At 36.3% G+C, this 288,358-nt stretch overlaps 7 protein-coding genes and 1 pseudogene across 15 annotated transcripts; 3 read left to right on the top strand and 5 right to left on the bottom strand.

The window, feature by feature from the left end:
- Positions 1-2,240: 2,240 nt before the first annotated feature.
- RFX6 (regulatory factor X6) lies at positions 2,241-57,040 on the bottom strand. Its single transcript, XM_042985341.1, has 19 exons — positions 56,809-57,040; positions 56,342-56,498; positions 53,454-53,577; positions 51,109-51,170; positions 40,737-40,814; positions 39,466-39,493; positions 24,716-24,823; positions 20,270-20,347; positions 20,040-20,153; positions 16,772-16,821; positions 13,668-13,827; positions 12,617-12,761; positions 11,303-11,412; positions 9,961-10,078; positions 8,416-8,538; positions 7,550-7,756; positions 5,857-6,369; positions 4,793-5,005; positions 2,241-2,416 (listed from the first exon to the last, which is right to left on the bottom strand). The coding sequence occupies exons 1-19, from the start codon at positions 57,038-57,040 to the stop codon at positions 2,241-2,243; spliced, it is 2,796 nt and encodes a 931-aa protein (XP_042841275.1).
- Positions 57,041-86,613: 29,573 nt separating this feature from the next.
- GPRC6A (G protein-coupled receptor class C group 6 member A) lies at positions 86,614-107,954 on the top strand. Of its 3 annotated transcripts, none has more exons than XM_007078690.3 (6): positions 86,614-86,807; positions 90,464-90,767; positions 93,078-93,389; positions 101,080-101,292; positions 104,189-104,312; positions 106,840-107,954. In XM_007078690.3, the coding sequence occupies exons 1-6, from the start codon at positions 86,614-86,616 to the stop codon at positions 107,952-107,954; spliced, it is 2,262 nt and encodes a 753-aa protein (XP_007078752.1). The 3 variants fall into 3 exon arrangements, with proteins under 3 accessions (XP_007078752.1, XP_007078750.1, XP_007078751.1); XM_007078688.3 differs by having other exon boundaries at positions 93,078-93,914; XM_007078689.3 differs by lacking the exon at positions 101,080-101,292 and having other exon boundaries at positions 93,078-93,914.
- A 19,755-nt stretch (positions 107,955-127,709) lies between these two features.
- On the top strand, positions 127,710-134,786 carry FAM162B (family with sequence similarity 162 member B). The gene is made up of 4 exons (XM_042985340.1): positions 127,710-127,914; positions 128,081-128,192; positions 131,531-131,639; positions 134,614-134,786. Exons 1-4 carry the CDS (start codon positions 127,749-127,751, stop codon positions 134,710-134,712), a joined length of 486 nt encoding a protein of 161 aa, XP_042841274.1. The 5' UTR covers positions 127,710-127,748; the 3' UTR covers positions 134,713-134,786.
- A 3,112-nt stretch (positions 134,787-137,898) lies between these two features.
- On the bottom strand, positions 137,899-193,012 carry KPNA5 (karyopherin subunit alpha 5). 4 transcript variants are annotated; one of them, XR_006217834.1, is made up of 16 exons: positions 192,868-193,012; positions 187,003-187,136; positions 185,481-185,582; positions 185,262-185,361; positions 183,646-183,740; positions 182,548-182,679; positions 180,309-180,397; positions 170,401-170,500; positions 164,348-164,511; positions 161,882-161,960; positions 160,136-160,261; positions 159,426-159,553; positions 156,243-156,421; positions 144,334-144,426; positions 143,638-143,772; positions 137,899-139,091 (listed from the first exon to the last, which is right to left on the bottom strand). XR_006217834.1 is itself a non-coding variant. In XM_042987058.1 (15 exons), the coding sequence occupies exons 1-14, from the start codon at positions 192,869-192,871 to the stop codon at positions 144,365-144,367; spliced, it is 1,494 nt and encodes a 497-aa protein (XP_042842992.1). In that variant the 5' UTR covers positions 192,872-193,012; the 3' UTR covers positions 143,593-143,772; positions 144,334-144,364. The 4 variants fall into 4 exon arrangements, 3 of the variants coding, with proteins under 3 accessions (XP_042842993.1, XP_042842992.1, XP_007078753.1); XM_042987058.1 differs by lacking the exon at positions 137,899-139,091 and having other exon boundaries at positions 143,593-143,772; XM_042987059.1 differs by lacking the exons at positions 143,638-143,772; positions 144,334-144,426 and having other exon boundaries at positions 137,900-139,091; positions 192,868-193,011.
- Positions 193,013-195,646: 2,634 nt separating this feature from the next.
- Positions 195,647-222,032, top strand: ZUP1 (zinc finger containing ubiquitin peptidase 1). Of its 3 annotated transcripts, XM_042987056.1 has the most exons (11): positions 195,647-195,942; positions 197,506-198,081; positions 203,217-203,294; positions 206,541-206,651; positions 208,263-208,384; positions 210,340-210,508; positions 212,008-212,196; positions 212,836-213,001; positions 216,856-217,007; positions 218,072-218,292; positions 221,781-222,032. In XM_042987056.1, exons 2-11 carry the CDS (start codon positions 197,520-197,522, stop codon positions 221,826-221,828), a joined length of 1,818 nt encoding a protein of 605 aa, XP_042842990.1. In that variant the 5' UTR covers positions 195,647-195,942; positions 197,506-197,519; the 3' UTR covers positions 221,829-222,032. The 3 variants fall into 3 exon arrangements, with proteins under 3 accessions (XP_042842990.1, XP_007078754.1, XP_042842989.1); XM_007078692.3 differs by lacking the exon at positions 203,217-203,294 and having other exon boundaries at positions 195,652-195,942; XM_042987055.1 differs by lacking the exons at positions 195,647-195,942; positions 203,217-203,294 and adding an exon at positions 195,975-196,314.
- On the bottom strand, positions 204,162-205,979 carry LOC102970398 (annotated as a pseudogene).
- Positions 222,033-224,445: 2,413 nt separating the features above from the next.
- Positions 224,446-239,997, bottom strand: RSPH4A (radial spoke head component 4A). 2 transcript variants are annotated; one of them, XM_015536013.2, is made up of 7 exons: positions 239,277-239,997; positions 235,518-235,752; positions 229,872-230,612; positions 228,342-228,492; positions 227,366-227,483; positions 225,037-225,288; positions 224,446-224,477 (listed from the first exon to the last, which is right to left on the bottom strand). In XM_015536013.2, exons 1-6 carry the CDS (start codon positions 239,951-239,953, stop codon positions 225,048-225,050), a joined length of 2,163 nt encoding a protein of 720 aa, XP_015391499.2. In that variant the 5' UTR covers positions 239,954-239,997; the 3' UTR covers positions 224,446-224,477; positions 225,037-225,047. The 2 variants fall into 2 exon arrangements, with proteins under 2 accessions (XP_015391499.2, XP_007078756.2); XM_007078694.3 differs by lacking the exons at positions 224,446-224,477; positions 228,342-228,492 and having other exon boundaries at positions 225,266-225,288.
- A 16,330-nt stretch (positions 239,998-256,327) lies between these two features.
- Positions 256,328-258,283, bottom strand: LOC102972921 (transmembrane protein 230-like). The gene has a single exon (XM_042985339.1). The coding sequence runs from the start codon at positions 257,803-257,805 to the stop codon at positions 257,374-257,376; it is 432 nt and encodes a 143-aa protein (XP_042841273.1). The 5' UTR covers positions 257,806-258,283; the 3' UTR covers positions 256,328-257,373.
- Positions 258,284-288,358: the final 30,075 nt, after the last annotated feature.

The raw sequence follows: 288,358 nt of genomic DNA, 5'->3' as shown, positions 1-288,358 counted from the left end.
TTGTTTGCAAATAGGGTTAAAGAAAACTTTAGCGCCACTACTAACATATTCCTTTTTTAAAAATTTTTTTCATGTTTATTTATTATTGAGAGACAGAGAGAGACAGAGCATGAGCATGGGAGGGGCAGAGAGAGGAGGAGACACAGAATCCGAAGCAGGCTCCGAGCTGTCAGCACAGAGCTCCACCTGGGACTCGAACTCACAAACTGCGAGATCACAACCTGAGCCGAAGCCGGATGCTCAACCAACTGAGCCACCCAGGCGCCCCTAACATATTCCTTTTTAATTCCTGATATCGCCAGTCACCAATCCTTTAATTGTACTAAATGATGCTTATGCTTCTTTGAAATTTCTTATTCCTGCTCCTTTCACTCTGCTTCCAGGTAGTCTCTGCACTTACCTGCTGGACATCTGGATGAGAGAAATAGCCTCTCAAATAGCCCATTCTTGGGCTAGTTCCTCTCCTGTCTGGTCCTCCTCCCTTTCCAGCTGTTGCTGGCTGTTCCTTAAACATCATGTCCCATATTACTTTTTACTCAAAAATCTTCAATGAGCTTCTACTTCCTATCGCATCACCCCTTCTTCATCATATCAGAACTTACCAAAGGCATTGGCAGGGTTTTATTTTTACAGTTGTATTTTCATTTTCATCTTTTCAACTTGCATTTTTCAATGTGCCTGACGTAAAATAGATGCTGAGTATATATGTAATTCCTATATGGTGGAAATTTGGCTCTTAATTTTCGAGACTTATGTCCAAACATTTCTTAAAGCTGTTTTGCTTTTCACTTCAGTCCAAGCCCTTCATAATTTCACTCTCCTTTGTATTCTTACAGTATTACTACAAATCATAGAACATTTATTCCTATTTCTCATCATTTGTTACTGTGCAGAATTTTCTGCTCAATTAATTAGCTCATAAACTACATGCTACTAAGCAAATGGTAGCAACACTCTGAGAAGTCCACAATTAATTTGTTTATTGCTTTCTGAAAACAATCTGCAGTTTGTCTTCACCAAATTACATCATGATGTATAATGGGTATTTGGGGCTTACAAATCCTTTAAAAATGTACTCGGAGCTCATAGTATAACCCAATCCTTAATACAAATAATATAAGTCCTGTCATATGACTGTAGGAAAAGCCTGTGAAGTTAATGGAGGTTTCCCATTACAGGCCATGAGTCTTGCAACAGACCTTTCAGCTAAGATATACAAAAATGAAAAGGAAACAGACCTAGATAGATGGTGTATCAAATTCTATTAACTCGTATGGAATGAATTCCTCACTTCTGAATTTCTCTTTGCATTCAAATGATCCTTGAACACTCATTCATTCTTAGTTTATAAGCCAAGTACTTGATTAAAGACTGCTTCTAAATCTTTAGAAGTTCAAATGGTCTATAAGCCACAATTTCCTTATATTTATATGCATGGATAGGATATGAAAATATTCTTGAATTATGATGTTTTCACCAACCAGCTTTACTCTTTAATTCAGTATCCAAAGGAACTTTGCCTGTGAATCCTAAGCATTCTTCATAAACAGTAACAGTTCTAAGAGCAATCAAGGATTTAAAAATATTTTCATACTTTATTTCTTTCATTTCTTCTTACCTTTCTTAAATAAAGAGGGAAAGCATTCATAATCTCCGTTCAGTTACATAGAATTGGAATACTGCTATGTAACAGAACTCATCACACTAATGCACAGGATTGAAAGTCAAGCAACTTTGGTCTAGGCTGAATTGAATTAAGTCTTGACCTTGTAAACATTTCCACAGGAGGTAGAACACACACACTTGACTTTTTGTCAAATAAGGGATAGTAAACAATGATTCTGAGACCCTAATAAATTAAAGGTATTTTAAAGGTATTAAATAATTCTTTCTTTTTATAGACCAAAGATGAAGCAGCACACAGATTTTCAATAAATTAGGAAGCAAAATATTAAATCTTCATAGCTGAAATGTTTGCATCTTCAAAGCTCCAGTGGTTCAATTTGATAATGTTTGAAACTATAATTAATAACGAGATCACATTTTAAACAATTTGCGTGCAAGGCAAAGTCTGCAAGTATCTCCATTCATTATGGAGTTGTCCATAGTTTTGTACCAGTGACTTGAAAACAATGTCCTGCCACTGTATATTCCATTTTCTTTACCCTGATGGCAATCTGAATGAACAATATTTGAGCAGTAGAGATTCTTAGTTTCAATCCTCACTCAACATTGTTGGTTTAAGTGCCTCCAGCTGCTGTTCCCATGAACACAGTGTTGATGGGTGGTAAAGAGGACACCATTTCTCTACCATTTGCTCCATGGGAATCCAAGGTCTCTTGAGCTGGATACTGATTGGAAGCTCCATACATACATTGGGATGAGGAGGAAGGAATTGGGGTTTGCAAGCTGGATGCTGTAAGGGAAAATGTAATCAGCAATTGAATATTGACTGACATTTTTTTCCTTTCCAAGTGCCACTCATTTTAAGCCTCCTGTATTTATTTTTGCATTTATCACCCATACCTATGCTATTTTCCTAGAAATTGTTTTTACTTCTACACATTTCACAAAGAAAACTCCATTTCAAACTTAAATTCAGACAACTTTATCACCAAAATATATCCCCAGTCTACTTCCTCTTTCCATCTACACTTCCTCAATTATTCAAACCCCCGTGTTCTCTTACCTGGACCAACACAGCCGCCTCCTAACTAGTCTTAGGACTGTCACCTTTGCCCCACCCTCTCATTCTGCAGGGAACAGCCAGGATAATGCTGCTGATGTATACATCAAATTGTTGCTGTTCTCAAACTCTACAAAGACTTCCCCCCACTCTTAGAACAGAATCCAAGCTCTCTGCCCTGGTTCGCAATGTCTTCTGTGAACTGGTCTCTGCCTTCTGATTGATTTTACTCTACTGTCTTCATTCACCATGCTCAAAGCACATTGGCCTTCTTGCTGCCCACTCAGTTTTCCTTGTTCCCATTTCAGAGACTGTGCACTTGTCATCTCTTCTGCCACCACTCCACCATCAGACCTTCAAGTCATCGCCTCCTAATCACTCAACTTTCAACTCAAATATCTCTGCCTCAGGATTCCTTTCCCAACCATCTCACCAAAAGCAGTTTCTCCATAACCATGTGTCATTTTACCCTATTTAACTGACTTCAGGGTACCTGACACTATCTTTTTTTTCTGCATTTGTCTATATAATCATCCCTTAACCTCTCCTTCCTAGCAGGTAAACTTCTTATAGGCAAGAACTCTGTCTGATCACCACCATAACCTCAAACTTAGAATGAAGTTTGGCACACAGTAGTTGGTTCTCAAAAATTTGACCAACTGGCTCTCTGACACTACATTTCCTGCATGTATGGTTGCTGGCTTCTCATTGCTGTTTTTCTCATTTTTCTAACTACCATCTTCTCTGTCCCTGGAAACTAGGTTTTCTAACTAAGGAAACATAGAGTGGGTCCTAAGTTCCCTCGCACTGCTTACCCACTTACTCTGTTCCCTTTTTTCACTCAGAAGCCCTCTTTGCTATTTACTTGTAAGCCAGCTCTGTCAACTAAAGCTTAGAATCCATCCTACACCCAAGCTATGTTCCATCAAAGCTTCCACTATCTCTACGAGTAAACAGAACTAATAGTAACAATAGCAACACAGTACATTTTAGTCTCACGGTGAGGAAACTTCCTGAAGTGGAATTTTCTGCTTCATTAGAGTAACCTAGAAGCAATGACCATCTGCAGATAGCATGAGATGGGCTGCTAGACTCTGCTCAGGGAGCATCTGTGATGGTCACGGGAAGGGAAGAAGTGCTTCCTATTGAGTTATTGGAAAAGCACACTGAGAGAGGAGAGATGGAATTTATCTTATTTTCCCTTATGCTCCAGCTGGGTGTCAATGGCCTTTACTCCAGCTAGCTTGAAATCTATTCCATTGGAATATTTCAACCATCTCATATAAACATTAACACTCTGCCTTGATACTTACATGCATATATACTTGCCCTGTGATCCCTTATTAGCCATATTGGAAATTAAATCTATACATATATTTTTGCCCCCTTTTTCAACTCACTGATGTATGGAGTTCCTACCATGTGACAGACACTTTGCTGGGTGCTGTTGATGTACAAATTGTACAAGTACAAGTTGCAGGATTTTCCCAGGGACAGCAACCTGGTTGGAAAAAGATGCTAGGGGACTTTATGGCAAACACACTGTTTTGCTCATTTTTACTTAAACTATATGTAACAGAGCAATAAAAATAGCAGCATTTTCTACAGAGCTGTCTAATCACATTTTACATACAATTGAGAAAATGACAGCAAACTCTATCACAAATCACCACTTTTTAAAACTTGGAGTGGTTTTAGGGTACTAGTGGAGATTATGGGGTCCAAAGATACCTCTTGGCACTGTCCCTGGGTCCAACCGTGAACAGGAGAGAGTGAGAAAAAGACATCAATACTGCCCTCGTAAAACTTAAAGTCTTTTAGACTGCCTTTGACAGATTATATTCATGTTTTGCATACATAATAGGTGCCAGCTATTTTTTTGAAAGAATAAGAGATTTAGCAGTGGGTTGCAGAGTGACCAACAGACTGAGAAAGGGGAGACTGTTACCAACAGACACAAAAATATGACTTTCGATCCAAAGTGATGAATCACTTGTAGGAATATGACCTCCAGGTTTACCTCAATAGTCACCCTCCAAAGTAAGACTACCTACCTGAGGTCAGCAGCCTTTTAAAATGTTTTCAAGAACTACTAAAATAATTTACCTACTACTGGAGTTCGACACGCAACTGATGGTGATGTGTCTGCGTAAAATGAGCTGGTCTGCTTTCTACTATTGTCATCTAAAATGTTAAGTGGATCGTGGATGTCACTGTAGGGAGGCAGTGAGCGAACACTGCTGATGACAGAAACATGTTGGTTCACCATCGATCCGAGTCTATGAGACTCTGGGTAGTTTATGTTGCTTCCATAGTATCCTACAACAGAAAAAGTCAGGAATGTATTGTTAACGTACTACAAAGAATATTCCAGGAATGAAAAAAGGGACAAGATAATAGGGAGGGGCCTAAAGATGCCATATTATAAATATTACATTCACATCCATCTTTACTATAGAGTTGGATTTGTGCTTGTATAAGGATATGCTTCACTCTGCTGGGTTTTTTTGTTTTTAAAAAAATACAAAGTAGTTATCCTATTATTAATTTTCAGATGTAAGACTACATCTCTCTCATATTTTCCTCATCTAAATTAACAAGATCTTCCTATAAAGAAAAAAAGCACTACTAACTTCTCACAAAGATTACACTACTTGTCAAATACCAATTTTATCTACAGATTTATGTTACTGGGAGAAGGACTGGTCTACATCTAGAAGAGAGGACACAGAACCTGCATTGGTGGCTGAAGAAAGAAGTCCACAGACCTTTCCAACTCCCTAAACTTTAAGTGTTTTATCAGACTAATGGGGGGCACAGTTTCTGTCCTAATCTGTATGATCTGCTGCTAGTTCTCCGTAAGAAACATTATTTACTACAAATAAAATGGACAGAACATTCTTCTTTTGGGCTTATTAAGGGAGATCTCAAACATACAATTTGACATAGTATTTTTTTCATCATTTGTGGCATTTAAAAGGGCAACTTTAAAAAAAAACCACAAGAATTGTATCTGGAAGAAATTAGCTCCAAGTATCTAAGATTCCATGATCTTTGGAAACTTTACGTGGGATGGCATACTACTCAGAGAGGTGGAGCTCAATTCAATGTCTGATTTTGTCTTACTGCCATCTCAAAAGCCAGGAAAAATTCTTTAAAAATTTCAATACCATTCGGTGAATTAGGAGGCAATGTTGCTCCTTGGCAGCTGGCAGCGCCCGCATTGCTCAGGAAATTGAAGCTTCCTGTATTTAAAAACTGCATACTGTGTGAATCTTGGCTGTGTGAGGATGGTCCGTAGCTGGAAGGTGGTCGAGAATTATATGGAGACCCAGCACAGCTGCCACTGAAGAAGTCTCTAGAAAGCTGCTGTTCACTCCAGGCCATGCATCGACCATGCTCTGGGCGATGAGGATAGACTCCTGATGGGGGGTGAGGCTGTGCCCTAAACACAGTCTGATAGTTAGAGTTGGTCCCATAAAAGTCATGGCTGGTTTGAGGATGAGTAGGATAAATGGGCTCTGGGAATGTTGAGCAGTGGGGTGGAGCTGACAGGACTGGGCCCACACTTTGAGGTCTTCCTGCCATTGGTCCCTGGTTAATGACGCTTCCTCGGCTCGCCATGGCTGGAGAAATGGGTGGTGTCATCAGATGACCAGTGTTCTGGGAAAGGTCCATTTGACCTGGAAAAAATTACCAGAGCCTTCACAAGTGGCATATAAAAATAGATGGATGCATATCTTTAAAAATTATTCAAAAGATTTATCAATATGCTTTTTTAAAAAAAATGGTTCATTCTTACTCTCTAAAAATTACAGAACTGGGGAACATTAAAAACCTAGGCTTAAAAGATACCATCACAAAAAAATAAACAAACAAATAAATAAAAGACACCATCACAATGCATGTATATTTCACAATACTGAAGTGTTTTACACTTGATCTTGGCCAAAAGGCCGAGAAGCAATAATAGTGAAGTGTTTTGAAGTTAGTCACTATGAACAAAAGTCTGCGATGGTTTCATGCTTCCATGGGTATGAAGATGGTTAGAGCTCAAGCTTGGGAAAGTCAAGGGATCTGCTCTTTACAATTCCCCATAATTAAAAAAACAAACTGAATGTTAAATGGTTTGATTTTTAGGATAACAGAAAAGGCAATAGTGTCAAAATGCCCATGGCTTCAAAGCAAGCCAATTCAAAACATCACGCAAACACCCCTGATCAACAACGAGTTATGAATGCCACCCACTCTGAGGGTGTTTGATTTTCCACTGGTGGAATTGGGCCCCTGAGCTATAAGGCCTTCCCAGGTTTAAAATTCTGTGTGTCCAATGAAGTTATATATTTCAGAAAAGACATAATGCAAGAAGCAGACGTAAAATATTATCTAGTAGTGAGTTCCAGCCACTTAACATTCGGATTGATACAAAGGGGATGCTAGACCAAAGATGAAAATTATTGTAATGGTTTTCTAAAGTGGCCAAATCCACTTTTTAATGGAGGAGAAATAGTCTCCTCAAAAGCCAAAAACAAATAAGAGGCCCAGTTTTTTGACTCTCAAAGCATCTTCAGGATTTTATGTGTACCTAATCTAATTTTTTCTTCCACTTAATGAAGATAACTATTCGTATTTCTGATATAACTGAGAGAGCATGTCACAGTGTGGTACCTATGTTAACAATAGCATTGATAAAAATGTGAATGAAAAATGTTGAAAATCACAGAAACTGTACAAAGCTTTCATGCAAGTTAGGTAAGACAAGTCTTGTTTACTCTTTGAATGCCTGAAGGTCACCAGTTTTGAAGAACACACAGGAATAGGCTCCTGTGAGATGCACTGAAGCCCAAATGTTTCCCAATGTACCTGTGAGCGGCATGGTGTCTGTATTCCCAGCAGGAAATGGGTGTAGAGCAGAGGGTAAGACTCCAGGATGACTGGATGATAGAGGAAGATAGGGTGTTTCCACATGGCTTTCATTCTTCACAGTGTCACTGGAAACAGTGCTCCCTTTATTACGGTTGGCCAGAAAGCAAGAACTCGGAGAAGCAGTGAAGGCAGCTTTACTTGCATCTGGAAAGATTTTTTTTTCTTAACAGGAAAGCTAACGTCATTCCCATATTCCTAGTATATAAGCCCAAGAAAAGGAAACTGAAAACGCTCTAGGGTCATGTCATAAATCTGGAAACTCCGGGGAAATATGTGCCATGGGAAACAAGGCTGGCAGATGTCTGGTCTTGGCAGTGGTGCTAGATTTTTGCTGTTGTTGCTACTGTACCTTTGTGAGTGTGAGGCGTGTTCTGAAGGGTGCCAACCACCAACCTGCCCCCCCCCGGGAGTGGATAGTCTTCAAAATGCAAGTCATCACATCCCAAATGGACACGTTCTCTTCCTTCTTTAAGCTCCCATAGGACTTCTTTCTACACCATTTATAAGGTGCGTACCACAGGTGTTGTCTTTAATTCTGATTATTTTTTTTATTTTAATCACCTATCTACCTTAATTGATTTCATATCCTTTAGAACTTCCAGTAAATTCCTCTGACTACTCTAAGTATAAATGGTGGAGAGAAAAAATAGTGCTCCAATGGTGTTAATATACTGTGTTAGTAGTAACACGCCTGGGGAAAAAACTCTGAGACTGTTATAGCCCCACACAACGTGTGCTTACAAATTCTGGAACTTAGGTTTAAATACAGAAATACATAAAACAAAGTATACATTTTAAATTACCTGAATTCTTCATATACTTGTCCAATAAATTCTGTAACTCCTGCTCTTTGTCATTATTGAACTGGGTCTCCATGGCAAGGAGAATGTATTCATCAAGAAGCATTCGGATCAAATGGAAAGAACCTTGTTTGTGGATGGGAAGAGGGAGAGGACAATGTGAGATGAAAGGAGGGAGAGAAGGAGAAGGAAAGAGAAAGAGAGAAGTCGAGTTATCTTTGTGACCATCTCACAACACTTTACAAGGAGCAACTGAAATAAACAAATACTTGTTGGACTTTAAATGACCTGCTAAGACCAACATGCTTAACTTGGGTCTCTAATCTTTCTGTGTACCGCCTGCCCAGCTCACTGTGTATACTGTCCTGCCAGCTCTTTGGCCGCTAATTACATCAAAGGAAAATACGGATGAAAGTGAGACATGCTTTATGCTTTAAGAGGGCACACATTGGAGTGTGATAAGCTTTAACCTGAGGAGAATGAGCTCTACTCTGCTGTATTTCTGTTTACTTTGTACTAAATAGACAATGGCCACCACGGGTCTGAAAAAAGTATCAAGTAAGATGTCTTTCTAGCCTGAAACAAAGTTCCCTTTGGTTTCAAAAAACCAAGAGAGTTATTTTCATTTGGAAGTTGTCTTGGAAAACCTTAAACTTCTTTGAAGAGATTTCCCAGCAAAAGTCTGTTTTCATAATAAAGTCAGGCTTCAGTGTGGTATGTTTTAAGAAACCTCACACAAAACCAAGATATTTCAAATAATAGGCTCAATACATTTTGTTCACCCTTCAATACAAGTTCACTGATTTTATCTAATTCCACCGAGGATTAAATAAAAACAACTTAGTTAACTGTAACCTATTTTATAATGTAAAGATTTCTTGGAAAGCTAAATGCAGGAGTACTGTCCACAAGACAGCATTATAGCTGCAAACTAAGAATCCCAGAAATTTTAGAAAAAGGAAGATATTCAATTTTTAAAAGAGCTAACTTGACTCAGTTTGTTTCACAAGTCAAATCAATCAGGAAAGAGGTTTCAGAAACATATGAAAGCATGTCTTCTCAGCTGCTCTTTGACTGCAGCTATGTAGTTCCTGAAAAAGATGCAAAAATTTGCCATATTGCAGTTGGTGCCTTTGGAAAATCATGTACTAATTACTGTTTACTTGCCTGTCTAACAAAAAAAAAATTATCCAAGCACTGATGGGATGTAATGATAATAGCTGCCATTCTAGAAGTGTTCACCGGGTACTAGACTGTGTTTTTATATATATTGTCTCACTAAAGTGCCAATAAAATCCAGCAAGAGGAATATTCATCCTCTTCGACCAACTTGGGGGGTAAAAACCCAAGCCAGAGAGAAGCAGTGTTAGGATTTAACTCTGCATGTGGTCTGACTCCAAAACCCAGGCTCCTACCTACCATTCTCTATGGCTCGACAGTCAGATTTGAGCAGTATCAGTGCCACACGTTTAAAAACTGATAGGAAATGTGACTGGAAAGTGAATTATGTATTCAGATAGGAAGAGCTTTATAAAGCACTTGGGATACCAAAACTGGATGCATTGTTCAAGGTGAGGTTATGCATTACTCGAGCACCAAAAAAACTCCACTTGAGCAGAAAGTCTTGAGCCCTCTTCTTTAACGATCTTCCATTTTGTTTGCTGGTCTACAAGTAAAGGAACAAAATGAAACTATAAAATCTGTCATCTCATTACTACATGCATCCTGCATAAAATCAAGAGGTTGATAAGCTGTCTGACAAATGGACAGATGGCATGACACGCAATTTATTTTATCAGATATAATGATCTGTCCAGGGATTTTAATTTTAGTCTGTCTTTGCTGTGATTTTTAAGGTTGATAGATCTTTATTCTGCATGGTTTTGTTACCTAGCAGAATGAGACAACACAATGAAATAATTTACAAAATACTTCATCTCTTAATTTTCCTTTGACAGAACTTTAAAAAGAACAGAAGGCGAAGTGTGAAAGAAGGGTTATATATTTCTGTGAATGATTAACTCTGACTTCTCTGGTCCTGAATGATAATCTGTTTTCCTTCCAGGAGGAAAAGAAAAGTCCCTACAATATAACCAGTTTCCTTGATACATAATGGCTAACACCAACTAGTGATGGATCTATTTGCTCTTATTGCCTTGTTTCATGATGGATTGACTTGCAGGTTAACTGAAAGGGTTGAAAAAACACAGAAAATACAAAATACTGCACTCCCAGAATTTAAAAATGCAAATACTTAAAACCACATTTTCTGTCAGCATTTATGAAAATTTGCTTTTTAGAGAAGGGTCAGATCTTTTCAGCTTTAAAAAAAATTTTTTTTAATGTTTACTTATTTTTGAGAGAGACAGAAAGTGTGAGCAGGGGAGGGGCAGAGAGAGAGAGGGAGACAGAGAATCCAAAGCAGGCTCCAGGCTCAGAGCGGTCAGCACAGAGCCTGATGCGGGGCTCGATGTGGGGCTCGATGCGGGGCTCGATGCAGGGCTCGAACTCATGAGCGATGAGATCATGACCTGAGCCAAAGTTGGACACTTAACCGACTGAGCCACCCAGGCGCCCCAGATCTTTTCGGCTTTTATCTTTCACCACCTATGTTACTCAGCTGTAACTGTACTGACTGACAGGGAATGCATAGTGTCTTGTAGTTCTTTGTCAAGAAATGATGAATAGAATTGAATCTATGCCCAACACTCTCAAATCTGGTCTGTTTCGAATTTTGATATTTGGGCCACCTTATTTGCAAGTCTTCAAGAGCTTTTCAAGGCATTTTTACACACAGACTATCACCCCTCCCCCACCATTCAAGGAATTACCAGTTTAGCATTTACTACTAAGAAAAATTTTATTTTCTGAATCTGTCATTGAAAAATACCTTAATAACTCTCTGCTCTACCACGGTATCCAACCATTCAATAAAAGCCTCCACGGTGGCATTCTTCTTAAGAAGATCTTTCAGTTCTTGGAACACTGTGATAGAATCATCTAAAATGAAAAAAGAAAGCAGAATATTACTCTACTTTGAACTCAAGAGAAAACCTAAAACTAGGAATCATTTAAGAATTTTGTAGCATAAAAGGGAAAGACAGAGTAAATTAAATGTGTTAAAGAAATTATTTCATATCCTGAGAACAAGGAACAAAAAATCCTTAGTTTTTACTCTTCAACATTTTAATAATAAGTGTATGTGTTTTGGCACATATTGAAATATAGGCTTATGTATTATATAAGCATGTATATACTGGGGAAGAGTAAGTTGTCAGTATAGTTGATTATTCATTCTGAGTCCAAAGCTTTCATTAAATGCAACAGCTTCATTGAAAGCTGATGAATGAAATAAGCTAAACTTGTTGATTTCCTGCTTTCTGAACTACTTTTATCTTTAGCCAAAATTAAATTCTGCCCTGTGGAACTGAACCACTTACATGAATAATCTTTCATCTTATAAAAGTTAAAGGGGCCATTTAGAACTACTGTTTATTAAAGAATTTGAAGTTTACTGAACCCCAAAGGGTAATACAATTTTTACTAGGAAACAGAAAGCAGGGCTGATGTTGGACCACCCCAGAGAGCAGCCTATCACTTGTGCAACAGCCTATCAGAGGCTACACTTTGTCTTTTTGGAGAGAGAGGATGGGGAAATAGTGGATTGTTGTCCCTTGAAAATAGAACCTGGTAGTCTAGTCACACACATTAGCTTGCTAACTCTGTCAGATTGTCCAAACCTGCGCAGGTAATTTCTGCTTTGGAAAACAGTATTATATTGAGACATCATTTTGATATGCATCATATACCATATGATGCTAAGAGTGTAAAACACACGGAAATGTGTATGCATATAAAGCTGGAAGAGAGCTCACAACACTCAAAAACATGTTCATTATTGCCAAGTTATTTCTTTTTTTCTTTCGTTTATTTTTTACTTTTTTGGTTATTTCTTTAAAAAAATTTTTTTTAATGTTTGTTTATTAGAGACAGAGAGAGAGAGAGAGAAAGAGAGAGAGAGAGAGGTATAGAGAGACAGAAAAAGAGGGAGAGAGACAATCCCAAGCAGGCTCCACACTGTCAGCACAGAGCCTGACGTGGAGCTCAAACTCACGAACCAGGCGATCATGACCTGAGCCGAAACCAAGATGTCACTTGTGCCAAGGAGTTGACAGACCCAGCTCTAAACAGGAAGAAGACTTACGTTCAGTGTAGATATCTGATTCAGTGTCTGTGCTGCCAGAAATGGTGAGAAGGGCCTGCGATCCAATACTATTCAAGTCAACCTTTTCAATATCAGATACCATAGAATTCACAACATGCTGGTCGAAGAGAGCTGGTCTGGCAATCTGCATAAAGAAAGTAAAAAAGACACTAAACTATATTATCAAGAGTTTATCTAAAGAAAAGTTTTGGCTTCTAGAGAAATAGTTCCTTGAGACAAAAGTATCACAAATGTTTTATTTTAAAACTAAAAGCAATAGCTGAGACTCATGATCATCTCTGTTAAAGCTTTAAAAACTATTTTTGGAACTAGAAAATGAATTTTTTAATTCACGGTCATACAATAAGGATTTTACAATGTTACGCTTCTTATCTGGAACTAGCCCAATCAAGTCTTTTAAAATTTAGGGGGCTAAAAACTTCCACAAAGCAAACAATCATTTGAGAGGAGGGGAAATATATTTTTTATCAATATACAAACCTGTAATCCTAATTTAAGAATTACTTTTTTTCTTCCTATTTAAGAGATCCAAATTAGTAGTTTAAAATGTGTTCTTTGTGGGTTTCACATCAAATATTACATGGGCTCATTCCCCACAACCTTAATTTTTATTAACTGGATTCATAATGCAAAGAACTACTTTGCATTTTACATTGCACTCAGAAATTTTGTATTTTTTTACTTTTTATTTTGAAATAATATTAAATTTACAGAAAAGGAGGAAAGATAGTGCAGAATATTTCCATATTCTCCCTATCCCCCTTCTCCTATTGTTATCACCTTATCTAACCATTGTTTATTGCCCAAATCAGGAAATTAACATTGGTATAACACTGGTAGATAGACTACAGACATAATTCAAATTTCCATCAGTCTTCCCACTAATGTCCTTTTTCTATTCTAGCATTACTCTGGGGTCTCACATTACATTTAACTGTCTACTTAGTCTTCAATCTCTGAAAATTTCTTGCCCTTTGCTACCAGAGGGTTTTTTTTTTTTTTTAATCTGGTGACTCAAATACCAACATACCTGAGCAAGGTGTAAGAAAGATGTTTGCCGTTTCAGAGAAGATACAAATCTTCGCACGATAGGTATCTTCTTGTCAGTTAGAGCTTCTGGCAAGTTTTCCAAAGATGAAACAACCCACTGTTCCCAATTTTTAGCAAAATTTCTTATATCTGCTAATAAGCTACACACACAAAAAGACTTATGTATTAAATGCTAAATTGTTCAAAATGCATTAAATAAATGTAGTTTAATGGAGGTATGCTATTATTCTGTGATTCCAAGAACATGACTTTGAAGTCTGATGGATTCAGCCTAGGTCTGCCATTTATCACCTTGGTCAAAATACTCAATGTCCTCAAGTTCTGGCTTCATCTATTAAATGGGGACACGATTAGTATCTATGTCACAGGATTATTACTAGGACTACATAAAATAACTCATGGAGATTTCTCTGGTCAAATGTGGCATGCAGAGAGTAATCAATAAATAATACCTTATTGTTAATATTAACTCATGGTTCAGTCATTTTTGATAAAATATTTCTGGGTAAATGTAAGTACCCAGATTTTGCATATCTTGACTTCTTGAGAGATACTGCATAGGGATCATAATGTCATTTCAGGTACTTACTATTAGTGTCTAGTAATATATTTTTACAATCCAAATATGGCTGTGGGATAGTGGGATACATGATAAAAAATGTACTATAGAATCCTATATAGAAACTTGCAAATGTTGGTTGTGTGTGTGCACAAACATTTATACAGAAACACAAAAATTTTAAAATCAGTCAATAATCTACACATTCTACCTCAACAAAAAAGATCTAAGTTTATATTTGGGATGGTGCTACATATTGGCAAGCAGTGACATAATACAGGAAAAAGAATAGAAAATGGAGTTCGATGCTCAATTAAAATCCTGACTCTGTTTTTTAACTAGTTAACTTACTTTAGGCAAATAAATTAACTTCTTTCTGCTGCCAGGTTCCTCATTTGTGGATTTGGGATTGTAACAGCTACTGGGGAATAGTCTAACAAGTTGTGTTTTTTAAAAAATCCACTGTTCAATGATAAGAAATTGGTTAAATGAAGTATAGTATTTTTCAGATGCTATGCAGCCATTTAAAAAGAAAATGTTGAGAGGTGCCTGGGTGGCTCAGTTGGTTAAGCGTCCAACTCCTGATTTTGGCTGAGGTCATGATCTTGCAGTTAGGAGATCAAGCCAGGCTCTGTGCTGGGCATGAAGCCTGCCTAAGATGCTCTCTCTCCTACTCCTTCTGCCCCTCCCCTGCTCACACTCAATCTCTCTCTCTCTCTCTCTCTATGTTTTTTTTTTTTATTTTACTTGAGAAAGAGAGACAGAGTGTGAGTGTGGGAGGGCAGAGAGAGAGGGAGACACAGAATCCAAAGCAGGCTCCAGGCTCCCAGCTGTCAGCACAGAGCCTGACGTGGGGCTTGAACTCAGACTGTGAGATCATGACCTGAACCAAAGCTGATGCTTAACTGACTGAGCCACAGGTGCCCTGGTCTCTCTCTCTCTCTAAGAAAGAAAGAAATAAAAAGAAAGAAAGAAAGAAAGAAAGAAAGAAAGAAAGAAAGAAAGAAAGAAAGAAAAAATTGAAAAAAAGAAAAATTTAAAAAATAATGTTGATCCATATTTGTTGATATGAAAGACTTTCACTATATACTGCAATTACAGTATGTATACTATGGTTCCATTTTTTTAATGTGTATATTTACAGGTATTCTTAGAAAAAAACAGTCTATGGGATAATAACATAAGACATTAATGTGGAGAGATCAGGAGTATTATTTTTTAATGCATTTATGCATGTTCTTCATTTTCTACAATGAACTACTTGCATATTTAAGAGATAAATACATAAATAGTCTGCTTCAGGCAGTTGTAAAATTAAGTAAAATAATTTATGTAGTCTCAAAGCCCATGTCGTAGTTAATAAAGGTCAGCTATTATTACTATTAACTAATAATGCCTGCCCCTAAGTAAGCACAGCCATTCTGTTGTGACACAGAAATGTTAAGTGTACTTAATTCAGAGATCAGATTAGATGTTTAAAGATTACATATTGATAATTAAAAGAAACTATTGGTCTGGACAATACTATTATATAAATAAATAAAACGATCTACAGGAAAAAGTAAATCAAAAATAAACTTTGTTTTGTCAATCATCATGTATTTATTGAGCATCAACTATGTCCATCCTACGTGTATTTGTGCCTCAAATACTAAAATAAATTTCATTTTTTCATTAGACTTTATTTACAAAGAAAAATTTTCGTTTTTATTTTTGAGTTTTTATTGTTCACACATCAGAAAGTTTTTGTGAAAAATCTTCAGGTACCATTTCAATTTCAGATTTTTTTTTTATTGAAGTATAATCGACAAACAACATGATATTAGTTCCATGTGTACAACATAGTGATTTGACATTTGTGTACATTGTGAGCTCATCACCACCATAATCCAGTTACCATCTGTCATCAGTTACCAGAGGGGATGCGGGTCCTGGTGGGGCAATATGGATGAAAGGGATCAAAAGGTATAATGTTCCCAGGATGGGGAATACAGTCTATTTAAGATCTTATTCCTTTGTTAAAAGAAGATGGTAATTCCATTATGCCACTTTATGATTTTGCAGTTAAGGCCAATAATAACAAATAATAATGTTAATAAGTAATATTTAATAACAAAGATAAAATAATTTTTCTTATAATTTTTATTATTGTGGTTTATTTTCCATCAATTATCCATTTTATTTTCCTGTAGCCAGTTTCTAAAATGTAAATTATCCCATTTATTTTCCTGTAGCCAGTTTCTATTGAAGAACTTCTCAGTATTTCAAAGGTCAGTACACTTAAATATTTATTTTTCACTTGGACATCTCTCATATTAAAAGGATTTCAAGATTATTCTATCAATTTTGCTCAGTGAGGTTTGAGTATAAAGGTTGAGGCACATCTTCTAACTAATACAAAGGGACAGGAGCAGGAAAGTAATCTTTATAAACAAACGAATTGTTATTTAATGTTTTCCTTTAATATAATGGATAGGGTTAAATTCTACATTAAGAAACTACCACATTTTATTGACTGAACCTACCTTTCAGGCATTTCTTGCATTGTTGCAGGAATGAGTACATCTGTAAGAACCTTAATCACAGCAAAAGAGAATTAACATAAATCCTTACTTAGTATTTTTGTAGAAAGACACTTATTTGTCAATTAGTTTTCATTCCTAGCTTTCTAGAGAATAATATACTAACTCATTTCTGGAAGTTATACTTTTATCTCTAAAATGAATGTACGTGTGAGGTGCATGTGTAAGAAAGGTGAGGGGTGGGGATCTAGAAACATTACAATCCTAGGTTAGCCTAGGAACACTAATATCCTGGGTCCAGAGAGTTAATTATCAGAACACAAAGAATAATGAAAAGATGGTCAACATCACTCATCATCAGAGAAATACAAGTCAAAACCACAATGAGATACCACTTCACACATGTCAGAATGGCTAAAGTTAACAACTTAGGAAACAAAAGATGTTGCTAGGGATGTGGGCAAAGAGGAACACTTCTGCACTGCTGATGGGAATGCAAACTGTGCAGCCACTCTGGAAAACAGTATGGAGGCTCCTCAGAAAGTTAACAATAGAACTACCCTATGACCCAGCAATCACACTACTGGGTATTTATCCAAAGGATACAAAAATGCTGATTTGAAGGGGCACATGCACCCCAACGTTTATAGCAGCACTATCAACAATAGCCAAATTATGGAAAGAGCCCAAATGTCCATTGACTGATGACTGGATAAAGAAGATGTGATATATATCTATATACAGTGGAGTATTACTCTGTGATCAAAAAAAAAATGGGATCTTGCCATTTGCAACGACGTGGATGGAACTAGAGTGTATTCTGCTAAGCAAAGTAAGTCAGTCAGAAAAAGACAAATACCATATGATTTCACTCATGTGGAATTTAAGAACCACAACAGATGAACATAGGAGAAGGGAAGGAAAAATAAGATAAAAACAGACAGGGAGGCAAACCATAAGAGACTCTTAAATATGGAGAACAAACTGAGGGTTGCTGGAGGGGTGGTGGATGGGGGAGATGGGCTAAATGGGTGACGGGCATTAAGAAGGGCACTTGTTGGGATGAGCACTGGGTGTTCTATGTAAGTGACGAATCACACTGGGTTCTACTCCTGAAACCAATACTACAATGTATGTTAACTACCTTGAATTTAAATTAAAAATTAAAAAGAAAATAATACTGAAAGAAAGGGCTAGACTGAGCCCTAAACATGGATGAGGTGGGTAGGACCTGAGAATTAGTAGAAAGAAGAATTTAGATAGTGTTGACTGATCCCAGCTCAAGAAAAACTAGAATAAAGAAAGAGGGGACAAAATAGGATATAAGCAATGCAGATCCATTAAGCTGACTGATAAACTGAGTGGTCCAGCCTGAGGAAAAGGACCAAGAGGAGAAGATATTTCAAAATGTGGGTAAACCCTAATCTTCAAAGGCCTATGTAGCCTACCAGAAAAATGTACAGGTATTCCATGTGTATAAGACAGTATTGTATATGCCCAGTATGTTAGTTACCAAGAATTGGACTTGGTAATCATGTACTGTTTTATGGAGCCATCATATTATTCACTCTGAAAACACCTTAAACAGGTAATAAAGCTGACCACTCTCCTGAGAGGAATGAAGATCTTCCAGAAACTCATTCTGCAATGAGAATTGTAAATTGCTCTATTTACAATGCTTACTGTGTCTCCCTGGGTCCACTATGAGGAGAAAAAACTTAATTCATTTAAAGGTACTTAAACTCAGGACTTTTGTGTTGAACTGAAAAAAACAAAACAAAACAAAACAAAAAACCAGACCATTTGTAAAGAAAAAAGAAAGAATATGCTTTAAGAATATTTCTTGGGGTACCTGGGTGGCTCAGTCGGTTAAGCGACCAACTTCAGCTCAGGTCATGATCTCAACAGTTTGTGGGTTCAAGCCCCACGTCGGGCTCTGTGCTGACAGCTTGGGGCCTGGAGCCTGCTTCTGATTCTGTGTCTCCCTCTCTCTCTGCCCCCCCCCCCCCGCTCACACTCTGTCTCTCTCTGTCTCTCAAAAATAAATAAATGTAAAAGAAAATATTTATTAAAAGAGTTATTTCTTGGAGGTACTGAATAGTGTTCCAAAGAGCTTTACTTTGATGGTGGTAAATGTGTATGCATGAGACCCGGGGGCTTTTCTTATACCCTCTCTTGGAGCCACCTTATTTCCCTTTTCTGCTTACTTCTTCAAGTCTTAAACATTGCAATCAGTTACTGCAAACTAAACCTTCTCCCTCTAAATAATGATACTCATATGCAACCCAGAAAAATGAGACAATCCTCACTCTCCTTTGTCCCTCTTCAACGTGAATTTGAACTAAAGGCAGAGAATATACTGCACTTGCTCCGTCCTCTTATCCTGTGATAGGAAGAACTTAACAGAGGATGAAAATATGGGCTCTCCCATTCTGGCTCAAGACTACCTACCAGTTCTTGGTGTGCAAAGTTGCTTCCAGTCAGAGTTCATCTAGCTTCTGCTGAGAACCTAATAGTAGCAACCAGTTTAGGAGGATTTTATTTTCTAAATGCTTAACAGGGTTCTAGTTTGGGTTTCCTTGCAAACTCAGATTATGTTTTAAAAGGAAAGGTTTTGTCTTCCTTCTGACAATTGAACAGGTAAGTGCAGACAAACTCACTTTAAAGTACCCAGATTGCAACACAGTTTTCTCCCTCAGCCTCGACCTTGCTGTTGCTCTAACTAAGGAACTGACTGTCAGGGAATTAGATTCTCCCTCTTCCCAGATAAATGTTTGGCTAGAAGGCCAACCAGTTCATCTTTGTTTGTAATGTCTTCATGATCTTTCTGTAGACATCTGAATACTCTTATTTGGTTTTAGAACAGAAATGAACATTAATACATTAAACCTAGAGATTTCCAATATTTTTAAGTTGTTAATCCCATAAGAGTGTTTAACTCTGCTTTCCCCCCAGAAACACTGACAGTAAAAAAGCCATCATATTATTCACTCTGAAAACACCTTAAACAGGTAATAAAAATTAACAAAATTTAATGTATTAGTGAGTATGTCATATTTTGAATCATTAACTGTAAACAGATTGATTTTATTTTAATGTAAATTTAACCATAACATATGTACTATTAAATACTGGTTTCTCATCAGAAAAAAATAATACTGTCTCTCCAGCCAGAAATAACAAATTTATTGAACATACAATGCAAAAATTTAGATAGAATACTTATAAAGAAAACATGCGGTTTGTGTTTAAGACACCCCAAAGAGCTTACCTTATAAAGAATTGAGTCACAAACACAGAAAATGTCAATGATAACAGGGTTTTCAAGCAGAGGAAGAAGATGATCAGGCATTCCTTGCCAAAAGTGTAATAAGAAATGCTGGATCTAGTTATAAAGCAAAAAGTATAAACATTAAGATTCTTCCTTAACATGAACTCATAAAGAACAAGACAAGAAAGTACACACAATATGATCAGCAAAGCATTCTTTGTCGTCCTTACCTCTTCAAAGTTTCCATTAATTGCATTGTCCAGGATGCACTGGCAGTGAGTTTTATACATCATTATGAGGGTATCAACCTATTTCAAGGAAGAAAACGCTTAACCAAAGAATCCTTTCAATACTGCCTTCATTTGTTTATGCATTCATTTGTCCAGCATGCATTTTTTTAAGCTCCTATTATGGACCAGGCATTGTGCTCAATGTCAAGGAATCAAAAACAAACGTACAGTTCTTATTTCCAGGAACTTAATGCCTTGTGAAGGGAGAAAGGCAAGCAAATAGACAATTACCGTATAGTATCATAGGAACAATGAAAAGCTGATTGAGCAAGGAGCTTTGGGCCAAAGCAACATTGTGCTTTTCTACCTAAGAAGAGAATTACCTCTGATTGCAGAAATACACACAAAATGGTAAAATACATCAAGTGTCCACACAGCGTTTTATTAAGTGGGTGGTGGGCAGTGTGGCATAGCGGTTTCCAGTTTGGGGTCTGGAATTGGTTAAACTGAGTGCCCAGTTCAACTGCACTACTTTGCACAGGTTGTTTTGTCTCTGAACCCTAAGCTTTTTCTCTTTAAGTAGGATAGTAATAACATTTTACCCACATGGTATTAAAAAGATTAAATAAAATATCAGGCAGATAGAAGAGTGCCTGGTACACAGTAAGATCTCACTAAATATTACTCGAAATTAGTAATATCAAATGCCTCATATTTACCCAAAAAATATTTGAATAGTTAATGCCCATTCTGAAAAGTCTCTGCTTCCATGTTACCACAGATACTTGGATTGCATAGTTAAAACATGTTAAACGTATTCTAAAATCTGTAATGGATTAGAACTAGATAATATTTTAATAGATTAATAATAGTCAAATATCTGTATTTTACAAGCTAGAAATATCACTACCTGTTACTGGTTGTGTAGTCTGTGTGAACAAGAACATGGCTTAGAGGTTACAGGTGTGAGTTTTTACCTGGATTTGAATACTAGCTCTAACCTGCCACTTACTAGCTGTATGATGTCGAGCAAGCTACTTAACATTTGTGTGTTTTAAATTTCTCATTTGGGAAATAGAGATGATAATAACAGTACATTTCTAATAGGGTTGTTATGAGGACTAAACAAATGAACACATGCAAAGTGGTTGGAATAACCCATAATACATGCTGAGAGACTGACCATTAGATTTACTTTTATCCCAACAGTATCTAGGGTGGTGATGGCAATGGGGGTGTCCCATTGTAACCCTCCAGTCTCCAATATTTATCCCTACAGCCTAGTGGCAGCACACATCTTTGTTACTTAGCTCAAAGCTGTAAAATGATGACATGCAAATTACCAATATCCCTGCAAGGAGGTATGCTGACTACAGGACACCTCTAGCAGAATATGTCACCATTAATGCAATTGAGACATGGTCCATATTTTAGTCAATGATATTACATTTTTAAATAGGTTTCCAGGACATATTTTTAAAAATAAGGATAAGGACAGTATGAAATACAGAGAGGAAATCACAACTGTTGTCAAAAATTAACCCTTTGAAAAACAGTGTGGAGGTTCCTCAAAAAATTAAAAATAGACCTACCCTATGACCCAGCAGTAGCACTGCTAGGAATTTACCCAAGGGATACAGGAGTGCTGATGCATAGGGGCACTTGTACCCCAATGTTTATAGCAGCACTCTCAACAATAGCCAAATTATGGAAAGAGCCTAAATGTCCATCAACTGAATGGATAAAGAAATTGTGGTTTATATACACAATGGAGTACTACGTGGCCATGAGAAAGAATGAAATATGGCCCTTTGTAGCAACGTGGATGGAACTGGAGAGTGTGATGCTAAGTGAAATAAGCCATACAGAGAAAGACAGATACCATATGTTTTCACTCTTATGTGGATCCTGAGAAACTTAACAGAAACCCATAGGGGAGGGGAAGGAAAAAAAAAAGAGGTTAGAGTGGGAGAGAGCCAAAGCATAAGAGACTCTTAAAAACTGAGAACAAACTGAGGGTTGATGGGGGATGGGAGGGAGTGGGGGTGGGTGATGGGTATTGAGGAGGGCACCTTTTGGGATGAGCACTGGGTGTTGTATGGAAACCAATTTGACAATAAATTTCATATATTGAAAAAAAATTAACCCTTTGATCCCTGAAATATAAATAAGCTTTGATCCTAAAATATAAATAAGCTTCTTTCTTCACAAGTATTTCCACTTATGTGTTCAAATGTATTCTTTTGTACACAAATCAGTTAAAGTTTTTAATCTTACTATTGGTACTACATTTGCTTACTTAATATTCACATAGTCTTCGGACTATGTAAATTTTTATTGTAGCATTGCATTATTTACAAACATAATTTTGCTCAGTTTTCTGAGAATAACACACCACCTTATAGAGGGCAGGAGCAGAGGCAAGGCTTATCTCCAGTAAAGTTAGTATGTGGTGAGGGTGGTAACTGCCTTGAGTGACACCATGATGAGGCAGAAAGTGGTCCCTCAGCTTTGGCCAACCCCCACCTCACTGGGATCAACTTTTCACAGGGAAGTCCCATCCTTTCTGTCTCAAGAAAGCAGGTGCTTAAAGTGCTTAGCTTCAGCTCCACCCTTCTTTCTAGAAACTGACAAGTTACTTGGGGAACTGGGATACTGGCTAAGAAGGTGAAAAGCAGCATCCAACTGTTTTCGAGGGACAAAGAGGATGTTAGTCCCTAGTGCTCATGATGAGGACCGCTGGGAATGAATTTAGAAACCAGGGGTTATTTAAGCATCCTGATACCTGAGTGAGAAATGATCTACAGACCAGGGTTTCAAGTTGACAGGTAAGGAATTCCTTGGAAGCTAGCAGAGAAATTGAAATTAACTATTGAAACATGCTCTCATTTCTTTTTTTTTTTTCTTTGTTGCCCTCTCCATTCCCTTCTCTTTCACCAGGTAGATTTACTTACACAGCAAACATCTTCATGATATGCTTACATGTAAGCAATTCTTTCCACAAAGGGACCCAACAATACTCTCCTCCAAAGAACCATGTTCCCTGGAGTCCCACTGATTTCCACAGGTTTCTCCACAGACTGCCACATGAGGCATCCAAGTCTAAAGTTATAATATCACACCTTACAAGATTAAAAAAAAATGATGTGATAATCTCAAGAAATACGATGGGAGAGGAGAATGGTAGAAAGTGGACATACTTCAGGGGACTTGCTTGGAATCAGCATCTGAGAATTATCTTCAATATTTTGCCTATTCTTAACAGGAATAGTAGGTCATCAGAATAAATCCTGGAAGTGACTGTACAATTCTACTTATCTGTCAATAGATCTTTTTATCAATGCATTATTTTTATTTCCAGTTTCTACACAAACCCACTACTAAGTCAGCTGGACATTAGTTAATCACATTCCTCTGTCCTTGTACATCAAGAATACGAACTGATTTAACATACTGTTAAAGATATTTTCCTTGGGGCGCCTAGGTGGCTCAGTCAGTTGAGCATCTGACTTCAGCTCGGGTCATGATCTCACTGCTCGTGATTTCGAATCCCACGTTGGGTTCTGTGCTGACAGCTCAGAGCCTGGAGTCTGCTTCACATTCTGGGTCTCCCTCTCTCTCTGCCCACCTCCTCCCTCAGCTCACACTCTGTGTGTGTGTGTCTCTCTCTCAAAAATAAATAAATGTTAAAAAAATTAAAACAAAAGATATTTTCCTTAAATGTTAATAAGAAATGAACTTTGGTTGAAAAAAAATGCAGAAATCATTATGCCCTGATTTAATAATGGATGCTGCCGTTAGTCAGCCAGTAGGAACTCAGCAAATGACTTTAGAAGTTCAGAAATAGAGGAGGATTTACTCTTAGATTTTACTATATAAGCATTGAAAAGTCACATTAAGGATTATTTATAAACTGAATCCTATGAAACTGTTTCTTCCTTAACTTTCAAAAAAATTGCAACTATAACGGAACACAGAATTTTAGAATGGAAAGGAAGCTTTGTCAACTTCTAGTATAGTCCTTGACATTCATCTAGATATTACCCCCTCAGTGCTAGGAACAAATTGTCCTAGACAAGTGCCTGATGACTGCTGAAATTATATGGAGCTAATCAAAAACATAAAGCTTATAATTAAACTGCATGTGAGAGACACATTCTCATATTTTCTTCCTTGATAATTGAGTTTTAGATAAAAAATAATCTTTAGTATTTTGAGGTTTATTTTGCCAACTTATGACTACATACTATCATGGAGATGGTAAATAATTAATTGGAAAGTGTTTAATCAATGTTAGTAAACATTTGTCCCTCCTATAAATCAGTCAATTATGTTTGATTATGCAGATTTCTGACTGCTTCCTGCAAATGCCATGAGGTTCTCAGCAAATGGCGATAGGGAACCAACATATCAGAAAATCAATAAAGAAGTATCTTTAATTGATACCTTGTCTTTAGAAATGCATCCCTGGTACACAAGGTGTTGAGCACTGGGGAATTCTGGAAGAAGTGTTCCAGTTTTTGAACTTAGTGAATATTTACGAGTGAAGCCACCCTATAATTTAGAAAAATGAAAATAAATAAATCATTATCAACTATTTGGCTCTGAAATACCATTCTAATAAAATAGAAACCCATAAAATATCATTCTTCTTCATCCTGCAAACGATGACAAATTAAGAGATTTTGGTAAACTGTTCAGATCATTCAATTGAACAAAGAAGAGCTGTCAGCAGAATCGTTGTTTCCAAATCATAAATAATTTCATAGTCAGGATATTTTCCCTATTATTTTGGATTTTAGTTTTGAACATTTGTCAGTTTATACAACTTTTAGAAATTTAATTTTAGTTCACATTTGTTAATGGCATAAGTTTTGAAAGACCTACTTTTAGAACTGTTGAATTTGAACTATATGAGGATCAAGAATTGCCAAATCCATTTATGGATTGTGTAAACAAGATGATAAGAAGTTAACTAATTTGTTTAGTCTCAGAAATAATTAGTGATAGCTTGGGAGTGGAGCTTAAGTCTTCTCATTCCCAAATTGGTACTCTGGACTTTCTCATCTCAACCTTACCCCACCCTGAATTTACATATGTGTTCTTCTTTTGATCCCTTGGAGAATAGCATACTTCTAGTAGTCTTCAAAAATTAGAAAAAGTGGCAAAAAACAAATAATATATAATGCCACAGGGTTGATGTACCTACAAAAAATCCACACAGAAAGAGAGAATGCATATTTGTGATGGAACCAGAGCCTCAGCAAATCCGTCTCCCAGGTCATAACTAATTGTTCCTGCCCCTCAAACACAGTTTTAGCAAACTGGATCATAATAAAAAGTTTAGGCAAAGAATGAAATTGTGACTATAGAATAGGAAGGAAAGTATTCCTGGCAAGGACAAAATTTCATTCTTTCCCATAGTTTTCCTGTATTTTCTTCTACACCTTTTGTATTTCTTTGTTTGTCTCTGTCATATTGAAGATTTATTGCTTATACAAGTTAGGTTCCTACCCTGTATTATCATTCCCAACATTTGTAGACTATTACAGACTTACATGTTAAATCACTAAGAAGTTGGGAGGACTTTCAGTCCTCAAAGCAGGTATTTTAAGAACATTGATTTCTCATTTGAACGGATTTGATATAAGCTTTCTCATTTGAACTGATTTGATATAAGCTTTCAAAAATTTTTTACTGAAAGTGCAGTAGAAATCTATTTCTTTCAGATTAGGTTTTAGTTATCACCCTTGTTATGCTTTATTTTCAAGTATGGATAGAAAAGAATTATTCTGATTAAATAATTCTTAAGGATTTTAAAAAAATTTTTTAAGTTTATTTATTTATTTTGAGAGAGAGCACAAGGGAACAGGGGAAGGGGAGAGAGAGAGGGGGAGAGAGAGAATGCCGAGCAGGCTCCGTGCTGTCAGTACAGAGCCCTATGCAGGGCTTGAACTCATGAACCATGAGATCATGACCTGAGCCAAAACCAAGAGTTGGACACTTAACTGACTGAGCCACCCAGGCGCCCCTAATTCTTAAGAAATTAATAAAGAACTACTATATAAATGATTAACTATCATGAACTGATATATTAGCACAGTTAATCCCAATCCACTCTACTTAATCAGTCTTAAGAATTCAAGATATATTTCAAATATTTTTGATGCTTGGATTTGTCATTTATGAGCATCAATCATCATTGTACAGTCAAAGAGTGGCATTGTCAATAAATTGGGAAAATAATAGGATGTGAGAAGTAAAGACTTTAATCTTAAAAGGAGGAAAAAGTAATTGGCAAAGAATATGAAACTAACATTTGATAGATAAACATAACAAAAATGCACTTAAATTCTAATTTTAGGAAAGTTTACATTGTTTTCTTATGCCTTTTCTCATGGGTGAAAAATCATGTTTATTCATCCCAAAATGTAATTCGGTGAGATTGGAAAAGAGAGACAGAGAAACAGAGACCAAACAATGGCAATACATGTGTTGTATTAAATCTAAGTTAGGAATATGAGATAGTCTCATTTCCATTGACAAATATAATTAATAATCAAAAATCTTTCCACAAAGGGAAAAAAACAGGCTCAGAAGATTTAATAGGTGAATTTTATCAAGCATTCAGAAAGCAGATATTTCAAACTTAAAAGATTTTTTTTTTCAGACAGTGGAAAAGAAGAACCTCTTTCCAATTCATTTGAAAACTTTTATGCCAAAACTGGACAAGGACAGAAAAAGAAAGAAAAATCATAGGCCAATACTGGTTATTATCATACTTGAAAAATCATAGGCCAATACTGGTTATTATCATACTTGAAACAGCACCAAATAAAATACTTGCAAACCAAATCCAACAGTCAATAAGAATGATAATAACCAAGTCAGGCTTAAACACACTACATTGACAGAAGAAAAGGTGGGGTGGGGGGTAGAATACCATATGTAATCATCTCAGTTGATCCAAAAAAAGTATTTGTTAAAAATCCAGCCACCATTGGGGCACCTGGGTGGCTCAGTCGGTTAAGCGTCCGACTTCAGTTCAGGTCATGATCTCACAGTCCGTGAGTTTGAGCCCCGCGTCCGGCTCTGTGCTGACAGCTCAGAGCCTGGAGCCTGCTTCGGATTCTGTGTCTCCTCTCTGCCCCTCCCCTGCTCATGCTCTGTCTCTCTCTGTCTCAAAAATAAATAACAACATTTAAAAAAATCCAGCCACCATTCACTTCTCTTTCTCCCTCTCTGTCTATGCTAGAAACAGAAAAAAATTTCCTTAATCATTCAATAATCTATCAAAACATCAAAAAATAAAAAATATGAAAATAAAAAAACAAAAACCCACAGCAAATATCATACTTAATAGTAAATAGCAAGTTCATTACTATTTGACCTGTTTTGCAAGAAATATTAAAGACAGTCTTGTGGGTTAAAATGAAAGGACACTAGACAATAACCTGGAGTCATATGAAGAAATTATGATCCCAATAAAGGTAAACACATGGGTGATTATAAAACCTGGTATTATTATAGCAATAGCTGTAACTCCACTCTCTGTTTTCTACATGATTTAAGAGACCACTATTTCTCTTTTAAAAAAAACAATTAGTCTAAAAGCTAGTATTATTGTAACTTTGGTTTGTAACTCCACATTTTCTTTTCTACATGATTTAAAGACTAATGCATTATTTAAAAACAACTATTAGTATATGTATTTTGGACACACAATTTATAAAGATGTAATTCTGTAACATCAATAACTGAAAGAGGTAAGGACCAAACTTGAAAGGAGCAATGTTATGTATATTATTGAAGTTAAGCTGGTATAAATTCAAGTTAGAATGCTATGACTTTAGGATAATAAATGCAATCCCCATGGTAGCCAAAAAGAAATTAGTTGCATAATATACACCAAAGCAAATGAGAAGGGAATTAAAATATTCACTACCTAACAACAGAATACACATTTTTCACAAGTGCACATAGAACATTTTCAAGGTTGCACCATATGTGAGGCCACAAATTGAGTCTCAATGGATTTAAAAAGATAGATATAAAACAAAATATTTTATCTGGCCAAAATGGCATGAGGTTAGAAATCAAAGCAGAAGGAAAACTAGGAAAATTCACAAATTTGTGGAAATTAAACATACTCTTTTTTGAAAGTTTATTTATTTTGAGAGAGTGAGAATCCCAAGCAGTCTCTACTGTCAGCACAGAGCCTGACACGAGGCTCAATCTCACAAACCATAAGATCATGACCGGAACTGAGATCAAGGGTCAGACACTTCACCGACTGAGCCACCCAGGCACTCCAGTAGATCAAAGGAGAAATTATAAGGGAAATTAGAAAATTCTTAGAAATGAATGAAAATGGAAACATACTACATTAAAATTACAGGATGCAGTGAAAGTGGTGCCAAGGAAATTTATAGCTATAAATGCTTACATTAAAAAATCTCAAATCAACAATCTAAGTAAACAACTTCAGGAACTAGGAAAAGAACAAACTAAACCCAAGTTGGGCAGAAGAAAGGAAATAATAAAGATGAGAACAGAGATAAAATGAAATAGAGAATAGAAAAACAATAAAGAAAATCAATGAAACCAAAGGTTAGTTCTTTAAAAAGGTCAAAATTGACAAATTCATAGGTAGACTGACTGAGAAGAAAGAATAGAGAAGACTCAAATGATTAAAATAAAAAAAAGGAAAAACTCCTGAGTCTACCGAGAAAGGATTTTAAGAGAATACATGAACAAATGTACATCAACAAGTTGTTTAACCTAGATGAAATGGATAAATTCCTAGAAACACAAATTCTACCAAGATTGAATCACAAAGAAAGAGAATACAGTATCTGAATCAGTCTATAATCAAGGAAATTGAATTAGTAATCACAAATCTGACAAAAAAAGGCTCTGATCCTATGGTTTCACTAGTGAATTGTACCAAACATATAAAGAAGAATTAACACCATACTTTCTTGAAGTTTTCCCAAAAATTGAGGAGGAAGGAACACTTTTTAACTCATTTTATGAGGCCAACATTATTTTGATACCAAAGTCAGACACAAGGGAAAAAAACAAAACAAAACAGGCCAATATACCTTATGAACATTCATGCATAAATCCTCAGCAAAATACTAATAAAGTGAACTCAGCAACATGTTAGAAAGATTATACACCATGACCAAGTGAGATTTATTCCTTGGATGCAAAAATCAATCAGTGTAATAGACCACCTTAACAGAATAAAGAGAGGAAAACACATGATTTCAATTGATGCATTTGACAAAATTTGACACACTTTCCCAATAATAATACTTAACAAACTAGGAATTTACCTCAACATGATAAAAGTCACATCAAAAACCCACAGCAAACATCATATTCAATAGTGAAAGACCAAAAGCATTTCCTTAAGAGCAGGAACAAGGCAAGAATGCCCATTTTCACTGCTTCTTTTCAACATAGTACTGGAAGTCCTAGCCAGAACAGTTAGGTAAGGAAAAGAAACAAAAAGCATCCAAATTGGAAAGAAAGAAGTAAAATTATCTGCTTGCAGATGATACGATCTTATATGTAGGAACCCATAGAGATTGCACAAACACAAAAAAAACCCTGTTAGAAATAAGTGAATTTAGCACAGTAACAGGATACAGTCAACATGAAAAACTCAGTTGTATTTTCATAACAATGAACAATATGAAAAGAATTAAGAAAACAATTTTACTTACAATAGTATTAAAAAGAATAAAATACATGGGAATTAACTTAACCAAGGAGGTAGAAGACTCATATAATGAAAATTATGAAATAATGCTCAAAGAAATTAAAGCATAAAGGAAAGACATCCTATGTTCATGACTTGGAAAACTTACTGTTATGATGTCAATAGTACCCAAAACAATCCACAGATTCAATGCAAAATCTTAATGATGGTTTTTGCAGAAATAGAAAAATCCATCCTAAAATTCATATGGACTCTCAGGAACCCCAAATAGTAAAAACAATCTTGAAATAAAAACTAAGTTGGAGAAGTCACAATTCCTGATTTTAAAACTTACTAAAAAGCTACAATAATCAAAAGAGAGTAGTGTTGACACAAAGACAAACATACAGTGGAACAGAACACTCAGAAGTAAACCCTCACAAAAACTGCCACATGATTTTTGACAAAGGTACCAATAGCGTTCGATGGGGAAAGGGCAGTCTTTTCAACAAATGGTGCTGGAAAAATTGGATACCCACAGGTGAAAGAATGAAGATAAGCCTTTACCAAATACCATGTAACAAATTAATTCAAAATGAATCAGATATTCAAAATATAAGACCTAAACTATGCAATTCTCAGAAGAAATGATAGGGAAAAATCATCATAACTTTAGATTTGGCAATGATTTCTTAGATATGAGAACAAAAACAAAAACAGACAAATTGGACTTGCTAAAAATTAAAAACTTCTGTGCATCAAAGAACACTGCCAACAGAGTAAAAAGATAATCAATGGAATGGGAGAAGATATTCCCATATCATATATCTGATAAGGGATTAATATCCAGGACATATGGAGAACTTGTAAAACTTAACAACAACAAAACAAACAGCCTGCTTCAAAAATGGACAAAGGATGTGGACAGACATTTCTCTGAAGAAGATATACATTAGTCAACAAGGACATGAAATGATACTCAATATTGCTAATCATTAGGGAAATATTTCAAAGAAGAGAACTGGCCAATAAAAACCCTAAAAAATGCAACCTTGTATTTTTGATGCAGTTATTAAAAGCAATTTTCAAATGAAAATCACAGGTGCCGTTTTGCATCCATTGGATTGGCAAGAACTAAAATGTCATTCAATGCCACGTATCAGTGAGAATGTGGAACAAAAGGAATGCTCACACATGGTTGGGCAGATATAAATTGATATAACCATTTTGGAAAACAACTTCATCTTAACTAGTAAAGTTAGGCATGAGCGTATCCTAGAACCTGGAATTCCATTTCTGCACATGTGTGCCTGGAGGATGTTCATGCACTAGTTTTTCAGAAAAAAAAAAGTCCACCCCTGTTGAGATGAGCACTGGGTGTTGTATATAAGCGATAAACCATGGGAATCTATCCCCAAATCCAAGAGCACCCTTTACACGCTGTATGTTAGCCAGTTTGACAATAAATTATATTTAAAAAGAAAAGAAAAGAAAAAAGTCCACCAACAATGGAATAAATAAATGCACTGTGATATTTTCACAGTGGAATATTACACAGCAGTACAAATAAGGGTATTAAAGCTACCTATACATCAACATTGATCAATCACAAAATCTAATGCTGGATGAAACCAGAAGGTCTACAAAAAAATGAATCCATTCTATGTAGGGCACATAATGAACAATACACTGGCAATAATAAATGGGGTAATAAAACAATACATAGAATTATTCATCATTTTGAAGTATATGGTTCAGTGGTATTAAGTATATTCATATTGTTGTGTAGCCATAACCACATTGTTTAGGTATATATTCATAAGTGATCAACTTTAAGGAAAAACACAGTAGTGATTAACACCAAATTTTGGACAGCAGTATCTTTTGGTAGGTGATTGGGATGGGGGCACAGAGAGGACTTCTCTCCATTAAGCTGTGGGGTAGATCTTGAATTTTTATCTTAGGTTATTTTTTAAATGCATGGGTGCACCTGGGTGGCTCAGTTCATTGAGCATCCGACTTTGGCTCTGATCATGATCTCGCAGTTCATGATTTCGAGACTCGCGTTGCGCTTGTGCTGACAGCTCAGAGCCTGGAGCCTGCTTCAGATTCTGTGTCTCCCTCTCTCTCTACCCCTCCCCAACTTGCACTCTGTCTCTCTCAATGATAAATAAACATTAAAAAATTTTTTTAATAAAAAAATAAAATAAAATGTGTATGTGTGTGTTATGAACAATACATTTCCAAATAAAAAGAATGTTAGAAGGGCGCCTGGGTGGCTCAGTCGGTTGGGCGTCTGACTTCAACTCAGGTCATGATCTCACAGTCCATGAGTTCGAGCCCCGCGTCGGGCTCTGTGCTGACAGCTCAAAGCCTGGAGCCTGCTTTGGATTCTGTGTCTCCCTCTCTCTCTGACCCTCCCCTGTTCATGCTCTGTCTCTCTCTGTCTCAAAAATAAATAACCATCAAAAAAAATTGTTTTAAATGTTAGAGTGCTAAGGAAACACATATTAAGGAACAAAGTATATCTATTATATTTAAATACTTATTTAAAACTCTCATCTTGATAAATAGTAGTTTTGTGTAATAGACGCCAGCAACATTTGGAATCAACAGGAGGCAAAAGTGCCGAAGGAAAAAGTTTAAAAATTAAATTTGTTGGATATGTTAACAATTGTGTGCAAAGTTGGTATAAATCAAATAATAATGTGCAGTCCAAAACATGCAGCACAAAAAGAAAGCAACAATTGATAATCTGGGAAAAAAAGTAAAACACGATCATTTTAATTACACTAATATGTTTGCTATTTTAATTGCACCCAAACTGGTGCCCGTCATAGGCCAGTTACAGAGGTCTGGGAGGTGTGTGTGTGTGGGGGGGGGAGTGTTCCCCTCAACCAATGACTTCAGTACTCTTGGGTAAACTATGAAGTCTTATTTCCAAAAGAAAACAAGAAGAAACCTGCAGAAAAGAAACCATATGATTAGAAGGCAAGAGGGTCTGATTTATGAGGAAAGATTAAAGGATTTAAGCAGCACAGTTTGGCTAAGTGATGACCAAAAGAGAGCATGATAACAGTCTGTAAATATTTGCAAAGCATATACCAAGGAGGGAGGATTTGTTATTTATCTTGGTACAAAGTTGTTAAATGGTCATGAATGGTCGATGTTAAGGAGAAGGAAATTCAGGCTCAGAGAGACTTCCTGGTTGAAATGTATAAAATCAAAGGGGCTGGCTCCCTAAGAAATAATGGCAACTTCATTACTAGAGCGAGTTAAAACAAAATTTGGTGCGCGCTAGAAGATTCACAGGAAAAGAAAGGCTTTCTTTGATCAGGACAAAGCATTGAGAGTAGGTTTTGTTAGTTTTATTCCAGAGGATGAAAGGATTCTGAAACATTCTCTAAGACATTTCTGAAATTTGAATCACTACATTTATGAATCAAAATGTAAAATAATCCAAATTCATACCACAAGCTGATAATTACTCTTACCATCCTCTTCCTGCCCTTTTGTTTTACTTTTCTTATTTTCATTTTGTTTCCTTGTCTAGTATGAACTATTTAAAGCTCAAAAAGGGGGTGGATAAAGAATAATAAGTAGCCATGTACTAACCAACCAGATTGAGACATTACAAATTTGAAATATTAAAACAGTCTCTGTAGCCTTTCCTAATCTTATTACCTTCCTCCCCACAAGAAATAATGCTCTTCATTTAGTTTATATCATTCCTATTTAACACTCTAAAAATCTATCTCATATGTAATACTCTTAAGCAACATATACTATTGCTTTAAAACTCGTATAATACGGTATATATCCTTCTACATTCAATACGTTTTCTTCACTCAACTTTAGGTTTTTGAGATGAATCTAATTTAATTCTTGTAGCTATAGTTCATTCATTTCCAAAGCGGTATAGTATTACCTTGTATAAATATATTAACATTTATTCTCTCACTGTATCATAATGGCCATTTGTTTTCCAGTATTCTGAGATTGCAAACAATACCGCAGTGTGCCAGCTTGCGCACCGTGTGAAGGTTTCTCTAGGAATACAATCATACGGCATGTGCACTTTCAGCTTTAATAGTGATTGTCCCTTCTCTTGTTCACGACCGTTCCTTTGCTCCACATGTCTAACGACGCTTATTTTCAGACTTTTGACTATTGTTATTCAAAAAATAGTGACATGACCATTTGTTATGGTTTTAATTTGCATTTCCCCGATGAAAACTTCTCTGATTAAGTTGAGCTCTTTTCACATGTTTCTTGGCAGGAATGGTATCCAAAATATTTGTTGACCCCATGTTATGGTCAGTCAGGAGGGGTGCCATGAATACCAATACTATTTGCAGTTATTATTTTTCATCTTGTATGAATTGCATATTCATATGCCATGTTATATTTCTACTGGGTTGTCTTTTTATCGTGGAGTCGAGTATTTTACATGTTCTAAAATAGTGCTGCCCAACAGAACTTTCTGTGATGCTGAAAATGTTCTGTCTACACTGCAATACTGTATATGATTATTATGGACCTGAAATGTAGCTAGTGTGACAGACAAACAAAATTGTAGGTAATTAATAGCCATATGTGGCTAATAGCTATATATATTGTACTACTATATTGTACAGCATAGCTATATATATTAATCCTGTCACTCATATATGACATGTAAATATCCAGTTTTATTTACATTTGAAGTCACATATACATATAGTTGCTTTTGTGTCCTCTTTTCTTCCTAATTAACATTTTTTCCATGTCATTAAAAGAGATTTTTAATAAATGGCATAATATTTAGTCCCATAAAAGTCCTATAAATGATGTCACCATGGGGCACCTGGGTGGCTCAGTCAGTTGAGCATCCGACTTCAGCTCAGGTCATGATCTCACAGTCTGTGAGTTCGAGCCCCGCGTCAGGCTCTCAGAGCCTGGGGCCTGCTTCGGATTCTGTGCCTCCCTCTCTCTCTGCCCCTCCCCTGCTTGTGGTCTGTCTCTCTCTGTCTCAAAAATAAATAAAAATATTTTTTAAAAAAATGATGTCACCATTTCTTTATTGGTAGTAATGTAGGTTACACAGTTTTTCATAGTTGTCGATTACAATTTTTGCATAATATTTTGTAAGCATTTTCTGTTATTTCTGTATATGAGATTCATGCAAAAGTGAAACTGAGGGAAAAAAAGCATGAACACTTTGAAGACTTGATACAGATCTTACAATTTTTTTTCCAGGAAGTTTGGTCAGTATTCACCAGAGGGATACGAAACAGCTTATCTCACCAGAACTTCACCAACATCATCATATTAATTTCTAAATATTTGATAATTACAGAATTCAAAATTTTATTTATTTTTTATTTATTTGGCAGTCCATTTTTCATGCATTTATTGCCTTTTTCTTCCTTATGTGTATTTTCTATTCATGTCTTTTACTGTTTATTTTCATCTTCATAGTTTTCTATAAATTGATAGGATTTCTTCACTTAATAGAAATATTATCCCATTGTCATATTTGCTGAAAATATTTTCTCCAGTCTTTCTTTTGACTTCAAATTTTATATATCATGCTTTTGATACAAAAATAGTTTTCAATTTCTCCAATTTATATTTTTCCTTTGACTTCTTAAATTGTTTTCGTCTTAGAAAATCATTCCCAGCAGCTCTTTCTGCCCACAGGTCCCGTCCCTGTGCTTTAATAAAATCACCTTTTTTTGCACCAAAAAAAGGGAAAATCATTCTTTATCCAGAAATGAAGTAGATAAAAATGTTCCCTTCTAAGTACTGTTTTTATACTTAATAATTTATATGAAATTCATGAGGCATAATTTTTTTCCAAAATGGTCAATTTTTCTAACATCATGCTATGAAGAATTTTATTTATTTATTTGACACTACATCCTCCTCCAAAAAACAATTAAGACAATTCACTGAAAAAAATTTTTTTCCTTCATTGGTTGTAATGTCTCTTTGATCATACATTAAATCCTTATTTATACTAGGGTCTTTTTTTCAGGTATCTAATCTCTGTTATGGATTTATTCTACCTACAGTTGAGCTTATATCATAGTGTCATAATATTTTGATATCTGCCAAACAAGTCCCTTTTCACTATTCTTATTTACATTTCTCTTAACTATTACTTTCTGTATATCCTTCTACATCAAGTGTATAGTCATTTTAATCATTTCCAAAAATCAATTACCCACTCAAATTTTTATTAGAGTATTAAATGTCTAAATGAATTTAGGAAGAATTGGCCCATTTATAATATCTAACATACCTAGCCACTCATGTGGTATGTCTTTTAATTTAAAATTTTCATTTAAATAAAAAGCTTCTGCACAGCAAAGGAAACAACAAAACTAAAAAGTGGGGCGCCTGGGTGGCTCAGTCGGTTGAGCATCCGCCTTCGGCTCAGGTCATGATCTCACTGTTTGTGAGTTCGAGCCCCGTGTCGGGCTCTGTGCTGACAGCTCCGAGCCTGGAGCCTGCTTTGGATTCTGTGTCTCCCTCTCTCTCTCTGCCCCTCCCCCACTCGTGTTCTCTCTCTCTCTCTCTCTCTCTCTCTCTCTCTCAAAAATAAACATTAAAAAAAACTAAAAAGGAGCTTACTGAATGGGAGAAGATATTTGCAAATAACATATCTGATAAAGGGTTAGAATCCAAACTTTATAAACAACTGATACGACTCAATACCCAAAAAACAAACAATCCAATGAAAAAATGGACAGAAGACATGAACAGACACCAACAGACACATGAAAAGATTCTGAACATTTCTCAGCTTCAGGGAACTGCAAATCAAAACTACAGTGAGATATCACCTCACACCCGTCAGAATGGCAAAAATCAAAAGCACAAGAAACAACCAGAATTGGTGAGGATGTAGAGAAAAAAAAAACCCTCTTGCACTGTTGGTAGGAATGCAAACTGGTGCAGCCACTGTGGAAAACAATATGGAGGTTCCTCAAAAAATTAAAAATAGAACTATCTTACAATCCACTACCAATGTTTCCCAGCTAAAATCAGGCGCTTCTCTCCATCTCTGGAGCTATCATCCTCATCCAGATATTCTTTCATCCAGACTTATCCCCAAATCTATAACATGATGCTCCTTGTTTGCCTTCCCATATGTCAGTGGTTGACATTTGGTAACATCAGAGACATTTCTGCTTGTCACAAGAGGAGGGTGTGGAATCTGGTGAGTAGAAGCCAGAGATACCATGATGTTGCTAAACATCTTGCAGTGCACAGGACATCCCTCACAACATAGAATTATATAGCCCAAAACATGAGTAATACCAAGTTTGAGAAACCCTAACCTATAATGTTACATCGATTCCATCACTGTTACTCTTTTTCCTGACTCCACTCCAAATTCCCACTTATTCTCAGTTCTTTCCTTGAATGTCACTTCCCATGGAAAATGTCCCTAACCACTTAAACTAGGTTGATACCCATGACACTCCTTATAATTGCATATAATTACTTTAAAAGATATGTTTTCCTGCTACACTGTAAAAGAGAAATTCTATCCATTCACTATTTTGTTCCTTAGTATCTGTAACTCCATCTATCGATTAATATCTTGAGCATGAGTTTTAAAAAGTAGAACTTAATTCAGAATTTGAAAAAAGCAAACACATCTCTCAGCCTCAGTTTTCTTAGCTGTAAGTTAGTCATGCTAACACCAGTTTTCCCTACCTCACAGTTAGTAGCGTTCAAATGAACTGTAATATATGCAAGTTGACACTGAAAGTCTCACGTCCTGAGCAAACTATGATGGTTGATCACTCAGGTACCAAATAATTTTTTTTTTAATTTCAGCTTTGAGCGGGGCCTGGGTGGCTCAGTCGGTTAAGTGTCCGACTCTTGATCTCAGCTCAGGTCATGATCTCAAGGTTCGTGAGTTCAAGCCCCGCATCAGGCTCTGTGCTAACAGCATGGAGCCTGCTTGGGATTCTGTCTCTCCTTCTCTCTGCCCCTCCCCTGCTGTGCTCTCTCTCTCTCTCAAAATAAGTAAATAAATTAAAAAAAGATGTTTTTAAATAAAAAATAAATAAATAAAATTTCAGCTTTGTTAAACAAAATTCCATTATTTTTTAAGTGTTTAGAGTAGTTCCGAGCCTTTAGAAAGCCCTTGTGCTAATTTCTATAATCATCATAATAATGATGCTTTATTGTTGTTGCAGTCTTTGGAAATATCAGCTATATGACAGCCTAACAAAAATATTTTAGTTTAAATTTGTTAACAAGATCTACACCCGAATTTGTAGTGCACTCTTCTGAGGAGGAAACAGTACACTGGAGAAACATTTTTTCTTTTATTCTGTAAAATGAGCCTTGCCATACACATGCCGTAATAGCTGATGGCTCACTAAGTACCACCAACCTCATCAAAGTGGTAGAAAGAACACCTGAGAGAAATTACTTAAATTCCCTATTGACATAAACTTCAGTCAACTGAAGTGTATTTCTAAGTCAATATTTTTGCACTTTCACAACTGTTTATCTAATAAAGAGCTATTATTTCATTGATAAAAAGAGCAATCTAGAGGATTTTATTATGTAATTAGCCATTAACTGTATTAAAAGCACTGGTGGGAAGAAATTGGTCATTTCAAAGGGTTGGGGGCTTTCTATTATTTCTTAAGATAATATGCTTGCATCATTTCACCAAACTAATGGAGTTACAACCTCAGGTCCAGATTTACCACACAACACATTGTCATGTGCCCTTAGTTCTGTGGCACCTCTTTTTAATGATTAGATAACTTGAGGATAATGAAGGCCTTATCGTGTGCCTAATTAGCCATGCAGTCCCTAATGGTAGTCTAACTCATTTAGATAAAGTCAGTTTGCTGATCTGTTCTTTGGTTGGGGGTGGGGAGTGGAAGGGGTGTCTAGGGAGAAAGTGTGTGAGTGTGTGTATGTTAGAGAGATGTACCCTTTCTCCCTAGCTCCCACCTCCACCATCCACCCTGTCTCCACACTGCAGAAGAGGTCAGCAAACTGACTATACATACACATACACTCACACAAAGTGGTTAAAACAAACCACAGCATAACATTTGGGTTTCTTGATAACTCTTAAAGGTTTTCTCTAAATGGCTATATTCCGAATACCAATTCCTTCCATATCCTCAGCTTTAGACTTTTTGTTTATATTCAACTGGAAATGTCTTAGATCTGTAAAGGTCTTTTTTTTTTTTTTTTTGCAATCTCTTAAGTATCTGATATTAGGTGAGAATAACTGAAAAATTACCCTTCCTACGTTAATTGGAAATTGTTCAGTAGGTCCATGTAAAGAATAATCAGTAGCCCCAAATCTAACAGCTCTCTCTGAAGTTCTCAATCATTTAATGGGCTCCTAATAAATTAACATTTATTTCTATATTTGCCAATGAGGAGGGTTAGCATGTATTATTTAGTTTGTAGTACATATTATAGCAGATAAAATAGAAATGAAAGTAATTCTTACCTCATTCTTCAGCTTGCTTCCAGAAAACCTTAAAAATCAGTATATTCTCCATTAGTTAACATATAAATATCCAGTTATAGCAATCAAGGAAATGCAGAGGACCCACAATAGTGGTAACTTTGGATCATGATTAGCAAAAGAAACCTGGAGAAATCTGCTTGATTTTCAAAGAGACCCAAGCATTCTTATCAACTTACTTAAAAAAATAAATCTATTAAGGAAAAGTAAATGAAGCATATTTAAGGAAATCTGATAGGATCTGCAAAGAACATTTGATATTAAATATTCATTTGTATTCTAGCCTGTGTTTTCATGTTGCAGTTAGTTGTAGCCAATAAGCTGCCATTATGTTCTTCACCATGTCTGAGTTCATCTTAGTATGACTCAGGTGAATAAAATTATTTTTTTACACATGTCACTTTACTTTTCAAAAAAATTTATTCTTTTGAGAGCTAAGAGGAGTTTTTGGTAAATCATACTATAAGGCAATCTCAGATGTAGATTTAATTACTAAGAGCTCCAGTATATGAAAAATAGTAATTGTATATTATCACTGGTTTTATTGGATATCACCCCAATAATGACCTCCTCCTGATGGTTAATGGCAGGTTAGAGAAATGTGTTATGATCCTTTGTGTATTCCCTTTCACAGAGACTCAAACAGGGCAGTAACTTTATCTCACTTAAGGTAAGCTGGTATTCAAAGCATGTATTATTAGTGATGAGTTATCATAAACTTTTCATCTTTGTAAGGTACTGATGAAGCACAGAGATTTTTATGTTATTTTATATTATTTTTAGAGGCTTTATAACCAATGTGGGTCTCAAACTCATGACCCCGAGACTAAGAGTCTCATGCTCTACCAACTGAGTCAGCCAGGTGCCCCAAAGACAGAGATTTTTAAAACAGGTTATTTCTTGGGAGAAAAACATACATTTTCTGCCCTTATTTTACTGATTCCAGCCTGAAAACAGACTCAGCCTTGTGAGTAAATACTAATTTAAAAACAATTCTGCTTCCTTGATTTTTCCTTTTCATCTCTCCAGTATACCTTGTTCACTATTAATTTCTCATTAATGATTGAAAATTACATAAATTACCCAATAATCTAGACCATATCATTGCAAATGTCCATACAAAGTTGAAATTAAGGTCTGATGCTTAAAAGAAAACATTTCAATAAGCAAAATGAGAAAGTCTTTTATTCAATTGCTATTATGCATATTTCAGGAAATGCAAAGAATTTGTCTTGAAGAAAGTAGAACTCTACCTTGTCAGGCCCTTTCCAGAATAAACGGAGTGGTAATATGCACTGCTCTCTTTGATGCCAATCCCATAATAATGATACCTAGAGCAAGGACAGGAACCAGCTCTGTGTTAATGAAGGAGTTTTTGGAAGGGGAGAAGGAGATAAAAGTACAGCTGAGGGAAAGAACAGCTAAGAACTGCAACCCTCTGATCACCTTCCTTGCCTGATTTTTTTTCAAGTAGCATCTTAATGTGCTAAATAGCTTTGATGGTCATTAGTCCTACTTATGGTCATATTTCTGGCTCTAGGATTAAAAAAGGAGAACAGCCAATCCCCTTCTAACCTCTAAAATATAGGCTTCAAAAACCAAAAAATTTATAAATGTAGACATTTAAATGTAACCACTTAAATTTGTAAATGTCAGCACTGGCTCCAAGTATATGAAGTGTCATTCTGCTAATTACCGGTTCAATTTGAATTTAGTCAATTGAAAAAGAAAATGATAGGTTTCCTTTATAGTATATCTATTGGATGGAGTAAAAAGTATGACATTGTATGGAGGAAGATATTAATGTCATGCATAGGAATACATATGAAGCATGTGATCTTTCAAACGTTATTTTCCTCATGAGGAATGAGAAGCCCAATTCACTGTCATTTTCACTTCAAACTTTTGTGCAACAATGAGGGGAAAAAAAACTGTACCATGAATCAATGGAAATATGAAACAGGGAATGTAACAGCGTCACAAATACTTTATTATAAATGTGTCTATGCATCCTGAGCCACTCACAAGTATAGCATTTCATCAGTTCTCAAGTTGTAGCTCATTCTCTTAAGCTGCAGACTCCTGACTTATTACACACCCAGGCACAAACACTATAATATTACACAAAAGCTAATCAAATAGTGGGAATTCAGTAAGGCTGGCTGAAGCCTAACTTCTGCCTTCCCTTTCCTTCCCAGCCCAGCACATGCAGCAGCACCATTTACTTGGTTACCTATTGTTTCAATTTGCATTCATCTAAAATCAAGCAAGGAATGAAATAAAAGTGAATAAAGGGGTTGCCAGGGGACTCCGCTGTAACCGTATTTAGAATTTCATAACTTAGCATCATCATCTGAGTTTAAAGTGGACAAGACAGTGCAGATCTAAGTTTCAAGGCCCCTTTTCTGACCTTAGCAATAAAAAAAAAAATTAAAAAAAAAAAGACTTGGCAGAACAAGTCCACCCCTAAACATTCCCAAGGCCCAGAACAAGAGTACAAATGAAAGCCCACATACCATATACTTAAATATTCAAATCTAAATCAAGCTAAAAAACTACTACATAAAATAACCTTGTCCTCCCAGCTTGACAGTTTTCCTCCATACTGATCTGGTAGGTGGGTTTGAATCTACAATTCTTCCATGTGTGAACATGGCGGTGGGAGAAGAGCCACCCTTAGCCCTTGTCTTCACAGCCCCTGCTCTTCTCTTCACTGTGAGGAGCCTCTTGTGAACACACAGCCTCCATGTCCAAGATCAATCCAACCTTCCAACCACCACCGCCAAAGAGCTACCTTCTGGTGGCTCAAGTCTATGTATACTGGTGGAACATAGCACCCTTCTCAGGATGGATGGGGGGAAAGAGCCCCACATAAGAGGGAGAAGGCAAGTCTGGGCTCTTTGGACAAAGAATTCTGGGGTTCTGGGGACCTGAAATGTGGGCTGGAAGGAGGATGTGGTCTCTCGATGGACACATTTATTCAGGCTCCTGGGGAAGAGGAAAGCTGGAGGAGGGCCAGAATAGAGCCCTCTAAACTGTGAGGCCCAGAGATGGGTTCTCTCCCATTAAATTCTAAGGGCAAAGAAGTCACCTCTGATGACCCTGGGCTATTTGAGATAGAGAGAAAAGAGTTTTTAAATATGAAAACAAAAAATTACACATATTATACAAATGTTTTCAGAAAGAGCTATTATATTTGAGAAACAGTAATGGGGGGGGTGATCAAGGTGAATGGTGATATTTTATGATTGCTGCACACTGGGAATAAGTTTTCAATGCAAGGGCAATAAGTAGCCTGTTAACCTGAAACAGAAGAGGTGGGTTTTTGGGTGTTTTTTTTTTTTTTTTTGAGGTGGTGGGGGGTAAGGGGAGAGACAGAGAGAGGGAGACAGAGGACCTGAAGCAGGCTCCACACTGTCAGCGCAGAGCCTGATGTGGGTCTCAAACTCATGAACTGTGAGACCATGACCTGAGCCGAAGCTGGAAGCCTAGTGGACTGAGCCTCCCAGGTGCCCCAAACAGAGGAGGTTTATAACTGCTCAAGTTTTACAATACAGAAAAGAATCCTATAGTAGAAGAAGAATAAAAAACCCATAAGGTATAATGAAACAGAGGGGGAAATGGAGGAAATCCAAAAGTGATGGAAACCCCAAAATACGGAAATGACTAAGTCTCCAGTGAGAAACTAAAAGAAGGAAGCTTATTTAAGTCGTAAAGACCTTACCAAAAGCATTTATATTAACAGAAATGGATAAGGAAAAGACCTAAAAACCATGAAAACAATGAGCAGATTTAGAGGATATTTGGCAAGTGTATTATAATTAATAATTATTATAAAAAGTTAATGAACCTAAGAGTCTGAAATAAATATTAATATTTTTAATCAAGATATAGAACTAAGATATCAAAGGGAATTTCTTTCTATTAGAAGAGATATAGCAAAAGATGTTTGAGAACAAGCAGATCTATTACAATGTAAACATATTGTAATTTCATTTTCTCTTGCAAAGTTTTCTGTTTATTCTCTAGAGGCTATAGTTTAAATAACTGTATTTTATCCACTTGCTGAAGCAATATATGTTAAACATTGCTTCAAAAGTTGATAATTTTCCTTTATTAGAACGTTGATCTTTTGTTTCTCATCTATCATCTTTTTTCAATATGTAGATAATATTATACCATGGTAAAGTGGTTTGTCATGCAGATTTGAGAAGAAATTACATTGCCCGGTGGTAGACAAAAGTCACTGGGCAAGTCAAAGGGATGACCAGGAGTTCAACAAATATTAGAAGACATACTGTGTCCTGACAACTATGCTAGATGTCAATACGATGAAAAAACAGACATGGGAAATCAGGGCAGGAAATTATACCCTTGTTCATGGCTTCCTGAGCCCGACCACTTGCCAGTCATGGAACAGTGACCACACTGACCAATACTGAGGCACATTTTACTTTCATTTTTAAAAATCACCTGATGATCAGGTTCTGTAAAAACTGCACCATCCTTTAGCACTCAAGAATCCTGACTAATGTGAATTTGTAATTTTTTCTTACTTATGACTTTTAAGGAAAGGGTATTCTGATTACACAATTCATTTGTTCCTTATTTTCTAAAATAACTGTATTATTTTGCCCTCTTCTTTCCAATAATAGGCAGAAGCATCTTTAAAAATGGAAGTGTATAATATTTCCAACTACATCTAGAGTCAAGAGTTTACATCTTACGGCCCCACCCCACCCCCAGCAAAAGAAAATCCTTTTAAAATAATGTATTTTATTAGTAGGCTAGATGTAAATGCTGCTATCAACCCAGACATGCACTGAGCACTCTTTGTTTCAACGGGTCATGTTGCCTCTGTACTTGAGAAGCAAAATCTTTTTTATAATTTTGTATCTCAAGTTTATTTGTGTTTAGAAATTCTTAAGTGAAAATATTTTGAATATGTTTGTACTCAGTATAAACACTTCCTCTTCTAGCTCAGCACAAATCATATTAAGCAAGCATTGATAACTAAAAAGAATCATTAAGACCTATACCATTGATCTGGATTTTTCTTATTTGATGATCCATATGTAAACAAGGACTTCTAGAATGTAAGCTCCCTATAATAGGAAATCAGTAAACGTTTGTTGAATAAATAAATAACATGGAAAAAGTTAGAAATAATAATATGTCATAAAGAACACTTTAGAAACAGGATTTTTTCAATTAAGGGCATACGTATAGTATCATATACTTAAATATATCAGCACAATTTTAAATTTGGTAGAGATGAAAGGATTTCTTGTCTAACATGATATAAGGAAATATACTAACTCCTTTAACCCTACCACAAACACAGTCTGAACTTATCTATCACTGTCACAATTACTTGTTGTCATAAATAACGTGTTTTCTCACCTTGGTACTCTTTGTTGAGTTCTTCATGGGGAATGCCCTTATTCCTTCATGTCCTCATTTCTTACTCATAGCTCAGGCATTGTAATTTTAATGCATGAAGCTTGCCTGGTTTCTCAGGAATCTAAGGCCTCTATGCCCTTTGAACTCCTCTCTTGGTCATTTATCCCATGTAGTTTATATCTCATACCATTGGTGAGTGTATACGTGGCTTACCTCTCCTACTAAACTTTAGATTTAGAGGAAGGGAATTGTATCTTTTCCTTCATTGATTTCCTCCTTAGAAATTACTGTATAGAAAAATCTTCATTTATTGGATGAATCAATGTATCCTGCTAGAAATTTAGACGCTGATAAAACACAAATTCTCTTAAAGCCAATAGTTTCAATAACTTCTTTGTAGCACTGTTTATTCCCAGGTTACCAGTAAAATATTGGGGTTGAATAAAAGTTGTATAGCTAAACAATATATACAAAGGGCATGAAATTAGCATACTTAAGTAGAAAGACGATTGCTAGGAATATAAATCTTAATATTTTCCAATGATCATTGTAATGCTTTAGCACATCTCCTATCTAGTTTCTTCTGGAACTAATAAAATAAATCTTTACCCCTTAATCTTCCAGATACATGTTATCATTTGAGTGATGATTTCATGCCTTTGAGAACAGAGAAGAGATAATAAATGAGTAGCTCTGTCCTCCTAAAGGTAAACCTCATAAAACTAGGAAGAGTAATTTCATGTAAAATATACATGGATTTTTCATCTCAATCCTTACATTTTATAGCATTATTTCACTGTTAATATATTCCCATAAAATAAGTTTGCTGCAAAATATTTGCCAGAAATACTCCAGTATTACAAAGACCTATGTTGGTGCATGCTGAATAAAAAGCACTGTCTACATAAGTGTGGGATAACTAGTTTTAATTAGTTATTTTAATTTGTATACCACTACCCAATGCCTATTCTGTAGGTTACTCTGAATAGATTCCCAAACATTGCACAGTTCCTTCTCTCTATATGATTTTTACCCATTTTGCTTAAAAATGATATGTGAAAACTGCTTCAAAATCTTGGGTATGACTAGCTCATTTCTCTAAGAAAACGTTAGCATAATACAAGTAGTTTTGTGATTATCCAGCAAATTGTGTTCATTCACTAGTGTCAACTGTTCCTTAGTCTTATATCAAATAATAGATCGTTTACATTTTAGGAATAAAGAAGATTTATTAATTTTTATGTCCACATTTTAAAGTGAACACGTTATAAAATAGAAAATACTTTTAATAGGACAAATGAAATTATTGCTACTCTTGCTGCTAAAATATTTACATTGCATCTAATACTTTTCTTCACTTGCTGATAAATTTCTACCTGCACCTATAGTTCTTCTTTCCTATTTCAATCATTATATAGAATTCCTGAAACATATGTTCCTACTGAGCTGGTAGCCCTGATGTTAGTTTACACTACACGAATGATGACCGATAAGGAAATGATGGGATTAAGCTGTTCAGGGACTTGCAATAACTTACTGTGATAAGAGCAGCTGCCATATCAGTTTTATTAACCCACTAAATCACTACTAATAAATAAGATAATAGCTTTTGTCCATCATGTCTGAAAAGCAAGATTTGACTGATCAAAGTCTACACGAAATTAAAATGTAACTTCAAATCAAACAGTCTACTGCGTACATGAAATCTACTTGGTGGTCTCAACGATCAGCTATCCTGAGCAGTGGTGGGATACAGGCTCTTTTTCTTAATCACTGTATCCCTAGGGCCTAGTAAGTACCAGCACACTCAATAAAATGCTTATTAAATAAATGAAGCTTAATAGTGAAAGTTTTTTGATAGCGTATATCCTATCCTGCTATTTGCATCTTAAAACCTCTTTAGCACCATGCTCTGTACATTGATATAAATATGAATGGATTGATTATTGATATAACACATTTATAACATAAAATAGACAAAAATTGCTTTGCATTACTCTTTCGTGCCTATATGATTTTGTTTCATTTTTACTTTTTCAAAATCCAAATTTAAAAATACTGCCCAGAAAAAAAAAAAAAACAGGTGTATATTTTGGCATTGGTAGTAAATCAAAAGAAGAAAAATTTTAAAAAAAAACTCAAAAGACAACACAGTTTTATCTGGGTGTTGAGAATGTACAGAATCTGTCACTGGGGCTTCTTGGCAGGGAGGGGAGGGTGACAGTGAAGGAAGGGACAGAAAGCTGAGCTGCTAATGCCCCTGTAAACTGATTGGGTTTGTCCCCAGGGCACACTCAGGTTAGGTGTTCTCGGGTGAGGCTTTGTGACCCCAAGAGTTAACCTTTAAAGACTTTTTTCCAGAACTCTTGGCACTACTGGCTTCTTATGTAGAACGTCAGACCTGCCCCTGGAAACAAATGTTTCAATTTTTAATTGTTTCTAAGTTTGACAGTGCATGATATCTGGTGATCTGTGATATCTACCTAGGTAGTCTGTCCATTTGGATTTTTGTTTTGTTTTGCTTTTAACATATCTGTTTTAAATATTTTATCTCTTCCTTTTGGCTGAATAAATTTTGCCTCATTTTATTTAGTTACACGTTTTCATCTTTCATGTTCGTGAGGTCCTTGAAAGTAACACCTGCATAAAGGTGAGTTGTGAGAACTGATCATTTTAATACCAGTTATGACAGAACTTAGGGAGAAAAACCTTGAAAATAGACACAAAATTCACTCTTCTTTTTTAGATCCTACCAATCACCTCTTTGTCACAAAGATCCGTGTTTCCCAAACTTTTGGATTTCCTACATGGAGTAAAATTCGAAAAGTAACATTGTTCCATGAACCCTAAAGGCTGCCAGGAACGGTTTTAGAAATAGTGGTGCTATCTTGTGTCCAGAATACATAAGAACTTTTTGAGTTAATCAGGATCAAAATCAATTCTGTCTGAAAGACTCAAATGAAATGACTGGATATACTCTAGCTATTCTATGAGAATTTGGCAACAATTGAGAGCTTATGTTTTTAGATAACCATCACTAAACAGTTATATAATGTCAATATATTTTAATAAATGATCCACAAAACTTAAAATAAATACTTAGTTTAAAATTTTCAAATAATTCAATAAACATTTAGTGATAGTATGTGTAAGGCACTAGAATAAACACTACTCCAACAAGTTTTGCAAAATTAATAGTAAAATTTGGAGAAATTATAAATTTCTCTTTCTCCAAAATATGCTAACTTTCTTCATTTATCTTTCTGTTTCACAGATTGTTCATATTTCTATAGACATAAAATATTTTTCATAGACATGTACATTTTTAAAATATTAAATAGCCATTAAAAATGATGGATGTGAAGATAATATACCAAGATAAAGAAATGCTTGGGACAAAAATTAAAGGGCGCCTAGGTGGATCAGTTGGTTAAGCCTCCAACTCGATTTCAGCTCAGGCCACAATCTCATGGTTTGTGGGTTCGAGCCCCGCATAGTGTTCTGCGCTGACAGCAAGGAGCCTGATTGGGGTTCTCTCTCCCTCTCTCTCTGCCCTTCACCTGCGCTCTCTCTCTCTCTCTCTCCCCCCCCCCAATAAATAAATAAATAAATAAATAAATAAATAAATAAATAACAACAACAACAAAAGAATAATTACATCAAACCATTGCCAACTGCAAGATTCACAAACTCTCCATCTTGCCCTATCTTTCAACATACTTGTTTATGTATGGAAAAATTTTTCCCCAGGATATCAAAATATCAAAAAATATAACAAGCAAGTTATAAAAAGCAAATGTCATACTGGGAAAGAAGGAAAAAAAATTCAAATTTTAATAATTTGCTCTTGGGCACATCTGCTTTTAGATATCAAACAAATTTCCTGAAATTACCACATGTTGGTCCATAAACCTAAACACTTGAGCCTCACAGAGTCACAATGGACAGGGTTAATGATTCATCCCTAATCCTGAAGGCTCCTTTTAGGATTAATTGACTTTCCCAGCAGCCTGCCTGCCTGCCTTCTTGTAGATCCTGTGAAGGGGATTTCTCTGCATTGCTTTGCCTCTTTTTCTACTATTTATCTACTTCCAACATTATCTCATCTTTCTTCTACCCACACAATTCAGTAGGAATCAAATTCAGTAGAAATCAGCCAGTTAAAGTGATTCAAGTCTGATAAACAAGTTAGAAGGGAAGAGCCAATTCACTCTTTTTCAATCTGGCATTTCATTCCTCCTTCTCACACCACATACTGTTAACACCAATAGGAGTCAATTAAAGAAATATTAATTGGTAATCAATTATGTAGCCAACAACAGAAAGGATATCAAAATGAATGAGACAAAGTCTCTATCCTCAAAATATTATCTTTTGAGGGGAAGAGATAAGGTAATTACACACTAAGAATGAACCAATGAACTGCTGTGAGGCTATGAAGAAAGAGCCTATAAGAAATCAAGAAATAAGAAAAATTTCAAAAGAAGAGGAAGTTTATGAAACATTCTTTTCTTTTCAAAGGATAAGCTTTCAAAATACCTGTAGGGAAAAGGCATTTTCCAGGGAAGAAGACAGCATAGATGAAAGAATGACATTTGGAGGTGAAACAAAGGGTGCTGGGCACTAATTTGGTGGGAGCATAGGCTCCATGCTGAGAGGTGAGTAGATGATAAGGTAGGAAAATGATTTGGGACTAAATCATAATGGACCCTGAATGTCAAAGTGAGAAAAGTTTGAGCATGACAGAGATACAATTGAATTAAAACTTTTAGAAGGCCAATTTGGAAAAACTGTATTGAAAGGATTGGAAAGATACAGTGAAAGCCAGATTATGAAAGTGAGAATGGAGAGAGACTGATTCAAGAGAATTCATAAAGTAAGATTTATTTTTTGGCAAGTGACTAAAGCTGAGCTAGCCAATAAGGTTGCGCCTAGCCACATGTAGGTAGTGACCACTTGAAATATGACTAATCACAATTGAGATGTGCTGTAGGAATAAAACACACAAACACTTCGTAGGGAAAAAGAATGAAAAATATCTCAATAATTTTAATTTTGATTACATGGTGAAATGATACATTGGACTAAATAAAACATACTAAAATTAAATAACACCTGTCCCTTTTTACTTTTTTAATGTGGCTACTAGAAATTTTTGAATTAAATATGTGGCTGGATTATATTTCATTGGGCAATGCTGAACTAGATGTTGGGACGGAAGAAGACATTGGATGAGCTAGAAAATGAATGGGAGAAGAGGGAAGGGGGCCTGGCAGTTCTGTGACAGAGAAACCATAGGAGAAGTTTTACATATTGATTTATTTTAAGAGGGCACTGTCAGCAGGTTCACATGCTAGACAGGTGCCAAGAAGGATGAGTAACAGTAAAATTGAGCCATAGGGTTTTTGTCTACGTAAAGAAATGGACTGTTACCATGTGAACAATGGTAAGATAAGTGAGCACAGCTACTCTTTCGAGGAATAGCAATGAGAAGGAAAATAATAGAGCAATTGTGAAGAGTACAGCAGGTCTGAGATGTGTCTGTTTTTATCAACATAAAAGAGATCTGAATCTGTTTGCAGGCAGAAGGAAAGGAAAAACTGAAAACACAGTGGACAGAGGAAATAATGGACGAGTAAGAATGTGTAACATGTAACTCTACAGAGATTGCCACAAGAGAAAAAAAAGCTAAAATTATCAAGAGGACTAACTTTATGTTTACATTAAGAGATGACCAAAGAAGTCATTTGTAGAGGTCATTTGTCTTGAAGGGAAAAGAAGAGGATATTGAAATTATTATCTGGGAAAGAAAACCATGCTTCAACTCCTGACTTCAAAGTTGAACCATGCTTCAACTCCTGACTTTGGCCTTGCTCTTTGGGAGTGCTGTGGTTCCATCTGGCCACTTATTTAGCCATATATACTACCCTTTCAGGACACCAGTGCCTTCAGTAGTGGATGTAAGATTGTAAAAATGACTTTTTTATCAGAAGAAATAAGATATTATGATTTTTCAGTATAAATTTTGCTTTTTAAACATTATTCCAAAATCTACTTTTTTGCTTTTTAGTTCTTACAGTTGGTAAAAAATCTGCTTCATCAAGAAGAGAACACGTGATTCCATTCACTGATAAAAACAATACTCATTTTACACGTGTCAATCCTCCTATACGGGGTATCATATGTACAGATCTGATATCTATGCTCATTAACATATCTTACTTTGAATGGCCTCTTGTTCCAAGTCGCCGAGTCGTTAAGAGGGGGAATTTCTGGCGAATTGTCTAAAAAGAAAATCAATTACTTTAGTTTTTAGGAAACGTGTGGTTCTGTTGCAAGCAACTTGTGGCCAGTTAATTCAAGAAAGTAAATGTTGAACTTTGGGTAAAATTTAGTCTGGAAGACGTAATATTCTACATATACTGACAAGCAACTGATAAGCAATAATACACCAGCAGAGGCAGGGAGGTAGTTTTTTTTTTTAATATGAAATTTATTGTCAAATTGGTTTCCATACAACACCCAGTGCTCATCCCAACAGGTGCCCTCCTCAATACCCATCACCCACCCTCCCTTCCCTCCCACCCCCCATCAACCCTCAGTTTGTTCTCAGTTTTTAAGAGTCTCTTATGCTTTGGCTCTCTTCCACTCTAACCTCTTTTTTTTTTTTTCCTTCCCCTCCCCCATGGGTTTCTGTTAAGTTTCTCAGGATCCACATAAGAGTAAAACCATATGGTATCTGTCTTTCTCTGTATGGCTTATTTCACTTAGCATCACACTCTCCAGTTCCATCCACATTGCTACAAAAGGCCATATTTCATTCTTTCTCATTGCCACATAGTATTTTAATAAGATTGTTTTGCTGCCCATCTCAATTTCCAAAGCAAATCATACCAGTATCTGCTTTTGCTTCATGTTGCTTACTACCTTATGTACCTAGAGGAAAGACTTGAGTGTCTTTACAATAATTTTATCCAGAGATTTATCAAAATTAAGTATCAATCTCCAACTCTGAAAAAACACAGGAAACTTTCTCCTTCCTTCCAGATCTCCACAGCAGTGTTTTAAATTGTTTCTTTTCTATGTCCCTTTCTCTAAAATTTGCTAAAAATTAGCATCCAGTTAAAGAACAAAATCTGTTCTACATATAACAGGAATTGTATGATCTCCTAAGGGGCTCCATGGCAAACTTTTTGTATATGTCAGTTTCTTGGGGACCAATTCGGTAGTGTTAATCAGATTCTCAAGACATTTCATCACTCCCCAAACAGTTAAGATTACTACCATAAGGTGGAACAAAACAGTGCAAAAATGGACATTAGCAGTTGTCTTATGCAACTTGCTCATTTTAGGGAATAAGTGAACTAAGTTTTGAAAAAATTAAGTGCTTTTCAAAAGGCTTCACAACAAATTTGTCACTGTCTAGGCCAGAACCTGAATAATGAGATTACCATGCACCATGTCACACTAACTCCCATAAGCAGAGAGGTTTCAAAATAAATTTATAAATTATTTGATTTTCAAAAACTGAGAAGCTCGACTATAGTATTCATTATTTTCTGGACAATGAGTCCCTCTACAGGTTAGAATTTAGATTTCAGTTTATATGGGATGCAATGTTTGAGCCTTAAGCTTCCTATAGTTTCTCTAGAATATCCTAAGTTCTTAGCAGAGCATGAAAAGAATCTCGAAGGAGAAACCTCTCCCAAGAGATTGATATCCTATCTTGATTTTCAAAATAACATCAACATACATAAATATGATAATGCCAAGTCTACAGATTCCCATCCTAACCATACAGTTGGGTAGAAAGGAATGTTTTTAAATACGCGATGCTTCACCAATTCTGTCACAACATTTTAGAGTTTGGGGTATAAACGTACTCGGAGTAAAATGGAGAATCAAGGGAACTGTTTCATGAAATAAAGTAAAAATTATTAAAAACTCATATACTTGAACTAGCTAAATAATAAACACAATCACCAGTTGCATTAACAAGATACTTGTCACCACCACTTAATTTTACTTCTCAATACAGGCTATACCATACTCTTTAATGCATCCCTCTTTGAAGGGAAATGTCACTGCTCAAATGGAGCTTCCTTTATTATTCTTTTTTTAATTTTTTTAAATGTCTACTCATTTTTGAAAGACAGAGAGAGACAGAGCACAAGCAGGGGTGGGGTGTAGAGAAAGGGGGACACAGAATCAGAAGCAGGCTCCAGGCTCTAAGCTGTCAGCACAGAGCCCGACGCAGGGCTCGAACTCACGAACCGCGAGGTCATTACCTGAGCCAAAGTCAGATGCTCAACCGACTGAGCCACCCAGGCGCCCCAAATGGAGCTTCCTTTAATATCACATTAAATCATCTGATAGCTAAGCTTCTAATATTCAAAACATATAGTAGTTCCAGGTAAAACCTATAGTAGGTAAAATCAAGATAAAATGCTTGTGAAACAAATTTCTTAATATTCTGTAAGAAAATGTACTTAGATGCATTTGTTTCTATACTGTCTTCCAGACATGAATTTAGCGGCAAAGTAGTATGACCAATATGTGTCATTTACCTTTCCAAAGGTGGCTGCACAGGCTGGCTCCAATTTCTCTTTCCTGCAGAAATCTAAATAGTGGGCATAAAGGATGCACCGTGGTAAGCAAACTCCCTCACACACAATGTAATTCTCTTCAAGCCTAAACAAAAAAAAAAGGTAGAAAATTAGGTCAAACCTTTTCTTTATTTCTCCTTTCCTTTCCCCTTTCACATTGATTTAATGACTGTTTTGAATACAGACGCTATACAAATGAGTTCATGAGCAGACATGAGTAGACCTTCTCTATTCCGGATATTATTAAAAGTCAGATCACAAGAATTAATGTTAGAAGAACAAGAACCCCAGTGAATACCTGCTAGTGGAGTTAAAATACCCTGGTCAATGTAAAACCACTCCTTTCTGGTCTGTATCTCAAAGAATAGGTCTTATTTCTATGGAAATCCTCACTATTCATTATGCTTTGCTCTGTGAGATGCAAATATGTATGAATGGTAAAAGTGAAGGAGATGGTTTTTTAAAAGACTATTCTCAACACTAATGGGCTGCCAGGTTTCAGGCTGGCAAATGCCTACAATATCTTACTTTCATTCCCAAACTAGTCCTGAGCCCTAAATGGTTAGGGAAGCATGATGATGCATTTATTTGCAAAACACCTAAGAGTAAACTCACTTCACTAAAGTCTGAAATGGTACTGATCTACTTCTACCCTATGCCTTTTGCTGTGATCAAGTACCATAATTGCCTGAAACATACCATGCACTTGAAACATAATGTACTTCTCTATAGATGTCTCCAAATATGACATACAAATTCAACTCTGTTACAAATACAATTGTATAAATTTTGAAAATTTAGACACAATTCTATTTGAATGTCTACATTGCAATTAAACATAATTTATATAAATGTAATAATGTATACTCAAGTGTTATAAATATCTAAACAGCAATCGAGAAATCAGAACTTGTAGATTGTATTCCCAATTTTCCTAACAATTCAGTAGGTGATATTGACTAAAATTTATGTACACCCATTTTCTGTATAGTAAAATTGTAATTATTACTATATAGGAACAACGCAATATTGAGCATGCATTCAGATTAAAATTGAGTGAAACTAGTCACATCTCTGATTTAGCATATTCCCTAAATGCATGAGATAAAAGCTAAAGGAGATGTTCATTAGACTTTAAAGCATCAGATGTTCATACTTCTTTGAAGAGGAACAAAACAAAACCCAGTCAGATTTGCATCCACAAAACTAAACCTAGCTGACAGTTGAAAACTGGAGTTACTTAGATTTTTCATTTTAATTTTCAGTTCCAATTTTTAATATCCCCAATAATCTATATAACCATGAGGGAAAATTCTCGAAGTACAAATAAGTCACTTAGTTTCTAGAAAACTCTATGTAACACTCTTTTATAGGAAAGGGGTGGAAAGTTCAAACAAAAGTATAGCATTTTAAATTTCAAAAAATGAAAATCACTAAGAAAACATTCAACTATTTAAAAATTATATTTTAATGGCATGCATAAAATGTCAACTGTTCATGTGGCTGTTTTAATGTTGTTGCAGGCGTTGTCTTTATCTTCAAAATACTGGATAATCCCAGCCATGAATACGGCTAATTTGGGGTATAACCTGTTTTTCTTTAATTATAATGCAATCACTCATATTTATAAAACAAAAAAACAAGTTTGTTCCCATTCACTCATTTGAGGGAAAAACTGGAAGTGATAATTCAGCAGTTCTCCACAATATATCTTTAAGCAATACTTCTGCCCCAATTATACTAATAAAATAGCTGTATCTAAAATATTCCAGATAATTAACTCAAATATTTACTGCCCCAGTGTATTTTTAACCAGTCAGTGTGACATCAACTTCAATAGTTAAGCCACAACTTTAGAAGAATATTTGGTTTAGATTTCAAATATTTGAAAAGGTGTAAGTATATAATCACAAAAATTTAGTATATGTAAACTGTAATTCAGGGTTTAAATAGCTGAAAAAAAGTTAGGGTTTTTTCTTTTTTTTTTTGCTAGATTTTTAGACATTATTTTTTTCTATTGTATTTTTCTAAGGTTTAGTTCATACCTTACATACATACAGATTATACAACTAATCAGTAAATAAATCTTTTAAGTTATTTGCTTGTTACTTGTAACTTGGAAGGAAATATATACTCTTATTCACACTATGTGGGGAAGCTTAGAGTTTTTACTTTAGATCCCTCTTCCTTTTTGATCAATATTACAAAATGCTCTTCATATGTAGAAAGCCTACTGATAAACTCTTGGTTTTAAAAGAGTTTCCATAAAATCCAATTCATGATATTTCATCATAATAAATCATATATGACAGGTGCTATAAAATAGTTGAACATTTATTTAATAGAGATATTTTAACTGAATTTTCAATATCTCCTAGTTCAAATGCATTTCACCTAATGACCAGTATACAACTGTTAATTTGCCCTCATATGGATAAAGGCAATATTTAAGATCCTTCCTCCTTTTAAGGTGGTTTGAAGAATCATGTTTTATAAACAAAAAGACGATCAAATAACAAGTATATAAGGACCGAATTGATTGCATGTTAAGCAAATAAGTCCTAAAAAGCATTCATTATTGCTGACATTTGATGAAATTATAGTTTATGTCAATAGTGAATAAAGTGATGGGTTTTTGTATTGCAGATCATTTTTCATCAACACTAGACTAGACTATGTCTCCAAACCAAACATTCATTAAAAAAAAAAAAAAAAGATTCATTTTATTTTGGTATCTTAAACTTGCCCCCAAAGTCTGAGGCAGAGGCAAATTGGGAAAAGCAGATTCTGAAGATAGTGACTTTCAAAACTCAACGGGTGCTGAAAAGTATCCCCCGTGGGAGACTTACCACTGCAGGGTGAGCTGAGTCTGCTTCTTTTTATCCTTCATCATCTGCGTGACGGTTTTCTTCTGAGAGAGGTGTAGATCGGCTGCTTTGGTTTTGCTGTCGTGACTGTCTGCATCCTCTTCTTCCGAGGAAACGTTACCATTGCTTAAACGCATTTCTGATTGCAAGTTGAAAGGGTGGTAAAGACAATCAGAATGCAAAATCAGTGAAGGAGCCTCTAAAAGTACCAAACTGGTGCCAAACTGGGTAGCCCAAGGGGATGGGCAGGGGGCTGAGAGGGGAACTAAGCCAAATCCCTTAGAGTTCATTTCTAGGTGACCAACGTTTTCCTGGGGAAAATACAAAGATCAGGACGGAACATTCTCCATGTATGTTATGTCTGCGGTGTGTTTACTTTTCCTGTGGGGTGCCCTTCTTAGAATTCATCCCCTTCCCAGCCACATCCCCCGAGGGGGCAGAGCACTCACCCGATTTAACTCCCGCCGGCAGCTCCGGGTCTTCCCCTCTCTCCGCGCTGCCTAGCGCGCCCGCGGGTTGCGCCGCCGCCGCCGCCAGGTACACCCTTTCCTCGGGGTAAATGAGCAAGCCCTTGCCCAGGAGCGGCCCACAGCACTCCTCCTGGGCCTCAGGGGAAACTTGGGGCGAAGGCTGCGCCTGCGCCTGCAGGAAGGTGTCGTCCAGCTCCGGGACCTTGGCCATCCTCTGGCCGCGGGAGACCTGGGCACCAGCCGCACGGCCGGCGGCCCGCGGAGCCCAGAGCCCAGGGCGGGGCGGGGCGGGGCTGGGGACCTGCGGCCGCGGGGGCGGGGGCGGAGACGGCAGGCTCCCGAGCCCCGCGGCGTCGCGGCGAAGGCAGGCCTTGCGCAGGGACTGCGCGGACCGAGGCGGGACTGCCTTTCTCCACCTGTCCGCGGTTCCGGCAGACGCTCAGCTCGGACTCCCTTCCTCACCTGCGCCTCTCTCCCCCGAGTCCCATTCCCCACATCTCCCCCCTTCTCTCCGCCCTTGCTCACGTCTGGCGCTGGGCCCGAGGGCACTTTTCACATTCACACCCGGAGCTCCCGGAAAGATCTGAGAAAACCCCACTCTCTTCCCGAGGGAAGAGCTACTGCAACTGTCTCCATCCCTAACTCGCTCGTCAGACTTATCTGCGAGGCCAGAGCACCACTCAGTCTTTGCACAACCTGGGCCGGGTTTATTGATTCTCGGATTAATCTCAGGGGTTGGGGAAGGCTCTCTTCCCAGTGACGGGGACGGACGCCATCGCATCACACACGTGTCCAGACTTCCCTGCTGGAGGGTGCACCCTCGAGGGTTCTGATCCCAAGCCTCGCCTCTTTCGAGGATCTAACCTTCAGCATGGAGGAAACGATTCAATTGTTCCCTGCAATATTTTGTGACTTAAAAGCATCCCTGACAATTCCTCACCTATTGTACCTACGGGTAGTGCAGTGGACGTTGCTGTGATGAAAAATGAAGCCGCCACATTTCATTTCCAATCTAAAATGGCAAGAGAGTCAGGTGGGGTGGAAGAAAAGGTAACTTGTGCTCTCTTTAAGAAGTCAGTAGAGAGTTGGGGGTGTGTGTTGCCTGACTGCCACAGAATCTTCCATTCTTTCCATTTCTCTTCTTGCCACAAATATGTGCTGTGCTTACTCTATGCCTAGTGCTCCCCAGAAAAAGCAAGGAAGCTGTTTTGGTTCACACTGCCTCGCCACAGCCAACAACCTGTCATCTTCTTGTGGAGCATTAGAAAGAGAAATCACCCCTTAACCCGAATTTAATATTGAACTACATTACATCAAAATTTAACTTAGAAAAACCAAAATGGGACTCAAGGTGCTGGATGGCTGAAGGGTGAATTATAGAGAGGAATAATATGATCTAAGAGCATTAACCTGCTTAAGCACCCAAGATTATGGATATATTTGAAACTTTCCCTGTTTTTAGCACCACTTGTTGGGAAAGGCATAACTTTTCTGTTGAAGGATTTCTCCCTACCGGGTACCACCAGCAGCTGGGTCCAGGCTGGAGCCACCCACCCATTCATGCACCCAAACCTGGGAGGCTATACCTCCCAACCAAGGGAAAACTTTGCATATCAGTTTCCTCTACCTAGGCCTTAAAAAGCCAAAGAACTTTCTCAGTGCCTGGAGCTTAGCTCTACAATACTACAGTTTAGAATGTTCCCCCTTTATAGAGACACCTTCAGACATAGATTAACTATGTGTATGCAAAAAGACTGCTATTTATATCACATAATCAGAAAAGAAAATACTCAGGAAAATTACTGGGAATTCTTTTTGAATTTTTAAAAATACAGACCACTTAATATCCAGGCTAAGTGTGTGTGTGTGTGTTACAGACACTAAATGAATATCTGGCAATTACAGCTGAATTAATCAAAGGAAACAAACCAAGCTCATTGAATGCCTTCCATGAACTTTTTTGTCTTAGTTTTAAGTAAACCATCTGCCCTACAAAATAACATGTAATTTCTTTGTGCTTCTAGTCAGAAATATAAACTATAGACCTATAATAAGTGAAGAAATTGAATCAGTAATCAAAAAAAATTCTACATATAAAAGCCTAGGACAAAAGGCTTCACTGATAAATTATACATGTTAAAAAAGAATTAATGCCAATTCTTCTCAAGCTTATGAGAACCAGTGAGAACAGTGCTCAATGGGGGGGGGGGGGGAATGTCATTATCCTAAATTTTTACTTGTAGTTATTATAATTAATCTGAGCTCATGAAGCCAATATTTTAAAGATGTAATAATGATAAGTCATAAGATCCTAGGCAGGAAAACAGTTAAATATGGAGAATGATCTCTTAAATAGTGATGCTTAACATTTTTTTTTTTTACATTCCCTTTAAGAAATTTATGTAAGCCATAAACTCTCTCCCCGGGGGAGCAGGTGTGGGAACCCATGAATACACTCACATACCTACACACAAAATTTTGTATGCAATTTGTCAGATCCCAGGTTTTAAAAAATCTGAGAAAGTTAATTCAGTTTTAAGAAAAGGGCATAATGACATCTGAAACAGGAGATTCTTGGTAGTTCCCCAATGACAGTATCTTTGTGACTGGAGGCACCACATTAAAGGGGAAAGAAAAGGAATTTGGAGTCACATACATTTTCACTCATTCTCTTTGTGACTCTGGGTCCTTAACCTTAGTTTCCTTCTCCCTAAGTTTTCTGAGCACCATTTCCCCAGCTTCCAACTCCTTTTGTTTCCAGTCCCCAGCTCCACCACCACCACCTGAGAGCAGGGACTGCCTTTGGCTACCAGACCACCAATGCCCACAGGCAAAGAGAGCCCAAGAGTGTCTGTCCACTCCCTGGGTACCCTGGGTATTCCTTAGCCAATGATTGATGACTAGGGAGAATAAAAGCCTAATTCTTTGACTTCATGGTAGATAAATCTGAGTTCCAATTTACAACACAGAGCTTCTTTGTGGAATCAGGCTGAAGCATCCATGCTGGACAATTCCTGAAATCCCATCCTACTTTGCTTTCTTCCTCTTCACTGTCTAGCTACCTCTGTTCCCTTGCCTGTTTCTTCTGGAAACGTTTCCTTAAAAATCATCTTCGGGGTGCCTGGGTGGCTCATCGGTTAAGTGTCTGACTTCGGCTCAGGTCGTGATCTCGCGGTTTGTGAGTTCAAGCCCTGCATAGGGCTTTGTGCTGACAGCTCAGAGCCTGGAGCCTGCTTCGGATTCTGTGTCTCCCTCTCTCTCTGCCCCTCTCCCACTTCTTCTCTGTCTCTCAAAAATAAATAAATGTTAAAGAAAAATTTTTAAATCACTTTTGTAGATGACTACTTAAGTTCTGCTGACAAAGACATCACATTATAGGGCTTATGTAAGCATTAAATGCAAAATTATAAAGACAAACTTAATACAATGCCTAGAACAGCAAGCTCTCAATGAAAGGTATCTAATAGGGGCGCCTGGATGGTTCAGTCGGTTGAGCTTCTGACTTAATGAGCTTCAGGTCATGAACTCAGGGATTCCTGGGCTCTGTGGCTTTGTGAGTTTGAGTCCTGGTGACTCTGCTGCAGGGCCTGCTTGGGATTCTCTCTCTCTCTCTCTCTCTCTCTCTGCTTCTCCCCATTCATGCTTTCTCTCTCTCAGAAATAAATAAACTTAGAAAAAAGTATCTAATATTTTATTCTACAACCTTATATCTCTTTTAGTGCTCAGAGGCAAGGAAAGAAATTCTTTTCTTTCATGGCAAAATGATTCTGAGAAACATCTTTCTTCTTACCTAGGCTATTCCTTGGGCTTAGTATGATCTGGAGTGATCACAAACTATGAAACTTTCTTCTGTAAAAACACACGTCTCCTCTAATTTTTTTTCTTTTCACCAAGATTACTTTTTAAATATAAAACATACTTTTTATTCTGCCTTCAGGTAATAAATTTCATGTCATTGCTGTTTTCAGATAAAAGTAAGGATAGTTACGAACTAACAACACAGCCCAAAAATACACGAAGCAAATACTGAATCTGACAAAGGTGCCAAGACCCTTCAGTGGGGAAAGAATAAACGTTTCAACAAATGTTGTTGAAACAATTGGACATCCACATGCAAGAAAAGCCCTTTTCCACAAGATTTAACCCTCCTTCGTGCTACATACAAAATTTCCTCAAAACAGATCAAAGACTTAAATATAAGAGCTAAAACTATGCAGCTCTTAGAAGAAAAACTAGGTATAAATCTTCATTCCCTTGGGTCAAGCAAATATTTCTTAAATATGACTCTAAAAGCACAGGCAACAAATGAAAAAAATAGACAAGTTAAACTCCATTAAAATGTGAGCGTCAAAGGATACTATCAAGAAAGTCAAAAGACAGCACACAGAATGGCAGAATATTTGACAGTCATTTATGTAATAAAAGTCTAGTACCCAGAATATATAAAGAATTCTTACGATTCAGCAATCAAAAGATAATAGCTCAACTTAAAAATGGGCAAAAAATTTGAATAGACATATCTCCAAAGAAGATCTACAAACAGTAAATAAGCACATGAAAAGATGCTCAATATCATTTGCATTAGAGAAATGCAAATTAAAACCACAGTGAGATAACATGTCACTCCCACTAGGATTAGAATAGCTGTAATTTTTTTAAGAAAGAAAATAAATGTTGGTGAGGATGTAGAGAAATTGAAAGCTTCACACATTGATGGTGGGAAGGTAAAATGGTGCGGCCACTGTGGAAAACAATTTGGTAGTTCCTCAAAAAGTTAAATAGTGTTACCATAAGAGCCAGTAATTCTACTCCTAGGTATATATACTCAAGAGAACTGAAAACATATGTTCACACAAAGTCTGAACACAAATGTTGATAGAAGGATCATGCATCATAGTCAAGGTAGATACAACCCAAATGTCCATCAACTGTTAAACAGATCAATACAATTTGGCATATCCATAAAAGAGAATATTATTCAGCCATAAAAAATAACGAAGCGCTGAGATGTGCTAATATGGATGAACCCTGAAAACATCACGCAAGTGAATGAAGCCAAATATAACAGGCCACATATTGTATGATTCCATTTATATGAAATGTCCAGAATAAGCAAATCCATAGACACAGAAAGTAGATTAGTGATTTCCAGAGGCTAGAGGTAAAGGATAATGTGGAGCAACTGCTTAATGAATATGGAGTTTCTTTTTTGGGTAATTAAAATGTTCTGGAATTAGTGGTGATGGCTGCATAACATTGTGAGTAAGCTGAAGATCACTGAAGTGTATGCTTCAAAATGGTCAAAATGGTGAATTTTATCTCAATAAAGAAAAAAAATTTGAATAAGCAAGGTCAGGTTATAAAGAAACAACTTAAGAATCTGCTACATTATTACCAGATAAAAATCACTGGTTTGGACAAATTTCACAGATTTATTCTTAAAATATGAGCCATTACTTTTGTTATTGTCCTATAAACTTCAATGGATTATGTCTCCATTCCTTTTTCAAGTCTCATTTCTTCCTCCTTCAAACTTGGTTGTGCCATGTTAATTAAAAAAAATTTTTAATGTTTATATATTTTTAAGAGAGAGAAAGAGCACGAGTGGGCAAAGGGCCAGAGAGAGGGAGACACAGAATCCAAAACAGGCTCTAGGCTTTGTGCTGACAGCCCCAGGGCTGTCAATGTGGGGCTCGAACTCAGGAACTGTGAGATCATGACCTGAGCCGAAGTCAGACACAACCAACTGAGCCACCCAGGTGCCCCTGTGCCACGCTAATTTAATTCTCTCTCTCTCTCTCTCTCTCTCTCTCTCTCTCTCTCTCTCTCTCTGAGTTTATTGCATGTAGGGTGAGAAAGAAAGAGTGGGAAATGGAGAATGAATAGGAGAAAGGAAAGGAAGTGTTAAGAAATGATTGATTAGATTGAAGCAGTCAGCAAAATAAAAAAGGTAAAGATAAAATACATCTGGTTGGTTAGAAGTTAAGACACCAAGCTGATGGCTCCAGTCTCCATATGGGCAGAACCATTTTTTCCATAACTGTAGATCAATGTAAAAGGTAAATTAACTGGAGAAAATCCAGGAAAGGGGTTTTCTAGGAAGCTACAGCCAGATTACATTGGGCAGTGATCAGGGCTAGGAAAGGGACTGTTTGGTTGGAAATAGAGTGGGTGGCAGGCCCTAAGGTTATTTGAAGGAAGAATCAACACTTCCTGGTGACTAATGGGCAGGTCTTGCGTGCAACAGAGAAGTTATTTCCCAGATTGCAGTCTTTAGGAGCTATCAGGGAAAATAAGTAATTTTCATGTAAAATAAGCTCAGAACAGGGACTTTAGCCGGAACTGGGGCCCAGAGCTAATAACTCAGCCCTGAACCAGAAGTGTCTGTATTGAGAGCATGCTGCTGAAATCCATTTCAGTGTCTAGACATTTCATCAGATTTTCCTTGAGCTGTGATGGGATAGTCTTCTTAATTTGTAACTCTCCACACTGTAAATCCTAAAGAGTGACTGGTGCAAATGTGTTTATTTTGTTGTTCTATGTGTTGTTTAGAAAAATAGAAATGCCAGAATGGAAAGTATTTGGGTTCTTGTTACATTACACTCATAACTCTTCTTCAGATTAAAATTGTTTCAAAATAAAATTTTAAAAGTGCAGTAAGCATTTTATCTTTAGTAAAAGTTGACCTACACTTGTTTATTAAAAAAAAAGATATTTACATAATTCTAGGGGTCCATATGTATACATCAAATATATTAAAGCAAAGGAAATATTTGTTTTTAATACAATGCTGTTAAAAACAGAGAGTACATTTAAAATATTGTAATATTCACTTCCATAGCTAAAGTCACTCTATCTCTTATTTAAAGTTACTTTATTCAACCTTTACATCCGGTGTCTCCAGTAACATTTGTCCTTCACATACAAATAACCAGTTAGCTCTTTCTCCATTTCCAATAAAAGACAGTCTAATGGTCTTTTTTAGATTAATATAAAACTAATTATATGTTTCCAACAGTGAAGAAATAGGCTAGGTTAGTTTGTGTACAAAAGTAAATAACGTGAGGCTTTATGTGTATTTGAGAACATTATATTGCATTATATACTATATGTATTATAATAAATATAGTAAATAGCAAAAATGACTTGCAAATCAAATTAAATATTAGATGCATATGTTAGATAGCAAATGATACATCATAGATATCTACCAAATATTTGTTACAAAAATGAGTGGAAAAATGGTGGCGACTCTCCACCCTCTCCATTCAACCAAAAATAATTTATCACGACCAGAGGATTCAAAATCAAGTAAGACATGATTTTTCTCCATTCAGTATTCTCAGTCTAGTGGAGGAGGCAGGTACATTAGAATACAACGTGATAGATATCAAAACTGTGGTATGCACAAGGTTGTCTAGGAACACAGAGCAAAGAATGACCAGCTCAGGTGAGACAACCTTGGCCCAAGAAAGAGACGCAGAAGGTTTCCTAGAGAATATAATATGTGAACTAGTCTTGAAGGATTTGTATGCAATCACAGGTGGAGACAGAAGGAGTGGAATGTACACAGGCACAGAGTTAAGAAAGAACCTGGCTGGTTGGAGGAATCAGTTACTGGGTGCATTTGGAGGATAAGCAGCATCATGGAATGTGAATGATCATGAGTTGAGATCAGGTCTTGAGGGCCTGTTCAAGCTAACCAATATATCTTATAACACATCATTGAGGGGTTTTAGGAGGAAAGTATAAAGAATGAGTGGATTGTGGTGAGGAAAGTTAGGAAGACCATGTGGTAAAACAAAACAAAGGCTTGGACAAGGACAATGGCAGTGAAGATAGAAAAAAAAAGTGATTCAAGAACATATTAAGGATTGTATGGTGATTGTAACAGATTTTTACAGTACTGGCTCCCCCAATGATTCATGCATCCTCTATTTATGCCATTGGGTAATCCCATCCTATGTAGACTCTGAACGTGGCTATTAGCAGACCTCAATCAGAGGCTTGAAAAGCACTTATGCATTGGGGTTTCACTTCCCTCACTGAGGCTGAAAACTCTGAGACCATCACTATGTGGCCAAGCCCGGGATAGCTTTCTAGAAACATGTCAAACCCATTATTCTAGTTGATAGCTAGAACTAACCAATAATTTTAATACTAAAACCAACTACCAGACATGTGAGTGATGTAAATGAAACCATTCTAAAATAATCAGCCTTTGGCTGACTTGCCAGGTGAGTGCAGCACCATGAGTGAGGCTCACAGTTCCACAGAACTGTGCACTTATGAATAATTGTGGTTTCAGGCCACTAATATTGGGGATGGTTTGTTACACAGCAAAAACTGACTGACACAGTAATGGATTAGTTTATAGTTTATAGCCTTGAATGCCACAAAAAGTTGGTTGAACTTTAGAGACATAAGAGTAGCAGAGCTAGTGGGAAAAGCAGTTTGAAAAATGAGTGTGGAGTGATTTGTTCATTTTGGGTGGGTTTTTTGTTCACTTTTGTTTTTTTAGGTAAGGAAGAATAGAACTCAAAGGTGAGAACAATTTTGAATAATAGAACTTACTTCAAAGAGTTCGCATAAATATCAAATGCAATTATGTACCCAAAATGACAAATGAAAAATTATCACCTTATAAATCTGTATATATGTAGATTATACATACTTTATTTTCTGTCTGGCTTTAGGAATTTACACAAGTGGTTATACACATACAGTGCACTTTAAAACAGCTCCCTAAAGTTTCTGACTATAGGCAGGGTATAATTTTCACAGACATACTTCTCCTTCTATTCCCAAACCCAGAGAATTGTGCACTTGCTTCTTCAAAATGAAGTGTCCACATAGAGACACGTGTTATGGGTGTAAACAGAATAAGATATTACAAGTGTGAACCCTAAACTGTCTAAATAAATTAAGCATGTTTAAGGCTAAACAAACTCAACTTTATTTTTGAACTTTTTAGTTACAGTATTGTATTTACCACATATTTTCCTAGTGGCTTTGGGGCTGGGGTGCCTATTACTCCAAATAACAAATTATGTAACAAGATATGCGAGCTTATCAAGCACTTCAACACATAATGTGTAGCCCACGAGATGAAGGCAATAAACTGTTTCATGTCATATCAGCGTTCACTTGGGAGAAATGGGCAAGACCAGAATGCTTCTCAGCCTTAATATTCCTAGCATAACAAGGCAAATAGTTGAAATTAGAAGAATTAATATTGGAAGCATAAATTTTTAGGCATGTTTTATCTACTGTCATGGATAATATAGAAGAAACCAGGTCATTTAAAATTTAGGCAAGTATGCATACATTTGATTTTTAATACTTTGTAATCAATAGCTGGTTTCAAATCTCTTTTTTTTTTCTCAGCATACTTCTGTATATCATCCTTTAGTTGTGAAATACACTCTAAATGGTTCTTTTACTTAGAATCCCTGTTCCATAAATATTGAAGATTGTAGCTTTTATTTTTTCTCAGCTTTCCATTTTTTTTGTATTTTATAAAAGGGACATGTAAGTATGCTTATTATAATCATTTTGTTGTATATAATAATTTGACTAATAATTATTAGTAATTTTGACAAATACATTGCTTTTTAAATACAATATTGAAATCAATAATGCTTTTCAGAACTCATGTAATTTCCTCAAGCTATACAAGATTAGTTTTGCTTAAATCATTAATTTTGTAACTTGTCACTGAGTGGAATGGATCACTCTGCCTACTAACTCCAGGCTGTGGTTCTAAGATTATGTGTGCAATGCATTTATTCCTCATCCCTCACCCTGTTTGAAAGCTTTTGAGCTCAATGTATCATCTTTACTGAACAATTTATCAATTGGAGTTTACTAAGTAAATGCTACTCTTTCCATAACTTACTGCTTTGGGGTACCTCTAGGGGATAAATAATCATAGAAGGGCATAATAAGTTAGGTCAAGAGAAAAGATAGTTGGTCATATCTAACACAAGGATTAAGATGATACTTCCTGAAGTCGGACCATCTGCATCAGAGTTATCGAAAGATGTGAACAGATACCCACCTCAGAACCAGGGAATCACTGTATAAAATGGAATTTACCAAATAGTGTCACATGTTATAAATTTGCGACATCAAGACAAGGAAAATTGGCCTGTAGAAGACATGAGGAAGGATAATGTGCCCCAGCCTAAGTCATAGTCTAAAATCTTAGAGAATGCTTTCAGCCAGATTATGGCTCATTCAGAAAGGCAGTGGGGAGGAGAGAGTCAAAGGAAAAAGTAGGGGAGAGTGCAGATGGCAGGTTGAGGAATGAGAAGGTGAGAACAACTTCTCAGTAGCCTCTGTGGTGCTTTCCTGGCTTTTCACACCACAGCTCGTGTAGAAAATGACAATGTCTCTATAGCATACCGGGCTGAATAGATGAGCCTGCACATAGAAAGAGGTACACTGACCAGAGGTTCTGAACTACAAGAGACAGGGGACCAGTGCCATCTCCATATGGACACCCTGTTGGGAAAATGTTCCAGGGAACATCCATCACTTTTTGCTGGTATTCATCACTATATGCTCTTACCAACGCCTGGCACTGGCTTCAGCTTCTCTACTTGGAAGAATAGGGAGGAAGTTGCTGGGCCATTTTCCAGCTCCTTGTAAATAAGGACATGGTATAGTTTCTCCATTTCCACAGTCAATTATGGAATACTATTAAGTGGATATGGTGTTACATGTAGAACATTTTCTTGATTACCGTGTGTACTACATTTGAATGAAATAATTTAATTGTATTAGAGGGCACGTACAATTTACATATCTTGTCTTTCCAGTTAGCCATTTATGATGATATTAAGTGAAATTTCAAGAGAATTTTTATTATGTTACATAAAATATGAAACTATAATATAAATATAAAATAAGAAAGTGCAAAATATATAGAAAGGTGATAGAACTCATTTTCATCCTTAGATGAAAATTATTTGCTGATCATGTTGGCATCTGAAAAAAACATCCTATATTCCAGGTTAAAAAAATAAAGATGAGGAGGAGTCAATAAGAGACAGAGAAGTCAAAGAGCAGGTGTGCTATTAACTTTTATAAAACCACAAATATCTAAAAACATCAAATGATTACTATTTCAAATAAAAATGTTTGTTGATCATTTTCCTAAATTCTGTAGTACTAACAATGTGAGTTTCCATAATATATGTCAAACTAAGTTGAATTTTAACATTATATCTTTCAACATTAACTGGATGCATCAAAGTAAATCAGAATATGTAACTTTGAAAATAGTGCACCAAATTAAAAAATTAAATGGCACACAGTACTAGAAGTAAACTATAGTAACATTTACACTAACAAGGAGAGCAAATAATGATTACACATTTTGGGTAGATCTATTTTTAAGTTCTGTTTGCTCATGTCTCCAGAAACCTAACTCACTGACACGTAGGGCAACTTCATCAGATGTGAAACCAAGTTGCATATTAAGCTTATTCACCAATGGACAGTAATGTGCAGTAAGCTTCAGTTTTATGAACTGGACAAATAGCTACTTCATCCTTACAGCATAGCTGTTATAACTGCTAATTTATAACTTAAATCACATCAAAAAGGTGGCTGATAATCTAACTATGAGTTCATTTTGAAGGGAGACATGAGAGACATAAAAGTTAATTGGTCCCTCCAGAGATAGTAGGGCAATTATCAAGGTCATTATGTGACTTGCTGGTGGACCATATAAGGAACATTAGATTAATGGAAAATTCTCCTACGACATTTCCATGAAATAATCTATGGATTGCCAGCCGCCTTCAACATTCACTTAGAGTTAGAAATAAGAAAATTGAAGAAGACTATAAAAAAAGGAAATTGCAACAGTTGAGACAGGAAGTGATTAAGGTAAATAGAATTTTAGTTGAGCCAGGGTCATGGTAAGGATGGTTTCTGTTCTGACCTTGCTCTGGTGCGTTTGTAATTAAAAGCTTATGGAGAGAAAAAGTAATTCCACAGTGCTGACATACGGCATATGTTAGACTTCCAATTATTTCATCATCCACTTTGATGTGAATGAATCCGAATATCAAGTTAGAAAAATTAGTACTCATGAAAATCTGTCGAAATATAAATGCATGTCATAGATAATGAAATTCTGAGTTTAACTTTGAAATTTTTTTTGATGTTTATTTTTGAGAGAGAGAGAGAGACAGAGACAGAGCTCGAGCAAGGGAGAGGCAGAACGAGGGGGAGACACTGAATCCGAAGCAGCTCTAGGCTCTGAGCTGTCAGCACAGAACCCAACACAGGGCTCAAACCCACAGACCCTGAAATCACGACGTGAGCCAAAGTCAGACGCTCAACTGACTGAGCCACCCAGGCGCCCCTGAGTTTAACTTTAAAGTTAAGATTATAAAGTGATTAAAAAAAAACTCATGACCTTCCAATGTTATTAAGAGTCACTGCACCAGAGAATACAACGATATGAATGATATCTTCACTGCTTCATTTGGTGAGCAGCAGGCATGATGATGATGTGCTTTCTGTAGTGTAAACTTTGTGGAAAGTTCCCTGCAGGAAGTGGAGCTTCCTCCCTGTCAGGGATGCACTTTAACTCTTGTAGGGAGAGAAGAATATATCCAGGCTTGCTGAGTAATCAGGCTTCCCAGCTTCACTCAGCAAACCATCTCTGCACAACAGGCCGAGGACATCCAGAGAGACCTGGAACTCACATTCACCTGTGTACAGTCCTGAAGTCAAGCAGGGAAATAAGAAATGGTGATAAGAATATGGAGAATGAGACAAAGGGAAATGGAAAAACTCAAAAGCTAAGTGTTGATATATTTGAATGCAAATTCAAGACCCAAAGGATATAACCAAGATAAACTGAAAGGAGTAGAATTTGACCTAATTAGAAAAAATACATGGTAGAATAACGCACACCGAATCCTATAAGCTAGAATAAAGGAGCAAGTTCTTCAGGAATGAAAGAATAAATGTGAAGCGTTTATTAATATCTATATTATTAATTATATATAACACTTTTCTCATAAAGTTTATTATAGGAATTCATTAACTTATTGGGTTTTAATAATAACATATCATATACCAACCACATTATATGCTGGGCACTACATTAAGTACTTTATACGTTATGTCATTTACCTTCACTGACTCTATGAGGTAGGTGCGAATATGACTTTTTTGCAGATGAAGAAACTGAGACTCAAAATTGTAAGTGATTTGCCCAACATCTCATGATTGGTAAGTGAGGAAATAAAGTGAACCCAGCCCTGCTTGATTTAAAGGTTCATATCTTAACCAGTACAATGTGAATTTTCTTGGACACCCATACCAACACAAGGGCCAAGTCTGTCTCATACATGCTTGGACTAGTGGTTCTCAGCCCTACCAACCCACATCCCCACACCCCTATTTTATAGTAAATGTTTTCTAATATTCTCTTTACTACACCAAAAGAAATTCACAGATAACCAAACATATATTTAATCAATGAAATGTACCAGCTCTAATGTAAAGAGTAAAGAAAGGTTATTAATATGTAATAAGAATTTCAATAGATACATACTCAGGCATGACATTGCTAAAACATTTTAAGAAATCTGATGTTTGCATCTAAGCATAGAATCACTGTAATGGAAGACTCATACATGCAGAGAGTTTTTTTGGTAACTAAAATACATAAGAGGTACTGCCATTAGTAATGTGATTTTCTCAAATAGTAAGCAATTGTTAAATTTCTATACAAAATGTGATTATATTAGCATAAAACAAAGAATTCAGGATAAGGAATATTATCAGAGATAGAGACACTGCATATTGATAGAGGGGCAATTCTTTAAGATCTTAACATGTACGCATCTGATAACAAAACTTCAAAATTCATGAAGCAAAACTGGAGAGAACTAAAGGAAGAAATAGAAAGTCCATAATCATAAAGATTTTGGAATTCATCTCTTAATAATTAGTAGGACAAGTAGACAAATAACTAGGAAGGCTATAGAAGATCTGAACAAAACTATCAGGCAACTTGATCTAATTGATATTTATAAACCACTGTGCCCAGCAATTATATATGCATTCTTTTCAAGTGTATGTAAAACACTTACCAAATATACTAAGCTATTAAGAAACAAATCTCAGTATATTTCAAAAGGTTGAAATCTTACAGGGCTTATTTTGAATGGAATTAAATTAGAAATTGGCAAAAAGAAAGATACCTAGAAAACCCCCACATATTTGGAAATTAAATAACATTCTTAAGTAACACATGGGTCAAAGGGGGGGGGAATCACAAGACAAAAAATACATTTTTAACTGAATGATAATAAAAACATACCCTATCAAAATTTGATTTTGAACAAAATTGGTGAGATTCAGCTAATGCAGTACTCACTGGAAAATTTATAGTTTTAAATGACTATACTAGTAAAGAAGAAAAGGGTTAAAATCAATGATCTAAGTTTCCATCTTAAGAAGTTAGCAAAAGAGAAGAAAATTAAAACTAAGTAAGTAGAAGGAAAGACATGATAAGAATGTGAGGAAAAATCATTTCAATAAAAAACAAACATTAAAGAATATTCAAAAAGTTGAATATTTGAAAAGATTAGCAACATTTATAAATCCTTAGCAAGAACAATTTTTTAAAAGAGTAAGAAAAAACACTAATGACCAGCCTCAAGTATAAAACAGAGACATTATTATAGAGTCTACATATAGCAAAAGAGTATTTATGAACAATGTTTGACCAATAAATTTTAAAATCTAGACAAAATGGACAAATTTCTTCCAAAACACATGTCCTCAACACTGACTCAACAAGCAACGGAAAATCAGAATAGAGAGAGAGGGTGCAAGTGAGCAAAGGGGGGGGGGGAGAGAGAGAGAGAGAGAGAGAGAGAGAGAGAATCCTAGGAGGCGCAGAAGGGAGAGAGAGAGAAGCGAGGCTCAAGCAGGGCTCACCCGAAGCTGGGTTTGTGCTCACCCAAAGCCAGGATCTGAACTGAAGTCCAATGCTTAACTGACTGAGCCACCCAGGCTCCCCAGCTCTATTCTATTCTTAAAAATTGAAAGCACAATCAAAACCTTTTCCATAAAGAAAGCTACAGGTCTGAATGGTTTCATTAGGGATTCCTATCAAATATTTAATGAAGGAAATAATATCAGTCACACAAGTTTTCAAAAAAATAGAAGAGGAAGGAATACTTTCCAATCATTTCACAAAGTCAGAAAAATCCCACTCCCAAAAGTTGCAAAGACATTACAAGAAAAGAAATTACAGACTATTCCTTGTAAGGCAAGACACAAATATCCTCAGCAAAACTGAATCCAACAAGATATTACAAGGGTGATACATTATGACAAAGAGCTTTTATCCTGGCATGCAAGGATACTTTGACATTCTAAGATCAATCAACATAATTTACTACATTAATAGGATAAAGAAAAACAAACATCTCAATAAACACAGAGAAGGCATTTGACATAATTCAGCACCCATTCAGGTAAAAGCAATCAGCACACAAGGAAAAGACGGGATTTAATTGGGCCCACAAGGGGGAAATGATTAGAAAAAAAAATAAAGAAATAGTTGAGGCAATGCTTTGCCTATTGTCTCACAAAAGGAATTGCCTTGGTAAAATTACTTTGCAATGTGGGTTTGCAAGCAGTCACAAAAGTGGTGAGGATGATGATGATGGTGATGATAACGATGATGGTGATTATATTCTATTCGGAAAACTGTTGTCAGGATTCAGAGTCTTGCCTACCGTCTTTGGCTCAAAAAAAAAAATACAGTAGAGAAGATATCTGCACTTTCAGAGAATCCAAGTGAGCTAAGGTTTAACATGTTTTTCTAAAACTAAACCAAACTTACCTCTGGAGGCCCTATATAAGCTCGCTTGTAGATACTGTAACCCTATTAATTCAAAGTAATGTCATCGACTCCAATATCTAATATATTTACTGAGTACTTAGTATGTACCAGGCACTAGGGATTCATCAGTGAAAACAAAACAAAACAACAGAAGAAGATCTTGCCTTTAAGGAGTTTCTACTCCAGCCAGGAAGATAGACAACTTAATAAAATTGTGAATAAACAAGTTATATAACAGGTTAAAAGGACATAAGTATGGGAAAAAGGCAAAATAGTACAGGATGAGATCAGAGTGCTGTGGGTGGTGGGAGTACCAGGGAGGCAGGTGGGGAGGATAATTAATAGCATTAAATAAGATCATCAGGATAGGCCTCATTGAGATGGTGACATTTAAGCAAATACTTCAGGGAGGTGAGGGAGTTAGCCAAGCGGCCATGTGGAAGGACAGTATTCTAGGCAAAGGAAACTGCTAGAGCCATTAGCAGGAACAGGCTGAGGTTTTTTGTTTTTTGTTTTTTGTTTTTCTTTTTTCCGGAAGAGCAGAAGGCCAGTATGGCAGGAGGTGAATGAGCAAGGGGACAGTAGCAGAGAATGAAGTTAGATAAGTAATAGGGACTGGATCATGTAATGCCTTGAAGGCCCCTGTAAGAACTTTGGATTTTACCCATTGCAGAATTTTGACTAGAGAAGGGACGAAGTCCGATACATTTTAATATTCTCTCCGGCTGTTGTGTTGAGAATGGGCTACAGAGGAATATTCTGGTTATCTATTGCTGACACAAAAGAGTGTTATAAAACAACCACTATTTTATTATATCTTGATTTTATGAGTCAAAAATTCAGACAAGGCTCATCTGGGTAATTCTTCTGTTCCATGTGGCACCAGTTGAGGTCAGTTAGTGGTATTTTGCTGACGGAAGAGCTGTTCTGGAGAGTCCAAGATGGCTTCCATCGCATGTCTAGTGTTTCAGAAGGTTGGGCTGAGATTGTCAAGTAGAGTACCTCCATGTGGCCTCACCACCACAGAGGACCGAGAGACCCTGGATTTTTGCAGAGAGCTGCCAGGTTCCCTGATTGTTCCGAGAGTCAGAAAGTGGAAGCTGCCCATTTCTTAAGAGTTGGGCCTAAAAACTGACATAGTGCCACTTCTGTGATATTGTAGGGATCAAGGTAGTTACAGAGTCAGTCAAAATTCAAAGAGGGGCCACACATTACATATCACGTCTCTTTAAGAAAGAAGTGCCAAAGACTTTATGGCCTTCTCTACAGTCCATTCTCTGACCACAAATTACTTATATTCCTCCCACTTGTAAAATAAACTCCTTCCTCCCCCAAATCCTAAAATGTATGTTCTCTTATACCACTAGCTTCAGGCTCAGATTCAGGATATCACTGTCTAGATCACAACCCTGCCCAATCTTCAGCTTCCCCCAACCTGTGAGATATTTATGTAATTAGGGTGGGGAATCTGCTTTGACATCATCATATATTTTTTTCAAATCAACTTTACAAGGCAAATACTTCATGCTCCATTGCCTCTGGGCTTCCTCTTCACATGCTTTTGTCTCACAAGTCCAACCCCATCAACTGGAAGTTTTGGCTTTAAGACTGTTGTCTCTGCAAAAATTTTTTAAATCTTTTTTTTTAGAGCCTATTCAGAAACATAAACGCCTTCTTTCTGTTTCATCACCACGAGAAAATGTCACAGTGAAGAATGGACTGGCTTGGAGGAAAACTGGAGGCAGAGACACCATTGACAAGGCTACTGTTCAGGCCTCTGGACTTACGATAACGTGGACCCAAGATCCTGCTTTGAACCGGCTCAATGATTTGTTCTCTTGAATGTTGAAAATGAAAATCATTTCTTCCCTCCGTTATATTGACTCAATCCAAAACACACTTTATTATTCTGTAACTTACCATGTCACAAAGCTCTTGAAAAGGTCTTCAACACCAAGTAAATGCTCAGTGCATGTTAATCATTATCATTATTAGTAGTGATTTATTTCTTAGAAACTAGGAATTTTCAGTTCGTTCACTAATTGAATAGTATCATTCTTTAGACTTACCAGTAGGTGGGGATGTTGAACAATATTTTTCTAGGTTGTTACAAGACTTGTTCCTGCCTTAAAAAAGAAAGAAAGAAAGAAAGAAAGAAAGAAAGAAAGAAAGAAAGAAAGAGGCCTGTGGATAAACAGTTGCCCTATTATGTTGCATAATCTATTTTTAATGAAATTTCTTTCAAAAATTATAAATAACTTTCTAAAGGTTTCAAAATAACGATAAAAATGTCTGGATACAGCTTAGAATGTGAACCCTGGAGCTCCTATAGAAAGAGACTCTCACTGCAACAGGTCAACATTTCAGCCTCTTACCTCTTGACGGCTTAGTGGACGATAAATCAATATCTCATGTCAGTTTTGGGCTCAGTGCTTTATGAGTGGATTACAAAATACAAATAATGAATAAGTGCCTGTGTCTGACTCACTTACTGAAAATACTAAAGTGTGACTTTAGTTACTCTCTTTTTTATGAATAATAGCTATTAAGTGACTACTAGTTCCAGGTGCTAAATTAGAGGCTTTCCATATTTGGTATCATTTAATTTTCATAGAAGCATTAGGAAGTCAGTATTATTAGCTCTATTTTACAGATAAGGGAACTGAGAGAAATTAAGTTACTTGACTATGTTCATTCAACTACTAGATGATGGAGACAGAATTTTAACTTAGCCTCAGTTGACTCATGTTTTGTTTCTTGTCTGCCCAATAAGACATCAAACTTCATTTATTGATTTTTTAATCCTCTTTTAAAAATTTATTTATTTATTTTGAGAGAGAGAGAGCAAGCATGAACAGGGGAAGGGAAGAGAGAGAGAGAGAGAGGGAGAGAGAGAATCCCAAGCAGGCTCCATGATGCTAGCACACAGACCCCTGTGGGACTCAAACTCATGAACCGAGATCAAGACCTGAGCCGAAATCAAGAATTGGACGCTTAACTGACTGAGCCACCCAGGCACCCTGATTTATTTATTTTTAAAAAAGAAACTAAATTAAGCATGTGTGTTTAGGTCATAATTCAGTTTAAGTATCTAATTGATGGCCTGTCTGTTTTGTCCTAGGAGTCATTTCTGACTAAAGAGCCCATGGGACACCTGGATGGCTCAGTCAGTTAAGCATTTGACTTCAGCTCAGGTCATGATTCTGTGATTTGTGAGTTCAAGCACTGCATTAGGCTGTGTGTTTACAGCTCCGAACCTGGAACCTGCTTCAGATTCTGTGTCTCCCTCTCTTTCTCTCTCTGCCCCTCTCCCACTCATGCTGTTTTTCTCTCTCCCTCAAAAATAAACATTTTTTAGAAATTATAAAAAAGAGCCTAAAGGTTAAGTGAAACTAGCAGATAATACCTGCCCAGCGTCCAAACTACAGCACTCAACAGCAAATGCAGCTTCAGTCTCATGGTGGGGGTTTGCAGGCATCTATGGAAGCTGCCAGTTTAGCAACAAAAGAACAATGTTTTCCAAACTTACCTGTAAAGTTCTTTCCTTGAACTTGTCGTTTTGACCTAAATGAGACACTATTTTTCTCTGAAACTTTAGGGACTAACAGTAGAGAGGGATTTGAGAAGACAAGAAGCAGAATGCTAAAAAATATTTTAAATTTGTATGTCTAGAATTTATAAAGAACTTCTTCAAATCCATAAGGAAAAGGACAAACCTGGTTTTCAATTGGGCAAAACACTTAGAACATGCACTTTGTGGAAGGTATTTCTATGTGGCCATATCTCTCTAGGGTGAATAGAGGCTAAGAATTGAGAACCCTGGGTGCTTGGAGGAGAAAGGATGGGTCTGACTACTTAACTCAACCCAGTGTATCCCATTTTATTTAGATTAAAAAGATCCTTTTTTATCAAAGGACAATTAATAACATCTTAAGGAAGTTTGGGAAACAATGATCTAGAAATTTTATTCTTTTTCTCTTTTTCTAATAGCTCACATAAAATTCTCTTTCAGATTTTCCTAGCACCTATACTAGGAAGCCATCAGACCCCTCTCTTTTGCTAGGATTCCATCATTCACTGAAATTCTAACATCAATATTTGGTATCTCCTGAAAGGTTTTTTTTTCTGAAATGGAGTTTTTGGTTTACTTTATAATCACAAGAAAATGCTTTCATCATCTCTTGTTTACCACAGTAAATTATAGTGGTTTTAAACTAACCAAGAAAGTGAAATGTAAGAGATAGTAACAGAGTTCAAAACTTGAAAAATATCAGCTTTTATTCTTTTCTTGTTTTCCCTTTACTGTCTTTGAAGCAAAATAAAGAAACTCTTTGATCTTTCCATTTTCCAAGATGGACATATTCTGTTATTATTAGGTAAACACAAAGACCACGAAGACCAAATTCAATGTTTCATCCACACCTCATTAAGAATTATATTTACTAGACATTTAGTAAGAGAAAAGATGGTTTGCATTTTATTTTTTATCCCATTTTATATCTGAATATCCTGGGATAAATATAATAACACAACAATATTGAGAAATATTATATAGTTTCCTTGAACTTTTTTCTACTTCAGATTACAGTCTCTATAGCCAAGTGACATGACCTTTTCAATCTGTCTCAGTATCCTTAGTGTATCTCTGGATGGAAACTGAGAAAGAAAAAATATATGAATTTTAAATGCGGCAATTTTTCTAAGTAATGACATCAGCAAATTCTGATGGCTCTACTCTTTCAATATATCCAGAAAATTTGACCACTTCTCACTTTCTCCATTATTACCAGATTAAGTAGAGCCAGCATCATTTTGCCTAAATCATTGCAACCAACTCACCCCCAGTCTATTCTCAACACTGAGACAAAATGATCCTTTAAGCGTGTAATTCAGAATATATCACTCTACTACTGAAAACCTTCCAATAAATTCCCATTTCAGAGTAAAACAAAAAATCCTTACAATGATTTGGAAGGTCCTCATATGGTCCCCTGTCACTTCTCCAATTTATTTCTTACTACTTTCCCCCTTCTTCTCTCTTCTCCAAAAAAGCTTGCCATTCACCTCTACCTGGATGACTCTTCCCTCCCACATCCACAGTTCTCTCCCCACCTTTAGATCTTTCCCCAAATGTCATCTTTTCTGCAAGGCCTTGATGGACTAGCTTGCCTGACCAAAATTCCAATCCTACTCTGGAACACTTTATGTCCCTTCCTGCTTTACTATTCTTCATAACTTTCTTAATACCTTCTAATATATGATAAAACATACATTTTTATATGATTGTTTACCTCCTCCGTTAGAATGTAAACTTCATGGGTGTTTTTCCAGCACCTAGAACAGTCCCAGAGACATAGTAGACACTCATTATTTATTTAACATAAATATACTATAGGTGAAGTTTAATTTTTTTTTTAACATTTATTTTATTTTTGAGACAGAGAGAGACAGAGCATGAACGGGGGAGGGGCAGAGAGAGAGGGAGACACAGAATCGGAAACAGGCTCCAGGCTCTGAGCCATCAGCACAGAGCCCGATGCAGGGCTGGAACTCACGGACCGTGAGATCGTGACCTGAGCCGAAGTCGGACGCTCAACCGACTGAGCCACCCAGGCGCCCCTAGGTGAAGTTTAATATACCTCTTTCCCAAGACAGGAAAGCATCTATAGGCAAATGAAAAGTAACTTTGACCAATTGCCAGCTAACTGTCTGAGGCTCATTTAGATGAAGCATACCTCAGAATAGAATTGCAAGTATAATAATCCAATTCTTTCTTCACTGCCCTAAAGCACTGAATTGCTACATTATTGGTGTACCTTAGATAGTACCTGTGGACATTTGATAATAGTCTATCAGCACAAATATATATATGACTCAACCTCATTTCTTACTTCCAACTTTCATTTTCTACATTACAGATTTAAAGAATTACATACATCTATTTGTACAGTATTTGAGGACAAATTGATGGATTCAAAGAGCTACATTGAAACAACTGATCAACTGAATCTCACCAACTAAGATCCTATAAAGCAGTCATAAGTAGAATTAGCTTTCTAAATTAGTTATCTGTTACACTACCTTTTTCATTCATAATAGAGAGGTTTCTACCCATTTGTTTTCAAGAGTTTTATTATCTCTTTGTACACGAAGCTTTGTAAAAAACTTCATTGAGTGCTTACCAACCGCAGCAGCCAGATCTGCAATAATTCACCAACCTAGTCTAACCAAAGTTGCCTGCCTTTGTTTGAGGGATTAAACGTGTTGATTGTCTGGAATCTCAAGGGAGAAGACCTGAGCTTGTCTCTTACACAATGTCCTAGTTCTCTCTCCAAATCACCAACCTCTTATTTTTGTTTAGATTGATGTGAAACTTACAGAGGCAAATATTTTTTTCCTGAGAAATTTTGCAGCTTTTGCCCTGGTAACCTGTTCATATGACAGAGTTGCCGAATTTGTTGTCTAATTACCTATCATGTACCTTGGCCTGTTTCTTGCTACTGAACTGCAGCTAAGAGCTGCACGTATGGCACATATAAAAAGCTATTTATCCTTAAAACACAAACATGCGACACTCACAATATGAACTGTGAACCTCGTGGAGTAGGTTGAAAACAAATAACAAGTTGGTAGTGAACAGTCTGTTGGGCCTACGATCAGCCAGGTGCTTACTATGCTGCCTCTTGCGGAGTGGAGAGCAGAGAATGAATAGATAGGGAAGCAGGTGTCACTGATTCCCGAAACAAGTCATCATTCTGACATTACAAACTGGAGAAAACCAACGTGAACTTGGAGTTCCTGCTTTTGTCTTGTGAGTGGTCTCCACCAATGTTCAGCTTTCAGAGTTCCTCCAGGTGCTGCGGTTCTCAAAGTGACATCCATCCAGCTAAGAAGGGCAGTCTGCGCTGTAATCACCCATTTCTATGCTGTTCCGATCTACTCCTTCATTTGTTCAACGACTAGTGAGTGAGTGTCTACCATGTGGCCAGGCACTGTATAAGATACTGGGTGTAATCAAGTAAAAATATGGACATAATTTCTGTCCTTATAGAGCTTTAAAATATAACAGAAGAGATGGAGCATAAACAGATAAACATTCAAGAGCAACAGCTAGTAATGAATGCTGTGAACAAAACAGATACATTCACTAAGGAAGTGACATTGAAGCCAAAATCAAACACAAGAAGGTTGGAAATACTCTAGTATCAACATCTACAGGGTAAAAGAATTTCTTCATACCTTCTCAACGTTGAGTCCAACACAGCAAACTGCGTAAGAAGGAACAGGTTTCTTGCCAGTGTAATCATCTGTTGGGTGCAGAATGTTTACTAGGGAGTGTGGGGATATGGGGATACACTTTGTAAATTTCTGAAAAATTTTTTTACAAGTTATGCATTGTTTATTTACCATAGAGAAAAGAGAGCTAAGTGGTTGACTTGCACTATGTCTAAACACATCAAAAAACTAATTGAAAAGACATTCACTCAATCAGCAAATTGTATCAACAGAATTAAAGTGCTTTAAAATGGCTTTCAAGCATATGCAACTTGTGCAAATTACTAAAAGCTTTTATTTTTTAATAACTCTGCTAAAAATATGGTTTGCAATATGAGTTACTCAATACATAAAAAAAAAGGTTGAGGCAAAGATGGGACACTGAAGTAGATCTGTTAGGATTTTTATTTCCTTGCCTATTTTGTAATTAGTGATGAGATGGGCAAAAGAAGTACTTTTGAAAGTAGAATAATAATATCAGAAGGGAAAAGATGATGAGACACTTTACATGTTATGTAAACATGTACATGTTATGTTTACATGTAATAAGATGCATTACAGTTCCATGTGAGACTATAAAACATAGACCTAAATGGTAACCCAAAATATTCAAGTCCTTCCCTTCAGAAATAGGGGACGGACACACACACACACACACACACACACACACACACACACACACCAAGTTACAACAGAACAATTATTTTAATAATGGTATCTTTTATAGGATTTGTGAAAAAAATAAAATGAAGCTAGCTTTGAAAAACGAACAATTGGCCTATTCTATCCTGAGCAAATAAAACACTACAGACTGCTTCTGCTGCTTAGTTTCACCAAGAAGTAACCATCCTTCATTTCATTTTGTGGTAAGTAGGGGAAGTAGGTCTGGTGTTCTTAGGGTATGATCTAGTTGTGTTCTCTTTGCGATGCATGAGCAATGACTTGTGGGTAATAGTGCTTTGCTCACATAATCTTTTGACTGGTAGTACCAAATGATGATGTGTATCAAACAAATGATGAAGTTGTTGGTGGAAGATTAGCGAGGATGATCTGAGTTACAAATGGGTAGCAACAAAGGCAGGATCGTTATCTCAGAAAACATTCCTGTGTTTCCTGGAAAGCAAGGCTTAAACGGAATAGACAGTGTTTTTAACTTTTCTGGGGGTAACACACCCATTTGATAACCCGATAAAATCACTGAATGCTCTCCCTAAAACAATCCACATATGCATGTTCACTCAAAATTTTTACACAATTTTAAGGGATTCATAGACTTCTAAGAGCTCCATTCATAGACTTACAGGGGTGCAGAACCCTAAATAGGATAATATCCCTTATGCTGCATATTAAAGGAAATTAATTACCTAATGTTAAAACTATATATTAAATAAAAATTGCTAGAAGAGAAATTTTAATTATAGACACCAATACATCAAAAAAGATGATGTATGATGGAACAGAAGTGTTGCAGCGATAAATGACAATATAGAATAGCATAGGGATGAAATACTGGGGAAAAAATGGTAAATACAGGAGAACAGGGTACCTGATAGGGGAAAGATTGCAAGAGAATCAAAACTTGACTGCTATTTTATAACCTTGTTAAGCACCATCTCTGATCTTACTGATATATTTGAAATCCAACTAAATGAAAAAAATTACTTAGCTATGCAGTCAACTGGGTTCATTGGGCATGTAGGCCTTTGCCATGTAATTTCCCTTTACCATGGAGTTTTACTGAACTTTGTGATTGGTAGTACAATGATATTCTTCTAGCACTCACTGCTGCTTATGCAAGATGAATTGATATTTTGATTTTTGCAAGTGAATGATAATAGTAATAGACTATAAAAATGCAGATCATATCAAGTATATATTGTAGCTCAAATTAGTTTACTGGGTGGGGTTCCTCTACTAGGAGCTTACTAAAGACTTGTTAAAAATATCAAACTGAACAACACATTTGCAATGTTAATGTTGTTAAACACATCACAAAACTATACTTTTTTAGAAAGACTGTAAATTATGAGATATACAAAGACTTATCAAACCCTATCTCAGCCCTATAAAAAGTGTCCATCTAGTTGAAGAGGTAATACCTTCGCACACAAAAAATTACGAAACAGTAAGAAGAGTAAGTAAACATGTAAGACATTAGCACAATAGATGCCAGTTGAAAGTGCCTAATCATAGGATTCCTGACTCAGTCCTTAGAGTTGTGTTCTTTAGGCTGCAATCTCCTGTTACAACTACTTGATAAGAGGTTCTTGTGAAATGGGAGCACACTACAGACATAAACATGCCCTCAAATTTAATGTTAATCAAATAAAATATAATTTTGATATAGTGCATTGAATACCTGCTGTTTTAGCTAAATATATTTTTGCTTGCGCAGCCCTGAAAAAAAAGAAACTAAAGGTAATTGACAATGTGGACTGATGGGTCAGAAATAATTCTTAAGATCTGTTTATCTCCCCCCACCCCACCCCCCCACCCCCGCCACCAGGCTGTAGATACTGGCTTCTACTCTCATAACACTGGTGTTGGCTTCTTTCATTTCAGACTCAGCGCTCTGAGCTGTTCTGTTGGCTGGCTTTGTGTGCTAGTGTGGTCCGGAAGTTCCCCATGCCGTGATGGGCCTCCCTGCAATTTCTCTTGCAGATAAATGAAATCCATTGTTTAAATAGATTCCTTCAATTCTGAGGATGGTTCCGTTTTAAAAATCCCACTGCAGATGCAAATAACACTGAAAACAACTTTGTGGTGTCATTATTAGTATGAAATTTAATGAAGTATGAAAGAGGGGTGTGGAGTTGGGGAGGGTGGATGGGAAACTATGATAACAGAACAGAAAACTAACATGCTAAAAGCTGACAAGTGTCAAGCTCACTGGCTGAAAAGTTTCCTAGAGAGCTGATGCCATACTGTGAGACTCTGGTCCTGGAGGGCCATTTCCAGCCTGACCTAGTCTTCACTGCAGCCTTTTGTCATGGGGCTGGGGTGGGGGAGTCATTCGTTCATCAGTGCTATAAACAAATGATGATAGAGCAGAGCATCCTTACTCACTGAGTACATGTCCCTTCTGTACTTGTCCAAGCAGGATGGTAGTGTCTCTACGAGAATTATGTGGGTAATGCTATCACTTCCACACTTCTCCCTTTAAATAATATTAACCAGATATATCTTCACATAAAGATAGTTACAAAGAACCTTGAGCTCAAAAGGAGGAGATGACCACTGCCATCGTTAGTTTATCTTTCAAAATTTCAAGAGTTTTTATCCTTCAGAAACTATTGTTTTAAAAAAAAAAACCTTTGGAATTGTAACAGTTATTGTTGTCATTACATGTCAAGTATATGTAAGTGTTTTTAAATAGCAGAGATATGTAGTAACTGTAGAGTGAAAATTATGGCTATAAGTGCTGTCCCTAGTCCAAAATTAAATCTTGATGATGACAGAAACTACAACCATGAAGATAATATGTCCAGTGGAATTCTGAAGTAATTAATACACTCTGTATCTTCTTTCAAGCTTAACTCGATAACGATTTACCTTCTAGGGAGACAATAACCAACTAGTGGTACTATATAAACATCATCACTTCTACCAGGCATGCATATACGATGTTTGAGTAAGAGCGCTGACCAATGCCAACTGTAGAAAACACTCCAAATTTAAGAATTAATAACTTTCAATTTGGTTTTAGGAAGGGAAATGTGGGAGCTACTATGTGCTGAATATTTTGTGTCTTCACGAAATTTAGATAATGAAATGGAACCCCAAAGGTTGCTGTATTGGGACGTGGAGACTTTGGGAAATGATTAGATTATGAGGGCAGAGCCCTCATGAATGGGATTAGTATCTTTATAAAAGTATCCTCAAGAAAGCTCCCTGGCCTCTCCCACCAAGTGAGAATTAGAGCAGGCTCTCACCAGATATTGAATCTGCTGGTGCCATGATCTTGGACTTTCCAGCCTCAGAACTGTGAAATAAATGTTTGTTGATTATAGGCCACTCAGTTTACAGTATTTTTGTTATAGCAGTCCTAATGGACTGAGACAGGAGCTAATTACTGAATGCCTACTAGAATATAGGAGCTGTACAAACTGATTCAGTTCAAGTCTCAAAATGTCCCTTTGATAACGAATAGCTTACCTATTTTATAAATGAGAAAATTATTGTTCAGAAAAGTTTAGTAACTCATTCATGGTCAAGTGGTGGGCAGAGCCAACCAGTCTGTCCAAAGTTTCAGCCCTTTCTGCCACATGACACTGCATTTAATAGGACAAGGGCTTTCAAAACCTTTTTTCTCCCACCTTCGGAAGTCTCCCTTATAGAAGTAGATTTCCCAACTTAGATTATATTTATTAAAATAAGAAAATGTCAGGGGTGCCTGAGGGGCTCAGTTGGTTGGGCGTTCAACTTCAGCTCAGGTCATGATCTCATGGTTCGTGAGTTCAAGCCCCGCATCAGGCTCTGTACTGATAGGCCAGAGCCTAGAGCCGCTTTGGATTTTGTGTCTCCCTCTCTCTGCCCCTCCCTGGTTTGTGCTCTGTCTCTCTCTGTCTCTCAAAAATAAATAAATGTAAAAAAATAAAATAAAATAAGAAAACGTCAGGGTGCCTGGGTGGGTCAGTCAGTTAAGCATCTAACTCTTGATCTCGGCTTGGGTCATGATCTCATGGTTTGTGAGATCAAGCCCGAAGTGGGGCTCTGCTCTGATAGCATGGAGCCTACTGGGATTCTCTCCTTCCTTCTCTCTCTGCCCCTCCCACATTCACACTCTGTTTCTCAAAATTAAAAAAAAAATTTTTAAATAATGATAATAAAATTAAAAAATTTGATATATCTTTAATTTTTGTAAGATAACAAAGTCCCTAAATATTGCTAAAATTGCAACCTAAAAGGAATCATTAGTATAACTTTGTCACCGATTTTTCAAATAAATGTCAGTTCTGAATAATATGGTCACATGAGGGTCATTCATACCTTCAGAATCACTCTGAGTTGTTTACTACCTATTATATACTTTTGCTGGGCAATTACCTGAATTTATTATTATTTTTATCTTTACCCAAATCATCTTTGAACTTGTAACTACAGTAGACCTTGGAGGTTATCTGAACAAAATGACTAAACTCATAAAAACAAATATATTTAATTGCACCCATATATATACACAAATGAATAATAAGATTAAGATGGGAAAAATGCAAATACTGTACATTTGAAGAGACTTCAAACTCATGTATATTAAACTTTCTGAACAACTGAAGTTAACTGATTTGGATCCTAAAAAGAAATTCTGCCATTGGGAAAAATGTAAAAATGTGAAGAGCTGTGACTTCTCCACTCTTCAGTTGGCACAACCCCATGTCAGTGGAGCCTAGAGCTAATTTGGATGATGAAAAATACCATAGTAGCTATTATACTCTTTATCTTCTGAAATTCCTTTAAACATGTCCACTACCCATCAACCATCTGGATGTATTGGGTTGGGAACTATTTGCCCATGATATACCCCTTCTTAATCCAATGTTTGAAAAAGATTGATTTTAAAAAGTAAAGTTAAAAATTTTTAACTTTTTCTTAATGGTGCCTAAGTTGCTGAGGTTTGTCTATCCTCTGTTAAGTTCCAAAAGATATCCAGTAAATCATGTTAGTTCATATTCCTAAGCATTTAAGAACATGTAGACTAAAATTTGTTCCAAATTTATAAAAATAAAATCCACACACTGTGGCAATGTCAATGATCTATAACAGACCTTTCTTGTTCAAAGCCGAACACTGTATCAGGTAAGTTATATCTCAATTTTAGGGTTTTTTAAAATTTTTTAATGTTTATTTATTTTTGAGAGAGAGAGAGACAGTGTGAGCTAAGGAGGGGCAGAAAGAGAGGGAGACACAGGATCCGAAGCAGGCTCCAGGCTCTGATATGTCAGCACAGAGCCTGGGCGGGGCTTGAACTCACGAGCCATGAGATCATGGCCTGAGAGGAAGTTGGGACACTTAACCGACTGAGCCACCTAGGCACCCCAATTTTAGTTTTGACCATTACCACCAAAACTATTTCCAACACATGTAAACTGGAAGTGCTAAATACCTAAAACTAACTGAATTTCATTTTTTAAAAATAGAGATTTTCTGGAAAAATAAACAGTTTATAAACTACACTGAAGCTTTTGTGCCTTGAATGTGATACCTTTGGAAATGTAAAACTGTCCATTCCTGAAGGGGGAACACTTTCCCTTACTGCTGCCTCTTGAAGATTCTATATTCTACTTCAAAAGAAATGCCAACATGATCCAAAGCCCTTGACATATCAGTGAAGCAAGAGTGCTATCCCAGCAAGGACCTGTGTTTCTAATTCTGTAATGTTTTTCCTAGCGTTGCTGCTAGCATACATCTCCAACAATGGAGTGTTAGAGTCCGATATGTTCCTCTTGGTGAAGAATCGTTTTGACTATCATCAAGCATCTGAAAACTGAATGTTTCCAGCCTTTGACACTGCCCTATACCTTACATGATGTTTACAGGTGAAATAGGAACCATGTTGTTGGCACTCTGTGAGCTTAATGATTCCTAAGAACTCACATGAACTGAACAAATGAGAGAGAAGCATGGCACTGTTGATTATACCGATTACCTGTTTTGTGATTCCTCTTGCTACTTCCCAGACTTGCCAGACCCCTGACGACTTCGTGGCTGCCATTTCTCCAGGGCATGTCATAATTGGAGGTTTATTTGCCATTCATGAAAAAATGCTGTCCTCAGAAGACTATCCCAGACGACCAGAAATCCAGAAGTGTGTTGGGTGAGTAAAGCCTCAGAGAACACATTTAAATTTCAAGATTACACTATGAGATTAAGGCATGTAAACATTTACTTGTATTAACATTTAAATTATTTTAATAAAATGTACACTAATATATTTTTAAGTTACATATAGTCATGCGATCCTTCCTTAAAAGAGAAATATATCAGCACTATATGTATAGTCGACCTCCAAGTGCAGAGGCAATGAATGCTTTCCACTAATGTATCTATTTGGATTTTGCCTTAAAAAACTCCCTGAAGTCACTTGAGAAAACCATCTGGAGACACTGTAGCCTGTCCACTGCAAGCATACAGAGCACATTTATATTTATATTATTATAAATAATGTTTATAAGCATATTATAAACATACTATAAATATATGTATGTTTATTATATATTAGTATTATATTATATGATTATATAATATTAATATTATAATGTAATATAATTGTATATTAACATTATATTATATAATTATATAATATAAAATATATTAAAATTAATATATATTAATTTACATTACATTATTTCTATTATGTATTACCTATGTTTATATCATCTACAATATGCATTTTGTTTTAAACATAGATCTATTGTTTATTTAGTTCTTTGTTTAAAATAGGCGACATTTAAAATCTCTCTACACCAGCATTTTTGTCAGTGCTGCATTCATTTCATTCTTGAAATAATCTAATTCTCTTATGATAAATTAGGATCCTACTTCAACTTAGTGTTCCTTCTTCTTTGATGAACACTCGGCTGAAAGCTTGGCTATAAAAAAGACATGTGGCACCGTGTACTAGGGAAAAGTAAAGCTGGGCAGAGGATGTTACAAATGGATTTTCTTTAAGGACAGCAGGATATTTGAATTCTAACTTCAGTCTGGGGACAAACTCATTTTGTAGACTTGGGCAAATGACTTAAATTCTTTGAGTCACAGTTTCCAATTTTCTCTTTTGTAAAATAAGTTCCCGGATAACTTCTAGGGACATGGGCAGCATCAGCTTCTGTTGTTATGGCAATCTGATCAACATGCTTTTTTCCAACTCTGAAATCTTACTTCTATCTTGATGTTCTTGTATGTAAATTTAACCTCCTTTCCCACTCCCCCCCCCTTTTTTCTTTCTTTATCAGAACATATTTACCAAGTGCTCTAAGAATGCTGTCAGATAAAATGTGGTCCCACATCACACTAAGATTCCTTCCTGGCATTCTCCCTAGAAGTTGGGCACTTTGAGCTACTGTTTTCTTAAATGTTGATTATCAGGAATACCAGTGAACACCTCAAAATAATTAATGAAGATTCTCAGAGCACTAAATCGGTACTCAAAAAATGACTGCAGACCTGCAATTATAGGCTAACAATTAAGGATAAAAAATACTAAAAAAATCATTGATCTAATAAGAAAATATATTCTAAAAAAATTACTGAATCGAATATCTTTTCACCTTATTGACAATCCCTGAAAGAAACAGTATTCATTTAGCATGAAACAGCTCTATACATATATATTTTTTAAAATATTTATTTATTTATTTATTTTGGGGGGGAGGGGGGTTGTGGGGAGCAGAGAGAGAGGGAAACAGAGAACCCCAAGCAGGCTCCACACTGTCAGAGCAGATACTGACAAGGGCTCGATCTCATGAACTGTGAGATCATGACCAGAGTTGAAATCAGTAGTTAGACGTTTAACCAACTGAGCCACCTAGGTGCTCCAAACAGCTATATATTAAGTGCCTACATTAATGAGGCCCTATTCTAGGTGTTGGGATACTGAAGTGAATACACCAAAGAAGTTTAGACTTTCATGGAGCTAGCATGTGGGGACCCTGCAATCTTATACATATTGTCATACGATTCATTATTTTTGTTACAATTCATTATTTTACCTTTTCTCTCTTTTTTGCTTCTTTTTTCAAATTAAAACCTTAATGCTGATTTGCCACACTTTGCTTTTAGATAGTCTACAATGACAAATAGTATCATTCAAATACTTTATCGTAACTCAGTGAATTAAAAGAAAAGTTAAAAATATCAAAACCCTGAACAATAATATTGTCCTCTATGAATGGATAAAGAAGACATGGTATATAAACATGTATATATACATATATGTGGAATATTTTTCATCTATAAAAAAGGAATAAAATCTTGCCATTTGCAACAGCATGGATGAGTCTAGGGACTATAATGCTAAGCGAAGTATATCAGAGAAAGACAAATACTGTAGGATTTCATTCATTTAAGAAACAAAACAAACAAGGGATGCCTGTGTGTCTCAGTCGGTTAAGCATTTGACTCTTGGTAATGGCTCAAGTCATGATCTTCTAGTGGTGAAATTGAGCCCCCTGTCCAGCTCCATGCTGACGGTAGAGCCTGCTTGGGATTCTCTTTCTCCCTCACTCTCTGCCCCTCCCCTGCTCATGTGAGAGCACATTCTCTCTCTCAAAATAAATAAGTACACTTAAAAAAAAGGAAACAAAACAAATGAACCAAAGAAAAATAGAGACAGACCAAAATATAGACTCAACTGTAGAGAACAAACTAATGGCTATCAGAGGGAAGGTGGGTTGGGAGACAGTTGAATAAGTTGAAAGAATTAAGTGTACACTTATCTTTTTTTGAGAGAGAGAGAGAGAGAGAGAGAGAGAGAGAGAGAGAAAGTGTGTGTAAGAGTAGGGGACGGGCAGAGAGAGAGGGAGAGAGAGAATCCCAAGCAGGCTCCACACGGTCAGTGCAGAGTCCTACATGGGGCTTGATCCCATGAACCGTGAGATCATGACCTGAGATGAGATCAAGAGTCTGACTCTTAACAAACTGAGCCACGCAAGTGCCCCAAGAGTACATTTATTTTGATGAGCTGACTAATGTATAGGATTGTTGAATCACTACATTGTATACCTGAAATTAATATAACACTGTATGTTAACTATACTGGGATTAAAATAAAATAATAATAATAATATTCTCCTTTAATTATTAAAAAATTGAATCTTTACTATATATTGGATACTGTTTGTAACCTTTTGTATATAGTGGTGGATGACATAAACTTAACAGCAAAGCAGTAATCAAGCAACTCAGTCCTCTGAAGTAATCGCAAATCAAGAAGTCAACTGGGAAAATCCACTGAAAGAGTAAACAGCTATATTTCAGAACTTAAATAGTGCATTTATCTAGGAGAAAGCTATTCAGCTTATACAGTCTATTTTATTTTATATATAATTCTGAAGGTCTTATTAAACTGGTTTCCAATCACAACAGATTATATTAAAAAAAAGACAGTGGGCTAGTGAGTCTAAAGAGCAGATACTTGGACGGTGATAAAATGGTGACATCTAACTACAAAAAGGAGCAAAAATCAGACATATCTCCATACTGCAGAATACTAAACTGAGTATTCAAATGATCCCCAAATTAATCAGAAACAAGTTAAATTCTATTCCACAGACTCCATTTGAGAAACTATATACCATTTAGAAAAGTTTCCATCAAGAACTCTTTTAAAATAAAATTTAGGCCCTTTAAGAATTGAGCCTCGCTGATCCAGAAATTGTCTATTATAAGGCAGAGATGTGAATCAAATGAGTTACCATCATGTCTAGAGAAGAATTCTATTCTGATTGCTTTAAAAAGTTTGTTTCTCAACAGGTTTGAAATATCAATTTTTCTTCAAACTCTTGCCATGATTCACAGCATTGAGATGATCAATAATTCAACACTATTATCTGGAATCAAACTGGGGTATGAAATCTATGACACTTGTACAGAAGTCACAGTGGCAATGGCAGCTGCTCTGAGGTTTCTTTCTAAGTTCAACAGCTCCGGAGAAATCATGGAGTTTAAATGTGACTATTCCAGCTACATGCCAAGGGTTAAGGCTGTCATAGGTGCTGGCTACTCAGAAATAACCATGGCTGTCTCCAGGATGTTGAATTTACAGCTTATGCCACAGGTGGGTTTTGTTTTATCCTTGGTTGGTTTTGATCATATTCCTTATTATGAGGGGATCAGGGTAACCCAGGAAACTAGCTGGGGAGTTGATCTTACTTTAACCTTCTCTTTCTTCAGTTAAAGAAAGGTATGTGCCCTATTATGGAGAGTATAGTGGATAGAGCACTAAGGGACTATAGTCGCCCCTCCACCTGCCAAGTGTAGTTTCTGATAGTTTACAGTGAGATTCGGATAAGATGGAAATCTCTGAGGGCCTCAGCTGCCTTGTTTCTGAAATAACACCAGTTGGGTGCTATGAGGAGACTGAGAAGTAAACGGACATGGAGGTCAGGGAAGACTTCCTGAAACTTGAATGAGAAAGGACAGCCAAGGGAAGACAAGGAGGGCAGGACAATATCTATGCTGGGAAAGCAGTAAGTCCAAAGTTGAAATGTCCAAAGAATAACAAAAGATCAGTATAGCTAGATCAGTTGTATAGAAAGGAGTGCAGTAAGAAGTGCATTTGCAGAGATGAGCAAGGGCTGGTCATTCAGCACCTTGTAAGCTGTAGTAGGATTTGCATTTTCTTCTGAGTATGGTGGGAAGCTTTTAGCAGAGACTATGGAACTATATATCTCCTTGTAATGCAAGCCAATAAATAATCAAGAAGTAAGCAAAAAGCCCTCTGAAAGCCCTTCACCAAGGTCTTGCATATTACTCAGCGTCAAGCAAGTCGCCTTGGCTTTCACTCTCAACACATTGCTCTGTAACTCACTAGGTCACTGCTTTCTAGGCTCAAGGAAGATTAGAAGCCAACAGTTAGAAAGCAAAAATAATTACAATCAGATTATCAGGAAATGGCCATCTGATAGAAGTGAACAGATAGAAAAATATAAATCATATATTAAATGTGCATAAGAATTTAAAATATATAACTTTCTGGAGTTAGAGTAAATAAGATCTTGTATCCATGAAAGACTCTGAGAGTTCCATTATATAGCCTAGTAAAGTTGATTAAGAAAAATTTATATCCATAATGAAAAAAACCCCAGAATTATTCCCCTAAATATCTCAGAGATAAGGCTTTGGCTCAAATTGTCTAGACTATGTATAATGCTATGAGAAAAGTACATTATTTTTAACAATGATTATTTCATATAAAAAGGTAATTTCCATGACAGACAACACAAAAGGAAACGGGGCTCACTGCAGGGGACACTGATTTTACAGAAACCCAGGTCTCAAAATACAGATGAGCACAGCAATGCCAGGTACAAAATGGAGGCCAGCATAGCAATGTCAGGAAACTAAAGTTTAGTTACTGTCCACTGTGTGCTAATAACCATTTCAATTTTCTCCTTTAATCTTCACAAGAATCCTATCATTTCACATGTAAAGAAATATTAACTAACTTCCCCAAATTTATTGAAGTCAGAATTCTGACAGTTTGTCTGACTCTAAAGTCTACTGACTTTCCACCATACCAGGTGGCTGCTATAAGTAATAGAAAAAAAAAAAGACTCAGCAAGTGACACAGTGCATTTGCAGCTGTGGAAGGTAGTAATTCTCCCTAGAATAAAATCACCAGAACTGTAAATCAAGCAAAACTCTGTACACATTAGGTAGGTATCTCAAAATGCTATTTGAGTAGACCAGAGGTCAGAAAACTATAGCATGTAGATCAAATGTGGCTCTTGAGCTATCAAGAAGGGTGTTTACAATTTTTTGAAAGGTTGTAACAAAAAAAGATATGACAGAGACCATATGTGATCAACGAAGCTTAAAATACTTTATACCTGGTCCTTTGCAGAAAAAAGTGTGCTGGCCCTTAGACTAGATGATTATTTGGCTGGTTGACTTATTTCACCTAGAATAAAAATCACCGAAGTTGTCAATTAGACAAAATGTTGAACATACCGGGTGTCCTAAAAATGCATTCTGTTTATTTGACTAGCTGCATTTTTCCTATATTTATCTCTAAGTATTTAAATAATATCCACTATTGGCCTTGGCCCGAGATATAAGATAGATATAGATGGATATAGAAGTGTAGATGGAAGCATAAGATAGAGCCTGAACCTTCAGAGAGCTTGTACTATACACAATAGAAATGACTGAAGAGCGATGACTCTCAAGAGTTGGCACACAATTACTAAATGTCATGATTTACACTGTTTCTAAAGCAGAAGTTCATTGAAGGGGAAGAATATAAAAGACCAGAGAATTTAGGAAAAGATTACAGAAATTCACAGAAATGAGAGGGGAACACCCAGTATGAACATCCAGCTGGAGTTCATCAGCACCATAACTAAAAGATTCTGTCAATTTCCAGGTGAGTTATGAATCAACTGCAGAAATCCTAAGTGACAAAATTCGCTTTCCTTCATTTTTACGGACTGTGCCCAGTGACTTCTATCAAACTAAAGCAATGGCCCACCTGATTGAGAAGTCTGGATGGAACTGGATTGGCATCATAGCCACAGATGATGACTATGGACAAATGGCCCTCAACACTTTTGCAGTTCAGACCACAGCAAATAATGTGTGCATAGCTTTCAAAGAAGTTCTCCCAGCCTTCCTCTCAGATAATACCATCGAAGTCAGGATCAATGAGACACTTGAGAAAATCATAGCAGAAGCCCAGGTTAATGTCATTGTGGTATTCCTGAGGCAATTCCATGTTTTCAATCTCTTCAGTAAAGCTCTAGAAAGGAATATAAATAAGATATGGATTGCCAGTGACAACTGGTCAACGGCCACCAAGATTACAACCATTCCTAATGTTAAAAGGATTGGCAAAGTTGTAGGGTTTACCTTTAGAAGAGGGAATATGTCTTCCTTCCATTCCTTTCTTCAAAATCTGCATATATTTCCCAGTGATAATAACAAGGTCTTAAATGAATATGCCACACTCTTGTCTGCTTGTGCATATGTCAAGGACAGTGATTTGAGTCAGTGCATTTCCAACCATTCTCAGGGGACTTTGGCCTACAAGGTTGACAAGGATATAGAAAGGAACTTCTCCCTGAGAAATGATTTCCTGTGGGATTATACTGAGCCAGGCCTTGTTCACAGTATCCAGCTTGCAGTACTTGCTCTTGGTTATGCCATTCGGGATCTCTGCCAAGCTCGCGACTGTCAGAACCCCAACGCCTTTCAACCATGGGAGGTACTAACTCATACATTCAAGAAAATTCCCCTACCATCCTTCCTTTCCTTGCTTTAATTTTCAAGTATTTATATTAACTGTCTTAATCGTATTCCTTTTGAAGGTAGATACATTAAGTGTTCAAATAACATGCATTTCTCTCATTAGCTCTTTGTTCTTGAGGATAATAGAGTTGTTATTTTACCTTTACTACTCTGACCCACTAAAGTAGTGCTCTTTTATTTTCCAAGAAGATCCAGTTGGTAGTATTATTTTTTGTGAGTATATGGATTTGTATCTGATCTTGTAGTTTTTCAGTGCTTCATATGAATTATCTCTTTTAGTGTTCTTGACAAACATAAGACCAGGTATGTTTAACGGTCATTTTTATCATCACTAAATATTATCAGTCGAAAAACTAAAGCTAGAAGCACTAGAAATATTACTCTTGTCTGGATCTTCTGCCTCCATGCCCTCTGTTTTCCATAGGATTTTGTTGGTTTATAGTTGGTTTTTGTTGGTTTAAAGCCTCCAGTTATGACTTTTACTTAGAACAGCCTCCTTAGGACTCCAGTCTTTTCAAATGAACATTGTTAGATAAATCATAACAATTCCTATGATATCTCCGGTTGAAATGAACCACTAATTGTCGGTAAAAGGCGTCTTTTCATTTCTTCTCTTTGATTAGTTTGTAGAAACTCAAATTAAAGCTTAATGTAGCTCTTTTTAGTAAAAATTTTCCATTGTGTTTTTTAAATGCTGATAAACAAGACATTTGAAAGCAAATTGTTGCCTTATATGATGATAAATTTTACTCATTAAAAACAGATTTCTCAATACTATGTACTCAAAGCCAAACTTGTCTGTTTTGGTGCAGAATCATGTCCCAAAAATGTATTTATTATAAATGTGTAAGGGAAAAGAAGGTGAAAGGAAGTAAGACTCAAGTGTTACCATATACGTGAGTATGCAGGGCAGACTATTTCTACTTTTGTCATTTTTACTTTTAATAGTCCCAAACACAAGCTCCAAGGTCTAAGGTCATCCGCTTACATTTAGGTGGATCATGTGATGGTATAGGGTATTTTAAATTTCTCATTTTAAAACTAGTTTTGATCTTGTAAATGCAAGGCAAAAAAACTAATAAGGAGGTAAGACTAGAGATTAGGATTTTTGTTTTGTTTTGGCCTTTTTGTTTTTAATTTTTTTTAACGTTTATTTTTGAGTCAGAGAGAGACAGAGCATGAATGGGGGGAGGGTCAGAGAGCGAGGGAGACACAGAATCAGAAGCAGGCTCCAGGTTCTGAGCTGTCAGCACAGAGCCTGACGCGGGGCTCGAACTCACGAACTGCGAGATCACGACCTGAGCCAAAGTCAGACGCTTAACCGACTGAGCCACCCAGGCGCCCTGAGATTACGATTTTTTAAGTTAAAACTATCTAAAAAAAAATTATATATATATATATATATATATATATATATATATATATATATATGGGAATCTCATATCATATATATATATATATATAGACATATATATATATATGTCTAGCTATTTTAAGATGTCTGTTTGAAAGCATACTCTTTGTAATATAAAACTTAAATCAGGGATTGATAAAAACTACAAATGAAGTTGACCACAATAATGAAACCACTACATGAAATTTTAAGAATGAGAGGTTGAGAAAGAGTAATAGAAATTAGACAATCCTAGAGGCAGGATAAAGGGGAGGAGACATAAGGAGCCTCTAAGGAAGGATAGATAAAAATAGCAAGGACTATTTATCCACTAAAGATCTGGGAAAGTATTTTAAATCAGGAATGAATCTCAAACATTCTGAGGAAAAGACTTGGGAAAGTATAATCTAAGCAGAGTCTTCTAAAATGTTTTGTTTAAACAGTAGGAGCCTGGGGTTATTCTTTATTCCCTCTGGGAGCCTGGTTACCTAGAAACCAAACAGGAAATAGACTGGAAAGGAAGAACATGTGAGTGACTTGCTCTTTTGATCACAACGTGAGTGAACCACATCTGTGCCAGATTCAGTAGGACAAACAATGCAAATAATTTTTATGAAGAAATCTCCATAGACTTCAAATTTAAAAGATCAGCAATATCTAGGGTCACTAATCAAAGACACATTCCTAAAGATTATTTTGTCCCCTGGTAAGATTCACTAATATCTAAATATTACTTTCTAGATAATTTTATATTCAAATAACTTTAAAGGAGTTTTTCCCAATATTTGGGGATAGTTCTTACTTTGGCTCCACATTTGGAGACACCTATGAGAAGTATTCTGGAAAAGCACAGTCAGGATTGTTTTACTTCAATACAGTTTTGATGTTTCTCAGATGTGCATGAGGATACCACCTCCTTGTTGTAAACAGTGATTTTGGTTTTTTGTTTGTTTGTTTTCCTTTACTTATGATGATATAGAAAGTAGTAAGTGATGCATGTGAGATGACAGACTTATAGTCAAACTTCCCACGTGTACATATATTTAGCAAACATTTATTGGACGTCTCAATGCTCCAGTCCAACGTTGAGTGTTGAAAATATTAGGGAAAACAAGACAATTCTCTTCCTGAAGGAGTCATCTGTCCACTGGTGTGTACAACCAACCAATTAAGGAGTTGATTACAATGCAGAATGATGCATTACTATGTTTCATAGGGGCACAAAATGGCAGCGAAGCACTTAACTGAGGCAACCAATCCAGTATTAGCAATTCAGAAAACATTCTCCAAAGACCATACATCTCTGGAGAATATGATGGATGGGTAGGAGTTAGGACACAAATACTCCAGCAAGATCTGAGAAGGGAAGGTAAGTATGGCATCTTCAGGGGTAAGTAAATAGTGTCACAGAATTGGAGTTTCTTGTGGAAACTACAGGTGAATGAAAGTAGAGGAAGGATCCAACATCAGGGTCTAATGAATCAGAGCATCTCAAATTTTGATTTGCAGTTGAATGGCCTGGGAATCTCATATCACGTATCTGCTAATTCTGTGGGGGGATACCTGAGAGTCTGCACTTCTAACAGTCTCTCAGGTGATGTTGATACTGCTAGTCCGGGGACCATCGTTTCAATAGAAAGGCTGCAAACTATGTTTAAAGGTTTGGACTTGATAGAGCAAAGCGAGCCAATTAAATCTATTTTGAGACAGGACAGTGTTCTGATCTGCTTTTCACTGCAGAAGTAGCATTTCATTTCCACTGTGGTGTGCACTGCTCAGAGGGACACAAGCCTAGAGGCAGAAGGATCAATTTGGTAATCCAGTCACGAAATAAGGATGGCTTATACTCCAGGTATAAGTACTACAAGCACTGTGTGTGACAGTGAGGATGGAGATGCATACATGGTTGTGTAAGAGGAAGAATGAAGAGCATCTGTAGATAGACTGGGTGTAAAAGATGCAAAGAGAAGCAAAGATGCTGCAAGTGATTCCACATTTGGACATTTGATGACTTTGTTGAGAAGGAAACATAAAAAAGAGGTTTGGTGGGGAGGAGAAGTATTAAGCATTCTCTTTTGGAGATGTTGAATTCGAAGAACTTATGAGACATTCAGGTGTAGCAACGGAAGAAATGTGTGCTGAGAAGAGAGTGATTTTGAAGTGATAAGGAAAATAATAACTAACAATTTTTGAGGGCGACTATACCAGGCATTGACATATATGATCTCTAACCTCTATAATATTCTGGTAGGTCCACAGGTTTGTGTTTCTTACACTCCATCTTTTTTTTAAATTTTTTTTAACGTTTATTCATTTTTGAGACAGAAAGAGACAGAGCATGAATGGGGGAAGGTCAGAGAGAGAGGGAGACTCAGAATCTGAAACAGGCTCCAGGCTCTGAGCTGTCAGCACAGAGCTCGACACAGGGCTCGAACTCACGAACTGCGAGATCGTGACCTGAGCCGAAGTCGGACGCTTAGCCGACTGAGCCACCCAGGCGCCCTTTTTTTTTTTAATTTTTCTTTAACTTTTTTTTTTATGTTTTTTTTAAATTTTTTTTTTTAACGTTTATTTATTTTTGAGACAGAGAGAGACAGAGCATGAACGGGGGAGGGGCAGAGAGAGAGGGAGACACAGAATCTGAAACAGGCTCCAGGCTCTGAGCTGTCAGCACAGAGCCCGACACGGGGCTCGAACTCACGGACCGCGAGATCATGACCTGAGCCGAAGTCGGACGCTCAACCGACTGAGCCACCCAGGCGCCCCTCTTACACTCCATCTTAAAGTGGCAAGAGGAAATGTTACCAGTGATGGAGACTTGTGGCAGTTTAGAGACGGAAGGGGCCTCCACAATGAGGGTCTGGCCCACAGTCCCCCACACAGTTAGCAGTGAGACTATCCCAGCCTTAGTCCAGGGTGCTTTCCGCTACGGTACAGAAAATTTCACAGAAGAAAAAGACATGGGTTGGGCACCAGACAGAAATGCAAGGCTGCTTCCTCTGCTCTCTCTAATTCACCCACCAGCACAGCTTTCTTAGGAAGATGTGGACACTGCACCAGTCAGGGAAATGGAAAACAGCATTACCAACAACAGCTTAGTTGGTGTGGCCCCCTGGCTTTGTGTTCTCAAAAACAGGTCATTGCCATACACAGGGTGAGTTATATAATCATGGAAACACAAATCTTACTGTTTAATGGTGTCAATTTATAGTGACTTTCAGAGTCTCCATGGAAAATAAATAAATAAGTGCTGGAAAAAGCCTTTAAGAGCTTAGTAACCAGAGCACTAATTTTCAAAACTTACCTTAATCCAGAGCAAACGTTGTGTTTTAATTAACAGGTAACAAATGCACTGTTTTGTTTGCCTCCACCCTCTCTCTTGTGAGAACAAGCATAGTTATGTTGGCTTAGGTACTTCATACACCGTTATCGCTATTTACAGAATGTATATGTGCCAGAAAACCTAATTAAGTGCAGGAAAAAACAAGTAGAAATTATAGTTCAAACTCAAAAGAGGAAAAGGATATGCTTCCTAAAGAACCGAGTTACTGGGGTTTATGTGTGTATTGCTTAAGGAGAGAACAGAAAAAAAAAATCAACACACAGGTGGAGGTGGAAACACTGACAGTGGGTCCTTACTTCCTCTTTTATTTTTGTTCCCTTCGTATTTTTTCTTCCAGGCAATTGCTAGAAAAAGCTTTTGTTGGTTAATTCCACCATGTTAAATCTGATATCCTGCTCCTTTAAGTCTATTTATTTTGAGACACAGAGAGAGTGGAGGAGGGGCAGAGAGAGAGGAAGAGAGAGAATCCTAAGCAGGCTCTGCACTGTCAGCTCAGAGCCCAGTACGGGGCTGGAACTCACAAACTGTGAGATCATGACCTGAGCCGAAACCAAGAGGCAGATGCTTAGTTGACTGAGCCACCCAGGTGCCCCTGATATCCTGTTTCTTTAAAGTAATACTATTTTACATTCATTAAGAGAACTAAGAAATCTGTGGAAACATATAATAAAATTAATACACATACTCAGATATTTTACTAACGTGACATTTGGTCACTGACCTGCCTATCGTGACTAATATATTTACCTTAAAATATAGCTTGATTTTCTTATAGTCTATTGACCAAAACAAAAATTGAAGGAAAGAAACATTCATAAAAGATGAACTGATAAGGAATAGAAGAATAATTCTATTCGAATAGAATAATTTCTGCCTCATTCCAGATTTTGCACTCAACAAGAGCCACATAACATCATAGACTTAGATGAGTAGGCCCAGTGTGTCCAGAAAGGGTATTTACTTAGCCGTGATTATATATCAAGTTAATGGCGGAGCAGTGTTTTTCTCTCTCCCAGAACAGCGATCTTCCTCTGCAGCACAATCTCAATACAGCTGCCTCATTTGTCAGTAAAACATTTCCTGTCCTAGCTGTTTTACATACAAGTTCTCATGTACGAACTCGGTAACAAGACAAGTAATTTTTCATTGCATTTCTTTCCTCTGAAATTAAAAAAAAAATCATTTTGTGAATTACATTGGAAAGGTCACTTTATACTCAATCACTGAAACAGATTTGAAAACCTCTGAAGATAATAATATCCGTACCTCCAACCAAATGAGTAACAAAGGATGTATTTAGAAGGCAGGTACTGGCAGTACCTTATACCCCAAGCTAAACCTCTCTGGTGGGAGATGTCCTGAGAACAGGGTGCTGTTGTCACTGGACTGTCCCATGTTTGTATGTCTGTCCCCTTAGCCTTCATTTTGCGGATGGTGAGCATAACACCTACTGGTTTGGATTACCCACTCAGGCTTGGCCAAGGATCCAACTGTGACTAGAAGGAAAGAATGAATTTTCCTGCCTCCGGTAGCTCCAGATGACATATCGATAACTGCTTTTGAGTCAGATGGAAAATACAATATGGAGGACTTGAATTAAAATATTGTTAGGTGCAATGGAAAGACCTGAAAGTCAAAATGTGTGTCCTCAGATTTAGTCCACTTACCCCTTTTCTGATGGTGCTCACCTAAGAAAGGAGGAAGATGATCTCTGTTCAGTTGTTTCATTGAGTTGTTATGGAGAAGAAGGATATCACACTTCTGAGAATTATCAAGTAATATATGAACGTCAGGTGACATAATTAATAGACTCAAAATATTTTTATTTATTTGCACAATGTCCTTATTAGCTAACTAATAGTGTTAACAGATATTAATATACCCTTTACTAATCTTAATCTGTCCCTAATACTGGGATAAACTCCTTATATGCTTAATTACATATAATCCTTACAATAACCCTATAAGGTATACAGATGGGGAACCTGGACCTAGAGAGAAATTGAAGTGTCAAGACCACATCACTAATGAGATATAGAACCTGTATTAGAGCCCAGGCAACTGCCCCAGAGGACCTATCCTGAAATTGTGCAACGTGAAAAAATGAAGATCCTCATATTCCAATTTTATAAGCTAGAGAAGCTACTCTCCATAAACATTAACTTGCTTTCTCAGATTCACAGAACAAGACTTTGGCAGAAATAAGGCTAGAATTGTCAAATTGTTGCCAGATAGTTAAGAACCTTCTCAACTAGTTACCATACTCACTGATCCAGAATGTCCTTTTTCTACTTTTAAGTGATATTCCATATAAGGCAGTGTTATAATTGGGATATAATGGATGCATATTTCTATTCATGTTTGTTTCTATTTTCTATTTTATAGTTACTTGATGCACTAAAAAATGTGACATTCACTGATGAAGGGAATTCATTTCATTTTGATGCTCATGGGGATATGAATACTGGATATGATGTTGTGCTCTGGAAGGACATTGATGGTCACCTGACTATCACCAAGATAGCACAATATGATCTGAAGAATGATGTCTTCGTCATCACAGACCAAGAAACAAAAAATGAGTTCAGAAATCTTAAGGTAATTTTGCGGTAGGCTGCTTATAGCATTCAAATCAAATTAGTACCTCAATTGCAAAAGTCCTTGACCCCACCAGGACCTCCAGTGATCCTACTGCCTGTTTACTGTCCCCATCTTCCCTCCTTAAATGCTATGGTCAACTTGTGTGTCACCCCTTGTACATGCTCTCTTTATCATACTCATTTGACTAGAGCATAATCCTGGTTAAACTCAACTCTTTGCCTAATCAGTAGAGCCCCCATGTAGCTGAACTTGAACTTGGCAAAACAAAAACAAAGCCAAAAGCACCTTGTTGACTGTTCTCACTTCAAAGTCATGATCTCTAACTTCCAGTGGGCCCTTAGTGCTGTTGGGCCATCAGACTATTACCTTACTTAGTCCATTACCTCACCTACCTTCCTAGATAGCTATTTCATAATTTTTATTCCCTTTTCTGATCCAACACATCTTCCCCATCTTCACTTTTAGGTGACTTTTCTTCCTATGTCACTAACAAAAGTGAAACACTCAAAAGAGAACAGCAGTGTTCCCCTGCCACCACATCTGTCTTCCATCCAGCACTATGGATGGGCTGTCTGCTCCTGGCCAAGGTCAGCTCCTCCCTTGATCTCTGGATCCCAACTCTTTACCACTTACTCTGTGATACTGCTCTGGCAATTCTCCACTCTCTCCCACATCCTCAAGTATTTTCTCTTCTCCATTATCTACATAGTGATATAAATATGCTGTTATTCCTTCCATGTTCCAAAAAAAGAACGAAACTCCACTGATCCTCCACTTCTCCTTCTATGTACTGCCCATTCCTCTATTTCTCTTGACATCAAAACTCCTTGAGAAATTTAAATACATTCACTGGCCCCAATTTCTCTCTTCCCATAATTCTTTTGAACTCTTTCCAATCCATCAAAATTCTTTCTATCTAGTTCACCAATGTTAACAAATCCAAAAATCATCTCACTAATTATTAGTAATTAATTATTCTCCTCTCTGTAAAATGCTCTTTATTGTTCCCACAACACCACAGTCCCTTGATTTTCTTCCTCTGTCTCTGGCCACTATTTCTTAGTCTCCTTTGCTGGCTCCTTATCATTCCAGCTGCCTATAAATATTGGCTTACCCAGAGCTCAGAACTGCTCCTTTCCTGGGTCTACACTTTGCCTTAGTGATCTCATCCAGGCTCATGATTTAAATAATGTCATTCATTAATAGAGAAGGCAGATGACTCCCAGCTTTTTATCTTCTGAAGTTCAATCCTCATAAATATACAACTGTGCAACTGACATCTCTACCTTGGAGTCTAATAGTCATCTTGACTGATTACCTCCAAAACTGAGCTTCCAAACCTACCCTCATCTCAATAAATGGCAATTTCCTTTTAGTTGTTCGTGGAAAAACCTGGTGGAATCCTTGTCATGCTTCATATCCAATCTAAGTTTCACTTTCAAAATGGGCCTAGAATCTTACCACCTTTTGTTCTCTACTCCACTGCTACTACTCCAGTCCAAGCTACAATCACCTGTCACCCAGAATAAGACAGTAGTCTTCTAACTGCTCTCTGTTTCCACTCTTACTCACTGTGGTCTATTCTTAAAGCAGCAGACAGAGTAATCCTATAAACTATAATACTCTACTCAAAACACTCCCATACATCCTGTTTCTTTTAGGGTAAAAGCCAATGTCTTTAAAAACCTTACATGACCTGCCACCAGGACCTACCTGACCTCATCTCCTACTACCTTCCCCTCCCCCTTGCCTCTTCTTCCAACCCCACAAGATTTCTTGCTCTTCCATATGTACCTTCCTTTCTCCTAGCTCAAGTCCAAAACATCAGATAATCCCAAATCTTTTGCTATCCCAAAGTTATTAATACCAGACTTTAGAATGTCTTTGCTGTATCTTATGATAAGGGAAGAGAATATTTCTCTTTTACCCCCCAATGATGTCCTGCCTACTGACAACCCAGATCAGGAATAACTGTGTTGAGAAGAAGAAAACCACCATTGTGGACTCAGGGGTACTGAATCTTGGCTACTTTTTCTTTCCCAGCCAGATCATTTTCATCTCCCAGAGAAAAGACCAGTTAGCTTAGTCATTGGATTGTGTTCCTGGCTCAGGAATAGCTATTAAGAGAATCTAGAGAAAGCTTCATTTACCCATTATGCTTTGGTATCTCAAAAGGTAAGACAGTAACAGATTTACTTCACAAGTTATGCGTGAGAAAGGGACTGTGAATGGAAAAAAAAAAGCATAGCTGAAGTACAAAGAATTATTAGTTAAATTGGAAACTGAGCGCTCGGTAAAATTGGAATGCTACATATGATTTACATTGTGACATGCCTAATTATAACCTAAAATATTATTTATATATCTAGGGTTACCTTTTTCACTAATACTTTAATAGCTTTAAGTTCAAAATTTCCACTCTTTTGTTTTTAAGCTTAGACTGGACAAAGTCCTTGGACAGCATGATTAATAACCTTCCTCTAAAGAATATAAAAGTGTCCATTAAGTTACTATTTTTCATATATAGTTGAACTCTTTATACAACACAAGACTGGAAATTTCCAGGCCATGACTTCCTTCTTTAGTTCCATCACTACACATTTGTTCGTCTGCTAGGGACTTTCTGAAAGAGCTAATTTCCCTTATTTGCTTTCAGAAGTTATTAATGTGACAAAAGTACTTCTTCCTAAGGCAGCTTCACTATCTGAAGTATCTTCTGCTTTTTAAACTTGTTCACATGCCTCCAGGTGACAAAACAATTCTATTGTGCTTTTTAAAAACAAGAGAGGGAGAGACCAAAATACTAGTTAGTAAATGTATCTTTAAATCAATCAAGGTTAGTTAGGAAAATAAATCTTTTAAAAATATATTTGAAACTTCTTTCACTTTGCAGCAAATTCAGTCTAAATGCTCCAAGGAGTGCAGTCCTGGGCAAATGAAGAAAACTACAAGAAGTCAACATATCTGCTGCTATGAATGTGTGAACTGTCCTGAAAATCACTACAGTAACCAGACAGGTAATTATAGTCACTACACCATGTACAGTGAATCACCAGAAACATTTCTCCTAGGCTGACTATTTTTTTTTTTACATGAATCCTATTTTGGCTTACATTTTCATTTAAAAAAAAAGGCATCTCATGCTCTTGCTAGATTAAATTCCAGTAAAATTTCATTTTATCTTGGAATTTGCTCTATTATATCAGCAGATGCACAACCAATACCTAATAGAGACATAAAAGTAACTTCACTTCCAAGGGAAGATGTCATCTGCTCAAGTAGACTTCCTCTCCTGCATCTTTCAAAACAACATGATTTCTCCACCAATCTTTGTCCGTGTATCCCCCACATGGACATGCTGGTCTTGTAACTGGGGCACAATAACTATAATTAAATAAGTGTTGAATTAGCTAAACTGAGCATGATAAAAACCCAGAGGTGTGCATACCCTGGAGATCTCATTATTCCTACCAAAAGGCAGCAAACAGTAAAGCCTAAAAAAAAAAAAAAGCCTTCTGTGAGACAAGGGGATAAACTATTAACAAAGATGAGCTGCTACTAACTGATTATTTGCCTAACCTGTCTTTAACAATTTCACAAGATCAGTGCAAAATATACAAAGTAAAGAACAAGGTCAGCAGCCTCAGGGTCTTAAAAGGAGCAATCAGCAGTTTCCCTGGAGTCAAATTTTGACTTCAAAATGCGTACTTTAAAAGCATCGTATTCCCTTGTTTATTGTTGCATCCCTACTCATCTATAAAAGTTGTGAACCTGAGAACTGGAGCAGCTCTCAGATGCTTACTCTTTTTTCTCACTGCCTCCGAGGGGAGAAGTATCGCAATATAAACGTTCCAATAGTCTTGTTCTGTGGCTATCTCACAAAAATGCCGCTTCTCCTAACCTGAGATGGGCTCTGCTGTGTAAACAATTAGGTAATTGTGGGGGAGAGAGATTTTCCAGGCAATGTCTACCAACTGTCTGCCGAGTGGGATAAATAAAAACGCTGGAAGAGTGTGTCGCATTTATTTCCCATAAAGACACACAAGAGTTTTCAAAATACAATTTGGGCTGTCTTTTGATAACCAAGGCAAGAGTAAGTGTTGAAGACTGCTTTTCCTTTGGAGGAAAAGCAAGGATTTAGGGTGATATGAAAAGACATCATCTCCTGTCTTTCTCTCTGTCTCCAGCACACAGCTCTCGTACGTAGACAAGGCCATTAAACGTTTGCCAAACAAGCAAAGAAAATGGCACACGGTAGCAGTGGCAGTTAGGGGAGGACAGAGAAGAACCGCTTTTGTAGGGAAACAGGGTTTGGAAAGAGGAAGAGGCTGGAGAGGTAATGAAGTTCATAAACAGAAACACAACCTGACTTTGAGGTTAACGAAGAAGGGAACGCAGGCCCTATATAAAAATGAATGGGCACTGTGGAGTGTTCTCAGATGGATGCCCAGGGAGCGCCTTTTGGCACTACGGGGGACCCCACCTTTAAGGGGTGAAAATGGAGAGCAAATGCAATCACACTCCCAGGGACTCCACTCTGATATCAACTCTTCCTTCTCTGCCATCAGAATAAGCCAAAATCAGTTTTAAGCTTATCACTGCACATGTGAGTTTACTGACATGTTTACTGACAAGTTTACTGACTTCCTAGAGAAAAAAAATAAACTTTAATTTTTCATCAACTGAAGTGGTTACAATCCTGTGTTATCTCACTTTTAGAGAGCTTTTAGGGTGACTCAGCCATATTTTCTCTGCTTTTAAAAGAACTGCAGCCTTATTTATGATAGCATTTCTCACTACATTTAGTGTCTACTATGTGTAACACTCCACACAAAGAAGTTTACATTTATTCTGGGCATTGAATGCAGCACCCCAGTGAGGCAGAGCCCTTTTTTTTTTTTTTTTTTTTTTTTTGCTTTTTTAAAGATTTGAAAATAGACTCAGAAAGTTCAATTCACATAGTCAAGATTAAGGGAATTATAAGTGATAGAGAAAGGGACTTGAGATACATTTGATTCCAAAGCCCTTCTTTTTTTTTCAGTTTATTAATTTATTTTTGAGAGGGGGAGGGGCAGAGGGAGAGAGAATCCCAAGCAGGCTGTGTGCTGTCAGCTCAGAGACTGGCGTGGGGCTTGATCTCATGAACCCTGAGATCATTATCTGAGCTGAAACCAAAGTTGGATGCTTAACCAACCGAGCCACCCAGGCACCCATATTTCAAAGCGCTTCTTAACAGAGTCCCTGAACTGCCACCTATAATAGCAAGTTCATAAGAGGCTGGCATCTATCTTGAGTATATGGATTCCCTTAAGACTCACAGCCCAGCTGGGCTTTTTGCTTTCTCTTCCCTCACCCTCACACTTTCTCTCAACTTCTTTTGGGTTCTGTGCATGCTTTATTTTAATAAGTAACCAATGTGACAATTATCTATATCCTTTTCTCGTCCGCACTATTACTAAGAAGGAGTCTCATTTGTAGCATCATTGTGGACAATCAATCACCTGGCTTAAATGTTTGCAATGTAACTGAATCTCTGTCTTTTAGATATGGATCACTGCCTTTTATGTAACAACGAAACTCAGTGGGCCCCTGTAAGGAGCACAGCATGCTTTGAAAAGGAAGTGGAGTATCTCAGTTGGAATGACTCCTTGGCCATACTGCTCCTGGCCCTCTCCCTACTAGGAATCATGTTTGTTCTGGCCATTGGCATAATATTTACAAGAAACCTGAACACGCCTGTTGTGAAATCGTCTGGGGGATTGCTGGTCTGCTATGTGATCCTTCTCTGTCATTTCCTCAACTTTGCCAGCACGGGCTTTTTCATTGGAGAACCACAAGACTTCACATGTAAAACCAGGCAGACGTTTTTTGGTGTGAGCTTCACTCTCTGCATCTCCTGCATTTTGGTGAAGTCCCTGAAAATTCTGCTAGCCTTCAGCTTCGACCCCAAGTTGCAGAACTTCCTGAAGTGCCTCTATAAACCGATCCCCATCATCTTCACTTGCACAGGTATCCAGGTTGCCATTTGCACAATCTGGCTGATCTTTGCAGCACCTGCTGTGGAAGAGAATGTCTCCTTGCCCAGAGTCATTATCCTGGAATGTGAGGAGGGATCCATCCTTGCATTTGGCATCATGCTGGGCTATATTGCCATCCTGGCCTTCATTTGCTTCGTATTTGCCTTCAAAGGCAGGAAACTACCTGAGAATTACAATGAGGCCAAATTCATAACATTTGGCATGCTCATTTATTTCATAGCTTGGATCACATTCGTCCCCGTCTATGCTACCACATTTGGTAAATATTTACCAGCTGTGGAGATTATCGTTATTTTAATATCGAACTATGGGATCCTGTGTTGCACATTCTTCCCCAAATGCTATGTTATTCTTTACAAGCAGGAGACTAACACAAAATCTGCCTTTCTCAAGATGATTTACAGTTACTCTTCCCACAGCGCAAGCAGCCTTGCCATGAGTCACGTTTCCCTGGACTCCTCTAGCAGCAACATCACAGCGACCAATCCCAGCTCCGGTGGCAGGCCTGCAGCCTGGCAGGAAAGCAGGGATATTCAGGCACAGGCATTTGCACACATACGCAGAGAAAACGCTGCAAGTATGTCTAAAACTTTGCCTCGAAAAAGAATGTCAAGTATATGAAGGAGTCCTTAAGAAATGGCATGTTCTGGAATAAAATGTCTCCAGGGTCTCTGTGTTTAAAATGTGCATTTGTTTCCCAACAAATATATTCTATGTGTTTCTTCACTGCCACCGTGTTCACCAATTTTTGGTTGAACACTCCCTCTGTCCAACCACTTCTTTAACAAAGAAAATAGTACCCTCAGCCTGGAAATGCCTTCATTCCTTATCACCTCCATCTGTCTCCATCTTTATCTCCTTCTTCTTAGACACATAGTTAAAGGTCTCTTTTCTATTTGAAATTAGCCCATCATATATCATGCTCATTGTGTCCTCTATCTCCTCTTCTCAGACCTTTTCATATGGGTCCTCCTTCTGCCCTAAGTATCTTTATCTTCCCACCTCCCGGGCTCAGTTCAGTTGAACAAGCATTTGAGCAGTTACCATGAGCCAGGTGACATGCTAAATACAAAAGTACAAGGAAGATCAAAGCATCATTTCTGACCTCAAGGAGTTCAAAATCCAGGAAGACAGTCACATACAGATATCATCATTTGAGTGTGGGGATTTCTATGATTGTCTTGTGCAGATGGCACTGTGACAGGATAGTGAAGGGGGTACTTAGCCACCTTGGGGGATGATGAGAGAGCTTCGAAGAAAGCTAAATGTGGGATATGATGTTTAGAGGGAGTCTTGAAAGATGAGTAAGAGCTAATCAAAGAAAGTCAGAAAGCTGTTCTAGAAAAAGGGGGAAAGCAAGGAGCAGCAGCAGGAAGTGTGTCAAGAAGGTATGCTAGGGGGAGTACAGTCATTTGGTATTACTAGAGAGGAGTCTTCTTTTGCATGTAGAGATTATATCATGAATGAATACCATAGACTGGAGTTATTTTTTTAAGTTTATTTATTTATTTTTAAAGAGAGAGAGAGAGAGAGAAGAAGAGGGACAGAGAAAGAGAAGAGAGACAGAATCTGAAGCAGGCTCCACACTGTCCGTGTGGAGCCCAATGAGGGGCTTGATGTCATGAACCATGAGTTCATGACCTGAACCGAAATCAAGAGTCAGATACTTAACTGACTGAGCCACCCAGGCATCTGTGGAGTTCTTTTATAAGGAACTTACGTCTTTATTTTGTGGTAAGAAAGTCATAAAAGCATCTGGCAGAAAGATGACAGGTTCAAAGTCCCATTTTAGGAAGATCACTTTAATATAGGGTAGAGGATGGAGTCTAATTGGGATAGGATTAAGATCTACATCAGGGAATAAAGACTATGAATATGTATTCTGCTATATAAGAAGTGGTAATTTACCTGAAATAGTTGGTGAGGGATGAAGTATAAGCTTCTAGTTTGGTTTATTGAAGGAAATGTGCAGTGCAGGAAAAAGACTGGTTTAGAGTAATTTCAAGATATATCAAGCATTCATATGGATCTAAGACTCTGAGCTCAGGGGATAGGTCAGGGCGGGTGATGAGGATTTGAATGCCATGTTCACAATGCTGCCCATCCTTGTAAAACAGATAAACATACAAAATAGCTTTGTCTCCAATCTTGACATTCTCTTTAACTACAACCCTATTTCCCCCTCCTCTTCACAACTGAATGTTAAGGAATAGTGTCCTTATTGACTTTTGGCCCACTGAACCTACTGATATCTGGCTTCTAGTTTCACCACTCTGCCAAAATAGTTCAGAGAAAGTTGCCTGTGAATTTTTATCTGTCAGATTCAATGGTCATTTTTAAGCTTTCACCTCCCTTGAATCTGATTGGCATTTGTGGTATAATTCCTCCTCCTTGAAATTCTCCTTCTTCATTCCCTACATGATTTTCTAAAGCTTTCAATTATGCAAGACTCTTCAATCTGATGCAAAGACTCTTTTGGTTCTATTCTGGCATCCTGACCATGTGACTTCCTCCACGTGGCCCTTGAATGTGGGTATTCACCAGAGTTCCACCCTCAGTCTAAATCATACTCCCTCACTACAATATCATCCATCTTCATATATTAACTTTGCCCTAGATAACTCCCCAAACCACATCTCTGGTCCAGGTCACTCTAACCAGCCCACCTACTGTCCCTTGTATTTTGGCTTATCAAGGACAATGCATCATTTCCTTCTCCTGGCTCCTCCTCCTTTTTTCCATTTCTCAGCATGTCGTCCCACATGTGGACTCACTGGAACCCTGAGGTTCATCCTATTCATCTCCGACTCTACCATCTGCTTCACCCTTCTACACCTTTAATTCATTACCTGTTATCTTCTAACTCCTGTATTTTTTCAGAACTTTGCCAAGATCTCTATTCCTGTTATTATTTTCTTAATCTAGGCCCCTTACCATCTCTTTCATAGATGGTTACGATAGCTTCCTAATTTGACCCTGGTCTCTCATTTTATTTCAAACGTAGAGAAGGTCTCCCTAAGCCTTCCGCTCGCTTCCACTTGATGTATTTCTAGAATAAAAACCTCTTTATGTTACTTGGTTGTCTTAAAACCTGCAGTAAGTCAAAACTCCTTATCCTGATGCCCAGGCTCTCCAAGTCCAGTATCAACTGCTGCCCCTTCCTACCTTGTATGTTACCCTTGAGAAATGGCCACCTTCTGGTGATTGTACACACACCATGCTGCTCCATGCCTCAGAATCTGCCTCTCCTCTTGGCCTTGGCGTCCTTTCTGCCCTGTCCTCCTGGAACACTCTAGCTAATCCACCAGACACAATTCTAGCATCTCTCCTTCTACCAGGCCTTATTTTCTGCCTCCATCACTGCACCTGTTACATTCTATTGCATTTACTTGTTTTTATTTTAATTTACACAACTAACATTTACCAAGGGCCTACCATGTAACAGGCATGATTCTATGCATGGGGAATATACAATGATAAAATCCAGACATGTTGTCTCCTCTCGAGGAGTTTATATTCTGGTGTTTTCGCCATTTTACAGTGAGCAATCAGTTCTTTTGGAGCAATGCTCTCAGCTGTCCTTGCCTCTCTACTACCACGGCTATCATCATCACAGTTTAGGCCCTCATGACTCCACACCTCTGTTGCTGAAACAGTCCAAACTAGTTTCTACCCCAAGATTCCTCTTCTAATATATAGAATACATCGTCACAGATCAATCTTTTTCAAGTTAGTTCCAAAGTTATTCTCCTATTCAGAAAAATTTAATAATCTCCTATCATTTTCAGAGTTAAGTTAAATTCCCCTACCTTCCTAAGAAGGATCTTCCACAGTCTTACCCCAACATGGATTGAATGTTAAACACACACACACACACACGCACACACACAAGACATTAATCCTAGTTTACTGCTTATCCTAAATGTATTCATATATAACATTGTGAAAACGACTCATAAAATTGTTAAGGGTAAAAAATATCCTGATGTACATGAAAGTGTTAAGAAAAGAGTATTCTGCTTGTGATTTCACTGACTCATTGCTCTGTTGATATGAAAATAGTTTTGACATGACAGCAAAGCTATAGGAGAGCTTCCAGATTCTTGAGTGTGATCACACAAAACAGAAATCTCAGCACTGTTGTGCCAATACAACAATGAAAGGAATATTGTTTCATAAGAGTTGTGACTTTTATTACAGTTACATAACTTTCAACAATTATCCCAGAATTTTTAAAAAATGCTATTTAACATAAGAAATTAAGTTCTGAACGTCTTGATGCCCAAACTATATCTTTGTCATCATGTAAAACAAACAACTAAGAAAATGACTATTGTACTTTTCATTTCTCTGTTAACTTTTGAGGCTCATAGATTCAACTGGTATAAGTTAAGTTTGCTTACTTCTTTTGGAATCAAGTGTTTCTTTTTTATTATAAAGGCGATATCTAAATATTATTTAAAAATAAGAAAATAAAATTAAGCAAAAAGAACACACACAAAAAAGAACTTATAACTCTATGACCAACCAACAACTCACCATTATGTAAGTAGTCAACATTTTACAGGTTGTTTTATTTTTAATTTTTGTGTGTGATTTGTAGCTAAATACTCTGTATTTTTTCTTTTAGAAGTATAGTTTAATGCTAAATAAATCATGCATACATACATGGAATATATGTGTATATTAAAAAAGAGTGATTAAATATATACATACACTTGTGATTTTATATATATTCATGCATGTGTGTACACATATATTCCAATTAAATGTATTTTCTATTTTTAAAATTTTTTTAATGTTTATTTATTATTTTGAGAGAGAGAGGGAGAGAGAGTGAGCAGACAAGGGGCAGAGAGAGGGAGACACAGAATCCGAAGCAGGCTCCAGTCTCTGAGCTGTCAGCACAGAGCCCGACATGGGGCTCAAACTCACAGATTGCAAGATCATGACCTGAGCCAAAATCGGACGCTTAACCGACTGAACCATCTAAGCACCCCTAATATATTTTCTATTTTTATGTACAGGTTGTTTTAATCAAGTCCAAATCATTATTCAGACAGAAACTTTCCCACTGATCAAGACAAATTGATCCGGGGGTGGGGGAACATTTAGAGTTCAAGCGACAAACTCGCCTATATAGTTATCCTCTTACTCTGCTCACAGAGACACACATAGTAAAACATCTTATTGCTAAAATTCAGGGATGAGGGAAGAGTACACATTACACCATAGCCTTTACTGGCAGGATGAAATCTGAAGCTGGTTAGCCCAGGCTCTGAAGATCTCAAGAGCAAGGTACAAGTGTAATTATGGTCTGTGCATTCTGCGTTTTATACAAGGCCACCCCCAAATTAGTATTCGATATGTATTGCATAAGTAACTTTAATGTTCTCACAAATGTCTTTAATATCTTGATCAGCATAGCAACTCAATGATATTTTTTTTCCAATCTTCCCCTCTGATACTAGAATCGCAAGCTGCCTTTCAGCCAAACCTTTACATAGGCCCTTACTGCCATTATCAGCAACGTAAGACTTCCAAAAAGTTAAAGTAGAAAAGTTAATTGCAGAATCCTCAAAACTTGGGTTAAAAGGTGAAGTATAAACACATGAACAACTGAACATGGAAGTGGTAAGTGGAACTTACTAAAAAGACAGGAGTATGCCCTCCCGCTGCTCCTTTCCTCTTCTTGCTGACTCCTATGCAGAAGTGGAGCAGCCATCTTGGACCATGAGATGGGACCTGCATGCTGAGGAGGGCGGAGCAACAAGACAGAAGAAGTATTGGTGGCCAACACTATGAAGCTACTTTTCAGCCCTGGATTTCTTAGGCTTAGAGAATATGTAATAGAAGCAAATAGCCTGATGAACTCATGTGTGGGCTGCCTGTTGTCTACTTTAATGATTGGCCAAGCCACAAAGACTGTGAAGCTTGGGAGACTGAACACAGCAAGTAGATATATTCACATCCAAGAGCCCCTTGTAGGAAAATCTCAGGTGACTGAAATTTCTTCCATTTTACAACTCGTACTCTTACATAATTTTTCTGGTACCTGGCATTACATCTCCAGCCAAAATCAGATTATGAGAAAATGAAATTTTGAAAATTCCAGACCTACCTAAAAACAAACGAATCAAATATTTTCTCATTTTTACAAATAGCCATCCTATAATATCTATAAATATGTGAATGTGATCTGTTTCTTGCTTGTTAGACACAGAAGGCATGACAAAAAAAAATGTACAAGCCAAAAGCAAAAAATCCAGTGTGAAATTAACTAGTGAGCCTGTGTTAAAAGTATTTCTCATCTAAAGGACTATCCATTGTAAATACTCAGATAAAACAGAAAACCTGAAGCCAGGTTTTGGGAGTTACCACATAAAACTAATGGAATCCAGAATATCAGAAAAACTGCTTTGTCCTTTTATGAGACTGAATAGAAGTGAGAACAACTAGTAAGTAAGAGACCACCATGTCAGTCAAAAACACAGGAAAAGTATTGATGGATACAGTTTATTTATTATGTTTGCAACCACCTATTTCCAAGATCTGAAGTGAATTTTATAAAAGGAAAACATATTTAATAAAATTCTTAAAATAAGTATTTTTTAAAAAATCAAACATAGAATGGAACAAGACAGATAATAACTGAAATCAAGGCTAGGAATAGTGGTTGCTCTTGTACCATTCATTCTGGGCTTCATGGCAGACAAAAGAAGTGGACACCAGAGCCCTCGACGGGCATAATCTGCAGTAATGTTGGAAACTTCATAGCCTATGAGGTTTGTTTTCTGGTCTCAGCTCCTTCTGGATTTGCTATGTTACCTTACCAGACCCCATTCCTTTTCAGAATTATTTGAAGAATTGTCCACTCTATGTGCCTCTGGAAGGACTGTCAATCTTGGAGCACCACAGTGGCAAAGGGTGGCTCATAACTGAGCCATAAGAGTCCTTCTGTGTCCTTTCTGCCCTTAGAGGGAGACAGAAAGACTCCCTGATATTGGTTTGTGATAGGGCTTCCAATCATCATCTTTCCTATCCCATGAATGAGACCAGTTTGACACAGGAGATAATGAGGTCAAAATTAAAGTGAAGCAGAGTCAAGTGATAAGAGGGGAGGAATGGAGGGCCAAAGGCAAGAGGAGGGAGGTGAAGGGGAGGGGGAGGGGAGGGGGTGGAGGTGGGGGATGGGGGAGAGAATCACTTGAGCACCTTCATCTAGCTGTGCCAAAAGCTGAACTATACTTAAACTATTGGCTATAAAAGACAGAAAATGTTCCTTTTTTCTTCAGTTTATTTTTTTTGGATTTCTATTATTTTAAACTAAAGAACAATGACTAAAACACTTGCACTTCGTAGCAATGGTTACATTTTTCTATCTGTAAAATGAAAGGCAAAGGGATGAATTTATTTCAAACCTCTTTTGAGCCTAAAATTCTATAGTTCTAACTAGATTAATATGTGAACTCCTTCAGGACAAGGATATTATTTCACCTACTTTGGTATCCAAAATTTCCAGTACTTTGTAAGCTCTCAATAACTATTTCTTGTTGTAATTGAAAAGAACAGGCTGCCCACTCTTTAAACCTATCATTTTATGAAAAAAATTTTTCCTTACTAATTTCCCATCTGTATCCCCAATAAAGCAGTGTCAGATACATGTTTCCAGATTTCAGTTTCCTGGGAAGGGAGCTAAATAATGTAATTAAATTACTGAAATATTTAATCGCCAAGTGAGAAATACACATTGTACTGCAAATCTGATTCTATGGGAAATAGAATACTCCAAAGGAGTTATTTTTTAAATGTTTGTTTATTTTGGAGAAAGAGAGCAGAGGAGGAGCAGAGAGAGAGGGGAACAGAGGATCTGAAGCAAGCTCTGTGCAGACAGCAGAGAGCCTGATACGAGGCTCGAACTCATGACCTGAGGCAAAGTTGGACACTTAACCAACTGAGCCACCCAGGTGCCCCAAAGAGTTATTTACTATTGACATAGACCAAGCTACAGAGAAAAATTATTAATCATTCCACTGATAAAGAACTTTATGATTTGATATTTTTTGCATTCTGTTTGTGGAAAACAGGGAACATTTGAAAGTATTTACCGGAACAATAGATTTAAAAAGTATAATCCAAGTTTTGGAACTTTAGCTATGCTTCTGTTAATGTCAAGGTTTCTTTTCTTTCTTTCCTTTTTTATTTTAATTTTTTAATGTTTATTTATTTTTGAGAGAGAGAGAGAGACAGAGACAGAGTGTGAGAGGAGAGGGACAGAGAGAGAGGGAGACACAGAATCTGAAGCAGACTCCAGGCTGTCAGCACAGAGCCTGAAGGACTTGAACTCATGAACCACGAAATCATGACCTGAGCCAAAGTCAGACACTTAAATGACTGAGCCACCAAGGAACCCCAAGGCTTTCTTCTCTTTCAGGTGTATGCTCTTCCTCTCCAGAAACCAAAAATATATGCATGTGTACACATCAGTGCAGGTAATAAATTTCTAGTGAAAGAGAAAACAGAAGCTACAGTTAGATGCATAGCCAAGGCTTCCAGTGGTGATGGAGGGAAGAACACTTGGCTATCTTATCTTCATTGGGCATGGGGGAGATGAAGTGCCATGTAAAAGCAATGCCTGTCTGATAATTCTCAGTTTCTATACAACGTAAGCATTTATAAATCACACATACATTTCTATTTTCTAGTAATTAAACTTTCTTGTATAACTATATACAAAGAGTTTTGGTGTAAAATGTGAAGGGAAAAAAAAAGCTGGTCACAGAACAGTCTTTTTCTCACAACAAACATCCTTGGAATGTTGGAAAAAGAAATGCCATACACAGACAGTATTCCCTAATGCTCCTTGCTAGGAACATATACGTATTTCCCTGCCCTTGGTATTACCTTTGTGTAATAACTTTGACTTCTCAAAGAAACATTTGTTGATAATTTTACCAAATCTTAACTGTGCCTTAGTTTTCTTATGTGAAAAACTGATAAAATGCTTGTCTTATCTACCATATAAGGTTATTATAAAGATCAAAAGAGATAACGTGCGCCAAAGTTTTTTGAAAGCTATAAATCACTATTCAAAATATTATTACTATCCTCATCACTGTTATTATTTGTTTTCACAACAACCTGTGAGGTCGGTGACTATAACCAAGGAGGAAATTAAGGAACAGTACGAGTAAGTGTCTTGCCTAAAGTCCCACAGCTATTTGGGAAACGAATTCAAGATGATATGAATCCACACTCTGTAACTTGCTACTTGACCATACAAATTTGTGTGCACTAAACATCAAGAAGGGAAAAGATTTCCAGAGTTGTATAAGTATTTTCATGCCTTTGACCTAAAATACTTAAACTTTTGAAGAGATACATTAAATAATTTTACAGACATCTAAGTCAAAATACCAGGTTAAAATAATAAAAACCTGTTTCTCCAGTGAATCAATCAAAACCACATATGGAACAAGAGGAAAGGAGGTGTTCCACAGAATGTTTACCCAACAATAAAAAGACAGGTATTCTCAGACCTTCAAAATATGTTAAATTGACATGTTGAGTTTGGAAATAGGAAATATTAGATGTTGAAGATGGAAGGATAATTCAGAGCAACTTTTTATTTATTTTTTATTTTTTAAATGTTTATTTATTTTTGAAAGAGAGAGAGAGAGAGAGAGACAGTGTGAGTGGAGGAGGGGCAGATAGAGAGGGAGACACAGAATCCAAAGCAGGTTCCAGTCTCCAAGCTATTAGCACAGAGCTGGATGTAAGGCTCGAACTCATGAGCCTGGAGATCATGACCTGAGCAGAAGTCAGACGCTTAACTGACTGAGCCACTCAGGCGCCCCTCAGAGCAACTTTTTAGGGGCCAATTTCTGAATTATCTACCACAATTAAAGGAAGTCTCTGACTTAGCAATCCTTCTGCTACAATTTTAGACCTCAGGAATACATTCTCAACTACAGGGAGATGTATTTACTTAGAGGATGTTACTCGTAACAATCCTTGTAATAATAAAAAAAATTTTAGAAAGTTGAAAAATTAAAGGTCCATAAAGAATTTGCTAAATAAATTATAATATATTTGTTCAATAAAAGACTGTTCAGCCATTTTAAAAAGTGAGACAAGTTTATATGAACAGATATTAAAAGACTGCCATCCATTGTGAGTAATGAAAACCAGTTTCAGAATAGTGTAGTTTTTGCATAGATAATATATATAAAGATTGGAAAGACAGGTATCTAACTGATAATATGAGTTTTCCCTAAATAGTGTGTGATTGAGACTTTCACTTTCTATGTTTTACTATGGTCTGAATTTTCATTACAATGATCATGTTTTGTTTCAGAATAAAATTTAAATAAAAATAATTTCTTAACCAGTCCATTTGTTGATTTGGTGTTATCCCAGTGAAAATCATAAAAATATGTTTTATGTAATAAAAATAGAAAAATAAATGGTAAAGAATATTCTAGAGAAGAATAATGATAAAGGTGACAGAAGTGGCCAAGCATCATAAGCCCTTCCAGATAAAGTAACAATAATTAAATGATGCAATACTAAAACAAAAACAAACATAAATAAAAATTTTAAAACTCAAATAAACCAATTTATATATTGTGTTTAAATGTTCAGTGAAATAGGAATCACATAATTCCAGGAAGGTGAACATTACTTAATAAATAGAGAAAGATAATTGTAGTGAAATATCGAGAAAACTGATTTAGATCTCAACCTTACACCCAAGTGAACTTCATGGCAGTCATTTGGTTATAGAAATGCAGAAAGAAAAAAGAGAAAAGAAAAGCATTAGTTACAAAAAATAAAGTTATGCTAACATGCCTAGAATTTAAATAAAGTATGAAGAAACATCTTAACATTGTATTACTCAGACTTTCTAGTTTGTTTGAACTATTTCCTTAAGTCAGTTTCCCAGAATAAAACTCTTGGCAAGCACACACACACACACACACACACACACACACACACACATACACACACACGCACACACACACATTTACATGGATCGTGACAGGTGTTGGGAATCAAATTCAGAACATGTTTTGACAAATATGAGAATATTTACAGACAGAATTAAATATCTGAACTTAGGCCACCCAGAACATCACACATTCTATAAACTACAACATATAAAATTACATACAACCTGTATTCACCACAAAAGTAAAATAAATTAGAACATTTCTTTGTAACTAAATATTAAGATGCCACATAAAAAGATAAATGTAAAGATGAAGTTAAAAGATAAAATATGGTTTATGAACTAAGTGAAAAAATTTAAATGTTATGAGTACTTTAATTAGTACTGTGTATAAATGTAGATAAAGATTCTAAAGAAGCATGGAGAGATAGAAAATATTTGTGTTGAGGATATGGGAATGGGATAATTTTGCGTTACCTTTAATATGATTATAACAATATACAATATATTCAAATACCCTAATGGAGTATATTGAAATGTACAGATGATGAGAGTAAGATTGTTCCCACCAACTTGCAACTCTGTTGACACTGGTTAGGATGTGACCTTAAAAGTAGAATTCCTTTCTAATCAATAAATACCAGTTTTAATTGTCTGGAGGCTGAGAAATATGAAAAAACCACAATGCCTAAAACCACATATTTTTTTTAGCGGAAATACCATCACAGAATTTCTATTAGGTTTACTTTTGGCTCAGAGGGGGAATGACACTATGCTCATAATTTGATTCCAGGAACATCACAAAACCACTTGGTAGCTCAGATTCCACACTGGCAAAATAACTATGGTAGCCTGACTTTCTTCTAACTCAAGAGAATAGTCTATACTTACAATTTTTACTACCAAAAGAAAAAGAAAAAAAAGACACAAAGCACATATATTTCAGCTGCAGAAGAGACTGAGTTAGTTGAAGGCAGGGACAGAACTCAATTCCTTCATATCCCAAGAATTTAGTAAAGTGCCCCTACACTGCTGGTGCGTTTGTAGAACAATTTGACATACTACTGCCACCTGGTGGGCAATTATGTTTTTACTTTTTATTTATAGACCACAGAATAACAGGAATTGAGATCCTCACAGAACACTTTTAGAACAACTTCCTGATAAACACTAATACTGGTGGTTCCATTTATCCCAATACTGACTAATACAGGCATTAAACTATATATCTTATTAGTCTACCAACATAAATAAATAAATAAACAAATAAACAAATAAATAAATAAATGGTAAGATACAGTCTTAGCAAAGACTTTTAAATTGATTGTTTTGTTTTTAAATTGATTGTTTGAAAAAATACAATTTTTAATATTAGCGGAGCAATAATCCTCAGTTTCAACTTTCACACATTTTTCTCCTTTGGTGAAACATGGTTATAGAAATTGCCTTTCCCCCCCAAATATTCTAATTATAATGCATAAGAACAAAATCTTCACTGAAAAACTGGAAACTTTTTCACCATTTATTCATTCATTGAAGATTTTCCAATGTTTACAATATGCACCCATGATGCAGGAAAAATCATTTTGACATTTCAAATATGTTCCATAATTCATGCCATGGCTCACTGATTATTATAATAAGCATTAAACACCATCTGGAATTCTTAGCTTAACTCTGTGCTCACTCAGTACTAAATTCAAGTATTTCTTTGATGCTATAGAAGTGCTTATGTTGTCAACATATAAATGAGACAAAATTTAAAACTGAAAAATTTTTAACAATCTTTATTAGAAATTTTTTGCATCATGTAAGTTGGATTTCCTGGTGCAAAGCCTCCGTTGCCCAGTTCTGATCATAGCTATGATTTCCTTCTAGGAATTATGTGAGGAGCTGGGGCATCAGAAACAAATAAGACCTGGTGAGAAACACAAGCTTCTTTAATATCAGGCCAAAAACATGCTACAAGTGCCATGGCATATGTTACTGGGGATGTATCTACCCTTAGCCATTACCGCTGGGCTGATGATACTGAGACCACAGGAGAATTTGCACTTCCCCAGATGCAAACTTTGCTCTTCCTGGAGTATTTGAAGATGAGCTGGACAGGAGCATAGGGAATAACCAAACTGAAGAACAAACATGTCTGCAGTATATATTCTCAAGTGATTTGCAGCTGGCTTCTTCATGAGCTACTAAATATGCCTTCGTGTTTACTTCAGACTAACAGAGATGAGGAGAAAACTACTAAATTGGGCATCTATTAATCATTATGTGCTAAAATTTAATATTAAAACCAAGTAACAATTGCTTATTTAATGTCTGAGGAGTTTTCTGCTCTGTCACTTGTATTCCAAATTTCCTTTTAAGAGAATATTTAAATTCTCTGTCTCCAATTTCTCTCCTCTGGGGTAAACACATATTTTATCGTGCAAACATTCTGGGAATGAAAGAAAGCACTAATAATAATTATGCCAGGACAACAGCCATCCCAACACTTTCAGAGATTCCCATTCTCTCTTAAACCCACTTCAGTCAGGCTTTATCTCCCACCATTGCACCAAAAAAACACTCTTGGTAAGGTATCATGTTGCTAAATACTAACATCACCATTTCTTAGTCTCAATTTTACCTGACCTTCAGTAGTATTGGATACGGTTGACCACATTTCCTCCTTAATAGTTTCTTTACTTTGGTTCGAAAACATTGCACTCTTTCTTCCTTCTTCTCCCAGTCAAAGTAGATGCTTGTTTCACTCTCCTTTGCTGGTTCCTTCTCTAGTCCTTGATCTCTTAATGTTGTAATGTTCCAGGACACGGTCCTTGGTCCTCTTTGCTATTTATACTCACTCTCTTGGTGATCCTATCAACCCCTGATTTTTAATACCATTCATATGCTGAAAGATCTTCCATTCATGTCCTAAACTCTACACTTGTATATTCATATGCCGATTTCACATCAGATTTCATATCACCTCCTACTGGAGTTCTAATAGACATCCGTGATAGTTAATTTTATGTGTCAACTTGGCAAGCCCATGATACCCAGATAGTCAAACACCAGTCTAGATTTTGCTTTGGAATTTCCCGCAGTCCCACTCCAGGATTGGTAGGAGGGTGGTGGAGGAAAAATTCTTCTCTCTCACTTCAAACCAAGTGACAGAAGTTTGGGAAGAACCTCTTGGAGAACTCGACACACATACTCTGCAGTTTGACCCTTGACTAAGAAATTTAAAGGCAGAAGGTTGTGACTGAAGCTGTTTGTCTGGCAGCAGAAAAGAGATGTACGTACACCAGGAGCAAGCTCAAACTCCACTGGTATGGCGGAGGGTTGTGGACAGTATCTCTCAGGAACCTATAAAAAGTGCCACCACCCTGACCAAGAGCAAGAGTCAGCTGCTGACAGCATCAGAGACTGAGAGCGCCTACATCAGATCACACACAAAAATCTGTCAAGTAAGACCTTTCTTGTCCCTCTCCTCTTCTCCTGCCCCTTCTCTTTTCCAGACCTGAGGGAGCCCTGGGGGACCTCGTAAAGGAGATGAGAGGTAGGGCCAAGCAGAGGTTGAAGAGAAGCGTAAAGCAGAGAGGTGATAGATAAGAAGCTGATCACACACACACACACACACACACACACACACACACACACACCCATCCTCGTGGCAGCCTTCCAGCTTGAAACAGACCTGAGCTCAGACAGGGAGGCCAGTTTCATTTTAAATAAAGCCCAGAATATTTATCATGACACTAAATTAGACATTTAGTTTCCAAAATGAGACTATTCCTAGATTCAGAAAGTTTGCTTCTAGGTAAACACCCCAAGACAAACTATTACACACACACCCCCAAGGAGATACGTCAAGAATCCTCACTGCAGCAGACGTTATAATGAAAATTCCAAAACCAGGAGAATAGATGTTTAATCTATACTTTCTGGTTGAAAGAAAGAATGAAGAAATTAATGAACAAATAAAATAGCTGGTTTTTAACCTCTAACATTCTGTTAGTTATTCAGTTTCAACCATAAAAACCTTCCCTAGAGTTTGGTCCTTTAACCCAACCCAGACCTCTTGTTAGAGAGCTCTGATAATTTAAATCATTTGCGCTAATCATCTGCAACAAATTCTGTCGTGAATCTTCATTATCATGATCATAAATAATAATTGTTTCCATTTGTAGATAATGGTGTAATGAAAAGTATGAATAACAACAGAAGTTCATCACTGCCCTTTTAATTAGCTATGCTTAGATATTATTATACTTCACACTGGAAATCAGAAGTCAGTGTAAGTACCCCAAATAAAAAGGTTTGAAAGAGAAAAAACAATTCTTTTGATATGTTGACTTTTTTATCCCTGAAAAGACAAAACATTCAAACAGGCCAGTTCCCAATTTCTTTTTATTTATTTATTTATTTATTTATTTATTTATTTATTTATTTTCAGAAAGAGAGCACACAAGTGGGGAAGAGGGGCAGGAGGAGACAGAAAGAGAGAGAGAGAGAGAGAATATCTTAAATAGGTTCCATGTTGAGTGTGGAGCCCAATTTGGGGCTCAATTCCATGACCCTGGGATTATGACCTGAGCCAAAATCAAGAGTCAGATGCTCAACCAACTGAACCCATCCAGGTGCCCGCCAGTTCCCAATTTCCAAGATAACATGAATGTATAAGTCAAGAGAGAAATAAGCAGCTGAGAGAAGCTGATGAAGAACTGCACAATGCATGTAGGATAAGAGATAATTATCTTAAGGGAATTGGGGGCAGCATCATTCACATTATGAAAGAACAACCTTCTTTAATTGTAACTATCTAGGAAAGGTATTATAGTACACATTTATAAGGGGTCTGATTCATTTTGCAAGACCACTTCTTTCTATATGTGTATGAGAAAGATGGTGTGGGACAGGGAGCTGGAAAAGCACAAGTAAGTCATCGCAAAACTCTACCAAAGCATGCAGATTTGAATCACACAGTCATTGTGCTTAAAGTGTGAAAACTGTATATCAGATTCAGTTCTTGGGATTGTAAAATGCTGACTTCGTCACACAAGATTGTTACCAGGAATTCTGGAGTTTGAAATTGATCACTGGGGACCAGAGGCTGCCCCCATTATAAAGTGATTAGGCAACTGCATACACTCTGACACACGAAACAGTCTTAAGAGACATTGAAGTAGACTACAAAAATAACCTTTTAGCCAAAGAATGTGAGAGACATGGCCATGGCACCTGCCCTTTCAATGACTATTCCGGGGCAGTCTGCATAAACAGTACTTAATAAGTATGCATGCATTTCAGATCTGCTATTTCCAGAACAAATAGAAGGTATGTATTATTGGACACAGAAAAGGTTTTGAACAGTGCAGGAGCAGTTAATCCAACCTGCTTTCTTCTGAATGTATTTCTCAGAGTAATATTTAGGACAGTGGGACAACATGTGACTCAACCAGTCAGAACCCAGCCACGCCCTGATGAGCACTGGTTACACACACAGTGCAGACCCAGCTCTCCAAGCTAGAACTAAACTGTAATGTTAATCAATAGCGGTTGTGCATCAGTATTAGCACAATAATTCTATGTGTCCTACCGACCTGTGATTAGTGACATTTTAAATGTCTAGGGATATGAGAAGACAGAGAATGTAAGTCAGACCATGCAGAATATCAAAGCAGGAGACTTTGAAAGAGTCCTCCCTGCCTCGTTATGATTTTTTTCAGGGTCCTCTTTGTAGTCTGTGGATAGGGATGTGGAGTGCAGGGTCTGAGAGGGAATAGGGGCGAGACTGGTCCCATGAAAGTTTTACATCATTGCACCCATGATTTGAAAAATTATCTCTGGAAACTAGACAGAGAAAAGATTACAGAAAGAACTGACCAGAGGTGGGGAAAATGCTTTGGAGGTCATTCCGACAGCATGGTTGAGAGGGAATGAAAGACTGAATTCCAGCAATGGAAAAGGGAATTAAAAGGAACAACAAGGAGATCCATATGTAGGATCATCTCATTAATGGTTTTTCAGATCTCATTTTGACTTTCTGCTTGTGTACTAAACCTGTGTTTAATACCTATAGGGTCATTGGGCTCTCGCTTGGACCACCTACTTAGATAAGGTTGCCTGAAGCACTGGGCACTAATGTGAGTTGGGTCTGCAGGTAAACTGTTTCTTTAGAACTTTCCCTACAGAAAGATTAGTAGGGGATTGGAAAACAAATTAGTTAAGGTCCTATCCCACCCTTCATTTGGGAGCAAGGCATTTACTGACGAGGGACTATCACCCTAGCCAGAATGGGAGCATCTCAGGAACAGCTCTGCAGCAATGGTGACATCTCGTGCCTTAGCCCCATAGCGAACACACGGTCCTTAATAACAAATAATAGTAATTAAATAATTTAAAATTTACCCACACTTGGGACACCTGGGTGGCTCAGCTGGTTAAATGTCCAACTCTTGATTTAAACTCCAGTCATAATCCTACAGTCAGTCGTGAGATCAAGCCCCGCATTGGGCTCCATGCTGGGTATGGAGTCTGCTTAAGATCTCTCTCTCCCTCTCCCTGATTCCCTCCCCTGCTTGCGTGCACTCTCTCTAAAAAAAAAAAAAAAAAAAAAAAATTACCCACACTTTCCACTTAGTCTATATAACTTTATTTAAAATGCCTCTCAGGGTGCCTGGGTGGCTCACCTGGTTAAGCATCTAACTTCAGCTCAGGTCATCATCTCACGGTTTGTGAGTTTGAGCCCCATTGGGCTCTGTGCTGACAGCTTGGAGCCTGGAGCCTGTTTCAGATTCTTTGTTTCCTTCTCCCTCTCTGCCCCTCCCTCCCTCAGGCTCTGTCTCTCTCAGAAAAGAATTAAAAAAAAAAAATGCATTCCTAGTTTTAACAGTATATCCTAAGAAGTAACTAATCATAAGAAATGGAAACATAAACCATACTAATCAAAAATCAAAACCGTACTAAATAAAAAAACTAACCAGTTTTGAAGGAACAAAACTAAAAATAGTATATACAAATCAGATGAATCATGAGATTGAAAAATAATATAGTAGAGAATGGGTAAATCAAAACCACCATGGATTAATAGTAAATTCTGTAAGGGGCAAAGATTATTATTTGCTTACCTGCTGCCACCTCAGATCCTAGAACAGTGCCCAGCCCATAGGAGGCACTCAGTAAATATTTGTTGAATGTAAACTGTCCTGGTTGAAAAAAAAAGAAAGAAAAGAAAAGAAGAGAAAAGAATAGAATATAATTAGCTATGATTAGCTTTTTCTTCTACCAGAAGTTGATTTGAGGTTTTGTTTTTTGTTTTTTGTTTTTTGTTTTATAATTTGATCCAACTCGAGAACTAAAGAAAACATCTCATGCAGCTATATTTTATGACCACTGCCAAATACTGATATTTTAATCCCATAAGGAATAGGGAATAGAATGCAAATTGTTCTTTTTCTCATGAAAGAACCTCTTATTCTCTTGCTCTGTCACTCTGCGATTCTAGAGAAGCTTGACATAGAAGATCATGTGTATATGCTTGACATTTGGTTCTTTCCAGGGAAATAAACTTACTTGGCTAGTTTAGTACTCTTCAATGAACTGTTAATGAGCTGTTGTTTCCCAGAAATGTTTTTCTCTAGCTCTATGGATATTTCTTCTCTGAAACACAAAGAAAAATAAAATCTTAAAAGGAAAAATAATACGTTTGAATAATGGGAGAATTTTCAAGTAGTATATTCCTGAAACAATCAAATATTATCTATGACAACATACTTTGTCAAGCAGGAATTCATTCAGTTCATTGTGTAGCACATTCTCAAGTGCTTTAGTCTTTTCTTAACTAGCCCAGTCTATTTTATTATTGAAGACTTGCATTCATTTATTCATTTAACAAATATTTATTAAGCATCTACTAAGTGTCAATTTTTCAGCTACATCCTAGGGATACAGTGATGAATAAAATAAAATCCTTACGTTTTGGAACATCATAGTCTCCTACAATTCCCTACATGAGATTTCACAAATTAAAATGTCCTTGTGTTGTGGGACTGGTGAGACAAAAGCTGTGAATGGGGAAGAAATGACATCTTTTGAAATGTTGTTATATGCCAGGTACAATTAGAAGGGTATGATCCCTAGCCACCCTTTCCAAATAGCTCCCACTCCACCCCTGCTTACTTTTTTTTCCCCCCCACCCTGCTATGTGTTTCTTTATCTACTAATCCTCACTTGACATTGTTCAGTGCTCTATCCCCAGCTCTGAGAAGTAGCTGGGATTTGGTAGGTTTTTTTTTTTTTTTTTTTAGTCATTGCATGAATGAACTTGAGGAGTAGGAATTCTTTTACAAAGGAGACCAAGACTGATGACATAAATGATTTGCTCATGATTGTGCAACTCTTTCGTCTTAAAGCAGGGGTTTCAACCTTTGTATGAAGGCAAAGCCCACCCCTTTAAATGCATACTTCTGTACAGAGGTAGGAATCTTTTGTTAAACATTGTTAAGTGAAAGACACATGGAGTTGCAGAGATCTTGTCTGCAAGAGCCTGACAGTCTGGTTAGGAAGAAAAGAAAGATCTGGAGATGCAACTAAAAGTGTCTGTCTGTGGAACCAGGATGAGGGTGAGCTGGGCCTGGTGCTGGGTCCTGAAGATCACTCTCCCCTGGCTGGGGTCTGTTGCCCCCGGAAGATGAGTAAACGGAATAAGTAAATTCCTTCAGCGTAGACAGCTTTCCTAAAAGCCCTTTTTCTGAGTCCCTGTTTCCCGTCAGATGCCAGAGAACAGCAGATTCTCCCTCCTTTTTGCAGAGGGAAGATGGTGGAGGGTAGAAGAAAGGCTCATTTTGAAGAACATTTGGAGAGTCTGTGGTCTTAGGAAGAAATGGATAGAGAAAAATAAATTCTAGCAACTGAGGCTGTTCCACGTAGAAAAGAGGAAAAGTCTGGGAGTGGAGTGTGGGGTGAAGAGCCATCTTCAAAATCTCTCTTCACGGAATTCAGAAGTGTGTTGAACGTCCTCACACTTACTTGGAAACCATCTGGCGTGTCCTGCCCTTGAAGGACTGTTGGTTCTTCCTGGAGGAGAGGGGTTAGATCGATTTCTCTTGGCGCCAACCAGTGGAACCAAAGGGTGAAAGCCTGATGGCAACGCGTTTCTACTCGGTACGAAGAAATGCCTTTAAAACGAGCTGCAGGCAGCAGTCTCAGAAGGTGGTGAACCTGCTTCGAGAGTTTTCCAGCAGAGGCACGCCTCCCCCGGGGCCCCGCCCGGGAGGGAATCGGCCCCCCAGGGCCGTGGCACCCCGGTCCGAGGTCGCCGGCCGGGGGGAGGAGACCGGGAGCGGGTGTGCGCGTGCCAGAGGCTGCAGCTGCGCTCCGGGGTCTCCCCTGGGAGCGCCGCGGGGCGGGGCGGGCCGGGCCGGGGAGCTGAGCAGTTCTCCGCCGGCGGCTGGGAGCGCGGGAAGGGGCGCAGCATGCTCGCGGCTGTCGGGGGCTCCCTGCGCCTCGGTCTGGGGCGCATCTTCCGTTGCGCCCCGGGAGCGCACGGAGAAGCCGCGTGGCGGGCCCTCGCGCCTCCGCGGCCTCGGGGTCTGCCCCGCTACTGTAGCAGCCGTGCCCCCAGCGGCTCTGGGCCCCAAGGTCCGGGGGGAGTCCTGACTGGGAACGACCTGGGAGGGAGGGGATGCGGAGCGGCCGGCGTGGAGCCGGGGCTGGGGTGAGGGAGGGAGGTGGAGGCGTGGGTGCTCACTGAGCCACTGTGCCGTCGGTCTGTCGGTCCCTCCGTCCACCCCTGTCGCTTTCGCAGCAGGGAAGGTGCACCGGGTCCCCGCCGAATACAAGCCTTCGCAATTCGACAAGAAAATCCTGCTGTGGACCGGACGTTTCAAAACGATGGAGGACATCCCGCCTCGGATCCCGTAAGTGTGGCCTGTGCCGCGCCGCCTGGTGTCTTGCGCCTGTAAGGGGTGCGGGGTCCATCCACCTCCGGACCTGGGCTCTCCTGGGAGCGGAGGAGGCCGCGGTGGTCCACAACATCTACCCCCTTAAGGAATGTGCCTCCCCAGCCTCCCCGTAGTGAGGTTAAATGTCAAGTTCCTTGACTGGACAGTGGGCACATAAGCTTACAGGGAGATTGCTGAAGTTGAGTGAAAACCCAGAAGTTCAGTGGGCACTCGCAGCGTCGCCCAGATACCCGCTCCCAGCGAGCTCCTAGTCGCAAGGCAGCGAAGCACTTAGGCCACACGGAAGACATGGTCCGCCAGTGCGTCCCCGGGTTCCTGAGGGGTCCCCATAGAGGGAGAGAAATTCTGCCGGCGGAGCAGATCCCTGCTCCACCCAAGGAAGGATCATGGCTCCCGGGAGGACTGGAGAGTCTCTGGGAGGAAGCCCCATCTATAGGACCTCCTATCTTGGGGCGGGAGACACCTGCTATACGGGGCTCTGCAGCCCACTGAGCGCCGGGTTTACTCGGGCTAGGACTCTGGGACACCAGCATCGCTGGCCTCTTCACCATCCCAAACCCAAGATAGTGGTTCGCTTAAATGATAAAACTCAAGCTGACGGTTTCACCCCAAGGGTAAAGTTAACCTGTAAAAACTGTCTTTCTACAGTTTCAGTGCATGCAAGCCCAAGTTACTTTCCAGCGTTTTCACAAGGGAGTGGATAAAAAAGGGGAGGAAGGAAGGATAAAATCAATCTATTACCTTTTAAGCTGATCTTTTTTTTTTTTTTTTAAATGGGGAGACTAGAACTGTAATATCAAATAAGGATTTCAGATGTCCTGTATATTATGTTTATATAATGTAAGCAATGCCTATTAGAATGGAAATTGGAAACTGGGCCTATATCTTGTTCTGCTCATATCGACTACACTTTTTTAAATTTAAATTTACATTTTGTTAATTGAAGTATAGTTAACACATGTTACGTAAGTTTCAGCTGTACTTGTCTACACTTTTATTACTTTTTATTTACTAGTTATCAAAAGCATCTCAAATAAATGGGAAAAAAAAAACATGTGATGCCAAGTGTTCAGTCAGTAATGAATTCTCAAACATTTTTGTCCCTTTCTTGGATCAAATTATTCAATGAGGAATAGACATGGAATTTGAAAATAACGCAGAATCTGAAAACTGTATTTAGCATTTATTCAACCACAGAGACATTTCTTAATATTATAAAAAAATATTGTTTTCCTTGAAATCTATAGACTCCAAACTACAGACTTAGCCCAAAGCCGAAATTATCCTCAGAGAAGCTAAAACACCATGCTTGATTTTTTGGAATTTTGGGTTTTAGTGCTACAACAGAGCAATCAATACTTCAGTAGTAAATAGAAACAAATAAACTGGTAACTAAAAAAAGAAAAAAAAATGTAAAGAACTTGCAGTAGTGTAAACTAATACTTGTCAAAACACAGTAGACCCAGTATTGCATTAATATAGCTCTACGTGTGAAGAGACCCATTTTACAGAAATAATTTAATTGCCCCAGGATCATAGTCAAAATACTTGTTATAAACAGGAGAATTTAACTTTGAATAAGATGCCTAAGAAAGGAATTGTAGTTTTGGGTCAGAAACATGAAAATACTTGAATATTTTTCATTTTGCTGTTTCATATACATATATATATATATATATATATATATATATATTTCAAGGCACTGCTGTTTTAGGAGGGCTGTGCCTCCTAAACTGTTAGACTTACAATGTAAACAGCTTTCACTGTGCATGCTCTTAATGGGCATATAATTAATTAGTGAACTATAATCGTCATACCATACCCTAATGATATTTAATAACTGTGTTTTTCTTCTTTTTTCAGAGCTAAACTAATTTGGTATAGCAGATCAAAGCCAGATGGATGGGTAAAAAAGATCATATCTTTTAGGTTCCATCTGGAACAAAAGTCAGCAACAAATATAATCTAATAATGTTTTCATATGTTCACCTGTTTACAACTAGCATCTTAAAACGTACATTAATCTGTCAAAAATCTAAGGAAAAGAGTTAGATATTGGTTTTCTGTGCTCTTTAAAATGGTAGAAAAGTTAAAAAAATTTTTTTCATTTGTAAGCGAAATTGCGACCTGTCTTTCTAAATTTTGTTTTCAGTGCAACTACATTCTATTTAAACTTGACATTAGATAATAAAGAATACTGCTGAACACATTCTCAAGAATTATTCTTTAATTATGTATATCTGTAAACTTCCACTTCATATTATTCCAAATTGTTAAAGTTTATTTCAGTATAAAAAGCCCACAGGCATGATTACTTTCATAACACTGCTTTGTTAAATAGCACTGCTAAAATCTTAAACAACTTGCCTATAACTTTATTAATAAGACGACCTAATATTCAAGTAAGTATTTAAAATTTCAGAGTAATAATAGGAAAAAGAAGATGGTTTATCTTTTTCTTCAACAAATCTTTGTAATTTTGATCACTTCTTTTGAAAACTTCATGCAAAAGCCACGAAGGAAACACCTTTCCTTTAATAATCATCTTCACAAAATGTGTAATAGTCTCTTTAATCAGGATAGGATGGGAGCAAGATGAGATCTGGAGGCTAGAGAGGAAGCAAAATGATGAAAATGAGTTTTAAAAAACACCTGTTTAAAATTAAAAGTGAAGCCCGCTTAATAACAGAGGGGCCGAATGAACACAAGTCATTCGAGACATGTATAAGGTTAAATTCTTACCTTTACCCTGATCTGTGGGAAAAAAAAAAAAAAAAAGGAAGGCCATAATCTCTAGTAGTTATATTTTGAGCAATTAGAAACTAAATACACTGGGGAGAGTGGGTGGATCAGTCAGTTCAGCATCTGACTCTTGATTTTGGCTCAGGTCATGATCTCATGGTTCATGGGTTAGAGCCCTACATCGGGCTCTGCACTGACGATGTGGAGCCTACTTGGGATTCTGTCTCCCTCTCTCTCTCTGCCCTTCCCTGCTCACTCTCTATCTTTCCCTCCAAATAAATAAAAATAAACGTTAAAAAAAACATTATAAAAGAAAAGAAACTAAATATACTACACTGTGGTTTCATGGTGACTAACATTAATTAAGATGGAAATATACCTGTTAATTTGAAATTGGTAACATAATGGGCTAGCATTTGGATGTCTTCCACATCTGCAGTTTGCATTCAGAGACATCTTTGGAACATTTACATAACAAATGATCGTCTATCATGTCAGTCAGAAAATAATATTATTTCAATATGATTAACAGAATGCACATCTTGGTTTAGGCCAGAAATGATAGATGCTGCAAGAAACAAAGCTCGGGTGAAAGCTTGTTACATAATGATTGGACTCACAATTATCGCCTGTTTTGCAGTGATAGCATCAGCCAAAAGGGTGAGTATCTCTTTAAAATAAAGCTGGACTAGTGAATTTTAAGCAATATTATGAGCTTTGTTCTCAGTTTGGGGATTATTGCTGTGCTTTTAATGTAAGCACGATTGCATCTTAGACACCTTGAGCTGCCCATATATATCTATTCTACAGGAAACAAATTTTTTGAGTCCACAAATGCAAAATACATGGGTAGGAGGAACAAAAGCTCATTTCCAATTAAAAGATGAAAACAAAAACAGGACAGTTAATAGCCTGGTTAAAATCTGCACAAGAAGTTTGCTGCATGAAAGTTTCCAGACTAGATCATTCCTTAAGTCATGAACTCAATCATAGTTATCGCATAAAATCTTGAAATGGAAATGCAAACGTTGGAAGTGTTCAAGGCCGGCTTGTCAGTATCCTGTATGTGAGCCCTCTCTTTGCCGTCTTCAGTATGTGGTTTCTAGAGAGAAATTAAGAGCTGACTGCTCTCTAATTTTGTTTCTTGCTTCCCCAAATCCATCTGCTGAGCACTTTTTACCATGAAGAGCAGCCCCCCAATACTGGGAGACAACTAACACATCCCCATGAGTCTTCTCTTCTCCAGTCTTAATTTCTCTATTTTGAGCTCTCTGAACACACTCCAGTTTATCAGAGTCGCTCTTCACTGGGCATTTGCAACTGAATGCACTAGAGCATGACTGCAACTTCTTTGATCATGAACCATGTTCTAATAGTGCCGCCAGAGTTGGAACTAGATTTTGACAACTTCGTCACACGGAAGAGTTTGCTTGGATCTATACTTCTTCACTCTCTGGGAGTGTGTAGCCAATTACCATTGTGCCTATTCCTGTGATTCTGCCTATCATTACTTTTCAGGTTTTTGAGAGTATGTGAGCCCAGTAATTCACATAGGGCCTGAAGACTGTTAGCTTACTGATGTTATATACATATCCTTTCATTTCTATTAGCTTGGAGAACTTGTGCTTTGAAATTATTCTCATCAAATGGCAAATTTCTTAAATATTTCTTAAGTATTCAAACACGGAAATGAAGAAATTTGGTCATCTCTTCTTTATAACCTACTGTAGATAAAATGACTGTCCACCAAGTTGATGATTCTCTAGCTCCTTAATGACAGACTGGAGGCTGATACTGTCTGGACCCTCCTTGTTTCATAACGTCTTCTCTTTGTTATGCCCCATCTACAGTAGTTCGTTTCTATTTTTTTAATATACCAAGCCCTTTCTCTTCACTAGGCTTTCCTTCCTTCCCCTGGCCTTGCCATAGCTAGCTTATTCTCATTCTCATCAGAGACCTTCTGTGACCACCCCCTCCAAAATGGCCTTGCCCAGGTGCTCACTATTTTGTCATCTTTCTAGCTGTTCATGAATAAGCCATTATACATCAGCAATCTTGTTGACTCCACTTTAAAATATAGCTACCAGGGGCGCTCAGTTGGTTAAGCGTCCGACTTCAGCTCAGGTCATGATCTCATGGTTCATGAGTTCCAGCTCTGCATCGGGCTCTGTGCTGATAGCTCAGAGACTGGAGCCTGCTTTGGAGTCTGTGTCTCCCTCTCTCTCTGCCCCTCTTCAGCTCATGCCCTGTCTCTTTCTCTCTCAAAAATAAACATTAAAAAAATTAAAAATAAAATATACCTGCCATTGGACCACTCCTCACCATCTATCCTGATATCACCCTGATCTGATTAAATAACTAATGCATATATCTTAAATGAGATTGTGATAGTTGGAGGTGAAGAAAAGGTTAGCAATTTGAAATAATATTTGTGGGAATAGGAAGGATAGAACTTTGTGGTAAATTTGATATGGGAAAAGACAAGAAAGGGAAGAAAGAAGTCAAAAAGCCTGGGTTTTTGACTTAAGCAACTAGGTGGATGGTGCCGCTGGAGATGGGTGATGGCTGGGGAAAGAACTGGTAGGCACAAGAGGCAAAATACACCAAGTCCTGTACTTTGGGTATATTAAATGTAAGGTGCAAATTAGGCATTCATCAATATCTATTTTTTTTTTTTTATTATTCTCCTAAGGACTTCGTGTGCTCTTCAGGCTGAGGACCTATAGCTGGCCTCAATTCTGAAAAAGTCTAAGCTGTTATAACTTCAAATACGGACCCTTCACCCATTCTGTCTATTCTCTCTACCTATCATGAATGTGTGTTGGAACTTCTAATTCTATTTTCCAAGTCTCTTAACCGTCTTTTTTACTTTTTTGTTATCTGTGTCTCTGTACTGCACTTAGATTATTTTCTCAGATCCATTTTCTAGCTAGAGTTCTTGCCTCCTAATTATGATGCTGATCAGCTTTTCTTTTCACAGATGATCCCCGCCCCCCCCCCCCACCTCCGCCGCTGCCCCAGATAAATGCTTAGTTTCCTTGCTAGTTCCTTGGGCTAGTGAGAGGAATTTTAGTCACTTCATTGGTGTACCTGATACTTCCAACTCCAGATCCAAACTCTAGACTCACCTGTTGGTGTAGAGATTAAACTTCCAGCTCACAGTTGTTAAAACCAATATTTTTCCCTAATGTCCCCTTCCTGAAACCATTCCTTCCCATCCTGGCTTCAATCCTTCCTATTTCCCACCAGTTCATGCCTTTTTAGTTTTTTCCATTCCTGGTACCTGAGGATTTACCTTTATTGATTTTTGAGTGTAAGCATTTGAAAGTATTTCTGTTATTTTTTGCCCCAAAATATGTCTTTGTGTGCCAAGAGAGGGTCAGGGCAGATTTCTGACATCAGCTGTCCTGTTGAGTAGAAGTCCAGCAACTTAAATAATTTTTTTTTCTATACCAGAGGATCATTTTTCTTGGATACTATTTGTGACAGACATTTTAAGTCACTCTTCTCCTTTTCACAGAGTAGTATCTCCTGTGTATGTCTATCTAAAACACAAATTCTTCCAGAGAGTCACATTGCTTTGTTATTTATTTACTTATTTATTTAATTTTTCTTGTTGTTGTGTATTTTTTAGGCTGCAGAACGACACGAGTCCTTAACAAGTTGGAATCTGGCAAAGAAAGCTAAGTGGCGTAAAGAAGCTGCATTGGCTGAACAGGCTAAGGCTAAATGAAACTCGAAGTAACAAAGTGTTAATCAGAATATCATTGCTATTATCAAAAACAATAAAAGATAGATAAAACAGAATATTTAAGAAGATAATTGCCATGGTTTTATTTGGTGCAAAGAAGCACAAAGTCTTTTTTATTTTTACTCTTTAGGAAAATTTGTATTGAAGTATAACTATATTCAGAAAAGTGCACAAAAGTGTATACAGTCTGATACATATTTACATAATGGACACACCTGCATAATCACTGCCCAGGTCAGGATGCAGAACACAAGTAGTACCCCAGAAACCTCCTTTCTGCTCCCCTGTCAGTCATCACCCTCCCAAGGTAACCATTGTTGTGAGTTTTATCACCATAGATTAGTTTTGCTTGGTTTTGAACTTTATATAAGTAGAATTACACAATATGCACTTGTGAAGGTGGATCCTGATATTAAACATTATGTTGTGAGATCAATCCAAAAATTTTGTGTACCATGAGTTTATTCATTTTCATTTTGTTATAGTTTTCCATTGTATGAATATGCCATAGTTTATCTGGATATTTGGTCCAGTCTTTGGCCATCATAGATAAGCCTAAACTGAGCACTCTGTGTATGTTGCTCACTAAGGGTTCTTTGGAAATCTAAGCGAATTTTCAACCAAAGTTCCACTCTATTTGGTAATTGGATAATACCTCTGGTTAATCTTTTCACATTATTCCCTGCAATTAGATAAAATAAGTTTGAAAAGTTTTATAAACTAAGAACTATTAATTTCAAAATCTATTCTAAAATGACAAAAGTACCAAAACAGTAATTGTATAAGTAAGTTATAGAGACAAAGACATTAAAGAAGAAAAATTGCGTGTCAATCAATGGCCTTCAAAGTTGTTTGAGTAAGCTCTAAAACAACTTTAAAATTATATATCTCCTCCTCACATAATTTTCATTTGGAATCTATAATTTTTAGTCATAAACTTAGGTAGTTGAAACAGTATAATTTCATTTACTGCATATTATGTCTGTGTGTGTGTGTGTGTGTGTGTGTGTGTACGTACCTACATACATACACACACACACACACACACAGGGAGAGAGAGAGATTTATTTAAAGGATTGGCTTACAGGTTTGTGGCACTAGCAAAGCAGAAATTTGTAGAGCAGACCAACAGGCTGGGAGCTCTCTGGCAGGAACTGAGGCTACAGTCCAAAAGTAGTTTTTTCTTCCTCAGGAGACTTCAGTTATGCTCTGCGGTTCTTTCAACTGATTGGATGAGGCCCAGTCAGACTACTGAAGATATCTTCTTTACTTAAAGTCAACTGGCTATAGATGTTAACCCCCTCTCCAGAATACCTTCGCGGCAACATTTAGATGAGTGTTTAATTAGATAATTAGATACTTTAACCTACTCAAATTGACACATAAAACCAACTATCACAGTGCCTCCAAGAGAGGAGAAGAGAAAATGAGAGACAGGAGAGAAACTTATGTATTATCTTTAGATCTAAATGAAAAGTAGGAAAAAAAGTCCTTAAAGAATATCTGACCAAGGGGCACCTGGGTGGCTCAGGCAGTTAAGTGTCCAACTCTTGATTTTGGCTCAAGTCATGATCTCTCCATTTCGTGAGTTCAGACCCTGCATTGGGCTCTGTGCTGGCAGCATGGAGCCTGCTTGGGAATCTCTCTCTCTCTCTCTCTCTCTCTCTCTCTCTCAATCTCTCTATCTCTCTCTCTGCACCTCCCCCACATGTGCCGTCTTTGCCCCTCTCAAAATAAATAAAACTTAAAAAAAAAAAAAAAACCTAACCAAAAGTTTATCATATGTATTTGGGGTCAGAATTTAGGCCATCTGTGTTATGCCCACCCACCAATAAACCCATACCAAATATTTGGCTAAAATAGCACACAACAGAAGCTTTTGAGGTGATAAAAGTGTTCTAAAACCGATTGTAGTAATGCACAACTGTATAAATTTATGAAAATGCAACGTTACACTTAAATGGGTGAATTTTACGGTAGAGAAATTATACCACAATAAAGCTGCTTTTAAGAAAAGTGACTTGAACAACATCCTATGTTTCCAAGGTAGTGAGAGAGGAAGTCCTCACAAGGGAAATACGACAATATCTAGCAACATTGCATATATATTTATTGAACTAGAAATTTACAGTGTTATTCATTGCCACACTCTTTACAGTGCCAAAGACTGAAAACAATTTAAATGTCTAAGGGGTTAATTGAACAAATAATGGTATGTCCACACAATGGAGTACTATGCTGGTACAGTAGAGCATGAAGAGCTCTGTATTCTGCTATGTCATGAGCTACAGAATATACTTGAGTGAAAAAAGTGCATTAGAGAAAAGCATGTGTGCTATGCTATTGTTTAATAAAGGGAGGAAATATGTAAATGTATTTTTACATTAAAAGATGGAAGGATTGGGGTGCCTGGGTAGCTCAGTCAGTTAAGCATCCAACTCTTGATTTCAGCTCAGGTCATGATCTCATGGTTGTGGGATCAAGCCCCACGTCAGGGTCTGTGCTGATAGCGTGAAGCCTGTTTGGGAGTCTTTCTCTCCTTCTCTCTCTGCCCCTCTCCCACTGCATGCACTTTCTCCCTTTCTCTCTCTCAAAATAAATAAACATTAAAAAAAATGGAAAGGTAAACTGAAAAAAATATTTTTAATGTGACTTATAGGACAAGGAAGGAAATATGTTGGAGAGGACAGTGATAGAAGCTAAACTTTTCTGAATATATCTTGTTTTATATATTTTACTTTAGACAGTATGGATGTCTCACATAATGATAAAAACATTACGTTCTTTAAAAAAGGCAATCAACTTTTAAAAGCAAAATCAAATGAATAAACTTGTGTATCAAGTTGGCACATGGAGAGTAAATATTTCAAGTGTTTTTTAAAAATCTCTAGTGGGATATATTTGACCTTTAAAAAGAAGTCTCCTCCTTCACCCAAAAACCAAACCCCTGTTTTCAGTTAGCATATTATTAACAATAATATTGATATTGGTAAGAAAACTTCATATACATTAAGCATAAGTAATTAAAAAATACATTTTTTCCTAGCTCTGTACATTGAAAAGGCCTAGTTAGCAATGGGCAACCAAGTAGTTGTATGCTCCTAGCACACAGATCTTGATTTCCAAATATCATTTCATACTAACAGAAACGAGGCCTCCTTAGGGAAATGGCTGATCCCAGATGTGGTACAGGAAACATATAAGATGATCCTGGGATATCTGGCCATATCAGAAAATGAATAAGTGAGCTAAGAGGCTATGTCCGAAGGACAAGAATGTGGAAAGCAGTCTCCAGTGGAGGGTCTAAGCTTCGAGAAGGAATGAATGAAAAAGAAAAAAGAGTAAAAATACTTAAAGTAAAAATTGACACTATATCCTAAAAATATCTAACTTATGGCTCAGAAAAAAAAACTACCTTATAAATTGTAGAGGAGTAGGGTTCTTGCATTGATTGAGAGGAATGCAAAACTATTTAGATTTTTGTTAAGTTAAATATATATGTCAAGATTCCTAGGGTAACAGGAAAATACGAACTCTCAAACAGGTAGAGATTTTTAAAAAAAATAGATGAATGAAATTAATCAAAAGGTAAAAAGGGGGGAGAAAAGAGAAAAGGGGAAAGAAAAAAAAGGGGAAACAGAACAAAATAACATGGTCAAAATGAATCCAGATATGTCAGTAGTCAGAATAAAGAAAAGAAACTTTGGTAAGAGAAGACAGATATGCAGAATGTATTGAAAGCAGTAATATACTGTATACAAAGTACACAACTAAAACAACAGAATACGTATAGACCATTATGAGGACTAAGATATATAGAATACAAAGATGGGGATTTTGTCAGTGGAGAAATGAAAACAAATGGACATCTAGCTTCAATACTTTAACTTTGCCAAACGTGGTTGATTGGTCAATAGAGAATGAAACCAAACTATCAACCAGATATTCTACCGTTTAAGGCAAAATTGCTGACAGCCCATTGGTTGTGCTGTGAAAATGTCTGAAGGGAAACTGCTTTCACCAAAGATGTTTACAGTGAAGTTACCTAGAACGGGGATTGAGAACAGGGTTTTTTCTGTTGTTTTCTGCTTGGTTTTAGTTACATCATTTTATTAACCAACCTGTTCACTGTCATCTATTTTTCTTTTTAACATTAGTAAATCCTAGACCAAAGGTTTTGTACTCTTTCATTCTATCTACTGGCTGCCTTTTTGGATAGTGGCCATTCTCTAGTGCGCTGGTATAGATTTCACCACGAAAAGCTGTGATTGAACCTTCAATCTGATCACATTTTCATCTAGGCATAATAGGGCTTCTGTGTCTTCAGCCTTCAGCAGTAAGGTCCATTGTTCCCACAACAACTGAAAAATAAAATATTTTCAGCTAAGTTTCAACTAGTTTGTTTTATTCAAATTCAGTTATCACATAATCTGAAACTAACATTTTGTAATAACTATTCTGTTCTTTTGGCACATAAATTTACAAATTCTCATTTGAACTTGAAAAATATTATACCAATTATAAATTTGTATGCACAAAGTAATGCAGCATCTAAATACATAAAAAATTGCCAGAACTATAAGGAAAAAGTGGACAAACCCACCATTATCTTGGGAAATTTACATATCTTTCTTAGAAATTGACAAATTTCACTGACTCGTAAATATATTAAAAATGTGAATCAATTAATAATATACATTCTTTTCTAGCATGCATGAAACATTCACTAAAACAGCATATACTAAAACATAAAGCACATTTCATCAACTGTTAAACTATAAGAGTAATCCTATCCCAACTTAGAAATTAATGGCATAATGTTTTTGTTTACTTATTTGTTCATTTATTGTCACAATTTTTTTTAAAGTTTGAGGATTTTAAAACATTTCTAAATGATTCACAGATCAAAGAATAAATCATAGTAGAAGTTTAAAAATGCTTAGAATTGAATGATAAGAAAAAGCTATATATCAAAACTGTGGAATGCAGCTGAAGTGGTAATTCAAAGTAAATTAATAGCCTCAATATGCATTTCTTAGGAATGAAAGGTTTATAACAAATGTGTTAAACATCCCTAAGAAATTAGAAACAGAAATATAGAATACACCCAAAGGGAATAAAAGATTGGAAATTATAAAACAGCAGAAACTAATGAAGTAAATTAAAACATAGAATATAGAGGGTTGATGTAACTGAATTTGGCAGAGTCGTCAAGATAAGAGATGAAAGGTACAAGAAAACAGTTTAGAAATGATAACAGGGATTAAAGCCAGAGATTTTAAAAAGAACATTATGAATTGGTATGCCATCTTCTGATCTGGCCAAAATGGAGTAATAGGAATAAGATATACTCTCCTGCCTGAAACAACTGAAAAATTGCACAAAAACATGAAACAACAGTTTCCAGACATTGGACATCAGGCAATGAAGGGCAGTGATCCGTGAAAAAGAGAAAATAAGTTAGTTGGGCTCTGTAATTGTTCCACTTTACTGCCTAGAGAGTTTCAAGACTGCAGGGTGTGGACAGGAAACCTAGGTGGAGCCTAGAATTTTCTCAGAGTTGAAGAGAAGGGTCAGGAAGCCAGGGAAGATAAGACAATTAGATTTCACAGGGTAGGGAACCAAAATGATAAAGCTGTGCAGAGAGCTCTAGACACCTGAGCTGAGTGACCACTACCCATGGTCATGAAAAGAACGAGTTGAAAGAATAAGGAGAAACAATTTTTGTTTGGAGCTTACACATAGCCAAGAATGGTTTGAGTTCCACTGGCCCAACTAAAAACTCTTATATTTGGCAGACTAGCAGAGTACTCAGAATGATATTGCCTCAGGAATAAAATAAAGGCTGTTCTGTGCCTGCCTTACAAAGTTTAAAAGCAAGACTGTAAAGGATCAAAGTGTCTTCAAGTAACTTCATTGCGTCCAATAACAAAGCTTAAGAATATATGCAGGAAATCCTTATCTAATAGCCAAAAAAGTAAAATTCACAATGCCTGGTTTCCAGCACAAAATTACCAGACATGAAAAGAATGCATGCAAATGGAAAATATAAACCATAATGAAGAAAAAGAAGAAAAACAAAAACAGAGCACATTAGAATTAGCAGATAAGTACAACGTATCAGCTACAATCATACCCGCTGTGTTCAACACAGTACAGAAAAGCTTGAGCATAAGAAGAAATATGGGAGATATGAAACAGACCCAAGTAGAACTGTTAAAGAGGAAATATACAAAGTCTGACATGAAAAATACACTAATGGAATTAAGAGCAAATTAGATACAACAGAAGACAAGATTAGTGGCTTCAAAGACAAAGCAATGAAAACTATCCAAAATGAAACAGAGAGAGAGAGAGACACGAACAAAGCATCAGTATTAGAGGTATGACTATTTTGAGCAGCCTAATACAAATGGAATTGGAATTGAGAAAATATTGGAAGAAATGAGTTGAAATGTTTCCAAACTTGATGAAAACTATAAACTCAAAAACCCAAGAAGCTCAGCTAACTGCAAGAACAAGAAACATGAAAAAAGGCAAACCAAAACACATCATAATCAAATTGCTTAAAATCAGTGATGAAGAAAAAAATGTTAAAGCAGTCAAAGAAAAAGTTAACATTACTTACAAAGGAACAAAGATAAGAATGACAGCAAAATTCTTATCAGGTAAAGGCAAGTCAGAAGACACTGGAGCAACATCTTGAAGGGAAAAAAATGTTTTTAAAATTCTACATCCAACAAAAATCTTTCAAAAATGAAGATGAAGTAAGGACTTACTCAGGCATACAAAAGCTGATGTATTCACCACTAGCAAACTTATAATATAAAAATGTTAAAGTCCTTCATGTAGAAGGAAAATGATACCAGATAGAAATCTACATCTACACAAAGAATTGAAGAGCACTAGGAATGGTAACTATGCAGGCAAATATAAAAAACTTCATACATTTTTAAAACCTCCTGTAAGAATAGTTGACGAAAGGGGTGCCTGGGTGGCTCAGTCAGTTCAGTGTCTGACTTCGGCTAGATCATGATCTCACAGCTCTGTGAGTTCGAGCCCCGCATTGGGCTCTGTGCTGATGGCTTGGAGCCTGGAGCCTGCTTCGGATTCTGTGTCTCCCTCTCTCTCGGCCCCTAACCCACTCACATTCTGTCTCTGTCTCTCTCAAAAAGAAATAAACATTAAAAAAAAAAATTTAAGAATAGTTGACTAAAGCAAAAATTTATGGCTAAACAATAAATGTATTAGGGAGTTTATGACATATAGAGAAGAAAAATGTATGACAACAGGACAGAGGCAGAGAAGGAGACAAGGGAAGTATACTGTACTCAAGCTGCTTATACCAGTGTTGTCAAACAGAAAAATAACACCACATAGGAAATTTATAATTTTCTAATAGCCATGTTAAAAAGTAAAAATAATCAGTAAAATGAATTTTAATGGAATTTAACTCAGTATGTTCAAAATAGTATTTTAGCAAGTAACCATAATATAAAAATAATAAGATATTTTATATTACTTTTTCCTTTTTAAATCTTTGAGACCCAACATGGATTTTACATCTCAGTTCAAAGACTAAATTTTGATTGGAAATAGTTAGTCTATATTTACACTTCATAAAATGTATAGTCAAAACAAAAATTCCCATACCTAAGTTGTGCCAAATATACTTAGGTTTTCTAATAACCAAGTAATCAGTTTTTATTTTTAACTTTATTAAAATAAAATAACATTAAAAATTCAATTTCTCAGTGGTACTACCACATCTCAAGTGCTCAAAAGTACAGTGTTATATGTTATATGCTTCTGTATTACTTGAAAGTAGCCAGAGTGAAAAATGGCTATTTTAAATCCTTTATAAAGCAACCAATAAAAAATGAAAAATAAATATTAAAGAGTTACAGCTAATAAGTCAACAAAGGAGATGAAATGGAAAACTAAAAAATACCTAGCTAATCCAAAACTGTGTAGAAAAAGCAAAAGCAGACCAGAAAAAAAAAAAGGGACAAAAAGCAAATAGTTAGGTCTAAATTAAATCAATAATCATGATAATTGTTAATGATTTATAAACACTCCAATGAAAATGCAGAGATTCTCAGAATAAAAAAGCAAAATCCTTATCTTGGATTGGTAGATAAGTACAAGAAACCCACTTTATAAAGGAGGAAATTGATTAAAAGTAAAAAGATGGAAAAGATATACTATGCTAAAACAAAAGTAAGTAAGAGTGGCTATATTAACATCAAAGTAGATTTCAGAGTGAAGAATATTACCAAACATAGAGGGTTATTGGATAAAGGGGACAATTCATGATAACCAAAATGTGGAAATAACCCAAATGTCCATCAACCAATGAATGGATAAATAAAATGTGTTATATCCATACAATGGAATATTATTCAGTAATAAAAAAGGAACGAAATATCAATATATGCTACAACATGGACTAAACACTGAAAACATTTATGCTAAGTGAAAGAAGTGAGTCACAAAATAAAATGTTCTACAATTGATTATGGTGATAGTTACACATCTGTATGAATATAGAAACCACTGAATTGTATACTCTAAGTGGATACATTGTATGGTATGTAGGTGAAGATCTCAAATAAAACTTTTTTTTTTTTTTTAAGAAAATAGCATGTCCTTGATACCTGAACAGGAAAAATTTTTAGGTGAACATTACATCAAGATTTTATTGTCTTCATAATATAGCAAAATATGAAGCTTAGAACTAGATCGCTCGGTCCTTTCTCTTCTCATCTCCTCTCAGTTCAAAATGTTTGCATCTCTTAACAGCCAGCATTCTCTTAGATCTGCAGTTGGGCTAAACACATTCAAGCCTCAGCACAATCTTCTTTGTAGTTTCATAATTTTTCCAGAAAATTGGCTTAGTCTACCTACCATAGCCACTCTGCTTCCCGTCATAACACTGCTTTCCCTGGGCACAAAGAGAATCTTTGCCTTTCTTGTACTGTGTCACTTGTGTGTTTTAGGAATGTTCACATGGTTGCCAGAGTGTGCTGTCAGCACCTAAAACTGAACAGGGACAATTTAATGTAAAGAGACTAGTAATGAGGCATTGGCTACTCCTGGTAAAGAGAAGTCTGATAAATAACAGGATATGTAGGGAACAGCCACTATGTCTGAGGCAAAGTCAGTATCCAAGGAAGTAATCAATTTGGAATAGGTCTCCCTCCAGCAAGGCTAAGATTTGGACCTCATTGGTATGTAGCATTACTGGATGGCAGAAAAGTTCTTTGGGTGTCTCAGGCTGAGGCTGGCAAGCAGAAAACTGTCCACTGAGGTGCCAACAAAACTAACCAGTAAGTTGCTCTCAAGGGGTGCTGGAGGAACTCCCTAGAAAGTTGCTTCCAAGGGCTACTTAATTTCACTGAGAAGTTGCCCACTGGGATGCCTGCAAGGCTCCCTGCAAGCCTGCTGGGGCACCAGTGAAACTAGCTGGGATACCCCCTACTGGGAGCCTGTGCAACTTGCTAGAAAACGAGGTGGGTCACTGGGGTAAGTCTCCAGTGGGCTGCCTGTGAGAGTGCCACTGAACTGGTTGGGAAGCGGACTAGAGGTGCCAATGAAACTCACCATGAAGCTGCCTGCAGAAGTAGCACTGACACTAGGCTGGAGGTGAGCCGCTGTAGTCTTCTGCACAGTGGCTGAGCATCATAGGAACAAAAGCTAGGAAAAGCAAACTAGGAATAGGTCATGAAACTTTTTCCTCCTTCAGTGTCCCTCCATGGCCTTCTACCGACACAGGAGAAATGTTTACGAGGTCCTGGACCAATATCAAAAAGTAGGTTGGGGAAGGGTGCATTTGGAGCTTAAAAGCAATAAAATGATAACTGACACACTGGATACATCTTAAGATAGGTTCAATACTGGAAAGTCTATTTTTCAACATATTAACAGTGGAAAGCCATAGGTTTATTCACGATGCAGAGAAAAATTGGATGAATTTCAACTCCATTCAGGTTAAAAACAGAATAAAATAAAAACCTTACATTAGGGAAAAAAGAGTACATTTTAAATCTGATAGAAGTTATCTACAAAAAACATACAGTCAGTTATCATTATTCATGGTAGTTATTGTAAAGTTGCTGCAAACACTGAATTAGCAAGTATCGAATCATTACTCCTAGGGGAAATACAGGGTTAGGTTCCTGTGAACCTCTGGTAATATGTTTGTCAACCAAACAATACATACCCTGTTCTATAGGTGTTTCTCTTTAAAGACTATATATATGATTCATTAACATTGAACTCACAGCCTACAGAATTGTAACTCATGCCTCAACAAAGCGTAACTAACAAATGTGTTTTCTGTTAAGACACATCACTCACAAGGGGCTACTGGGTGGCTCAGTTGGTTAAGCATCTGACTTCTGCTCAGGTCATGATCTCACTTGTGAGTCCCACTTGGGGGAGCTCGAGACCTGCATCAGGTGAGTTTGTGAGCTCCAGCCCTGCTTTGGGGTGAGTCCCACTTCTTTGTCTCTTCCTCTCTCTCTCTCTGCCCCTCATGGGATTCTTTCTCTCCCTGTCTCTGCCCCTCCCTCACTTGTGCCCTCTCTCTCTCAAAAAAAAAAAAAAAAAAAAAAAAAAAAAAAAAAGACACATCAGTCACATAAATAAATAAATAAATAAATAAATAAATAAATAAATAGAAAGCAGTCACATTGTTTTCTTGCACTTAGGAGCACTAGACAGCACTTCAGCAATACACTTGGAGGCCATTTTAAACAGCAAAATCAACAACAACAACAACAAAAAAAACACAAGACACATGGCACTAAATCATGAAAGGATAGCTGTTTGTAGTATGAAGGCTGAAATAAGAGAGCAGAGCATTGCTTTGTTCAACCTCAGCTGGGAACATGTGTCCTGGGTGACTCGATTTTTTCACCACTATGCACAATGTCCACAAATGACCATGAAAATGCCGGGAGTATTGATTTTAGGGAGTGGGCAAATTTGGTAACACAGAATCTCCAAATACAAACTTCACCTACTACATCATCAGTGGTGAAACATTAAATGCATTTAAGAAAATAATAAGTTTAAAATGCCTGCTACTATTACTTCTAATCAATATCATACTAGAGGTCATAACTTAATGCAACAAGAAACAGAAACAAGGATTTGAAATGAATGTCACTACAGTTAATATTATCTACAAAACCCCAAAATCATCTACAAATTGGAACTAATTTAGCAAGGTTGTTAGATATGATTAATATGCAAAGTTCAATTGGAGTTCTATACCCCAGGAACAATTTGGAAATTTTTAGTTAACAAGATAATGCTTTACAACAATGAAAAACATGAGGGTCCTACCCAGGAGTAAACTTAAAAGATTTGAATGATTTTTGTGAAGAAAACTGAAAAAAAGATTTTTGAAATACAGCAAGGAAGCTCTAAGTAAATGGTAAGCTATAACTTGCTAATGAGTAGTAAAAGTATAATTAAGATGTTAACTCCTCCAAAATTGTCCTCTAGATTAAATGCAATTTCAGCCAAAATCCCTATGGGGCTTTTTACAGAATTTGAGAGGTGAATTCTTTATGTGGAAATGCAAAGAGCTATGACAATCCTGAAAAACAGAAAACTTGCCTTACCAGACAATCATGATGTAGTCACAAAATGCAATAGTATACAGCAAAGAAAAAGAACCATAGGTATATGTATCAGTATGGATGCATCTCAAAAATTGTTAACATTGAGCTAAAAAATCATAGAATATATAAAATATTCCATTTTATACATTTCAAAAACAGGGAAGTGAAACTATATATTTTAGGTATACATAAACATGACATAAAAAAAATGAAGAAAGGCACACATAACACCCAGTGCTCATCCCAACAAGTGTCCTCCTTAATGCCTATCACCCATTTAGCCCATCATCCCCCCACTCAATATTCCACCAGCAGCCCTCAGTTTGTTCTCTATATTTAAGAGAACATTTATGGGTTGTCTCCCTCTGTTTTTTTCTTATTTTTGCTTCTCTTCCTCTATGTTCATCTGTTTTGTTTCTCAATTCCACATACGAGTGAAATCATATGATATTTATCTTTATCTGGCTAATTTCGCTTAGCATAACGTACTCTAGTCCATCCATGCTGTTGCAAATGGTAAGATTTTATTCATTTTGATTGTCGAGTAATATTCCATTGTATATATATACCTCGTGTTCTTTATCCATTCATCAGTCAATGGACATTTGGGCTCTTTCCATAATTTGGATATTGTTGATAGCACTTCTATAAACACTGGGGTGCATGTGCCCCTTCAAATAAGCCTTTTTGTATCCTTTGGTTAAATACATCGTAGTGCAATTGCTGGGTCGTAGGGCAGTTCTATTTTTAATTTTTTTGAGGAATCTCCATACTGTTTTCCAGAGTGGCTGCACCAGTTTGCATTCCTACCAGGAGTGCGCAAAAGGGTGCCTCTTTCTCCGCATCCTCGCCAACATCTGTTGTTACCTGAGTTAATTTTAGCCATTGTGACAGGTGTGAGGTGGCATCTCATCGTGGTTTTGATTTGTATTTCCCTGATGATGAGCGATGTTGAGCATCTTATCATGCGCCTGTTAGCCATCTAGATGTCTTCTTTGGAAAAGTGTCTATTCATGTCTTTTGTCCATTTCTTCACTGGATTATTTGGTCTTTGGGTGTGGAGTTTGACAAGTTCTTTATAGATTTTGGATACTACCCCTTTATCTGATATGTCATTTGCAAATACCTTCTCCCATTCCATTGGTTGCCTTTTAGTTTTTATGATTGTTTCCTTTGCTGTTCAGAAGCTTTTTATCTTCATGAGGCCCCAAAAGTTCATTTTTGCTTGTTTCCCTTGCCTCCGGAGACATGCTGAGTAAGAATTTGCTGTGGTCGAGGTCAAAGAGGTTGTTGCCTATTTTCAACTCTGGGATTTTGATGGCTTCCTAAGGTTTAGGTCTTTCGTCTGTTTTATTTTTGTGTATGGTGTAAGAAAGTGGTCCAGGTTCATTCTTCTGCATGTCGCTGTCCAGTTTTCCCAGCACCATTTGCTGAAGAGACTGTCTTTTTTTCCACTGACTATTCTTTCCTGCTTTGTCAAACGTTAGTTGGCCATATGTTTGTGGACCCATTTCTAGGCTCTCTATTCTGTTCCACTGATCTATGTATCTGTTCTTGTGCCAGTACCATACTTGTCATTATGATTATAGCTTTGTAATACAGCTTGAAGTCTGGAATTGTCATGTCTCTAGCTTTGTTTTTGTTTTTTGTTTTCAACATTACTTTGGCTATTCAGGGCTTTTCTGGTTCCATACAAATTTTAGAATTGTTTGTTCTGGCTCTGTGAAGAATGCTGGTGATATTTTGATAGGGATTGCACTGAATATGTAGATTGCTTTGGGTAGTATCAACATTTTAACAATATTTGTTCTTCCAATCCATGAGCATGGAATGTTTTCCTTTTTGTGTGTCTTCAATTTCTTTCACAAGCTTTCTACAGTTTTCAGTGTATAGATTTTTCACCTCTTTGGTATTTAATGGTTTTTCACCTCTTAGGTATTTTATGTTTTTTGGTGCAATTGTAAATGGCATTGATTCCTTGATTTCTCTTTCTGCTGCTTCATTATTGGTGTATAGAAATGCAACTGATTTCTGTACATTGATTTTATATCCTGCAATGTTGCTGAATTCATCTATCAGTTCCAGCAGTTTTTTGATGGAGTCTTTTGGGTTTTCCACATAGCATATCATGTCATCTGTGAAGAGTGAGTCTGACTTCCTCCTTGCTCATTTGGAGGCCTTTTCTTTTTGTTCTCTGATTGCTGAGGCTAGGACTTCCAACACTGTGTTGAGTAACAGCAGTAAAACACTCAATGTTTAAATAGTAGGCACTTTTGGGCATTACACATCAAACTGCCTACTGTCTCCAAATTAAAATGGTTGTGCATTAACTACTGAGCATTCCAAGTTGTTTATTTGGTGGGGTTGCCCCCAATCAACATTTTAGTTCTGGTGGTGCTTTCCAGCTGGTACGATTATTTCAAAGTTTTATTTCATAACAAAATGGAAAATTGAAATGTTAAAGTGCTAATAATAATGATATGATGTAAAGGTCTCCTAAAACTTAAACTCCTGAAATATAAAATTTATTTGATGTGCTAAAAGCAGGGAATCATGTGCTCACTGAACTTAGTCAACTCTTCAAATGTAAATGAAAAGAAAATCAAAGAACGTACATTAAATTGACCAAACACATCATTAAAGGATATACTTAGGAATTTCCGGGAAGGGAATGGCACAGTCTATTGTTTGACCTGTACATTGCATTTTCAGAAATTCATTTGCCACTAAAATTGCAGACTGCCTTACTGAGAGTAAGGTACCCTAAATATAACCGATCCAATTCCTTTTGCTACTCTGTGATTAACATAGTTTCAAATACTGAAAGAAATGAAGCCAGGCAAAGCGACAAGCAGCAGCAGCAAACAAAAGCTCTAAGCTAGGGAGGCTTAGGCTTGGCTACGGTGTGGACCGTGTGTCCCAGAGTACATTAAGAAAGTTAAACTGGGCATTCCCTCCAATTTCTATTTATCTGGTTTAAAACTCTTCCCCTTAAATAAATGCACAGTATTGCGTTAAAATAACAGAAAAGGAAAAAAATAATCTCAAAACACGTGAAACTGCCAAAGCTTGAAATACAAAGACAGATCTGATGTATAGCAGAATACGTAAGTTCTAAAATAAAGGCAACACACTGCTTTATCAGATAGGTTACAAACAACATTCTTAATGGTTTTTATAAAGTAGATGGAATTATAATCATGGAATTATAATCAATTATAATCATTGGAGCATCTGTTTTTGCTCCAATAAGAATACAATAGCATCAGTAAGAACAAATAAAATAGACACATTTATATAACTGCAATTGTAAAATAGTATTTTATTATTTTTAATATAGTGCGGTAACATTTCATAATATTGCATACTGCTCAAATGTTGGTTTATTTAGTTAGACAAGAATATCCTCCCTTCATCCCACACCCCAGTCAGAATTTAAAGACACATTATCCTTTTAGAGCCCTAGCACATTGTCTCCTAATATGTCACATTTCATAAAACAGTAATGCTATGAACTAAAAGAGTAAAGGTTAACAATTACTTTGATTTCAGTTTCACAAGCAGCCAGGAGATTGCTGAATTCAGAACAGCAACAAAAATTCACTAGACTTTGTAGTAGTTACCTTTTCCATAATGCTCCTTCTTAGGAAAAAATATGAAGGCAAAGGTAAGTTTCTTCTAGTCTTTTATTCGACAAATCAACCTTTATCTTGCAAGTAAGTTTTACAGTTACCAAATGATATTATTTCTGTGCCAGCAGATTTTTTTGTTTTTGTTTTTTCAGCTTTTTGTTCTGGTGCTACCAGTAAGTGAACAAAATGACATTAAAAATTAAGTTCTAGGAACACGTTTCAAAATAAAACTTGTTTAAAAACACCAGGCTAGTGAGTCAAATACTTACAAATATAAAACAAGTAAGCATAGTTGCATAGATTAACTAGTAAAAATTCAAATTCAGACAAAATGAAACAATGAATTTAATTAAATCAATGTAAAAGGCTCTTTCAAGTATTTTCTTGTTTTTTTTTTTTTTTGCATTAATGTTGTATGCATTCCCCTTTATAACATGTTTTAATTTTTTTTTTTTTTTTTGGCACAGTTTCTCTTGGATTGAAATATAAGAAGTCTTATTAGGAAAGAAAGTCAATTTTTTTTTCCATAAAGGTCAGTGAAGAATAATGAAAATATATTTTGAAGCATTTTAAAAATTATATTTGAAAGGAGTTGACATATATTAAAAAATTCTAATAACAAAGTATTTGCTAGTCTTGGTTCAATAAAGTCATCACCATGTCAATAGCTGGTCCCAGCTATTAGATACTACTCCTTGCATTCAAATCTAATCAAATCAATTATCCAAGTAACAGATCTAAATATAAGCTTATATTTAGATGCTTATAATATGGTCATATTCTGTATTTAGAGATATAAGGTTTTACTGGCAAAATTTAAAAACTGCCCCCTCAAAGATCATTTTATGTGTGAGGGTGTGTACACACACATATATTATTTTTCCTTTCATAAGAACTACTTTGTTTGAAAGACTTGACTCTGATACTTATTAATATGACTACAGGGTCCTCAAAATAAAAGCAGGCACAGCTGGTTAGTTTATGAATTATACTGCATTATTAAGTTCGGTTGTTACAAAGAGTGGAATACCCTGTCACCTGATACTTAGAACCATCTGTACCACAGAGAAGAGTTTACCTCATAAATTCACCATCAATTTGGTAATCTTTGATATAACTACCCTGTTCTTTTGAATACACATAACACAACAACAACAACAAAAACCTTTTTTTACTCAACTTTATAACTTCCACCACAATAAAAAGGGCACAGATACAATCCTCTACTTAACAATATATAAAAGAGGTTTGGCAGATACAGTCAGCATTATGGACACCATTTAAACCTGTATTTTATATCTGTAGGTTTTAAGTGTCTTGCCAAAAGCACGGTTTCATGATACATAATTTACAAAGTGTCATACTAAGTTTTAAAAGTACTCCTATATACATTTTCTTCTTGTAACATGCCTCTGATTTCCAGCAGAAACATTATAAACGCTATCATAAATGAAATCTTTCTTTACAGAATAGACTATGGATCATATCAAAAATGCTTTAGTTCCCATCTTAAGACAGTTGTATACTAATTTTTAAATAAGTATTTTAGGTATATAATTGGAAATGTAAATAGCCTGCATATAACCATAAATGAAAAGACTGCAGTTCAACAGTACCATATCTGCTTAGAAAGCTCTAACAAGTACAGCACTGTGAGAACAACACACAGACACCATATACATATGTATCTATAAATAAATAGAATTTTCCCATTGAAGCTTTTTTTTTTAAAAGCTTCACAGTTTGAAGAGGTTTTTGCTGTTAATAGGTAAAACAGATACATTATACTGACCGATCTGCTACAAATGTAATCTAATACACTGATTTACAACAAGCAGCGGTATGACCCTCTCTGTATTATGAAAAAAAAATCCCCAATACAGATTTCAACTATATTAAAGAATCCTTAGCAATTTTCACTAGTGTCACCCTTTAGTGTCCAAACATTAAGTGCATATAATAAAATTTAACACATAACAAGGTGATTTCTTCAGGATAATTTTGCCATTCAAGTACCCAAGTTTATTATTACACAAAAAGTGAAACTCTTCAATTACTGCTCTGAAATATCAGAGAAAGAATTACAGTATTATTTTTGCTATGCAGCACTACTTTAGATTCATGATGGCATCTCTATCATGATGCTTTTTAAAATGAAGAGTGAAAAAATAATAAAACACTATTTCAAAAATGGTAGCATATTTGGTCAAAATACAAAATATAATAATATTAATAGCATTTGTATGTTAAAAACAAATATTTAAATGTTGTGTAATCATTTTAATGTGTTCAACATGAAGAACAGCTTTTCTCTTCACAATTGCCACATTTTAATTGATTATCAGTACAATACTTCTATGTTTTATAAATAAATTTTACAGGTTTTCTGTTGTAACTTTTTTTTTTTTTTTTGCAAAGTATAGCCTACAGCACAGTGATTTATAATTTAAGGTAACAGATATTTTCACATTCTAATTTAGCTTTTACACTATTTCATGCTTCTGAAGCTTTTTTGTTTTTGCTTCAAGATAGAGGTAGATTTAATAGATTGGGCATGTCAGACTTACTGCCAGAATGCAATTCTGCTAATGCAAAACTGCTAATGCGCAGTTTCCAAGATGCTAGAAAAAATTCAGAACCATTATGTAATACTTTACCAAAGTTCTCCTTTTCAAGCTTAAGTTATTAAATAATTTTATATGTATTTAATTGTTCACAAGTAGATACAAAAAATAGATAAAACAACAGAAACACAAATACAGGTACACCAAAATAAAAACAAAACTATAACAAAAGATTGCATCCGAATGGAAACTTTTGTTTTGCTTTTTAAAAGTGCATCAACTTTTTCTTTTCTGTTCTAAGTAAAAACACACCAAACATTCCTACTGACACTGTAACAAAGAAGAGATATCTGAAACTACCCTTTTTAGCCATTAATTTTTCCCCCACCAAGTTAAAGTTGAAACCCTTCCATTGGTGCTTCCTGCTGCTGAAACACGAACTGTTGTTGATTTTCATCCACCTGAGGTACAATGCTGGGATCATCTTCTTCTACACCAAAGTAATGTTCAATCAGATCAAAAGCCTTTTGGTAAATTTCCTGATTTTCATGGCTTTGCAGAAATTCAATTTTATCCAGACCTATTATATACATATATATAGAAAATTGTTACACAGGTTTCAACATAAATTTGAACCGAAATAATGAATCCACAGCATCTGTCAGTTCACTAGCAATGGGGCTGTTATTTTTATCTAATTTTTGCATATACTGATAGCTAACACCATTTATGCTTTAAACTTTAAGAATGAGAGCATGAGGCAGTGCGGTATGAGGAAGCAGCACAGGCCTGGGGGTAAAAACATCACAGTCTTCACTCTGCTAGCTGTGTGATTTTGCCCAAATAGTTTGGTTCCTTTGTAATTTAGTGTCTCAATTTTAAAATGACAGTTTTAGATTATGTAAATCCACAGGTCCTTTCCAAAGTAATTATGCTAAATAAAAGGCACAAAAATGGAAAGCATCAAAACAAAAACACACCAAAAGGTGAGCAAACTAACACACACACATTATCTCAGAGAATGAACCAGAAGATACCAATATGGAATGAATACTATTTGCAAATCCAGTGCATCTATTATATAATTTACCAAAAGTACAACCTATAAGTGAAACTGAAAATGTCTATTTTTACAAGATAAGCAGAATCTACAGCACTTCATTTCATTGCTTCCAAGAAAAACAATCTACACACAAGTCTCAGTGATACTGAAAATCTTTTTCATTTGATTACAGATGAACCTCTTCAATTGTATTATTACAGGATAGTATTGGAAATACTAGCCAGAGCAATTATGCAATGAAAAGAAATTAAAGGCATCTAATTCAAAAAGGAAGAAGTAAAACTATCACCATTTGCAGATGACATGGTTTTATAATAGAAAATCCTAAAGACTCCACCAAAAAAATAGTTAAAACTAATCAATGAATTCAGTAAAGTAGGAGGATACAAAAACAGTGCAAAAATCTACTGCATGTCTATAAATTAATAACAAACTATTAGAAAGTGAAATTTAAAAAATAATCCCATTTACAAGTGCATCAAAATGAATAAAATTCCTAGGAATACATTTAACCAAGGAGGTAAAAGACCTGTGCACTGAAAACTATAATGAAAGAAACCGAAGACGACACAAATCAATGGAAAGATATTCTGTGCTCATGGGTTGGAAGAATTAGTACTGTTAAAATGTCCACACTATCCAAAGCAATCTACAGATTCAATATCATCCATATCAAAATTCCAATGGTACTTTTCACAGAAACAGAACAAACAATCCTAAAATTTGTACTGAACCACATAAAACCCCAAATAGCCAGATGCAATCTTAAAAACAACAAAGCTGGAGGCATTATACTCCTGGATTTCAAACTATATGACAAAGCTATAATAATCAAAACTTAGTTGCATAAAAACACATCAATGGAACATAATAGAGAGCCCAGTAAGAAACCCATATATAACATCAATCAGATTACAACAAAGGAGCAAAGAATGTAACATACAATGGGAAATAATAATCTTTTCAAAAAAACAGTGTTGGGGGGTCGCCTGGGTGGCTCAGTGGGTTAAGTGACCAACTTCGGCTAGGTCATGATCTCACAGTTTGTGGGTTCAAGCCCCATATCAGGCTTTGTGCTGACAGCTTGGAGCCTGTTTCAGATTCTGTGTCTCCTTCCTCTGCCCTCCCCTGTACTCTTTCTCTCCCTCTCTCTCTCTCAAAAATAAATAAACATAAATAAAATGGTGCTGGGAAAACTGGAAAGCTACATACAAAAGAATGAAACTGGGCCACTATCTTATACCACACACTAAAACAAACCCTGAATGGATTACTTGAATGTAAGATCTGAAATTCTAAAACTCCCAAAAGAAAACACAGCTGATAAACTCTTTGATATCGGTCTTGGCAATTTTTGGATTTAACACCAAAAGCAATGGCAACAAAAGTCAAAATAAACACGTGAAGTTACATCAAACTAAAACGCAAGGTTACTGTTCCTTGCGTACAGCAAAAGAAGCCATCAACAAAATGAAAAGACAACCTACAGAATAGGAGAAAATATTTAAAAATCATATACTTTAAGGAGTTAATACCCAAAATATATAAATAACTCATAAAACTCAACACCAAAAACAAACCATCTGGTTAAAAAATAGGCAGAGGATCTGAATAGATGTTTTTCCAAAGAACACAGATATCCAACAGGTTGAAAAGGTGCTCAACCTCACTAATCATCAAGGAAACATAAATAAAAACTGCAATGAAATATCAGCTCACATCTGTTAGAATCAGTTCTCAAAGACTAGAAATAACAAGCACTGATGTGAAGAGAACAGGACCCTGGTGCATTGCTGGTAGGAATGTAAGCTGATGCAGCCACTATGGTAAACCGTGTAGAGGGTTTGCAAAAAATTAAGCTACTCAAAAAAAAAAAAAACCAAAAAAAACCCACCATATAATTTAGCAATTCCTTTTCTGGGTATTTATCCAAAGAAAACAAAAACACTAACTAGAAAAGATACCCACACCCCCATGTTCACTGCAGCACTATTTACAGTGGCCCAGATATATAAACAACCTAAGTATTTACTGATGGAAGAGGAATTAAAAAATTGTGGTATACATGCATATAATAAAATATTATTCAGCCATAAAAAGAATGAAATCTTGCCATGTGCGACACGGATGGACCTTAAGGGCATTATGCTAAATAAAATAAGTCACACAAAGAAAGACGAATACCATGTGATCTCACTTATATGTCAAATCCAAAAATACAAAAACAAATGCCAAGCTCCTAGAGGCAGAGAACAAACTGGTGGTTGCCCGTGAAGAAGTTGGCAAAATAGGTATGAAGGAGGTCAAAAGGTACAAACTTCCAGTTATAAATAAGTCATGGGAATATAGTGTACAGTATGGGAACTATACAGTTAAGAATATTTTATTACATATTTATTAAGTTGCTAAGAGAGTAAATCTTAAAAGTGCTCATCACAAGAAAAAATCTTTATACCTATGTACAATAATGGTTGGTAACTAGACTTACTATGGTAATCATTTTGTAGCATATACAAATATTGAATCATTATCTTGTATACCTAAAACCAACATAATGTTAAACAGCAATTAAAAACAAAAAGAATTGACTATAATGATAAATTTTGAACTGACTGCTTACCATATGCTTCTTCAATGAGAGCACAGTATGGATTAATGCCTATTCCATTTTGCTTAGATTCTTGTTCTCCAAGACGTAGAATATTTTCAAGTCCATTTAAAGCCACTTGGACTATTTTAGAATCCATAACAGTCAATAGGTCACAAAGGGGTTTAATGCAACCTAAGGCTACCAAATACCTTCAGAGTAATTAAAAAAAAAAAAAAAGTAGAGGAAAAAAATTTTAAAAAGACTTAAATATTTACAACAACGATAGGAAAATATTCTTTAGTGAAATGTTACATAAACAATTAAGAAAAGTACTAATATATAAACTCAAACATGAAAACATTTAAATATTCATCTACATAGGAACCCGAAACTTCTTTTTACTCTCCTACTCTCATTTAACATAATTAGCCATAAATGATATTACAAATATTACAAAAAGATACACATAAGCAAGTTGGTACTTGGGTCTGTTTTTGCATGGCAATATGAATACTAAGAATAGTGGCTTCAAGGTGCTTTTTTTTCTTTTTTTAAAGGTGAGTCTATGTACACATATCAGGGTCGCATGGGAGTATGCAGAAATGGAGAGGGAAAAGGGACATTTAAATCAAATTTCCCACAAAAACAATTGTAGCTGATGTTCTAAGGTATCTCCTGTGTTTCAGAAGCACAGAAGGCTTCTAGGAGCAAAACAGGCTCTGTTGTGAATAATTTTAACATAATATTCACAAAAGTTATTCCACTCATTTTTTAATACTTTGTCCTTTTCTAGTTTTTATTAGCTCTTTTCCATTCTCTATAAAATAAAGTAACTGATTTATTCACTTGGCAAAACGTCCACTAAGCATAAAGGAAAAAAGCATGTGCAGAAGCCAGAATGCATGACTTCAAGGGCCAAATCCACTCCTTATTAGTTATGTGACTTTGAGTGACTGCTCTGTGCCTCAGTTTCCCCATCTTTAAATGGGGATAATAACAGTACCAAGCTCAGAGTGTTGCTGTAAAAATACAGTTAAGAATTCAATAAAGTTAGTTTCCACTCTCTTTTTTTATTTTTTTTATTTTTTTATTTTTTTTTAACGTTTTATTTATTTTTGAGACAGAGAGAGACAGAGCATGAACAGGGGAGGGTCAGAGAGAGGGAGACACAGAATCTGAAACAGGCTCCAGGCTCTGAGCTGTCAGCACAGAGCCCAACGCTGGGCTCGAACTCACGGACCGTGAGATCATGACCTGAGCCGAAGTCGGCCACTTAACCGAGTGAGCCACCCAGGCACCCTCACTCTCTTTTTTTAAAAAATGTATATACCTTCACTAGAGCACTCACTTGCCATATACTATACTAAAATTGATCAATATATTTGTTGAATGAATATCTCATAGAGGTATGAAGTTAAAGGACATAAAATACATGAAAGTATCTGATATACTCCTGACACTCAGTAACTGAAATGATGTAGCACAACAACTGGCAATATCAGATATTCAATAAATATTAGTGGTATGCATGCTGAAATTAATCTAAGATCTCTTCTGATATATGTAGAATTAATGAAATGGTGAAAATGGTTAGAAAAATAATCACCTTGGTTTGGACACTTGATTCACACTAATAAATCTAATTACATATGGACGACATAATAATGAATATAAACTGAAAAAACACAACTATTTATAGGTGAACAAAGAAACTTTAGTACCCAAAGCACATAAAAATAATATTAGTATATAAAAAATGCAAGCTAGAACAAAGGAAAGATCTTGTTTTATTACTGCTTATATTCATAACATAATGAAATGGAAATGTAATGAAACAAGTAGAATGGAAAATAAAAAGGAGAGATGTTATCAACATGTAGAAATATAAATCTAAGACAGCAAGATATAGTACAAGTGTAGGCAATGATAGACAAAACCTTCTCAGTGATTTGTAAAGTAGCTAGTAGCCTGACTTCTTTTATAAATTAAGAAATAAATCAAATACTAATTAGAAAATACTTCCTAAATAGGCACTTCAAGAAACCTAAAAAGTCCTGAGTTTCCAGACAAATCCATAGAACAAGAAGATTCTGTAGGAAGTTAGGCTTTTAGACAAGTGCAAAGTAGAACCTTGCTATGGGGGAAAAGAGGGTAAATGCACAAGATAAAAAGAAACTCAAGAATTCTGATCGTAAAAGCTGTGATGATTACACATAATAATGATAACAGCAGCTAATCTTAGTAGAGAATTTAATGTTTAAGCACCATGTTAAGCATTTAAATGTATGAATTACATTTAATTATCAAGATACTACCATAAGTACTATCTGTTAATCAAATTCATTTAAAAAATGAAGAAACTGGGGTGCTTAGGTGGCTCAGTCAGTTAAGTGTCTGACTCTTGGTTTTGGCTTAGGTCATGATCTCACAGTTCGTGGGATTCAGCCCCATCCGTGTTGGGCTCCAAGCTGACAGTGCAGAGCCTACTTGGGATCCTCTCTCTCTCTCTCTCTCTTTGCCTGTCCCCTGCTTGCTGTCTCTCTCAAAATGAATAATTAAATTAAAAAAAAATTAAGAAACTGTGGATTAAACAGGTAAAATGACTTTGTCAAGGTCATGCAACTTTTACTGAGGGAACAGGATTTGAAAGCATCCTGACTTCAAAGCCCAGAGTACCTATTTATGTTGTTAGTAAAATAAACAAGTAAATAAACAATAAATGGCTTAGATTCAAAAAGTTATCATAAAAAAGAAAGAAAGAATACTAGTAATGAAAAATAAAAGATACCATCCATAGATAAGGCTAATAACCAGTCAGGAGAACATTACTATACAAACAAATGTCTATTTCAATGTATTTTAGATAAGGGATGCTCAAATTCATTAGCCATTTCTATATAATAAAGTTACATGTATGTGACTTTAATGGTCTAAAAAAATTTGCAAATTAATATAGACTGTTCTTTTTCAGATTTTTAATCTCTGATTTTTTAAATACAGTCTGTCAAAGAGAATGGTGTTAATTATCCTTTAATGAAAAAAAAAACCTGTGAATGAATATACCTAATGTAACAAATGCTTTCATTTCACATTAAAATGCTTACTAACTGATTTAGAAATAATGTTTTAGTTTCATCAACAAATAAAATGTATTTAGTACTTCATTTAGTTCTATTGACATTTTAAAAAATATCAAAAAAATTTTTATCATACCTTACTTGTTCTGGAGTGCCTCCTGATGTTGCATTAGTTATAGCCCAAGCTGCTTCTTTTCTGGTGCGAAACTCTGCTTTCTGAAGAATCTCAATCAAAACAGGAAAAATATTTGCATCTATAACAGCCTGAGGAGGAAAAATGATACAGCATAATCAATGCAAATACTGTTTTAAACATATTAGTAAGTGGAGAGACTCGTTGGTTTTAAAATGTCAGGCTTTTTGGAAATACCTCTGATAATCTTTCTAATCTTTCAACAAACTTTCATGATTGGAGAATATATTAACAGAATATTAATTTTAAATATGAGAAGTACAAGGTGGATAATTTATCAAAATGGATAATTTTTGACTCAAGAAGCTTGGTAAGATCCTAATAAATCACTACTTAAAAGCTTAGAAAGGAAGATCACTACCTATTTAAAACTAATATAAATCCATCCTTTTTAAAGAGTAGCCATATGTGCCAGCACTGTGGGCAATTTTATACACGCACGCACACACACACACACACACACAATTCCTCACTAGACTCCTACAAATTAATGTTATTATTTTAGAGGAGAAAAGGCTATGTTCTTTAAAATACTTTTCAAGATCTTTTTAAGTAACTCACTAAAAAAAAAAAAAATCACTGGTAAAATGCTGACTTTTGTCCACACTGACTTATGAAATCTTGCTGTTTTCTTAGATCTGAAAGGTATTTACCTGAATCTGAGCTCTATTTCCAGCAGTGATATTAGAAACAGTCCAGCAGGCTTCTTTTCTGATTGATTCCTTTGGGCTACTCAACAAGTGTAAGAGACACGGTAATGCAGAGCAATTCAAAATTACCTAAAACAAAAATCAGAAATGGAAACAAAGTTTTATGACAAAAACAATAACAAAAAACAAAACAAATGAAAAAAATCCACACAAAAATATACTAATGATTTAATTTAGAAATATAAAAACCACTCTGAAAAACTAAATTGGGAAAAAAGGGATTCCTTTCAAAGTAAAACTTAGGTTTTTGCTATCTTCTACCCTCCCTCTTTGCCAAATCTGGTCTAATGCAGGTGCAGAAAGTGCCCTTGTCAAACCACCAAAATGCGAATTAGCAGTACATTCAGCGGTGTGCCCTTCAAGTTTAGGAATGCACTCAAGAGTTCAACTGATACAACAATTTGAAGAGAGATTTAGTGACTGGCCAGTATCCGACCCCTAGTTTTACCAAATGAGATGATGGGAAAAAAAAAATCAAACAGGTCGAAAGTACCTGATTCTATAAATGTAAAAAACCTCAATGTCTACAATAAGGTAATTTTTTTTCATTAAAATGTTTATTCCACTTTTCTTTTATAAAATAGTATGTTCTGCTTTGTCTCTTTACATTAATTCCATGCCATAATTATGTTCCTATTTTCAAAATACCCACAATCATTTGCATTAAATTTACTTGGTGAAAAATGCATGAAGCAGTATATGAAAATTCTGCTGAAGACTGTATGTTTAAAAGGGCATTCTCATTTAAAGAGCTATTTCAAATTAGAAACTATCAATTACTAAGAATTACCTATTTAATAACTAATGTGTAAGTACCTAAATAGGACTTGAATAAATTAAAACTGAAAGACAATATGTAAATTAGAATAAAATTTATTTAATGGTGGCAAAGGAGAGCTGAATGTGTTACAGAGTTTAAGGTCCTATCTTCAAAAAAGACTGCCCCAGATGTAATCTTGACATCACACCTTTTTTTTGGTATGTCACCATTCTCCAAAAGACAGACAGACACAGACACATGTAGTTACTAATCCGGGAAATGTTTCCTTCCATTCTCATAATCTAGATCTTCAATCTACTAAAAAAGGCCCTCCCATTTCTAACCAATCTCCTTCTAACCTGTTTATAATCAATCACTCTCTCCCTGATAGTTCCTCTTCCAGTCAACCTTATTGTCTCTTAAACACAATTCATACATCTACTTCTGTACCTATGGTCATATAAATCTCTTCTGGTTTACTCAAATTCTTCTCCATCTTTAAAATACAGTTTAATTACAACTCCGTTATGGAATCTACAAAGATTTCTCAGCACAGTGATCTCTTCTTAAAATTTTTTATCACATTTACTGACCAATCAGCTCTCGTCAAACATATACTAAACTTGGGCAATTTACTTTGTTTTAATATGTATTTTCTCCTCAATTTTATCATAAATCCCTCAAGAGCCTACCTTCTATCTTATACTTCTTTACATCAATATATATATATCTAGGATAGTGCTTTCACACAGAGGTATTTGAGGTTAATCACTTATTACCAAGAATATGCTTATTACCATTACATTGTAGATGTCTATATAGTTGTGGCAATGCTAAAGTCTTGATTAATATGTAACCAAGTAGTATGAAACTAGGTAAATTTCTTAAAATCCATTATGTTAACAATTTATATTAAAGTCTGAACTCACCTGTGTTTGAATATCATCACCAGTCACAATATTACCAACTGCTCTTAATGCAGGTGAAACAACTTTATAATCATTGTGCCTAAAAATAATAAAAATACCAACTTACATGATATATGAGAGTTAAAATTTACCCAAAAAATGCAAAAATAGTACAAAAATACCTGTATACTCTTTACCCAGAAATCCCATTCAAGTTCCACTAGTTACCCCAGTAACACCTTTGTAATAAAGAATCTAATCCAGGATTATGTATTACACCCAGCTGTCATGTCTCTAGTCTCTTTCAATACAAAAAAGTTCCTATTTTTTTCTTTATGATCTTGACATTTTTGATGATCATAAGCCAGTTATCTGTTTTTCCTCCAATGTATCCTCATGATTAAGACACAGATCACCTACTTTTAGCTGGGACATCACAAATGCTATAGTCTTTTCATTACATAGTATAGCATCTGACACCTGTTTTTTCTACAATAGTGGTGCAGAACTCCAGTCAATTAGCATGATGTTTGTCAGATTTCTCCTCTTTAACATTACTGTTTTTCCCTTTATAATTAATATTTTGGAGAGGATATACTTTTATACTATGTAAAATCCCATTCCTTATCCCACTTTTACCACTACTTTCACCATTTCTTGATGTGTATTGTTTGAATTATTATTCATATTGTTGCCAATGATGATTTTCTAATACCATTATTTCAACTGTATGTCTTTTCTACTTTATCTATTGATCTACCTACTTATTTTAGTATGGACTCATGGACTCCTATTTTATTCAATACGTTAGTTTGGTTCTTGTTAATGAAGACTAGTAAAAACCAAGATTTTGTGTGTTCAGCTTTTTAATATAGATGTATCTCTACTCCCAGGCTCTTTAAGAGGATAAACACACACACACACACACACACACACACACACACATTTATTTCTACATCTCTTTATGTTAAAAGCCATGAGTTCACATTCAAATCTCCAGTTCTAATCTAATACCACAAGATTATTCTGGCTTTCCTCCCTTCCATATTTGTATTTCCATTCTCTTAGAATAAGAAACTGGAGGGGCGCCTGGGTGGCGCAGTCGGTTAAGCGTCCGACTTCAGCCAGGTCACGATCTCGCGGTCCGTGAGTTCGAGCCCCGCGTCAGGCTCTGGGCTGATGGCTCGGAGCCTGGAGCCTGTTTCCGATTCTGTGTCTCCCTCTCTCTCTGCCCCTCCCCCGTTCATGCTCTGTCTCTCTCTGTCCCAAAAATAAATTAAAAAAAACGTTGAAAAAAGAAAAGAAAAAAAAAAGAATAAGAAACTGGCTTCTTTTATCATAATCTCCCCACACATAACCAATCTTCTGATCTGGCTAGGCTGTTATCCATCATTTGTTGGCTCCAAACCTTGTTCCAGCCTGCTTGCTCTTCTGGTCTAATGGGTGCCACCCTCAAGCTTGAGCCCTGATACCCCCATTAGATGTTGTCCTCAGACTGGAGCCACAACCCCTTATCAGACCTCTCTTCTTTGTACTGTCTGCCTTGTTTGTTTTTTTGACAAAAGGAAGGAATATAGTAAATCTTTTTTTAAAAAAAGGATACAGAAACCATCTTGAAAATTATATATATATATATATATATATATATATATATATATATATAACATATATGTGTGTGTGTGTGTGTGTATATATATATATACATATATATACATATATATATATATATATACATATATATATATGTATATATATGTATATATATATATTTTTTTTAGAGCAAGAGAGGAAGCAGGGGAGGGGCAGAGGAAGAGAGAGAAAGAATCCTAAGCAGGCTCCAAACTCAGCACAGTGCCCAACAAAGGGCTTGATCCCACGACCCTGGGATAATGATCGGAGCTGAAATCAAGAGTCAGATGCTCAACCAATTGAGCCACCCAGCCACTCCAAGAAACTATCTTTTTAAAACAAGTTGTCTTACAAGTTTTTAACTTCTTTTATAGAAAATATATTCTTTTTAAAGAAGGTAGCAATAACAGCCCAGCAAGAGAAATACTAACACAAGTGAAATACTAAATGTTTTCATTACATGGACTTTTACATAAGTTAGCTATTGTAATGAACAATTAACTAGATTACAGGTTCTGTAAGAACAAGTACTGTGTTCTATACTTCATTAACAATATCTTGTACAACACTAGAGGCAATAGGAATTCCATATATACCTGCTGAATTAAATCCCTCCCACTCATTAAGAGATTAAAATTAATGAAATATATTAATGAAATGATTAGTTCCAACTAGAGGATATGAGATGCAAATTTAAGCATTATAGCTTTTCAGCATTATAGCTGTTCTGAAAAGTGGGGTTGATGGCTTTTTAATCCTTCCTGAAGATGGTGACTCTTGAGATATTTACAAGGCCATTACTCTAACTACTAGACTTAATACACAATCATACAATTATTTATCATAAATTATAGTTACATCAAAAGTTCCACCAATCTTCGACAGACTCCAGAATCAATGACTGCTTGAATTTTATCATTGGGTCCATCAGAGAGATAAGAAAGGGCCCAGCACACATCTGCTAATACATCTGGGTCACTGCTAAACAATAATCGTGACAAGACATTTAAGCAAGGTGAAACCTGGAAGAAAAGAAAAGAGCTAATATTTAACAATTTTCTCTAAGACCAAGTTTCCTTAGGCAAATGCAGAAACTCATTTTAAAACAAAAATTTAATAATACAAAAGTACCAGCGAAATTAACACATTCTATTATTTTAAAATTATGATCAGATATATGAACATATAATTATTTCCAATTAATCTTAAATAAGATATGTGGTAATTTAAAGCTTTTTAGGGTAATGAAATACATATTTGAGATGCTCTATGTTTAAATCATACACATACACACCCAAAAAAGGCATATCAAAACAGAGGGAAGTAAAAATGTTAAAAGTGTCTAATATAATAATCATGGAATATGATACAACATAAATGAATCTCAACCTACTCATCATATGTACATTATTGGAAATAAACCTAATAACAGTTGAGGATTAAAGGTGTAGAAAATACAAAAAGAAATCTGAAAGGTTTTTAAATGGAAGTCACTACTAAACTCTACTTCTTAATGTAATGAAACCCTGAATCTTCAATTAAACACACACACACACACACACACACACACACACACACACACACACCAGAGACTTAAGCCCTCTAGCATTAATATTACAACTAATTAGCTGTGCAATCAGCACATCACTTCATCTCTGAGACTCAGTTTCCAATTCTGTGAAACAAAGGCTGAATTAGATAAATTTATGATCTTTCCTTTCTTAGGTCAGACAGACCTAGATTCATTAGCTGTGTGACCATGGGCAAATTACCTAACATCTCTGAAACCCATTTTCTTCATTTATAAAACAGGAATAACACAGTCCTGTTAAATTATAAGAATGCACATAGCATCTTAGAATAGTGCTGGCATATAGTAAGCACCGAGACTGAGATGTTGGTTGACTCTTTTTATTGCCATGATCAGTATTGATTCTATATTCCTTAAAGTTTTTTTTTTAATGTTTGTTTATTTTTGAGGGAGAAAGAGAGAGCATGCATGTACACACACACATAAACCACACACAGGGGTGGGCAGAGAGAGGGAGACAGAATCCTAAGCAGGCTCCAGGCTGTCACGGCGGAGCCCCGACGCAGGGCTCAAACTCATGAACCGTAAGATCATGACCCGAGCTGAAATCAAGAGTCAGACACTTAACCAACTGAGCCACCCAGGCGTCCTTGAAGTTTGTTTTGTTTTGTTTTGTTTTATCAGCAACCTAAAGTATCCCTTCTATCTCAGAAAAGGGCTGTATGCTAAATTTAGATATGCTACAAAAAAAAGAGTAATGATAGCTTTTTCATGCTTAGTATTTTATGTTTATTCAAAAAAAATTTTTTTTAAATGTTTACTTATTTTTTGAGAGAGAGAGAGAGAGAGAGAGCGAGCAGGGGAAAGACAGAGAGAGATGGAGACACAAAATCCGAAGCAGGCTCCAGGCTCCAGTTGTCAGCACAGAGCCCAAGACACGGAGCTCGAACTCATGGACCGTGAGATCATGACCTAAGCCGAAGTCAAACGCTTAACCAACTGAGCCACCCAGATGCCCCTCATGCTCTAGTATTTTAGATGAATTTTCTCTTTACCTTGATTTTAAAGACTGCCAGGACATAAACTATAACCTTCTAAAAATACTTATCAATGTTCTCTGCTGGGCCGTCTCCTGTAAGGATGACCCTAGGGCCCTGGAACAAGAAATAGTTTCTTTACAAAATAGATGTGTTTGTAAGTTAGTAAAACAAATCTGCACAACTGGATCCTTCCTGAACAATCATGCCTTCACCCTTGCCAACCACCTTCTCTTCCTTGAACAGAGAAATGTGTAAATTATTTTTAAAGCAAATATAAATTTTTGAGTTAAAAAATTCAGCATAGCTAATCCATATCTTTGTACTGACTTAAAAAACAGTGAAGTACTACATATTTTTAAAGGACGCAAAATAAAATTATTTCTGATTCACTGTCTTCTCAGAACAAGGAAAAGAAGAAAGAGAAATACAAATTCTATCTCTGAGGAGTGCAGTGGACATCGGTAATCCTGCCCGTAATATATAGGGGACACGATTATAAATGAGGAGGGAAAGGTGGCACCTCAATGCCTGGAGAGGTAGCTACCAATAAGAAGGAAGCTTAAAAAAAAAAAGAAGAAGAAAGCTAATTTATCATCCAACTATCATCCCAAAGATCTCTAGAATCAGAGGTACCAGGTATCACAGAAAACACAGAAGAGGAACGGTGTTAAAACAGAAAGAGCTTAAAAATCTAAATGGGAAACAGGTTAGACTCTGGGTCCCTACCATATAGGTAGGTGTCTAATATTCTCAATGCTACCAAAGACTAGAGGTTTATTTTAAGGAGAAGCTGAACAACAAAAAGTGAACTACAGAAACTGAACTTTGGGGTATCAGGCATAGACAAGGTTGAAATAAAGCACAGGATCAGAAATTCCAGAGTAAAAGTTTACATACTAACTGAAGAAATCCTCTAGCTGTCTTCCAATACCCAATTCTCACATCTCCAGTAGTATTATCTATACACCACACCTCAACCCAATCTATTTACTTTCCAGCAGGAGACTGGAAAATCGTCTCTGGAGACAGTATGATCTCAGAAAGCATACTGAAATTTGGAGTTCCTCAGAGAAAACATGGTTTTGCTGTCCAATTACTCTGTAATGAAGTCCATGAAATGATGAGTCTAAACACCCACCTATCTACCCATTTTCCATTTAGCTTTTACTGCCTGCTTCCTAAGTATGTCCAGAGTACCCAAGACCACCAGTTAAATGAGGAGATCCCCCAGTAAAAATGAGACTAAGACAAACAAACCATAAACAAAACAAAAACATACAAAAAAACAGAGACACCAGAAAAAATAAAAGCTCAAAAAAACTGTAAATCCTCACAGATACACAATTTGCTAGGTCCATAAAAGAAGCTTATAGAAGAAGTCTATATAAAAATGAGCAGAAAAAAAAAAAATCTTGAAAATATAAAATATGATTGTAAAAATAAAAATTTCAAAAAAAGTCAACAATACAGGAAAAATCTCTCATAGAAAAATCACAGAAAATGTACGCAACAAAAGTCTTAAGCCCTTTTAACGTGAATTACACTATAAGCTTGGGATATATAAGTAAACAAGAAGAGACAAAGATTCCTAACTCTAAGGAGTTTATATTTTAATGGAAGATTTTTTTAAATTAATATATGTAAAAAATTTTAAAAACACATACTATGTTAAAGGATGCTGAGGAAAAAAATTAGATTAAAATGTGGAAGTCAGTGGCTGGAGGCAGTGACAGATTACATTATTATACACAGTAATCAGAGTAGAGCTCATGGAAAAGGTGATTTATAAGCAAGCAGTTAAGGAAGAAAAGGGAATTAGGTACATATTAAGCAGATACTAAGCATTAAGTTGTAGGCCAATGGTTCTCAAAGTGTGGTCCATGGACCCCTGGAGGATTCCTGAAACTTTCAGGGGGCTCTTTAATGCCAAAACCATTTTCATAATTATTCTAACACATAATGGGTCTTTTTCACTTTGTTGACATTTGTACTAAAGCTACAAAAGCAATGGTGGGTAAAACTATCAGTACTTCAGTATAAATCAAGGCAGTAGTGGGGCGCCGGGGTGGCTCAGTCGGTTGAGCATCCGACTTCAGCTCAGGTCACGATCTCGCAATCTCGCGGTCCGTGAGTTCGAGCCCCGCATCAGGATCTGGGCTGATGGCTCAGAGCCTGGAGCCTGCTTCTGATTCTGTGTCTCCCTCTCTCTCTGCTCCTCCCCCATTCATGCTCTGTCTCTGTCTCAAAAATAAATAAAAACGTTAAAAAAAAAAAAAATCAAGGCAGTAGTACCAAAATGTACCACTGATCTTTGAATTTTTTACCTCCACATACTTAGAAGGGGAGAGAAACCCAGTTTCATTTAAGAATTAACTTGTTGAAACAGTTAAAACTACTAATTTTATTAAATCTCAACTCCTGAATACATGTTTTTTTGAATACATTATAAGATGAAATGGGAAATATGCACATACACATATATATACATATAAAATATATTTTAAGGGGCACCTGGATGGCTCAGTAGGTTAAGCAGCTGACTCTTGATTTAAGCTCAGGTCATGATCTCATGGTTCATGAGTTTGAGCCACTTGGGATTCTGTCTCTCCCTCTCTGCCCCTATCCCATTTGTGCACTGTCTTTCCTTCTCTCTCTCAAAAATAAATAAATATATATTTAAAAAAATAATCCAATACTGTTACTAATAGGGAAAAAGGAAAAATCAAACATGGCATTTTAAACTAATTATATATTTACAACTATCTCATAATTATTATTTAAAAATATACACATACAGATCCACACTATTTTAAAAGCAGAGGAAGGCAACAAAACCCCAAATGCTTAAAAGGAATGTATTTTAAAGAAAGAAATTTAAAATGAAAAGCAATGCATAAACCAAAGTTCACGGAGTAAAATCTCAATTAAAGTAGCATTTTTAAGAGGTAAAATAGATTACAATGATTGCTAAAACCATAAATATAATTAGCAAGCAAATTCTACATGCAAGTCTAAACATATAAATAGCTGGTGAAAGATTCACCACCATCAGTTGAATGGACCCTTATCATCTCCTTAGATAAAATATGAACATTTTCTTTCCTTCCAATTCTATAATGATCATGCCAAATAATCAGCTTTTTTATATAGGTTTTTTTCTAAGGCTGTTTGAGGGGTACTTGTGTACCACATAATATTCTTTTCCTTGTATTATACACAGTCCAAATACTCATTTCTTCTTTCACTATTAAAGTGAAAATTATAAAAAATCCTTTTATACTGAATAAGGCCATTGTTGCAACATTGTTTTATAATATGCTTCCTCGAGGAGCTGTGGTACAACTTATGCAAAACTTTTCTAAGATATATATCTATTAAACCAAATTTCTGATTAAAATAATAATTTTGTTCCTCCTTTTAGCATACTTTACAATGCTTTAAACTAGCTCTTTAGTCATATTATGCACTTGTCAACAAACATGGAATAGAATAAGCATAGATGGTAGTATAAGAATTTTATGAACTATGATTGAACCCATAACATGCTATGGGGTGTGGAGAAAGATCAACAGAATCATGGTACCAATGAGATTTTAAAGTCGTGTTGGCAGTTCACATGAAATGTGGCCAAATCACCCATTTTTAAAACTGGAATGGTTAAAGCATAAATGAGAAGGCATACTAATTCATGCATATTTTTGAATAAGGAATTTATTATTTTTTGCCCCCAGAAACGTTATCACTAAATCCACACCAGATTTTGAGCTCTCGTTCCTCTTTAATTAATACTGAATTCAGAAGAAGTATAATGATAGCCCAGAAATTTACCTACATTCTATTTTTTTAACAGCATCTTATTGGTAAGACAATAGAACTAGACTGGGAATTTATTAATAATAATCTACTCTTTTAGCAGAATATGAGGAGATGGGGAAAAAGATATTCTAAACAGATAAAAAGTACACTGGGAAAGCAGAAGCCACCATGGACTAATTACTTTTCAGATTTTACAACTAAGAGTAGACCTGGATGAATTACCTTTACCTTTTTAGGGGCTTCAATTTCCTATAAATGAAAAGGACTAGACTAGTGGATTTCTAAAGTCAACATTAACGTACATAAACAACAAAGTGACAATGGTTGCTGAGGGGCAATCATGAGGTAAAGTAAGAGCAGAAGGGAAACTTCTTTTCCACTGTATATCTCAATATTGTCTGGTCAATAAAGAAAATAATTACCAAAAAAAGGCATAATGTTTCCTTCAATCTCTAAAAATCTATTATAAGGAGATTTAAACATTTACATAGATAGATTCCTTAATTTGTATATTTTATTCATACCTTACTAAAGTTTGGAGGAGGGTTTTTCCCTCTACATAAATTTGAGAGGGCCCATACAGCATTTCTGGTTGTTGTTAGTCTGTTTGAATTTGTTAATAACCTGCCAAAAAAAAAAAAAAAAAAAAAAAAAAAGAAAGAAAGAAAGAAAGAAAGAAAAAAAAGAAAAGAAAAAAGAAAATTGTCACTTTACATTCATTTTTTCTCTTTAGCTATTTTGTATCATAAAGTATAAAAATTCGCAATATATTTCATAAGGTAGTCAAACCCAAGTGGTAAACTAGGAAAGGGGAATTTTAAAAATAATTATATCCCCAGAAATAAAAATATATATCACCACTTTATTTTTAAAAATTGGAATCTATGATCTGAATAGATTTTTACAAGACATAAAACATGTCAAAATAAAGGGTGTCATGGAAAACTGACTCATTTCTATGTACTTTAAAAAGAGTATTGGATTACTTTTTTTTTTACCATGAAAATAATACATTATACTTTTAGGAAGCAAGGTATGTACACAGGGTCAAATCAAATGCAGATCAGCTACTGAGAAGAGATGTTTTGTTCTGAATAGATTGTCTCTCAGTATATTTGATCTGCAACCTGCCACAGCTATACAGAAACTAGGTTTAAAAAAAACAAAACCTCTATTCTGTAGTGACATCAGCAAAAATGGTAGAGAAGTTAACTTTTGCAGCTTGTCCCCCACTAGAAAAAAATATATAAACAACAACAAAAAAATCTGCAAACTTTGTCAGAATCAACTTTATCAGAACTCTTGAAGACAGGGGCACCTGGGCAGCTAAGTCACTTAAGCATCCAACTCTTGGAGTTTCAGCTCAGGTCATGATCTCACAATCAGTGAGATGGAGCCTAACCCCTAGTGGGCATTGCAGTGCTGAGCCTGCTTGGGATTCTCTCTCCCTCTCTGCCCCTCCCCCATTTGCAGCACTCTCTCTCAAAATAAACATTAAAAAAAAAAAAAAAAAAGAAATCCCAAATACAAAATCTAACAGCGTGTGCTGTTAGGAAATAGAAGCAAAACAGCAAAGACACTCCAAACCCAGCACAGAAGAGAAATAATAAAGATCAAAGCAGAAATAAACAATATAGAATCTAAAAAAACTGTAGAGCAGATCAATGAAACCAAGAGTTGGTTTTTTGAAAAAATAAACAAAATTGATAAACCTCTAGCCAGGCTTCTCAAAAAGAAAAGGGAGATGACCCAAATAGATAAAATCATGAATGAAAATGGAATTATTACAACCAATCCCTCAGAAATACAAGCAATTATCAGGGAATACTATGAAAAATTATATGCCAACAAACTGGACAAACTGGAAGAAATTGACAAATTCCTAAGCACTCACAAACTTCCAAAACTCAAACGGGAAGAAATAGAAAATTTGAATAGACCCATAACCAGTGAGGAAATTGAATCAGTTATTAAAAATCTCCCAACAAATAAGAGTCCAGGACCAGATGGCTTCCCTGGGGAATTCTACCAGACATTTAAAGCAGAGATAACACCTATCCTTCTCAAACTGTTCCAAAAAATAGAAAGGGAAGGAAAACTTCCAGACTCATTCTATGAAGCCAGCATTACTTTGATTCCCAAACCAGACAGAGACCCAGAAAAAAAAAGAGAACTATAAGCCAATATCCCTGATGAATATGGATGCAAAAATTCTCAACAAGATACTAGCAAATTGAATTCAACAGCACATAAAATTATTCACCATGATCAAGTGGGATTCATTCCTGGGCTGCAGGGCTGGTTCCACATTCGTAAATCAATCAACGTGATACATCACATTAATAAGATAAGAACCATATGATCCTGTCAATCGTGGCAGAAAAGCTTTTGACAACATTCAGCATCCTTTCTTAATAAAAACCCTCGAGAAACTCAGGATAGAAGGAACACATTTAAACATCATAAAAGCCATTTATGAAAAGCCCACAGCTAATACCATCCTCAATGGGGAAAAACTGAGAGCTTTCCCGCTGAGATCAGGAACACGACAGGGATGTCCACTCTCACTGCTGTTGTTTAACATAGTGTTGGAAGTTCTAGCATCAGCAATCAGACAACAAAAGGAAATCAAAGGCATCAAAATTGGCAAAGATGAAGTCAAGCTTTCACTTTTTGCAGGTGACATGATACTATATGTGGAAAACCTGACAGATTCCACCAAAAGTCTGCTAGAACTGATACATGAATTCAGCAAAGTCGCAGGATACAAAATTAATGTACAGAAATCAGTTGCATTCTTATACACTAATAATGAAGCAACAGAAAGACAAATAAAGAAACTGATCCCATTCACAATTGCACCAAGAAGCATAAAAAACCTAGGAATAAACCTAACCAAAGATGTACAAGATCTGTATGCTGAAAACTATAGAAAGCTTATGAAGGAAATTGAAGAAGATATAAAGAAATGGGAAAAACATTCCGTGTTCATGGATTGGAAGAATAAATGTTGTCAAAATGTCAATACTACCCAAAGCTATCTACACATTCAATGCAATCCCAATCAAAATTGCACCAGCATTCTTCTCGAAGCTAGAACAAGCAATCCTAAAATTTGTATGGAACCACAAAAGGCCCCAAATAGCCAAAGTAATTTTGAAGAAAACCAAAGCATCACAATCCCAGACTTTAGCCTCTACTACAAAGCTGTAATCATCAAGATAGCATGGTACTGGCACAAAAACAGACACATAGACCAATGGAATAGAGTAGAGGCTCCAGAATTGGACCCACAAATGTATGGCAAACTAATGTTTAACAAAGCAGGAAAGAGTATCCAATGGAAAAAAGACAGTCTCTTTAACAAATGGTGCTGGGAAAACTGGACAGCAACATGCACACGAATGAAACTAGACCACTTTCTTACACCATTCACAAAAATAAACTCAAAATGGATGAAGGACCTGAATGTGAGACAGGAAACCATCAAAACCCTAGAGGAGAAAGCAGGAAAAAACCTCTTTGACCTCAGCCGCAGCAATTTCTTACTTGACACATCTCCAAAGGCAAGGGAATTAAAAGCAAAAATGAACTATTGGGACCTCGTGAAGATAAAAAGCTTCTGCACTGCAAAGGAAACAATCAACAAAACTAAAAGGCAACCGACAGAATGGGAAAAGATATTTGCAAATGACATATCAGACAAAGGGCTAGTATCCAAAAATCTATAAAGAGCTCACCAAACTCCATACCCGAAAAACAAATAATCCAGTGAAGAAATGGGCAGAAAACATGAATAGACACTTCTCTAAAGAAAACATCCAGATGGCCAACAGGCACATGAAAAGATGCTCAACGTCACTCCTCATCAGGGAAATACAAATCAAAACCACACTGAGATATCACCTCACGCCAGTCAGAGTGGCCAAAATGAACAAATCAGGAGACTATAGATGCTAGAGAGGATGTGGAGAAACAGGAACCCTCTTGCACTGTTGGTGGGAATGCAAATTGGTGCAGCCACTCTGGAAACAGTGTGGATGTTCCTCAAAAATTAAAAATAGATCTATCTTATGACTGCTAGGAATTTACCCAAGGGATACTGCTAGGAATTTATGCTGATGCATAGGGGCACTTGTACCCCAATGTTTATAGCAGCACTCTCAACAATAGCCAAATTATGGAAAGAGCCTAAATGTCCATCAACTGATGAATGGATAAAGAAACTGTGGTTTACATATATAATGGAATACTACTTGGCAATGAGAAAGAATGAAATCTGGCCTTTTGTAGCAACGTGGATGGAACTGGAGAGTGTGATGCTAGGTGAAATAAGTCATACAGAGAAAGACAGATACCGTATGTTTTCACTCTTATGTGGATCCTGAGAAACTTAACAGAAGACCATGGGGGAGGGGAAGGGAAAAAAAAAGAGAGGGAGGGAGGCAAACCATAAGAGACTCTTAAAAGCTGAGAATAAACTGAGGGTTGATGGGGGGTGGGAGGGAGGGGAAAGTGGGTGATGGGCATTGAGGAGGGCACCTGTTGGGATGAGCACTGGGTGTTGTATGGAAACCAATTTGTCAATAAATTTCATATTTAAAAAAAAAGAACTCTTGAAAACAGTCAAAAGTTTACAAAGAAAACTTTTAAATAGGAAAGGGCTAAAATGTGGTGGGCTTTAAACAGCATAATTTACCCTTGCCCAACTCCCTCCCCACTCTGGCAGCAGTCTTTTTTACATTTTTTTTTAATGTTTATTTATTTTTGAGAGAGACAGAGACAGAGTTGAGCAGGGGAGGGGCAGAGAGAAAGGGAGACAGAATCCGGAGCAGCCTCCAGGCTCTGAGCAAGCTGTCAGCACAGAGCCTGAGGTGGGGCTCAAACCCACAAACCGACAGATCATGACCTGAGCTGAAGTCAGAGGCTTCAGCTGAGCCAACTGAGCCACCCAGGCACTCCCTGGCAACAGTCTTGAAGAAGAAAGCTAGAGCTCCCACTGTGAGTTCCTGGTTCTAAAAATAGAGCTAAAGAGACGTGTTTCCGAGAAATTGTGTCTGTCTGTTTTGATCTGTGTGGGTGCTGCCTGCAGGACTGATGCAGGGGGCTTGACTTTGTTTTGTCTAACTAGGAACTCCTCATTAAGACCAGCAGCTAAATTCTCATCAAAATCCATGGAGGACAGAAGGCAATGAGATTTATATTTAATCTGCTGAAAAAAAAAAAAAAGCTGTCAACTAAGAATTCTGTATCCTGCAAGAATTCTATATCATGTAAAACTATCCTTCAAAATAATCAAAGAGAGAGTAAAAGATTCCCTGCACAACAAAAGCTGAGAAAATTCATCACTAGTAGATTTGCTTTACAAAAGTAACTAAAACTGAAAGCACAGTAAACAGTAACTCAAAACCAGAAGAAAAAAAAAGAACACTGCTAAAAATAAGTATATAGGTTAATATAAAAGCTAGTAGTTTTGATTTGTAATTTTTCTTTTTTTTCTATAGGATTTAAAAAATAAATAAAGTAATAATTATAAGTCGATGTTAACTGGCATACAATGTACAATGTTATTTTTGACAATAGCAACTTAAAGGAGGTAGGACAGTAATATACAGGAGCAAAGTTTTTTCATAAGACTGAGATTAAATTGGTATTAATTTAAACAAGGTTATTGTAAGTTTAAGATGTTAACTGTACTCCCTGGATTAATCATTAAGAAAATAACTAGAAAATATACAGAAAAGGAGATGAGAAAGGAATCAATACCATATCTTACCACAAAAAATCAAACACAAAAGAAAGCAATAAGGAACTGAGAAGCAAAAAAGATATAAAACATACAGAACACAATAAAATGGCAGAAGTCCTTCCTTGTCAGTATTTATGCTGATTACAAATGGATTAAAGCCTTCAATTAGAAGGCAGTGACTGGCAGAATACATTTTTAAAAAACCCAAAAATAAACAAGCAACAATCTATAAGCCATCTATAATAAACTTTACAAGATACTCACTTTAGATTTAAAGGCACAAAGAGGCTGAAAGTGAAAGGATGGAATCAGATAAATACTAATTATACTAGTATCAGATAAACAGACTTCAAGTTAAAAGTTATTTTAAGGTGGGGTGCCTGGGTGGCTCAGTTGGTTAAGCCACTGACTCTTGATTTGAGCTCAGGTCATGATCCTATGGTTCATGGGTTCGAGCCCCAAGTCTGGCTCTGCACTGACAATGTGGGGCCTGCTTGGGATTCTCTCTTTCTCTCTGCCCCTCCCCCCTGCTCGCTCACTCTCTCTCTTAAAATAAATAAACTTAAAAAAAAGTTATTTTAAGAGACAAACACGAATACTATATATTGATAAAAAAAATCAATCCATAATGAAGATATAACACTTAAAACTTATAAAACCTAACAACACAGCAAAGTATACAAAGCAAAAATGGTTACACCTGAAGGAAGAAATACACAGTTGAACAATCATAGTTAGAAACTTCAATACACTGTTTTCAGTAATGGATAGAATACCTAGATAGATAATCAGCAAAAAAACAGGGAACTTCAACAAGACTATAAACCAACTAAATATAAAAGACACCTATACAACATTCAACTCAGTAACAACAGAATATATATTCTTCTCAAGTGCACATTAAACATTCCTCAGGATATACTGTATGTTAGATCACAAAGCACTACCAATGAACAAGTCAAAAAAGAAATCCAGGAACAAATTTCACCTAAACACCATCAAAAAAATAATAAAATACTTAGGAATAAATTTAATCAGTTCTGTACCCTGAAAACAGATTCATATGGAATTGCAAGGAACCCTCTATAGCTAAAACAACCTTAACCAAAAAAAGAAAATTGAAGGACTCACGTGTTCTCGTTTCAAAATCTACCACAAAGGTACTGAAATCAAAACAATATGGTACTGGCATAAGGATAGATGTATATATCAATGGAACAGAATTAAGACTCTAGAAATGAACCCACACATGTATAGTCAACTCATTTACAACAAAGGTGTCAAGACTGTTCAATGGGGAAAGAATATTTTGTTCAACAAATCATGCTGGGATAAGTGAATGCCCAAATGCAACTCACATCATATAAAAAAAAAAATAACTCAAAATGGATCAAAGATGTAAATATAAGAGCTAAGACCGTAAGATTCTTAGAAGAGAACATAATGGCAAATATTCACAACCTTAAATTTGGCAATGGTTTCTTACATACGACACCAAATGCATAAGCAACAAAAGGAAAAAACAGATACATTGGATTTCATCAATTTAAAAAACTTTTGTGAATCGATGGACACTATCAAGAGAGTAAAGACAACCCAGAGAACGCAAAACAAAACAAAACAAAACAAACTGTAAATCATTTACCTGATAAGAATCTATTCAGAATATACGAAGAAATCTTTTTTTTTAATGTTTATTTATTTTTGAGAGAGAGAGACAGAGCGCGAGCAGGGGAGGGGCAGGGAGAGAGGGAGACACAGAATCTGAAGCAGGCTCCAGGCTCTGAGCTGTCATCACAGAGCCTAATGCGGGACTTGAACTCATGAACCGTGATATCATGACCTAAGCCTAAGTTGGACACAACTGACTGAACCACCCAGGCACCCCTATGAAGAATTCTTGTAACACAACAACGAGACAAATAACTAAATTTAAAAAAATACTCAAAAGACTTAATAAACATTCTCCAAAGAAAATATACATATGGCCAACAAACCTATGAAAAGATGTTCAATGCAAATCAAAGCAAAATGAGATACTGTCTTACAGCCTTAAATCAGAATCAGAATAACAGATAACAAGCGCTGATGAGAATATGGAAAATCTGAAACTCTCATACATTGCTGGTGGGAATGTAAAATGGTACTGCTGCTATGGAAAACAGTTTGGTGATTCTTAAACAGTTAAAGATAGAATTACCATACAACCCAGCAATTCTATTCATAGGTATATACCTAAAAAGAATGAATGTTCATAGGAATACTATATAATCAAAAGATGGGGGGGAAAAAACCCCAAATGACCATCAACTGATGAATAAGGGAACAAAATACAATAGAAGATTATTCAGCCACAAAAATAATGAAGTACTGATACATGCTATAATATGGATGAACCTTGAAAACATATGCTAAGTGAAAGAAGCCAGATACAAAAGGTCACACAACATATGATTCCATTTTTATGAAATATCCAGAATAGCCAAATCCACAGAAACAGTGGATTAGTGATTTCCCAGAGCTGAGGCTGTGAGGAAATAGGATATGACAGCTTAATGGGTCATGCAGTTTCTGCTTGGGGTGTTAAAAGTTCTGGAACTAAATAATTGTGATAGGTACAAAACACTGCTTAATGCCAGTGAGCTGTATATTTTAAAACAGTCAAAATGGTAAATTTTGTTATATTATCTTTTATCATATATAAAAACAAAATCTGTTCTACATGTCTTCCTACAGTCTTTGAAACCTCCTAAAATCGTAACACATTTAGAAATAAAATAATTATATTGACGTTTTATATCAGGGATTGAGAAACTTTTTAAATAAATATTTTAGGCTTTGCACACCTTTCTGTGTAGTAACTATTCAACTGTGCTGACGTAGCATGAAAGCAACCATAGATATTAAGTAAGCAAATGGGAATGACTATGTTACAATAAAATTTAATTTACAAAACAGGAAGCAGGCCGGATTTGGCCTGAGGACTGCAGTTGTCCAAGCTCTGTTGTATACTACTCTTCTTTAACTATATTAATGGGGTTATTATATAAATTAAAGTTGAACTAAATTAAAACAACAAATGTGTCAGTATATGAAGTCTATAGTAGTAAGAAGTTTACATTTACCGAGAGGTTTATGTTTACTGAAAAGTTATATTTACTGATATCAAATGAAGTAAAGTAAAACAAATTAAAACTCAAACACAATTGATAAAACCATTAACAGAAGTTTTACATTTACTTATCAACTAAAATGTGAACTTCAATGTGAACAACAGATAATCCATAATCTTTTTTAAGCTAATAACTTTCATCCTTTTGCCCAACTAAAGTGTATGCATCTGGTAGCTAAGTTGACATAATTTCTTTTTCACTATCTTTCTCAATTTTTTAATGAAACTGAAACTTACTTTTTAAGCCTATTCTTTTTCTGAAATTTATTATGTTTATAACTATTTAGCTGGGTGCTTTTGTTCTCCTTTAGAGCTTTATTTTTTTGTTTTGTTTTGTTTCTTTGGTCATGATTAAAGTTTCCTTAAACACTTAAAGGAATCAGAATTAAGAAATGCTTACATATTATTTCATAAACCATTACCAACTTGAAATACTAACAAATAAGAAAATGAGACAGCAAAAGTAAAAAGAAACAAAGTGCTCAATCTACAAACCCTATAATCAGGCCAGAAAAATCTCAAATTGAAAATTTAAGAGATACTTTTAACAGTATGAAATTCAAAATAACTCTGATATTGAACTCTAAATCAGTATTTTATTTTATAGCACAGCTAAATTCTCCAACACTTTGGAACATTAACTTTGAACAAGCCCAAAGTTAATGACATAGCAAGTGGTTCAGTGGCCTACACATACTAAATATTCGATGTTCTTGAGTGAAATGCTGAGAAATCACTCTATTCATGGAAAGTTACCCTCTCTAAAAGAATAAAATATCTTTTGCAAACTAGTATCTAAAGTTTATTCTTCCTATTCAATTTTTCAGCTTGGAGAGAATGACTAATAGCACAGAAATGACAAAATTTTTCCTTTCAACCATCTCAACTAGTTTTTTTCTTTTTCACTACTTGCCAGTGGCAATTAGCCTAAAAAAAGATCTTTTTAGTGAAAGGTAGCCAAGATGAATAAAGGAATTTAACTTTCAAATAATTTCATGAAATTTCTGTAAAGGATTTAGAATAATTCCTTTTTAAAAAAAACGTGTAATGTATTTGAAAAAGAAACCACTAGATAAATCGTTTAAGTAAAATTCTAACTCTGAAAGAAAAATCTCTTATGATCTTTGTTCTCTGAACATTTCAAAATCAAATATAAAAACCTGATATCCTAAATACATCATCTGTTCATGCACTAAAGATTCCATGCTTTAGCAAAACTTAAATTTTGACTGTAGTGCAACTACTTATATCCTCATTTTATAGAATTATTTCAGCACAGTAAGCATCAAGCACACATTGAACACTGTTAAGTATTGCTTAAGAAAAAATAAAGATGGATACGATAAAAGTAGAAACATTTTTAATCTACTTTCAAGCTATTACTCTTGGTACAGCTAAACAGAAGCCAAATTTAAAAGCATCACTGAAGAACGCAATTGTGTATACAGAAATATACTGCAGAATATAATTTTTTTCCCAAAACTAGTATTCATTTGTGATAAAGTACTTACTCTAAAAGAGGTGGAAGTATTTCACAATTCAAAACAAAATCTCTGCATTCGGCATTGTCACCAGCAATATTGCCAAGTGCCCAAACAGCCTTAGAAAAATGAGAAAGAGATATCCTGTTACAACAATATCTTAAATAAGATGCTTTCTCTTACAAATAAGATTTTAGTACAGAATGAACAAAGTAATAGCTTCCAAGATGTTTAAAAAAACAAAACATTCTAGATGGACAGTAAGAAAAGTTTAAAAGTGCCATTTACTAATATTTTTAGTCAAACTCAAGGATTGGGCATTAAACAATTTTTTCATTACATACTAGTGAAATGTTTATTCTGTTCAACAAAGAGACTGTCTACTCCGAATCTACATGGATTCAGATAAGATATATTAATTTAGTGAATTATTTAATTACTTATACTAGAGGTTTGCTCTTATGCCAAGGAATCCACTCACTGGGAAGGGACTGATTTGTAAAAAAAGGGAAGGAGACACAAAACACAGAAAAGTGAGGTAAAGCTAATATCAGAATTGGCTTGGGATTGATCTTTGAAAATAAGTTTAGAATTAGTCCAGGTTCATCATAATTTTTTTAAATAATTGGAAATAAAGATTCACTTATTAAACTTCAATTAAATGATAAATTCTACAAATACAAATCATCATTTCATTATATTCTTAATCAAATTTTTCAAGTAAGTACACAAGTAGACAAGTCACGTTTTTCAATTGACAAAGTTTTAACATTTAAAACATGAGTTAATATTTTTAACATCAACTCTAGACCTAAGTTTATTTTCTATTTTTTTTTAATTTTTTTTTTAACGTTTATTTATTTTTGAGACAGAGACCGCATGAACGGGGGAGGGTCAGAGAGGGAGGGAGACACAGAATCTGAAACAGGCTCCAGGCTCTGAGCGGTCAGCACAGAGCCCGACACGGGGCTTGAACTCATGGACCGCGAGATCATGACCTGAGCCGAAGTCGGATGCTTAACCGACTGAGCCACCCAGGCGCCCCTATTTTCTATTTTTTTAAGAAAAACCTTCTATAAGGGGCACTGGGTGGCTCAATCGGTTAAGTGTCCAACTCTTGATCTTGGCTCAGGTCATGATCTCATGGCTCATGAGTTCAACCCCTGCATTGGGGCTCTGTGTTGGCATTGCAGAGCCTGCTTGGGATTCTCTCTCTCTCCCTCTCCCTCTAACCCTCCCCATCTGTCTCACTCTGAAAATAAATAAAATAAACTCAAAAAAAAAAAAAGAAAGATCTTTTATGAGATAGGTGCTTTAACCAAGTAAGCCATATATAGCTACCTTAAGAAAACTCTTTTAAATTAATGATATTTTTCACCCTGTGGAATTGATATCCTATTGGTGGGGAAATCAATACATATAACTTTTTTGGAGGTCAACTTTGAAATATGTAATAAGAACTTAAAATTTTTTCTTTTACCATAATTAAGTCATTTTTCCTAATGAAATAATCAAGAGACAGATAAAGATTGATATATAATGTTCCTCACATATCAGTAACATTAATAAGCTAGAAATAACACGATGTATAATATAACTGAGGGATAGATAACAAATTATGGTAATATATCTGACTAGATAATGAGTAATCAATAAATCTTCTTGGAAGAATAATTAATGTCATTAGAAAAGGCTCCTAATATCAATGCTATGTGGGGGGAAAAACCCCATATACTGTATATATAAAACTAAACAGATGAATGGACAACAGATAAATTTGCCATAAAAACAGTTCAAAACAAAAATACCACATTTTATTTTCTTTTGTTGGTACAAATCATATGTGATTAAAATTTACCTCTTACAACAACTATGAGAATTTATTTATGTTTATTTTAAAACAGTTCTATTAAAAATAATGTGATATTTAAAAACAACAACAACAACAAAAAAATAATCTATGGACAAGCAAAGAATGAGGAGTCAGACCAGCCCAGGTTTAAAACTTGGTTCAGCCATTCACTGTGACTTTGGGTAAATTACTAACTTTCTGGGTCTCAGTATGCTCTGTTATACATGGGAATAGTAATTTTTGATAGTTGAGATCATACAGAGAACCCAGGATTATGCCTGAGACAGTGCATTCTACTTTCATTCTAATTTGACACCAAATAGAAATTACTGTGTTTTAAGAAATGAAATGCACATGCAACTCTCAAGAAAACATGAAAATCTAGTAAACATAACCATTCATATTAGAAACATATACCTGTTCTTGCACATCTTCATGTTCTGAATTAAGAAGTTTGATAAAAATTGGAACAGCTCCAGTTTCAATCACTACCTTGGTATGCAGAAAAGTTCCAGATGCTATATTAGTTAATGCCCATGCAGCTTCAAACTAAGGAAAAATAGAAGTAGAATAAGTGAGAGCACCAAAGAAATGTCAAAAAGAAAGGAAAGAGGGAGAGTAAAGACTTAGCTGAACAACCTGGAAGACTGATTTACAACTAGTAAAATTAATCAGATTTCATAAATAAAAACTCTTAATTTTGAAAAAGGACTCAATCTGGGGCGCCTGGGTAGCTCAGTCGGTTGAGCGTCCAACTTAGGCTCAGGTCATAATCTCAAGGTTTGTGAGTTTGTGCCCCACAGCAGGCTCTGTGCTGACAGCTCAGAGCCCATTTCAGATCCTCTGTCGTCCTTTCTGCCCCTCCCCTGCTCCTTCTCTCAAAAATAAATAATAAAAACATTAAAAAAAAAGACTCAATCTGGAAAAATAAGAACTGAAAAAAATATACTGAAAATGTATAAAATCATGAACAATATGAACACATCTGAAATTATAATTCACAAAACTAATGTTTAGTATTAAAGAGTCAGGTATTCTGACAGAAGCAATGCTCTTTTGGACAAACCTAACTTTTTATAATCAGTAAATTATATTGATTAGTTCTTTTTTTTTTTTTTTTTTTCAAAAAAAACACTTAATCACATAAAAATATTTTAAGAGGTAAAAGAGCTTATACTAAAATGTTACAACCCTAATTAGCTAAGGGTCAAAAAAATTTACCCATTAATATTTTGAGGTTTTCTAAAACAAAAAATTTATTAAAGGTTGACAGCTACAAAATTTTTATTAAATTAAGAATGACTTTATATACTTTTCCCAAAATTGTTTAACAGAACAAACGTTCCTAGGAGAAACCAGCATTGCAAACATGACCAGGGCCAGACAGGTGGCACCACCTCTCCCTTTATTCCTGAATGCTTAAATATATTCAGTACTGTAGAACTTACTTTCACTAGAAACTTTAATCACATGTTATTTCTGGAAAGAATTAAGAAAGAAAACTTTAGAACTCACTTGTAAAGTACAATTTTCATTTCTTTCAAGAAATTTCACAAATCTCTGTACAACTCCTGGTTTCTGTATAACCTGATCAATTGGTGGATTAGGTTCTAAAAATTAAAAAGAATTAAGTTATTACATGACACAAAAAGACAATAATCTGGTCCCGGTGTCAATTAACAGGACACACAAAATAACTTTCCTAGGTTTCACTGACCAAGTTTAAAAGCCTCAGGTATATGTACTTGAAGTAAACAAATGTTCTCCTAATTGCAATGTTTACTGCAAATTCTTTTACATTGACCACAGTAAGACAAATCCTAAAATATTTCCTATACAAATATTTAATTTTGTAAGCTGAAGGCTATTTCAGAGGTCACCTTCGCAACATGGAGTATTTCAGTCTAACATTCGAAACACCAACCGAAAGATAATGTTCCCTCTAATTCTTCATAAGCATACTCCACTTTCCAGGGATGTCCCCTTCCCTGTCAACCATTGCTAATGCTTTCCAGTCAAGTTAGGTTCCATTTTGTCAGAGTATAATCCATTATTTACAGAAATGCTACTGAACTATTAGTATTCTTCATAAATTTTCATGAAATGCAGAGGACTTTTGAGAACCACAAAATCTCTAGGAAATTTTCAAACAAAGATACGCAAAAATAAAACCAAGATATTTTAGCGATTGGCAATCTAAGTACCAAAAAGTCTTTCTTCTCCCTTGGTTTCAACAAAAAGTATATTCTTATGGTTCCCCAGCAACTTCTCGGTTAGTGTTCCTTATTTATCAGTCAGTATAGCATAAGACTCTTGAGCTCCAGGTTTTGAGTGAGTTCAAGCGCCATGCTGGGTGTGGTGCCTACTTAAAAAAAAAATAATTAATTAATTAACTTTATTAAAAAAAAATAGATATTTTTTAAAAAGTTTTTTATTTTGAGAGAGAAAGAGACAGCGTGTGTGTGCGCAAGCAGGGGAGGGGAAGACAGAGAAGGAGAGAGAGAGAATCCCAAGCAGGCTCTGTGCTATCACTGTGTAGCCTGACATAGGGCTTAAACTCACTAACTGTGAGATCATGACATGAGCCAAAATCAAGAGTTGGACGCTTACTCGACTGAGCCATCCAGGGACCCCCTCCAAAAATATATCTTATTTAAAAGTACATTTTAAAGAAAAATTAAGATGTACAGACAAAGAAGAGTGCCTTAAAAAAAAAATCCAATAAATAAAACTCTAGTGCAGAATCTTGTAATATCAAATAAGCATACTGAAATGGGTGATGGGTTAAGGAGCGCACTTGGTATGATGAGCACTGGAGGTTATATGTAAGCAATGAATTACTAAATTCTACTTCTGCAACCAATATACACTATATGTTAACTAACTAGAATTTAAATACAAATTTGGAGGGAAAAAAAAAGTGACATCAATTTTAAATCGTGTCATTACAAGTTCAGTTCATTATCCATTAGCATTAGCAAATTTTAAAGCTTATTTTATCATGTTGATCTAGAAAAAGTAATGACCCATAGCCTTCTTTTATTAAATGATTAAATTTTCTGGTTTTATAAGATAAATGTACTAAATTAAATTGCTTATTAAAAATCAATTCGTAAAATAATAATTCTTGCCTTTAGAAAGCAGCTTTCTAAATTTCTGTGTTGCTGTAAGCTGTTGATCAGCGTTATTAGAAAAAATCATCTGAACCATATCTGTGGTGATAACTTCTTCCTAAAACACAGAAAATATAATTTATCATTTAAATATTTTATATGAATAATATTTGCTGTATCCACTACCTCCAAAATATTATTGAAGTAGAATCTGAAATATATTTTTGTAATATCTACCTCTGGAATAGGTACAGTGGAACTGATATCTGGATCCTGGATTGGACTTTCTAGCATAGATTCATCATTTCTGGGCAAAGAGACATTTCTGCGTTTGAACAGCTGTAATAAAGAACAAACACTTTATACATAAAACACTGAATTCCCATAGAATTATATTTTTCATTTAAGTGTACAAAACAAACTAATAATCTTATCACTTAAAATTCCAAATATTTTAGGTGTTTCTCAATCACTATGCCATGAAGACCTTAATAATCTTTGAGAAGTTAAACTTTCCAAGCTAGGTTAGCCTCTATCCTGCAGATTGCTGTAAGTCATTCTTAATTTCAGATCTTTTACCAATGGCGGGTCCCTTCAGTGCAGTACACATTTATGTTTTATAGTACTTGTAAAAGCACATATGCTCACACTAGTGTATTAGATGTCTAAAAATTTTTCAAAATTTTTTCCAAGAAATCTTAATAAAAAAGCAAATTAGTTACCTAAGAAAAATAATGTGGCATATTAACACACTTAGTATATCAGATTAATAAGGAATAGAGAACAACTCTCAGGAAAGATGGCCCTATCCTTATTATTTCAGAAGTGAAAAAAATAATAAAGAAAAAAAAGATAAGAGAAATAAAGCATAGAGAAGTCACTGAGTAGGATGCATAGATACATTTCCTACATCAAAATAGAGAGGAAAATTTCTGGTATCATATTCTTTTTGATAGCTAAATAATTACCACTCTTCTTCAGCCAGTATAGTTCTTTCTAATCATTCACTCAACAGATTTTTTTAATTTTTTTTTGAGTTCCTACTATAATATAGTTAGGACTGTGCTAGATAATACAGATAGGGAGATGACAAATCATATTTATAAAACAGGGTCTTTCTCTACTTTCTTCATTGCTAGCCCTTTCTGCACATTAATTTTAATTTACGCATGTGAAGACTATACCCTCTTAATTACTTATAAATATTTCTAAACTTAAGTATAACTTGGAATGAAAAGCATTGAGAGGCACTCTTTCTAATGATGTTTCTATTCCTTATGTCACATATACAAAGTTCAGAACAGAGAAGTCTTAGAGATCTAGCTGGCTGATGAGACTACAGAAGGAACAGTATGATCAGCATAGGAAGATGACTACAATTAACTTAAAAGCAAGAACTGTGAAAACCACAAAGCAACAAATGAATACAATATTTTTTGGGGAAGAATTTTACAATGACAAACAGAAGTGATCTAAACAGGCTTAAGGGTAAAAAATCCTTAGCACTGGGATAAAATATAATTAACAGAAAAGTTTTATCAATAGAACAGAAAAGCTGTTCCTCTCAATGATTAAAAATAGTACAGGTTTCTGATTCATGAATTACTCCTGGAGTCTAACAAATTAAAGGATAGGCTTATATTCAATTTCCTAAAACACTTTTTCATTTAAAATTATCTAAAAATAAGCAATAATAACGCAACTTCTAAAATCTATACAGTTTTGTGATAAACAGAATTAAATATTTTGAAACACCTACCTGTTCTTCCCTTTTTTGTTTTCGAAGCTGTATTCCTTCTTCTTCTCTTCGTCTGCGCATCTCTTGGGGGTTTAGGGCTTTGTTCTTATAACTTTTCATTCTATAGTTATCTTTCCCTGGACTAGCCATGGCATCTTAAGGTTAGGAGAGAAGAAACAGATACTTGTAACTCTCAAAACAACATGAAATGTTTACTCTAGGAAAACTAAGTTCATGCTTACTGCTTAAATAGAATTACAAAATCCATTCTAAAGATCATGTACAAAGAATACATTCCCTCATTCCCATAACAAAATTGGGGCAAAAGGACCAAATATTTTAAGGACTAAACTATCAAACAAATAATAGATTTTGGTCTAAACACAGATAAAGTCATTACCCTAACTTCACTGGTTTTAAGATGCACTCCCCAAAGCCTGCTGTTTTAACCTTTCTGAAGTAGGAAACGTCTTATATTCACTGTCAGCCAGGAAATTATCAATCATGAAATAGTTGGGTAAAAAACTTCTAGGGGTGCCTGAGTGGCTCAGTCGGTTAAGCAGTTGACTCTTGATTTTGGCTCAGCTCATGATGTCATGGTTTGTGAGATGGAGCCCCACATCAAGCTCTGCGCTGAAGGGCAAAGCCTGGTTGGAATTCTCTCTCTCTTTCTCTCTCTCCCTCTCTCTCTCAAAATAAGTAAATAATAATAATTTTTTTTAAAAAACTTTTTATTTTTTAATGTTTATTTATTTTTGAGAGTGAGAGTGTGTGCATGCACAAGCAGGGGAGGAGCAGAGAGAGAGGGAAACACAGAATCCAAAGCAGGTTCTAGGCTCTCAGCTGTCAGCGGAGAGCCAGACGTGGGGCTCGAACCCATGAACCGTAAGATCGTAACTTGAGCCACAGTTGGATCCTTAACCAACTGAACCACCCACGCGGCTCCAAAATAACATTTAAAAAAAAAAAAGAATTGAAAAAAAAAAAACCTCCTAAGTTATGCTCCCAACAAGATCAAGAAATGGCCAGAATGAAATACCTTATTTTCAAGGGAACATGGTATTAGGCTTCAATAAGCACAGGTCAAATATTTTTGGGGGTCTGGCTTCTTTTATTTACTTAAAGTGCTGCCTTCAGAACTAAGACTGGGGGCGCCTGGTGGCTCAGTCGGTGGCTCTGCCTCTCCCCTGTTCATGCTCTGTCTCCCCCCAAAAATAAAATAAAATGTTAAAAAAAATTAAAAAAAAAAAACAAAAACTAAGGCTGCATGGGTCATGACTTCAGTCATGACTGCAATACTAGTTTGCAGTACTATGGTATAATTAGTTCTCTTTAAATGCTGAAATACTTATATATTTTTAAGTAGTTTTATTATAAATGTATTTAAAAACATTAACATTTATATAAACATTTTCTTACAAGTGCACTTACAGTATTTTATGTAACATGTTACATTTAAAATAATATAATAATTTTACTTTCAGAAACCAAAGAGAATATTGTGATCAATTAACACTATGAAGTAAACAGAAGAAAAAGAAGGTTGGCATTTATCTGCTATCTCTGATGTCAAAGACAGACTAATGAAGTAGCAAATTATACTGTAATTAGTAGAGTAGCTGAAACATATGCATTGAATCCCGTGAAAGCCCAGAAGACCTAGCAACTAACTGTGCCTCAGGGAGCTCTGAAAATCTTCACAGTTATCTTAAAAGAAGAGCAAGAATTTGCCAGGAAAGAGGATGAAAAGGGAAAGGGAAGGAACAAGCATTTCAAGCAGAGGGAATACATGCAAAGGCACAGTTCTTGCAGAAAACTGGCATAATCACAAAACAGTAAGAAATTAAGTGTGCCTAAATTAAATTCATGGGAGAAAAAGCAGGAGATAAAGCTAGAAATGTAACTAAGAACACCTATGGTTCCTGCAATGAGGTTGAGAAATTTGGATTTGATCCTAAGGAACAGAATTAAAGAAATTAAAGAAAAGATTGTTTTGAACTTTGATGATGAAGACCAGAACTAAATTAATAGTTACACTGGAAATGTAGAAGACTGTTGATTCCAGAAACATTGCAGAAATTGATTCAAAAAGAATAAGAGACCAAATAAATATAAGAAATATGAGGTGAATAAGAAAAAGGAGTTTAGGAAACCCTATGGTTTTTAGCTTGAGCTATTTCAGTACAATGACAAAATAAGCCAAGACAGGGAATACAGATGGAGTATCAGAGGGATGGTTTTGTTTGATTGCTAGCTTGTTTTTGAGATGAAAACAATAAACTTTTCTTTTTAAAGTTACATACAGTAAAACAAGCACTCCTTTGGTATAAAGTTCTATGAATTTGACAAATGCACAGCATAAAACCATCACAATCAAGATACAAACAGCTCCATGACCCCTAAAAAACTTTGTCATGCTGGGGTGTCTGGGTGGCTCAGTCAGTTGAGCATCCGACTTTGGCTCTGGTCATGATCTCACAGTTCGGTTCATGGGTTTGAGCCCCAGGTCAGGCTCTGTGCTGACAGCTCAGAGCCTGGAGCCTGCTTCAGATTCTGTGTCTCCTTCTCTCTCTGCCCCTCCCCCCCGCCAGAAGTAAATAGACATTAAAAAACATTTTTTTTTAATAAAAAATAAAAAACTTCCTCATGCTGCTCCAATTAGCCCCTCTTCCACCCTTAATACCTGGCAATCACTGACTTGTTCTCTATCTCCACAGTTCTGACTTTTCCTGAATTTCACAGTAAGTGGAATAAAAACAGTGTATAGTCTTGAATTGGCTTCTTTCATTTAGCATAGTGTATCTATGAGATCCATATTGTTGGCATATATCAATAATTCATTCCTTATTGTTGAGTAGTATTCAATTGCATGCTTATATCACAGTTGCTCGATTCATTAGTTGAAGGACATTTAGGTTGTTTCTAATTTAGTACAATTATGAATAAATGTTATAAATATTCATGTACAGGTTTTTGTGTAAATATGTTTTCATTTCTCTCGGGTAAATATTTAGAAGTAGGACTGATGGATAACATGGTAAGTTTATGCCTCCCATTTTATAAGAAACTGCCAAACAGCAAAGTATTGTACCATTTTGTACTCCCATCAAGCAATGTGTAAGAGTTCCTGTTGCTCTTTGTTCTGCTACAGTTGGTACTGCCAGAATTTTGTTGTTGTTAATTGTAGCCATTCTAATACATGTATAGTAACTTTCATTTTAAATGTGTTCAATTTATAATACTTAGGACACATACAGGAAATTTAGACCTATAGATGGTTAAAAATATGGGTCAAACCCCAGGAAGAATCCTAATTGATAATCCACGATCATGTACAGCTATAAAAGAAAGGTGACCAAGGATTGAAATCTTGAGGATGTTTATCTCTTAGTGGGAAAAGGAGCAAAGGACCAAAAAGAAATAGGTCAGAGAAATAAGAGAACCAGAAGAAAGAGGAAAGAGAAGAGAATTCAAAAGACAAGGTTGTATTTAATTTATAGTAGCACTGAAAACAGACCACTTGATTTATTCATTCTTTGATTCATCCAGCAAATCTAAGTGCCTACAATAAGCCAGGTGCCACACAAGGCATCAGATTTGATAATTAGGTCACTGGTAAAGACAGTGAGAGAAATTTCATTAGTGGTGGAGCTAAAAGTAGAATGGAAAAGGCTGAGCACTTCAGAATGATGTGAAAGATACTTTGTGCCTCTGAACTTAACACATGTACATTACAGCAATTAAGGTATATTTATACTTGACCAAAATCCTTCTTTAAAATAATTAATGAATTGATTTCAATAATACTGTGTGGACCTACAAATACTTATCATTAGAAACAGCTCAATCTAACTTTATTAATAAAAACAGTGTGCAGCAGTATTCCCTAAGTATTTCATATATAAACATTCTGGCTCATTAATAACAGCTTTGGCTCTGAGATGAGAAAAAGATGAGTTCACTACAGAACAAACTGGACTTCAACATTAGTTGTTGACTTATGCTCAATAAATACAAAATATTTTAGCAAAATGAAATGTTCATAGTAATAAGTCTCTTAATGTTTATCACCTACACATTAGGCTTTTCGAGGCCATCGGCCTCTAATCTTTTTTTGATCACATATCCTTACGTATGCAAAATATATTTGTGCAAGGGCGCATGAGTGGCTCAGTCAGTTACACATCAAACTCTTGATTTGGGCTCAGGTCATGATCTCACACTTCATGAGATCAAGCCCCACAACACATCAGGCTAAGAGTGCAGAGCGTGCTTGGGATTCTCTCTCCCTCTCCCTCTGCCCCTTTCCCACTTGTGCTCTTCTCTCTAAATAAATAAATAAATAAATAAATAAATAAATAAATAAATAAATTTGTGTATTCATCCTCAATGTTTATTTATATACAAGTATTACTAGCCTAATAATCTCTCCCATTACAAAATTCACAAATAGAAAAAATTTTTATAGAATAGTTTTAAAAGGTAAAGAAACAAGTTCTAGTATTTTCTCCCCACATCTACTTCAGTTACCTTGTGCCTCTCCAGCCTACACACTGGACACTACTTCTAATTAATCATTAATCTAGGTGCCCACATTAAAATCTTTAATATAAATGGTAACCAAATAAAATCTACCCCCAACAACTCATGTATCATTTGTTCCTTTTTCTGGTACTAACTATTTAATACCTGCATCCTCACTGCAATTGCTTTAAAGGAGACATATAGTCCAAGAACAATCTCTAAGGGTACCTCACCAGAGAGGATTGTTCCCTTTTCTGTAAAATAACTTTAAAGACTACTTCAAAGGTTACCATCTCATACAAGTTATTTTAAATATAAGAAATGCCATTCAGATACTTTGAGACTGCAGAACAGAGATTCTTTCTCTCTCTCTCTCTCTTCTCCCAGTTATAAGCTTATTTTTCACTCAGCTTTTTGAAAAACTGTTTTGAGGTTGGGCAAGTAATTGCATCTTGAACTTCTTCTAATATATATTAACGGAATTTCTTGTGCCCCTAAAGCCTCCATTTCTACGGGTCTGGATGCGTATTAGTAAAAATATAAGGCTGGTACAAAGGGGTAAGTGTTCTGACTACAGCCCCTATAACCAAACAAGCAGTACTTAAAGAGCTAAAGGATAAGGCTGTTTCTTGTTTACCAAAAAAGAAAATCGCTTACTGAGTGCTGTAATTAAGAGACATCAAGTCAGACGTAAAATGCTTTTAAAAGCCTAAGAGTAAATGCCGATGTCATATTCTTTTGAAGTATCACTATCTCGTTGCACACCTTTCGAATCCTTCGCCTCTCATGCATTACTGAGCAAACACTTGTTAAATTTTCATCTTGGAACGGAGCTATTAGAAGCATCTATCCCACCCAGTCCCGCGTCGACATCCAGGTGGAGGAGGGAAGCTGGCGGACCGCGAGCGTGCGACAAGTAGGCCCCCGGGGCCAGCCGTGCGGTATTCTGGACACTGTGGAACTTCTAATAAGCTGCCGGACCCACACAGACACTAGGTCCTAGGACTGAATGGCAACATTTGACCAGACCGTGTACCTCCGAGAACGGAGCTACCAAGGCACGGTGAAGCCGCACCGGGCAGGATGAGCTCGGCCGTTTAAGGCTCCTTCCGAGGGCCAGCCCGGCTGGCTGCAAGGATCTGTAATCCCCCGCACCGTCGCGTCAGCAAGGAAAAGGTCCGGCTGCCACGCCCCCGCCACCAATGTGTCCCTCAGGGAACCCTGCAAAAAACCCTGGCAGAATGGCCTGGTCCTCAAGCCTTCGCAAGGAAAGGGCTAAATACAGTGACCCCTGGAACCAGCAACCCCCAAAGGGACCAAACCCAAGCTTCACCCAAACTGGCCTGTATCACTCCCACTTACCCATTAATGTGGCACGATCTGCTGTCCTAACTTCCCAGTCCCCGGTTGCGGCGTCCGCTGCAGGTAACAGTGGGGTCGCCACTCCGCCCCTAGCGTTGAGCGTAGCGACAAGGTTCGCAACTCAAAATGGCGGCTACCTGCGCCCCTTCCCCGAGACCCCGAGACTCGGCTCCCAGAAGCCCTTGCAAGCGGCGACCGCGGCGGCGGTGGTGGCGGCGGCTGCACCGACCGGCAAGAGGGGCGGAGAGAAGCGAGCGCAGAGCTCCACCCACCGAAGGAGGAGCCGGTACCTGCGCTGACTCCGGGATTTCAATCGGGCGCGGTAGCTGTGGCAGCAATGAGTTCTACTGCCCTAAGTCTTCTATGGGAGCTCTCATTCATTCACTCATTCGTTCTTTTGGCTTGTTTGTTCAGTCACTCATCCTACAAGATCGTATTGATGGAGAGCCTAATCTGTGCTAGGCACTGTTAGATATTGGAGCTGAAATAGTGTGCACTCTGGAAAAATTTCAACCTCGTGGAGCTTTACTGAGGCTCTTTCCTTCTTCAGCTTCATTAAACCTCTTCCTATGTCCTGCTGGTTTGTTTCAAGCTTTTCAATTTGCCATTTATTTAGAATTTGGATTCTATAATATCTGTGGATTTTTGACCAAAAAATAGTCATTGATACATGAATAATTCCAAATAAAGAATTCTAAATTACTATAACATACATAAGCTTTGTAATCCACCCTGGAGTTCAACAGTATTGAAAAGATCTGTTTCCAGAAGTGATGCTGGGCACAGAGTATAGTAGATAACACATGATAGCTGCCCTGAAGAAGATCCTGTTTTTTATCTCTTGTTCTTTTTGTTTTCTTTTCTGAGAATTTCGTGGTTACCTTTTGGCTCTCTATTGAGATAGATAGATAGATAGATAGATAGATAGATAGATAGATAGATAGACAGATAGATACATACATACATACATACATACATACATACATAGATTCTGCTATTGTGTTTTTAATCCCAAGAGCTATTTCCTTTTTGATTCAGGGATTAAATATCTTTTTTTTTTTTGTCTCTCTGAAGATATTAATTGTAGTTTCCTTTAAGTATTTTTTTCCTCCTTCATTTGTTGTCTCTGTTTCTTCAGAGTTTTGTTTTTTCCTTTTTCATCATTTGGTTTTCAACTTTACTGCTACAGGCTGTACTCTAATGCCTAGTGATCCTTGAGTATCCATTCATATTTAAGAATGAGACACTAAAGAAAACTATTGTAAATTTGTATAACAGCCCATTGTCTGCTTGCCAATTGTCCTCCCTACAGAGTAATAACCTGGGATATTGGCTGTTTCATTGAAGGACTTTCCTTATCTGTAGGTCTTATCTTTTGGACCAATGATATTCCCTGGAGAAGAATTTTTTAATCTCCTGACTGGAAGACACATATCAGACATCAGAATGTGTTGGGGGAAATGGCTAGGAGCCTCGTAATTTAGTATTTAGCTTTCACTCTTCCCCACTTACAGTCCAACACCTTGACTCCTCCCCGCCCCCCCTCCACTTAGCTGTGCATTTCTGACATTATAATCTTGCTGGTTCATTTTCTTCATAAAACCAAACCTGTAGCCTTCTGTCTTGGACGGAAAGATCAGTCACTTGGCAACCTAGTGTTGGAGGAAATCTGGAGATGGTTCTAACTGCTCTTTATTCAGACTTTTCAGCAAAATGTTCCTCTTTTCAGGCCAGTTTTAATATGGTTTTCAGATGTGTCAGGTCTTTAATTTCTGAACATTTCCTGAGTTCTGGTGTATGAAGTGACTTGTTTTTGTTGACTTCTCTTCTTATCCAAGTTAGTTTCTACTCGTCTATCCTTTTCCTAGCTTTCACATTTTGTTAAAATTTCATCAGCATTTATTTTTATTATTGTTTTTAGTCTTCTGTCATTTTAGTAGATTTCGAGAGGCAGGGAATATAAATGTACATGTCCAATCTGCCATATTTAACTACAAAACCGTAAATATACTGTACATAATTAGGTTTTGCCACTTTTCTATGTAAATATTAAAATAGTTTTCTCCAAGAGCCTACATGATTTGGCCCCTGTCTACAACTCTGACCTTATATAGTAACCACTCTTCCTTCGAGAACATTCTGCTCAAGTCACAAAATGTTCTTTTTGCTCCAATCTTAGAGCCTTTGCTCTAATTATTTTCTTTGCCTGGAATGCTCTTCCTCCTGTTGGTGCAAAGTTTATCACAACACTCACCTTCTCGGAGAGACCTTTTCTAACTACATTAGTCCTCCCTATAAATAACCCAGTTTTATTTCTTCATAGCACCTATCATGATCAGTTCGTTTCCTTGTTTATTTTCTGCCTCACTAGCATGTAAGCTTCAAAGGGTGTTCATTTTGTATATTTTGAAGACTTCTGCAGCCCCAGTTCCAAGCAAAATGCCTTTCGAATAGACACTCGCTATATATTTATTGAATGAAATGAAAACTGAACCCTAAAAATAAGGTGTGTGTGATCTTGTAACCTTGAGGCACGAACTCATCTTAGTTATCCTCCATCTGTGGAGCAGTTTGGATTTTGGAACGTAGTAGTATTATAAGCCCTTTATCGATACACAGCGGTAGTCAGGCCCTAGGTTCTTATGGATTCGTGTAATGTCCTAGGACCCGTCGTACGAATTCATTCTGAAAATTCTCAGAGCCTCGCGTGCCTCTTAGTAAATTAAGAGTCCGAACCCGGGAAAGAGGATGCAAAAAGACTACAACTCCCAGAAAACACTACAACCCAGACTGGCATGGAGCGGTGCATGCTGGGAGCCTTTTCCTTCCCGGGGACAGAGGAAGAGCTTTTTTGAATGTGTGGAAGCGAAAGTATTTTGGAGTCGTCAGTTTTTTTTTTCTTGGTTAACTGTGAACTTCTGGATATAGGGAGAGCCTGCCTCAGTCTCTCAGGCCGGTAAAGGTAATCGACGCTGCGCGTGCCCTTTTCTGCCCGAGAGCCAGAAGGAGTCAGCTGCGGACCCGAAGAGGAAGCCAAGCATAGGACAGTGTGGCCGCGGCCGGATCTTCGGGCCGGTAGGAACTAAAGGTCCCATCCCTTATTCCCCCGGCCTAAACTTTAACCCACTCAGTGCCTGCTCTGCTTCTGGTTCCTGGACGTTGGCGCCGACTTTTGGGCACACTTGGCCTTGCGGCATTCGGCCCTTACGGCTTCTCTTACCACCTACCTACCCTGGCATCTGTCACCAGCCTCCTTACGTCTCTCACCCACTTGTTCTGATCACACTGGGAGTTCAGGCGTATCCCTCTGAGTCTAGCCGTGCCCCAGCCCCGGGAAAAGAAGAAAGTCTAGGCATGACGTTGGTTCAGCTGGTGGTTTGGAATTTCGTTCTAAAATCGAAGACTATTTTCACTTGTCTTAAGGGGAATAAGAAAATTAAGGACCATGTAGGGAGTTCTTATGAAACTAAATTTATTTAAATGATGGGAATTTCCTTATTCTTTTCCTGCTTGTTTTTCAATAATCCTTAGCTGGACAAAGGTTGTGGCAGTGATGGCTTTTTAAAAATTCTAACAAAATCACATTTTTTCGGCATCCAGTATTTTATTAGTCCATAAAACCTTAAAAAGACTGCCAGTGTAGTACAGTTCATTTTATAGATTGAACCTCAAAGAGATGAGATGTTTTACCTAAAATTTTGAAACCTGAAATTGTAATCCAGGTCTCTTGGCTCTGGAATTGGTGCTCTTTTCTACCATGGTCAACTTTGAGTTGAGAGGACAGCCTCTCAAAAGGTTTGCCTAACCATTTTCTGGCTGTGGTGACCTATCTGAGCCAGGGTTTCCTCCAGATAGAATGATGATAATGTACTTAAATTACTTTGATATACCTAAAGCTTTTTAACTGTTAACTACTGAGTTAAGATGTGTTTATTTACCCTCCCCATTGTTAACAACTTTAAGTTTCTGTGTTTAGATACTTCAGTTGATAAGGTTTTTTGTTTTTTGTTTTTAGTTTTCCCTTAACTGAGTTATCTTACTTGGACAGTTTTATAAACATTTTTTTTTCCTTTATCTCAGACCAGACATGTTTTTTGAAATACTTTAAATATTGGGGTGCCTGGGTGGCTCAGTCGGTTAAGTGTCTGACTTTGGCTCAGGTCATGATCTCACAGTTTGTGAGTTCGAGCCCCACATCAGGCTCTGTGCTGACAGCTCAGAGCCTGGAGACTGCTTGGAATTCTGTGTCTCCCCCTCTCTCTGCCCCTCCCCTACTCACGCTCTGTGTCTCTCTGTCTCTCAATAATAAATAAACGTTAAAAAAATTATTAAATACTTTAAATATTATGTATTTTAATTTGAATTATTAAAATTCAAATTTTTGGATTTTTATTCAAAAATAAATTTGTTTTATTGAAACCATAAACTTGAAATATAGTAGTGAAATTTTGGTTCAGATTTGTAAATAAGTTTGTATATTTGAGGGACAATTAAGTTCATTGAAGATATCTTCATCTAAACAATCCAGTTTTAAGTAAATACTTGTTAAAAATGTGTTCCAAATCATTTTATAAAGTGCATTTCTTTTTCTTCAGTCTTATTTTCAAACTTAACATAGTATTATATTTTTTTTTCTAGCTCCCTGATGTACTATGCTTTCTTGTGATATTTGTGGTGAAACAGTAACCTCAGAACCAGACATGAAGGCTCACCTTCTAATTGTTCACATGGAAAATGAAGTTATATGTCCATTTTGCAAGTTGTCAGGCATGAATTATGATGAAATGTGTTTTCATATTGAAACTGCTCATTTTGAGCAGAATGAACTCGAAAGAAGCTTTGCCAGGATCAATACAATACAGTATAGAACTTCAGATAACAGGAAGGACAACACTTTACAATGTAGAATGGAAGTTAATTCTAGTGTCCATTCAGCTTGTGCATCTAATCATCCAAAAATTTCGGCTCAAAGCCTGCCTAATGATGGTACTTTAAAACAGAAAGCCTTTTATTCAGAGAACTTAACTGAAGCTAGAAAGTTCCTCAAAAGTAAGGAAAAAGAGTGTGACCTATCCAAAATAAAAGGATCAATTTATGAAACAACGTATAGTCCTCCAGAATGTCCCTTCTGTGGAAGAATAGAAGATTGTAGTCAAGATATGGAAAATCATGTGAAAACAAAACATGCTAATCTTTTAGACACTCCATCAGAAGGTAAGATGTTAATATTATGTAATAAGTAACAGTAGTCCTGGTTTAATATGTGGTATCCTAAAAGTTGGCTTGTAAATCAAATTATTGCCAATGTGTTTTGAAATTCAGTTTATAGTATTATTCATTTGCTATTATTGCAATATAAAAAATACTATTATGGAAAAGAATTTTGATTCAGATAATAAGTGTTTCAACTACATTGAGAGTAGTTTTAAAACCTTTCTGAGGAGAAATAAACTCAGTCATTTTCCAAGGGGCATTCTTTTACTTACTTCTAGCTCAGTGGCATCTGAACTGGCTTGGGCTCTGATTTCCTGTGGTTCTGAGTTTGACTCTTTTAGATCAGAGAATGCACTCTGTGATTTTAGCTCTTTTAAATGTGTTGAAGCTTCTTTTATCTCCCAAGATACTGTATATGATCTATCTTGGTACATGTTCCATGGACACTTGGGAAAGAAAAGTATATTCTGCTTTTGTTGGGTTGAATGTTCTAAATTTGTCACTTAGATCATTTTGTTTGTATTCAGATCTTCTGTATCCTTGCTGATTTCCTATCTAGTAGTTCTACCAGTTTTTGAAAGTGGGCTGTTGTGGTTCACAATTATAATTGTGTAGTTGTCTATTTTTTCTTTCAGCTCTATCAGGTTTTATTTCATGTATTTGGAGGCTTTGTTGCTGATGCATACAGTACATTGAGAATCTTCTCTTTTTCCTTACTGTTGAGTTTTAAGAATAATTTATTTTGGATACAAGTGCTTGATCAGATATGTGTTTCACAAATATTTTTTCCCAGCCTGGAATTTGTCTTCTCATTCTCTTAACAATGTCTTGCCCAGAGCAGAAATTTTCACTTTTAATGAAGTACAACTTCCTTGATTTCTTCTTTCATGGATTGTGCTTTGGATGTTGTTTCTAAAAACTCATCACCAAACCTAAAGTCACCTTTCCTATCTTCTAGAAGTTTTATAGTTTTGAATTCTACACTCAAGTCTGTGTTTCATTTGAGTTAATATTTTAAAAGGAGTAAGGAGAGTATTTAGATTCATTTTTTTTAATTAATAAGTGTTATTTTTAAAACCATTTCAGGTTTACAACAAAATTAAGTACAAAGTACAGAGAATACCCATATACTCACTGTCCCCGTATACTTACAATCCTGTTTCACTATCAATATCTGTATCAGGTGATACATGTGTTATAATCGGTGAACTTACAATGACCCATCATTATCACCCAAAGTCGACAGTGTCCATTAAGTCGACAGTTTCCATTCCAGACCTTAATGGAAGGTCTATATAATTCACTCTTGGTGTTATATATTCTACAAGTTTTGACAAATGTGTAATAACAAATACCATTTTAGTTATCATGCAGAGTAGTTTCACTTCCCCAAAAATCTTATGTGCTTCACCTACTCATTCCTCCCCTACTCACAAGCTACTCCTGGCAATCACTGATCTTTTTAATATCTCCGTATTTTTGCCTTTTTCAGAATGTCATTGGAATCATACAGTATATAGCTTTTTTAGGTTGGTTTCTTTTACTTAGTAATGTGCATTTCAGTTTTCTCTACATCTTTTCATGGCTTGACAGCTCTTTTTTTTTTTTTTTTTTTTTAGGGATGAATAATATTGCATTGTCTGAATGTACCACAGTATATTTATCCATTCACCTACCAAGGAACATCTTGGTTGTTTCCAAGTTTTGGCAGTTAGAAATAAAGCTGTTATAAACATCCAGGTGCAGGTTTTTGTATGGACAGAAATTTTCAATTCCTTTGGGTAAATACTAAGGAATGTGATTACTAGATTGTATAATAATAGTGTGTTTAATTTTAACAAGAAACTGCCAAACTCTGAAAGAGTGGCAACACCATTTTGCATTGCCACCAGCTGTGAATGAGAGTTCCTGTTGCTCCACATCCTCATCAGCATTTGGTATTGTCAGTATTCCAGATTGTGGCCATTCTGATATTTGTGTTGTGGTATCTCAATTTAATTTTAAGTGCTGCTCATTAATATAACATGGGTATCTTTTCAAATGCTTAATTACCATCTGTATATCTTCTTTGGTGAAGTATCTGTGAAGGTCTTTGGCCCACATTTTAATCTTGTGTTTTGTTTTCTTATTGCTGATTTTTAAGAGTTCTTTGTATATTTTGGATAACAGATCTTTATTACATGTATCTTTTGCAAATATTTTCTCCCATTCTGTGGCTTCACTTCCTATCCTTTTTGACACTGTTTTTTGCAGAGTAGAAAATTTTTTTTAATGAAGTCTACCTTATCAATTATGTTATACCTTCATTTTGCCTTTGGTGTTGTTATTGCCATACCCTAAGTCATTTAAGTTTTCTCCTGTTACCTTCTAGGGATGTCATGGTTTTGCATTTTATGTTTAGGTCTATGATCCATTTTCAAGTTAATTTTTTCGAAGGATGTAAGGTCTGACTCTAGATTCATTTTCTTTGCATTTTGATGTCCCCATGTTGCAGCACCATTTGCTGAAAAGATTTTCTTTGCTCCATAGTTTTGCCTTTGCTTCTTTGTCAAAGATTAGTTGACTGGGCTGTTAGTCTATTTCTGGGTGCTCTGCTCTGTTCCATTGATCTATTTGTTCTTTTTTCAGTACCACAGTATCTTGATATTATAACTTTATAGTAAATCTTAAAGGCAGGTAGTGCCAGTCCTTTGACTTTGTTCTTTTTCAATATTGTTGGTATTGGTTATTCTGAATCTTTTGCCTCTTCATATACATTTTAGAATCAGTTTTTTGATATCCATAAAATAACTTGCTGGGATTTTTATTGGAATTGCATAGAATCTATAGATCAAGTTGGGAAAAATAGACATGGCAATATTGAGTCTTCCTATTTTGAAGAAGAAATATCTCTCACCTTAGTTGTTCTTTGATTTCTTTCATCAGAATTTTGCATTTTTTCTCATGTATACCCTGTGTATTTCGTTAGGTTTTTACCTAAGGGTTTCTTTTTTTTTTTTTTTTTTTTTTTTTTTTTTTAATTTGCCTGATCGTGTCTTGGTCCATTTCATCTAGTTTACAAATTTATGTCATAGTTCATATTATAACTTTATTCTCTTTTAAATGTACATGGGACATGTAGTGATGCCCCCTTTTTATTTCAGAGTTAACAATTTGTGTTCTCTTTTTTCTTAGCTTGACTAGAGGCCTTTTGGTTTCATTGGTTTTCTCTGTTGATTTTCTGTTTTCTCTTTCATTGGTTTCTGCTCTAATTTTTTTTCTTCATTATTTCTTCTGCTTATCTTAGGTTTGATTTGTTCTTTTTATAGTTTTCTGAAGTGGAAACTTAGATGCTTTATCTTCTTTTCTGATACATGTGTTCATTGTTCTAAGTTTCCTTCTACGCATTGCTTTTGCTGCATTGCACACATTTTAAGCTGTACTTTCACTTTCATTTATTTTTTTTTTAAAGACTACATTTTTTTTTTTAGGTTTATTTATGTACTTTGAGAGAGGGAGGGAGGGAGGGAGGGAGGGAGGGAGAGAACAAACAAGTGGGGAGGGGCAGAGAGACAGGGAGAGAGAGAATCCCAAGCAGGCTTTGCACGGTCAGCAGAGCCCAATGCGGGGCTTGAACCCACAAACCGCGAAATCATGATCTGAGCTGAAGTTGGACACTTAACCAACTGAGCCACCCATGCACCTTTTAAATTTCATTTAGTTCAAAATTTTAAAATTTCCCTTGGGATTTCTTTGATACATTATTTAGGTGTGTGTTTAATTTCCAAGTATTTGGGGATTTTTCAGCTCTTTCTGTTAGTTACTTTTTGTTTATTTCCATTGTAGTTTGAGAGAAGATTTTGTATCATTTTAATTCTTTAAATTTCTTAAGATGTAATGGCCTAGATTATGTGTTGTGGCCTAGAATGTGGTCTTGGTGAATGTTTTATTTATTTAAAAAAAATTTTTTTTAATGTTTTTATTTATTTTTGAGACAGAGAGAGAGAGAGCATGAGCAGGGGAGGGGCAGAGAGAGAGAGGCAGACACAGAATCTGAAGCAGGCTCCAGGCTCTGAGCAGTCAGCACAGAGCCCGACACGGAGCTCAAACTCACAGACTGTGAGATCATGACCTGAGCTGAAGTTGGATGCCCAACTGACTGAGCCACCCAGGCACCTTCTTAGTGAATGTTTTATACAAGCTTGAGCAGAAAGTATATTCTGCTGTTGTTGGATGAACTTGTGTAGAGGTGTCGATTATATCCAGTTGATTGATGGTACAGTTGAGTTCAATTACTGTATATCCTTACTTATTTCCTCCCGCTGGATTTGTCTACTTCTAAAAGAGGAGTGTTAAAAATTTTCTAACTGTATAATAGCGAATCCATCTGTTTCTTCTTGCAATTCTGTTAATTTTTGCCTCATGTAGTTTTTTTAATGTTTATCTTTGAGAGAGAAAGAGAGACGGAGTGCCAGGGGAGGAGGGGCAGAGAGAGAAGGAGACACAGAATCCAACGCAGGCTCCAGGTCTGAGCTGTCAGCACAGAGCCTGATGTGGGGCTTAAACTCACAAACCGTGAGATCATGGCCTGAGCTGAAGTCTGACGCTTAACCACCTGAGACACCTAGGTGCCCCTTGCCTCATGTATTTTGACAGTCTGTTGTTAGGCACATACACATTAAGGATTATTATGTCTGCTTGGAGTATTGAACCCTTTGTCATTATGTAGTGCCCCCCCTTATCCTGGATAATATTCCTTGTTCTGAAATCTGCCCTCTCTGAAATCAATAGAGCTACTCCTGGTACTTTGTTTGTATTTGTTTTTGATTAGTGTTAGCATGCTGCATCTTTCTCCTTTCTTTCACTTTTAATCTGTAAGTGTATTTATATTTAAAGTGAATTTCGTATAAGCAAAATACAGGTAGATTTTGTACTTTATTCCACCCTGACAGTCTGTCTTTTAATGGGTATGTTTAGACCAGTGATGTTTAAAGTGACTATTCCTACAGTGGAATTAATATATCTACCATATTTTTTACTGTATTCTATTTTTTGCCCTTGTTCTTTGCTTCTTTTGTTTTCTACTTTTTTTCTGTCTTTTGTGGTTTAATTGAGCATTTCATATGATTTCATTTTATCTCTGTTGGGAAAGACAGTTCATGCATGCAGTCTTTCTACCCCTACTTGGCCACATAAGAATGAACCTTGGGCCCAGAATACTTCCTTATCAAGAGGTAAGAGTCCTCACAGCCTGTATTTGGAAATATCTTTCCCTGTTTCAGGCAACAAGTATACTCCTTTGTTTTGCTTAAGTATGTGTGTCATATGGCACCTGCTAGATCTATCCTGTCTCCTTCATTCTACTAGATCTGTCCTCTGTCCTTCATTCTGTGACACAAGAGCAGTGTGTAGAGACCAGTTGCCCTGTGATGGCTGCTGGAAGAGACCCATGGGCCATTGCAGACTAATGTCTAATACTGAAGGTGATCTTATTCTTTCTCTTCTCTGTGTGTTTCTCTATGTTTACCATGAGTTAAATATTCTCTCCAGTGCTTGACTGCTTGTTTTCCTTAGTGATTTTGGGGTCAAGATGCAGTGTTTGGACTTCTACTCCTGGTAATAGGCAAGAGATATCACTTGCTCAATTAATGCTCTCCTTTCTTAGCATATCAGTTATCCTTGTTTTTACTTTTTTTAGTGCTTGGCCTAGAGTTTGCAGTTTTATTAAGAACTAATCTAAGTCTAATTTTAGGTAACATTGTATCACTGTATGAGTACAAGGACCTTATATTAATAAAATATTCCTAATTCCTTCCCTTGTCCTTTGTGTCATCGTTGTCATTTATTTCACATAAATGTAAGCACACATATGTATACATACATATATATATATATATATGTATATGTATATATATATATATATATACACACACACACAAATAATTGAATGCATTGTTGCTATTTTTATTTTGAATAAACTTAAGTCTTACATCTTACATCAATTAATGAGAAAAATCAAAGTTTTTATTATACCTTCACCTATGTCTTTTCTGATGCTCTTCCTTTATGGAGATCCATGTTTCTGACTAATATCATTTTCCTTCTCTCTGAATAACTTCTTTTAACATTTTTTGCAAGTCAGGTCTACTGGCAATAATTTCTCTCAGTTTTTATTTGTCTGACAAATTCTTTATTTTTCCTTTACTTTTGACAGATTATTTTGAAGGATATAGAATTTTAGGTTGGTAGAGTTTTTTTTTTTTTTTCTGGAAAATTTAAATATTTCACTCCTGTCTTTTATTAGTTGAATGGCTTCTGAGAAGTCGTATGTAATTTTCATATTTGTTTCTCTATAAGTAGGGTGTTTTTTTCCCTCTGGCTTCTTTCGAGACTTTTTATCTTTGACTTTCTGAAGTTTGAATATGATATGCCTAGATGTAGTTGTTTTGGCATTTACTATGCTTGGTGTTTTTTGAGCTTCCAAGATCTATAGTTTGATGTCTGACATTAATTTGGGGATGTTCTCAGTCATCATTGCTTTAAATAATACTTTTGTTCCCTTCTTTCTCTCCTGGTGTTCCTATTTTGTGTATGTTACACCTTTTGCAGTTCTCCCACAGTTTTTGGATATGCGGGATATTGAGGGGTTTTTTTGTTTTTTAGGTTTTTTTATCTTTTTCTCTTTACATTTTAGGAAATTTTATGTTTCTCATTTCATTTTGGGAAATATTTCTTGTCATATCCTCACACACAGAGATTCTTTCCTCAGCCGTGTTCAGCCTACTAATGAGCCCAAGTGTTTGATCTCTAGCATTTCTTTTTTTTCATGTCACTTTTATTAACTTTTGAAGATTTATAGCACTTAAATCATGTTTGCTTATGTGTATGAAGGTTAAAAAATTTTTTTTTTCCAGAAAATTCAAGAGCAACCAATTCATCATCAAGTAAAGTAAAAACTGGCTTTCTTTCTAAATTAGTCCAAAGTAGCATTTAGGAACTTAGTTGTAGGTTGCAATGTTGGCACCATGGCAAAACCAAGTGTAGGGTTGGATCTGGTTTTGTTTTGGTTTTCTTTTCAGTATCTGATGCTCCTGGATTAAGTTCTGAAAATGGTCCAATTTTAAGGCAGGGATCTGCTTGGATTCCAGCAGGGGTATGCTTCTTGGGTTGGATGCTGCAGGGTGAGGCACATTTTGTGGGACTCATGTCAACTACCTATTAGTTATCAAGGTAAAAAAATTCATCGTGTCCTCCTTTGTGTTCTGTGGAACTCAGCTCAGTATTGCAAGATTCTTCCAATTCCACCAAATCCGTTCACAGACTGGGATCTTTCTTATCACAATTTCCAGTGTAGCTCCAAATTTTTTATAGTTGTGAGCAAACCATTCCAGCAGGGACATGTTCTTAATCAGCTCATGTACCTGTCCTGTCAGTGAAATGAGATTTATCATCTTATTCTGCAGTTAGAGAATTTTCTCCTCTTCTGTGCCTTGACAATGAGGAATATTTCTCATTATATCCAGATTTTCATAAACTGTTAGAATCTTTACAGCTCCCACTTCCAAAACCTTTAGTGTATCTTCGGCTCCAAAACAGTACTTGTCTGTTCTTGGCTGATTTCACCCAAGTATTGAATTAATTTCTCTTTTTGAATGAATTTCATTGGAAAGAACATCAGTAGATAACTCAATAGCTTGTTTTTCATTTTCACCACCATGGGGTATATCAACTAATTTTAAATCTTTTGATTGCAGCCTCTGACCAGACATATCAGATTGACTTAGTTCAGTTTTAAAGTCAGCTGATCCAGCTAAAATGAGACGAGTCACATCTACTTTGTGGAAATAAACAGCTTCATAGCAGTCTCAGCAACTTTCTAAATACTATTATTCCACTTCCAGACCAGGCCTTACATGCATGGTTGCTTAGCTCAGTCCTTTCACTATGGGTTCCTCTTTCGTGACTGACACAAGGTCTTGGCCTTGGGGAGGTACTGCCTCTGTCCTGGTCAAGCTGCACCTCTCTGCTTGCAGTACTGCTTGATAAATGCAGCTCTTTGATCTTCTGCTCCCACACAGGCTATGATCCCAATTCCAATCCCAATTCCAAGCTTTATGCTGAATGCTCTATGCTTAATTTCACATCTCACCACTTAGTTTGGGGAGAGGGTACTGAGAATTTAGTTCCTAAAATGGCCCCTACTTACCATTTTGATTTTCCTTTATACTTTTCTTTTCTTGCTTTGACTATAGATCTGAATGTTTATTATTAACTTTTTCTTTTATTATCGTGGTAAGAGAGATTTGTGCTTTTGTTCAGTCTTCCATTTTGACCCTAGAAGTAGAAAATAGCTTTAAATCCAACTACAAAGATCTTTGATTTATTTAATAAGGTTAGTGGGCAGTGGACATTCTTTGACTTAGGGTGAAAAATCTAAAAGTTTTAAAAATAAAACCAACTGAACTATATCTCTAAAACAGACCATGATCAACCACTGTATGACTGTCCTATGTGTGGGCTCATCTGTACAAATTACCATATTCTCCAGGAACATGTTGACTTACATTTGGAAGAAAGCAGCTTTGGACAAGGTATGTTGATATATTTCAAAATAAGAATCTCATGGTTTAATTTCTACTTCCTACGATACATCTAATTTTTGGAGTAGTGATATAGAGAAAAAAAGTAATGTAGCTTCAACTTTTTAGAAGTTGTTTCACAGAAAAGTTGTATGGGATGAATTGTTGTAACCAACAACTAAACTCGTGGTGTGTACCCCAGTGTTTTGCCCCAGAACACCAATATTGAGAAAACAGTGATATATGGTATAATTTAAAAAATCTGTTTGATGAAGTTGAGGCTTCATGAAAGGCTTAATGAACTAGGAAGCTGTCAAATGGCACATAAAATTTAAAAAGTATATATGAACTGTATGACTTAAACGTTTTTCAGGTTCATTTCCAATTTGCCTAGTTTCTTACATTATAGCTTATTAGTTTTGTTAGTGACTCTACAATTTTTTCTCTGCCTCCTATCTTTTTAAATAGTGGCCTTGATTAAGTAATCATTGTGGTACATTACAAGTGGAAAGATTCTATATGAGTTTCAGAGTTCCACTGAAATAAGACCCTAAGAGCAACCAATTGTATTCTATTGGGTTTTAGTTTCTTAAGTTACATTGTTATCTCCTGTTAATTCAGGGGTCTTTAGTGTCCATTATTATTGTTCCTAATACCAGTCAGTGAGTTTCATGGACAACATTTCCTTGCTCACTCAGCCTAATCCCCAAATGAAAATTATTGGAACAAAGATGGAACAGTCCTCCCATTCTGGTAGTTCTCTCCTAACTACAGTGGGAAAATAACTCTCTGAAGCTGAATGTCCACTAATTCTTATTTTGTTTATGATAGACTTTGTACGGGTACATAAATTATTCTGTAAGCCTATAGTGGATAATGAAAAGTATGGCCTGAGTGAATCACTGTGGATAGCATCAAAATACTCTAAAAATCAGTTGGAATCTGCTTATCTCTAGCAGTGAAAGTGGGGACCAAATAACTAAATAGGAAGATGTGATAGAGGCTGAGAGATTTGGAAGGAAAGAAAGAATATTCAAATACATATTAAACTATCAAATTGGAGGTCAGGGAAACAAGATGCTGGCCAGAAGCCACTGACTAATGGATCTGTGGGATATTGGCTAGAGAGGAAACAGGGCAAAATGTTACAAAGTTGTACTATTTGTTTGAGATCAGACTGTAATTAAGCGGCACTTTGCAAACATATTTTTATGCTCTTTATTATTTCCTTTTCTCCCCTCAGTTTATTTTAAATGCCAACCTGCCTTATTTGTGTTAGTAAAGAACACCAATGAAGAGTATTACTTAATATCTCCAAGTTCTGGTTTCCTTAGTAGAGAATACCTAACTTCCTAAGTTTGTTACGAGGATCAAATGAGGTAATTAATGAAAAATGCTTGTCACAGCCTAACTACTCAGTGAATAGTAGGGATTTAAATGGAGGTTCTACCCTTGTGGAAGCTGTTCACGTTCTGCCAGAAATAGTGCTTCCATGACATCACAGTCATGAATAAATATCAAAATAATAGCATATACTCCCTTTTAAAAATATGAATTAACATATAATAAGTCAGATTTATATTCAGAAGTTATTTTATTCTAAACATTAAAAATATCTAATAGGCATAGATAGAGTCCAGTGTTCTAGAGATCTAGAATTGGCTCATCAGCTTCAACAAGAAGAAGACAGAAAGAGGAGATCTGAAGAATCACAACAAGAAATGGGAGAATTTCAGAAGCTGCAGGTACAAAGATTAAATAACAATGTAATATTCTGCTTTGGTGGAGTTCTTTTCAAACAGTCTGTCAAGACTGCAGCCTATTATTTTTGTCTGTGTTTATATACAAAATATTTTTTGTAAATATTTATTTATTTTGAGAGAGCAAGAGAGCACAAGCAGGGGAGGGGCAGAGAGAAGGGGAGAGAGAATCCCAAGGAGGCTTTGCACTGGCAGCACAGAGCTAGACACTAGACACGGGGCTTGATCCCACAAAGAGTGAGATCATGACCTGAGCTGAAATCAAGAGTCGGATGCTTAACTGACTAAGCCACCCAGGCGCCCCCCAAAGTATTTTTTTTTTACATATACATTTATAATTCATAACAGCCACCATTTGTAAGTACTTACTCTGGTCATGTATTGAGATAAGCACTTCATATGTAGTATCTCAAAATCTTTACAACTCCATAAGTGACAGATGAAGAAATGGAGACAAAGAGTGCTTACATAGCTTAACTTCTTCAGGTTCAGGCTGTATTAAATGGTTAAAGCCTGGATTCAAACTCATGTAAATTGATAGGGCAAATTAGGGAACTGAGACTCAGAATTTAACTGTTTGTACAGATTCTTAAACATTACTCTTTCTGAAGCTCAATGCTAATCAATTTACTCTCCCATCTGAGTGTTACTCTTAACGATTGCAATTCAGGCACTCAAAAAGAGCAATTTTTAATGGAAAATGCGTTTTTGATGATATTTGAGGCTTTATCTTAGGTTGATGGTGGTATCTGCTGAACTAAACTGGCAGCAGCTATATATATATATATATATATATATGTATGTATATATGTATTTTTAATTTATTTTTTTTAAGTAGTCTTCATGCTCAGAGCGGGGCTTGAACTCAACCTGAGATCAAGAGTTGTATGCTCTGCTGAGCCAGCCAGGTGCCCCGAATGCGTTTACATTTTTAATAGATGTTTCTACTTTTTTCAATCCTAATTGCTGTGGACTATGGTGTTATCTGTGCTAATAATGCTCAGAGTTTCTAAATGTTCTTTTTCCATGTGCTGATAGGATTATGTATAAATAAAAAGGATTTATGATTGAATAGGTTTGAAAGTATTCAGTTAAACAGGTTTGTATACTTCAAGATTTCTCAGAACCTTTCATATTCTAATATGCATTGTACATAATCATAATTTTCTCAGATTTACTTGACTTCTGAGTTTGTCTTCTCAGATACCTCACATAGGACTGTGCAATTCTCGCTTTGGAATATCTGATTTAGGCTATTTTTCTCCTTGGTGATTCATTTATTTGCAAAACATTTTCCCATTAGGATTCAGAGGAGGAAAATAAGTTGGTGTTTCCTATGTTTTTTTTACCTTACATAATTTTCAACATTATCAATACACAAAGTTTCCAGTATTTAAGGGAGTTTGCTATGTAACTTTGCAAGTTGTTTAGATTTCAAAACTTTTTCCGTAGAGGCTGTGTTATACATTTGAGATTCTCTATACAGTATGCAAAAAAACCCAATTAATTTACTATGTAGAATCATTGCCTGAATGAAGTATGGATTAAGTAAGCCTTCATAAGCTAGCCTCAGAATCAAATAACAAATACGGACAAATTTTCTTCAATAAATCAGTGCTATATTCAGAACTCATCTGCCTTTTTCAGTATGTTTAGTAGGAAGACAGGATTCACTACTTTCCCTACTACAAGGAAAGCAAATCTCTCGCTATGGTGGTGGTTTATAGAGAAAGGCTGTCATTAACAGGGATGTGTGTGTGTGTGTGTGTGTGTGTGTGTGTGTTATTTATCTTTAATAAAAATCTTTAAGTTGATTTGTATAAAAGTCTATAAACCAGAATGTTTCAAAATGCATTTCCAAATAAAATTGTAGTACGTTTCCATCCTCACTGAGGTAAAGAGGCATAAAAATTTAAGTGATTCATTTTTATGTTTGATAGAGACAATATGGTTTAGATAATTCTGGAGGATACAAACAGCAGCAACTACGTAATATGGAGATAGAAGTCAATAGGGGAAGAATGCATCCATCTGAATTTCATAGAAGAAAAGCTGATATGATGGAATCACTAGCTATTGGTATTGATGATGGAAAAACAAAAACTTCTGGTGAGTTCTAAACATCCAAACCATTATTTTAATATTTCATATGTCAATGAAGTAATAATAAGAATTATTTGAATTTTGCTTAATTTTTGTAAGCCATAGTTTATCTACTTTTAGGTGAGACTGTTCAAATAATTATTTTAAAATAAACCATTTTTTAAATTTCTGTACTTCTATTTTTATGATGAATTAATCACTTAAAAATATCTCCTTATCAATGCTGTAACATTTAATATAACATGCTGTAACATTTAATAATCAATTATATAGCATTTTAATTGTTCTTTTTCTTGATTCTAAGTCTTTTAAAGTTCCTTGGAAATGGTTTACATATATTTCTATCTTTCATATGCTAGGCACAACTACAACACTTGGTTCATTTAATTGTTTTGATTTATCGACTCTCATCTTGTTAAGGACAAAACCCATTTTCCCATAGGATACCCTCAATTCAAATGAAAAGAATCCAGTGATTGCCTTTTTCGTGCCACATACTGTAGGAGAAAGTATCAGCTACCCAATTAAGACCTTCCTGCCCATAAGCTTCACAGAATCTGTAAATATAGTATACACAAAAAACTGTAGTGTTCTGCCATGACAGAATATACCTAATGCGTAGGAGGCACAGCAAATAGATGTGGTGAGGGTTCAGAGAAAGAGGACCTTTGTGTTTGGGTTTTGGAATCAGGAAAGGGGTCTATAAAGACATGAGCATTTGATCTTTGGAGTGTCTGTAGGGTTTCAAAATACTCTATAGGGTATTTTGGTATTACAGGATTGCATGGAGGGAAGGGACAGAGTCTGATATACCCTGTCTTAACATCTTGTTTATCTATATTGTAGCACTTACTATAATAGTCTGAGTCCACGAGATTTCAAGGAACATTATTATATATATCTTTTGTAATTTTAGTACTTAGCATAGTGCTAGGTATATAAAAAGTGCTTATCAGATATTATAATTGAATGGAAATTCCATGGGCAAAACGTTTAATGTGTTCGGTTAGGCCACAGCCAGAATTATGTCAAGAAGAATGGTTTGAAAAAAGGTAAGTCAGAAGATCGCTTGCTGTGGGGCTTCATATACCATGGATTATAACCATTCTATAGATAATAGCAAAGTTATTGAAGTTTCTAAATTGGGAGCAAATTGATTAGGACTGAACTTCAGAGAGAGTAACATCTAGCAGTATGTATAATAATAGATAATAATATCATTCATTCAATAGTATGCTTTTATGTGCTCGGCCTGGTAGGTGCAGAAATGAAAGGTGCGAACAATTTCAATTCAATGTAATTAGTAGTGTGCTAGTGTTAGGAAACTTGTATCATAGTAATAAGAAAGACATGAACTAAGGTTGTAACAGTAAAAACATAAAATGGAATTGACAGGATTTAGAAGGGACCCCTGAGGGAGAGACTGATAACTAGAAATATAGGAGACAGCCATAGAAAATGTTAGCTTACGCTTCTAAATCTTCTAAATCTCTTTTCTATTTTAGGAATTATTGAAGCACTTTATAGATACTATCAGAATGCTGCCACAGAGGTGAGGCGTGTGTGGCTTTCTACAGAGGTGGATCACTTTCATTCATCTTTTGGTGACAAAGGTTGGGGTTGTGGTTACAGAAATTTCCAAATGCTACTTTCATCATTACTGCGAAATGATGCTTATGATGATTGCCTGAAAGGTATGTGAAATACAAGACTCTGAACCTGTCAGCTGATATGATAACGTACAGTTGACCCTTGAAAAACATGAGTTTGAACCGCATAGGTGCACTTATACAGAATTGTTTACAGTGCAGTATTGTAAATGTATTTTCCTTATGCTTTTCTTTTTTTTCCTTAGGATTTTCTTTTCTCTAGTTTCCTTTATTGTAAGAATACTGTATATAATATGTATAACATATAAAATATGTGTTAATTGACTGTTAGGTTTATGTTTCTTCATAAGGCTTCCAGTCAACAATAAATTATTCGTAGTGAAGTTTTGACCAGCAAAAACTTTCATGCGGATTTTTGACTGTGCAGGGGGTCAGTGCCCCAGCCCCTGCATTGTTCAAGGATCAACTATACATATAATATGGAATGAGTTAATAAATCGTATTCACAATTCATAGCTTTAATGAGGAAGCATTTTAGTGGATATTTACATTAAAAACCTGAATTCATGTTGGAGAAAGAGAAAATGTTGTAATAAAAATGTCAAGAATGATGGTCTTTAAAAAGTGTGTTGTAGGTCCTGTGGAGTATATGGCATACAGCTAAATGGTATGATTCAGTACTTTAGTAACTGTCATGTAACATGTTTGCTTGTATAATTTTAGGTATGTCAATTCCTTGCATTCCAAAAATCCAGTCTATGATTGAAGATGCATGGAAGGAAGGTTTTGATCCTCAGGGTGCCTCTCAACTTAATAACAGGTTACAGGGAACAAAGGCCTGGATCGGAGCATGTGAAGTGTATACACTTCTGACCTCCCTAAGGGTAAAGTATGTACCTAAAAGTCCAAGTTAAGGTTATTGCCATCTCTGGGAAGTTTCCTTTGTTGTTGTTTTTTTCGTTTATCAAAGAGACCGCTAAAAAATAAAATTTAAGTGGCACTGAAACACTTATACTGAAAACCAACAGTTCAGTCCCTATCTCATGTTCCTCTCTGTTCTCAAGTCCTGTTTTTCAGAGGCAGCTGTTACTCCCATTGTTTCCAAATAATATGCGTTCAGGGCCTTTTTTTTTCTTTTTTTGGTTTATCAGTTTTAGATGTCTGCTGCATTTCCCTGACATGTCCTACCTGTGTTCACCCTCAATCCTTGTAATTTAGTTAAATTTCACTTTTTTATTAAGTTAAAGTCAGAGTTTACATCATGACTGTATTAATATTATTCATTGCTGATTTTATTTCCTTTCCTGAAAAGCTTTTAAAAAATTTACTTGAATTAAGGATTGCCTTTTCTTTCCCCTTTTACTATTGACTGCATCATGGTCTCAAGCTTTTCTAAACACTCCACTTAACGTAATCTGCGGCTTTCCTATTCCTGAACACCTCCTCCTTGAAGTCCTCTATTGTCTTTGCTCTAGTCTGGATTATTTGCCTCCTAGATCCCCTTGAAAGCTATAATCATCTAGCATTTCTTCATTGTTTTCTTGAGGTGGAGTCTGGATTTTTTTCTGGATTCCATGTCTTTATCTTTTTTGGATTACTCTTCTGCTTAAACACATCTTTCATTAGGTTCCTAAGGAAAGATGCCTAGTCCTAATTACTTAAATGATAGTTTGGGTGGCTATATTCTTCTAAATTCAAAGTCATTTTCAGATCAAATTAAGTTTTTACCCTGGTGACTTCTAGCAGTCAGTATTACTATTGAGAAGGTAAGATATCATCTGATTTTCATTCCTTTTATGTGTAACCTACTTATTTTCTCTGAAAGTTTTTTTGCATCATCTCTTAGCCCTGCTGTTATGAAATTTCACCGTGAATGTGAGGCTTCAATTCCTTGCATTGGGCATTTGTTTTTCCTTCTGAATCTGGAATTATGAGTTGTAAGATCTCAGTGTAGTGGTTTAGAGCTTGGACTTTGTGGAGTCTGACTGCCTACAATTGATTCTAGTTTTCCTGCTTATTAGCTGTATGACTTAGTTTGTCTGTAGTCTTGTGCCACCATTGAAAAAAAACATGTAAAAATAACTGCCTCATAGAATTGTAGTAATATTAAATGAGGTCATAAAGTCCTTAGAACTGTGACTGGCATGTACTAAGAGCTCAGGTTAACTGTTGTTTGATAATTATGATCTCTCCATTTTTTTTATTCTTTCTAGAACTTTGTTAGTTGGCCAGTGAACCTCGATATTAAGTTTATTGGTTAAGTTTCATTTTTCATCTTTGTTTTTGTTTTACTATCTAGATTTACTCAACTTTATCTCCCAACTATTTTATTCAAATTTGTATCTTAGCAATCATGTTTTTTAATTTTAAGGGTAATTTCATAGCATCATAGTCTTTTATGTTGCAAAAATTTTTTTCCAACATTTTGTTTCTTTCTATTCCTTGCATTTTGTACTTTCTTCTGTGTTAATTTGTTTTCATGTCTATTTTAGTCTTTTGCATTTTGAGGGCTTTCTTCTAACTTTTATAAATCCTTAGTTGTCCATTCCTAGGGTGAGGAATGAGGCACTAAAAAGGTCCTGTAGGATTGCATGGAGCTAGCAGATGAGCAGACTATTAGGTAGAAGCTTGCTGTTTGGTTGGGGAACTCTCAAATTTCAATATAGGAAGAGATGTTTTCTCAGAGGCCATTCAGAGAAGAGTTCTCACTCTTCTGCCTTGAGCTCCTGCATTGATGGAGGGGGTGTTTAAGGAGAGATTTGCCTTCTTTATGCAAACTTTCAATTCATTTCACATTTATAGCTGTATTACTACTCTCCCTAATACTTAGTGCCTCTAAGCTTCTAGTCTCTCTGGAATTTTAAGACAGTTGTCTATTTCTTTGCATTCACTTTTACGTTTTCTTTTCTGCTTTTCATTTTCCAAAAATGCAGGGCAGTTTTGTCTATCTCCATTTTCTTTGTCTTTGGGTGTTTGGATCATTTACTCTTTCAGTATTATGTTGTTGGGCTTTCAAGAGGGAACAGAGATAGATGCTTGTGATCATCTTTAATGGAACGTTTGCCATTAAGCTTCATGGCTCTGTGTTTTCCTTTATGTTTGCTTTACATCATTTCTATCATATTAATTGATTAGATTCAGCAGTAAAAAATATTTCTTAACTTTTAAGTAGGAAAACTTCGTATAATGACTTTCTTGAATTTTTTAAATCAAAAGGACGATTTTAATGCCCTCTAAATTTCTTTATTTTTCTTTTTTTCTTCTTGCCAGTCTTTTCACACTTTCAGGTTATGTATATGTCATGTACTGAGTTTTAAATCAGGTTTAAGGAAAGGAAAATTTCTGTCTAAAATACCTGATATATCCAGCTTTTTTCTGGGTGACTGAAATAGTTTAATCTTTGAGTAAAGCCTTTTCAATGCCCTTCTCTGCATTTGTTTACTACTTGTTTAAATGCCTTCCTTTTCCTGTTTATGAGTTATATTCTATAGGGCACTATTCAAATTCTAAATCTAAACATGTGGTCAATTTTCTAACCCAAAAACCCTGTACCTACTTTTTAACAGTTTATCCAGAAATTCATTTCAGCATTTGAAACTCAGTAGTAATCAGTTGAAAGTTACCAACACAAAACTTGCTAAGGCTAAAGATAGCAACCATTATAGTTTTGGTGTATTTGGAGATTTTATTGTTAGGAAAGACAAAAACAGGGTATCCGTGCTATACTTTAAAATGACAGTAAAGCTTGTAATTGCTTTTGGTTATACCTGACCTTTTGAAAATAATCGATGAGAAATGTCAACAGTGCTTCTAGTTAAAATAATTTTGTTTACTCAAGGTTGACTTTCTCTTGTGGAAGGGATACCACTGTGGTCTAGTGCCAAATAGGGGATGGGTGGGTGTACAGATGGGAGCACATGCAGGGTTTTTCTAAGATCTTTCCAGGTATTATTTTCTTGTCTATTATTGGAATTTGTGAGAGCCAACAGGAAAAATGTTCAGGATCTTTTTGACACATGTAAATGGCTATTGCAGAATTAAAATTAGAAGTCAGCTTCTAATTGATCATCAGGTTTAGAGACTTTAGAATGAAAGTTGTGTCTCAGGTTATATGAAGAGGACTTTTAAAAACCAAATATGGTCCTTATTTACTATTCATGGAGATTTCTATGTCAGAAAAGGTTTGTAACTTTTAGATCAGTCATCAACCTTATTATGAAGTTATTTAAATAATTATTCATAAAATGACAATAAAATTTATATTCATTTTCTTCTTAGGAAAATACTGATGAGATCAAAGTAGTTCTAAATTAAAACTTTTTTTTGTATTTGATAACTCCATTGATGAAAATGTTTTAAAAAATATTCTCCAGTGTTATGCTAAGTGAAATAAGCCATACAGAGAAAGACAGATACCATATGGTTTCACTCTTATGTGGATCCTGAGAAACTTAACAGAAACCCATGGGGGAGGGGAAAGAAAAAAAAAAAAAAAAGAGGTTAGAGTGGAAGAGAGCCAAAGCATAAGAGACTCTTAAAAACTGAGAACAAACTGAGGGTTGATGGGGGGTGGGAGGGAGGGGAGGGTGGGTGATGGGTATTGAGGAGGGCACCTTTTGGGATGAGCACTGGGTGTTGTATGGAAACCAATTTGACAATAAACTTCATATATTGAAAAAAATAATAAAAATTAAAAAAATAAAAAGTATTCTCCAAATAATCCATTTTGTCAATTTTTTATAGGTGCCACATTGTTGATTTTCATAAGTCAACTGGCCCTTTGGGTACACATCCTCGTTTATTTGAATGGATATTGAACTATTATTCTTCAGAGAGAGAAGGGAGTCCAAAAGTAGTGTGTACATCTAAGCCACCTATCTATCTTCAGCATCAAGGTTGGTATAACACTAGATAGTAAGTGTAACTTATAAGATAATACCTTTATAGGACAACTAGTTGGCTTTTGCTTTAGGACAGGTTAAGATTATGATAATGGGGAGGGGGAGAGTATTGTGACCTTAGTCTGATTTTCAGAGCCACATTATCATTACAGTACCTTCCTGGGTAACGAAGGGTGCTATCCCTGGCATATTCTGGGCCACCTGTTTCACTCTTCCTTTCTTATTTATCCCTTACTTCTTTTAGGTCTTCACCTCTGTCGCTTCAGTGAGTCCTTCCCTGATCACCTTGTATTTAAAATTCTATCTTGTTATCTCAAACCCTCACCATTAGTATTTTTTGTGTTTCTTCCCTGCTTTATTTTTTTGTATCTAACACAATATATGCTTACTTATTTAACTTGTTTATAGGATATTTCCTCATTTTAGGATATAAACTCCACAAAGGCAGGAATGTTCTGTTTGCTTCTGTAAAGCTAACTTCCTGGAATAGTGCCTAGCACATGGATAGTTGGTAAATTTTGTTGAATGGGTGATTTGAATCAATAGTAATAGGAGAAGTAAATGTTGAGGATTTCATCATTTAGGAATATAAGCTACAAAGATCAAACCCTCTCCATTGAAATTCTAGTATATAAATTTATTTGTGTTGACCTTTTGGAATCATGAGACGTTTTGTTCCATGGTAGGTAATTTTCAAATGCTTTCATCTGAGATCATTTGAATAAGAAGGATCAAGGGATTAGGAAAGAAAAACTAAAATATATGGCACAGTAGACAGAATTTTTTGTAATGAAGCCTTTAGAAAACAAAAGTTGAACAAGACAAAACTGAAGGTTAGGAAATAGAACTAAAACTATTGTGTCTTCAGAGTGAGAGAGCTCAAATACCTACAGTCAGAGGGACTGGCAGTATTTATATTCAAAACACACGTGTGCACACACTACATACAGAGAGTATATAATATAGTGTGTGTATGTAGTAACTTATGTCTATACATATAGAAATAGTTATGACACACACACACACATATATATAGCTGTTATTTTATTTTTTGATAGGTCATAGTCGAACAGTTGTTGGAATTGAAGAGAGAAAAAACCGAACATTATGTTTACTAATATTTGACCCTGGATGTCCTTCTCGAGAAATGCAGAAACTATTAAAGCAAGACATGGAGGCTAGCAATCTCAAGCAACTTCGGAAATTTGTAGGAAATTTAAAACATAAGCAATACCAGATAGTGGCAGTAGAGGGTGTTCTTTCTTCAGAGGAGAAAGTTGTAAGTATCTCAATTATTTGATTATGTGATGCTTAACAAGTTGAACTTTCAGGAGTTTAAATTTTTTAGTTAAAATCAGTGTTATCCCTTTGTATCTCATTCTGCATTACTAAGTTGGCAAAGATATATTGGTTTTGTATCATTTAATTTCTGGAGTGGGCATCTTTAAATTTCAAATGCTACCTAATGACTTTTTTTACTTTTTTTTTTTTTTTTTTTTGAGAGAGAGAGGGCACAAGTGAGCAAGGGACAGAGAGAAAGAGAGACAGAGGTAGAGAGACAGAGAGAATCCTACGAGGGGTAGAGAGGGAGAGAGAGAAATGGGCCTCACCCGAAGCAGGGCTTGTGCTCACCTGATGTGGGACTCAAACTCACGAACTGTGAGATCATGACCTGAGCCGAAGTCAGATGCTTAACCAACTGAGCCACCCAGGCGCCCTACCTAATGACTTTCCAATACTTTACTCAGAGCTTCATAAAAATATTTAACTGTATAATATGTAATTGTTAATGTCAGACAAGTAATGAAAGTGGCAACATATATGGTCTAAGGAAACCTAACTTATTCCAAGAAGACCTAATGTATATTGGTCTTAATATAATTATTGTTCATTAAATGTGATTCTTGTGATTCTTAAGGCTCTGTTTTATGCACTTGGACTTACTGGATAATACACAGTTCTAGAATTCAACTTCAGTACAGTTGCCTCTTTATCCCTTACAAGTTAAGTGTTGACTGGTACATTATAGAAGAATTTCTAGAGATTGAAAACCCTCCTCCACTTAGTATAAACTGAAGCTATGTTGTGGCATATCAAGTCTAGAAAATGCACAGTTCCCAGAATCTTAAAAGAAAAAAAAAAAATGTTCCTATTAGAATACTCCACATAGATTTGTTTCCCTCTGAGGAGATAAGAGATGACTAGAGAAGAGCATTTATGAAGAGTAACAGGATTATGGGAGGAAGGACTGAAATTGCTTGAAATGAGAGAACTAGAGCAATCTTTTCAGGCTCACAACTTGGGATATAAAGGCCAAGATTGTTTTAAGAGGTTCTTCCATTTAATTATGATATCTTAAAGGTTTCTTTGCAGTGACTTAAATGCCAAAATTGCATTCATTTTTTTCACCCTGTCATAAATTTGGCTACAAAAAGTTAGAGATTAACAAATTTTATTTATTTACTTATTTATTTTTGACTTCTTAAATCCAGTAAACATACCGGGTTTGTCTTAATTCCAGTAAACATACAGTGTTATATATATTAGTTTCAGGTGTACAATATAGTGATAAAACAATTCTATACATTATTCAGTGCCCATCAAGATGAGTGTACTCTTAATCCCCATCATGTATCCCACCCACTTCCCCTCTGGTAACCATCTGTTTGTTCTCTATAGTTAAGAGTTTATTTTGATTAATTTTAATCATTATAAAATACAAAAGTGCTTGATAATCAATACACAGATAACTTTTTTGAAAGCATAGGTGATGTTAAATATTATCATGGAGGCTGGCTGAACACTTTAGTTAGCTGTTAACTTTCTTGTTTTGAAAACTGAGACAGTAGTAATATTAGAATACTAAAAATGTACATTTGCTACTGCTCCTCTATTCCTTTTTTTTTTTTTTTTTTTTTTTTTTTTTGTGAGTCATGGAGAGTAGCTGTGTCTTTAACCGAAAAGAATTAGAACTTGGCTGACTATGTGCAATAGTGCCAGACAGAGAAGAAATGATAATATGATATAATTGTAATTTTAATAAAAGCAACACTTTCTAATGCTTATTTTATGCTGGGCACTATCATAAGCACTTTACACATATATTAACTAATAGCTGTATGACTGCTCTATAGAGTAGGCACTATTATTTCCATTTTACAAATGAGGATGTTTATGCTCAGAAAAGTTGTTATACTTCTAAAGTCACGCAGCTGCTAAGTAACAGGAGGCAGGATTCTGATTCAGTCCATTTACATCCAGAGTCCTGCCCTATATTGCTTCTTCTGTGAGAATACAAAGTCTCATCATTTTCATGTTTGCTAATTAAGCTTATGTGTGAACAATTCACTTTCATTGTTGAAAACATAGGATACTATTTTTGAAAAATAAAAAAAAAAATCAGTAAACGTTTTTGCATGTTGCTTTCAAACCTATGTTTTTGTTTCTTCCTTTTTTTTTTTTTAATCACTGTGTCTTACAGTTAGTTATTCTGTCATTTTTACAGTGCTTTTATACACTCTAGGAAGTCAGCAAATACTGATACACTGATTGATCTGGATATCACCAGGTAGAAACCTGCACCTTTAAATAAGGGCACATTAATGACTTTACTTTTATTTCATGTTTGTTTTTATTTTTTTTATAGCTCATTTTAAAACATCTTTTCCCTAAGTGAGAACTATGATTTTAATTGTAGGAATTTCAGAACAAATTTAGTATTTTAAAATATTCCAAAATGTAGATGTTTGTAACTGAATTTTATGTTTTGTTCTTCATATTTGGAGTTTAATTAATTATAATATTGTAATAATCATGCAGCTCTTACTCAAGGAGAGGAATCAAGTTTCACAAAACTTTGTTTTATCCTGGCAGCTGTCTTATAATTACCTTAATACATTCCTACCATATTTTGAGTATCTAATAATTCCAAACTGTTGTAGATGTTCAAGTACTTGTTTAGGTGAAAGCATTTATGTTAGAAAATAACTTCTAATGCATTTCAGTTCAGTAATGCATACAAATCGATTTAATAGCCATGTTCCTCAATTCTTTTCATATTTTGATACATTGTGGTTAAATTACATCACTGCATTCTTTGTTTTCCATTGTGTAATCCTTGCACTCTAGACTTAACTTTGTTTTAAATCAGCTTGGTAAATTAGCCTTGATTTGTAACTCACGTTCTGAAGATAGAACATATTTAGAGATAATTTCTTTATCTGTTTATACATGTCTCTTTCTGTGAGCCAGCATTTTTACTTAAAAAATATGTGGTTTTTTTTTTTTATGTTTATTTATTTTTGAGAGAGAGAGAGGCAGAACGTGAGTCGGGGAGGGGCAGAGAGAGGGAGGCACAGAATCTGAAGCAGGCTCCAGGCTCTGAGCTGTCAGCACAGAGCCCAACACGGGGCTCAAACTCACAGACCATGAGATCATGAACTGAGCTGAAGTTGAACATTTAACCGACTGAGCCACCCAGGGGCCCTGCATTTTTACTTTTGACTCCTTATTCCTTAAAATAGTGACATTTCCTTTTTACTTTCTGTTTTGTCTTCATCTGGTATTTTTGTTTAATTTCTTTTTTTGCCTGGCTTTAAAAATGTTTATCCCTAATCACCTAAGTTTGAAGTTGTAAGTTTTCTTAAGGAATTTTCATTATCTTGAAAAAATTTCCAGATTTTATTTTTTATGTTAGATAAATAATATGTATTCTAAATAATGGACTTCTTGCTTAAAATTAACAGTTTTTTAAAATTCCTTTTCAAGGCCAGGAGACAAGCATCTCAAGTCTTTACAGCTGAGAAGATTCCTTGAAGAATTAAGCATGTCAGTGACTATGGAATTTTACTTTATTTTCCAAATTGAGATACTAAACTCCCTAATACAACTTATGAGTCTGAATTCTCTAAATATTCAACTTGTAATTTAATTTATAAAATGTCTAAATCATACCTTGAGTACCTCATTGTTCAGTAATTATTTCAATAAACTATTTCATTTGCATTATGAATTCTGTGTTTCCTCTCTTATCCGTATTTTAGAAACTAGTTTTGTATGATAGTCATATGTAATATTTATTGGGTCCTTAGTGGTGTTAGGTATTCTTAGTATGTTCCATGTATTAATTAGTTTAATCTTCAAAATAGTTCTGTGAGACAAATTCCGTTAGTCCTGTGAGGAAGCTGAATGTCTGTAAGGTTAGTAATTTGCCCAAGAAAATGATTGTAATCCAGGGTGTGAACCCAGGCTTTCTCATTTCCAAGCTGAAGCTCTTTCCGTTATAGCATTCTGCTCTCTTGTAAAACATATATAATGAAATTCCCCGCTCATTACTTAGAAATAACCTTAATATTTAACAGAGGGATTTGCTTTTGTTAAATGTTTATACCTTACCCATACAACTGTGAATTGGAATTTCGTGTTTAATATGTCCTGTAGGAAAGAAACTTTCAGATTCATGTTGGATGTGTCAAGTCAGGTTGCAAGCAGGCATCCTACTAGAGCCAATTTGAGCAGAAGGGAATGCACTGAAAGATTGTCAAGAGCTCAGAGAAGACACAGGTAACTAAGAAACTGTGCTGGAACAAAGGCAGTTCTAGAGGCTAGATTTACAGCAGAATAATCCGTCTAGGAGCCGAGGTAGAATGTCTCTGTACAAAATTCAGATTCTAGAGAGGGCACATCTGATTGGCAGGAGACTATGCCATGGGACGGTAGATAAGAAAATGGATATTATACAACAACAACCAAAGGCAACACCATGAATAAAAAGAACATACTTGAAGTTTTATAAATATCTACTCCATCAAATAGTAAAAGCTGCCTTCCTACGAATGAATAATATTGCCAATTGGAAAATTCTGGAAATCATCCGTTCTAATATTCTGTCCTTCAGACTGGTAACCAGGCTTCTACTTTATCCTGTTTCATGCCACCATTTCCTCTTATCTAGATAATGTGATAATCCCCTAACTCGTCTCCCAGTCTTGATCCTTTATTAGTCAGTCTTCCACATATAAGCCAAATGTTCTAAGGTATAGATGCGATTTTATCACTTCCTACCTGAGTCCTCTTCATTGCTCCTGGATTCCAACAATCTGGACCCTGCTTACCTCCAGACTCGTCTCTCCCCACTCTCCAAGTTCTCCTTCCAGCCTAGAGTCCTTTGCCAAAAAAAACAGCTTATGCTACCTACGACCCTTCTCCCCTTAGTTGTCCACCTCTTGGGAGTGCTTTCTTCATGGCTGAAATCCAGGTTAAATGCACCCTCTAAGTGTTTGATAGCAGTGTTTTTTTTTAAAGCATAGATCAGTGTTTTGTGAACTGGCAGTCTGACAAGATAATTATAGAAATTAGAATTGTGATATTTTATTTTCCAAAATAATGACATTGGAGTCGAATTTTAATTTTTAAATTGGTACGTCACAGGATTTAAGAAGCACTGTTCTGTGGTATCCTGTGATATTTATTTCTCAGTACATGCTAAGTTGCAATCTATTCTAACTTTCTATTTCTCTTTTTCTACTTCCTTCCTTGATGAATGGAAGCTCTAAGATTTCAGGAGCAATGTCTAGTTTTTAAAAGTAATCTCAGAGTGTCCAGCACAAAGAGGATTTAAAAATACATTTTTAGGAATGGAAATAATAACTAGTTTTAGAGATGCAGTGCTATAAAAACAGTAATCTTAAGTCTTTGGATATCCCAGCTAGCCATCTCTGTGCAGATCATATAAAACCAATTTTTTTTAGGATAAAGGAGTCAGACTGAGAGCATTTTTTTAAGAAGTAACAAAAAGTATTAACATTTTGAGCGTTCCCAGTCTTTGGGCAGGTGATAGAATTATAAATCCTGTCCCCAGCAAAACAAAACCAACCCCCACACACACATATATACATATGCAATATTTGCATATAGTATCACAGACTGGTTAAAAGTACATGCTTTAATTCAGTGATTATCAATATTTTTGGTCATAGTTCCCATTGACACAAAATATATTAAAGACCACCAAGAAGAGATTGTGGATTACATCTTCCCAGGTTTGCCATATTAGAAATTAAAACTTTTTTTTTTTTTTTTTTTTTTTTTTTAAAGAATACACATGCTTCTATTAGCTGTAGTCATCAGAACAGTGATGTAAGAACATGTCATCTAGCCTCTGGAAAATCCATTGAGCTTCCTTCTACAAGTACATATTAATAGCTGCACGTATGAAATTCCAAACTTGACATTTTCAAGGAATGACATTTTGCACCATAATAGTTGCCAATATTTATGTAATTATATGCTACAGTTATGTATGTAAAACAGGTTCCGGGGCACCTGGATGGGTTGAAAGTCTGACTCTTGATTTCGGCTCAGGTCATAATCCCAGGGTTGTGGGATTGAGCCCTGCGCTCTGTGCTGAGTGTGGAACCTGCTTAAGATTGTCTCTCTCTGCCCCTCTCTGTGCTTGCTCTCTCTCTAAAATAAATAAATTAATTCAATTCAATTCAATTCAATTAATAAAATTAAATAAATAAAAGTAAATTAAAATAAAATAAATAAAATATAAAATAAAATAAAATATAAAATAAAATAAAATACATAAAATAATAAAATAAAATAAATAAAATAATAAAATAAAATATAAAATAAAATAAAATAAATAAAATAAAATAAAATATAAAATAAAATAAAATACATAAAATAATAAAATAAAATAAATAAAATAAAATAAAATAATAAAATAAAATAAAATAATAAAATAAAATAAAATAAATAAAATATAAAATAAAATAAAATAATATAAAATAAAATAATAAAATAATAAAATAATAAAATAAAATAAAATAATATAATAAAATAATAAAATAAAATAAAATAATAAAATAAATAAAATAAAATAAAATAAAATAATAAAATAAAATAAAATAAATAAATAAAATAAAATAAAATAAAATAAAATAAAATAAAATAAAATAAATAAAATAAAATAAAATTGGTTCCCCCTAAGGTATATGTGGATCAGTCTTCCACAAACCTGGGCTAATTTTATTCTTGGTCATAATCATCCTCCTCTTCGTCTTCCTCAGTTTCTTCATTTTCCTCAGCTGAAAGAACAGCTGCTTCTTGTGCAGCTCTGAAAGCCTGCTCTTCTTCCACAGTAGGATCATCCATTTCTGTAATTTCTGCTCCACTGGGGTATTCTTGGTAAACTGGTGGTAGAGCTGGGGGTGTATAGTTGTCTGGACTATATTTGTGACCCCAGCCTATGTAGAAATTTTCAAACTTTCTATAAAGTTTAAAAAAGAAAGTAGGTGATTGTTATATAATTTTTCGGTAAGAAAATCGCTCCTTCTCTAAAAGTCGATCACTCTTCGAGGGTCATAATCCCATAATTTTAAAACAATACATTTTAAGTGCTAGAGATGAAATACCCCTCAATGATTCTCCTACCACAGGAAATGACTATGATCCAAACTGCCTAAGCGGATTAAGAGGCCACCAGACCCTGTCAAATTGTACTTTACACCTAGACCACAACGAGTACGTTGCTGGTATGGCGGAGGATTCTTGTGATTGGTTACAAACCTGTGTGTGATTTTTCAGGCCCAACCGCATGCAATTACAAGTTTTGCCCGACAGGCCTCACAGGGGAAGACTGCCATTCCCACACCAGACTTGATGCCCAGCCAGTGCATCGACGTCTCTAAGGGAAGCTGTGGTCAAGGACTCTGGGCCATCTGGCCTGCCGTGCTCTTTGCATGGTTGAGTTCCTAGCACAGGTGCCTTCGTTCTAGGTCTTATCTGAGGCCTTAAGCAGAGGTCTTCAGGTGCTTCTGCCACGGCCTCCTTATGGGGTTAGGGAAGGAGATATACCTCAAGGACACTTCTCCCCACCCAGACTCAGTACTGAGTACTTCTTCACTTCTAGCCCTTCCCTCCACCCTCTACCAGCTTCCTGGGACTTCAAGGCCATAAAAACTGCAGAAGCCTGGTATCTGGGGACTCCTCAGTGAGATGACCCGCATACATACACTGATCCACTGATCTTCCATCAGTGTGCCATTCCACAAGGGAAAACGGGACAGGGACAGTCAGAGTTTTCTCTTGCTTATCACAGTAAATGTTCACAAGCTTAACTCTTTCATTTTGGACTTGTTGCTTTAATGGCATCTCTGACGTGACAGCTCAGCTCTCTCTCCAGCTTAGCTGAGCTTCTGACAGAGGGCTCTTAGGTGAGAAATGGAAGCATAAGACAAATGGAAGTGTATGTTCTGGGTGAGGAATAAAAGGACATTGAGTATCCTCTTTGATCCTGATTCTCTTGAAAGTGATAGTTTAAATAATACATATTTTAAATTATTTTTTATCAAGATGTCCAACAAAAACTGTTGAGATTAATTTAAACACCGCATAGAATTACCTCCATTAATCTTAGAAAACGAGTATGTCTATTAATCATAGAATAAAAGCCATATTTTAGCTCCACTAATTGGTTAATTAAAAGGACAGAAGTCTGAGTTACTCTAATGTTCTAAATTTGATGCTTCACTGTGTAATACAGATGTTATCTGAATAAATCTTATGGCACACACACTTGACATGCCAACATGAATTAAAGCCATAGTAACCCGCTTCCTCCTTACCAAGCATTCCTGGCACCAGACAGCTCTAGAAATGAACACCAGTGAGAAAACAGCTCCGGTGAGAAAATAGCTTACCAGACTGCAGTGGTGTAGGCTCCCTGGAAATGATTATCTTGGCAACAGGAGGAAGCTCATCCTGGACAGCGACATTTTACCCACTGTGGAGTCTGGGGACTTCATCATCTGCCTCCAGCCTTTTGTTCTTTCTTTATCCCAGCCCAGTTTCCTAATCTGTGAAATGCGGACCTCTCTTCTCAGTTGTGATAAGAACGCATGGGGAAGATGTAGGTGCCAGTGCTGCACATGACATCTAGCTCATGGCCTGGACCTTCCTGGGTATCACCTCTCCCTACTCCCTACTCTGGGTGGACTGCCCCATGCCCTTTCCCCCTCCCATCCTGGCCTTGGGTCTCTCCCCTGGTTATTGCGAATGACTGCCCTGAACAACTACTCAGGGCAGCCTTGTCTCTTACTCTGGGGTTGCTCTAACTCCTGAGCCCAGGTTGGTACTTCACCTGGAGAAGCAGGTGAGGGAGGGGAGAAAGAAAAGAAAGAAAGAAAGAAAGAAAGAAAGAAAGAAAGAAAGAAAGAAAGAAAGAAAGAAAGAAAGAAAGAAAGAAAGAAAGAAAGAAAACTGGAACATAACATTCCAGTGATAAGTTACAATTTTTAGCACTTAAATAATCACAATAATGGCTTTGTAATTCGTCAGACACTTACTTGCCATTGGAAAAGGCATATGCCCCAGGCCAAAGGTTGGATCTAAGGACTGCAACAGCATATTGAGGAATGAGATTTGAGGACAGCCGTGTTGTCCAAGGTGGTATATTCTGGATTTCTGTAAACCAAAGAGAAATTCAAAAGCTTACCTCTTAAATAGACAAGGATCTACTGTAGTGTAACAGAGAAGCTCTTTTTATAAATCTTAAAACACACATACTTGACATAAAAATTAAACATCAGCAGCTTAACATAAAATCAGAAGGCTATTTTACGAATGTTGTGGAACAACAAATTTGATTATTTATATGCATGTATGTGTGCGTGTGTGTGTCCATCTGTGCAACAGGGAAAAGTTTTACTAAGGGAGAGGAGGCCTATGTGGTGGAGAGAATATTACTTAATGACCAAATAAAAGATTAAAATTTTCTTATTATGGAAGAGAACAAGGATTACAAGCAAAAATGCCCCAAAACCGAATAGGAAGAAACAAGAATATGAAGATAGTAGTAGATTTTAAAAAGCCACAGTACCTCATATGATACTTTACTGTAACTATGTCATGTGTTTATGGCCATATTTTATGGTCTGCAAAATGCAAGACAATGATACACAAGATAACTGTCAGCATTTCCAGTAAGAGCTGCAGCCAATTTATGTTTCCTCCCTGCATCACTCCTCCACCCTCTGTCCAAGAAAGTTGGCGGTGAGGCCAGCTATATTCTCTATTCCCCATTATCCCAAAACACGTGAAGGGGAAAGAGGAGGAAATTTTGGTTATCATCCACTTTTTATAGGTAATCAACTCCCATTTGCCATATAATATACATAGTATGTAATATATACATATATAAAAATATACTATAGTACCTAGTATATATATGGATGCTACATATACTATATCATATATGCATATATATAATCTACATAGTATATATAATATACACGGTATATTATGTAATCTGTGTAAAGTTACCTAAATCTTCAGAGATTGGTGTCAAAAGAGGTGGCCCCACTTCCTGTTCTGTATAGTCAGGCTCTTCTCCTTTCTCTTCTTCTTTTTCTTCATCTTCCTCTTCTTCTTCCTCCTCACTCTTTTGTATGGGGTTAAACCAATTACAGCGGCCCTGGGAATGAGTGTCGCAAGATTTAGTAATCTCATGAGGATCTTGAAATATTGGAATATTTATTTGGATTGAAGCAATTATCTGCAAGATGTCCTACTGTGTGGGAATTTAACCAGTCAATCGTTTATTCATTCAACATACATGCCAAGTGCTAGGTTTTTGATCGTTTATGTCTAGCAAAAAAAAAAAAAAAAAAAAAAAAAATTGTACAATTTATTTCAGAAATTTGCCAACTTCTTAAAGTTACAGAACATGTAACATATATTTTAAAATTAGCCAAACCCTTGTGAAAAAAATAATGCATTTTACTAATTTTTCATAAATAGTTTATATGAAAGTGGTAAGGTACGATTAGTAGTAGTAATAACAAATTTTTAAATGTGATAATAAAGTCAGGTAAGGAAGCTTGGGGCTATTTTTCATTTAATTAACTCTTATCCATAGACATATTAGAGTATCTCTTACGTAGATCAAAGTGTAAGTATTTTCTGCCTGCAGATGAGGCAGCACAGCACAGTTAATCACTGTGGACTCTGGATCCATTCTGCCCATTCACATCTGACCCTGTTGCTTATTGGCTATATTCTCTTTGTCACATTTTCTAAACTCTCTGTCTCAATTTCCCCATCTGTGAAATAAGGATAGTATGTCTTTTATACAGTTGGGAGGATTACATGAGATAATACACAGAAAGTGTTGTTAAGAGCACCTGGCAGAAGAGGTGCTATATAGCACTGCTTCTTTTCATTTTTGTTATAATATATTATTTTTCTTGGTATAAAACCTCCATGTATTAGAGAAATAGAATAAAACAACCGTTCCCAAAACTAAAGTACCTATGTTTAACATATAAAACATAATTTCATGGGGCGCCTGGGTGGCTCCGTCGGTTAAGCGTCCGACTTTGGCTCAGGTCATGATCTCACGGTTCCTGAGTTCGAGCCTCGCATCAGGCTCTGTGCTGACAGCTTGGAGCCTGGAGCCTGCTTCCGATTCTGTGTCTCCTTCTCTCTCTCTGCCCCTCCCCCGCTCGCACTCTGTCTCTGTCTGTCTCTCTCAAAAATAAATAAAACGTTAAAAAAATTTTTTTAAAAAGCACATAATTTCACAACATACATAAATCGAAATCCTTACATAACTTGTCAAATTCTTCATAGAAATACTTACTTTATTTCTGTTTGGAAATAAAAATTTGTTTGAAGATCCCAGGTCTATACTACTTGGCAATTACGTAGTACCCTGTGTCTTCATTTGGTTTTTCAAAGGTTTCTTTGTCTAGGGTCTGAAGAACTTTGTTTTGTATACATTTGTACACTGTAGAGGGAATTTAACAAATATTTGCCGATTGGCTGATAGATTGAGAATTGGAAAACCCTTACCTGGGACAGAATGTGTTGCACGTGATGAACCCAATTGGATAGGGATTCCACGAGATCGATCACTTGGATGCCTTCAAAATCGGGGTTTTCTTCAAAGCTGTCTCGTCTGCCTTCTACCTCTTCCTCCTCCTCTCCTTCCTCTTCACCAAACTGATAGAATCCCAGAGGACTGACGTGGGTCCCTGCTGAAATTCTGGCAATTTGTGCTCGTAAGTAATTGCTCTCATTTCCCGGAAAAGGTGGGTAGCTTATGATGGGAGCATCTAAACGCCCAGTGAAAAATTTCTTTATTTTTCTTGCAGTAACAATTTGTGCAGGCGTAACCGAGGGTAACTTCACCCATGGTCTTCCTGGTTCGTTGCAAACAAAATACACATATTTATTGGCTCCCGTCCTGTTTTCTTCTTTTGGTATAGCCTGTGGGGTCTTGTAAAAGGTCCTTGGCAATTGGTCTTCGTCATCTTCATCAGCTTCGCTATCTGCATCGTCCCTCTCTTCAGTTACATCTTCCTCTTCCACATCCTCTTCATCCTCTCCCTCACGGAATTCTACTTCAGCTACAATATAATTCATTTCCAGACCCAAGATCTTGCCCCAGAAACGACATCTTTGGATGGGGTTGGTGTCAGTAAGCTGCTTGAGGGCAAGAAATATGCGATAAGTCTCATCTGTGCCCAAACCAACTCCAGCTTGTTCAAAATAAAAAGCTGACTCCATTACATTTGGGAGAGCGTTTTCTGCCTGGGGATACAAATGCTGTGGTTAATGTTTTATCTATATGAGAACTGCTTGCTTCCTGTTTCCTTTTTAAAGATCTTGGTGTTAGCTTTACTTTCTCTGGCCACCATGTCTTTGACATTTCTTGCAACATTTAGATCAAACTCTGATAATTCCTGTATGTCAATTTTTCCCTTATTACTTATAAATGTGACTTCTATTATGTCTTATATTTGTCAATATAACAGTTGCCTTGTTATCTGTGTGTATCTTAAGTAAAGGTAATTTAAGCTACTATGAATAATAAAAATTCAACATCCTCTTTTTATAAAAAATATTTAAGTGGGCTCTTTACAATCTTGAAATAATAAAGTATAGTCTACCTCCTATATATATTTGGAAAAAATGTTTATATGTTTGTATATGTTACCATATTTTTATAAATGATAAATATTTATTATATACATATGGTAATCTATAGGGTAAATAAAAATCAATATAGCCCTCTATATAGGGTAATATACAAGATAAATAAAAGGAAAATATAATAAAATAAGCGCTCAGACATGACTTCCTTTGAAAACATAATTGAGTCAGATGTTTTCCCCTGCTTACAATAAATACTTTTGGATTTAACACAAGGAAGAAAATTTAAAAAACATTTTCATAAAAGAAATACAGAGACATGAAAAAGCAAAGTCTCAAGTAGACTGTAAGAAAACATCTGTGAGAAAGTAGAAAATAACCTTAACTAAGAGAGGGATCACTTGCAAATTTTAGACAAATTTTAGACCTTGAAGATGGAGAAACTGAGAGCACTTTGCTATTCTTACAAATGATCCGTTCTTACTTCTACCGTAATTTTGAGGTCAAAATAAGCATAAAGACTTTTTTCAATCCTCATCTCTTTCATGTTTGACATCTACTGCACCCCTCACTTGTTTTTCTTTTTTTTTAATTTGAGTGTAGTTGACACATAAAGGTACATTAGTTTCACATATACACAAAGTGATTAGACAAGTTTCTACATTATGCTATGCTCACTACAGGTGTAGTACCATCCATCACTATACATCACTATTACAATATCATTGATGATATGCCTTATACTGTGCCTTTTATTTCTGTGACTTATTCATTCCATAACTGGAAGCCTGTATCTCCCTCTCCCCTTTACCCATTTTGCCTATGCCCCACCCCCCACTTCCCTCTGGAAACCATCAATTTGTTCTCTGCATTTATAGGACTGATTCTACTTTTTGTTTGTTTATAAATCTGTTGGGTTTTTTTAGATTCCACATATGAGTGAACTCATATGGTATTTGTATTTCTCATTCTGACTTATTTCACTTGGTGTAATACCTCTAGGTCCATCCATGCTGTCATAAGTGGGACAGTCTCATTATTTTTTATGGCTGTGTGATATTCCAGTGTCCTTATCCATTTGTCTTTCAGTGGACATTTAGGTTGCTTCCATACCTTGGCTACTGTAAATAGTGCTGTAATAAACATAGGGGTGCATATAGCTTTTTGAGTTAGTATTTTTGCTTTCTTTTGGTAAGTACTCAGTAGTGGGCTTATTGGATCATATGGTATTTCTATTTTTAATTTTTTGAGGAATCTCCATACTGTTTTTACACTGGCTCTCACTCATGATCCTACTGTGCCTTCTGTAACTATTTATTCTTAGTCTCTAATTGGTTCCTTTTCCTTATTTGGGTCCTAAATATTGCTGTTTTCAAAATTTCAGCCATCGTTCAGTACTTTGTGCTTGGCATATTCCTCCCACATTACTTCAAGTGTTATGTGGGTTGTTTAAAACCCAACTCTCTTACTCTGACTTTTCTCCCATGTTCTACACCCATGTTTCTAGCCAGTTTCTAGAAATTTCAGTTGAATAGTCTACATACACCTCAAATTAAGATTGAAGTCATGTATCTCTCAAAATCTCCCTTTTTTTGTATATGTCCTATCTTTGCCAATAACATCACCATTCACTCAGTTTCCCAAATTAGAAAATTCCATTATCCTTGTTTCTTCTTTTGTACTTAATTAGTTACAGTCATATTGATTCTACCACCTAAAAAGCTGTTGGCATTATTACCTCCTCTTTAGTTTATTTCTACCATATGAGTCTCCATCCTGACTACTTGTCCTGTCACACCAGGCTCTGTTCTAATCTTTCTCCTTCCATTCTCCTCCACATTATCACCAGGGTTACCTTTCTAAACCACAAGACAGGCTATACTATTTTCTAGTAAAAGCTTCTACTGACTTCCCATTGTGGAGAAGAAAAAACTTTCTTATCAATGCACAATGCACAAGAGCAGTCTGGCTTTATGCATCTTGTTTGCTTGGTTTTCATTGTTCCTTCATGCTTCACTTTCCCAAATATTAAATAATGTGTCCTGACTTTCTGTTCTTCTTTTTGCTCAGAATTTATTCCTTACAGTCTTTATCTCATGAACTTCTACTTCTCCTTCATGACCCAAATGAAATACCACCTCCAGGACAATTCCCAGTAGTGGAGTTAGTCATTCCATTCTGTTTCATAGATTGTCAAAACAACATAATAACAATTGCTGCTATCCATTGAGCTCCCAGTATGTGCCAAACCCTTCATAAATAGTACTCTCCCCTTGAGTTGTTGCCATCTGATTACTCCTGAGGCTTGTAAAGGTTTAATCATTTACTCATAGTCACACAGCAAGTAAGTAATCGAGCTAGGATCCTAATTCAGATGAAATCTTCTGTTTGCCCCACCATATGAGGCTATCTCTATTATTGCACTAATTAAATACCTTTACAGTCCTTTTTGCTTGTTTCAGTAGACCGTGAGCAACTTAAAGTCAGGAAGTTCTGTGTATATGGGTTGCCTGGGTGGCTCAGTTGGTTGGGCATCCGACTTCGGCTCAGGTTATGATCTCATGGTTTGTGAATTGGAGCCCTGCATCGGACTCTATGCTGACAGCTCAGAGCCTGGAACCTGCTTGAGATTCTGTGCCTCCCTCCCTCTCCCTGTCTGCCCCCTCTCCTGCTTGTGTTTTCCCTCTCAAAAATAAATAAACATTTAAATACATTTCTGTGCAGGGGCGCCTGGGTGGCTCGGTCAGTTAAGCGTTTGACTTTGGCTCAGGTCATGATCTCACGGTCCATGAATTCGAGCCCCGCGTCGGGCTCTGTGCTGACAGCTCAGAGCCTGGAGCCTGTTTCAGATTCTGTGTCTCCCTCTCTCTCTGCCCCTCCCCTGTTCATGCTCTGTCTCTCTCTGTCTCAAAAATAAATAAACATTAAAAAACTTAAAAAAAAATAAATACATTTCTGTGCATATCATTTCATGTGTGTATCTTTTTCATGTGTACCTGGCATGCAGTAGGTAGTCACAATGTTTGTGAATTAATGGGTAAATGAATAAATGAATGCTAAAACTAGGAACAGGAATTCTGATGTGGTCAAAGACAGGAATAGAAACATGAACACTCTAAACATTAAGTTGGCATTCCAACTTAATGAGTTAATGAGTTGGTCACAAAGCTCACATTTCAGTGCTTCCAAGGTCTATGTGTCTTTCTATTCCTACATCTTTCTACTCTTTCAGATAGAACTTTTAATCTTCATCTCATGGCTCAGCTATTCCTGGCCCTAAAACCAATCTTACTCTTCCTTTGGAAGAATTTATCAAATCTGATTAAAGAGCTCAAGTTCCAGGACCAAAACACCTTGTTTGTGTTTTCACCCCTAGTTTCCCTAGTTTTAGGATGCAGACCCCTACTTTGTAATACTGTGCCTATAGATGGCCCAATGCCCCATTCTAATACTGGAGTCTGACTTCTCTTTGATAAGCTCCTCCATAACAGTGTCTACCTATCTGCTTAATCCCTACATGCTGATTGCCCCCAGACTTATCATCACTGTATGTGGCTATTTAACCACATGTTTGGCGTAAGGTATTTTCAGAAAAGGTGCAGCCGATGTCAACTCCTTGGCACCTATCGCCTGTTCCTTCTGAGTACCCTGTATCCCACTGTGTCAGGTTGGATCCCCACACAAAGGTTGCAGAGCCCTAGATGGTGTACCTACTGTCTAGATCCCTCCCTCCTTTTTCCTGACTGAACTTTCCATCCTTTTCTGAAACTATCTTACACCAAACATCAAATTTGCAAGTATATAGGCAGATTTAAGTAGTCTAGTGGTTAACAAAACATGGAAGCTCAGTAGATGTATAGTGTAAATTACTCAGTAGTATAAATGACAAGCATATGGACATACAGAAACAGCATGCTTGATACTATTTAAAAATATTTGGAGCTAAAATTTCTGTAGTACAACTAATTTTATTCTCTAATGATAATTTTTTTATCTCTGTCGCCAGCTTTCTCTGTAAATATTTTCAATGCTTTGTCTATAGAGATTAAAATAACTATCTTATCCCTCTCCCCTCGTATCATGCCTCATTGATGTAACATGCATAATATCAAGACATAATATGAAGAAGTTGCCTTGGAAAAGAATGCAAATGACATTAGAGGTACTTCTAATTATTCTAGTAAATTAAAGGGGAAAATATGCAACTTGTTTTAAAGTCCAATTTTAAACTATCTGACATTAATCAATTCATTTAATAAATTAATAAGAAACAGCTATAGACCCAGATCTGTACCAGGTACTTTGGAAGATATAAAAGATGAAGAGATCATTTTCTCTGACATCAAGGAGCTCAACCCCACAAACATATAACAAACAACCAACCCTGTGAAACACAATGTAAAAAAATCAGAAAGTATAACAGGGAAATGTATGGTGTGAAATGAGGTTACACATACTATTTAGGAAACTATAAAAGACAGTTGATATGAATTTAAACCCACACCCACTCATCTGAAATAAAACTCTAAGACTGAGCTATTCAAATTTACAGCAGTGACTTACTATTTCATCTTCTAGTTCTTGGTCAGCTCCTTCCAAATTTCCCTGGAGAAAAAGAGCCCTTTGCTTCTCTGCTATCTCATATGTTGGAAGCATCTCATTCTCATTTTGGAGTGTATCTAATTTTTTCCTAAAATGTCCCATCTTCACATCTTGGCTGATACTTTCAATGATATCCACAGCATTTTCCGGACGCTCATCTAAGACCTTGGCGAGCATATCAGAAAGATGATCATACCTACCCGAAAAGAGAAAATTCCAGATAATATCCTTGTCAAAAAGCCTTTGAAGAAGCATCACATGCAGACTCAGTTAGTTGGTTTCTAGGAAACTTCAAGAACTCAAAGCCTTCAGATATCGTAAATGGATAAACACCGTTAATTTCACCACTGCCAGAAAGAACCTATGCTAGAATTTTGCTTAAGAAATGCCTCCAATGTGAGGGGCGCCTGGGTGGTGCAGTCGGTTAAGCGTCCGACTTCAGCCAGGTCATGATCTCGCGGTCCGTGAGTTCGAGCCCCGCGTCAGGCTCTGGGCTGATGGCTCGGAGCCTAGAGCCTGTTTCCGATTCTGTGCCTCCCTCTCTCTCTGCCCCTCCCCCATTCATGCTCTGTCTCTCTCTGTCCCAAAAATAAATAAAAAACGTTGGAAAAAAAAATTAAAAAAAAAAAAAAAGAAATGCCTCCAATGTGATATGAATATTTAACTTATTAAAACACATATTATGGCAAGATACATATTTTGAATCAGATACATTTTCACATTTTATTTGATTTGAAATCTCTTAGTTATATATTTAAGAGATTAACCTTATTTTACATTTTTTCCCTTAACTTCTTTTTCATCCCCTTTCCCCTACACTCATCAAATCCAATTTGATTTCTAAATCCTGTTGACTCTTAAATATGTTCTCTTCCTTTCCATTTCCTGGACCAATTATCTACTTCAGTGGTTTTTAGACCTATAAGAAATACATTACATATTGCAACCCTTCCCCACACACAATTGAAAAATGTCATCAAATATTATTCATCTTTATTAAAATGTGCTGTACTCTAACACTTTTGTCCTATTCTATTAAAAACACAGCCCTAAGGGGGCACCTGGGTGGCTCTGTCGGTTAATCCAACTTTGCTTTTTTTTTTTTTTTTTTAATTTTTTTTCAACGTTTTTTTTTTATTTATTTTTGGGACAGAGAGAGACAGAGCATGAACGGGGGAGGGGCAGAGAGAGAGGGAGACACAGAATCGGAAACAGGCTCCAGGCTCCGAGCCATCAGCCCAGAGCCTGACGCGGGGCTCAAACTCACGGTCCGCGAGATCGTGACCTGGCTGAAGTCGGACGCTTAACCGACTGCGCCACCCAGGCGCCCCTGTCGGTTAATCCAACTTTGGCTCAGGTCATGCTCTCACGGTTGGTGAGTTCGAGCCCCACGTCGGGTTCTGTGCTGACAGATCAGAGCCTGAAGCCTGCTTCAGATTCTGTGTCTCCCTCTCTCTCTGCCTCTCTCCAGCTTGCACTCTGTTTCTCTCTCTCAAAAATAAATAAACATTTAAAAGCAACAAAAACAACACCGTCCTAGGTACTTATTTCATAACTGAATTAGTGAAACTGCCTAAAAGTGGTTAATTCATTACATTTTATACTGCTCAGGTGTGTTTTTTCAAATACCAGATTTTCTGTGTGAATTTACTATTTAAGAGCAAAAAATGTCTGTCAAAGTGCTCTTCAGTTAGATAGAAATTCCTTTGTCCAATTTGCAAACTTGCCTGAATTTCTCCTCTGGCAGATAAGGATTACATCTCTCCAATTTCATTTCTAATAATTAGCTCAATTAGAATGTCTGCCCCAGTGAGGTAAATCTACTCAAAATCAGTTTCACATAGTTGTTAAGTCCTAACCTGAGAGCTTTTGCTTGCTATGTGCCATATATATAATTTCTCTCAAGAAATCATTTAAAACATATTTTGTCCTTGAGGACTTATCACTCTAGTCATTCCTGAAAACCATTCAATGGGCTTCTCTGAGATCACCGATCCACTGCTATGCAATTGTGTAGATGATATATTTCCCACTCAGCAACTGCATTAGGTTCTTACGTGGCCAAAACTAAGTTCTTGATGTTGTTGTTTTAATGCATCCTCTCCCTTATTAGAGTGAAACAAAATAGATACTCAATAACTGCCCACTTTCTACTAGTTGCCCATAACTATTATTTTTCATTTTTTCTTTATATCTTTATTTATCTAATGGGTCTCAGGAATATCAAAGAAAAAATATGCAGATTATGTGAGCAACCAATGTGAAGGGCCATTTAAAAATACATGTGAAGAATAAATCCTTCTTTCCCAAAATATTGCTATTCTTGTAGGTGAACAGAAATGGAGTTTGTTTAAAACTTCATCATGCTTCCTTAATATTTGTTCAGTATTGAAACTCCTGGAGAATGAGTCAGGATAAAAATATTATTGCTTACTAGGCAGCTGGGTTGTAACTGGAGTTCTTGATTTGCTCCAGTAGGGACCATATATGCCATTGAATTGAGGACTCTAAGTCCAAATTTTATTTTATTTTTCAGGCTTTAATATAATGTCTGCTTGTGCTTTATTTATAGTTCTTCAGGCAAGATATTGCATTGGTTTTTTAAGAGGTCCACATCTGAAAATGCCTTTGTGTCAAATTATAAAATGTGGATTTTAATTCATAGTTATAGCTTTTTCAATTTGGGAGGTTTAATAATTTGTTTTAATAGAATGGCAGAGAAGGAGGAAGCAATTCTTTTTTGTAGGCTAATTTTATTCAACAGAGCAAAACCAATGTCAGATCTTGTATTTTAGTAAGAGACTGTTTCAATTGCAACAAAAACAATATTTTTCATGGCTGTCAAATAAGAATTGCATATAAGAGATAGAGTTAAAGTCATTTTTACCAAATGGTTTTTAACTGCAGGCTCTAAAGTACTTAGAAGACAATAGTGAATATTATAGAAGATATTTATTACCTCAGAGACTTAGCATTTGGAAATAAAATAAAATTTGATATTTAATTAATATCGGTTATAAAACAATTCCATAAAGGAAAATTTTCCATTTTTATGTTTGTGTTCAGTTTTAAATTTTAGTTAACTAACTCTCAAGTATGTATGATTTTTTCTGGAATTTTAACAAAGTTTGTAAATTTATGCTTGTTATTTAACCCAGAGAATTATGACAATAAGTTCATATGAGAAATTCAAGTAGAATAACCACTAAGGATAAATAACATCCTTGAAGCTTAGTAAATTATAGTTTAAAAACTGTACTTTAGAAGAAATATTTTAAAGTGTCAATCTCAGGTTTGGGGGAAGATTTCTCACATTAAATAAAGAATTCTTCAGACTTAAAATTATTGTGATCAATTCTTCTAGTTTATCCAGGACTGAGGGTTTTCTCGGGATACAGAATATTCAGTGCTCAAATCAAGACAGTTCTGAGATAACTGAGATAATTGGTGATCCCCCCCCCCCGCCTCCGCCCCCCTCCCCGCCTCCGCGCCCCCCCCCCCCACCGGCCTGCAGGGGAACTCAAAACCAAGCCATACAACTACCATGATGCTCAGAGTTATTAAGCCACCAACTCTCTCTTACCAATGCAAACTTTTCAAATATATTTCCATTCACCCACAGAAACAAAGTCTCATACACAGATACACCCCCTTTTCTTTGCTAAATACACACACACACACACACACACACACACACCCCTTTAACCCTTTAGGACTTACAAATTTAAGCCAGACTTGCTACTAGTCTTCTGTAGGTAAGCCTTAGCACTCTGAATGGTGATCTCAAGCATGCTGGGGGCCAGTTCAGAGACCCCAGGTTCAGCGTAATCCAGATCATAGTTACTGTTTGAGTCTTCGTCCTGAAAGACGTTAAATCTCAGCTCTTTTTGTTTAGAGTCGTTATAGTTCACATCCTCTGGTCCATACAGGTGATGTTTGGTTTGCTGAGACTGTCGGAAGGTGCTTCCCTCTGATTGGAATGTGTGAGAAGCAGTCGATTCTCCTTTATCAGACGATTGTTCCAAATGGTGGAAGTGAGGTGTCCCAGCTTCGGGATTCACACTAGTGGTTTTGTCTGACTGCCATGGCGCTGCAAGGTCCTGTCTGGCCAGAGCTGGGGGAGAAGGAGTGTAAGAGGCCTCCTGTGGAGGGGAAGGTGGATATGATGCACCTGGTCCTGTGAGGTCATCCAGAGGGATGCTGGCTCTGGACTGTGGGCTCTGAGGAGGGCTTCTGGGTTGGGGTCCAGTTTCCAGCCCCTGCTCCAATTCCAAGGGCTCAGATAACCCAGACTCAAGACCTTGGGAAGAAGCTGCTGTTACTTCTTCCCATGGCTGCCCTGCTTCCCTCGGATCTTGGTTTGCTTTTTCTCGTTTCGGGGACGTCGAGTCTTCCATGGAAAGAGTCAAGAAAAAAAAATTCTGGATGAAGGAGGAGTGCAGATATGGAAAGAGGCAACGCAGGGCAGTCGCTTTGCTGAGGTCAGTTAAAGGATTTCAGGGTCCCAACTGCTCAGCAAGTTACAGCGTCCCATCTCCTTAGCAACCCAGGCAAGGAAGGGTTTCTCCTCTAAGAGAAACAATGCACACCAGTTGCCAGGATTCTAGGGAGGAGACCAAGTAAAATTAAAATCCTAGATTTGTGATTTGGTGGAGCATCTGCTCCTCTTCCTACCGCAGCCAATCCGACCTGCAGTTGACCAGTCTTGGTTGGAAACCTGAGAACCCGTCTGGCGCCGCGGGAACAAAGAAGGAGGAGCCTCGAGTCCGGATCCAGCGCTGGAGAACTTTCAGGATCTGAATGTTGCTCGGAAAGGGGCGAGTCGTGCATTCCTGGAGAGAGAATGCATTTACAGAATGCGTGTGTGTGTGTGTGTGTGTGTGTGTGTGTGTGTTTGGCAGAGAGACCCAGACCCAGGCACAGACAGACCTTGGGAATCCTGAGGTGCAGGTATGAATGAGATGGGCGGACTAGGAGAGTTCAAGACTCGCGCTTAGAAGGCAAATGTGTCTCATCTGCGCCAACCAAACTCAGGAGACTGGAGGATAAACAAGGAAGTCCAGGTTTTTGCTCTTCCCCCTCTTATGGAGTGTGGCAGATGAGTAGAGAGAATATCACCTTGAAGGCGAAGGCAACGCAGAAGGTTATCCTGTATAAATAATACAGTTCATGGGTTACTTGTTCTCTAATAATTGAAATTCAAATTAACCTTAAGACTATATTGGCATAATTAATCCTTTTTTGATAATGTAAGTATGAATTCATAATTTTGCAATATTTAAGGTCATGACTAGTACTATTAATTTATATTACCTCCAACTTGAAGAAGGTATAAAGGATGGGACAATATCTGGCCTATAAACTGTATATATATTTTAAAAAAAATTTTAAATGCTTATTTTTGAGAAAGAGCGAGCAAGCAGGGGAGGGGCAGAGAGAGAGAGGGAGACACAGAATCCAAAGCAGGCTCCAGGCTCAGAGCTGTCAGCACAGAGCCTGTCACAGGGCTCAAACCTGTGAACCATGAGATGGTGACCTGAGCCGAAGTCAGACACTTAACCGACTGACCCACCCAGACGCCCCTAAACTGTATATTAATTAGCCTTTAACGTTTATTTGTCCTGTATCCCTCTCTTTTTAAATGAACTAATACTTGGTTTTGACACTTTACATTGATACAACTTCCATTTAGCAAGATGTTGGCTATTAATTTTAACTTCATGGAAGAACATAATATCACTCACTCTCAATTTTGGTGGGAGAATTGCAGAATTCTTCAATAAAACTGTGAACCTGTACCCTTCACAAAATACACGTGTCTGTGCATACAAAATGTTGCATATAATTTCTGCTGGTTCAGGGACTCCTTGAAGTCTAACTCCCTAGATTAGAACCCTTGGCATAGACTCAAAGTGAAAGAAAAACTAAAGTGATAAATTAGGGGAAAAGGGCAACTGAAAGGAACAACCTTCAGAAAATGTCCATTATTTTTCCTGCTTCATTGCCAGTCTTTGACTCCAGTAATCCTAAAGTTGCTTCTCATTGTTCTTAGAATCACTATCAAAGCTCTTGGCCTCCTTACCTTTCCAGTTTCATCTGCAGCCACTCTCCCCACTCTGTCGGCAACCTAGGCACCCTGATTTTTCCTTCATTCACTCAAATATTCCATATTCCTTTTTAACTCTGAGCAATTGCACATGCTATTTCTTTTGCCAAAAAAGTTTTCCCTTAGGAAAAGTTCTTTTCCTTAGGAAAACCTTCATTGCTCCCACAGACTTTCTCAGTTTCCCTTATTATGTACTATCATAGTACCCTGTACTTTTCATTCTTAGCATTGATACAATTTGCCCTTGTAATGAACTGCTGTTGAGTTTTCCCTCCAGAGGTTTCCCTAGGTTCTGTAAAGACCAGAGAAAAAGCCCTCCTGCTTTTGGAGGGAGACAAAGGAAAGTAACCATTCTGAAAAATGCCCAGAGCTCCCTGTTCTCCTTAACAAGGACTGCCCTCAAGGGAAACTAATTTTTACTAGGGTTTGTTTGGGGTTTTTACTAAAGCTTAGCTGCCCTGAGGGGAGATACCCAAATCTAGCCCCCTCTAGCCCTCTTATATCACCTGAGGTTGGACAGGGGGAAGGAAGCTGAGAAACATTTGTGAAACTCACAACCCAGAGACACAGATTTACAAAAGGCTGAGACCTGATAATAGGATCTTGGAATGCTTCCCCTTTCTCTTCCCCTCTCTCCCTGCATCTCACCACCCTGTCAACAGGGCTTCTGTGTAATAATAGGAGCTTGCCCTGGAAGAACTGCAAACCTGAGACCCATTTAATAAGGACTCTCTGGAGAAACCCAAAGACAACAGAGACAAAACAGGGACACAAAAACGACATTAGAGGAGATTTTATCTTCTGAAACCACAGCTGCAGCAAACAGTGAGTACAGCCTAACTCTTAGCCACATAAATACAGCACCTCACACTAAAGGTCTATCTCAGTTCCTTTTACCTGATACAACATTCCAGCTTTTCACACAAAAAATTACAATGCATGCTAAAAGACAATAAACATAGTCTCAAGAGACAAAACTAGCATCAGAACCGGGTTCAGATATAGCAGAGATTTTGGAATTATCAGACCTGAATTTAAAATAACTATGATAGGGGCACCTGGGTGGCTTAGTAGGCTAGGTGCCAGATTTCAGCTCAGGTCAAAATCTCATAGTCCCCGAGTTTGAGCCCCACGTTGGTCTCCTTGCTGATAGTACAAAGTCTGCTTGGGACTCTCTCTCTCTCTCTTTCTCAAAATAAATAAATAAACTTAGTCAATAAAAATAAAAAAATAAAATAATTATGATATGGTCACGTGGGTGGCTTAGTTGGTTAAGCATCCGACTCTTGGATCTCAGCCCAGGGTCTTGATCTCAGGATCGTAAGTCGAGCCCTGCATTGGGCTCTGACCTGGGTGTGAAGGCTACTTTAAAATAGCCTTTTAAAATAAAATAAAATAAAATAAAATAAAATAAAATAAAATAAAATAAACAAAGGCTTTAAAGGAAAACGTGGATAATGTGGGAGAACAGATGGATACTCTAAGCAGAGAAATGGAAACTCTAAAAATCAAAAGAAAATGCTGGAAATCAAAATCAGTGTAAAAGAAATGAAAAATATATCTGATGGGCTCATCTGCTTAATGGGCATGGCTGAGAAAAGAATCAGTGAGTCTAAAGATATGTTAATAGAAATTTTCAAACTGAAAAGCAAAAAGGAAAAAGAATTAAAATAAGAAAGAAATAAAAGAATTAAAATAAGAAAGAAAGAAGAAAGAAACAGAAACAATATTTGTAGTAATAATGGCTAAGAATTTTCCAAAATTACTAACAGACGCCAAACCACAGATCCAGGACACTAAGGAAACATGCAGGATAAATGCTGAAAAATCTGTATCTAGGCATATAATATTCAAACTTCAGAAAACAAGACAAAGAGAAAATCTTGAAAGAAGCCAGGGGAAAAAAACACTTTACCTGTTCTACAGAAACAAGGATAAAAATTACATCAGACTTCTCTTTAGAAACTATTTAAGCAAGGGGTGCCTGGGTGGCTCAGTCGGTTAAGTGGCTGACTTCAACTCAGGTCATTATCTCAGGGTTCATGAATTTGAGCCCCCCATCAGGTCCTCTGCCTGCATCACAGAGCTCATTGTGGATCTGTCCCCCTCTCTCTGCACCTCCCCTACTCATGTTCTCTCTCTCTCTCTCTCTCTCTCTCTCTCTCTCTCTCAAATAAATAAATAAATCTCAGAAAACAAGAGCAACCAGTAAGGCAAGAAGAGAGTAGAGTGAAATATGCAAGTGTTGAAAGAAAAGAAATGCACTCATCTAGAATTCTGTGTCCAATGAAATTATCTTTCACAGGTGAAGGAGATAAGGCTTTCTGAGATGAAGATTTGCAGCCAGTAGATAAGACATGTTAAAAGAAGTTCCTCAGAGGTAGGGGAAATGATATAGATCAGAAAGTCAAATCTACACAAGGAAAGGAAAAGTGTTAGACAAGGAATAAATGAAGGTAAAAGAAGACATTTAATTTTATTTCTTTTAACTTATTTAACCTAACAGTTTGATCAAAATAATAATATAATAGTGTGTTGGATGAATATAGCTTATGCTTAAGTAAAATGAATGACAGTAATGCAATCAGCGATGAGAGAACCTGGGAATAATCTTTTAAAATACCTGACCTACCTGTGAAGTGGTATAGCGCTATTTGAAAGCGGATTTAAATAGTTGTAAATGTTTATTGCAGTCTCTAAGGCACCTACTAAAAATATTTTAAGTATCATTGTTGTGCTAAAAAAAGAAAAAAAATAGAGTCATGTAAAATAGGAGAAGGCAGAAAAAAGAGGGGAAGACAAAAAGAAGAAACAAAGGCTAAATAGAAAACAGTTCCAAAAATTAGTGGAATATTAATCCAACTATAGCATATAAAGTGGAATATTAGTGGAATATTCATCCAACTATAGCATATAAAGTTGCTATGAATATTCACGTACAGGCTTTATGTGAATAAAAGTTTTCCTTTCTGTAGGGCAAATAGTAGGAGTAGAATTTCAGAGTCATATGATAAGTGTGTATTTAGCTTTATAAGAAACTACCAAATTGTTTTTCAGAAAAACTATCATTTTACATTCCTACCAACAATGAATGAGAGATTCAACTTCACTTTTTACACTGCTTTTATCACTTTGAGAAGTGTCTCTTCCTTGTCTGCTGAGGGATGCAAATGCAGTGCCCACTGGGGAGGGGAGAGGGAGGGGGGATCATCTCTGCTCCTGTTCATGCAGGGGAGGACTGTCAACAGCTGCAAACCACCCACTGTGCAGTACAGGTGTGGAGGAGACTGTGGGGCTTCTTCCTTTGTGTTTGCCTAGGAAAGAGTGAGTAGAGTCAGAAAGATTCTGTTCTGTGGAGTCTCTCTATTCCGAGTCTAGGAAGAACAGACCTTTCTCGGGTCTTTTAAAAGTATGCCCATTGGAATTTCTAGGTGTGGGCTGGTTTGGCACCCAGGCATGGATACATGTGAGAGGAAAAAAGCAAAAAACAACAAAGAAATCACCACTGGGTCATCCCCTGAGTCCTGCGATCTCTGGCTAGTCTGTTCCACCACACCCCCCACCCCCACCCCGGCTTCAGATCTTCTAATAGTTGCTTTATGCGTTAAAAAAAACACCTTTTTTCAGAGAGAGATGGAGCACACCAGAGGCGGGGGAAGGGCAGAGAGAAAAAGGGAGAGAGAGCATCTCAAGCAGGCTCCACGCTCAGTGCAGAGCCTGACATGGAACTCGACGTGGGGTTCGATCCCATGACACTGGGATCATGACCCGAGGTGAAATCAAGTGTCAGACACTCAACCAACCGAACCACCAGGTGCCCCTGCTTTATGTATTTTATTCAGAGTTTTTAGTTGTAATTAGTGGAAGTAATAGGGGACAGTATGCCTACGATATCCTTTAGCGATCAAAGAACCAAAATCTTCAAAGAATGAGGGAACTGACCCAGGAGTTGGTAGATGACCATATTAAAGATGTATAATGAGTGATATGGGTAGATGATAAGAATATCCATGACAAAGCTGGGTATTTTTATGGAGGAAGGTGGGATAATAATCTGAAAGCAGCAATAAGAAGTAAGAAGGATAAACCCCCACTTATGAGAGAAAAAATAGCCACCACTTGAAAGAGAAATAAGGAAAGCATGGTCTTCACAGGAATGTCAACCTGAAAACAAAAAGTCACAATGAGAGTCAAATGAGAGTTTATTTGAGATTCCAGAATTGCAATTTGGGGTCACAGATTCAACTAGAAATCCAAATAGTTTTCCTGCCTGTCGGGTGAAAGCAAGGGGTTTCTGCTTCATCAGAGGTGTTTACTTAAGGACAGCCACAGGCGTTTATCACAGAACAAACCTCACTGTTCAGCTAGGAGGTAACCAAGAACAATTCCATTAATTAACACAACTTGTGCAAGGGAGTCCAAAGAGTTTTCTTGGGTGGCTATTGCATTAGCAAAACAATTTAGCAATATCTCTCAGGATTTTAGAGAGATCAGGCATTCATTCATGGTAACATCTACCCAAGGAAAAGCAATCCTACAAACCTAGCAGCTTTGCTGGAGTCGACACCACCCGTAGTTGAACACCCTTGACTATGTGTGCAGCCGGTATACACGTTAGTCAGTGAAGTAAACTTAAAGGGGTGCCCAGTGCTAAGTTTCTGATTGATTACACAGAGGAAATAGGTGTAACCAATAATCCAATTGCACAACAACCTTTACTTCAATAGGGACTTACCCAGTGTGTTCCTGGTAGTGTTTTTGCCAAGCACGAGTAAAAATAGACCCGGGAGAAGCAGAAATTATGGAGTCATTATACACTGTAGTTCCAACAATAGGGTAAACATGGTTTAGGAGGGAAATTAACTTAAGAAAGGAGATACAGAGTAGCAGTGTTTTGAAAATGTCGATAATCTGGCTATGTCAGAAATGTTGAGTTATCAAAAGCGAAGGGATTTGCCAGCGTTGTAAAGGAGGTCTAATGTGAAATAGATTAAGAGCAGAATCAAAATAATGTTTATGAGTATGCGGGCCTGGTATGGAATCTTGACTTAGCTGTCCACATTAGCTGTCATCTTTGTTTTCTTCGTCAATTTGATTCAGAGGTCTCCAGCATTTGTATAGAGCTAGACGCCATGTGGAGCCTTCTTTAGCTGTGAGGTGTCTATCTAAGGCCTGAGTCCCCGAAGTCACTGCCATCTGGACAGTGAGGATGCCCTGATATAGTCTCTTCCAAGGAGATTCAAGAGCAGTTATTATTCTTATTGATTCCAGATTACAAGGGTGGGAGAAAATTGGAAATGCTAGTTTGGAGAGTCATAGCCAGATGTTTGAAGATACTACACAAATTTAGGATCCAGTCCAGCTTTGGTGTATAACCAAACCTCAAAGACACTTAATAGGACTAGAATCTAATGTAGACAAAGGTACAAACGTAAATTTTCTCTCTACAATTACTCCCAGTTTTTACTATTTTTATTATTTTTTTTAATGTTTATTTTTGAGACAGGGAGAGACAGAGCATGAACGGGGGAGGGGCAGAGAGAGAGAGAGAGAGAGAGAGAGAGAGAGAGACAGAATCTGAAGCAGGCGCCAGGCTCTGAGCTGTCAGCACAGAGCCCGACGAGGGGCTCGAACTCACGGACCGTGAGATCATGACCTGAGCCGAAGTCGGATGCTCAAACGACTGAGCCACCCGGGCGCCCCAACTCCCATTTTTTAAATCAACAATCATGACAAGCCTAATTTGTTTAAGCTTGGCCTGGTTATTTTTATAAAAGCAGGAAGAATAGTGACTGGGTATGTAAACTTTTTAAAAGATTGCTTTGTTGGAGCTTTGTAAGCAAGGTATTAGGCCAATTTTTGGAAGCAGTTCTTTAAACCTGTATGGTGATACCTGAGTCTATGTACCTATCTCTCAAACATGACATTTTAGTCAAAGCCTTGGCAAGATAGGCATTTGTTTTTTTAATTGTGTCTTGTGATAAGGGGAACAATTTCTCAGTGAATTTATGTAAATAACTAACAATATTGTTTAAATTTTGGAGGGATTAGGTAGGGAGAAAAAGATAAATGTTTCATCTTTGTTTACAAGGTATATCTTACCAAATTGTTGGCAGCTTAAGAGAAGAGATTTTCCTGGGGCGCTTGGGAGGCTCAGTTGAGCATCTGACTTCAGCTCAGGTCATGATCTCACAGCTCGTGAGTTCGAGCCCCACGTTGGGCTCTGTGCTGACAGCTCAGAGCCTAGGGCCTGTTTCTGATTCTGTGTCTCCCTCTCTCTCTCTGCCCCTCCCCCACTCACACTCTGTCTTTCTGTCCTTCAAAAATAAATAAACATTGAAAAAAACTTTTTAAAGAGAAGAAATTTTCCTAAATCTGGAAAAACAGAAGGTTAAAAGCCAGTAACACTTTAGACAACAAGTTATGAAAAGTATAATCCATATTCATCGGTTCATTAATTACATCAGCCCTATGTAATCTGTACTTGTTCTGCCTGAGTATAATTTTTTCATTAGTTTTGTTGACCTTGCCTGATTATTGACAGTGATAATTTTAAGAAATTTGTACGGTTTTCATTGAGGCTTATATAGTTTGCCCAGTGAAGTGGGTACTTGGATGTTGTGAAAGTCCACCCCAGGAAATACATTTTGATAACCCACAGTAAGTGATAGTTGAATGAAGTCCAGCTACAGATGTTTAAAAAGTCCAGAGAGAGGTCTGAGGCCTCTGAGGACCAAACTAATTTTTTCAAACGCACCAAGGTCACTAAAGGAATACAAAAACCAAAAGTGGGATTTGCCAGAGAGTTAGGAAAGACCAAGTGGTCATCTTGGGTTTCTCATAGTTCTGTTCATTTAATTTATAACCATTGTTTACTCATCTTAATTTCTGTGATTCAGGAGCAGACTGTTGCTGTCATGTTAGAAGGACATCAGGATGGCAACAGTGTGGTAATGAGGGGACATTTTTTTGTAGAAGCAGAATATACTCTACCCACAGGTTCCGCAGTCTTTATAGATTTTATTGCCCATGGTTAGGTCACTTGGAACACCCATGAAATCGGTCTGCAGAGTGGCAGAAGGATCTCCACAGTTGGAGGAAGACAGCTTGGAAAGAGTGAGGTGCGTGGATGTGAATTGGGGGAGAGAAAAATGGCGGCACTATGGAGGGGATGGAATCCTTTCCCTGGAGAGACAAAAGGGAGAGAAAGAGGTATCGAGATACTGCGGCATTGAGTTAGCACAGGAGGAAAACCTCTCTGGACCATGGACTGGGGCGGGGGGCGGGGTGCGTCAGAAGTTCTTTTTTGCAAACTGCTTTTGGAGCTCAAACTCTTAGGTTTGAGCTGTGGCGCATGCTCCTGGAGAGAAGTGAGCTGGTCCTGGAGTGCATAGTGTGGTGTCGTGATCTCTGGGGTACACTGGGAGAGAATAGTACCCTTCCTGGAGTACTTTTGGAAAAGGGCTTATTGCCTCCCCAAGGGCAAAAGATCTTGTAGGTGCCAGCTAAAGGCCTTTCATCAGCAGGGTGGAGAGGGTCTACTCTGGAGGAAAGGAGGGGATCTGTGCCATGCACAGACTTTGGGTTTTGAATCCCAACCGCATCAAAGAAATAACACAGAAGAGTGTGGCCCAGGGTGAGCTGAATGCCCTTGCTATTCTGTGAGGGCTGCAAGATTCCCAGTCCAACGATGAGAGATTGGACTAGCACCATATTCTGCCCCCACACCAACATAGTGGACTTCAGAGAGCAGCACAGTGCAATTGCTGGTTTAGGGTAGTTCTATTTTTAATTTTTTTGAGGAAACTCCATACTGTTTTCCAAAGTGGCTGCACCAGTTTGGATTCCCACCAGCAGTGCAAAAGAGATCTCCTTTCTCTGCATCCTCACCAACCAACATCTGTTGCTGACTGAATTGATAATATTTGCCATTCCGACCCGTGTGAAGTGATAACTCATTGTGGTTTTGATTTGTATTTCCCTGATGATGAGTGATGTTGTACATTTTTTCATGTGTCTGTTCGCCATCTGGATGTCTGCTTTGGAAAAGTGTCTACTCATGCCTTCTGCCCATTTCTTCTACAGTTTGTTTGGTTTTTGGGTATTGAGTTTGAAAAGTTCTTTATAGATTTTGGACACTAACCCTTTATCAGATATGTCATTTGCAAATATATTCTCCCATTCCGTCAGTTGCCTTTTAGTTTTGCTGATTGTTTTCTTAGCTGTGAAGAAACTTTTTATCTTGATGAGGCCCCAAAAGTTCATTTTTGCTTTTGTTTCCCTTGCCTCCAGAGTCATTTTGAGTAAATTACTGCAGTCGAGGTCAAAGAGGTTGTTGCCTGTTTTCAACTCTAGGATTTTGATGGCTTCCTAAGGTTTTCTTAGGTTTCCTTTCGTCCATTTTAAGTTTATTTTTGTGTCTGGTGTAAGAAAGTGGTCCAGGTTCATTCTTCTGCATGTTGCTGTCCAGTTTTCCCAACACCATTTGCTGAAGAGAGTGTCTTTATTCCATTGGGTATTCTTTCCTGCTTTGTCAAAGATTAGTTGGCCATATGTCTGTGGGTCCATTTCTGGGTTCTTATTCTGTTCCATTGATCTAAGTTTCTGTTTTTTGTGCCAGTACCATAGTGTCTTGATGATTACACCTTTGTAATATATCTTGAAGTCTGGGATTGTGATGTCTCCAGCTTTGGTTTTCTTTTTCAGGATTGCTTTGGCTCTTCGGGATCTTTTCTGGTTCCATACAAATTTTAGAATTGTTTGTTCTAGCTCTGTGAAGAATGTTGGTGTTATTTTGATAGTGATTGCATTGAATATGTAGATTTCTTTGGGTAGTGTTGACATTTTAACAATATTTGTTCTTCCAATCCATGAGCATGGAATGTTTTTCCATGGTTTTGTGTCTTCTTCTATGTCTTTTATAAGCTTTCTACAGTTTTCAGTGTATAGATTTTTCACCTCTTTGGTTAGGTTTATTCCTATGTATTTTATGGTTTTTGGTGCAATGGTAAATGGGATCAATTCCTTGATTTCTCTTTCTGCTGCTTCATTATTGGGTATAGAAATGCAACTGATTTCTGTGCATTGACATTTATATCCTGAGACTTTGATGAATTAGTGGATCAGTTCTAGCAGTTTTTGGGTGGAATATTTTGGGTTTTCCATATAGAGTATCATGTCATCTGCGAAGAGTGAAAGTTTGACTTCGTCCTTGCCGAGTTGGAGGCCTTTCTTTGTGTTGTCTGATTGCTGAGGCTAGGACTTTCAATACTATGTTGAATACCAGTGGCAAGAATGAACTCTCTGTCGTATTCCTGACCTTAGGGGGAAGCTCTCAATTTTCCACCTTTGAGGATGATATTAGTGGTGGGTCTTTCACATACGGCTTTTCTAATCTTAAGGTATGATCCTTCTATCCCTACTTTCCTAAGGGTTTTTATCAAGGAGGGATGCTATCTTTTGTCAGATGTTTTCTCTGCATCTATTTAGAGGATCATGTGGTTCTTGTCCTTTCTTTTATTAATATGATGTATCACATTGATTTGTATGTATTGAACCAGCCTTGCATCCCAGGTGTAAATCCCACTTGATCGTGGTAACTCTTTTAATGTATTGTTGGATTGGTTGGCTAATGTATGTTGAAAATTTTTGCATTCATATTCATCAGGGAAATTGGTCTATAATTCTCCTTTTTAGTGGGGGCTTTGTCTGGTTTTGGAATCAAGGTAATGCTGGCCTCATAGAATGAGTTTGGAAGTTTCCTTCCATTTCTACTTTTTGGAACAGATTCAAAAGAATAGGTGTTGACTCTTCCTTAAATGTTTGGTAGAATTCCCCTGTAAAGCCTTCTGGCCCTGGACCCTTGTTTTTTGGGAGATTTTTCATTAATAATTCAATTTATTTACTGGCTGTGGGTCTGTTCAAATTTTGTATTTCTTCCTGTTTTAGTTCTGGTAGTTTATATGTTTCTAGGAATTTGTCCATTTCTTCCAGATTGCTGGATTTATTGCCATATAATTGCCTATAATATTCTCTTAATATTGTTTGTATTTCTGCAGTGTTAGTTGTGATCTCTCCTCTTTCATTCTTGATTTTATTTATTTGGATCATTTCCTTTTTCGGATCCTTTCCTTTTTCTTCTTGATCAGACTAGCTAGAGGTTTATGAATTTTGTTAATTTTTTCAAAGAACCGGCTCCTGGTTTCATTGATCTGTTCTACTGTTTGTTTGTTTGTTTTTTATTTCAATAGCATTGATTTCTGCGCTGATCTTTATTATTTCCTGCCTTTTTGGGTTTTATTTGCTATTCTTTTTCCAGCCCTTAAAGGTGTAAGGTTAGGTTGTGTGTCTGAGACCTTTCTTCCTTCTTTAGAAAGGCCTGGATTGCTTTATACTTCCCTCTTATGACTGCCTTTGCTGCATCCCAGAGGTTTTGGGGTGTGGTGTTATCATTTTCATTGCCTTCCATGTACTTTTTAATTTCCTCTTTAATTTCTTGGTTAACCCATTCATTTTTTTAATAAGATGTTCTTCAATCTCCAAGTATTTGTTTTCTTTTTGAATTTTTTCTTGTGGTTGATTTCGAGTTTCATAGCACTGTAGTCTGAAAATATGCATAGTGTGATCTCCGTCTTTTTGTACTTGTTGAGGGCTGATTTGTGTCCCAGTATGTTATCTGTTCTGGAGAATGTTCCCTGTGCACTCCTGAAAAATGTTTATGCTGCTGCTTTAGGATGAAATGTTCTGAATATATCTGTTAAGTCCATCCAGTCCTGTCTGTCATTCAAAGACATTGTTTCCTGGTTGATTTTCTGCTTAGATGATCTGTCCATGTTGTAAGTGGGGTGTTGTAGTCCCCTACTATTATGGTATTATTGTCAATGAACTTCTTTATGTTTGTGATTAATTGCTTTATATATTTGGGTACTTCCACATCGTGGGCATAAATGTTTACAATTGTTAGGTGTTCTTGGTGGAAAGACCCTTTAATTATGATATAATGCCCTTCTTCATCTCTTGTTACAGTCTTTATTTTAAAATCTAGATTGTATGATATAAGTATGGCTACTTTTATTTCTTTTGGCAACCATTAGCATGAAAGATAACTCTACATGACCTTAGTTTCTAAAATACTTTTTAATGTTTATTTTTAAGAGAGAGAGAGAGAGCATGAGAAGGGGAGGGCATAGAGAGAGGGAGACACAGACTCTGAAGTAAGCTCCAGGCTCTGAGCTGTCAGCACAGAGCCTCACACAGGGTTTGAACTCACACACCATGAGATCATGACCTGAGCTTAAGTCTGAAGCTCAACCAGCTGAGCAACTAAGCCACCCAGGTGCCCTGCCTAAGGCCTTCTTAATTTAAAAAATTTTAGGTTATCAATAAGTGAAACTTGAAGTTTCAAAAATGCATGGGCTTAATTTATTCTTAGGCCTTCATATTTGAGCTTAAGTCTGAAGCTCAACCTGAGCCACTCAGGTGCCCCAGCATCCCCTTACTTTTAATCTGAAGGTGACTTTAGGTCTAAAATGGGTCTCTTGATAAGAAACTCTTAAAAACTGAGAACAAACTGAGGGTTGATGGGGGGTGGGAGGGATGGGTATTGAGGAGGGCACCTTTTGGGATGAGCACTGGGTGTTGTATGGAAACCAATTTGACAATAAATTTCATATATTGAAAAAAATAAAACAACAACAACAAAAAGTACTTTCCTAAGGCCTTTTGTTTAAAGATTTATTTATTTATTTATTTATTTATTATTTACATACAGTGGGGGAGGGTCAGAATACACACACACACACACACACACACACACACACACATAGAGAGAGAGAGAGAGAGAGAGAGAGAGAGAAAGAGGGAGAGAGGATCCCAAGCGATTTCATACTGTCAGTGCAGAACCCGAAGCAGGGTTCCATTTCATAAACCATGAGATCATGACCTGAGCTGAGAGAGTTGGACTCTCAATCAACTAAGCCACCCAGGTGCCCTGCCTAAGGCCTTCTTAATTTAAAAAATTTTAGGTTATCAATGAGTGAATCTTGAAGTTTCAAAAATGCATGGGCTTAATTTATTCTTAGGCCTTCATACTTCCTTATATTTAAGTTAGGCAATAGTAGTTTCTCCATTTATTCTTTCATCCAACAAACTTATCCAGTACTTACTACATTCTAGGTGCCATTCTTAGAACTGAGCAAAACAGACAAAAATCCTTATTTTCCTACAGCTAACCTACTAGGGGAAAAAGACAGACACCAAATAATAAATATAAAAAGTAAGGAAATTGTTTAGGATATTGGAAGGAGAGAAATGCTCTGGAAAATAAAACGGTAAATGTAGCAAACTGGTGATCCGAAGTGCAGGGAGGGGGCATTGGCAGGGTACATTATTAAATAAGATAGGGTAGGCTCATGAACATGTAGGGAGGTAGAAATGAATGAGATGTATAAGAGAGTTTTTTTCTCGTATTTCTGCTGATTCCCAAACATTTTCCCCAGTTTAAACTATAATCAGGATCACTCATATATCTTTGACCTAGAGCTACCTATATCTTATTCGCACATCTAGTTACATTGACAATCCTTAGTCACACATCTTCCTCATGGGGCTCATGTGTGATCAACTTAACCCATTTCAGGACCTCAGAAGCACTGTGCTAAAAGTCAGAAGATTCTTGAAAAGCAGTTGACTCATGAGGATGTAGAATCCATAGTGAAACAGGCTACTTTCAAAAACATAAAAGAAGACCCCAGAACAAATTATGACACTGAGGCCCACTCTTGGAAGGGCAGAGTACAAGACCTTTCTCGAAAAGCTAGTAATAAAGCGATGTGCTTTGTTTCTAAATTAGGGACAATGTCCTGCTCTGGCGATGCTCTCTGCAATACTTTTCTGTCTATAGATGGGTGTTGCTGAAGTCTTCTCTCTCCCAGCACCTCTTGTGCCTAATGACTTGGCTTGCTGACTCAGTTAACTGGGATTAGACAGCTGTCCATCACTGCTGGAAATCCAATCATTTCAAAAGACTGTCGTTCTAGGAAATTGGTCTAAACTTTGAATAACAAAAAGAAGAGCCAAACATGTATAATTTATACTTCAGCAAGAGTTGCTAGATATGTGACCTGATTAACTACAATTTTAAAGTTACAGTACACACTATGCATACAACGTCTGGAATTAAACCAATGCTCAGATTTCTTTGTTTAAAAATTTTTTTTTAATGTTTATTTATTTTTGAGACAGAGAGAGACAGAGCATGAATGGGGGAGGGGCAGAGAGAGAGGGAGACACAGAATCGGAAGCAGGCTCCAGGCTCTGAGCCATCAGCCCAGAGCCTGACGGGGGGCTCGAACTCACGAACCGTGAGATCGTGACCTGAGCTGAAGTCGGACGCTCAACCGACTGAGCCACCCAGGCGCCCCAATGCTCAGATTTCTAATACCATCTTCTACACTATGATTACACTCCAATGCTCCTTTTGTCCTTATTTGCCTGTTTCCTTTGTGATAAGGTCATCTCTGGATTGAAGTTTACACTATCGACCTATGTGGATCTTTCGTTTCTAAATTGACATTCCTTGACTAACATTTCATAGATTAACTGTTCTCTATATTCAAAAGGTACTTTCTTCACATGACTGAGTCCCTTTTAATATTAATTATTCATATTGAAATTGTGGTGGACTTTTTAAGAGTTACATTTCAATGGACTTTTCTGTGTATTCTGTGGCTTCTAATAAGAGGGAGGATTATGAGATGCTATCAAAGCCCGCCAGAATTACAGCTCATATTTCCCTGTTTATTTAGGACAATCTCAAACTAATATTTAGAAATGTATCATTTCTTCCATTTGTTATGTGCCTGGGTACATAATATAGTACCAATGAAAGACTTCTGAACTCTTTTTTTTAACTTGGATATGTTTTGTGTATCCTGAAGTTAGCACTCTTGAGAGTATCTTTCTTCTCCTTTATGAAGTGCCAATATTCTTTGTCCAGAAAATACACTCTTTTATCTTCCATAAATCTCAGTCTATACAGGCACACCTCGCTTTATTGTGCTTTGCAGATATTGCTTGTTTTACACACTGAAGGTTTGTGGCAACCTTGCATCAAACAAGTCTATTGGCACCATTTCTTCACCAACATTTGCTCACTTCACACCTATTCTCACCATATTTCAAACTTTTTCATTATCATATCAGTGATTACGACTGACTGAAAGCTCAGGTGATGATTAGCATTTTTTAGCAACAAAGTATTTTTTAAGTGTTTACATTTTCTAGATGTAATGCTTTGCACACTTAACGGCCTACAGTATAGTTTGAACATAACTGTTATGTGCACTGGGAACCCCAAAAATTCATTTGACTCACTTTATTGCAGTATTTGCTTCATTGAGGTGGTCTGGGACAGAATGAACCCATGGTATCGCCAATGTATGCCTGTGTTCTTTATCTACAACACTTCAGAAAGTATTTCTTTTTATAGGATGATATCCTTTATTCTAAAAAATACTACTGCTAACTCAATTGTCTTTAATCTGGGACCATCGCCTTAGCTGCAGACATATCCCCACGTTCAGTCCTTTTCTATAGATCCTTTATTTACCTTCTCTATGAGTGCCAGGTTTACCATGAAGTTGATGATACTTAATATAGGCCCTTTGTTATGCCCTGCACTTAATTTCTAATTCATATTTTTGAATTCTCTTTTCTTAAGAGAGCCCTTCAGATTGCATAAGCCTTAGGTGACACAAATCCTTGATCTGCCCTATTCCTAGATAGGACTCAAGAGGAAAAGGCTCATATAGAAAGCAACCCAGTGCCCTGATTTAAACCAAGATTACAGATTAGCAGTCTCATTCTCTTGGGTGGCCAACTTTCCTAGGTTAGCCTGAAGTGGATGGAAGCACTTCACCTATGGCTTTAGTGAATTTCATGTGCCGTCTTCTATAAAACCCTATTTGACAGTGAGCAATTAACACTTTGGGGAACACTTATGTGCCATGTTGATATAAATACTATATTTGACCCATACGGACACCCAGAGCAGTAGGAATTATGGTCCCAAACTCTGAGTATTAAGATAATTTGTCCAAGGTCATACCGTTAAAAACGTTGGCATCTGGGGTTTAAAACCACTTCTGACTCTAAAGTTGCACACAACACAACTGTATTGCTCTTTATTTTTCCTAAGTTGATAACTTGGTTTTACCAAGGTATCTATAGGTTACAGAGGTGGAGATAAGCATGGGGGATAAAATACTCAGAAATTTTCCAAGTAAATTACTTAGTAATATGAAATCAGACATACTGCATTTTTCCATTTGTCACAAGATAAAATTACCAATGAGGACTGCTTAAAAGAAACGTTCGGCTCTAAATAGGGTGGTGGCAACATTTTGCCCTACAAAATAACTTTCACTTCCCCATACAATTACCATTGCTGTTCTTCCACTATACATGTGGAAACATTTGTCGGGAGTTTTAGCCAGGGCCAGGAACATAAAAATGGAGCATTTCCCAGCTTCCTATTTGGCTAATTGTAAACATTTTGGGGACGAATTGATAAAATCTGGCCATAGTTTTGCTATGTATCTACAAAGCTTCAGAATTCCTTAATCTTTAGGCATAGAGGTCCACAGCCTCTGCCAAACGCCTTAAAGCTCCGCTGAGCCCCATCTGTGACTCTTCTCCTGGCTGCAGGGGGCGCTAGTCATCACAGTCCGGAAGGTCACTGTAGGAGCAGCCCTGGCAGCCTCGGTGCGCTCTGTAAGCGATGAGCAAGTGGTAAAACCCAGGCAGGAACACCAGGATGCCAACAATCAGAACGGCAACAGCCCGGTTGGCGCCCACTTTGCTGATGTAGCCTGCCAGCAGGAGGCAACCCGTGACAACGAGAAAGGCGCCAATCAAAAACTGCGCGGTGGCACAGGCAATGGCCTTATAAGGAATCCTCGTAGAGTTTTTCTTAAACTTTACTAAGTGAGATCTCACTGGACATCTTTTCGATTTAAAGCTAGCTTCGGTAGGCGAAGTTTCCTTCTGACGGTTAATGTGCCCAGTGTCAGTGCTGGAGAGCTTTGAGTATTTCATTTTGCTGCTGGGGATCCCAGCAGCCACGTTGGTGCGAGTGGGAAGCATAACCGCAGGGGGCGTGCGGAGCTGTCCTGCTGCCACACAGTGAGCAGGGCGTCAGGACCCACGCGCCCACCCAACGGCTGCCTGGACCCGCGTGGAGGCTCGCCTCAGCATCTCTCATTCACCTAACTCCAGTTTCTGCAAGACCGCTGGGTTTGTGATAGAATTCCTCTTTCATCATGCAAAGTTGCGATTACGTTGATAGTCTGATGTTTTATGGGCTCTGTGATTTTCTTAGGGCAGTGCTAGTAAACTCCCAGATTCCTTTGACATTGCAACTGTTTAGATTGAGCAGATTAGCTTACATTCATTAGATTTCATTCAGTCACTTTCATAGAATTTCCATTTTCTCTAAATGTTCGTAAGCACATCCCGCGTTTGCCTCTCTTGCGTTGGTCTAACATGCAGCATACTTGGTTAATCTGATCAACCTCCGAGGGCCAATTAGGGGAGAGGAGAGATGTGAAAGTTGGAATCAAACCCGGCTGAAATCCTGGCTCTGCCTTTTATTAACTGTGTAAGCTTAGTCATAGTGCATATCCAAGGACCTAGTTCCTTCTGTAAAAGGGGAATTGTGACATGCAGTGCAGATTATTGTGAGTACTTACGGAATGAAGGATGCAGACTGCCTTCCTCCACAGAGGAAGTCCTATCTCCACAGAACTCAAGTCCTGACATGATCAAGGGCAAGGTTTGTCCAAAGACTTGAAGACATCTCACTCCTGAGTTTTGGCTGATTTTGTAGATGACAGCTTTCCTGCATCTCATGTTGCCTGATCATTGAATTGGCTGCCTTGTGGGAGCGGTATGACCTCTGGAATGGTAGGATTTATTTAGAAGTGGTGTGGTCTTCTGATAGGCTGTTGCAGACGGGGTTCCTTCTTCGTGAGGGGTTGAATTGGAGACCTCTAAACTCTCTCTCAGCTTCTGGAATTTGTACCCGAGCTGCAGCCTCTGCTTAAACTTTTTTTTTTTTTTTAATCAAACAATTGTAGTATTTCTCCCACTTCTGTGTTCTATGCCTACCTTTTACTAACCTATGCCTTCTTACTAGTTTATAATTCATCTTAAAATTTATCACCTACTACATCCATTATCCTATTTAATTCAATTTAACCCCACTCCTTGGAACGTGCATTTTAAATTCTACCAGTGAGTTTTATTTGTTTAAGTGGATTCTTTTATATTTGGGATTACCTCATTAACCAAACTAGAATATAAAACTTCCCTATGGAAACAATGATATATCTTCAAAATCCTCTCAACCATAGAGAGCTTAGCATTAAACATTTTTCTTTTTGTACACCCAGTGTTTGTTGGTTAAATTTACTACAAATAGAATATACAGTAGTTAAGGTAGTTCTTCCTATAACTATTTAAATTATAATCTTACCTAATTATTTACATGGCATTTTATAATGTACAATCTCTTCTCTCTAATGTATCTCAGAAATACAAAGTTTGATTTGCATTTTTGACCCCCAGGTCACACAGCTAGTTAATATCAAAGAATGGATTATATGTAGACAATCACCTTACTAGAGGCAAGTCATTTATAATGGAGTTGAGATTTGACTTCATTCCAGCTTGTGTTATATATCTATGATCAAATTTCGTATGAACTAGATGACAGAAACATGTCTCAAACATGTCAGTTATGGGTTGTAGAGACCAGGCCTATGCATTATAAAAGAGAAGAGCAGTTGTGAGAGATCTGTTCGAGAAAAGAGCCTTAAGCTGAGGCAGAAGAATGCAGTCTTCTTCCAAATGGCCAATCTCAGGGATACTACCCAACTTGAGTGGGATTTTATTGGTGCAACGGAGACCTGTACCTGAGGTTGTGATCTTGCTCCTGGGAAACAAGAGGAAAAGATACTAACACAAGGCATAAAATGTAGCACAATACTGGCCTTCCAGAGTACAGAGGAGCTGATAATTCATTGCAGAAATGTATTTCAGTGGCTCAACATTAATATATTACTTTATTATATTTATCAACTGGAACGGTCCACATCGTGTTACTGTTTGCTTAAATAATGCAGTTAGTTTATTTTATTTATATGTAAGTAAGTAATCAATTTTTAAGTTTAAAACTATAAGCAGAAGTAATCTCAGTACTCATTTAAAATAGCTTAGAGTCCAGGCTTTCCCTGAGATTATTTGACCATTTAGCCAATTGTTAGTTAGGATAATTGAAGGAAGAACTGACCTTTGTAGACTTAACCCAGGAACTACCTCACACTTCCCTAATTTCAAAGTGGCAGAGATATAGGAAAATTATTCAGATACTTGAAGGCTCTCAACAGAGTATACTTTATCTGAGCAAAACTCACTTGCTTTTCTCTTTTTTTCTCCCATCTGTACCCATCACTAAAACGTACAATTATTGGCAGCTAAAAGCAACAAAATCATGTTTTACTATAGTGTCCCCCCTCCCCTTAGCATATATAAAAGGTACATTAGAGGCAACTAAAATATTTTAAAAGAACTATGCTTTACCCTGTGTCAATAATGTGTGTGTGCATGTGTGTGTGTTACTCTAATTCACATGATAATACACTGATAAGTCCATTTGACTTATTTCTTTCTAAGGACAATTGGAGATTGGAAAAATCATATAACTATCACGGAATGAGAGATTTGACAAATTTTTTTAAAAAGAAAAGATTAAAAATCTTCCTATTAAATTTATCTGGGATATTAATAAAGGACTTTACATTCAGGGCAGCAGAAAATCACCTACAACATTTGTGCATTAGAGTTACACAAATATATAAAACGATATAGGTGCTTTTTTGGTTCTTTGATTTTTTGCCCTGCATCTGTTTCTTTTTTTCTTTCTTTAAATGTTTATTTATATGAGAGAGAGAGAGAGAGAGAGAGAGAGAGAGACCAAGTGCGATAGGGGGAGGGGCACAGAGAAGGAGACACAGAATTGGAAGCAGGTTCCAGGCTCTGAGCTGTCAGCACAGAGCCTGACGTGGTGCTCGAACTCATGAACCATGAGATCATGACCTGAGCTGATTGGATGCTTCACTGACTGAGCCACCCAGGCACCCCACGTTTGCTTCCTTTAAACTTTGAATTAAATCTTAGGCATGTATTTCCCCTTGACTTGATGGTGTAAACTTGGGACTTAGCTATTTGGAGGTGACAGATTTCCTATTTCTTAACTTACAAACTATTTTTAAACTCCTATGTCTCTATTTAACAAGATAGTAAAAACATACAAATATAGGACTAATAGAAAGACTGTTTCCATAGCATCATTTCATGAACATAGTTCCTCAAGTTATAGTTCCCTCTGTCCCTGTAGAATGTGACACAATGGTTCTCTTTTTTCCTTTGAAAACCAAGTAACATATCTGTCAGCCATTTATGTTTACCATCATTCCAAAGGCCTTGAATACCAGCATCTGTCTTTGTTTCCTTATAACCTTTTTTTTTTTTGCTTCCCTTTTATTGTAATAGCTCCTTAATAGCTTACCATTACCATACAATAGCTACTTTGGTTATTTCTTACCTGTGGAAAAACTTAAATTAAATGACCATATTACCGAATCATCTGAATTGGATTTGTTTTGGTTATTCTTCCATGTATAATTCTGTTAGATTAGTAGAATTAAGCTGTTGGCAGTAGTTATCCTCCTTTGCCTCACTCAGCATATATCACACACACACACACACACACACACACACACACACACACACATTAGTGAACCTACTACAGGCTACAACACAAATTGTTCTGCAGAGAATAAGATCAGAAAGAGTTAACAGATTTTTCTTTGTCCAAGATTTTTCAGAAATTGTTTATTAAGATACTTTCCATTTAGGAATATTGTAATGAAGACCATAAATGATTTTGTACATCTGTAATTATTTGGATTTAAAACATTTTAACACTACTCTTCACTCATATACACATATAGTCTTCATAGTTTGCTGTTCATTTGGAAATCCATTTATAATTTAAAAAATAATAGTGACAATATTAGTATTTTCTTCTCATTAAAAAAATTAGTTGTACTACCTGACAGGCTTATGTGTTTATTCAGTCCTGGTTTTATTAGAAGTTTATTCACTAGTGTTTGTTTCCTTTTACCCTAGAGTCCTTAGGTGATTTTCCTGGGACCTGTCCTCAAATCTACCTTTTTGCTTGGTTATCTATCCTTTACTGTGTGCATACTGATCTCTGGCCACAATGAACTCTTTGGTGATTCACAAAAGTAACAAGCTCTCCTCATCTTGTAAGCTTTTATAATTCCTACTTTTTCTCCCCGGAATAATGTCTCTCCCTTGTCTGCGTAGTTACTTTTATTTCTCCTTCAACCATTAACTCATCAAATATTTGGTTCATGTCTACTGTGTATCAGGCACTGTGGTATAATAGTCAATAGTCAAAATTCCTTTTCTCATAGACTGTTTAGTCTCGGCATGAATGTGGAAGGAGGAGAGTTGCTAAATAAAAAACACGAGTACATATAAAACTATGGACTGCACTAAAAGTAATATAAAAAGGTAAATGAAACAATAACACTGTAACTGGGTGACTGTAATAAATCAGAGAAAATTTCTTGCAGAGAATACAGACCTGGGTGAAAGGCGTATTGGTCAGAAGGAGTGTGGTACCGTAGAAATTGACAGGAGACGAGGTGGCTGTAGAACAGAGAATGAAAAGGACCGCAGTGTAGAAGGAGCCTGCAGTCAGACCTGGGTCAGCCACACACATAAGCCATACCAATGGTCATTTATTTTAGGCCATAGCAGGTCCTGATTGGAGGAGATGTAGCACTGTGAATCCATTCCGTAACAAAGAGTGACTTTTAATGGATGCAAATTTAAAAATCGACCATGATGTCAAAGGAATCTGAGATGGGATTGAGCCTGACAAATTAATCTATTATAGATGTGAGACATAACACCACTGAGTGGGATGGGGGAAAAGGCTCTGATCTAAATAACTTTAGAAGCCAATATTTTGTCTAAGTACTGTAAGACTAAAGACAAAAAGAATGCCAAAAAAAATTGTACTCCAGTTGGTAAATTTTTTCTCATAGATGTATGATATAATAATTCTTAAACTATTTTATGTGTATACTAGAGTTGAACAAATAAGCAAGTGAATTATAGGTATGGGTTTCTTACTCTGAGAAAAAGAAGAAACATTGGAAATCTTTGTACTATCTTTGAAAAATTTCTGTAGGTGTCTTATTTAAAAACAAAAAGTTTACTGGGGCACCTGGATGGCTCAGTCGGTTAAGTGTCTGACTTTGGCTCAGGTCGTGATCTCACAATTCTTGAGTTTGAGCCCCGCATTGGGCTCTGTGCTGACAGTTCAGCCTGGAGCCTGGAAGCTGCTTCAGATTCTGTGTCTCCCTCTCTCTCTGCCCCTCCTTCGTTCATTCTCTGTCTCTCTTTCTCTCAGAAATGAAATAAACATTAAAAAATTTTTAAATAAAAAGTTTATTGACATCTGTGGATAACAGGCTATCTATAACAACATTGTAATCATCAACAACTGAACTTGGTCTGAACGATGGTAACTAAAGCTCATGTTCTTTAACTTGTAAGTTGTGCTACTGGACTAAATTTCCTCTGACATTCAGAATGTGTATTTTCCAGGGGAAGGGGTATTCCTACACCTAACAACAACAGAAAGCAGGCCCTCTGAAGAGAAAAACAAAACCAAACAAAGCCAGAAATCCTATGAGACATCCCCTACTTTAAGCATAGAAACAATTTTCTTTAACATTAATTAAATGTTAAAGAATGAGGATGAAACAAACAAAAAAGCCCAATGAAGTAATTGGGAGCTTGAACTGAGGAAGAATCAAATGCCTATCACATATTCCTAAACACAAGAATAGGATATATTTGCACAATTACCAGGGTTTTTAAAGCTATAATGTAAATTAGTACTATAATCTCCCTAATATTTTTATAATTCCTCTCTATTCTTATTACCACTCTGTCATAATATCTGTCAGTTACTATATAACAGTTTATTCACATAAGTATCTGAACTTATTAGCATGATTCTGCTTTATTTAACAAAAGCTACAGGAATATGGCTGACTTAAAGAAAAATTATTACCTCAGGCTTGGCTACCATTACTGAGTTTTTACTATATTTATACTCTTCTATTTTCTTTCAACCAAAGATTCTCAAACATAATATAACCCCTTATGCTTTAAAAAACATGATAAACAGAAAATAAATGTTACTTGACTATATAACCACATAGAAATAAAAATTCACTCAGACTGAAAAAAATTAAAATAAAAAGTTTATTTAAGAAACAAAGCAAGTGAACAAAGGAAAAAAAGAGACAAATGATAAAACAGACTCTTACCTGTAAGAAACAAACTGATGGTTACCAGAGGGGAGGTTGGTGGGGAAAGGGGGAAAATAGGTGAAGAGAATTAAAGAGTACACTTATTTGAGCACTGAGTAATGTGTAGAATTATTGAAACACTATATTGTACACCTGCAACTAATATAACACTATACATTAATTATACTGGAATTTAAAAGGTAATTAATTTTAAAAATTCCCATAAAGAAAAACAGAGTGTGCTGATTATGATAAGCACTGAGTAATGTATAGAATTGTTTTGTTTTGCTTCTGAAATTGTTATTTTTTAAAGTTTATTTATTTTGAGACAGAGAGAGAGAGAGAGAGAGAGAGTGTGTGTGTGTGTGTGTGTGTGTGTGTGTGCAGGAGGGGCAGAGAGAGGGAGAGAGACAGAATCCCAAGCAGGCTCTGCACTGTCAGCATGGAGCTCTATGCCAGGCTCGAACTCATGAACCCTGAGGCACACAAGGGAGGAGGGACAGAGAGAGAAGGAGAATCCCAAGCAGGGTCCATGCTGTCAGTGCAGAGCTTGACTTGGGGCTCGAACTCATGAAACTGGGAGATCATGACCTGAGCTGAAATCAAGAGTCAGACACTTAATCAACAGAGCCACCTAGGCACCCCTTGTTTTTGGAATTATTGCATCACTGTATTGTACGCCTGAATCTAACACTGTATGTTAAAATAAAAAAGTATTCACGATAAAAAATAACAAAATAAAAATAAATAAAAATAAAAAGCTTAAAAATAGATCTTGATAACTAGCTAGGATGAATTCTCCAGCTTTGTTCTTCTTGTTGGCTATTCTATAATATTTATAATTTTTATTTGGAAATAGTTTAATACTCACAAAAAGGTGCAAAAAAAATACAAAGAATTCTGGTGCCCCCTTCAACAAGTTTCCCCAATGATGATGATATCTTACCTAACCATAGTACATAATCAAAAGAGGAAGTTGATATTAGTATAATACTGTTAACTCAAATGCAGACATTATTTGAATTTTACCAGTTTTTACACATACTCATTTTGAGGAGAGTGAGGTGACTATAATTCTATGAAACTTTATCATATGTAGATTAATTTAACCATCAGCACAATCAAGATATAAAACTGTCCCATTGCCACAAAGTAACTTTTTTGTGTTGCCTCTTAGTATTCACACCCACCTCCCAACTTTTAACACCTGGATAAGACTGATCTCTTCTTTATCACTATAATTTCATCATTTTAAGAAAGTCATAAAAATAGAATCCTAATGTGTGTAATCTTTTGAATTTGGCTTTCTTCACTTCGTATAATGACCTTGAAATCCATCCAAGTTATTGTGCTTTGTTCATGCTTTTTTATTCCTGAGTGGAATTCCATTGTATGGATATATTATGTTATTTTTTTATTCTATTCACCTGTTTAAGGACATTTGGGATACATCCAGTTTGGCTTTTCTTTCATCTCTCTCTCTTTTTAAATGTATATTTATTTATTTTGAGAGAAAGAGAGCCCACGTGAGAGAGACAGGGGCAGAGAAAGGGAGAGAGAGAATCCCAAGCAAGCTCTGTGCTGTCGGCATGGAGCCCAATGCTGGGCTTGAAGCCATGAACTGTTAGATTGTGACCTGAGCTGAAATCAAGAGTCAGACACTCAACTAACTGAGCCACACAAGTGCCCCTCTTTTCATCTCTTAACAAGGTCTTTTGTAGTGCAAAAGCATGTGTGTGTGTGTGTGTGTGTGTGTGTGTGTGTGTGTGTGTTTTAATTTTGCTAAGTTTAATTTAGCCTATCTTTCTTTTATGGATCATGGCTTTGGTGTCATGTCTAAAAACTCTTTGCATACATTTAGGTAATGAATATTTTTTCCTATGCTTTCTTCTAAAAGTATTATAGGTTTATGTTTTATATTTAGATCCACTATGCATTTTGGGGTTTTTTTTGGGAGGGAGGGGTGGGTTGTTAGATTTAGGTGTCATTGTTTTTGTTCATGAATGCCCAATTATTACCATGCCATCTGTTGGAAAAATCTATCCTTCTTCCATGGAATTGCTTTTGTGCCTTTGTCAAAATTCAGCTGTGTACTTACGTAGCTCTCTCTATGGAATCTCTATTCTGTTCCACTTGTCTTTGTGTCTATTCTTTTGCCAATACCATGCTGTCCTGATTAGCTGTTGCTATATAGTAAGTTTGAAATGGAGACTTTGCTTTCGTATGGCTACAAAGAAATCCTATTTGGATTTTTGGTGGGAGAAACCTGTAGTTTAATTTGGCGAGAACGGACATCATTGATGAGTCTTACTATCAATAAAAATGGTGTGTCGCCCATTTAATTAATTTGGTTTTCTTTTGTTTCTGTCATTATAATTTTTGAGTCATCAGCATGTAGACCCTGTACACATTTTGTTAGATGTGCACCTAAATATTTTCTTCTTTGGGAGTAATTATATATGGTATTATGTTTTTAATTTGTTTTCAATTTTTCATTATCAGCATGTAAAAATACGATTGATTTTTCTGTGTTGGTAACTTTCGTTTTGCAACTTGGCTAAACTCCTTTATTAGTTCTGGTAGGTTTTTTTTTGGTTAATATCTTATGATTGGTTAATATCTTATGATTTTCTACATAAACCATCATGCCATTTGCAAATGAGTATGATTATGTTTCTGAATTTCCTATGCCATTTTTTTCCTTGCTTCATTGTACTTGGTAGGCTTTTCAGCACTATTTTGAGTGGGAGTGGTGAGAATGGACTTATATCTCCAGCTATTATTACAGTGATTGGTGACGTGTATTTGGATGTTTATCACATGTGTCAGAGGTAATCAGCACGATGCCAACCTACTGACTTCTTTGGTTTGGTTTCAGAACCTGCCTGATGGCTGTGGTATAAAGTAGTAATGATTTATTTGAGTTATAGAGTGTTATACTAGATTCCTAGAGCTGCTGTCACAAAATACCAACATGCAGGTGGCTTAAAACAACTGAAATTTATTGCCTCACAGTTCTGGAGGCCTTAAGTACAAAATCAAGATTTTCCTCTGAAACCCATAGAAGAGAATACTTCCTTGCTTCTCCTGGGTTCTATTGTTTGCCAACAATCTTCAGCATTCTTTAGCTTATTGATACACCATTCCAAACCCAGCCTCTGTTATCACATGGTCATCTTCACCCTGTGTTTCTCCTCTTTTTATAAGGCCACCAATTTTATTGGATTAAGGACTCATCCTATTCCAGTATCTGAATATAACTAATTACATCTACAATTTCCCTATTTCCAAATAATGTCACATTTTGAGGTAGTGGAGATTAGGACTTCAACATATCTTTTTTTTTGGGGGGGGGGACATAATTCAAGCCATAATGTGTGTGTGTGTGTGTGTGTGTGTGTGTGTGTGTGTGTATTTTTTTTCTATCTTATCTGCTGAAGGATGCTACAGAATTCTAGGTGCTATGTTTGTACTCTGTCAGTATTTTGCCTTGACCACAGGTTGACTCCTAAGGGAAGTTAAGTGACATACACCATTCAGTTTTTCTTCCTGAATTTTTAGTTTGAAGTCAACAACACTAACATATCTTTGTTGTTTGAACTGAGGTCATTTGAACATAGTGTATGACTGCTATCACGCTGAAGCAAAACCAATCTGCAGAGATGGAAGAAGAGAAAAATGTGTCTTTAAATGAGGAATGCAGAGATGAGAGACCATGAAACTCTAAGGCAGAAAGAATTTTTAAAAAAGTTGGAAAGATATATGAATCCTTGACTGCTTCATACTTCTTGGAAGTTTCTTCATGAAATTCAAGAAAACTCTTTTTCTGTATTCTATGAATCGTTGTAATGAATTACCCTATTTTCCATAAACTTGTTAGACGTAGATTATTCTTATTTGCAACAAAGTGCTTGACCAAAATGCCAAGAGAAAGAGTTTCAAAATGAGAGAAAACCTCAGTTATATGTTCACCACAAAGATGTAAATAGACGTTCTATCCAGGAAAAAAAGTCAATTGCATGAAAATATGTTGGCTGAAAAAAGAAAAAAAATGTAGTGAAGGTAAAATGTAAAGTATAGAAAATTGAGTTAATTGAATAGGAGTTCAGAAGTTTCCTAGAAATGAAATAAGAGGATCATCTGGTTTGACTAGTTTTAATACTTTCAATTCTGTTTCAAAATTACTATAGAGAAGATTTGAACTCATTTGTGTTTCCATGAAAATATATGAGAATGTCTATTCCACTCTACTGTAACATTGAGCATTTGCTGATTTTTAAACTTTTGCTAATCATGAATTGATGTTTTCTGTTTTCAATCAATTGCAAGCTTTTTTTGATTGTATCTAACAGAAATTTCTAATATATGTGAATTGGTTCACAAATTTCACTAAAATATGACAGAAACACGGAAATTTTTATAAATTATACATTCACAGCCCAGTGAATATTTACCCAATGACCACATCTAGGGAACCAGCACTAAGACCAGGACACAGGATATTCCCAACATCCAAAGTATTCTCGTATTTACCTGTCCAGCTAATATATCATCCCACATAGAAAACCACTCTTTAAAACCATAGATTAATTTTACCTGTTTTAAAATCTTACATAATCAATCATTCAATGAGTGTTTTTCCACTGAATATTATTATATTTCTGAGAGTCATATATATTTTTCATGTAGTTTAATTCACGTATCCTTATTGAAGTATAGTATTTCTTTATATGAAGTGCCACAATTTACTTATGTATTTTATTGTACATAGACAGTGGGTTGTTTCCCTTTGTTGATTGTTGTGGTGGTGCCTTGAAATGTTTATGAATGTAAATTTACTGAATTTTTATTTAAATTTCTTCCACTGCTTTTATGCTTCAAAAGTTTTTCTCCATTTAAGAATTATAAACAGGTTCACCTATATTTTTTTAGTAAAATGATTTTATCTTACATATTTAGTTTAGTGAGTGAGATGTTATGAATACAATTATTGTTTTATCCAAATAGTTAAATGATTGAACCATTTGATGATTAATCCACTTTTGATTCTTGGATCCTTAGTGCAAATTTTGTGATCTAATAAATTTTTAAAATGATGCAAGCGTTTATATGTGAGTTTGTTGACCCTAAATGTTAACTGTAGATAAAGAAAAAATACACACTACAGGAAACTCTCTCAAGACACTTGCAATCCATGTTGCATGCATTCTGTTTTTTCCTTTTTTCCCAAATCATTTTAATTTCTGAAATTTCAAAGTGTTCATCAAAATCACAGTAACCAATCTCAGCACAATTTACTCATATTTTTTTTAGCAACAAAGTTTTATAACTAACATTCGCATGAGAAGCACAGATTAATGTGTCTTAAAATATCCTTCTAGTTAGTAGATTTTTATATGATTATTTTGCACTGATTCTACTCCTCAGTTATCTCCAAGATGCACTTCAAGGGAAAATCCTTCATTTTGCTTTGGAATATTCTGTAAGATTTTTCATTTTGTTCCACGGTCAAGTGGTATTTCCAGTCTCCAATGGTTCCTAGTGGGATAAGAACATGAACAGCACTTAGGTGAAGAAGTAACACTCTCAGGATCAAAATTTTCTGCAACCCACTTTAATTCCTTCTCCAAGGCAACTTAACTATCTGTTAGTTCTCTGGGGTGGAGGCGGGGGGGTGTGGTGGGGAGGGTTGACACTTCACTTTTCCTTATACAAGGAAGAGCTAAGAAACAAACTTGGGAATGTAATTATAGTTTTATATAGTCTACTTCCTTAACTGTTAAACTCCCACCAGCCACTACCATCAAATTATAACTGTTCTTTAAGTTTTAGAAAACCAAAACTAAAATACATAAAAAGATTAGAATTTTTAAATATATTTTACTAAATGCCAGATGCCATCTTGGCGAAGTACATCCATCATGATATAATTCTTCATATAACCTTGCAAGGTTACTGGTTCTTCGTTTTTAAAATTGAAAAAAATGAGATCCAAAGATTTTCAGATAATGAAGTCAAAGCCACAGAGGGTTCTCAGAAAAGCCATTGATACAGTTTTGGTTCATGAAAGTCTGAAATGGTCTGAAGCCAATTTTTAAATGAAGATTAATAATTTGACATCTTCAGCTTTCATATTTTCTTTTGTAAACATTATTGTTGGCATTAGAGACAGCAAACTAAGAACATGAGAATTGCTTTATATCTGATCTAGTTGAGCAATGAGAAATTGCAGCGGATAATAAATGGTACAAATGAAGAAACAACATTTTAAAAGTAGTAAACTCTATAGAAATTTCAATAATATCTTTACATAATTAAGAATTAACTGGGGCTCCTGGGTGGCTCAGTTGGTTGAGTGTCCGACTTTGGCTCAGGTCATGATCTCACAGTCTGTGAGTTCGAGCCCCGCATCAGGCTCTGTGCTGATGGCTCAGAGCCTGGAGCCTGCTTCCAATTCTGTGTCTCCCTCTCTCTCTGCTCCTTCCCTGCTCATGCTCTGTCTCTCTCTGTCTCAAAAATAAATAAAAACATTAAGAAAAACAAAATTAAAAAAAAAGAATTAACCTATGTCCATCATAATAATACTGTTTAGGAATAAATTAGAGAATAAAGCATGAATAAAATAGGGAAATACAAATTATGTTTTATAATGATGCACATTAAAATATTTTTGAATTGAGTAGCAAGAGGAAAATATATTCATTCTTTACAACTCTTGACATGTTACAGGAATATAATAAAAATGTATTACATGTTGAATAATTGAATTCATAGCAGATTGGGTTAATGGTGGATCAATATACTGTTTACAATGAAGAAATCTGACATATGAGGAAATAACAGTAATCCAAACCCCATACCCCACAACAAAATTCAAATTAAGTTTACTTTAGGATGTTCTAAGAGAAATAAAGGAAAACAAGAATGGAGCTCTCCTGGTCACGTATATCCATTGCCTTCAGGTAAGACTTGCTAACAAATTTTAAGAGTAGGGTTACATGGACTAGAATGAAGGAACCTTATATTTATTAGGTTCAAGTGTCAGGCTCTGTAGTAAAGAACTGCTTTATTTCCTGGGACACTTCTACAGCCATTTTGGTTGGGATCTTTGATTCTCTTTAGGGCCCCAATGACAGTACTAGGAGAGACTTGTTGGAAGCACTCCTTATTTAACATAGGGGCAAAGGCTTGAGAAAAGTCTCAACACTTTTTCTTCTATAAATCACTGAACATTACCTTTGTGCAGGAAAATTCCCTCATTTCCTTGTGTCTTGATTACATCTTTTAAAATATAATCATAATTGACTCGTGGGTCAGATTTCATGCTCTGAAATGTAGCCTGTTCCACAACAGCACCCACATCCTCTTCACTCAATTCTTTCTCAAAAAAAACCTGATTTTAAGCACAGCACTTCTGAGATCCTGAAAGGATTGCATGAGAAACTATTCAGCTTATAAAAAATGCATGAGTTACCGCCTAACATCTTTATCCCATTTTGGAAAACTGAAGGTGTGGGGGCTTATTAGTCTAATTTTTTCCTATGAAAGTTTAAAACATTTTACTTTATTATTATTTTTTTAACATAATTTATTGTCAAGTTGGCTAACATACAGAGCACATAACATACAGTGTGCTCTTAGTTTTGGGCATAGATTCCCATGTTTCATCGCTTACATACAACATCCAGTGCTCATCCCAACAAGTGCCCTCCTCAATGCCCATCACCCAATTTCCCCTCTCCCCCGTCCCCGCCCCCATTAACCCTCAGTTTGGAAAAAGCCTAAATGTCCATCAACTGATGAGTGGATAAAGAAGATGTAGTTTACGTATACAATGGAATACTATTTGGCAATGAGAAAGAATGAAATTCTGCCATTTGCAGCAACATGAATGGAACTGGAGGGTATTATGCTAAGTGAAATAAGTCAGATAGAGAAAGCCAGATACCATATGTTTTCACTCATATGTGGATCTTGAGAAACTTAACAGAAGACTATGGGGGAAAGGAAGAGGAAAAAATAGTTACAGAGAAGGGAGGGGAGTAAACCATAAGAGATTCTAAGTCTAAAGTTTGGCAAGGATATGATACTTCCTTGTTCTTTCTATGAAAAAGAGTGCTTTCGTTGTCAGCTTTGTTATAGCTTTCTACTGTTTAATGTTGTAAGGATAGCTCATCACTCATTCATACAACAAACACTCAGGCTATTTTACATTTCAGAGTTCTGGTAAGTGCTGGAGGAGTTCAGGAGAACAATAATATGCTATTTGTGTTTGTTAAAAGTTCACAATTTCATGAGGAAAAGAGTAAAGCAAGTAATTAAATACATTGAGTCCAAGAAAGAAAAACTCAATCTAGATAGCTTTGCTGGTGACTTCTGCCAGACATTTAAAGAAGAATTAATACAATTCCTCTTCAAACTTTTCCAAAAAGTACTTCCAAACTCATTTTATAAGGTCAGCACTACCCTGATAACAACTTATATAAAAATTAACTCAAAACAGATATGATCTAAGCATAAGGACTAAAATTATAAAACTCTCGGAAGAAAACATAAAAGACAAGGTATTTGGCAGTGATTTCTTGAATATGACACCAAAAAGCACAAGGAAGAAAAATAAAAATAAAAGGTAGAATAGACTACGTCAAAATTAAAAACTTCTGTGAGTAAGGGACACATACAACAATGCTAAAAGACAATTTGTGGAATGGGAGAAATATTTCAAATCGTATACCTGATAAGTGGCTATTATCCTGAGCACACAAAAAACTCGTACAACTAAAAACCCAAAGCCAAAACCAAAACCAAAGCACAATTTAAAAATTGGCAAAGGACTTAAGTAGATATTTCTCTAAAAAAGATACGCAAAAGGTCAATAGACACATGAAAAAAGTAGGGAAATACAAATAAAAAACCACAATGAGATTCCACTTCATATCTATTAGGATGGCTATTATTGAAAAGAAAAAGGCAGAAAATTACGAGTGATGAGGATGTGGAAGAATTGGAATTCCTGTGCACTACTAGTGGAAATGTAAAATGGTGCATTTGCTATGGTAAAGTGTGAATAGTATGGTGATTCCTCAAAAAAAAAAAAAATAGAATTACTATATGATCTAGTAATTCTACTTGTGAGTATATGTCCCAAATAATTGAAAACAGACTCGAACAGGTATTTATACACTCATGTTTATACCAGCATTATTCAAGGTCGCTTAAAAGTGAAAGCAATTCATGTGTCCCTCAGTGCATGAATGAATAAACAAAATGTGGTGGTATAGACACAATAGATTAGTACTTGGCCTTAAAAAAGAAGGAAATTCTGACATATGCTACAACATGAATGAAGCTTGATGACATTATGCTAACTGAAATAAGGCAGTCAAAAAGGACAAGGACTGTATGATTTCACTCATATGAGATATTTCCAGAAGTCAAATTCATAGAGACAGAAAAGAGAATGGTGGTGGGCAGGGACTGGGAGGAGAAAAGAATGGGGAGTTATTGTTTTGTGGTGGAGAGTTTCAGTTTTGCCAGATGAAAAAAAGCTTTGGGGATGGATGGTGATAATGGCTGCACAACAAGATGAATGTACTTAATGCCACAGAACTGCACACTTAAAAATGCTTAACACAGTAAATTTTATGTTATAGATATTTGGCAGAATAAAAAAAAAAAGATGGAGGGGCGATAAGACCCAAAACAGAAACACAATGTACAATAGTAGCTCATGGGAAAGAGAGAATAATTTTACCTTCGAAGGTTAGAAAAATTTTAAGTAGTTTCTTTTATTTTAAAATTTATTTATTTATTCTGAGGGAGGACAGGGAGAAAGAGAGGAGACAGAGAATCCCAAGCAGGCTCTGTGCTCAGAGCACGGACTCAATCACACAAACCATGAGATCATGACCTGAATCAAAATCAAGAGTTGCATGCTTAACCAACTGAGCCACCCAGGAGCCCTTGAGGTTAGAAAAATTTTAAAGAAGAAACAACATTTCTTTAAATTCAAGAAAGAAGCTGGGGCGCCTGGGTGGCTCAGTCGGTTAAGCTTCCGACTTCAGCTCAGGTCACGATCTCACGGTCCGTGAGTTCGAGCCCCGCGTCAGGCTCTGGGCTGATGGCCCAGAGCCTGGAGACTGCTTCCGATTCTGTGTCTCCCTCTCTCTCTGCTCCTCCCCCGTTCATGCTCTGTCTCTCTCTGTCTCAAAAATAAATAAACTTTAAAAAAAAATTAAAAAAAAAAAGAAAGAAGGATAAGAAATGTCCCCCAAAGGCATGAGAATTCATTTGAGCATAAAAGTAAGCTCCAAATTACATAAAGTTGAAATGTAAATGTAATTTGTACATTTGATGAAAATTGAACTTCAGTGTACTTAATAGACTCACGAGTAATGTAGCTGGAGGCAGGATAGAGACAGATGGAGGGCCATGCTAAGTTTGCTAGCTATCTTAGTATCTACCTTTTCTGTGACAATAATCAGTGGAAGAGGTTGAGTATGACTGGGTGAGTAAAATAACAGGACCCTACCTATCCCATTTTTTCTAAAAATAATTTTTATTTTTGTAAATTATGTTTATTAAGTTTATGTTTGGTAAGTTAGGTTTATTTTGTAAGTTATGACCAACTTATAATCAAGGTATTCGAGAACATGAGGAAATGAGACAAGGTAGCCAAGATCAGTGAAAAAAAAAAGGAAAAAATTGCTTAATAGATGACGTTGGAACAGATAATTATCCACATGGGAAGAAAAGAAGAGAAAATGGACTTCCACCTCACACCACACACAAAAATAATTTACAAATGTAATAGACTTTGGGGCACCTGGGTGGCTCAGTTGGTTGGGCGACTGACTTCGCATTTCCTGAGTTCGAGCCCCACGTCGGGCTCTGTGCAGACAGCTCAGAGCTGGAGCCTGCTTCGGATTCTGTGTCTCCCTCTCTCTCTGCCCCTCCCCTGCTCATGCTCTGTCTCTCTCTCTCTCTCAGAAATAAATAAATATTTAAAAAATTTTAAACAGATTATTAGAATTTAAGTATGAAAGTAAAACTTTAACATCTAAAAAAATAAAGAATATATTTCTGGTCTTAGAAAAGAGAAAAATTTCCTAAATGGGAAAAAAATATATTTAAAATAAAAATTGATGAATTGGACTGCATTAAACTTAAGAATGCTGTTAAAATACACCGTAAAGTGGCAAAAGCAACAAAATATGAGAGAAGCAACACATATAACCTATAATAGATTAGTGTCCGGAATATATATAAAACAAATCAATAAGGGGCTCCTGGGTGGCTCAATTGGTTAAGTGTCCAATTTCAACTCAGGTCATGATCTCATGGTTCATCAGTTCAAGCCCCAAGTCATGCTCTGTGCTGACAGCTCAGAGCCTGGAGCCAGCTTCAGATTCTGGGTTCTGTGTCTCCGTCTCTCTCTGCCCCTCCCCCTCTTGCACTTTGTCTTTCTCTCAAAAAAATAAATATTAAAAAAACGTTTTAAACCAATCGACGAGAAAAAGGTAAACAATGAATTACAAGCTGGGCAAATGTCACAACTGTTTCACAGAATAAGAAATTAGAGTCAACAAACCTATCAAAAAGTGCTTAATCACATCACTGATTAGGGAAATGCAAATTAAGATCAGTTTGGGAAACCATTTTATAATTACCATATTGATAAAAATCAAAGTCTGATAGAAAAGTTTCCTAGGAGGAAAATAAGAACTCACCAGTTACAATTACTAGCTTTGTCATAAGCTGGTACAACAGCTTTGTATTAAAAAAAAAATAGCAGCATCTTATGAAGTTGAACATTTTTGAACTTTGTGGGTTTGCAATTCTATTCTTGGGTGTATACTCTGGGAAAGCTTGTGCAGATTTGCACCAGGGAACATGATTAAGAATGTTCATAGCAGCATGTGCTAGAATAACAAAATATTTCAATAACCCAATTATAAAATGAAGAGAAGACATAGATCTAATAGAATTACTTACACAACTTGTAAAATTATATAGCTTTGAAATATAATATTGAAAATTAAGAACAAACAAAGGCACATGGGCAAAACTCCAGGGAAAAAGAACACAAGTGACAAGATAAAGTTAAGTAAAATTTAAAGCGAAATGATTTAACAGGACAACATATAATTTGTTTGTGATGAACAACAGAACAGGAATGTTTGTATAGAATAATTTTATGGAATAGAACAACTTAAATGGCACAGATTTAGCAACAATTATAGTGGGAGATTTATACACGCTTATCTTTAGACAAAAAGATAAAATGATTAACAAAATCAATTTACAAAATTATCTAACAAAATTTATTTTATACGTGTGTACGTTAGCGCCCCACATGGAGAATATACACCATTTTCTCATATAGTCATGGGACATATTGAAAAATTGATCATATAATTCGCCATAAATTTCAAAAATTAGAAATCTTATGGTACCACCACCTATTGATAAAGCCATAATATTAACAATCAACAATGAAGAAGTTAAAAAAGAAAATTATATAAACACTTAGGGGAAAAAGTCTTCAAAACCACTTGGACCAATTAGAAAATTAAAATTAAAATGATAGACTATATATTAACAAGGTTTTATTTCTAGCTATATTAAAAAGATATTCATCATTTTTAAATGCCAATATTTGAAAAAAATAAACATTGGATATAGATAATGCTATTCATTTAAGTAAAGAAGAGAGAAAAATATGAATGAAATATGAGGAAATAATTAAAATGAAAGCAGAAATCAAAAAGTAGAAAACATTAAGTTATGTCTTAACAAAGAGCTAGTTCTTTGGAGGAAAACCACAATAAAATAGAAAATCACTGGTACCTTGAAAAATGTGAAAAAAGCAATATATAAATTTTTCCATCCTTACTAATGAATGAAAAAGATGTAATCACAGAATTGGAAAAAATTTATCAGATCATGGCAGAATATACTGTAATTTTTTTCCATGTTTTGAAATCTAGATGAAACGGTGGATAATTTGCTTTGAAAATAAAATTATAATTCCGGTTTGGGGGAAGGCAGCTAATTTAAATAAAATGATAACATGGGGCACCTGGGTGGCTCAGTTGGTTAAGTGTCCAGCTTCAGCTCAGGTCATGATCTCAGGGTTTGTGAGTTCAAGCCCTGCAGTGGGCTCTGTACTGACAGCTCAGAGCCTGGAATCTGCTTCAGATTCTGTGTTTCCCTCTCTGCTCCTTGCCCACTTGCACTCTCTCTCTCTCTCTCTCTCTCTCTCTCAAAAATAAATAAACATTAAAAAAATTAAATAAACTGATAAGAAAAAGGAAAATGTAGAACTATAAAGCTGACAAGATTGATATATTTATAATGGGCTTTACTCAAATCTTTTAAACATTCAGTTAATTTATATCTTTTAAACTATTTGATAACTTACCAAAAATACAAAAACTTTCAAATATATTTTGCAAGACTATAATTTCAGTGGTACTAAAATCAAATAAAGATAGAGCAAACATGGAAAGTTAAAGCCTTTTTTAAAAATAATTACAAATAAAAATTCCTGAGTAAAAATTAACAAAACTGTTCTAGCAGTATGTTTAAACAAGTATTATAATATATGCAAGTAAGATTTATTCCAGAAATAAGACGTCATTAAATTACTAGTGGATTTTGGGGTGCCTGGGTGGCTCAGTCAGTTAAGTATCTGACTTTTGATTTCTGCTCAGGTCATGCTCTCACAATGGTCAAGATTCCCTCCCACTCACGGTAGAATTCTCTCACTCTCCCCTTCTCTCTCTGCCTCTCTCCTTGCACATGTGCTTTCCCTCTCTCACAAAATAAATAAATAAACATTAAAAAAAGTATTGGTGGATTTCAATTTACTATAAACTAAAATGGAGGAGCATGAAATCTTCAGAATTTCCCAAAAAAGGCATTTTATGTGAAAAGAACTTTTCTGCATAAAGCAAAAACAAAGATAAAACTCCCAAGTAAACTAAGAATTAAAAAAAAATTCTCGGCATTATATGCCCCCTCAAATCAATGGCAAAACAAAACAAGACAAGATAATAAAAATGCTAAACAATTAAGGACAAGAGAAGATTTCTTATCACCTCTATTATTCTGGCTTGTACTGCAGATATTAACTATTGAAATAGAAAAAAAAGTGTAAATATTGGAAAATAAAAATAAAATGGATTATTATTTTAAAATGAATTATATTCAGAGTATAAAGGGAAAATTCATAAAACTAGTTAGAGAGATTAAGGGAGCCAAATACAACAGAGTGACAAAACCAAAGCCTCTTTCTTTATAACAGCAATAAACAAATAGAAAAGACACTAGTAAGAAAAACTTTCAGTTCATGATAGCCATAAAAAAGTAAACAAAACACCCTGCTAATTCAGAGAAAAAAATGCGTAAAAAGCATACAAAGAACAACATAGCACATTTGGTGGATGGTAAATTTGGTAGGATTTGCTTTATCAGTTACAAGATTTAAAACAATGAAGAACTGTGACATTAAACAGATGTATCAATTTTTGGAATAAACAACACAGAATCAGAGAGAGAGACTATGGAATCTTAGTATATAAAAGTGTAGACTTCAAAACAGCAGGGAAAGAGTAAATGCTTAAACAAATTATGTTGGGTCAATTGGCTGACCCCTTGGCAAATACCGTGCAATAGTTATATTTCAAATCACATTCAGTATTAGATATAATTTACAATTAAATGTAAAAAATAAAAACATAAAATTAGAAAAACTTGGAGAGTATATATATAATCTTTGTGGTGGGGAAGTGTTCTTTTAAGCAAGACACAAGAGCCAGAGCTATGAAGGAACTATGAATAGATTGTTAACACAAAATTAAAAGCATTTAACAATTTTTAAAGGTAAACTATTAATTGCTAAAATATTTGTCCCCCCAAAATTCTTCTACAAAGCAGTAAATAAAAGACAAGCTAAAGACAAATGGATAGATGTCGACCTGATTGGGCCATAGACCTGGGGCGGCGAAGGAACTGAAAGAAAGAGACGACAGTATAGCGAGGCACTGGGGACCCCTGAGCCAACAACCCAAGGTACTGAGGTTTATTGAGCGTCTTCTTATGTACGTTTTCAGGAAAAACAGATTAGCAATGGTTAACAACCGAAACTTAGCAAAACATGTCAACAATGTACATCTGATTCAGCTATCATACATGTCTTGCTTACGAGAGCAGTCTTGCAGATACATATGTTTTGATAAGAATCTTTATGATAGAAGGAAAGACAAAGAAGAGAGTGAATGCACTGTGCTATATACAGCTGGCTTCCTTTAAGCAAAACATCCCTATCTGCCCACTAAAGAACAGAACACCTTTCCCAAGGTAATTCACTCAAGTCCTTTCAGGTAATTAATTTTTAACTTCAGTATCTTGAGTTTTCTCAAAGATCTTGGAGCCTGAGCGAATATATGCACCTGGGGTCATTGTGGTGTTCTGTTCCCACAGGTAGAGAATATAAAGACTATTTCAAAGCCTAGAAATATATAAAAAGATGTTTCAGTTTATTAAAATCAAAAGGACTGCAAATTAGACAAGAATGAGGGGTTTTTTTGGTTTGTTTGTTTTGGGGGGTTTTGTTTTTGTCTTTTTTTTTTAATCTAGCACATTAGCAAAGATCGGTAATTTCAATCACTGGTGAGCATGTGAGGAAAAAATCATTCTTACATACTATTTGATGAAGTATAAATTGACAGATTATAGAAGGCAAGTAGATAATATCTAAATATTTGGTAATCACCTAAAATATTGAAACACTTTAATCTGAAAACTCCATTTTTAGGGAAACATTTTACCAGATCAAAAAAGTGGAAAAAAAGATCTATAAGAATGTTTATTTCAATGTAATACACATTTGCTGCAACCTACCTGTCCATCAATACACATTCAGGATTATATAGCTATAAAATAAAATCCAACTAGGCCACTAAAAAAGAATAGAATTTTATGTGCTGACATAAAAAAATTTTGCTATACATTATATAGTTACACTGAAAACAATGTGTGTTGTGATCCAGTTTATGTATATACCTATAATTCCATATAATTTTTAATGTGCAAAACAAGGTCATAAAGTTTATAATAATCACATTTGAAAGGATATGAATGAGTGGGGCTGGACAACAACATTTGAAGAAATATTTAAACAATATTTGAAGAAAGTATTTGTGCAAAAGGTCCTTAACTATTTCTGTGACATGTTGTTTTTTTGTTCTTGAGACCTTTTGGTGCTAAATAATATGGGATGTAGGAAATGAAGAGGCAAAGGGATGGTCTCTTGACAAAGTCGTCTGGCTTCATTCTGTATTCAAAGAACGGGACTCTCTCAATTGTGGACACAATTTCAGTTTTGTTACGATGTCCTTCAAAATAAATTAAGCTTAATATTTGCTGAGTCCAGATGGAACCTGTAAAAATAAATAATCCTGTTTTCAACTCTGAATTGATTTTTTTAAATAAATGTTAATAGTAACGCTATCCATCTAAAAATTATTTGGTGCTTTTTATTTCTATTAACCACTCTTAATACACCAAGGAATTTGTTCAAGTTTTATGGGTTTTCTGTATTTTATATTAAAATTAATAAAGATAAAACCAAGGGCTCTTAGTTCCTTTTCCATACTCTGAAAAACTGTGGTTGTTCTGATTCCATGATAGTGGTGATCAGATTAATCCTTCAGCTTCTTCTCTGTTTTCTTTCTGTTTTTTTGTGTTTTTTTTTTAAATTTAAGCTTCATTTGTTTTTGAGAGAGACAGAGTATGAGCAGGGGAGGGGCAGAGAGAGACAGAGGCATAGTATTGGAAGCAGGCTCCAGGCTCTGAGCTGTCAGCCCAGAGCTGGAACCCAGGAGCCATGAGACCATGACCTGAGCCGAAGTTGGAGGCTGAACTGACTCAGACACCCAGGCACTCCTCTGTTTTCTGTATTTCGTGTAAATTCCATTTTTTCAGTTCTCTGTGGCTCCCTCTGTTTCTCCTTCCTTAGTCTCCTTTCTTAGAACTTCATCTTCTAGAAATATAGACAAATGAAGAGCCCAAGTCCCCTTTCACTTCTTTTTTTTTTTCTTATTGAGCAATACAGGTCTTCCAGTACAATGTTGAAGAAAAGTAGTGACAGCAGACATTTTTGTCTTGTTCCTGATTTTAAATGCAATATTTTAATTTTCACTATTGCATATGATGTTTGTGGTGCATTTGTGGAGCTTTTGGTGCATTCTGTTTATCAAGTTAAATAAGTTCCCTTTTCGCCCCTGTTTGCTAATAGTTTCCATTGTGAATGGATGCTGAAATATTTTGAGTGAATGTTCTGTGTTTATTGAGATGATAATTCAAGCTTTCTCCTGTACTCTAGTAATGTGAATGAACTACATTAATACATTTTTAGAACAATCTTGGCTCTTGAGAAAAACCCATTTTGGTCACTGTTTTTTTTTTTGTTTTTTTTTTTTTTAACATTGTTGAATTTGTTTTGCTTGTATTTGGTTTAGGGATTTTGCAACTATGTTCCTGAATGTAACATCAATGTTCTAAAAAAGGGTCTGAGATACCAAGAATCTTGCAAATGTCACTACTCAACTGATTTGTCTGCATGACAGATTTGATATAATTTATGGTGGATCCTGGGAAGGCTCACTAATCTCTCCTCGAAAATGAGTAAGAACCTAACAGGCTGGACTGAGGATTGGTGTGAGGTGTCCCAAACACTTGGGCTGCATTAAATGTAAGGGAAAAACTCGTATGGATGGCAGGGCTTGACCTATAACTAAGCAAACTGAAATGGCACCAATGCGTAAAGGAGGGAAAAAAAACCCCATCAGTTGTGTGTTTTGCAGAGTGGAAGGATCCAGGGATGAGGCATGTGCTTACTCATTTAGAGAAAGTAAACAAGGTCATGAATTTCAAAGTAGCAAAAAGGAGAAACTGAAGCATTTTCATGAAAATCAGGAATAATTACTTTTTTTGTATTGACTTTAGACTCCAGCATATCTTTGAGCAACATTAACCACTCTATACAACATTGCTTCAAGGACAACAATCATCCTATATTCAAAAAAGCCCAACTTAAAAAATAAGCTTTTTTTGGAATAAAAGATTTTAAAACTATTTTAGCTTCAAATTATTTCATTATGGTAGAGAAATACAAAGCAACTAGAGTAATTGAAAAGCATACTAGGGATTAGTTCTGCATGAGATATGCTGCTAACAAAAATCCTACGAGATTTTTAAAATCCATTTTCTTCCATTCTCAGACCAACCCAACAGGTCAGCATTTACCAATCTGCTGTTGGCTCAATATTTGCTTTCTCCATATGTGCCATCCAGAAGTGACAAAATATGTGGGGCACCTGGGTGGCTCAACTGGTTAAGCTTCCGACTTCAGCTCAGGTCATGATCTTACAGTTCGTGGGTTTGAGCCCTGCCTCAGGCTCTGTGCTGACAGCTCAAAGCATGGAGCTTCCTTCGGATTCTGTGTCTCCTCTCTCTGCCCCTCCCCTGCTTGTGCTCTGTGTCTCTCTCTCTCAAAAATAAAGACTAAAAAAAATTTTTAGTCTTTAAATAAATAAAAAAAAAGAGAATATATGTATCCCAAATAACCCAGCATCATAGAGATTTTAGATTTATCTTCTTTTCTGATCCTAAAAGCAGGTTGGGCTTCTGTCAATGTCTGGAAAAGGGGACAGTTGTACATGTGTATTACCAAACCAGAATGAAGATTTAACAGGTGGCCCCCTCCTCAAACTTACCAGATTTTGGATATGCAACTATGAAAACATTGTCATCTCTAATTCCAAAATCTTCTAGAGTTTCTAGTATGTTAATATTAGTTGCAGAACGTGCAGAATAACAGTTTTTAAATTTTAATAAATATTTTTCTGTGTCGTCCATAATTAGTCACCTACAAGCAAAAACAGATAAAACTCTTTTCAGCTCCTTAGTATTTTAAAATAATGACTAACACTTATTGAGTGTTCAATATATGCCAAGTACTACTTAAATGTCACATGTGTAGCAACTCATTGACTGTATTAAAAACCTTAAATGTGTTAAATTATTCAACCTTCACAGCAATCTAACTTTGCTAGAGGTATTGTTATTATCACTATCTTAAAGATGAAGTAACAAATACTAAGAGGTTAAACATCTTTTCCTAAAACAAAATGATGGAGACCTTATCATAATTCCAAGCGTACAGATGTGGAAAATAAGACACAAAGCTGGTCATCAAACAGCTCCAGGTTGCCCAGCTATCAGAACTGGTAAGATTTGGTGCCAGGAAAGTTGGCCACAGAGTTCATACCTTTAATCACCTTACCATGCAGTTTCTTAGTATTTTCTATTTTTATCCTTTACAGTTCTAAAATTGTGACAGCAATAGAGAATGTTTTAATGAATGTACTTTTCATTTTTGTTTTTTTTTCTCCCCCTGGAACGTAAGGAAGCTCCTAAGGCTTTGAGATCGGATATGCTGTTTCAAAAGAGTTGTGGCAAATGCTCCGCATGAGTAATTGGAATTGGTTTTACTTTGAAAATGTTACCTTCATACAGTTGTAAGATACTGCATGGCAATTATATTTTCCAATGGATGTTTTTTCAAAAATCTGAAATAAATCTAAGTAAGAAAGTAAAAATTAAAATAGGAAGCAAATAGTCTAAAGGATATGTATGCAAAAATTGAGCCAGCCAAGCTTTTCTTCATTAGCTCTGCCTGAGAAATCTATTCTTGAATTTAAATAGATGAGAGAATCTCAGAAGCTCTAATAATATTAGGTTAGAACCAGCATATATTTCAGTTAGATAGTTTTTAAAAATCTTTGTGCCACCAAGAAAATGAACTTGTTAAATATGGATTTTCTAAGTTGCGTGTCAAGCAACAACATTTACTTCCTTCATAAACAATATAACTTACCTGCTTAATAGGGGGAAGTCAGAGGTTAGAGTTTTGCTGAGGAAGAGTAGAAAATAACTCGTGTTAGAATCATGTGGGTTCTGGGTAAATGTTTATAGTTGTAGGCCCTACACCAGCCCTGGTAGAATCAGAATTTGGGAGTGTGACCTAGAAATATTCATTCTAACAACCCCTTCGTTACCACCAAAAAGTGAGAATCAAAATAGCGATAAAGCACTGTTTTGGTTTTAATGGATGTTTTACCTCAACCTCTGTAGAAGCCTTTGTGGGATGTTACTCGACTACTTAAATGATCCAATTAAGTCCCTACTGACTTGCCAGAGGTCCCTCACTTTAGTTGAAATTCAAGTAACCTCAACAAAAGAGAATCAAGGATAGAATAGACTAGCTATAAATCACAAAGAATAATTTCTGGGGCGCCTGGGTGGCTAAGTCGGTTAAGCGTCTAACTTCGGCTCAGGTCATGATCCTGCAGCTTACAAGTTTGAGCCCCGCCTCGGGCTCTGTGCTGACTGCTCAGAGCCTGGAGCCTGCTTCAGATTCTGTGTCTCCTTCTCTCTCTGCCCTTCCCCTGCTCATTCTCTCTCTGTCTCTTTCTCTCTCTCTCTCTCTCTCAAAATAAATAAACATTAAAAAATAATAATTTCAATAGAGGTAGATAGAGAGCTCTTTTGACGTTGGCTTCACAAATTTTCCAGGAAAAACCTTGGAGAACTCAGCTTTTGTGGTGTGGTAGGGAGAATTTGTATCTATAAAATGGACAAATGGGGAAGTCCATACGTAGGAAATATAGTTGAAGTGAAAGGCAAAGATGAAATTGTGAGTCACTATTCACACTCCTCTTGGCACCCCATAATGCTATACACACACTCCCCCCCACCAAAAAAAAATGCAGAAACTTGAGGTTGAAAAAGAGTAAAAAGTGTCAGGCAGCCTGCACAAACACTCTAAATGGGACTTCTCTTTAGCTATTTATTTTCTGTGTTTTGTCTGTCTTGCACAGTCTCAGGAGACAGAAAACATTATAAGAGCTGCTGTGTCACAGAAACAAGAGAAAAAGAGTGGGGTGGGTTCATGTAGGATCTAAGATTTGTCAGTCATATATTGTTTGCATCTCTTGATTAATATGAAGAAAGTGATTGTTTAAAGAAAAGGGACACTGTGTCTCCCTCTTATTCTTGCTTTGAAGTTCAAAAGAAAAGGAGGAAAACAGAAAAGTGAGGAGAAAAAAATACATTTGTATGCTGAAAAGAGGGTGAGGAAGAGGCTTAAAGTCTACCCTTTTACTGCTCACTGTTACAGATCAACTGATGAAGCAAAATCTACCGCTGATATAATTTTAAGGATGATAGGGATTAATGTGTTGTTGAGAAAGAAATACTCCCTACAGAATTTGTCTTGGTCAATGAACCATGTTCTATGGAGTCAGAGGGTAGCTCAACTTGGATAAATAAATTGGGTAAGATTTTGTTGACATTAGGAAAAGCATATCTATTTATTCCAGAAACAACAAGGAAGTCAAAACTGTTGGCAATACTAAAAAGAACTACAGATAAACAGTCGTCATATTTACTTAACAAATACTATTTTTTTTAAAGCAACAACTTTCTTGGGCATGGAGGTGAAATCTTTTAGAAATTAGTGAAATTGGTGAAATTTAGAAATTAGTGAAATCTCTCAGATCTGTCTCATGTGTATTCTTCAGGTCTTTATTTGCACCATCCTATGCAAATCTGGCTATGGCTAAGGAAGTTTCCAAGGGCCTCATAAATTTACTACTTGACTTCGTTTTCCAAAACGCCCAGTGTTGTCCATCCTAAATACAACCTTCCAGTTATTTTTTTTTAGCAGACATTACAGAATGTTCAGCCCATATTTTCTGTATTCCATGATAACTGGCATTTGTATCAGAACTTTTACTCATTGTTCAGTCATCCTGCCTATGCAAGCTGCTTTTTTTTAATGTTTATTTGTTTTTGACAGAGAGAGAGAGAGAGAGACAGAGCATGAGTGGGGGAGGGGCAGAGAGAGAGGGAGACACAGAATCCGAAGCAGGCTCAGGCTCTGAGCTGTCAGCACAGAGCCCGGCGCGGGGTTCCAACCCACGGACCGTGAGATCATGACCTGAGCCGAAGTTGGACGCTCAACCGACTGAACCACCCAGGCGTCCCAACAAGCTGCTTTTTGATAATCATTCTCAGGCTTCCACTAATCACAGAATTTGATCCCAGGGGAGAATTTTAATCCTTTCAGTGTCTAAATCTTCACCGTAAGGAAATAGGGTTCAACTTGTGGATAGCTTAAGCTTGTAAATGTTCAGCTAATCTCATGTTTCACACAATGTTTTGTAAATTAAGACAGTCCATTTTGTGAGAATGACATAGCCTTGAGAAGTAGAATCAATGGGAGTAAACTGCTTATTAAAGTGAATAGCTCAGCCAAGAATTTCTGATTTTATAACATGAATTTTCATTGAACTGAATGCTGTAGGGGCCTTTTGAGATGTTTGAGATGTTTGAGTTCTTTCTCTCTAGACCATTCTGTAATGGCACCAGAGTAAAATGGACAGTACCTCATCTGTGAGCAAAGGAATTATTTGTTTCATTTCCATACTGAACAATGATATGGTATATCTAACAACTAAGAATATTACCAATCTGTTTTCATGGAACTTTCCAATGCTTAGTGAACTCATAGTTTTCTGAGACTTCTCAGGGGGTACTCTATTCTAATAACAGTCTGTTTGACGTATTAACTAAAGGCAAAATGGAAGAAAAGATTTGGAAATCCCTGCGTAATTGTGATACAATAGCCTTTTCCTTATCTTTACTCCAAATAATCAATTCATCTTGTCTTTTTACATCTTTCAAGAGCTCAAGGAATTGGAAGCACATCACATCATATGACATCAAATTATTTCATGTCATACTTCCTACCTCTTTCTGCTGGGGGACCAAAAATCAATGGGAAGTCAGAGCAATTAGCACACCTAAAAACAAGATCTTGGTTTCTAAATACCATTCTCTATTTAGAGGAATCTGGAGATATGGTTGATGAGCATTTGCCATGTGTTATGCATTTGTCTTAAAACATGCATAATGTGGTAAGCAAAGTTACAACCCCCTCCCCAGAAATTTCCATGGCCTATTCACCACAACTGTGTATGTGCGGCCTTAACATGGTAAAAAGGACTTTGAAGATGTAATTAACGTTAACTAATCAGTTGACCTTAAAATTGGAAAACTAGATAATCCTGGATTTTCCAGGTGGGCACAATGTAATCCAATAAACCTGTAAGGCCAAAGACGAAGGCAGAGGGAAAAAGTCAGAGAGATTTGAAGCACAAGAAGAAATCAACAGGCCATTGCTGGCTTGAAGGTGGAAGGGACCATGTGTCAAGGAAACAGGAATCCCAGTCTAACAATCACAAGGATCTAAATTTTTCTGAAAACCTGAATGAGTTTGGAAGTGGATTCTTCCTCAGAGCCTTCAAAAAAGAACACAGTCCTGCCAACATCTTGATTTCAGCCCTGGAGACCCTCAGCAAAGAACTAAGGCATGCTATGCTGGACCTCTGATCTGTAGAACTCTAAGATAATAGGTGAGTGATGGTCTAAACTGTAAATGTGGTCATTTGTCATGCAGCAATAGGAAACTAATACTCATTATATTTTGATTTGAAAACAACCCGATGAGTTAGATCTTGCAACACCATTAAAACTGAGACATTCAGAGATTAACTAATCAGTCAGACAACTGGTAAGTGGTGAGCTTGTTTAGCAACTAGATGTGTCTATGGAAACCAAACTCTTTAATACTGCTTCTTCTAGAATTACTAATAACACAGCAGCTTTCCTCGACCTATTCTCAAATTTTAAAAGGCTCAAATCTTCATCTCTTGATGTCCATTTCTATCTGAATTTTGAGTATATATATATATATATATGTACATATACGTGTGTTTATATATCTATATATATACATATATATATCTTTTAGGCCATTAATTCCAGTTTCAACTGGGATGATCAATTTTTCTTCCAATGAATGTAAAACATTCATTAATTGGATGGTCATATTTTAAGCTTAAGAGGGACTTAAGAATACATATATGCTTTGTATCTTTTAAAGTGATCTTAATTTTTTTTTCTTCAAATTTTTCTCATTTTTTTCTCTCACTGGCTCCTGGGGTTTGTTGTATAGAGCTGGGATCTGGATGTTGGAATGTGGTATATTACCTCTGTGGGTTAATGGCATATAATTTTGTGTTAGT

Source organism: Panthera tigris, chromosome B2 (assembly GCF_018350195.1).
Source record: "Panthera tigris isolate Pti1 chromosome B2, P.tigris_Pti1_mat1.1, whole genome shotgun sequence".
NCBI classification, from domain to species: domain Eukaryota; kingdom Metazoa; phylum Chordata; class Mammalia; order Carnivora; family Felidae; genus Panthera; species Panthera tigris.
Note: the sequence above shows the minus strand (reverse complement) of the source record. Positions and strands in the feature narration are given on the sequence as shown.

Coding starts and splice junctions, on each gene's coding strand:
- RFX6 (XM_042985341.1), bottom strand. CDS start 57,040: ATGGCCAAGGTCCCGGAGCTGGACGACACCTTCCTGCAGGCGCAGGCG. Junction 53,578..56,341: donor ACTCAGCTCACCCTGCAGTG/GTAAGTCTCCCA, acceptor TTTTTTGTTTAG/GCTTGAAGAGAATTACATTG. Junction 5,006..5,856: donor GCCTCCTAATTCACCGAATG/GTATTGAAATTT, acceptor TTTCTGTTGTAG/GATACTATGGAAGCAACATA.
- GPRC6A (XM_007078688.3), top strand. CDS start 86,614: ATGGCACTGTTGATTATACCGATTACCTGTTTTGTGATTCCTCTTGCT. Junction 86,808..90,463: donor GAAATCCAGAAGTGTGTTGG/GTGAGTAAAGCC, acceptor GTTTCTCAACAG/GTTTGAAATATCAATTTTTC. Junction 90,768..93,077: donor ATTTACAGCTTATGCCACAG/GTGGGTTTTGTT, acceptor GTCAATTTCCAG/GTGAGTTATGAATCAACTGC.
- FAM162B (XM_042985340.1), top strand. CDS start 127,749: ATGCTCGCGGCTGTCGGGGGCTCCCTGCGCCTCGGTCTGGGGCGCATC. Junction 127,915..128,080: donor CAGCGGCTCTGGGCCCCAAG/GTCCGGGGGGAG, acceptor TCGCTTTCGCAG/CAGGGAAGGTGCACCGGGTC. Junction 128,193..131,530: donor GACATCCCGCCTCGGATCCC/GTAAGTGTGGCC, acceptor ATCTTGGTTTAG/GCCAGAAATGATAGATGCTG.
- KPNA5 (XM_007078691.3), bottom strand. Junction 185,583..187,002: donor AACAAAAAAGGGAAGAACAG/GTAGGTGTTTCA, acceptor TCTTTATTACAG/CTGTTCAAACGCAGAAATGT. Junction 156,422..159,425: donor GGCACTCCAGAACAAGTAAG/GTATGATAAAAA, acceptor ATTACTCTGAAG/GTATTTGGTAGCCTTAGGTT.
- ZUP1 (XM_042987056.1), top strand. CDS start 197,520: ATGCTTTCTTGTGATATTTGTGGTGAAACAGTAACCTCAGAACCAGAC. Junction 210,509..212,007: donor TGGAAAAACAAAAACTTCTG/GTGAGTTCTAAA, acceptor TTTCTATTTTAG/GAATTATTGAAGCACTTTAT. Junction 213,002..216,855: donor CTGACCTCCCTAAGGGTAAA/GTATGTACCTAA, acceptor AATTTTTTATAG/GTGCCACATTGTTGATTTTC.
- RSPH4A (XM_015536013.2), bottom strand. CDS start 239,953: ATGGAAGACTCGACGTCCCCGAAACGAGAAAAAGCAAACCAAGATCCG. Junction 228,493..229,871: donor TGCAACACATTCTGTCCCAG/GTAAGGGTTTTC, acceptor ACTCATTCCCAG/GGCCGCTGTAATTGGTTTAA. Junction 227,484..228,341: donor ACCAATCTCTGAAGATTTAG/GTAACTTTACAC, acceptor TTTGGTTTACAG/AAATCCAGAATATACCACCT.
- LOC102972921 (XM_042985339.1), bottom strand. CDS start 257,805: ATGCTTCCCACTCGCACCAACGTGGCTGCTGGGATCCCCAGCAGCAAA.